Here is a 283,200-nt window from a genome sequence, read left to right as displayed (position 1 = left end):
TTACCAAACTGCTGCCCCCACCCCGCACGGTGGAGAAGCATGGCAGAAAGGGGTAACCCATCCCTGGGCCGTGACTTAGGTAGGCCAGGGACAGGAAGAAGTGTGGCCAGGTGAGGGAAAGGTCCCACACTGGATCTGGATGTGACCTTAGGGCCTGGGACCCTCCGAAGGTCAGATGGGAGGCATATGACCAGAGGTAGCCCAGGATGTGACCTAGCAGGAGGGGAAGGTGACTGCTTCCAGGTATTCCAGTTACCTAGGTAACACAGATTTTGGGCAGAAACTTAGCCAAGAGGTAGGGAAGTGTCTACAGGACCTGCATAGCCCAGAGTGGATCTTACAATCAGCACACACACACACACACACACACACACACACACATACAGAGAAAATACACATGTAGGCCCGGTACTGGTGGCTCATACCTGTAATCCTAGCTACTCAGGAGGCTGAGATATGAGGATCCTGGTTGAAAGGCAGCATGGGCAGAAAAGTCCATGAGACCCTATCTCCAATTAACTAGTAAAATGCCAGAATTGGAAGCGTGGCTCAAGTGGTAGAGCACCAAATAGCCAACAGAGAGCACAAGGTTGCGTTCAAGTCCCTATAACAGCACAAAACAATAAAATACAACTTTAAAAGTAAATTAGAGCAAAAAAAAACAAGGGGAGGAGATGATGGCTGGCAATTAGCTCAAGCAGTTCAGGAAGTAGAATGCCTTCCTAGCAAGCATGAAGCCATAAATTTAAACACCAGTAATAGGTAATAGGAAGTGTTAATGAGGAAGTGGAAAAGTTAAAATGTGCATTGCTTGGGAGAATCACTTTGAAAAACTGTATGACAGCTCCACAAATGATTAAATATGGATTAGCTACATGATTCAGCAATTCCACTCCCAGTTATATGTCCAAAGGGAAGGAAAGATATGGTCATGCAAAAATGTGAACACATTCATAACAGCATTATTCATATCTACCAGAAACATGGAAACAATCCAAATGTTCATCAGCTGATGAATCAATAAATAAAATCTACTATGTTCATTTGATGAAATATCATTCAGTCATAAAAAGACCGAAATACTGATATAACATAAATGAAAACATTATACCAAATGAAAGAAGAACCATATACTATTATATGACCCAGTTTATATGAAATATCTAGAATAGGTAAATATATAGAGACAAAAGGTTATTAATGGCTACCTAGGGCTAGAAGAAATGGTGAGGGTGGGGGCATTTTTAATTTTAATTTTTGATTATTGTTATAAATGATATACAGAGGGATTACAGTTACATAAGGCAGGTATATTTCTCCTTGGAGAATGTTACCTCTTCCCTGCTTTTACCCCAGCTTTTCCCTCCGCAGTTGGTTTTGAGTCATAGTTTTTCATTTCTATGGTTAATTTTGGTGATGAATGCACATCTATGACTACACTAAAAAGTGGTAAATTATGTCCTTTGAACAGATGGGTTGTATGGAATGTGAATTATAGCTCAGTATAATTGTTAAGCAGCACTGTACTTCTTCCTCTTCCTCCTCCTCCTCCTCTTCTTCTTCTTCTTTTATTTTTGGTCAGTTGTGGGGCTTGAACTCAGGGCCTGGGTATGGTCCCTGAGTTCTTTTGCTCAAGGCTAGTGCTCTACCACTTTTAGTCGTAGCTCCTTTTCTGGTTTTCTGATGGTTAATTGGAGATAAGAGGTTCCTGGGAACTTTTCTGCCCAGACTGGCTTTGAGCCATGATCTCAGCCTCTTCAGTAGCTATGATGACAGCCACCAGCACCTAGCACTTTACTCTCCTTTTTAATTCCTGTACTGCCAGTCCCAAGGCTTGAATCTCTGATGTCCTCTGATGTCGTCAAGACCTTCTCTTGAGCCACATTCTCCGTTCTCATCTGTCCTGGCTATAGAAAGCTCTGTTTCCAGGTCACTAAATAGAGAGGCTGGTGGCTTTTCCCTGGGCATGCTTTGGAACCCTGCAACCAACCACAACACATGGTTTACACATCCATGTACTGAGAAAGAGACAGTGCTGGGAGGCCCCCACACCTGCTGATTGGAGGCACCAGCAAAGCAAGTGTGTGGAGCTGCTGGAGTTTAAACTCTATGGCTGACATTATATGTGTTCCTTTCAATTTCATTGTAGGCTAAGACCACACTTTGTATAGTGTCTATTATTTGAAATGCATTACGCTGATGTGCCTTATTGCCCATAATGTGATCTTTCTTAGTGTCTTAGTCTACTGAAGCTGCTAAAAATGACAAAGGTTGGGTGCTTAAACAATAAAAATTTATGTTCTTATGTTTTTGTAGACTGAATATTTGAGACCAGAGTGCCAGCAAGGTTACTGTCTGACTAGCTCACTGGTGGCTGCCTTCTTGCTTTGTGTAGATACACAATTGGAGAGGGAGAGGTCACTCTAATGTCTTTTCTTATAAAGACACTAATATTCTTGAACTAGGTCCCTATCCTGAGAACCTCATTTAACCATAACTACTTCCTTAGAGGCTTCAACTCCAAATACAGACATATTGCTATTAGAGCTTCCTGTATGAATTTTGGGTGTCTATTTTATTGATCTATATATGCATGTATATATATATATACACACATATGTATCTATCTATATATCTATGTATGTATGTATGTCTATCTCTATCCATCTATCTCTATCTATCTATCTATCTATCACACTTTAGTGAAGTTTCCAGGGGACTTAGATAGAATGCATATTCTTGCTATGAGTGGATAAAGTGCTCTACGGAGGTCATTTCTATCCAAACTGTTTATCATACTGTTACTGATTTTCTGTCTTCTATATCAATCACTGATGGAGAACTATTGGCCTCACCAAAGAAATGAGTGGATGTGTCTGTGGCTCCTTGTAGGCCTATCTGTTTTTACTTCATGTAGTTAACATTCTGTTGCTATATGTACATGTTAAGGATTGTTGTCCTTTCTTGGAGAATTGATCCTTTTTTTCTTTATGTCATTCTTCTCTATCTTTGGTGATTTTCCTTGTTCCATATCCGTTTTGTCTGAAATTACAATCATTACTTTAGTATTTTTTATTTTCTTTTGTTGTTCTTGTTGGTCATGGGGCTTGAACTCTGGGCCTGGGCGCTCTCCCTCAGCTCTTCAGCTCAAAGACTAGTGCCCTACCACTTGAGCCACAGTGCCACTTCCAGCTTTTTCTGTTTATGTGGTGCTGAGGAATCAAACCCAGGGCCTCAAGCATGTGAGGCAAGCACTCTACCACTGAGCCACCTTCTGAGGCTCTACTTTAGCATTTTTTAATAAGTGTCAAAGCACTATATTTCTTTCTCCATCCTTTTTGAACTACATATATTTTTGTGGGTGGATTTTTACTTATTTTGGTTATATTATTTTATATTTGATTTGATGATACTGAATTTGAACCAGGTGTTGTACTTGCTAGGCAAGTGCTCTACCATTCAATATACACCCTGAGTCCTATCAATGTCTTTATATTTAAAGTTGATTGGTAAACAACACCTAACTGGATTTTGCTCTATATGATTCACTCCATTTGTCTCTTTCCATTGGTATATATAGACTAGTCACATTTTGTGATTACTGATACAGTTGGATTTAGTCTATCACATTTGTCACTGGAATTTGCTATACTGGTTCTTTCTTATCCATATTTTCTGCCTTGTCTATTTTTTGAATAGCACACATAATATTGAGTTATTTTTCTGGACAGCTGTCATTCAGACAGAAGGAAATGATGTGATCATAAACGATACCAAAGCAAAGCTGAATCTTGTAACACAAACCAATGCTGTGCAGGCCAACTCTACATTTCTGATCTGCAACTCTTAGGCTCTGCCCAGCATCCTCTGAGTACTGAAAGCTTCGAAACTCTGTCATATACCATGAGATTAGGCCTACTATGGCTGCAAATGTACACATCATTATTCCAGAAACCATGAAAGTTGTTATTCTAACCACTATTTTTATAGTGTTTATATTACATTAGGTAGGACAAGGAGTCTAGTGATGATGTCCATCGGTCGTATGCAAGTATCACACCATTTTATTTGAGGAATGTGAGCATCTGTAGATCTCAGTATCTACAGGGTCCTGGAACCACCTGTACATGGACACCAAAGAATGACAGCATATATCAAGGAAGTATTTGCTGGGTCTCCAGCCGTTTAGTGTGAACATAGCACACAAGGTCCACAGATCATCCAACACTGGTTCAGAGGGAGGCTCTAGAGTGAGAGTTGACTGAGATCATGTCTCCATCTTCTCTCTCCTAGATATGTGGCCTTAGCAGATTATTAACCTCCTGGTGTTTCTCAGCTCCCCTGGAAGACTAAATGAGATCGTCCAGGCAAAGCAGAACACAAATGGTGGCTATTAGTATTCCTTGCTGTCACTGTGAATTGGTGTGTGTGTGTGTGTATGTGTGTGTGTGTGTGTGTGTGTGTGTGTGTGTAATGTCTGAGGGCAAGCCAGAAAGGACTCTGCAGTTATTTGGTCTTTAAGCTAATGTTGCCTTCATTAAAATGCCAGTAACCTAGTTATCCTTAAACTGCTTCAGTCTACAAATCTTGTTATTCTGTTTATAAATAGGGAATGATAAAAACAGTGATCTTCAATTTACTTAGCTAATGAGCTATTAAGTCAAACTGAAGATGTTAAGCTGCCTTAAAAATCATGTAATTAACTAAATTCCCTTGAACACTTTGAACTACATTATGAATTTCATCCATTGCGTTTCCTTTATGGGTTCTTTGGTTGTCAAACAAAACAAATTTAGGAACTTAACAAGCAAAATTGCTTCAATCAGTACATTTTATAAGTCTAAGAAATAAAATTTATTAATATAGTGAAGCATCTTTAAATCCCAATGGTATTCATAAAAATAGAATCAGATTTTCTTTCCCTTTGCAATTTAAAATCTCTCGTCTAAATTCAATTCCATATTTGAAGCCAGAAGCAGCAGGCTGATTGTCCATCTTAGAGCCTCTTGTTAGAGCCTCACGTTAGAGCTTCTTGTCTATTATAGTGTTTATTTCTTTGCCTGTACCATGGCTTAATCTCAGAATCTCTCAGTGTTTTTGCTCATGGCTTGCACTCAACTGCTTGACCCAACCTCCAGACTGGCATTTTGCTAGTTTATTGGCAATAGAATCTCGTGGATTTTTCTGCCTGGGCTGGTTCCAAACCTCATTCCTGCAGATTTCCAGGGGAGATAGAATTAGAGATGTAAATCAGAGGCTCTTGGATTCTATTACAGTATTTTATTTTATTTTTTATTTATTTATTTTTTTGGGTCTGGTCATGGGGCCTGAACTCTGGGCCTGGGCGCTGTCCCTCAGCTCTTCAGCTCAAGGCTAGCGCTCTACCACATGAACCACAGCACCACTTCCAGCTTTTTTCTTTTTGCTTATGTGGTGCTGAGGAATCGAACCCAGGGCCTCATGCATGCAAGGCAAGCGCTCTACCACTGAGCCCCCTATTACAGTATTTTAAAAGAACAAACATACAGATGAATCCAAAACAGAAAGTTTCAATTCCTTATGTTGAATCTTAAGCTTTCCCAGGATAGAAGTTAGCGCTCCGAGACACTGAAGTCACATTTCCCAGCAGGCCCAGGCTGCCGCCATCTGGAAACTAGGGGCAGCATTTCATCATAATCCAATGCTTTGTAGTCAAAGATTCAAGATTGGTCATTACAGATTTCATCACTAAAGAACCCAGCGGGCCACAGTGAGCCACATGAGGCCCTTTGCATAGCTTCAGTCACAACCAAAGATATCAAGTCCAATGCCAGGCTTCCTGGCATTTCTCCTCTACTCAGTCTGTTCTAACCTCTTTCCATTGGCTGGGGAGGTGGCCAGCCATGTGCTTCATGACCACTCTCTCACCCCAAGTGTCTTCACATGGAGTCCAACATAGCACGTATTGGAACTGTGTCTTGACACCAGCCACCACATGAAGGTCACTCCAAGGACTTGCAGTGGCCCATAGGTACATGGTAGAGCCTGACAGAGTTCAGAGGGATAGGAAGTTTTCCAGAGGTAATGACCTTTGCCTTTTGTTCCAGATATATTTTCCTGTACCGGTTCAATTGTCCTCTCCTGCTTTTGAGTTCTAGAACCTTGAGTGGTTGATAGGAATTAGGCTGGAGTTGGGGAAAGAGAGAAAGACTCACTCCACAGCCAGGGGCAGTGGTGCCCCCCCAGGAAGGGGCAGGGCCAGACTCTGTGTGGGAGGGGCAAGGGCAGGTCTGGCCTTAGGACTGCCAGTGTTGATGAGAAGCAGTCCAGCCTTCCAAAGATGCTCACGGTGGTCCACACTGAAGATCTAAATGTATCTTTCTCTTGACTCCATTTTCTGATGCTATGTGAGGCTCCTGGGTTCTTCATGCCCAGGGAAAAATGGCATGGACTCCAACCTACCAAAGAAGGTAAGAAGGAATGTTTTTGCTGCCCCAACAGACGTAAAGCTGGGTTGAATTAACTGATCTGTTTTCTTTTTTAGTGATAATGGGCTTTGAACTCAGGCCCTTGTGCTTGCAGGTCTACTACCACTTGAACCACATCCTCAGCCCTTTTAACGCTGGTATTTGGAAATAGGATTTCACTTTTTGCTGGAGACTGCTTGAACCTTGATCCTCAATTTTTTTAACTGTATGCCGTAGCTGGGATGACAGATATGAACCACTATGTTGACGTGATTGTGTGAGAATTATTTTTTGTCAGGGCCGGCCTAGAAATGAGATCCTCCTGATCTCAGCCTCACTTGTAGCTATGAGAACAGCTATGTACCACGACACCCAGATATTAGTCGAGAAGGAGGATTAGGTACTTTTTGTCTGGGGCTAGCTTCCTAAGTAAGTAAGATTAAAGACTGAGCTACTAGCCGGCGCTAGTGGCTCACACCTGTAATCCTAGCTACTCAGGAGGCTGAGATCTGAGGATCTCGGTTCAAAGCCAGCCCGGGCAGGAGAGACCATGAGACTCCTATCTCCAATAAACCACCAGAAAACAGGAAGTGGCGCTGTAGCTCAAGTGGTAGAGCGCTCGCTTTGAGCTGAAGAGCTGAGGGACAGCGCCCATGCCCAGAGTTCAAGCCCCACGACCGACAAAAAAAAAAAAAAAAAGACTGAGCTACTATGCCTAGCTGCTTTATTTTTTAGGTAAGGTCTCTCATTTTTTTCCCCTGAGCTTTTCTGAATCACAATCCCCCTATTTACACCACTGATGTAGTTAGATAATAATCATACACCACAACACCTCACTTGTTAGCTGAGATGGGGAATCTCACTAATTGCACAGGTAGGTAGTATGACAGCATTAGGACTGTGCATGGAAGAAATTGGATTTTTTGTCAATTTTGGGGCCTGAACTCTGGGCCTGGGTGCTCTCCCTCAGCTCTTCAGCTCAAGGCTAGCACTCTACCACTTGGGCCACAGTGCCACTTCCAGATTTTTCTGCTTATGTGGTGCTGAGGGACCAAACCTAGGGCCTCATGCATGCAAGGTAAGCGCTCTACCACTGAGCCAGCTTCTCAGCCCCAGAAATTAATTTTTAGTGAAGTAAAAAACTGCAGTTTCCAGTATGCTTGAGTCCTGTGGTAGTCTCAGATGATTGTTTCAGGACAGAACTGAAGGGCAGGACTGGTTGGTCATTTGGTAGCTGTGGGACCCAAGAGCATCTTCCTTAACTTCTCTGATCCTAAGTTTTTTGTCTGTATTATGAAGATGAACTTACCACCTATCATGAGCCTTTCTGGGCCCAGGGCTGCTGTGTGTGGGTGGGGGTGGGGGGATGTCTCCAGTGTATGGGGGCTGCACAGCATCCTGTACCATGAGTGACCAGTGCTGAGCCAGAATGGCCAGCAGAGGGCGCCAAGATACCATGCACACTATTCCTGTTCCGAGGCCACCAATTTTCAGGGCTCTGCAAGATGTCGGGTCCAGTTGTGACCGTAATTCGCAAGTATCAGTGACATATTCCAAGTTTATCCACTGTGGGCTACCATTCAGGTCCCTCAGCCCTAGGCCCTTCCAGAAGACCCCCAGAGTGACTCAATTAAGATCTCATATGAGTGTCTCTACCAGGCGCCAGTGCAGCTCTGTTAGGCATTATGAGGATGGCCCCTCCGAGTCTGGACTGCCTTCACCTGGACCCCTTCTTCAAGAGTCAAGGCTACACAGAGATCAGGGTAGAGAACACACTTGCCCTACTCTAGGAGGAACGAGGGCTTCGGCTACAAGTCCTACAGGGAGCAGATGAGGGCACACCAGCCTCCTGTCATTGATCCTCCTTCGTCTTTGCTGCACCCCAGACACTGGACCATCCCATCAAACAGCCCTTCAGCCTACTTAGAGCGGCTGTCACCCCACTGGTGACTCCCACTGAAACAAACCAACACTACACTCTCCCAGTGTGCTGGAGGCTTTCAAACACACTATGGCTCTCAGCCCTAAGGACGTGAGATCTACACAATCTCCCTCAGGGGAAACTGAGGCTCAGAGAAAAGGTATTTTCCCAAGATCCCAAGGAATCACAGCACCACGACTCACACCCAGGCCTCTGGGTCCCACATCACTCCCATGCCACCATTGAATATCTTAGGCACTGGGGAGGGAGGGGGTGGTTCAGGCTGTTTAGGCGTTCTAGCTTCCAGAGGAGGTCTGGGAGATCCACTGTGTGGTCCATGCCTTTGGACTGTGAACAGGCTTAGAGCCCAGGCTGGGTGCCCATCATGGTGGGCTGTTGGTTTGGAAGGGACATGTGTGGCTGGGAGGTGTTTGTCCTTCCCTGTGGCTAAGCACAGGCACCACCATGTCCTGATGACAAACTGGCAGCAGACATGAAGAACACTGGGTAATGTCTGACTCGGGCCGCTCTTCTGTTCTCCTCATTGGGGTCTCCAATTGCCTAGATGTACTACCAGTGAAAATTCATTCTCCTAAATGGCAATTTCTCATTTAGATGAGAAATCAGAACAGATAAGGGTAGGCCGGAATTAACAGGGTGGGAGGTGGAAGGTCCCAGAAGGTGGGCATGGCTGGCAGCTCACAGGAAGAGGAGCCTTCCCTGGAGGGCTGGGGGGCTGATACTTAGGTAGTCAGCAGACAGAGCTTTGGGGGTAACTAGAGGAGCTGAGCCACGGCCATCAATGTGGGGGTGAAGGAGGCTCCCAGGAGACCAGCAGTGGGTGGTGGTTGAGGGCAGGAAGAAGCCGGGACAGTGGGATGAGACACAGGTAAAGGGGGGCTTTGTGCCAGACTGAGGATGCCTTGGGCCACACACAGAGCTGGCCACCAGCAGCTCCTCTTTTACAGAGGTTGAGAAACACCTGGACAGAACAAACCAACCCTGCTCAGGTGCAGTTATCCAGCGGACAGCCAGCTGGGTGGCTTCGGGTGAGTCTCTCCATCCTCAGGGTCCTAGGTTGTCAGTGGATTGGTCATGGGGTACTTCTTAGACCCTCCAAGAGGATTAACGGAGCTGAACTGTAGACAACACTTCACATGCACATCCTGGTTCCTGCTGGTGCTGATGAATACTGTTACCCCATAAACAAGAACTCTGGCTGTCGTTCAGTACCACCAACTAGCTTGCCATTTTCAGCCCCACTTCCCAGATGAGGAAGTAGGGGCTCCTGAGGGCAGTCACTGAGCCCTGAGCCTCAGGGCTGTGGGACCCCAGGAGTGAGTGGGATTGTAGAGACGTGCAGGCAGAGGCTGGGTGAGGACTCTGGGGGTGTGGGGTGTCGGGGCCGGCTTGAGGCAGTTCCTCTCCTCCCTGCCTTCCCCCCGACCCCTGCCCACTCGGAGGACCCCGGTTCCAGGCGGCTGTCTGTCAGAGGCAGAGCGGGGGTCGGGGAGGAGGGAGGGCAGGAGGGGGCAGGAGCCTTTGCACAGAGTGCAAATGTGTCCCTGGCCGCCGCCTGATCTCTGCAAGCCCGGCGGCGCGGGCGCACAGACAGAAGTTGTGTACACAGGATTTTAGTATTTCCTCTCCGGCTCCAGCCCCAATTTGAGGGCCTGTAAAAGCTTGAATGGCGTCCAGTGCGGCGTGGTTTGCCTAAGCCGGGCTCCCGGCGCTGAGTCAAAGCAGCCCACACAGGGATGGGGCGCCTGTAAAGGAGGAGGTGCAGGGGGCAGGGGCCTGGGAGAGGGGGCGATTGCTGGAGCAGGACTGGGGGGGGGGGGCGGTGGAATGAACAGTGGAGGCGCCAGCTTGCAGGAGGGGGGCTGATGCTGAAGAGGGGAGGGGCTGTGGGGGTGAGTCTACCGGGGGTGGTGAGCAGGAGAGTCCAAGGCAACCCCACCCGTGTCCAGGCCCCGTGGCCTGCCGCCTTCCAGCAGTCCCGCCCGCCCATGGCTGCTCCTACCTCGGCTGAGCCAACCTCACCACCGGGGTGCAGTCCACGGGGAGAGGCTAAGGTCACGGATCCCTGACCCTTTCTTCCCCTTGAGCCTGGGAAAAGTCCATTTCCCTGTGGCTGGGAGGTTGGTTAAGTATCCTTGCATCCCCCCCCCCCTCCCCCTCCCATGGCCTCTGTGCATGAAACCATCTGGTGCCTGAGCTGTGTGAGTCTACACTGTCTCTGGACCGTGGTGGTTCCTTCGTGGGTAAAACCCCACAGCTAGTGTGTCTCCATCTCTAGCCTGGCAACTTGGTTTTTCTTTTTCTTTTTGTTGGTGCTGCTCTGGGGGCTTGAACCCAGTACCTAGGCACTGTCCCTGAGCTTTTTCACTCAAAGTCTAGTGCTCTACCACTTGGAGCCACACCTCCACTTGGGGCTTTTTGGAGGTTACATGGAAATAAGAGTCTCAGGACTTTCCTGTCCCAGCTGGCTTCAAACTGTGATCCTCAGATCTCAGCCTCCTGAGGAGCTAGGATTACAGGTGTGAGCCACCAGCACCTGGCTTTGGCTTCTGTTTGTAAGAAGGAATCAGCTAAAGGAGTCAGCTCTTAGAGTCTGAAGCACTTGGAATCGAAAGTGTCTCCATCTCTAGCCTGTTCCAGCATCTTTGAGTCTGAAGTTGTCAGCAGCCAAGGCTGCAAACCAGGTGTGCCTGCTCTGGGGAGAAGAGAAAGGACGGACCTTGAACCCTAGACACAACCAGCCTAGCAAAGGAAGCGTGGGTTCCAGGGCCTAGCAGATCTCTGCTGAGGATGGACACGGAGTGGGATGTGAGGACTGTGGCTGTGGGAGCTCTGAGCACCCCACTCTTGGGGTCTGGTCTCAGGCCTTCCAGGGAGCAATTGCTGGCTGAGCATCCCCAGACTCCCGCCCCCATCCCCACCAGCAGACAGAGCCTGGGCCTTGTACTGCCCACATGTTGCTCTGTGCCTTTGCAATCCAGAAGCTCTGGAAACCAGCTGCACATGCGTGTGTGTGTGTGTGTGTGTGTGTGTGTGTGTGTGTATGATGATTGGAGCTAAATCTATCCTGAACAGAAAACTCATTTGGTGACTTGAAGTGACATAAGACATTTTAGTCTATTCTTATCCTGTTTACGGAGAACATTTGATATTTACATGGATGGATCTGGTGACAAAGGCTATCTCAATCCTGTGGGAAGGGAACAGGCCCACCGTGAACACCATAGCACTCACTGTAAGGCTTTTCTAATCCTCCTCAAGACAAAATATCAAACTTCAAGACCTCTTGGCCTCAAAGATTTCTTTAAAAATAAAAAGCTGACAAATGTGGCAAAATCAGGTGTTTCTGCTGGAGGAGGGGACACAGTGGCCCCATCCGCTCTGTTTCTGGAGAGAACCATATGGGAGGCATCTTAGAGGCTAAGAGTGATTTGGGAGCCTAACTATATGGGTGCTTGCATGTAATCTGGGTCCCTAAAGCACGTTTGTTTATGGGCAGCTGAAGGGATTTTTGTTGTTGTTGTTGTCTTACTTTGAAATAATTATAGATTCACAGAAAGGTGCGAAGAAATGTCTGAGGAAGTCTGGAGTACCCTTCCCCCAGCCACTCCCAAAGTCTGAGTTGCTATTCTGTACTATGGCACAGAATCAACCCTGGGAGGGGGCTGGCAAGGTGGCTCAGTGGTAGAGTGCTTGCCTTGCATGCCTGAGGCCCCGGGTTCAATTCCTCAGCACCACATAAGCAAAAAGAAAACAGCCGGAAGTGGTGCTGTGGCTCAAGTGGTAGAGTGCTAGCCTTGAGCTGAAGAGCTGAGGGACAGCGCCCAGGCCCAGAGTTCAGGCCCCACGACTGGACCCTTCTCCCCTCAAAAAAAAGAATTAACCCTGGGAAAGTGGGATTGGTACAATGCTTATGATGCATCCTGATTTTTTATTAGAAATTACATGTGCACATGTGTGTGTGTATATGTGTCTTTGTGATTCTATTATCTGTGCAGCTTTGTATCATTTTTGAGCCTCTTTAAAAGGATCTTTAGTGGAGCAGTTTTTCTACTTTAATGAGGCCCAACTTATTAGTGTTTCCTTTTGTGGTTCCTGTTTCTGGCATCTAGAATGAGTACTCTGACTGAGGAGTCATAGCTCATATTGGGGTCTGGTCTCAGGCCTTCAGATATGAGTCATAGCTCATATCTGCAATCCCAGCTCCTTGGGAGGTAGACATCAAGAGAGTGAAGGTTCAAGACCATCCCTGACAAAAAGTTAACAAAACCACCATTTCTCAATCAATAAGCCAGGCCTCATGGCTCATGACAGGAGATAAAAGTAGGGGAATTGTCAGCCCTAGGCAGAGACATGAGATTGTACCTGAACTAAAGCATCAAAAGAGGAGAGCAAGGGATATGGCTGATTGAATACCTGCCTAGCAATCTCAAGGCCCTGAGCTCAAACCCTAGTACTGCTAAGAGAAAGAGAGAGTAAGGGAGAGACAGAGAGAGATTAAGAACTCTGTTGCTTAGCTTAGACCCCAAAGGTTTTCTTTTGTACATTTTCAAATTGTATAGTTTTGCACTAGAGACTATGATCCATTTCAAGTAATTAAAAATATACTTATTGCTGGGCACTGGTGGCTCACACCTAGAATCTTAGCTACTCAGGAGGCTGAGACCAAGGAGATACAAAGCTAACCTAGGCAGGAAAGTCAGTAAGACTCTTATCTCCAATTAACCCACCAAAAAGCCAGAAATGGAGCTATGCCTTCAGTAGTAGAGCACTGGCCTTGAGCAGAAAAGCTCAGGAACAGTGCCCATGCTCTGAGTTCAAGCCCCAGGACCAACACCCACAAACACACACACACACACACACACACACACACACACACACACACACACACTTGGAATGCCGAGATTGAATGCAAGTTAATTTTTGCATATGACCAGGTCAAGGTTCCGTTTTGCCTATGGAAAGCACTAAGTGAAAGGATTCCAGAGCCTGTTCCCAGTTGTTGATGAAATAAAGGAGGTCCAGAGAAATTATCTTCTTGTCCAGTTACTGGGTTCATGAGCATGCTCCATCTTCTAGGCTCCTATCTCTCACATTCTAAGCCGCCCTGCTGAATTTGGGAGAGAGTTAGGCTGTGATGCTCTGGCCTAGGAATTGTGAGCAGAAATTATGTGTGTGGTTCCCAGGTGGGAACATTGAAATGACATAGTCCCTCCAGAATGTTGCTTTCCCTCTGTCTGTGGCTTATTCCATCCACCTGGGTCCCAATGTGGGGAGAAATGGAGCAGAGCCTCAGTAAGACTCACAATGAACTTTCAAAATGAATGAGAAATAAACCTGTCAGTATAAGCCATTACATTTTTAGGGCTAACTCAATATAGGAAAATAAAGTATTCTCACAAAACATTCAACACAGAATATTTCTGACATCAGATAAGTTTGTTTGGGGGGAAGAGGGTCCCCACACATCAATCAAGCAATTCCAGCTGGGCACTGGTGGCTCACACCTGTAATCCTAGCTACTCAGAAGGCTGAGATCTGATGATCACAGTTCAAAGCCAGCCCAGGCAGGAAAGTCTGTGAGACTCTTGCCTCCAATTAATCACCAGAGAAATGGAAGTGGCGCTATGGCTCAAGTGGTAGAGCACTCACCTTGAGCTGAAGAACTCAGGGACAGCACCCAGGCCCAGAGTTCAAGCCCCATGACCGACAAACAAAAAAAAAAAGCAATTCTACGGCAGATACTTTCTGAGTGTCCCCAGGTTGTTTTATTTGTGCTTTTTCCTGAGCTAATACAAACCAACACCTCTTCAGCCCCTTCCTCAGTTTGATTAATCTGCTAGAGCAACTCACAGAACTCAGAGAAGCGCTTTACTTACATTTACCACTTACTGCAAAGGATACAGGTGAATGACAGATGGAAGAGGTATCTACACCAAGTCACATGGAAGGGACACATGCTCCCATGCCCAATCCAGAACCCTCTAGAAGCTCTCCAGAGAGACATTACTTTTTTTTTTTTTTGCTAGTCCTAGGACTTGAACTCAGGGCCTAGGCGCTGTCCTTGAGCCTCTTTGTGCTCAAGGCTAGCACTCTACCACTTGAGCCACAGTGCCACTTCAGACTTTTTTCTGAGTTTATTGGAGTCCCAAAGGCTTTCCTGCCTGGGCTGTGTTTGAATCCCCAGATCTCAGCCTCTTGAGTAGCTAGGATTATAGGCGTGAGCCACGAGTACCTGGCTCACAGAAGCATTCTTAAAGAATCCACATCCCCATTGTTTGGTGGGGTAGGGTGGGTATGGGTGGATATGGATTCTTTATTATATAGCTATGATTAATTACATCTTTGGCTACTGGTGATCAGCTCAATCTCTGGCCTCTCTCTGCTCCCCAGAGACTGAAAGATTAAAAAGCCACAAACCCCAGTTCCCTAGTTCTCCCTGAGTCCTTCTGGTGGCCAATCCCCATCCTGAAGCTACTAAGGGTAGCCAGCTACCATGCAACTTATTAGCATACAAAAGACCATCACTCTGAAGAGTCCAAAGGTTCTAGGAGCTGTGTACTAGGAAATGGTAAGATGAATAAATATATGTTTTACAATATCACAGGGTCATTTGTTACACTGCATAACCCAACGTAAGTTGACTGATACAGCCACCAAATTGAATTTTAAAAATGAATCCAGGTCCTGAACTCCAGGGAAGTGCACTGTGCTAGGTGCTTTCTCATGAGCTTCTGGTCTTCCCTCAAGAATCCTCTTGTTTTGCTATCACTAGCCTTGAGAACAGAACAACAAGATGGCTCTACCTGAACTTCATGTGCCACCAGATCACCAGATTGCAAACAACATCTGTTCCCTGCACCATCTCAGCAAGGAGAAGGCCAGCAGGGAAATCCAAGTATAGGGAAGAGAGTTCATGAACTCTCAAATGGCTCTAAGTTCCTGGTACCTTCCTGTAGGATAAGAAGGCTTCCACCGCCATGGCTTTAGCCAGGAGTTTTACTCCCTTCCCTCCCTGGCCTCTTGAGGGCGCCAGACTCAGCAAAGATGGCTAGAAACGAGGTCAGGTGAGCCTGGAGTTGAGGAAACACCTCCCACGTGTTTTCTATACCCCCATCACTCCACTGGTGCCCCTCAGCTAGAAGGAGAAAGAATGATGCAAGAAGGAAGGAACCTGAAACTTTTTCCACCTCCCAGATGCTGTGAAAGGCAACAGAAGTTAAGTCCTGGACTCTGCGAAGTGGGCTTTTACCCAACTTGCCACTGACCATCTGGGGAGACAAACCCAACACCTCTCTAGGTCTTGGTATCTTCCAAGTTAAAGGGTGATTGACACATACCCTCCACCATGGAGTTTGCATTAAACTACATAGAAAGCATAGAGCGACCTTTTACACACACACACACACACACAGCATGGTGTTAGTGAAAGCACACAAAATAGTGTGTAACACAAGGAATTCCTGAGCTATCACCAAAGAGAGAAATGTGCCATGTGTTCCACTGATACCATTGATGAGCTTTTGCTTCTAGCAACCGCTCCCACCCACCTCCCTTCCCCTCCCGGACAGCTCCTCTTCCTATCACAGAAATGGAACACCCTACCTGGACACTACCAGATGTCAGACAGACATGGGGAAAGGATCCAGAGACCAGAGATTCAGGAAAGAAGAAAGAAGTTGATTCCAAGTAATTGCATCTGTGGATGCTTAGAATATATTAGAAACATCAACCCTTCATATAAAAAAAAAATCTATTGACAGCATTAAATGAGCAATGTCTCACTTTGGAAAATACATTTGTTAGGATAAAATCTGATCAGTTGGGACAGACCCAAAGCTTCACAAGTTTTATTCCTACCACAGAACACAGAGAAAATGATAACAATCGTACAGCTCACAGGGATAAAATAATACAGCTGTGTAGTACTTTGGTCTGCTCAAACCAACTGCTGTAACAAATTTCTCACAGTCCTGGACTATAGATTTGGTGTCTGGTGAGAGCTTGTTGCTAGCTAATGATTAGTGCCTTCTTCATTGTCCTCAGATGGTAGAAGGGGAGCTTCTGGTCTTTCTGCCCCTTGCAAGGGCACTAATCCCATTTATCAAGGCCCTACCTCATGACCTGATCACCTCTCTAGGGCCCCACCTCCAAATAGCACATTGAGTTCAACATTTAATTCAAAGCAGACCACTTGTGTACAGAAGCAGCTGGCCCAGGATGGAGGAGCTCCATGCACCTCTAACACATTTACAGCACATGGGTGGGGGGGACTAACAGAGGTTGAGAAGTGCTGGCTTAATTAATAGAGAGGTTTGTTGTTCTCTCATATAGAAGTCTGAGCTGACCCTGCTGTAAGAGTCCATCAAGGACCCAGCCCCCGTCTAGGTTGTTGCTTTCATCCCTAGTATATTGCCTTCACCTGCAAGATCCAAGATGGTGCACTGCGCATCCTCTTTCCATATAAAAAGGTCAAGAGGAAGAGAAGGCCCACCTAATCCATTTTTTCTTCCGTGTTTTTATTAACAACAATTCATTGTAGAAGGCAGTTTCACTTCCATCTGTCCATCTACATATGCTAATTAGACTCTGTCCATCCATCACTGTCCTTCATGTCTCTTCTCCACCCAGATCTTTAAGGGTCTATCTTGGTTGTCTTGTGACATAATAAATTACGCCCAAACAAGCTAGCTGAAAAGCATTTATTACCTCAGTTTCTGTAGGTTAGGAATTCCGAGGGGGTAGGGTATCAGCTGGACTTCAGTCAGTGGGAGGCTCAATTTTTGTTCAAGATTTGTTCCCAAATGGTTCACTCCCATTGGTTGAAAGCCTCTGTTCCTTGTCATATGCCCTCCCCTAGATAGGGTTACCTCATGGACCTCATGATGTGCAAACTAGCTCTCTTTATTCAGAGGGGAAAACCCAAGAAACAGAGCAAGGAGAAAGCCAGCTATCTCCTCTGTCCTAATCTCAAAGTCCATTACTTCTATCATATTCTATCCACCCAAAGCACATCACTAAGCACAGCACACACTCAAGGGAGAGGTATGAAGATGCCATCCTAATGTCAAGGAATTTGTAAACAGATATTAGACCACCACAGGGCATCTCCAGGAAGCTGTACATGTCTCTCTTCTGCTGGCACCTGCCCTGCTAACGAACTCAGTCACATTGCCCCATGAGTCAAGGAATGTTGTCTTTATTGTAGTGGCTGTACACCTAATTCAAACTCTATTCCTATGGGGGCCGGGGGAATGGAAAGCAAATGACATTTCTGCCTCAGAAGGAGCAAAAATGCTGGTATGCTAGGAGGAGAGGGACATAGGCAGGGAGACAGAGACAGAGAGAGACCAAAAACTAGTGGCATCTCCTCTACCTTCCAGAAGAAGAAAGCCTATTTTTGATCACTGACATTATTTAAGATGCCCCTGGCATATGGGTGAGTGAAAAAATGCAGGCTGAGTAACAGCATTTGTGGCAATTTATATACATACTTCCCTATCTCCCTGGGTGTGGAGGCCCAGAGGTGACTGGAAGTTCACCAACACAATACCTTTGGTTATCTATAAGTAGCTGAATTACAGGTGAAATTTTTCTCTCCATACATTTCAATGTCATTTTCCTAGTAGCTGGGGGTATAGCTCAGTGGTAGAGCATTTGTCTAGCATGTGAAAGGCCTAAAAACACTTTTGAAATAAAATAAATAAAGGTCATTTGTTCGGTATCATGCACTATTTTTCCAAAGGCAGAAAAAAGTAATAAAAATGTTTCCTGTTCTCCTTTCTAATTGGTCCACCTCTCCAATGGGTCTAGAGGAGGCTTGAATGGGCATTTCCAGCATTGAACTGTGGTGAATGCAATGCATCAGTTCTGAGATGGGCCAAGTGCAGGGAGGCAGGCAGGGCAGGGCCAGGGCCTGGGGAGCCAGAAAGTACTTGCAGAGGACACAGCAGCAGGGCATGAAATCACAGCCAGGACTATGGAAGTGGGAAAGGCCATGCCAAGAATCACAAGAACAGAGGTCAGGGACAGAAGAGTCAAGCCAAAAAACAGAATGGCCACAATGTGGTGCCCAAAGGGATGTACCAGTGTCTGGGCAAAAGAATAGGTCAAGCATCCAGGCAGCCGACTGTGTTCCTACTGCAACAATCTCCTGAAGTCCAGAGGGGAAAGAGATTACAGAAAACCATGCTCAGTCTCAGTGGTGGAAGCTAATGCAGGTGTTGACTGCATGCCCCCTACTCAAGCAAGAATAAGGAAGGGTTTAATGTTGTCCACCAGCTTGGATCTGTAAGGTAAATCTCTCTGAACAATGAGGCTGAGCCTGAGTTTGAAAAGAACTACTTAGATGATTGATTAGTAATGTCTGCCAAGGCACAGAAGGAGAATGCAGTGGTCTACATGCCATCAGTTCAAAAGTTTATCTTTCTTTTGCTTAGGCATTTGACCTCACCTCCTCTTCCCCCATTTGGCTGCCTCCCATAATAAAAAGTAATAATAATCAAGGTCCCACCCTGTGCATTTTGGCTGATTCACTGCTGGACTTTCTAAGGCTCTAGAGAGCCTTTTTATGTAGTTGTAATCAAAAGGTACATCCTAATTATAAATACTTTTTCCATTTGGCATTACAGCCCAAGGACTTTCCTATGATTGTTTTTAATATCCTTTAAAAAAAATGTAGAGAACCAACAAGAAATGAACTTAAAAACACCTTTAGTCCCATTGGGGAACCCCAGAGCATTGCAGGCAGTAGCAAACCAGGAAGCATCTCATAATCAGTGTGATAGCTCTGGAACTTGTATACGTGTCAGAATTACCTGGAATGTGTTTGTTAAAAACATATATATATATATATATATATATATATATATGTCTGTACATATACATATAGATACTTGTTTATATATATGTGTGTGTGTGTATATATATATATATATACATATATATATATACTTTAACATTCCCTCCTGTAAGCTCCTTAGAAAAAGGTTAGCTTCTTCCTGCCACCCTCCCAAAAATGATCAAAGGCCATTCACATAAGTAAAAATTGATGGCATCGATAAATACAAAAAAATATTCTTCTATATTACTCAGGAAAATTAATAAAACAATAAGATACCTCTCCTGTCCCCTAAGATTGGCAAAAATTCATGTGTGATATTGTCTAGCACAAGCAAGGAAATAGGCAGGAAAGTCTCAACCTCTTAGCATAGTTTGTTTATAGAAATTAAAGCACTCTAGATTCATTTGTATTTACTGAAGCGCTCACTCACTTGTTTAGCATTTGTGAAGCAGCCTCTATGGGCACCACGTGGACACAAGGATCATGGTGGGAACCAAAACAGCCCCAATCCCCATCCGGTGAGGTTTCTTTCTACAAGGCAAGAGCCACACTATTTACAAGACATGGCATGGCAATCGTGACAAGTACTGTGGAGAGGACTAAAGTGAGGTAAAAGACAATGCAAAGAGAAGTGGGGGGAGGGGTGTGGAGCAGATAATTTAGAGTAGTTAGGAAAGGTTTCATGGAAAGATAGCACTGAGAGACCAGATATTCAGGGAAGAGCATCCCAGGTTGCAGTGGGGGTGGGGAGGGGGGATAAGGGTGGGAGTAAACCAATGCCCTGGATCTAATAAAACAACAACAACAACAAAATGGAGACCTGGCTGCTACAACAACAACAAAATGGAGACCTGGCTGCTGGTGACACGTGCCTATAATCCTAGCTACTCAGGAGGCTGAGATCTGAAGATAGTGATTCAAAGCCAGCCCTGGCAGAAAAGTTACCCAAAATAACCAGCAAAAAGCTAGGCTGGAGAAGAGGCTCAAGTGATAGAGCACCAGCTGAATAAGCAAACAAATAAACAAGCATCAGGCCCTGCATTCAAATCTTGATACTGGCAAGCACAACACACACACACACACACACACACACACACAGAGCCTTACTCAGGAGGTGAAGGCAGGAGAATCACAAGATCAAGGACAGTCTGGGCTATGCAGAGTTCAAGCCCCACGACCGACAAAAATAAAGTAAATAAATAAATAACAAAGTAAGCAAACAACAACAAAACTAAAAAAACCCACAGAGGACATCACTAGGCTGAGTTAAGATCTGGAGCCCTCAGAGCCAAGAGGCTTCGGGCCTTGGAGATTGCTGTGAGGACTTGGTTTTTACTCTGAATGGGATTCAGCCATCCCTGGGCTACATACAGTTAGGTATTTGGAAGTCATCAGCCCAGATGAGGAGGGAGCGTCATGGAGGCCCAGAAAAGGCCCACAAGCAGAGGGGCTGAGGGTCCGCAGCCAGAGGGGTCAGAGAGGAACTCCAGGGAGAGGGAGGGGGCTGTGGACCTCCAGAAGGAGAACAGCTAGGAGACACCAGCTCCGAGGAGAGTCTAATCGAGAAGGGTGGGCACTGGGCTGAGACCCTCAAGGGAGGAAATGGAAAGGACCCCCGAGGGCAACCAGGAGCAAGAGGGCAGCAGCTGCCAGCCACGGGGCGCAGTTGCAGACAGGCAGCTGTGTCTCTCCAGAGAACAATGCGGTGCCCTGTGTCCTTGAGCTCCGGATCCCTGGGTTAATTAAGGCTCATCAACAGCAGGCCAGCCCTTACTCACTGAAGCCCTGCCTTGGCGGAAGAATTCAGGCAACATGGGGCCCCGGGGCCCCCGGCGCCAACTCCTTGGATCAGTGCTCAGGCCTGGAAGAGGAAACGAGCCACTGACTAAGGGCCCTGGGCAGAGGAAGGCCACAGCCCAGGGAGGGGCCGGGCCAGCTGAGGCCAGCGCTGAGTGAGAAAAGCAGATGGAACCAAATGCCTCCTCCTTCCCATGTGGGGATGCCTGGCGGGGCAGGCTAAATGGCAAATTTAAAGTCGATAGTATATAACTCAGCCTAGCGGTTGGTGAGTGGCAGATAGCATTGAACAAGATAGAATGATAGAACTGGAAGAGGCTCTGGTAGCCTGTATTCCAACCACCTAGTTTACAGAAGGAGAAACTGAAGCTCAGAGATGAACCACTTTGCCTTGGATCACCCAGCTGGTGAATAGTAGGGCTGAAAATTAGCACCAGGGTCCCAGGCACCGATGACAAGGCACATGCCACAGAGTACCCCGGGGGCCACCAGCATCCATACACTGAGACTGAGCTGGGAAGGCAACGCAGCAGTGAGGAGAGGTTAAATGGCATGGCACGGAAGAGCGGAGAGACTTGGCTCTGAGCAGGGTGGGCTCATGACCTATGTAGGTGAGGGAGGGGTGGAGCTCTGAGAGAAAGCAGCCCTCAGGTGAGAGGATCTGGGAGGGACAGCCTGGCCCAGTGAGCGAGACCTATCACTCCATCCCTCTGAACAGCTTCGCGCTGGAGAAGCCCCATGCTACTTGGAGCGCCACAATCCAACTCCCTGTTTATTCCATGCCCATAACACAACTGCTGTTCTCTGGCCCCTTGCCTGGATATCTCCCACTCTGGGCACAGCGGGACAGGCAGAGAAGTAGTGGGGGAAGGACGCTGTAGGCTCACTGGACAGCCCCTCACCAGGGAGAAGATGGGAGGGAGCTCCTGTAGTCCAGGCTCCCATGAAGTGCACCGATGCCCCGGTCCTGCCTTGGGGAGACAAGCCAGGCCTACTCTTGTCTCCCAGAGATGTACTGCTCAGCTAGGAAGACAGGTAGGGTTGTAGGTAACCCTGCAATGAGGGAAAAGGAAAGGGACATGGGAGGCCCAGGTATATGTAGGTTCAGGTTGTAGAGAGGCCAAAGAGATCACTAATTGTGCAGACTTGAAAAGTGAACACCATTTATTTGTAATATCTCTAGAAATGCTGTGTGTGTGTGTGTGTGTGTGTGTGTGTGTGCTGATACTAGGGCTTGAACTCAGGACCTAAGTGGTCTCTCTTAGCTTTTTTGCTCAATGCTGGCACATGAGCCTCTGCTCTACTTCTGGATTACTATTTATTTACTTCTGTATGCTTAATTGGAGATAAGAGTCTCACAGACTTTCCTTCCCAGGCTGGCTTTGAACCACGAGCCTCAGATCTCAGCCTTGTGAGTTGGTAGGATTAGAGGTGTGAGCCACTAGCACCCAGGACTGTATATTTTGCTTTCTTTAACAACTCTGGATGGTCTTGGCTTCCTTCAAATAGTTCTCTGGCTCCAAAGCTAATCTCCCCGTAGGAGAAACAGATCCCTTGTAGCGGGAACAAGGAGGCCCTCAGACTCCCAATGGCAGTGCAGTCTGTGTGGGGAGTTTTCATCTGAGCTCAGAACATAAACAGTTGCAGGACAAAGACATTTGGGGACCTGGGTGAGACATTGCCTAGCTCGAGGGACCTCAGAGGTCATGGGGCCACTGCCTGCTTGCACTCAAGAGTGGTCACCATGGGTTGAAGTTTTGGCTGGGAACTTAGGCTCCCGGAGGATCCCTTGTTTGTCCCATGTCGCTGGAGTCTCAGTTCTGGTGTCTCATAGTTTGCCAGAGGCTGAGCTGTCTATGGATGGGGCACACCCTTTAGCCCATCAGTCCCCACTGGGGCTGTCCCACTCAGAGCTGCAGGAGGTGCCGTCAGGGAGGGGCAGTTGGTCAGAACAGCACGTCCAGCTCTGTGTGGGACCGGGGCCTATGAGCCTGCCAAAAGGGGGCCAGAACCTCCTGACCAACAGCTCCATAAGCCTGGCTCCTGTCCAGTCCTGTTCCCCATGCCAGGGAAGGCAGCCCTGGCAGATGGCACCCAAACTGAGCTGTCAGTCTCCTCAGCAGCCCCCAGGGCCCAACAGGACTGAATGTCCTATGGGATTTGAGGACAAAGCAGAGCTGATCCCTGACTGCCTTTAGGATATATATCTGAAGCTACTGACTGGGGTTTTAACTCAGGATCTCAAGCTTTGTTTGGCTTGTTTTCTTACCACTTGAGTAACACCCCCAACCCCAGATTTTTTTTTGGCTAATTGGAGATGGAGTCTCTTGAACATTTTTTTTCCCAAGCTGGCTTTGAACCACTGTCCTTCAGATCTTAGCCTCTTGAGTTGCTAGGATTACATGCATGAGCTGTTGGCTCTAAATCTGGAATATTTCTTAGGCAGCCCTCAACATGAGGCTTCAGCTCTACCTTGAGTTTAGAGACATGATTACACACTCTGTCAGTAATTCCTAGAGCTATTGGGGAAGGGGTGATCCTGACCCACCCGTAAATCCTAATATTCCAGTAGTACCACAACCCTTCCCTGTATTCCATGCTAGGTCAGTGCATGAAATAAAGTATAAATGCTGTCACCAACAAATGTTGTCTACCCATACAATAGGACATTGTTCAGTTACTAAAAACGTAGAATTTTGGCTGGGCAACCATGGCTCATGCCTGTAATCCTAACTACTCAGGAGGTTGAGATCTGAAGATTGTGGTTCAAAGACAACCCAGGCAGAAAAGTCCAAGAGACTCTTATCTCTAATTAATGGCAGAAAAATCCAGAAGTGGATCTGTTACCCAAGTGGTAGAACACGAGACTTGAGCAAAAAGACCCTAAGGAGCATGCCCAGGGGCTGGGAAGGTGGCTCAGTGGTAGAGCACTTGCCTTGCATGCCTGAGGCCCTGGGTTCGATTCCTCAGCACCACATAAGCAAAAAGAAAGAAGTGAGGAGCATGCCCAGGACCAGAGTGCGAGCCCCAGGACCAGCTAAACATAGAATTCTGACATATGCTACTTACCATGTAGATGAATCTTGAAAACTTCATACCTAGTAAATAAGCCCAGCAGAGTAGGACAAAAGTATTGTATATTCCATTTATATGAAGTATTAAATAGATGAATTCATAGAGACAGAGGAGAACAATGGTTGCAAGAAGAGTGGTAGGGAGTTACTATTTAATGGGTATGGAGGTTTTGGTTTGGGTAATGAGAAAGTTTGGAGTATAGGCAGTGGGGATGGTTATCAAGATTCTAAATATACGAACTGCTACAGAATTATACACAGACAAATGGTTAAAATGAAAATATTATTTTGTATACATTTTACCATGATAGAATTCTTTTCAAAGGAGAATGCATGTTCAAATAAATTTAGAAGCACTGAGTTCACAAAGTTAAATGAGTTTTTCTCCTGTAGGCCTTTTCCGAGCCTTAATGAAAGGGATCCATTATGCTGTGGTCCTCAATGGAGAGAGCCATGAAGCCTTGTGTACTTAAAAGGCCCAGTCCTATTCATCTTACTGCTAGTTCTCAAATTACAATATTTGGCTTCCTGGGCACTTTCTCATGCTTAGAAGAGACACTAAAATGTCAAATCCCTTACCTTGATTTTCAATTTGAAAGTAAAGATCAGCACAGTTATCCTGATGTATAGAAAGGAAGAAAGGAAAGACAGACAGGAAGGAAGGAAGGAAGAAAGAAAGAAAGAAAGAAAGAAAGGGGGGAGGGAGGGAGAGAGGGAGGGAGGTAAAATAATATACCAAGCCTGGTGGCTCACTCCTATAATACTAGCTACTCAAGAGGCTGAGATCTGAGGATCACAGTTCAAAGTCAGCTTGGGCAAAAAAGTTTGTAAGGTTCAAGTGGTTGAGCACTAGCTTTGAACAACAAAGCTCAGGGATAGAACCCTGAGTTCAAGCCCCAGGACCAGAATACACACACACACACACACACACACACACACACACACACACACACACACACACACACACACACACACACACACACACACGCCAAAAATCCAACTTCCTTTTTATGTTCTATTTTCTTCTCCCCAAATGGAGATTTTCTCCATTTTGAAACTTGGCAACATTTTTAGTTTTTAATTAAAGATTTTAAAAAGAAAGTGTGTGTGTGTGTGTGTGTGTGTGTGTGTGTGTGTGTGTGTGTGTGTGTGTGTGCGTGGCATGCTTGAATTTGTGTATACGTGAGAAAGGAATCTCTCAAAACTTCTGGTTGTGGGGTTGGAAATGAAATCAGAGGATGAAAGTATGTTTGTGAGCCAGATGGCCTTGAAGGCTAGGGGCATCGTGGTGCTCTGCCTGCTTGTTGGGGAAGAGCAGGCTCTGCTCTGTTCCCTCCTTCTACATCAGCCAATCGTTGTTGCCCGCCTGTCTGTCTCTTGAACCAAGGTCCACCCACAGGCCACCATACTTCATAGTCTGTTGTTTTTCAGGCCTGGGTTTGATGGTGACCCGGGGGGTGGGGTGAGGGTGGGAGATGGGTGACAGTCAGGGAAGGAAAAATACGGGATTTAAGTGCAGCCATAGAACAATGTTAGGTGAATCACTGCCCAGAAACGTAGTGTCAGAGAACAAAATCAGAGTGGGAAAAGCTTTACAACTGCCAGAAGCACAATGAATCAAACATAAAGGAAATGGACTACATGAGGAAGTCAAAGGCAAGGACTTGCTTGTTTGTTTGTTCTGAGTGTAAACATTTTTTAGAAAATGATCGAGATAGGTAAAGCATTTCCTCCACTCACTGCCTCGTATGAGTCATCTTGGGGAGATTGAGGAAGATGGGCCATGTTCCCTTGAGCAGACACAGGGCAGAGAGTGGGAGAAGCAGCTGAGGGACAGAAGAGAAATCCAGCAGACCCAGGAGACTAAAGCCAGAGATCTCTAGATGTCAGAACCCTTGGGGCTCTGGGCTGCTGCTGGGCTTGCTTCCCACAGGACATAGGGATGGAAATGTTTTTATTTTTATCTGAAAAGGAAAGACATGCCCTAGGGTAGAAGGGCATGGGCCTAGGGCCTCTGTCACCTCATGCTTGCAACTATGAGAACTGGAGTTCCCAAATGAACCAGGGACCTGGCAGGGTAGATGCAAAGGAAAGTTAGATAACAACAAAGTTTTAGCCAGCTGCAAGTGGCTTACATCTGTAATCCTAGCTACTTGGGAGGCTGAGAATGGGAGGATCATAGTTCAAGGCTAGCCTAGGCAGAAAAGTTCACAAGACCCATCCTCAACCCATAGGTGGGTGCCGTTGTATATACTTATTATCCTAAAATATCCTAAACTGAGATTGAGAGGATCAAAATTCCAGGACAGCCTGGGCAGAAAAATCCACAAGACTTCAGCTCCATATAGAAGGTGGACATGGTGGTATATGTGATATATGTCTGTTATTCCAGCAAATACAGGAAGCCTACACAAACTAGGTGGATGCTGGACTTGAAGCTGGACTTTATCTTAGAAATAACCAACATAAGCTGGGTGTCAGTGGCTCATGCCTGTAATTTTAGCTATTCAGGAGCCTGAGACATAAGGCTAGAGGTTCAAAGCCAGCCCAGGCAAGAAAGTCTGGGAAACTCTTATCTCTAAATCAAAAAGTAAAGCTGTGGGGGCTGGGAAGGTGGCTCAGTGGTAGAGTGCTTGCCTTGCATGCATGAGTCCCTGGGTTCGATTCCTCAGTACCACATAAGCAAAAAGAAAAAAGCCAGAAGTGGCGCTGTGGCTCAAGTGGTAGAGCGCTAGTCTTGAGCTGAAGAGCTGAGGGACAGTGCCCAGGCCCAGAGTTCAGGCCCCACGACCGGACCAAATAAATAAATAAATAAATAAATAAAGCTGTGGCTCAAGTGGTAGAGTACTGTCCTTGAACACAAAAGCTCAGACACTAACTTCAAGCCCCAGAACCAACACACACACATACACACACAGAGCAAAAAACAGGGCTGGTGACATGGACCAGTGGTAAAGGACCTGCCTAGGAAACACATGGCCCTGAGTTCAAACCCTAGAGTTGAAAAGAAAGACCTATTTCTACTATTGCAAAACATGAAAGTCCAAAAAGAACTTTGTTCTATGGGCAGCTAGATAAAAAGGAAACCGGATGAGGAAAGGGGGCTGGTAATGACTTCTTAGAACAGGATTCAGCTGTAGCCAGAAAAGGCCAAGCTGGGGCACGATCAGGTGTGGTGGACACTGGGAGACCTCGGAGGCCCTGGAGGAGTGGATGGACCACTAATGACAGGCAGGTGAGAAGTCTGGACTTCAGCCTGGAGGCGATGGGCAAAGGGAGGGAGTTTGGAAATAATCCTGTGTCAGCCATGCAAACAGAAGATTAGAAGACCGGAGATGGAGTTGAGTCAGAACGCAGCCACGTGGCCCCCACAAGTGATAACAAAGTCCAGCTCCCCACGTATCCTCAGCCAAATCATCCTGCAAGTGCCCTGAGGAGGCTGGCTGGCTCTGGGGAGGCCATGGGACCAGGATGGCAAAGATAGTTCAACAGATGCTGTATCATAGCTGCCTGGAGCTTTGTCATGTGCGTTCAGGCTGATCAGGACCCTTGGAGAGAAAGCCACCACTGGTTACTGATGTAACCAGCTGCAGAAGGTGTGGCCAGGGGAATCTATTCATCCTCACACAGCCAGTGTTTACTCACAGCACCCACAGGTGCTGTGATGTTGTTCTCAGTTCTCCAAGGCCTGTATACAGACAGAGCAAAAAGCCCTACAGCTGGGCTTCTCTCTTCTGGACCTTTTCTCCTTTGATCTTGTTTGTGAACGGCCATCTGACCTGGATCCCATTCTCTCAAAGTCTTGAACAAATTAGATGCTTGCTAGTTATTTGTGAAAGGAAGGAAATAACAACAACAATATTTCCATTCTTCATTCAACAAAGAGTCATTCACATGGTGCAAGGCCCTTTTGAGGATTTGGAGATGAATTAGACACAATCCCTTTGCCCCCTTGGAGTTCACAGTGCCATTTGGACATGATATTTGTGCCCACAGCTCTGTATCACAAGAGATACTTGCCAATGTAGGTACCTGGTTTCAAGGAGGTAGACCTAGACTCTTGGGAGGGTCTTTGCAATTGGAAAAATGGTAATGGCAATCCCTTCCTACAAGGCTGTGCCCCTTTAGTGTCTTACCTTCCTCCTGGGACTGGAAGCAGAAAGTAGTTGTGCAGGTGGGCAGCAGCTACAGAGCAAAGCAAGCTGGCAGTACAAACCCACTGAGAATGGCTTTGAAAATAACCATGCTGTTTGTCACCTCGCTGCTACCAGTGACCACTCTGCAGGCAGGAAACATCTAGGACAAAGTTAAACAGAATCCCTACTCTAGCTCTGGCAGGATTACTAGAGCTTGATCAACAGGTGCTCCTAAATAGATGTCCCTGCCTAGGATCACAGGTAATCCATTGGGTGAAAAGAGATTTTCTTGCACCTGAAGTTCCCAACACAGCCTCTGCCACAGAATCCAATCCTTGGGACCTTTCCACTCATGTCCCCATGAGCTTGGGAGAAAGGGGAGACCAGGAAAAGCAGAGTAATGGGGAGAAACTGAACAGCACGAGGATTTGTTGCTGTTGTTGTTGTTGGTCGTGGGGCTTGAACTCTGGTTTTTTTGTTTGTTTTGTGTGGGTCTTGAACTCTGGGCCTAGGCGCTGTCCCTGCACTCTTCAGCCCAAAGCTAGTGCTCCACCACTTGAGTCACAGAGCCACTTCCAGTTTTCTGGTGGTTAATTGGAGATAAGAGTCTCACAGAAGCCGGGCGCTGGTGGCTCACGCCTGTAATCCTAGCTACTCAGGAGGCTAAGATCTGAGGATCGCGGTTCAAAGCCAGCCCAGGCAGGAGAGACCGTGAGACTCCTATCTCCAATAAACCACCAGAAAATCAGAAGTGGCGCTGTAGCTCAAGTGGTAGAGCACTCGCCTTGAGCTGAAGAGCTGAGGGACAGCGCCCAGGCCCAGAGTTCAAGCCCCACGACCGACCAAAAAAAAAAAAAAAAAAGAGGCCTACAGACTTTCCTGCCTGGGCTGGCTTTGAACCCCGATCCTCAGATCTCAGTTTCCTGAGTAGCTAGGATTACAGGCATGAGCCACCGACACCCTGCCAGCACAAGGTTTTAAAGGATGTTGCAAAGAGCAGAAGTGCCAGGACAGAGGGCCAGGCCCAAGGACAAGATGGAGTATAGGGATGAAGGGTATGTGGAAATAAGACATCCAGTTGGGAAACTCAAGGTCTTGTACTCTTGCTTGTTGTTTTTGTTTTTTTGCTCAAACTGGTGCTCTCCCACTTGAACCACACCTATATTTCCCAGTTTTTGCTGGTTAACTGGACATAAGAGTCTCATGAACTTTTCTGTCTTCGCTGGCTTCAAACTATGATCCTCAGATTGCTCCTAAGTAGCTAGGATTGCAGGCATAATCCACTGGTACCCTGCTCTTTACCCCCATTTACTTCAATTTAAGTTTTATCACATTTTTATCTGAATATATCACCCTTCATTATCCCATTTTGATTTTTTTGATAGCATTTGAAAACCTTCTCTTCATGTGTCAAATGAATGATAGCATCAAAGAATCTATCAATGTCACACTGGCTGACTCTTATGGCAGTAAGGGACATCAGTAATAATTGGAGTATCCAAGTACTAAAATACCAAAATCCCTCCAGGTAAGCCAAAGCTTCCCCACACATCACCTGCAAACCAAGGTCTGTTCACCACCATCAAGATGAAAATAATTAAAAGCATGACCACCTTTTCTCCTTCCCGTAGTCTAAAATGTGGGTTTCTTATATATGGCTTCACCTTCTCTTCTGGGACCACCTGAAGAGGAGCAGCCTGTAGCCTGTGCATAGAGTTTGGGAGGATCTTGAAAAGTGTGGCCTGAGACCTGAGGATTTTGTGACTCTGGGGTCATTCTTTGTGACTGTGATGGGGAGCAGGAAGCTGGCATGCACACATAGGCCTGTGGTACACAGGTGTCTTGTCCCTCTTCAGCCTTCTGATGATCCACAGCAAACATGAGCATGCCACAAACATGCCTGCAGGTGGCTCTGTCAACTCAACCCTCACTGGACTGAAAAATGCCTTCACAAGGCCACATGTGGGTGGCTCTTCATAATGTCTATTGTGAGAAGTCTTCTTGCACAGAACTGTTTAGAGGATAGTCGATCAGGTTTGTAACTGAGAGGGATGCCCTTTAGTGAAAACAGACACATGTACATCTGAGTGCAAGTGTGCATGTGAGGCAGTGTGTATGTGTGTACCTGTGTGTACATAGGAACACACATTGCTATACTGGAGAGGAAGCTGGAAAGGAAAGACAAGACAAGCACAGATTTTCACACACATACCTCCAGATGTGTGCACATCACTGCCCACACAGACACACACTCATACACTTTGTTTTGATGCCAGTACTAGGGCTTGAACTCTGGGCCTTGCACTCTTGCTTAGCTTTTTTTTTTTTTTAACTCAAGACTGAGCCACAACTCACTTCACTTCCAGCTTTTTGGTGATTAATTGGAGATAAGTTTCTTGGATTTGTCTGTCTGGGCTGGCTTCAAAACAGGATCCTCAGATCTCAACCTTCTGAGTAGCTAAGATTACAGATGTGAACCAACACACACACATACACACACACACACACACATTTTGACACAGACTATGTTTCTATACATGGTTCTAAATCACTATTTTGTCAGATTCTCCAGCCCACTTTGACTAGTGGCTCTCATAGAATCCTGTGGGGGAGCTTTGCTTGGTTACTTAGTTGGTAGTTTTTTTGTGAGGGTGGGTACTAGGATTTGAACTCAGGGTGTTATGTTTGCTAGGCAGGTAGGTACTCTACCACTTGAACCATGCCTCCAGCCTATTTGGGTAGCTTTTGAAAATGCCAGTGCCCAAGCCACACACCAGACAAATATACTAGAAATTCTGGAGATGGGGCTTTGGTATTCATCCATTATAACCTCCTTAGGTGGTTCCAACAGCCAGTGAGGGCCAGGTACTTGTTACACTGAAGACCCTTCTGCTACTCCTCTTGCCCTCATATTGGCTCTTCCCAGCAAAGCTCTTCCTTCCTAGCATCCCCACGGAGAGTTTAGTTCTTTCTTGCCTGAGGCTTGCAACCACACCTGAGCCATCTAATGGTAGCATAATTACTTGCTTGTTGTCTAAATAGAAGCATGAGCTCAGAGAAGACAGTCTCTACACGGGCTCTATCTGTTTCCTTCGCAGAGCATCCACAGATGCTTCAGAAGGAAAGGGACAAAGATGATGGAGGTTATGATAGCAGAGGGGTGGGAGGTGGAGGCTTTGTAAGTTTCTGGGTGTTGAAGCAGTATGTTGAAGATGCCTTCACCCTTTATAGAGAGATTCCTCTTACATCTACAATGTGGCCCTGGTTGGTCTCTATCTCCTGCTCCTCTAGAAGTGCCATCAGGGTCTCAGGCTCAGAGAGACTGCTGAACAGCCCCATGACCTGTGCCTGAGTCCCAGGGTGGCTGACCTTTCCCATCACAAGCCCTGTCTGACCTGCTTCCAGGACACCTCTGCTCTGAGGAGTACCCAGAGCAGAACCCCCTGCTTCTGTGCTCACCCAGGGATCCAGGGCCAGGCACTACCTTGGTCACTGATGGAGATCCATAGCTGAGAACGATCAGAGAACAACAAGCAGCTCCCTGAAGCTGGCTCCACTTAACAGAAACCCCAGGTCCAGACAACACAGGCATCCGGGGGCAGGACCAGAGGGCAAACTGTGTTTCTGGTATAGTTGTAGCTTCTGGTCTCTATCATTGACCGCTGCCTTCCTTGGGCAGCCTGTCCCTAAAGCCCCAACACTCCCTTCCCCCTTCCATCCCTCTCTCTCTGCTGTTTTTGTGCCAGTACTAGGGCTGGAACTCAAGGCCTCAAGCTCTTCACTGATCTTTTTGCCCACGGCTGGAGCTCTACCACTTGAGTCATGCCTCCACTTCACCTTTCCTATTTTTTTTATTACAATCGCTGCCTACATCCCTGTGGGCTTTTACTGTCTCTATTCTAGACAGGCCCGCTGAGGTAAAGGTGTGATAAGTCCACATAAGGATTTTGGTTGGAAATGCAAACAGACCTAGAAAGGGTTTGAGAGCTCAGGACATGGAGTGAGGTCATCCTATTTCAAGAACTCCTGGCCAGCTCAGGAGTTCATACATGTAATCTGAGCTGGAGGGGAAGCTGACATCAGGAAGATTGGAGTTTGAGGCCAGTCATGTAAAAAGTTGGAGAAAACTCCCACCTTAAAACAATGAAAAGCTGGGTATGTGGTATACACGTGTCATCCAGCTGTGTAAGAAGCATCAATAGGACCAAAATCTGGGCTGGTCGAAGGCAAAAAGCAAGATCCTATTTGCAAAACTAAACCAAAAAAGGCTGGAGGCACAGCTCAAGCGGGTAGAGAACTTCCCTAGCAAGTATAAGGCCCATTATTGCTTCCTCCTACCCGCCCCCCCCACCTCCTCCCTGCCCAAAAAAACAAAAACAAAACCTGGCTCTGTCACTCTCCAGCCTCATCTCTTTGGGGCCTCATTGTCTGGATGGTAAGATTAACAATAATAGGACCCTCAACCTCTAGATAAACACCAGCCTCCTTCTTTAAAACTCCCCAGCCAATGATCAGTCGAAGTCCTGGTCACACATCAAGTCTATTCAACACAAGCATTTTCTTTACATGTTGGGACTTTTACTTCAATTTGAAGCAGATGGTTGAGCACAGATGTGAACAGCTTTGGCCTCTGGAGTACAAGGAAGGAGCAGACCTTGGTTTTGAACATGCCCCTCCCCCACATACTGGCCCATTTCCCTGGTCCCTTCCTCGCTCTGCCCTTCTACCCATCCAGCCATAGACCACTGGCCTCCAGCAGGGTGCCATCTTGTCTGCCCAGTTCCAACAGCTGAGGGGGAACACTGGGGAGAGGCAGCTGATAAGGGCTGAGCTTTGGAGCAAAGGTCTTTGGGTAGGTTGCCTTGGGGCAAGTCCCTCAGTGAGGTGTGGGGGGAATATTGCTTCTTTCCCCTCTTACTCCCTTCTCTGATACTCAAGGCCCAAGTAAGAGCCTGAGCCCCAGGAACATAAAGAATCAGAGTTAGACACTTCGGCAGCCAGGTACCCTCCACCCAACCTCCTTCTCATGGTCCCAAGAAGGCTTGTCATGTATCCATACAGCTCAGGGTCCAGTCGTGGACACAACGCTGGGTTAGAGGACCAAGTGCTTCTGATGGCACCAAATGTCCATTCCTTGTATGAGTTCCGGGTGAAGGTACTGGCTCATCTTTGGCTTGAGATGGGACGTGGACAACAGGAGAAAAAGAATTCATGGAGCAATGATGTGGCTTTTCACTGTTGGGTTTTATCCCCCCATTTTGTTTAGTGTCTCTGTAGAATCTTTGGCAATAAACTTCTGCAGCTGAGCACTGCCTCCCCACCAGGCAGAGCCCGAAGTACAAAATAACCACAGAGTGACTGGGTAAGGACAGGAGGGGAAGAGGGAGGCAGGCTGCTGCTGTCCTTGAAGACCCTGAGAGGCAGTAGGTGGACTGAGCATCTGGCAGCATCTTGGAGAAGACAACGAACCAGGCTGGTTTGGCAGGCTCACCGTCTCCTCAAGCCTGGCTAGGAAGTGACCCACAGCAGTGTCCTTGGTCTTGTCCATCACGTGTCATTCCTGAAAGAAATGAGCAACCATCAGAAAGAAGCGCCTTCTAGTCATCCTGATGCCAAGTGGGCACCCCCAGAATGTCCTCTCACATGATCCCCACAGCTCCTGCCCCAGAAGGGCCATCACACTTGTGGACCTGGGGCAGGAGAGTGTACCTTGTGGGGCACAGTAAACAAATAGAGCCAGATTTGAATCCAGGACTGGCTACCCCCCAAAGCCCACACTGTCCCTTTCCTCCACACCTCTGCACTTAGAGCCCCTGCTGTCTGGTTGACTTGTGGGGAGGGACCCAGGGTACTGACACCATGATCCACAGGATCCCCTCTCTGAAGGATCCCAGTCAGGCTCAGCCCCATCTGGGGGGAGGGGGGAACTCCTCTTCAGGCTAGTTGGCCCCCACTGGAGTGGCTGTCCATGGTACCTCTTCCCCCACACAGTTTGGAAAGGAACATTATACCAGGAGGCCCAAGGTGCACTCTATATGCAGCCCCTCAGCTGCCAGCAAGGTGACCTGATACAAGTCACTTAACTTCTCTGAGCCTCATTTTCCCCATCTGCCTAAGCAGATCAGTCATTTCCAAACTTCCTTCTAAGCAGTAGAAATCAAGTGTGACCTGTGGAATGCTGACCCAACAAACAGATTAACCCTTCTGTCCTTTTGGGTGATCAGAGGGTGAGAGGGACAGGGACAGAGAAGGACTGAGTTCTATTGTGCTTTCTCCACTGGTGACATGGGGACATCCTGAGAACCCGAGAGTTAAGGGAACAGTCTGGAAATTGCTGGGTAAGACCACCTTAAAGTCTGTAGAAACCCTGACCTGCTGCATCTGTATTGGCAGTTGAACTTGACGCTCATCTGGAGAAAACTGATCAGAGGATGTACCTTGCTTCCAAGAATGGGCAGGAGGAAGGGAAGAAAGTTCATGGGTCCTGTTTGGGCAATGACCCTCTGGGGAAGGTCAAAGCTAGTAGGATGGGGTGGTGGTGACCAAGTCCACCTGGAACGTGGACAAGAATACACAGGCTCCCTCCCTTTGACCAACACACTCCCAAATAAAGCGACTGCACATCCTTCTCTCTGTCCTGCAACAACCCTGAACATAGCTTAGTACTTCTTGCTAAAGCAAAACATCTGTCAGGAAGATCAGACATGCCAGAGTGCTTCCTCACGTCTCATCTCAAGGTAATCGGTTGTGAGCACAGAGAGTAGGTGCTAAAAGCTGGCAGCAGCAGGATTTGAATCCAGAACGGCAGTGTTTCTTCTACCACACAGTGGCTGCCCCGGGTGAAGTGAGGCTTGGGGAACAGGAAGCAGCCAAACCATGAGGCTAGAGGGCTGCTAACCACAGGCCTTGGTGTGTCTTAGAGGCCAAAGGCGCCAGTAGAAGCTCAGCCAAGATGTGGTCCAAGATCCAATAGGCTGGGCCAGGCTGGAAGCAGGGTCCAAGCCCGATGAAGGCTCAGGGCCAGGGGTAGGGAAGCTGTCCAGCTAATGGTGGCTTAGTGGGGAGAAAAGGAAAAGTGAGAGGCGGGCAGGGTCTTGATGTGGTAAATCCTCGGCTCACATTCTCCCAGTCCACTGTGCTTGGCTGGCCCCAGCAGGAATCTGCTTTTTGTTACTGAGTCTGCAGAGAAGGATTAAGAAGCGGAAAGGAAACCCGTGGGGATGGCACTGGGTCTGTGGTTCACAGGGTGATTTACAGACCCCCGTCATCCCGGCGCTGGCCGCCTGGGCGGGCCCTGCCATGGGCCGGGCCTTGAGCTTTTTTCTTCTCCAGCCTGCCTGTGGTTTGGGGAACTTGTGGAAGGCTGGAGCCATCCTCCTGGCCACACTGTGAAGGTGGCTGGGGCAGCCTAGGCCAGCAGCAAGGCCTGTTAGATCTCAGACCCTGCTCAGCCACAACTGCCACCCACTTGTCAGGAGACTGGGCTTCAATTCTTGATCCCACCTTTTCTCCTGGGTCTACATTCCACTTGCATGTCCATCACCCACCTCCTCCCAGGAATTCCAGCACATGCACGTCCAGCCAGGGAAGCTCATGTCCAGGAAGGCTCAATGAGAAAAGCACGGGAAGGCCTCGGCCAGCAGGACATTTTCTACAGTTACATGGCTGTGTGGCTTTGGGTAATCCTCTCCCTCTCTGTGCATTAATTCCTTCTCACTTATAGTATAAATGGATTTGCATTCCCCAAAGCATTCTGCAGGACTAACCAGTTAGAGTATAGCAGGAGTTTGGGCAACACCATAGATTGTTTTGGAATGTATATGAACAAATAAAGGCTCCAAAAAGTTCTGCAGTAGCCAAGTACTGGTGACAAATGCCTATAATCCTAGCTACACAGGAGAGTAAGATCTGAGGGTCATGGTTTGAAGCCAGCCCAGGCAGGCTGGGTATTTCCAATTACCCATCAAAAAGCCAGAAGTAGAGATAGATATGTATGGTTCAAGTGATTAGGCGCTAGCTTTGAGCAAAACAAGCTGAGACAGCACTCGAGCCTTGAGTTCAAGTCTCAGAACACACACACACACACACACACACACACACACACAGACACACACACACACACAGGTCCTACAGTAAAAAAAAAAAAATCACGTGACTTTGTTTATCCAGTCATCTCACAGCAGATTTGACCATATTGTTTTGACAGTTTCATGAGTAGAAACACTCTTGACCTCTGATAATGCTGTAAAAAGGCATTATTACCAAGAGCTCAGAGGAAGGTTTCAAGACAGATAAAGCTGTGACACTCAAGAAGAACTTTTCGAAGGTACCACAGCCTTACTGGCTGCTTGCACATGGTTGCTGCTTTTCCACTGAGGAGCCATGGACAGCTATGAGCATCCAAACTCCAAGGCCCAGGAGAGGAAGCTGATTAGTCCAACCATGGCCAATTCCTTCCTTTAGACCAATCTGCTGTGGCTAAGGGTTAGGAAACAAACCAATGCCACGGCCTCTTATTTGCATAATTGCAAATATAGGGTGAGTAAGCACTCCCCGTGTGACAGCCACCCATGCCTCTGTCCACAGCACCACTTCCCTGTAGATTCATATGCATCGTACTCACAAAAGTTGAACTCTTCTGTGTAACTGTTTAAAGATAACAACGACAACAACAGAATGCCAGTCCTGAGGTTAGGCCTGCTCTGTTCACTATTACAGCCTCTGTACTCTAGCAGAGTGCCTGGTTCACAGCAGCATCTCAATAAATACTTGTTGAGCTTTGCGGTAGCAGACATCTAATTGACTATGGCTTACACCTATCATGGGCAATGCTTCCCGTTTCCAATGGAACACTGAGCACTTTTGTAAACATGTCTGGACTTTCTGGGAATTCCTGCTGATGGGAGTGAACTCTAGAACAAACTCCATTGTTTTGCTTTTGTTCCCTTCCAGCTTATTTCTGATGAACTCTGCCTTGATTGTGCTGGGTCTTGTGAGGTAATTTTACCACCTTGGGAGCACTTAAGAAACAATTTTAATCTGTGTCATGTTGCCTTTTAAATTAACTGTTGGTCTATAATTTCTACTTAATCACTTTTCACTATTGCCAAGTTATACCTTTTTCTATATTTAAGTAATTTTATATAGCTTTCTATGTGAAGGGGAAAAAAATAACAAGTTTCAGATCCTGACAGATTTATTTAATTGGTCTATCCTAAAAACAGCAGTCAGATTTCCAAAGCTGTTTTAAAACTAAAATATGGGGGCTGGGAAGGTGGCTCAGGCCTTGCATACATGAAGCCCTGGGCTCAATTCCTCAGCACCACATAAGCAGAAAAAGCTGTAAGTGCACTGTGGCTCAAGTGGTAGAGCACTAGCCTTGAGCTGAAGAGCTGAGGGACAGCACCCAGAGTTCAGGCCTCACAATCAACAACAATAAAAAAAAAAGCAAAAACAAAAACTGCCACACGCCGGTGGCTCACTCCTGTAATACTAGCTATTGAGGAGGCTGAGATCTGAGGATCATGGTTCAAAGCCAGCCTGGACAGGAAAGTCCATGAGACTCTTATCTCCAATAAACTACTAGAAAAATGGAAGTAGCACTGTGGCTCAAGTGGTAGAATACTCGCCTTGAGCTGAAGAGCTGAGGGACAGCGCCTAAGCCTAGAGTTTAAGCCCTGTGACCAGCAAAACAAACAAAACTAAAATATGATATTATAGTATAAAATATGACATTATAGTAGAAAGAACGGGGGAGAGATACTATACAAGAGCAACACTATTTTGGGGGGAGGGGAGGGTCAGGGGTTGGTTGTGGGGCTTGTACTCAGGGCCTGAGCTCTTTTTGCTCAAGGCTAGCCCTCTACCACTTTGAACCACAGGACCATTTCTGGTTTTTGAGTAGTTAATTGGACATAAGAGTCTCACAGGGACTTTTCTGCCTTGGCTGGCTTTGAACGGCAATCCTCAGATCTCAGCTTCCTGAGTAGCTAGGATTACAAGCATGAACCACTGGCACCCAACTAAGAACCATGCTATTGAGGGTTATTTTTCCTTCTATACCATATTTGTGCTAGAATGGCAGGTTGTGTTGGCTCTGAATGCTGCTTCTTTCCCCAACCAAACCTTCGTTTCCTCATCTTTACAATGGGCCAACAATAGTACCTATGTTCTAGGTCAGTTGAGTTAGTCAAGCCGAAACCTTCTAGTGTGTGTCCCCATAGTCACGTCAGGCCCTCAATTTAACTAACTGGTTTTGCTAACTGGTTTGGTGGTTGTTTTGCCAATCCTGGGGCTTAAACTCAGTCTGGGCACTGTCCTGGAGCTTTTCTGCTCAAGTCTAGTTGTTCTACCACTTGGGCCACACCTCTACTTCTGGCTTTTTGCTGGTTAAATGTAAATAAGAGTCTCACAGACTTTCTTTCCCTGGCTGGCTTTGAACTGTGATCCTCATATATCAGCCTCTTGAGTAGCTAGGGTACTAGGTACCTGGCTGGCTAACTGGTGTTTGAAAACCTCAAGTGGCCTCACAGGCTGAAAATACCTCAAAAAGTTACTGGAAAGAGTCACTTTGAAACAAATGTTACATATTGATCAATTTGCGTTCCACCAATTCTTAAAAACAAAACAAAAACAGAGTTTGAAAACTTACCTATATAGCGTCCTATTTTGTTTAGCTTCCTGAGTGCTGGGATTTCGGGTGTGTGCTATCCCATCCAGTTTGCAAATGCAGTTTTCAGATAAGAAAACACCTCCAGTACTCACTCCCTTTATCCTTAGGCCCCGCCACTAGCTAGATCTAAAGTCAATTGTGGGATCCCGGTGGGCTGGGGACATCTCTCACCAGGGCTCACTGTCACCTTATCTATCAGTGACACCACAAAAGCAGCTGCCAGCACACTAGCGCATTGTCAAGGCTGAGATAAGGGAAATGATTTTTTTTTTTACCCCCGACACAATCCATGCCCACACACACACAGGTGCACCTCTGTGCAATAGAGCTCAGTGGTTAAAAATGTACCAGTCACAGCATCAGACTGAGTCCATGTAAATTCTGACCTCCCCATTTACTGGCTATGTGACATTGAACAAGTTATTTAACATCTCTGTGACTCTGTTTCTTTATCTATTAAATGGTAATAACAGTAGCTACAGCAAGAAGTTGTTTGGACCTGTTTGGAAGCTATATGTCAGTGTGTGTGTGTGTGTGTGTGTGTGTGTGTGTGTGTGTGTGTGTGGTGGAAGCTATATGTCAGTGTGTGTGTGTGTGTGTGTCCTGCCTCTTTATTTTCTCATCAGCAACTTGATAGGAACTGTATCTCCAGATCACCGTGGCTGTCCTCAGTAGGGGACAGAAGAGCTATCTGTTTTTTTTTATTAATATTTTTATTGTTATTAAAAAGGTGATATACAGAAGGGTTACTGTCATAAGTCAGGTAAAGAATACATTTCTTTCTGGACAATATCACTCTCTCCCAGTTTTTCCCTCCCATCCCCACTCACAAGTTGTACAGTTCATTTTCAACATAGTGTCCAGTGAGTACCACTGCTGCATTTGTTCACCCTTGAACTGTCCACTTGATATCTGAAAACCCTCACTTCCTCATGCTTCTATTCTTTCAGTCCTTGGGCAAATGTTTACTCTGTGGTTAGATCTGGGATCCCCCAACAGACATGAAGGTTGCTTCTTCCAGTTCTGACATCCCTGGACGAGCCTCTTCACAGAAACAAACTTTTCTAGGGAAAGGCAGCCCCATGGGTTCTCTGCTGATGCAGCTCAGATGGGCCTTTCCCAGTAGTTCTCAGCCACACATGGCTGGTTGAACTTCAGATTCCTCTTGGCTACTCAAGGTCAAGCTGTGACTATCACAGTTTTCATGGGGCTCCAAGGTCCTTGAGGCTTCAGGGCTTGTGTTTCTTAGCTCTTTATTGTATTTCTGCATCCTTACCTGGAACAAGGCTACTGACTATGCTCTGACCTGCTGCCTGCGCTAGCCTCATGTGGACAGGTTGCAGACAACTGGAGGAGAGCGAGTCTGCTCCAATCCCAGACACCTATATGTACATTGATGGGGTCAGCTCCTCTGGTCTGGATTTTCTGTTCATTGTGTTTGTCACTTAGCTCTGAGACCCAAAGACTACAGTGGAACGTTTGTCTGCTTTGTTTTCCAAAGTGACCCTGCACCTAGAGCAGTGCCTTTTTTTTTTTTTTTTGGTGGTTAGCTGGAGTTAAGAGTCTCACAGACTTTCCTACCCAGGCTGGTTTGTAACCTCACACTCTTAAGATATCTTAGCCTCCTGAGTAGCCAGGATTACAGATGTAAGCCCCTGGCACCCAGAGATTGAGTCTCATATAAAAGTGCAGAGTCCTTTGGGTCTTTTCCTACTCATGGACATAATAAGATTGTACAAGAGGGCAATCACTGTGGACAGGGAGGGAGAAAAAGCAGGTCACACTTCGTGAATCACCGCACTGGCTGCCTGTCCACTTGTGCTTGTCCCGGGTGAAGAGGACAAGTAGCAGCAGAACAAGGTGGAAAGTGCTGCTGTTGTGGAGGGAGGGTGACTTGCAGCAATGCCAGGCCACTGCTTCTGGAAAGTTCCAAGTAGCTTCCTCCCTAGAACTGCTCCCCATATACCTCACTGCCTAGCCCTGCCCTGTCACACTAACAGACCATTCTAAAGGCCCTTGAGACCTGGGGGAGCAAAATTAGAAAGTCTTGAATACTACCTACTGCCTTCTGGTATGACCCCCTTCCCGTGTGCACTAGAAAATGCCTGCTATATCAAAAGCCTTTCAGATCCTGACAGATGGTGCCTATGACACCCAGCATACCTATGCATGGTATGCGTGTGTGTGCACACGCACATGTGCACGTGTATGTGCTCGCGCTTACGTGCGTACCACACACACACACACACACACACACACACACACACACAGTGCAAACACAGGCAGCAGAGAGAGACCCTGGATGCTGTGTCTGGCCACAGAATCAAGCCCCTGGTGGGCAGCCTAGCCTTATATCCATTTTCTTGGCCACAATGTGGGAGGGGACTCTTGGGTCCTTCTGTCCACCTTCCTGATGGACTAATATGACCTCTGGGAAACCCTCTTACCATCTAGAGCTTCCAGTCGACAAAACCCTTTATAGCCATGTCGTTGAGCCTCTCCATCCCAGGCAGTGTGTCTGCATCTTGGGAGAAAGGCACATGCCTGTCTGGGCTGAGATTCAGAGTCCTGTCCCCTGATCTCATGCTACTGGGCAGCCCCTCAGCTCACAGTCTCAGCTTTGACAAAGAGGGGACAGAGGACAGCGGTAGCCTGGAGGTGGAGCTTACCCAGGCCCCACCCAGCTCCGTCCAGCTCTAGATGACTTCACATCATTTCACGTGCATGGTAAAAATGAGAATCCATGGTGCTGGAAAGGTGGCTCAGTGGTAGAGTGCTTGCCTTGCATGCATGAGGCCCTGGGTTTGATTCCTCAGCATCACACAAGCAGAAAAAGCCAGAAGTGGCACTGTGGCTCAAGTGGTAGAGCGCTAGCCTTGAGCTGAAGAGCTGAGGGACAGCGCCCAGGCCCAGAGTTCTGGCCCCATGACTGGCAAAAAAAAAAGGAGAATCCAGGTTTCTGTAGGATTGAAGAGAATAACAGGCATCACAGGCTCTGTAACTGTAAAGTGCTGTATGCAGGGATGCAGCCTAGTTGCCTTGGCTCTATGGAATCCCAAGGCCACGGGCTGAAACAAGGCTAGTGGCACTAGCTGTGCAGACTGTGGCAAGAGTTACATGAACACATGACACTGGTTGGCTCCCCAGGGAGGAAGCCTCCAGGGTGAGCTATGTGGCTGTTACTTAGCAGCCCTTCTGGAAAGCTGACAGACCCTGACATTCTTTTTCAGGTTCAAGGAGAATATCCCTCCTTTAGGGAGGGTAGGAGCTATCTGGGGAGGTCTGACTTTCTTGGAGAGAAGAAATTTATTTCCTAGTGTGGCCTCCACCCTGAATAGGTACAGCTTGGGGATGAAGTGGTTGGTGCTATGGCAGCCACTATACAGTCATGAGGCAGAGAGGAAAAGAGGTCTGGAGACTTGAAACAGCTACTTCCCTTCATAATTCCTTTCTTGGTAGTACTGGGGTTTGAACTTGGTTCTTATAATTGGTAGGCAGGCACTCTACCACTTGACCTACTGAACCATGCCTTCAGCCTTTTCCATTTGTCTTCTTTTTCAAGTAGAGTCTCACTTTTTCCATGGTCCAACCTAGATTGAGATATTCCTATTTCCATTTCCCTCGTAGTGAGAATGACAGGTAAACACCATCCCATCCAGATTTTATTGGTTGAGATAGAGTCTCATGAACTTTTTTTAAGGACTTCAATCCTTCTGATCTCTGCCTCCTAGGAGTTAGGACTACAGCCATGAGCAAAACTTCTCAACTAGGAGCAATATGGGGCCCTGTTCATTTCAGCTGCTTCTGAAGAATATTTGAAATGTAAAGCTGTCCTTTCTAAATCAGGGCAACAAGAGTACAAGCCAGGAGAGCCCGGGACCTTTTGTGTAGCTCTTGATGAACCTCAGGACAGAAAGTCATCCCTTGCTGAGTGGGTGGCCTTGGAGGGAATGAGGAGATGGAACAGAAGCAGGCAGGGACCCAGCGTCTCCATAGAGAGGCTGACACCATGCAAAAGCGTACAGCCTGGTGTAATGGGATATGCTGTGCCATACAACAGGTCATCTGAAATCCTCACTGTCATGTGAGACGTGAACTCCCACAGATTGTACAACAGGGCATCCCGGTGGCATCATAGCATAGCATAAACCACTGCCCTGGACCACAAACACCCCTGTGCTGAGAACACGTGGTGGTTCTGCTACAGCTGGGGTAAGGTTCAGGGAGGGTTTCCAGAATGCGCAGGACTGAGCCAGGCAGATGGACAAAGAGACTGGAGAAGGACAGCCCAGCCCTGGCTCCTCCTGGACCCAAAGAGGTGTGAGGAAGTCAGCAAAGCCTGCCCTTCTCTCCTTTCATTCCAGGGCTCCAGAACCCCACAGCCTGGGAGAGGCCACTTGGTGACTGATCCCAGGAGGTGCCCAGATTCCAGGCAGACATGTCCCAGAAGCCTTTGGTGGCAGTGGCAGCAGCCAGTTCTTTAAAAAGACTGCATGTCATGCTGCAATCAGCTGTGGGCCCAGGCACCGGAGTGTTTATGGTTGTGACTTTGGAAGAGCAAAGCCCCCCCCCCCAGAGTTACCTTCCGATGAGCTGATAGGGGTCTCTCATCCTACAGCTCCCCTACCACCCTATGCATGCATAATGTTCAGACTTGCAATCTGGGGTCCCCTGGGGTAATGGGTGGGACAGCGTTCCATACTAGTGATACTTGGTTAGTATTGATGGGTCAGGACCTAGACACAGGGACGTCCCTAGCCACCTTCTTGCTTGCCTGTCCCCTCCAGTCCAGGTCTAAGGAAAATGGTCACTTTTAACCATCCCCAGCATGCATAACTTTGGAACGAAGGCAAGGAAAAGAAGAGGAAGGGAAGGAAGGAAGGAAGGAAGGAAGGAAGAAAGAAAGAAAGAAAGAAAGAAAGAAAGAAAGAAAGAAAAAAGAAAGAAAGTTCACCTGTATCCCCAGAACTAAGTAGGTGGCCTTCAGGTACCCTTGAGGAAGACAGAGTTACACCTGGTGTCAGAAGAGGAAGAAACAACTTTAAAAGCAAACAACGAGGGGGAAAAGGGGGGGGGGGGGAGAATAAAAAACAGAGATTAAAAAAAAAATTCAAGAGCAAACAGCGGCGCCTGAGAAACAAGAATTCCAGCCGCCAACTTTTACAGCAACCAGCCCTGTTATTCATAAGCGAGTTTCCTCTCACAAAGAACCTTTTGCACGGTTTTCCCAGCTGCCTCCAAACCAGCTGCTCGCGCTGTTGTATCCTGAGTGATGATGAGGCTCTGAAAGGGCTTTTGGGGAACAGATGGCCAGGGGAGAGCTGGGGAATGTGCCAGCAGAGGGCCGGGCGGGCTGCCAAGGCCTGCGGTGACTGAGTGCTTGGGCTTCCAGCTCGCGTGCTTTCCCTGCCCTCTGCCCTCCGTGGCGCCAGCAGGCCTTCCCAGCGAGCGCTCGGAACATCTGGAGTCTGGGGCTGCCAGGAGGGGGGGGGCGGGCAGCAGGGGGGGGAGTGGGGGGGGACCCGCTGTTCCAGCAGAGCTCCCATGGACTCTGCCGGCAGGCCCGCCGTGCAGAGCAGCTAATCAAAACCACAGCACCGAATGGGAACCAGGCGGCGCGATCTCAGCTGTAGCCCAGGGGCCGCCAGGCGACTTAACCCGGTGTCAGGCCCCACTGGCGGCACAGCCCTGGGGGGTGCTCAGAGCTGATGACACCCCCCCCCCCCACTGGCCCACCCTACTCCTCACCACCACCAGCGCCACCACCAGCGGGCTGGTGGCTCCCTGCGGCTAAATGGAGCCTCCACGTGCTGTATAGCTGGCTGCTTACATAAGAGCTGTTGCTCCAGGCTGTTGCTCTAGGCATTGGGGGGGGGGGGGGGGGGGGAGACTCAGGGAGGAGGGGAATCTCAAGAACATGGGCCACCATGCTGGACATCAGACAAGCTCCTGAGGGACTTGGGAGGGCAGGACGTGGGAGTTGAGAAGCTTGGAATTTGAAACCAAACATGGAAAACGGGTTTAAAACTGAGTTCTACCACTCACTAAACATAGAACCCTGGCCTCAGTTTCCCTTTTGCTGGGTATGTGACAGTACTAAGACTTGAACCCAGGGCCTCAAGCATTCACTTGGCTGGTGCTCCACCACTTGAGCCACAGCTCCGCGTCCGGCTTTTTGCTGGTTAACTGAAGATAAGAGTCTCATGGACTTTTCTTTCCAAGCTGGCTTCAAACTACAATCCTCAAATCTCAGCCTCCTAAATAGCTAGGATTACAGGTATGAGCCACCAGTACCTGGCTGTTTCCCTTCTGTGCAGTAGGCAAAGCGTTCCTGACTGGTGATTGGCCAAATGTAATAAGTAGAAGTAACATGGGTAAGAGGCACACTGTGGGCCACACCATCTGGCCAAGTAGCTGTTGGTGGCAATCTGTTTATTAGCATTTTCATATACCAAATGTTATGAGAGTTTCTTGGTTTGAATCCATGTCCTTTGAAATCCTGGATTTGAAGGCAGTATAGCTCAAGTGGTAGAGTGCCTGACTAGCAAGTGTGAAGCCCTGAGTTCAATCCCCAGTTTCACAAAAAGGAGAAGGAGGAAGAGAAGGAAGAGGAGGAGGAGGAGGAGGAGGAGGAAAAAATAATCCAGGGCATCTTGATTCACAGATTGCTAGCCCCTTCTTTAAGGGTACATGATCAAGGGTTGGGTTGAAGGGCTCAAGATAAAAGAATCCTCCACTCAGAACTTTTGGTCCTCATCTGACACCCCACCAGGAACCTGTCCTTATGAAGTTGTGACTTTGTTGCTATAAATTTGTATCATTGACTTTCTGACCCTCACAGAAAATGCCAACCCTTTCTAATATAGAATCTTGTTTGAGCCTTTCAGCAAGGTGGCAAGAAAGGTACCTGTGCTCTCATTTTACAACAGAGAAAACTAGAGATCAGAGAGGTTCTGTCACATGGCCAGGTTCCCACAGGAAGATGTACCAGTGCCACGATTCAATCCCAGGTCTCTGACTCCAAAGTTCTACATCCTGGCTACTTCACAGTTTTGCAGAGGATCTCCCTGCTAGGTTTTCAAGCCTCTTAAATGACAGCGCTCACAAGAAGTGAAAAAAACCATAGATCTCTGTGAAGTGAATCCCAACACTACACATACACCCTTCCCGAGCCACTGAGTCTTCCAGAGAGGAATCCTGACTCAGAGATGCTTAAGAAAGACCCAGCATGAGGCAACCCTACCTCAGGCCACCCAGAGAACATCAGAGGGCATTCTTGCTTGGGAGGCTCCCCAGCTAATGACCCCGCCAGCCATGGTCCTGCCAGACTTGTGGCCTAACGGTGTCAAGTGTGAGAGGAGAAACGGCAGCTGAGAGAGCACTCTGCCTTAGAACAAACAGCTGGCGACAAACGTCTATGTAATTGGAATGCCAGAAAAAATAAATTGCATCCATTTTTATGACTGGAGGGGAATTTGATGGTGGTTTCCCACCCACCCCCCTTGTTTTTCGCCCAGCATAGACGCAAGGAGGGCTTTGAGAGCAAATGGTATTTAACTCAATAACTTGGCCCAGAGGATTTGGAAATGAACACCACCTCCCACCCGCCCCACTTCCATGTGGGAGGCAGGCAGCATCGTGGCAGGATCTGGATACACCTCTCTTACTGACAGGAGACCTCAGCCTCTCAGTTTTGGTTTCTTTATCCGTGCAATGGGACAACACTAGTCCCCACCCAGGACAGCTGGGGAAGTATAAATGAGGTGAACCATAGAGGTGATAAACACGTGACAGGCCTGGCATAGGATCAAGGCTCTGGGTATCCTTGGTATTAAGGCAGTGGTTTCAAATCCGTGTGAAATATCTGTGGTAGGCAGCAGGAAAGTAACTCGTGAACCAGGCAGTAAGGGAGAAAAGCAGGGATGGGGATGTAGCAAGATGGTAGCTTGGTGCAGTCTACTCCAAGGGTCTTGGGAATCAACCTAAGATGCCCAAGGAGGGTGACTACAGATATGACAGACAGCTGGGGACAAGGCCAGGGTAGTACCTTTGGTGGACAGTTGAGGGACAAAGCAGGGCAGGGGAAGGCTGCATCCAGCCAGAGCAGAGCTCTCAGGACCCTAGACTACACACGTGGGCCCGAGGGACAATCATCAACTGGGCTGCTGTTCCCAGGGCTGGTTCAGAAAGTCCAGGGGCCCCTCAGACACCCTCCATTTTCACCAACCCTCCACCATCCAAGACCAGAGTGCTACCTCAGTCTGGCTGCCGCACGGATGAGCAGAGTAGCTTACATCCAAAGAGGGGTCTCACCAAAGAGGGGTCTTCCAAAGAGGGGCGTCTTGCCACCTTCAATCTGTTATCACCACGAGCCTCCCTTAATCCTACCCCATACTCTGCCCCAGAGAGCAGCAGAGAACAGAGGAAAGACACTGAGCTTACTGAGTGGTACCTGTCCAATGCCATGCCAGGCTCTAGGAGGAGGCCTACAGTGTGGGCATACCTTTACTTCTCCCATCACAAACTTCTGTTTATTTGATGCCATTGACTTTGTGACCCTCAAAGAAAATGCCAACCCTTTCTGATACAGAATCTTGTTCAAGACTTTCAGCAAGGTACCAGAGGCCTTGGGTATAGGCTGGTGGGGCCCCAAGCTGGCAGCAGTAGCTTTGTAAGAGGCAGAGAAACCCTGGCTAACACTATCTAGCCATATAGCACCCTTTTATACTTACTTCAGTAGGTTTCTATTCATTCTGTTCCCCTACCTCACCCCATGGCCTGCAACACACTGGAGGACAGGGACTTGTGTCTTTAAAGCACTGGTATCACCCATCAGTTTTAGTAGTAGCTGCTGCTGCTGCTACTCAATGGCTTCAAGTCACTATAAAAAGGGAGGGGGACCTAGATTGTAGAGTATTGGTTGTCTCCTATTTCCCAGGTCTAGCAAGACCCCCTTTACCCAGATGTGGAAGAATAGTCCTGCACCTCCCCCTGCCCTTCCTCTCTTCAGAAGCTTCCAGGAGTTGCTGCTTTAAAAACAGGAGCTACTGAAATGTGGCCCAGGGCCAGATGCTTAACTGCTTTATCTCTGGCTGCAATAGAGTCCAGACTGCTTTCTTCAGAACCTTCTTGCCTCTTGCCCTGTTTCTTTGCTGGGTGGCCTCTGACAACGAACTATCTGAACAGCATCAGTATCCTGGCTTTCTGAAGCCCAGAAAGGGGGAACTCACTGGTCACAGCTGGGGCTGAGATGGGCAGGCAATGTGTCTGGAAAGTCAGGGAGTTCATTGTCAGTCCCGTTCTTAGCACAGCCCAGAGGTACAGGGGAGCTCCAGGGATCGGCCAGCGATTGCAGGTGATCCTGGGCGCAACATCTCAGAGGCTTTCCTGAAAAAGGATCACTCAGCTTCTCCGGAGCAATTCCAGAATGAGAGAACTCAAACTGCCATCAGCCATGTTGCCAGGACCAGCAAAGAGGCAGGAGCAGACATCTGCCCACAGACCCAGCTGCCTAACCTCTGTTCCAGCCTCCTATCCTCAGAGTTATGCTTTCAACATGAGGCCTTGCACCCCAGTCAAAATGCAGCTGAGCTGTCAGGAGGGAGCTGTGGTTTGAATGTGACTCCAGTGCGTATGTTGGAAATGTATTCTCCAAAGGTATAGGTAAATGGATTTGGAGATGAAGCCTTCGGGAGATAATCAGGATGAGATGAGGTCCTCAGGGTGGGGTCCTCAGCAGTGGCTTTGTAATACGTAGAGAGGCCCTGCCTAATGCTTTTAGCCAGGCTGTGTGACACCCTTCCACTAGGCCTTGAAGTAGCAAAAAGGCACTCATCAGATACCAGTGGTGCACTCTTGGGACTTCCCAACCCAGAGCCACAAGCTAAATAAACTTCTGTTCTTTATAAATTACCCAGCCGTGATGTTTAGTGAAGCAAAAATACCAAATAGACTAAGACAGAGTGTAATAGTGAAGCTACTGCCTGCCATTCACCTCAGGAGTTTGGCAACCCCAGCAGACCTGTGGAAGGCCTACCAACACCACAAGGGCTCAGACTAGGTAGAAAGGGCTTGGGGAGTGAGCAGGCCTGAGGTGGTCAGCTTGTTTGCTAGGGAAGAACAGGAAACAACAACAACAACAAAAACAGCTCTAAGCTTCTAGGAGGACAGTGACCTAAAATCAAGTGGAAAGTCCCACAGAGAAACTCCTTGATTCAAAATGTGACTCAGACCTCCAGTGGAACCCAAGCACCCTGTCCTAGGCTCTTCCCAAAGGTACTGCCAACAGCAAGCTCAGGGTAATGACATAGAGACTCTGTGCTACTCCAGAAACAGAAAGGGTAGAGCAGACCCCTGGATGGAAGGTTCTAAGTGTTACCTCTCCCACCTCCTCATGCCCCAGAGCAAGGTTCTAGATAATCAGTCCAGCCCTCCTGCCCTGCTAGGCCCCACAAATCCATGAATTCCTAAGGGTACCTAATGGTGAGGGCTTGTGAGAAAAGCAAGGACTTTTCCTCCTTGTGTGGGTATTCAGTTGTCACTGAGGGGCAGGGTCTATTCAGTGAACTACTTTGGACTTATACTACTTACACCAGGCCTTGCATGAAGAGGGTGCTTGTCAGCTGTCACAGAGGGCTGGAGAGAGGTAGAGATGCTGAGGAGAGCTTTAAGGCATCCCCCTCCCCATCTCTTGTTTGGAGACTCATGTAGTGGTCACGTAAGGGGTGGACATCTGGTAAGGAAGTGGAGGTGAGGATTCTGGGGCCCCGCAGCTGCCATAAGCTCCCAGGCCTTCTCTAGACCTTGCCTGAGCCACAGCCTGTGACCATGACAAGGCTGAGTCCTACAGTCAGAGTCGGACTTCAATCACCTCTTCCCGTCAATACAAAACCAGAGTGGCCCACTGCTACACCTTCACAGTCCTGACCAGAGAAGTCAACAAATACTGGCTGCTTAAACAGAATTTTAGTAGACAAAAGTGTGGCCTTGGAGGCCCAGGCTAAGAGGCTAGGAAGGCTGCTGTTCCTGTGCCAGGAAACATCTAAAGATGTGCTTCCTGCTCAGGTCATCAGAAGCCCCCCAGTCAAAAAAGTTATGAACAGAGGCTGGGAAGGTGGCTCAGTGGTAGAGCGCCTGCCTTGCATGCATGAGGCCCTGGGTTTGATTCCTCAGCACCACGTAAGCAGAAAAAGCCGGAAGTGGCTCTGTGATACAGCGCTAGCCTTGAGCTGAAGAGCTGAGGGACAGTGCCCAGGCGCATAGTTATGAACATCTTTCTTGGGACTCCAGCCCCCTTCCCACCCCAGCCTCAAGGGTCAATCAAGACATCACCCATAGCAAAAAGTCCACCCAGAGACTCCAGCCGTCCCTACTGGGCTTCACTATGGTGCCACACGGCCCAACCAAGAGCGAAAGGAAAGAAGGAAGTGAGGGCCAGACATTCAAGGGAATAGAGGATGATTATCAGAAACTAAAAGCTAAGGTGCCCAGATTTTTGTGGGGGAGGGGTCCCCAAGAATAAAAAAGAATGCCAGGGAACCCAAGGGCTCCAAAGGACACCAGGATCCTGTGATGAAAAGAAATCTGAAACCAATGGTCCAAAGTTTGGAAGGCCAAAGGATCAAATCTTGATTATCCAGCTGAAACTCCTGAAACGGTGTGGAGGCTGAGAAGGACTGAATTACAAAGACAGGTCCCCAAGGGGAGAATCGAGGTCAGCAGAGGTCTCTGGAGATTTCAGAGAAAATGTGTCACTCTGAAGGTCATTATGAAATTCATTATAGCAAAAACAAATGGCCCTTACTTCCTACAACTGGAAGGCTGAGGGAAGCACATCGGAAAGACCTAGGGCTTGGTCCAGCCCCTGGCCCTAATTCAGGCCTGGTTAGGTAGAGAGAGAGGTGAAGAAGGGGAAAAAGAGAGAGGATGAGAGGAAAAGAGACATATTTCCCCCTTGAACTTCCACCTAGACTCCCAACACCCCACTCCAAGGCAGCTTCCTCAGTTAAGTAGACCCTGTAGGGTGAGCTTTATATTCAGGATAGAAACGAGGGACTCATGATCTTGAGCACAGAACAGCAGTGGGAAGCAGCTCCCTTCCTGTGATACATGTGTCCCACGTCTCATGAGGACTTGTTCCTGCCATGTCTCTTTACCAATCAGGATGGAATCACTGGACATTAGGAAATGGATTAATCCAGTAGGTGACAGTCAGGATTCAAACCCAGAGGTGTTTGCTAATTTTAATCACAATCTCAGTCTCCCATCTGTCCCTAAGGTTGCTTAGATTTGAGGTAATTTGGGGGGGGGGAGGCAAAACTTCAGCTTTACTTGGCAGCTTTAACCTGCTCATCTTCCCTTTCCTCTCAGGCCTACCTCCTCCTAGCCAGGACACTGTCTACTCCAATCAAGGGAACAGCAGAAGACAGTGCTGCCTTTCGGGGGTGAAAAGGAGGGGCAGGGTGGGAGGAGGGGAAAGGCAGGGCCAGGGGTCAGGCTGGAGAACACTGCGCCTGCCCATGCTGCCATCCGCACCACCTCCAGGGGAGTACGATGCTGAATGCCAGGGGAGTTCACTGAGAGTTTACAAACCTCCTTTGTCACAGAGCCCGGCATGGAGCCATCAATCACGCCTTCATTTACCCATGTCACTCTTAAGAGGAAAGCAGGGGCCCCAAAGCAGCCAGTGGCGCTTCCTCTCTTACCCACTTGATGAGGATTTCTCCTAATTGGTCCATGTTAAATCACTCCCAGAAATGCAACAGGCTAGTGGTGAGGAGGAGCCAGGAAGTCCACAGAAACCCTCCAGGCTAGGGGCCTAGAAGCCTTTGGGAAAACCTGGGGAATCCACAGAGGGCCCTGGCTGAAAGGGGCCTGGGGGCAGGGGCAAGCCAGGAAGGAAAGAGATGGCCAAAAGACTACATGATGCCAGAGCCACCCCACTATCTGGATGCCCTCCTGTTCACAGAGCCCCTGGGCATCTCCTCACAGATATAGACTGGGTTCTACTGCTTTTCTCCCTCCAGTTGACATGGGAACAGAGATCCAGACAACTACAATAATCTTTGCTCAGCACTGACCCCTGACTGGAAATGTTCAAAGCAATGGCCATCTGGAAAACCGTGGATGTGCTTCACCCCTTTCTCCCTGCACAGATTTCCCAATACAACTTTGTATAGGTATTCCCCTCTGCCTCTGAAGCTTTTCTGTTTTGTCTGCCTAGTGGCCTCCTAGTTATCCTATGGGATCTGGTCTTCCCCTAATTTGAGGACAAGCCATAGCACCTTCTAACCATCCTGTTAGCTGTAGGGGGACCATGACAAGATATACGTCCTCATTATACCCCTGTCCAGCTTGCTCAATAAATCTCGCTAGAATAAATAACTGAATATCATTTATTGTAATATCCACCCTTGGATACAGGCCAGGTCACATTCCCAAAACCTGCAGAAGGCTTCTACAAGGTGGTCACCTGCTCTGACGAATCATGTCCCACGTGAGTCCAATACCAGAGCACATAAGGCCAGCAAGGGCTTGGGATAAACTTTCCTCATTTCAGTGATGCACCAATTCACACTCAGCAGCCTTAGATGAATGTGCAAGGCCACCAGAAGTGCCATTACCAGAGACAATGGGTATCACCGTGATCACTGGGATGCATGGAGTCCTGAAACGGAGGTGACTCCAAGATTATTCTAAGAGGCTATCTCTGGCACTTCAGGAGTCTTGGGCACATGTGGGGTGCTTCCAGACAGGCTGTCTCCCCTGTCCTCCCTGGAGACTGCTGCCCCAGTACTGGTACATACCTTGCGTTTCTTGGCACGTCCCTCAGCCTGCAGGGTACGGGTGCAGCGCTGCACACACTCCGAGAAGCTGAGGTTGCTGTGGTCAGCACTGTAGTCGAGGTCAGCCAGTCGTGCCAGAGATAGGATGTAGTTACAGGCAATCCGCAGGATGGCCAGTTTGGACAGCTTCTGCCCATATGAGTAGCATGGCACCTGGGGAAGGCAAGAAGGAGGCATCAACAGGGAATGCCCATAACCTCTGTGCTGAGTATGTGCCCCACACCCACCTAGGCTGGGCAGGGGTCATGGAGATGGCCTAAGGCATATCTGGGCCCTCTACCTGATTGGACAACCTGCTGCTTGCACCCACATCTCAAGTCATCCACTCATACTCAGGAATCTATCTATATTCCCATTCTGCAGGGAAAGACACGAGTGTGTGTGTGTGTGTGTGTGTGTGTGTGTGTGTGTGTGTGTGTGTGTGTGTACAGATGCACCAGTATTATGGCTTTAACTCTGGGCCTGGGCACTGGTCCTTAACTCAAGGATACCTTGCTCAAGGCTAGCACTCTACCATTTGAGTCAAAGTTCCACTGCTGGCTTTGTGGTTATTAATTGGAGATAAGAATCTCATAGACTTTCCTACCTGGGCTCGTTTTGAACCTCAATCCTCAGATCTCAGCATTCTGAGTAGCTAGGACAACAGGCATCAGCCACCAATGCCCAGCTCAAAGCTTCTAATTTCTCAACCATGGCACACCATGGCAGCATGTACTGCATGAATGAAAAGCTAGAGAGCCACTGCACACTTGAATGGAGTGAGATGTTACAACATGGAAGTAACTCTTCAAAATCTAGCTGGCCAGTGCTAAGCAATAGACATGAGGGTCCTAGGATGCACTCTTCAGCCAAATAGCAAAAATGCTCCTACCAACAACCAACGCTCCAGTGCCCCCCCACCCACCCATGGCTCTTAGGATCTACGCATAGCATCCATTATCACTGACTCCTCTGTACCCATTCTACAGTGGGGCCCACACAGTGCACACACATAAGAATTTGTGGAGCATTCCATATGCCAGACACTCTTTGAGGCTAGTGGTGTCCAATCAGAGATAATCTTGTCCCTGAAGAGACGCAGGCAATGTCTGGAACATTCTTATCACCACAGGGGAACCACAGGACCTGGATGTCTGGGGATGTAGCTAAGTATCCTGTATCATACAGGATCAAACAGTGCCCCACAACAAAGAATTCCTTGGACCAAACTCTCAATAGTGTCCAGGAATTTTTTTTGTCTCTATTCCAAGCCATGGAGTTAAGCATGAACAAAATAGTCACTCAGAAGCCAGGCACTGGTGGCTCACATCTGTAATCCTAGCTACTCAGGAGGCTGAGATCTAAGGATCACATTTCAAAGCCAGCCTGGGCAGGAAAGGCTGTGAGACTCATCGCCAATAAACCACTAGAAAACTGGAAATGGTGCTGTAGCTCCAAGTGGTAGATTGTTAGCCTTGAGCCAAAGAGCTCAGGGACAGCGCCCAAGCCCAGAGTTCAAGCCCCATGACAGACTAAATAAATAAATAATAAAAATAAAAAAATAGTCACCTCAGGCTGGGACCCTACATCTTATTCACTTTAACCTATGATTTGCTAGAAACTTCCCCGACCTTTCCACAGCCACCCCACACCTAGGAGGTGGTCTACCCTTAATGGTTCTCTAATGACACCCATCTGTCTTTAAGTCCCCATCAGCAGTCAATGACCCCACGTGCCAGGGAGACGATCCGTGCACAAACCTGGCCAGGTCCTGCCCACAGTAGGCCCTGGAAGGGCTGACTGAGAGAGGCACTGAGTGGGCAAGTGAATGATCTCCCCCTACATTCAGCAGGGCTATCTACAATGTGAAGAATGGGGCTTAAAAATCTTTTATCTCTCTGAGGTGCCAAAGTCAATCTTTCTGTTATCCGGTTCAATTCCTAGCTCTAGCTCCACTTCGCTGTAAGGCATCCACTTCGCCAGCGGCATACACTTCTGAACCTTGGTTTCTCCATCACATTGCCAACAGGACTGTCTTCAAGAGGTAGCAAGGATTCAGTGAGATGACATTGGCCTTACAAAAAGATTATGGTGGGTATCACAGATGGACAGGGTGAGAAACAGGAAGTGTGGAGCCTGCCTATCCCCTGACCCCCAAGGCCCCCCTCGAGACTAGGAAACCCAGGGAGGGGGAGGAAGGCAGTAGAGAGAAATCAAACTCCGCTGCAGCCCCCATCTCCAACCCCACCCTGCCCACAGCTCCAAAGCCATCCAAGAAAAGCTGGCAGAACAATGCGCTTTGCTTGTTCCCAGCCAGAGTCCAGAAAATCCTGCTTTATCATCAGCTTGAACAAATAAACAAGATCTGGCAGTCCTGGGGCAGAGAAGGGGGCTCCGGGGCCAGCTCAGCACCTCTGCCTGCTCTTCAGCACGGGGCATGCTGCCTGACTGCAGGGAAAGGGAGTTCTAGGGACTGGGCACATGCAGCTCTGTGACACAACCCTGTTGTCACCCAGAAGCCACTGGGAGTTTCCCTTAGTCAGCTCGGTGCACCTGGGCCCCAGAACAGCTGGGCTTCCAGGAAGAAAGGGAAGGGGGAGGTGCAGAGGAGGGGTGTGTGTGTGTGTGTGCCATGACTCAAGGTCATTGCCAAACTACAGAGCAACAGGTGAGACCAAGGCTGACCCAGGCCCCAGGCAGGTTTCTGGGCCAGTTTTGTAGCAGATGTATTGCTTTTTGTCCCACTGCTTCTGTTACGCTTCAGCTCGAACCAAAATATGTCTGCATGGTGGCAGCTACCTACAGGTAGCATTGTCTCACTTGAAACCTGTCCCCAAATAATGAATGCCCCCATCTGCACATGAGGGAACAAACAGATGAGCCCTGACCACTCAGCTGAGCCCTGAAGAGTCATCTGACTGGCACCCAAGGAAGGCACATGCCACAGGGCACAGCATTTCCTAGAACCAAAGGTTCAAAATAGGCTCTTTGGGGGTGGCCCCTCCCTTCTCCCAGACCCAGAGTTGAGCTCTAAACTCACTTGGCCCCTTCCAAATCCTCCTTGTGGCTATGCCACAGGATGCAGGGTCACCATTCCCCTAACTCTTTGCCACTTCTAAGAGCCCAGCTTGGAAGCACCTGCCTTGGCTGTCATTGCAAAGTAAGACTCCAGGACAGGTTCTGGTCCTGGAAAGGGTTGGTCCAAATTCCAGGCACTGATCAGCCATGTTGGTTTGGGGTAAATGCCTTCACCTCTCGGAGCCTGCTTGCTCCTCTGCATGTCCTATAGCCCTCACCAGGCTGCAGAGACTTCATCAAGCGGCCATGTTTGAGCCTGTGCAGCACAGATAGTCCATGACTGTGGGGTCCAGGCCATCTTTCATGTAAGCTGGGTGAGAGTGGTATTTCAAAGACACCATCCATACTTGTCTTTTTAGCAGCCCAGTGGGGTGGAATGATCTCTTCTACTTGACCCCCAGGAGAATGGGTTCTCAACTCATTGCTTAGCGGGCGCTTTCCAAGTGGCCAGAAGGAACTGCTGGGACATTTTCACATGCTGAAGGTGAAGCCGTGGGCAGCTGGGGATGGAGAGTTCTGAGAGTTCAGATTTGTGTCTTACGTTTTTAAGCACCCACTGAAAGGCCCACAGCCCATCCACCTACCTGGTGCCTAAGAGGAGCCCACCGCTGTCACTAGCTAGCTCTGTTAAGGCACAAACACCAAAGGAGGCAGGCCCACGGGGCCTGCTCCTGGTCCTCAGATTGCCTGCCTTGTAGGAAAGTAAAATACCTGCCTTCATGTTCAGCCCTTGAGGATTTTTAAAATTCAGAGGAGCAGATCTGGGCATTTTCACAAAGTCCTATGTGCCTCCAAAACATTTCGGATCCTCCCTGAGCTCCAGCAAGCAGGAAGAACATTGGCCTGGCAGCCTCCAGGGCCTGGCTGTCTGCCTAGCTACACTTGTGACCTTAGGCAGAATCACTACCTCACAGGACCTCTATTTCCTCATCTATAAAATGAATTACAAGGTAGCTGCTGTCCAAAATGGGACTTCAGCGGGCAAATGTGGGAAAGCACCATCCAGAAACAAAGTCATGTAGGAAAAGCCTTGAACCCTCGGCCCTCAGGATTCTGTCACTCCCATGCCAGCCCTTCAGAGTTAGCCCACGATGTCTTTCCTCCTGGAAGCTTACCAAGATTCCTCAACTCACCGAGCCCTGTGTCTGCTGCACACCACTGAGCACTGGCTATTCTCTGAGAATCCTGTGAGTGTCCATGAGTACAGGGTTCCTGGGATGAAATCACCCTACCCAGAACTGCTCAAGGCCCTGGTCAAGGTCTATGTAAGTAGTTCCTCTAAAATTCCAACCTCAGGGCTGGGAATGTTGCTTAGTGGTAGAGTGCTTGCCTAGCATGCATGAAGCCTTGGGTTCGATTCCTTAGTACCACATAAACTGAAAAATCCAGAAGTTTTGTTGTGGCTCAAGTGGTAGAGTGTGAGCCTTAAGCAAAAGAAGCTCAGAGACAGTGCCCAGACCCTAAGTTCGAGCCTCAGGACTGGCAAAAAAAAAAAAAAAAATCCAACCTCCTACATGGCTGTGAAATCATAGACAGAGAAAACAACCTGGATCTTTAAGAGCTAGGACCCCAGGACCATTCCTGGTCATGCAGTGACCTTGAGTCAGTCAGTCAGACAGTCCTTGACTGTTAAATGGGCAGTCTGCTCTACAGAATGGCAACAGGCCCAGCAAAGGTACCCATACAATGGAGTCCAACAAGCAGCCTCCCTGGAGACCGTGAATATATGGACAAAGAGAGCCCTCTGTCAACCTTACCTCCCGTGAGTGGACCACAATGCAAGAAGTCTGCCTCCTATTACCTGAGGGGGTGCACAACACTATGTGGGTACCCCAGGTTATTTCACCCCATGGGATTTGAGAATAAAGGTAACGAGTACTGGGCTGGGGCCTCCATTCCCATGCTCCCCTCAGGATCACCCTGAGTTCAACCAGAAAGGACTCCTTGGGAGACTCTAGGAGCAGCCTAGACCCCATTTGTTTGGTGTCTCTTTGTGGGAGAGGCAGCTGCTGAGGGTCCCCCCACATTGCTCCCCATCCCCATCAACACTGAGGGGTATGGAAGGAGAAAGGAAATCCACCCTCAGACCAGATGCCCCAAGGTCCTGTGAGGAGGCTGCAGCCCAGGACTCAGGCCCTCCCCTCCTCCACCTAGCCAGGCCAGCCTTTCCCTTGGACCCCTCCCACCTGGCAGGGAGCAGCCTGTACATGGCCAGGCCCAGCTGTGCACACATGGCCTTCACATGAGGCTCGGAGACTTGGGTGCAGCTGGGCTGATGGCATGTGCTGAGGCCTGACCAGCTGCCCTGCACCCCCCACCCCAGACCAGAGGGCCCTCTCCCACACCTGTACCTCAGCCACACGGTGGTCCTCCCTGAATCTTCCAGGCTGGGAAGATAGCGTTCCACAGCCCAGAGCACTGGTTTCCCTGGCTTGTGTGGACAGCTCCAGGGCCAAGAGAGGCTGAGCACTAGAGGGGCTCACTAGCTCTGATTTGGTCCAGGCTTCACAGTGACCGTGGCACACAGATCTGCCTGAGACTGGCCAGTGCCACAGAGGCACAGCTACACGAGAATCTGGAAAATGACATGCCAAAGCCTTGCGAGGCATGAACCGGTGAAACTATCTGCAGGGAGAACAAGACTACACAAGCTTGGTCAACGCGTAGGGTTTTCTGGACCCTGGTGTCAATATGTGTGAAATGGGGAGGGAGCAATAGCAGCCCCAGTTTCACTGAGTGAACTAGTTAGTACTCAAAATGTGCTAAGCATAGTGCCTGATAAACAGCATTTTCCCATGATGGTTATAAAATGATTAAGGAATGTTTACTGTTATACCTGTCAAGAGCTCCGACCATATAAATACTTGAAAGGGGCGATAACAGATCCAGATGCATTTTACTCATGAACTGACATGTTGAATTAAAGCTCCTTTGCATAACTACTTAAATTTATATTCACACTCAAGGAAAATTTTTTTAAAACAATGTTTATTCCCTACTGTTATCCTGATTTCATTTGCTCTTTGCCGAAAAGGTGTGCCTGTGATACTGTTAGTCCCATTCTAACTCATTCAGCAACTGAGGCCCAGAGAGGAAAGTGACCTCTCTGTAGCCACACAGAAACCATGCCATGAACTGGATGTATTTGGTGGTTCTTGCCACTAGTCCTAGCTACGCAGGAGGTGAAGGTAGGAGGATCTGTATGAAGCTAGCTCCCACGAAGTTAGAGTAGCAAGAGATACTCAAATCCCAGCCTTTGGATTCCCAGGCTGGTGCTCTTCTCACCACACTAGGAAGCTGTTCAGAAAAACAAATCACCAGATCTGACAAGATTAGAGCTACAATCCCAAGCCAACTTAGGGACCACATCTACTAAGGCCCCATCTCGGGCAGCGCCTCCCACCTCTCTCCTTTCTAGGGGGTCTGAGCCAGGGCCTCTGCCCATATGGATTGGGGCAGGGTGGTGGGTGCATTTCCTAAGTGAGAGAATGAGGCCCAGAGCTCATCTGGACACAGGCCTTTGTCCACTAGATGGGGGTAGGGACTGTGGGTCTGTAACATACTATGTGGCCTGGAGCTCCGTGACAAGAAGTACCCTGGCGATGTTGCTGTGCTTCTCAGACAAAAGGTAGGTCTCCACTGCAAACTAGTAGCTTTTTTGGGGGGGGGGGGGGGAGCGGGGAGGAAAGGGACAGAATTGTTGGAGCAAGGCAGAAAGGAGCAGGGGCAGGCACATCATCACATGTAATGACCATATGCACACAGATGTACGTGCGAGATGAACCCTCTTCTGAGAGAGAGAGCTTGGGGTTGCTTGCTCCCTAGACACACCAAACTTGAGTCTTTTATATAGAACTTCCCCATGGAAGGGTGGAAATGAAAGACCAGGATTAACAATCCCATCTCAGAGAGTGGCCCAGGGCACCACCCAGCCCCTGATTGTTAACAAGCGCAAGGGTTGGGGAGGAAGGATGCTGATACAGATGGCATGTGGGAAGCACGTGGCCAGGCAGGCATTCCAAAAATCATTGCCACCTTCTCCTAACCCACTTGGGCATGTCTTCCTTCTCCAGGCCCCAATTTTCCATTCCATAACATGGGTAAATCCAATCCTGACCGCGACGTCGTTGAAATCAAACAGGGTGGAATCTCTTATGGAAAGATATAAAAGCTATGGAGCAAATGAGATGCGGCACCAATAGTCACTCACACAGAGAACTGACAGAGGCAGCTGAAGGCTCAGAAAGGATGCTGAGCTATAGTTTGAGACCCTATTTCTCGCCAGCGGTTTTACTCTAGGCACGTGGCCTCTCTGAGCCAGTGGGAGGCTTTCCTAATTGCAAGGTGAGCAGTGGCCAGGCATCTTCTTGCCTTCTGTCATCTTTCTGTCCTGGGGAATGAACTGTGGGATGCTCTATGAACATCTGCCCCTACCCAGACAGACAGCACAGAGTTTCTAGCCCACGGTGGAATGGACACTGCTAAGCCCACCACTCAAGGTCCCTGACTGCTGGCAGTGGCCCAGCCTGGTCTGTGACAGCTACTTGACCCCTACCTCAATGACCAGACATCTCTCCCAAACTCAAGCTAGGCACTTGGGCTCAAAAGCCACAGGGCTCAATTTCGTGCCCACAGATGGATGAAGGCAGTATCACCCCTCCCCCCCCACACACACACATCCTACCCACATGGGGAGGAAGAAACTATACAATCCAAAAGACCATGTTTTCTGAAACGTGTTGTAGTTGGCTAAAGCCCAGAGAGGTTGAGTAACTTTCCTGGAGACAAACAGCTAATCAGATGCAGAGTAAGCAAAAGAAAATTCATCCATCAAAACTAGTTCTATCCACCACCCATTCTTCCCACGATCTGGAGGGAGGGCCCTCAGCAGCCCCCTTCTAGATCTTCTAAGAAAAAGAGAGAGGTCTGCTCTTAGGACCACTCCAACCTTGTCTAAAGTGGAAGTGGTAAGGGTCCTCCATCCTGGGCAATTCCACTGTGAAGTTTCTTTCCCCTTTGCAGAAGAGGCACTGTCTGGTGAGGTCAGCCTGCCCCCAACTAACCCTGTACTGAAGCTCAGAGGTGGGCTCTGAAGACCTGCAGAAGAGCCCTTCCCAGGGACACACAAGACCCACCTCTGGAGCAGAGGTGCCTGCTTGCCAGGAGAGGAAGGGCAGCGGCGGGCGAGGTCTCCGGGGGAGGTTCCCACGGGCCAGTTCCTGAAGCCGCCCCTAGGGAGGAGCGCGGGCTTGTAGCCCGGTCCTTTAGAACGCCGGGAGAGAGGCGGCGGCGCAAAGTCTAGCAGTGAGCTGGACGTACAGGGGCTCCCTACTAGAATCTGGGGGTCGAAGAGGAGCTAACAACCACCCCCCCCCAGCCGCCACTCCACAGGGTTCTGGGCCTCAAGACCACTCCCTTAGGCGCCGAGCCCCCTATCCATGCCGATGCCCAGAGCTCCCCTCCCTGCTCTCTAAGCGCGCGCGCCCGAGCGACCCATGCGGGCTCAAGTCAGACGCGAAGACAAATCTGGCCAGGCCAGCGATCTCCAGTAATCGCCCCACTTTTCAAACTTCAAGATCCACGCCAACGCCCATCGCCCAAGCCCGCGAGGGTCTCGGGACGGTGCGGGGGGGGGGGGGGAGCCCGCTGGCCTGTGCGCACGGACCCCTCGCCCGCCGCGCTCCGGCGCCCCTCCCCGCGCCCCGCGCGAGCGCGCGGCGGAGCGTGGGTACCTGCTTCCTGAGCGCCTCGAAGGCGGCACTGATGGTGTGCACCCGCGTCCGCTCCCTGGCGTTCGCCAGGAGCCTCCGGGTCTGCTGCAGGGCTTTGATCTCCGAGGAGGCGGCGGTCGCTTCGCCCGGCCGTTTCCTAGGCGACGCAGAAGAATCCGGGTGGTTATTGTAAATGACGTGTGAAATTGGGGAGTAGGAACTTTCCCCCGGGCGCGTGGGGGGCGCGGGGCGCACGGAGGATTCCAGGGATGCCGGGGGTGCGGGAGGCGCGGACTGCACGGGGCGCGCGGGTGGTGCGCAGAGCAAGATGCGGGGACGCGGGCCGGGATCGCGGAAAGGCTGAGCCTCGGGACCTCCGGGTGCCGAGCCCTGCGGCGCTGGAGGCGGCGGCGGCGTGGGGAGTCCGGGTCCCACGGTGCCCAGGGCAAAACCGTGCTTCCGTGCGTCCGAGACCTCGGGCACTCGGGCGCCCCGGCGCTCCCCGGGCGTATCCGCGCCCCGACCGGGAAGAGCGGCTGGCGCCACAGGGGCTGGGAGCGAGGCGAGGATCGGGACCGGCTGCAGCCGTGGAGTCCGATCCCGCAGCCCGTCGGTGGCGGTGGCGCCGGGCTCGGGGGTTTCCAAGTCCAATCGGAAAGTTTTATAGCCGTTCGCGCGCCGCGCCGGCTCCTTGCCTTTTCGCTTGAGTTTTTTGAGGCCGTTCAGCTCTTTCACGCACACGGTCTTCCACGGCCCGTCCTCGAGCACGGGGATGTGCTTCATGGCGCGGGCCGCGCGCGCGACGCCGGGGCGTGAGGCTGCTGCCCGGGACGCGCGCCCGCGGCGCTCGCTCTGCACGCCGCGCGCCGGCTCTGCCCGGGCGGCCACCGCGCGCCGCGCCGCCGCGCCGCCGCCCCCCCCCCGCCTCCCCCCTCCCTCCTCCCTCCCCCCCCCCCCCCCCCCGCCCTCGCCCCGAGCAGCTGCGCCGCCGGCTCCACGAAGCCGCCGGCTTGTCCGTTCCCGGAGCGCTCAGAGTGTCATCTGAAGTCGCTGCAGACTTGCCAACATTTCTGCAGAACGCCCGCTGCGCTCCATCTGTGTTTGTTTAGCCTCAGTTTACACAGAAGCCCAGTTCGCCAGATCAGTCAGCGCCGCCGCCCCGAAGCCCCGGCAGCTCCCGCCGCCGCCGCCGCCGCCGCCTCGCCAGCCCCGGCTGCCCGGGCCACGAGCGCCTTTAAAGAAACAGGAAGCATTTTTTAAAACAGCTGGGCTGCGGGGCCGCCTCCTTTGTCCGCGTGCTCTCGGCCTCCCCCCCCCACCTACCCCTCCCCGCACTCCTGCCTCCGCCCGCCCGCCCTCCCCGCCCCCTGCCCACGTCGGGGGCGCGCCTCCTTTCCTCGCGGCCCAATTGTCCCGAGCACGTGGCTGATGCGGTCCCCACCTTCACCACCCCGTCACGCTGGCCTCTCCCCACCCAGCTTCTTGGCGCCTACCTCCCACCCAAACGTGCAAACGAGGGAGAAGTTGGGGAGGGCGGGGGGAGGCAGGAGGGTCCGTCCGTTAAGAGATACAGAGTTGCCATCCATCCTCACCCTCGCGCCAAGGTCACGCTCCCCAGGTGCCACTGGCAAGCACAGGAGAGGGCATGAAGCGTTGGGAAACTGAGGCCTCAAAGCCTGTTTGATTTCCTGAAGTGACTCCGGGATCAGAGGCAGAGGAGGATGGGAGCTTCGGAATCGGCAGCCCCAGCATCTGTGAGACGCTGAAATCATCTCACCCCAGGCGCCCTGCTAAACCCAGATTTACTCATCTGTGAAATGAGAAAGTCAGAGAACATCCACGCCTTTCACCGCGCTGCTGTGAGGGCTTAAGGCACCAGGTGCCAGTTCCACGCAGTTGTGCTGATTGTTGTTAATAGTTGAGACAGAATAGCTCCTCCGGGCAGCGTTCCCTAAATTCAAACCCCAGCTCTACCCCTTATGGGGTGAACCTCCCTCTCCTTGTTGCTAAGTCAAGAGTCATGACTGTATTTTCTCCTTGAAGTCGTCTCAAAGACCGGTTGAGCCTATATGCCAGCATGGGCTGCAGGTGGAACTCAAGTAATAGAACGAACCTAGCAACACTCGGAGAAGAGCCTGGCACCCAAGTACAAGTTTGGCAAGTGCCCTCTGTTACCAGAAGGGACACAGAACGACACCCAGACTCCCTGTCCCCTGCCTCAGGAAACTGAAGATTCTGGAAAGCAGGTCAAACCAGGAGAGCCTTATCCATCTTCTCTATTCTATCCTCTAAGGGCCAATACAGTCCTCTTCTCACAGATCCTCTCTGCATGGCACACCTCCTAGAAGTGGGTGTACATTAAAACCCCAAAAGATAGGTTTGGGGAAAGATGGATCCTCAACCTTGGCCTGAAGCTCTGAAGAAAATGCCAAGTATTGGAAGACCTAAGGACCCTCTCTCTTCCACCAGAGAATGCCCTGGGGGTGGGCTGGGAGGAGGTGACACTTCATCTCAGCGGGGCTGGCTTCTGTATTTGAGGAGAATGTTCCTATTCCGCTAACTTTTCAGGGTAGCTGGACATGAATGTGCAGACTTTGACATAGGTTTACTTTTCTTTTGTCAGTTGTGGGGCTTGAACTCTGGGCCTGTTCCTCAGCTCTTCAGTTCAAGACTAGCCCTCTACCACTTGAGCCACAGCACCACTTCTGGTTTTCTGGTCGCATATTGGAGATAAGAGTCTCATAGACTTTCCTGCCTCAGCTGGCTTTGAACTGCAAGCCTCAGATTTCAGCCTCCTCAGTAGCTAGGATTTCAGCTGTGAGTCACCGGTGCCCGGCTGACAATAGGTTTTTAGTAGACATATGCACACTGAAGCATGCAGGTTTTGAGCCATCGTGACTGCAGAAGCCAGCATCATAAAGCATCCTCTTCCTGGGTCACCCACATCTTCTTGCACTTTGTCTCCATCCAGAAGGCCAACAGTGTGCCCAGGGAGGGATACGTCTTCATTCTCCTGCTGTCTCCTTACCCAGCCTGCAGCCCCCAGAGCACTAGCCTTTGCCCCAAGGCCTCCCACACCTCCCCTCTGCACAGCGTGTGTGTGTGTGTGTGTGTGTGTGTGTGTGTGTGTGTGGTGTGTGTGTGTGTGTGGTGTTAGTGGCACTGGAGCTTGGACTCAGGGCGTGGGCCCTGTCCCTTAGCTTTGCTGCTCAAGGATGGTACTCTACCACTGAAGTCATAGCTCCACTTCTGGCTTTTTGGTGGTTAATTGGAAATAGTCTCAGGGACTTTTCTACCCTGGCTGGCTTCAAACTGAGCTCCTCAGATCTTAGACTCTTGAGTAGCTAGGATTACAGGCCTAACCCACTGGCATCTAGCCTTTTTCTTATGTTTTAATGCTCCGTTGCTCCTGTCCTAAGCCTTTGCTTGTTCTTGCTGGCTTCTGCACATGCTTGCTCACCAGTACTGATACACCTTGCCCTCCAAGACAGACCTGATGGCCTTAGCTCTGACTCATCCTCTTTTCTCCAGCAGATAATTCCCTTGGAGTAAGAGGAGATAGGTAGCAGGGAGAACTTTTGTTAGCTCATGAAATGAAAGCTCTTTCCTTCCCCCCTGTTAATGCCTATGAAATCTTGGCTGAAGGACAGCCAGTGATTTTATCCCTTACATTCTTCTATCTAGGGACCAAAATCCCAAGCATAGTACAAGACCTCAGCTTGCCCACTTGTTTTGTCTAACTAGTCAGTCACCGCTTTCCAGAGCTGCTGAGTTCTTTCTGAACCTCAGTTTTCCCCTTGTAAGATGGAGGTGATGATAGCATGCTCTATAGGGCTAGTGTGAGGATTAACAGAGGCTCAGCATACAGTACTTAGAACAGTGTTCAAAGTCTAGTGAATGGTGGCCTGGGATGACCTGAGTAAGGGAAGACTTTCAGGCCCCCATCCATTCCAGTCCTTGTCCCCAGATTAGGGGTATGGTTGTAGACCAGGGTGCTCATGGCTGGTGGGATGTGTGAGAATCGTTCACAGGACTCAATATGGTTCCCTAAAAGATTAGGATGTGTTCAGGAAAAACAGCTTGGTTCACTATGGAGGGCTCCACTGAGGCAGATCCTAAGCCCTTTCCTAACTCTTCCCCAAGAGAGGATAAATAAGATCCTTGTCATCCAAGGGGAACAGAATGGTTCTGAATGGTTGGTCATCCCTTCTGGGTGGCAGTAGAATGCTAGATAGACCCCTATCCAACACCTTGCAGGCAGGGCTCTAGAGTGGACCATAGGAGAGGTCTTAGGAGGTTTTTGTTGTTGTTGTTGTATGGTTGGTTTTGGTTTTTTGTTGGTTGTGGGGCTTGAACTCTGAGCCTGGGCACTATCCCTGAGCTCTTAGCTCAAAGTTAGCACTCTACCACTTGAGCCACAGCACCACTTCCAGTTTTCTAGTGGTTTACTGGAGATCAGAGTTTCATAGACTTTTCTGCCCGGGCTGGCTTTGAACTGTGATCCTCAGATCTCAGCCTCCTGAGTAGCTAGGATTACAGACATGAGCTACCAGCACCCAGCTTAAGAGAGATTTTTATTTTCTACTTATTCGCGATGTGACCTTCACCTAAGTTTTTTGTTTTTATTTTTGTTTTTTGTCAGTCATGGGGCTTGAACTCTGGACCTGGGCACTGTCCCTCAGCTCTTCAGCTCAAGGCTAGCGCTCTACCACTTGAGCCACAGCGTCACTTCCAGTTTTCTAGTAGTTAATTGGAGATAAGAGTCTCAGAGGGGCTGGGAAGGTGGCTCAGTGGTAGAGCACTTGCCTTGCATGCATGAGGCCCTGGGTTCAATTCCTCAGCACCACATAAGCAAAAAGAAAAAGCCGGAAGTGGCACTGTGGCTCAAGTGGTAGAGCACTAGCCTTGAGCTGAAGAGCTGAGGGACAGCGCCCAGGCCCAGAGTTCAGGCCCCACAACCGGACCCCAAAAGAAAAAAAAAAAAAAGAGTCTCAGAGACTTTCCTGCCTGGGCTGGCTTTGAATGTGATCCTCAGATCTCAGCCTCCTGAGTAGCTAGGATTACAGGCGTGAGCGACCAGTGCCCCGCTCTGTCTAAGCATTTTGACATTATTGATGACGGGCATGGTAGGTGAGGGAAAAGACAAATGTAAATAGCCCAACTTAGGGGAAAGGACCCAGTACTGCCACCTCACCCTTCCAGGTCACATACCTTCAGGTCCAAGCTAGTTAGCTATCCACATTTCTGAAGTCACATCTGCCTCCTGCTAGGGCTGGGAATTACTCCTCTTAGCTACCTTGAGGATAGAGACCAGCTGGGAGCGACCCCTGGTGGTAAATCATTGTGGGGAACTGCACACCACACTGCCTTCTGGCTCCCCTTGCTGGTTTGAGACTCACCCTGTAATGACAGCAGTATGTATTTCATGAATTCATAGAGTTGCGAGGAGAAAGTTTCCAGGTGGACTCACCTGTTTATTTGGATGAGACTGCACAAACCCAAGGAAACCTGCTCCTTTCATTGACACCATCCTCTCACTGAATTAACTTTTTGTACTCAGGAAAAACATAATGTGGCTTAGTGGTAGAGTGCTTGCTTAGGATGCATGAAGCCCTGGGTTCGATTCCTCAGTACCACATACATAGAAAAAGCCAGAAGTGGTGTTGTGGCTCAAGTGGTAGAGTGCTAGCCTTGAGCCAAAGAAGCTCAGGGACAGTGCCCAGGCCCTGAATTCAAGCCCCAGGATTGGCAAAAGAAGGAGGAAGAAAAAGAGAAGGAGAGGAGGAGGAGGAGGAGAAGGAGGAGGAGGAGGAAGAGGAGGAGGAGGAGGAGGAGGAAGAGGAGGAGGAGGAGGAGGAAGAGGAGGAGGAAGAGAGTAATTTTGCCATTGGAATGTTCCATTATCTCCTGTATAGCTGGTTCAGGGAACTGGAGGGAAGCTAGAAAAGAAAGGAAAAAGCTGGGTGCCGGTAGCTCACACCTGTAATCCTAACTACTCAGGAGCCTAAGATCTGAGGATCACAGTTCAAAGCCAACCAGGCCAGGAAAGTCCGTGAGACTCCTATCTCCAATCAACCACCAGAAAACTGGAAGTGACACTGTGGCTCAAGTGGTAGAGTGTGCGCCTTAAGGTGAAGAGCTCAGGGACAGTGCCCAGGCCGAGTTCAAGCTCCATGACTAACCTAAAAAAAAAAAAAAGGAAAGGAAAAGCAAGATCTTAGAGCTTATACCACTGGACACCATGCTAGAAAGTCAGGTAATTTATTACCAGGGATAGGATGTGGCTTGGGTAGCACACTTGATTAGCATGCCCAAGGCCCTGGCTTTGATCCTTAGCTTCATCAAAAACAAAACCCCTAAAACTAAGACATAAGACTAATCTAGGGTCTTTATAAGTCTAGTACTACTTCAGCTGGGCATGGGCTATATGCCTGCAATCTCAGTACTTGGGTGGCTAAGGCAGGAAGATCACAAGTTTCAGCCTGAAATACATTGCAAGCCCATATGAGATTTGGCTCCATTGTGATGCCCCATCTCAACAAAACAAAATGAAGTACTGCCACACAGGGAGCTCTAAACACAAGCTCAATTTCACTTACTCTTTGGGGGTGACGGGGAAGGGGAGGGGGAGGGGGAAGCAAACACATTTTACAGACAAGAGCACTAAGGCTCTTAGAGAAAGAAACTTGCCATCATACAGAAAATAACAGAAATGGGATTTGAACCCAGACTAAGACTTGATTTAAACCCAAGACTCTTGAGAGCCTGGAGACTGGCATCCAGAGGTGTGTGGGCCATCTGTGGGGCTAACCTCTGTGGCAGCCAGCAATCCCTGCGTGTGCTGCCAGCCTGAGTCTCTGGCCTCCCTTAGGCTAGCCCCATGTCCTTCTGGCTCCTTCTAGGTTAGAGGCAGATGGGAGGTTCACTAACTCAGACAGTGGAGGTTTGGGGCTGCAAACTAGATCTTAGCTTCAGCACTAGTAGGGTCTGTCTGGCAGTTCCTTGGTCCTCTCAGATCACCCACATGGACAGGACAGTTCTGCAGGATGGCATCTCATGATTACCAGCCAAGACAGAGCCCTGGATTTTTGCTACCCAAAGTTCTACAGTCTTGACTCTGGAATCTCCATTTCTTGGTGTTCAGGTTATATATGTGCACCCGCTAGTAAAAAGGATGAAGTGTGACACTTAGATGGCCAAGAGGAAATCCTGCAGGTGGAATCCACTCAGGAGAGTTGTGCTCACTGAGGCCCTACAATGGACCAACCAAGGCAGAGGAAAGAAAGGGATGTGGTCAACTTAGTGAGCCTAAAGCTCTTCCCTGCCTCTCAGCACAGAGTCAACCCTGCCCACCATGAAGCAGAGGACACTGGCTCCAGCATGGAGACATCTGGGCTGGAAGCTCACCCAAGTGGCCATGTCTTTGGGGCTGAAACAGAAGTTGAATAAGGAGTCTCTGCAGGAGGGAGTGAAAGAGACCTTCAGTGCTCCTCTGAGCCCTGTCTTTGCCCTTAATGGAACAGATTCCAGGACAGGGAGCAGCATCCATGGGGCTGGACTGGGTCATGGGGCAAGAAGGGCAAAAATTGGGAGAGTGGTACAGAAGTAACAGGAAGACCTTGTCCTGATGGATTTCACACAATTGGCCAGATGTCATTTCATTTCTTGGCTCAAAATTTCCCTGTGGCTTCCTCTTTTTTTTTGTTCAGATGTTTAGAACTTCCATAAATTCCTTCCCTCCTCACACGTGTGAAGAGGTGAGGCAATGCATCCCAGCTTGCCTGTGTCCCCTTTAGTTACGGAAGTGGCACTCTGCTTTATGTGACTGGCTGCTTCAGCTTCTTGCCAGTTGGATTCCCTCAGTGGTCATGTGAAATCCTGGGAATTCTGCTGGAGAGTAAGGCCACGTGGAGAGTGCCATGGGGTTAGCCGTGCTTCCAGGAACTTCTCCTGATAAACTAACAGGAGACACGGGGGTCAAACCAAGTCATTCAAACATTGGGCAGATTTTGAGTCAGGTGCTATGATCGGGCATCAGGAGCTCGTGTACTAAGGATGGACAGATCCCTAGCTGAACATTTCAATACTCCTTCCAGAATGCCTGCTGAGGCTGGAAGTATAGCAATGAGTAGGACAAATTTCCCATCCTCATGAATCAGGAATTGTAATGGGAAGAAACACATGTCTACCTCAAGAAGGGGCAAGTGTGACCCACTGCAAAGTGATAGATGCAAGAGTTTGGCTAAACATGGGCTGGGAAGGTGGCTCAGTGGTAGAGCGCTTGCCTTGCATGCCTGAGGCCCTGGGTTCCATTCCTCAGCACCACATAAGCAAAAAGAAAAAAGCCAGAAGTGGTGCTGTGGCTCAAGTGGTAGAGCGCTAGCCTTGAGCTGAAGAGCTGAGGGACAGCGCCCAGGCCCAGAGTTCACGCCCCACGACCAGACCAAAAAAAAAAAAAAGAGTTTGGCTAAACAGCTCTAAGCTGCTTCTTAGAAGAAGGCATATTTGAACCAGGCTAGAAGAAGGTGGGATTTTCCCAATCAGACACAACCCCATGGCTTGCTCCCTCCCCTTCTTCAAACTTTTGCTACATGTCACCTCATCACCCCTTTGCAACTGGGACTATCAGCCCTCAACAGCTGTAACCTCCTATGATCCATGCTTTACCTGCAGAACCACCTGCATGGTTTCACTTCAAAGGGCTGAGCTCTGAGGACTGTGGTTTGAAGCCAGCCTGGGTAGAAAGATCCATGGGACTCATATCCAATTAGCCACCAAAAAAGCAAGAAGTAGAGCTGTGGCTTAAGTGGATGAGCACCAGCCTTGAGCAAAAAACCTAAGAGACAGATCCCAGGCCATTAGTTCAAGTGCCAGTAGTAGTGTGTGCGCACGTGCGCACGAGCGCGTGCACCTTCCCCCCTCCCCCACCTGCTAAGGAGTGAGGGGATGACTTCAGCCAGCAAGGAGATGAAGGCAGATGCACCGTCCGCCAGGCTGTGTCAGGAAGGTTCACCCCCAAGAAAATGATATGCAGAAGGCCTAAACGGCTAAGCCACTATCTGGTGTGACCCAGCCCTCTCCTGGTTCTCTTCCTTCCTCTGACATTATGACACCCTCCTGATAGACACAGGTAGACAAGGAAGGCCTAGGGACTCCTGAAAGCTCTCTGAGCCTCCTGTATGCTCCATGGAATTCTGTTCTGACAAAACAGAATTACTGTCAGTAGCTCACGCCTGCAATCCTAGCTACTCAGGAGGCTGAGATCTGAGAATTGCAGTTCAAAGCCAGTTCAGGCAAGAAAGATCATAAGACCATATGACACTTTTTTTTTTTTTTTGGTTAGCCATGGGACTTGAACTCTGGGTCTAGGTACTGTCCCTCAGCAATTCAGCTCTCAAGTCTACCATTCTACTACTTGAGCCACAGTGCCACTTCCAGTTTTCTAGTAGTTAATTGAAGATAAGAATCTTACGAACTTTCCTGTCTGGGCTGGCTTTGAACCACAATCCTCAGATCTCATCTTCCTGAGTAGCTAAGATTACAGGCACGAGCCACCGGCTTATGAGACTCTTATTTCCAATTAACCACCAAAAACCAGAAATGGAGATGTGGCTCAAGTGATATAGCACAACCCTTGAGCAAAAAAGCTATGTAACAATGCCTAGGCCCTGAGTTCAAGCTCCAGTCCCAACACACACACACACACACACACACACTCGCACACATGCACGCACGCATGCATGCACACTAGAATTATTTGTTATGGCAACTTAATGTTGTTCATGGGAACATTGGCCACCTTTGTTTGTGATGATTAGTTGTTTCAGGGCTATGGAAAGAAAACCATACAAGAAAGAAAATCCTAAAGCATAATTCATATCTTAAGGTACTAGGATAGGTGTTTTCTCCTGGGACAAAGACAGGCATTACCCAAGTCCAAGATGCTCTGGCCTGAAAACTATCTGAGTTTTCTGCAGCTTTGATTCAGGGGTCTGGGAACACAGAGTTACATTCTCGTCCCCAGCCCCCATGCTGCCCTCCTCCCATACCACTCCCACCTAGCCCCCACCCTCTCCAAGCCTCAGCTCTTCAGCTGTAAATAGCAATGAGATAGGAGGAGGGAGAACCCCTAGATCACAAGTCCTTCCCATCCCAAACATAGTGAGATTTGTCCTAAGCCTCCACAATCCACAGGCAACAGCTATGGGAAATGTGAAATACCCACTAGGGAAAGAAAAGCCCTCCTGCCCACCCAGCCTCCCCACAGGCGGGGAAACTCCCTGAATGGATGGATGGATGGATGGATGGATGGATGGATGGATGGATGGATGGACGGACCAATGGATGGATGGCACTTTTGGCACTCCAAGGCCAAGGGGACAGGCAGTAAGTGCTCAAGCAAACCATTCATTAGAGTAGTGCTCATTGTGACCTAGTTGTCAACAGCCTAAGGAGACTAGACTTAAGCCACTGTCCCTGGGGGCGGTCAATCCCCACGGATGTGCTCTGTGGCTAGATTCAAAACCAGAGTACGATAACTTCTCCTTTTTCATCATCTTTTTTTTTTTTTTAAAAGGAAAACAACTCTCAACTCCCCAAGGAGTACATTCTTTTATTATGAAGTCTTCTCCACTCATCTCCCCATGTCCCGCAGAAAAGAAAGGAAACAAAAAAGCTTTGGCTAGCTTCTTCACTGCAGACTTCCCCACCACCACCACCACCAAAAAAAAAAAAAAAAAAATTCCTATTTTTACAGCTCTCTGAAAAAGTCCCAGCTGATGGCGGCAGCCAGAGAGCATGAGGGGGCAGAATGGAGCTGACTCAATGCACATTTATTAGCAGTGAGGAAAATTAATAAGGCAGCCGCATAAGGGAAGCTCCACAGACCCAGGAAGCCCCAGGGACAGCTGTAGAGCTGGTGGTCTCCAGGCGGAGTCTTCTAGGCGCCTCATCGGGTTGCAACTCTAGATCAGACCAGCTGGAAGAAAGCTCAGCCGTGGGCTAGATTTTCTAGTGTTCAAGGACAAGATGCTTTTGATGATACATGCCAAATCAAATTGATTGGGAGGGGCCACCTGAAGCCCTATGCTGAAAAGAATTCTGAGGCAGGATCTGGGTCCCTTGGAGACCAGTGCTGTAATTGATTAGCAATGTCTGCCATGGAATAAAAACTGAGGACTGACAGTGCTGTTCCCACCATGTGTTTCCCACTCCTGCTCTGGGTCCAACCCTCCCATGCTATTGATGGGGATGACTGAATCTCAAAACCTGTTGTCTGTAGGGTTGTTGTTGTTGTTTTCCTAGCCTTTTCTGGATTCTGGCTACCATTGGTAAGTGGCAATGGTTTAGTCTCAGGACAGCTCTGAAAACTGTTTCCAAGAAGCTCAGACAACTACTGGTCTTGGTTAACTTGGTTACTTTCCTCCTTCCTGGAAATAATGGTCAGATCCACCAATACAGGTGATGTGACAAGCCCAAGAAATCACCAGGTCAGCCTCTCTAACATATGACCAAGCAGTAGCTTGATCAAAAAGGATATGTGGGTGAGGCTAATTAAATATGTTGGGAGCAGGACAATAAAGTACATCAGTGACTCTCACCTGTAGTCCTAGCTACTCAGGAGGCTGAGATCTGAAGATCATGGTTCACAGCCAGCCTAGTCAGACAAATCAAACTCACTCATCTCTGATTAATTAGCAAAAAGTGGGAAGTGGAAAAGGCTAAGCAAAGATGCAAGGCTGGAGTTCAAATCACAGTGCTGGTACACACTAAAAAACCTACTTACAGGCTGGGAAGGGGGCTCAGTGGTAGAGAGTTTGCCTATGCATGAGGCCTTGGGTTTAGATTCCTCAGCATCGCATAAGCAAAAAAAGCTGGAAGTGGTGCTATGGCTCAAGTGGTAGACTGCTAGCCTTGAGCTGAAGAGCTGAGGGACAGCGCCCAGGCCCAGAGTTCAGACCCCATGACCTACAAAAACAAAACAAAACAACAACAACAACAAAAAAAAACCCACCCTGCTTGCCAGGTCAATAAAACACCTAAGGGGTCAAAGGAATTCTTTTTTGGATTTTGTTTACTTGTTTGTTTGGGGTAGTACTCAGATTTGAAATCAGAGCTTTGCGCTTGGTAGGCAGGGGCTTTACCACTTGAGCCACACCTCTAGCCCAGTGGGATTGTTCTAATAAAGGAACCACTGCCCATCTGATGCTTCCTAATAAACTTGGTCAAGCTAGGCTAACCACTCTGACTGCGACCTCACTCTCCTAGCCTAGCTTATTTCTGTCTCTTTTCTGGAGCCAGAACTTGATTCCTGCCAGAGATTCTTTCTGGGGTGTGCTAGCTACCTTAGGCAAGCCTTTCTGACCTCACCACCACCTGCAGATCCATTCTGACACCCAAAGTCTTCTGCTTCTATCTACCACAGCTCAAGAACCACTCAGGCCATTCTACTTGTTTCTTTCTTTCTTTCTTTGTTTTTGTTTTTGGTCATGGGGCTTGAACTCTGGGCCTGGGCGCTGTCCCTCAGCTCTTCAGCTCAAAGCAATCCATTACCATTTGAGCCCCAGTACCACTTCTGGTTTTCTGGAGGTTAATTGGAGAGAAGAGTCTCATGGAGGAAGTGGCGCTGTGACTCAAGTGGTAGAATGCTTGCCTTGAGCTGAAGAGCTGAGGGAGAGTGCCCAGGCCCAGAGTTCAAGCCCCACTACCAGCAAATAAAAATTAAAAAAAAAAAAGTCTCACGGACTGGCTTTGAACTGCAGTCCTCAGATCTCAGCCTCCTGAGTAGCTAGGATTGCAGGTGTAAGCCACCAGCCCCCAGCCCCCAGCCTCATTCTACTCTCTGGCCAGTCCTGGGGCTTGAACTCTGGGCTTGAGTACTGTCCTTGAGAGCCTAGTGCTCAAGGCTAGTCCTCTACCACTTGAGCCAGAGTACCACTTGTGGCTGTGATTAGATGGAGAAAAGAGTCTCATGGACTTTCCTGCCTGGACTAACTTTGAACTGCAATCCTCAGATCTCAGCTTTCTGAGTAGCTGGGTGCCCAGCCCATTCTTCATTTTTATACTTGGGACATTGAGGCCTGAGAAATAAAAAAGGCTCACTTGACATCCACAAAAGATAATGAAGGCTCTTGGTGTCCTCACTCCAACCCCAGGGTTGTGCTGTTGCCTTGGATAAATCTATGCTGGTTTCCTTTGTTTCTCAGAGTTAACACAGGTAACTCCCCAGAACTAGGCATTCCTGAAGCCGAGCTCTGGGTGGCAAAGACCTTGGCATGTGAGGTAGCTCTGGGAGTAAAAGGCCGGACAGGGATGTTGATGAGGTGGCCAGGCTTCAGAGAGGACAAACATGGTATGAACATGACAGGATATCCCAGGAACTCAGCCACCATATCCTGGGAGTGGTAAAATTAGGAAGGTTCTCTCTGAAGTTTCTAAACACTGGCCACACTGACCCACTGGGAAGTCTACCTTAGCATTCTAGGTCCCCAATAGTGGCCATTTTTATTTGTTTTTTTGGGGGGAGAGGGGGTCCAGTCGTGGGGCTTGAACTCTGGGCCTGGGCACTGTCCCTCAGCTCTTCAGCTCAAGGCTAGCACTCTACCATTAGAGCCACAGTCCCACTTCCGGCTTTTTTCATTTTGCTTATGTGGTGCTGAGGAATCGAACCCAGGGCCTTATGCATGCAAGGCAAGCACTCTACCACTGAGCTACCTTCCCAGCCCCGATTTTTATTTGTTTTGTTTGTTTGTTTTGCAGGGTGGGGGCACTACTAGGATTTGAACTCAGGGCCTCAAACATGCTTGCTTGCTCAGTTGAGACTCCTATCATCTAAGCCAGTGCTTCCAGCTTGGCTTTTAGTTGGTTATTTGGAGACTGAGTATCATGGACTTTCCTATATAGGCTGGCCTTAAACTGAGATCCAGAGGATCTCAGCCTTACTGAAAAGACAATATTACAGGTGTGAACCACAGGCTCCCAGACTCACCTTGAATTTAACAGATCTATTTCTGAGTAACAAAGTAGGAGAGAGCTTCAGGTCTGAAGAGGAAAAGCTGTTTTGGACCCTGGATCACAAGGGTGAGGACTAGAAGCTAGCCCAGGTTTCCCAATCTCTCTGGGCCTGTCCCTTTATTTGCCAAGTCAGGATTAAGAGATGGCCAACCCTCACAGGGGTGTAGAGATGGTGGACGGAAGGGGCTTAGCACAAAACTTGGTACATAGTTGCCACCAACCTGATCTTGAACATCTCTCTTTTCCTTTCAGTACACATGTACCAGGGCTCCAGCCCTACCATACCTCCTTCGAGAAGACTTCCCTGAACAACCCAGCCTATTTATTTATTTATTTATTTTGGGTCCGGTTGTGGGGCCTGAACTCTGGGCCTGGGCGCTGTCCCTCAGCTCTTCAGCTCAAGGCTAGCGCTCTACCATTAGAGCCACAGCGCCACTTCCGGCTTTTTTTCTTTTTGCTTATGTGATGCTGAGGAATCGAACCCAGGGCCTCTTGCATGCAAGGCAAGCGCTCTACCACTGAGCCACCTTTCCAGCCCCAACCCAACCTATTTATGCATCTTGTTCTGGAGGGAGGACTTCTAGGCTGACCTGCCTGTGTCTTGTTCTGAGAGCATTATTTCTCTAAAAAGCCCAGGCAGGAGTCACTGGGGGCTGGATGGTATATAGCCCTCCCCCTCTCAGAGGTAAGGACTTAGTGGGTACTGAATTAAGTGGCTACACAAGCCTCTTGGAACCCCTCACCCACCCACCTTAGCCCCTGGTTCCTCTGATTTTCCAGTCCCTCATCTAGTTTGTTCTTAATGCTTCTGTCTCCACGACTCCAGAACTCTGTTTGCATGAGGGGGGGGGGGGAAGTCTGCTCACACACACAGCCCAGAAAGCATCCAGTTGCTCCTGGGCAGGCTGCCAGCGATTGAGTGACCTGCAGCTTCCTCCCAAAATCACATTCCACTGGCACGGATCTTGCCCCGCCTGACGCCAGCCTCCGAACTCGCCCCCAGAGCAAACATTTCCAGTTGGCAGCTCAGCCTTGTTTTGCTGAGGCCCTAATTCAGTCTCCCTTGTAGAAAACAGAAAACAAAATGCATGGGACAAAAAAAAAAAAAGAAACAAACAAAATAAATTTTAAAAGGAGGGGAAGGGAGGGGGGAAGCCTTTGCTCTAAGGTCCGTGGAAAATAGAAGCTCTGGGGTGCTGCATAGAATCTTTGAGAAAGCAAACACACAAGGCGCTCATCACCCCTCCTCTCCTGCTGGCTTTGAGGCTGAGACCAATTCATTCAGGCTGCTGCTAAAAGCCTGACTCTGTTCTCATTCATGGCTGCAGGGAGAAGAGAGGAGACCAGGTTGGGGGAGGCTGTGGATCTGTAAGGAGAGGGTGATGGGGAATTATAGGACCCGTGTTTGTTCCAATGGAAGAAAAAATAAACATAGCCAGGAGGGTTTGAAGCCCAGTGCATGTGGCGTCAGGGTGCTGGATGGGGTGTGTGCGTGTGCAAGCGTGTGCACATGCCTGTGGGCACCCCGCTGGGTTTGCCTTCTCAAAATAAAAGCTGCTCAGTAAAAGATGTCATAACCCAGGGGACAGGCCAGCCAGGGAAGGCCAAGGCTGGCGCCCAGGCCTGCCCATGGGGTCAGGCAAAGGCCAGGTGTCAGAGCAGGGGACTGTAGCCAAAGGCCTGGTTAATCAAGGTCTAGGGCATGTGGGGACAGGACATCAAAGGTCAGTCCCAACCCGCACTGGATCCCTGGGGAAAAGATGGCGTCACAGGCTTCATACCTCGCTCATCTCGGCACTTGGAGGACGGCGGTGGACCCCCAGGAGGCGGCGTTTGGGGGGATGGCAGGGAGGGGAAGACATTAAATTGCAGAATGAGGATAGTCACAAATACAGCTGAACCACTGAGTCAAGAACCTCCTACTGGGGAACCAGGGTGCTGGGAGGTGGGTCCTAGATTCTGATGGGTGAGAGGTGGAGTTTTCCATGGCTGTAAGTCCTAAGTAGTGACCATCAAGAGCTGCTACAGTGAAAAGTCACACTGGCCAGTAGGGAAGACTCAGCGCCACCCTGCCCCACTTGCCCTACTCAGGGATTCTGTGACAGGACCTGGGTTCAAATCACTTGGGTGCATGTAATCAAATACACCTTCCAACCACTCCTTCTACCTGTGAGATAAGACTCTATTTGACACGCTGAGGAATTTAACTTCAAATAGCCAGCCCAGGGGCTTCTCTGCACATTCAAGTGGAAGAATTCCTGTCAAGATCTTTGATCATCCCTGTCTCCCTGTCCCTCTCCTCCAGCTATATGCTGCCCCTTTGCCCAGACTCTAGAACTTGCTACTCTTCCTCGCTCATAATCTTCAAGGCAAATAGTTAAGAAACCTTTCCCAAGGAGATTTTTGGCTTTTATTCAGGACATTCCTTAACCCAAAGAAATGAGTCTCTAATGGTGGAAATTCAGGCCTGGAAAAAGCCACAGGGAGAGGTTTTAGGAGTAGCCGAAAGGCTTTGCAATTAATCCTCAAATCCACTCTATCATTGGGTGGCCTCAAGGATTGTTGTTTTGGGTTTTTTTTTAAGTCCCTTTATTCCTTTTATTTATCAGTTCTTAGAATAGTGAGCTGGCTTTCTAACCACCCTCCAAATGTTTTTAACTGTTAGCACTTTAAACTTAAAGGGTTTGATTCCTTGTAGGGTTTTTGCTTATTTGTTGCTGTTGTTGTTGTTGTTTTGCCTTTGATATGCAAAGGATCCCATTCTGTCCAGCAGGAACACCTTCAAGTTGGCACCAGAGTCCTCTTGACATAACCCTAGTGGTGTCTGACAGTGTTCTGTGCTTTCTGGTACGAGACGTCCTGGGTTGGAAATACACAATTCTCCAAGAAGCCTTTGTTCTCTTCAGCAGGAAAAGACACTTACAGACTACAATTAGGACGTTTTACGTGCTCAAAGACAGTTGATTGCCTCTGTCTCCATCTCCTCTCCACCATGTCCAAGAGGGACTTGAGTCCAGGCCCAAGGGTACCCAAAGGATACAATAGCTTGACTGTTCATTATGTTTCTCCCTAATCCTAGGTGCTCTCAATCCAGGGAGGCCAGCCCTGTCCAGCTGAGGCAACCTCCTCTCTTCTCCTTCCGGAGACTTCCTCCACCTCCCAGGGCTGGACCAACCATAACCTTCAGTCCTCTACACCATACTTCCTCTATCTGCAAAGTTAAGTTAAAAATACTTTCTGTTCACCAGGCACTAGTGGCTCACACCTACTTAGGAGGCTTAGATCTGAGGATCCCAGTCAGAAGCCAGCCTGGACAGGAAAGTCTATGAGACTTTTACATCCATTTGACCACTAAAAAACCAGAAGTGGAGATGTGGCTCAAGTGGTAAAGCACCAGCCTTGAGCAAAAAAAGCTCAGGGACAGTGCTTAGACTCTGAGTTGAAGTCCAGGACTGGCACCAAAAAAAAACCCAAAAACAAAAACAAAATCTCTTGTTCTTTTCTTTTTGTTTGTGTTAGTACTAGAGCTTGAAACTCAGAGCCTCGTGTGCTCATTTGGCTTTTTTGCTCTTTGCTGGTATTCTACCACTTCCCATCTGGCTTTCTTTGCTGGTTAAATGGGTACAGCATCTCCAGACTTTTCTACCCAGGCTAGCTTTGACATGGGGATCCTCCAGGTCTCAGCTTCCTGAATATGCTAACATTACAGGTTGAGCCACTGGCACTGGCTGGTTGAAAGTATTTTCAATGAAGTAAAAAAGGCAAAGTTCTCAGCACAGTGTTCCACAACCAGTAAGCACTAGAAAAATCTTAGAAATGTGGAAGTGGCGCTGTAGCTCAAGTGGTAGAGCGCTCGCCTTGAGCTGAAGAGCTGAGGGACAGTGCCCAGGCCCAGAGTTCAAGCCCCATGACCAACCAAAAAAAAAAAAATCTTAGAAATGTGTGCTATTACCTACCTGGGTAGCCTATGTCCTCTTCATGTGTGCCCATGACATTCCTGTCAGCCCTTGAATGTTCTCCAGGAAAGAAGGCCTGCCTGCACCCATCATGCTATAGAACAGTCCTTGGGGGATGGCTCAGTGGTAGACTCTGAGGGTGCTTGTGCTGGTGTGAGACTTAATGAGGGAGGGTTTCTCCAGAGCCTTCGGAGGAAATCAGGGATGGCTCCAGTCAGAAGAAACACACAAACCTATGCGTGGATGGTGGTGAGCATGCAAGGAACCTATGAGACAGTAAAGAGGAAAAGTACCTCCTATGAGAATGAGCCAGAGTTACAGTAAGGTAGAGCTGGGTCTAATCATGGCCTGTGAGGTCTGAGCCAGCCTCTGGGAACCAGTTCTGCTACCTGTGAGAACTACAACCAGTCTCAGCCCTCCTCTCTCCATGCACAGGGTAGCATCATGTGACTCTTCTATCTTTAACATTAGGAGGCTGAGACCTGAGGATCACAGTTTGAAGCCAGCCCAGGACCCCCCCCCAAAAAAAATTATCTCTAACTATAAACACTAAAAAGCCAGAAGTCAAGGTATGGCTCAAGTGGTAGAGCACCAGCCGTGAGTGAAAAATCCAAACAAGAATGAGAAGACCCGAGTTCAAACCCAAGGAGAGAGGCCAAAAATTAATAATCTATTAATTTTAAGTTATGTATTATTACTAATTTATTTTGAATTATTAATTCATTAATGAAATAAAGTAAATAATTAAACAATAAACTTCAGTGTGGCCATGAGATTCACTTAATGAGTGATGTGTTACTCCTACATAGAAGTCTGAGACGTGTGATTAGCTGAATTTCCTTTGTGGACACATGTGTCGAGCTGCCAAGCTGGAGTTCCCAGGAGCCCGTGTTCTCACATACTACTGGACCCAAGCCTTCCCTGTTGACTTATGATGGGCAGGCTGCGTGTGGTGAAGAAGAGACCCGCCTTGAGGGTTTGGGGTGGTTTCCATGGCACAGACTATCCTCGTAATCATCTTGTCCCTCTCTCAGGAAAGGTTGCTGTGGTTTATGTTTTTGTTCTTGTTTTTGTTTTGTTTTGTTTGGTTTGGTGGTGGGGCTTGAACTCAGGGCCTAGATGCTGTGTCTGAACTTTTTTACTCAAAGTTGGCACTCTACCACTTTGAGCCACAGCTCCACTTCTGGTTTTTTAAGTAGTTAACTGGAGATAAGTCTCACTTTTCTGCCTGGGCTGGCTTTGAACCACAATCCTCAGATCTCAGCCTCCTGAGTAGCTAGGTTTACAGGTGTGAGCCCCCAGTGCCTGGCAAGGCTGCTTCTTTCTGGGACTCAATTCCATTTTCTTCTCAGTACCTTGGACTCCAGGATGGTTTTTTTCTTGGAGTCTTCACCTGCTCCTCAACTCATCTCTCAGCACTTTTGCTTGCTTAACATTCTCCATGGCTCAGGCCCTGATTTGTGGCTTTGCCTAGCCCTGCTTCATCCTTCAGAACACTGTTGTTCAGAGAGGCAAAGCAAATGGATTGCTCTAGCTCATCTCTTCATGCCAAACTACACATGGGTTGCTGGCCAGCTTCTGGGCTAGATACCAATCCCTGGCCCACGTGAAGAAGGCAACAAGTGAGGGGAGGGGGGAGTGTGGAATTAAATGATACCAAACCTGGCACCTGCTCCCAGGATGTAGACAGGGCATAGCCACCTGGAAGGGGCCAGGAGTCGGCAAGCACCGGACCTGGGGTGGGGTGGGCTGGGGTCAGCCAGGCTAGAGTGAAGGATGTTTGTGTTTAAGCATTAAATCATGTTAACTCCCATCACCAAGATGCTAAACATCTGGTTGAAACACGAGCCCTTGAACAGAACATCTGGATACTCACTCTGCACAGTGTGGAACAGCTGGATCCTTGGCAGCATCTGGGAGAGTAAGTGATGTGGGGTCTCCTCTGTATGTTTAACATCACATTTGAGCTTTCCTTCGCCTGTAACAGAACACCAGAGTCAAACTGGTTTAAATTTGAAAAGGGAAATGCTTAGCTCACTGAGCTGAAAAGCTCAGAAAGGAGGCTGGCTCCAGGTAAGCAATTCATGTATCACCAAGGGACCCACTTTCTTTGTTTCCTGCTGTTAGCTTGGCCCCCAAACTGACTTCTTTGGGAGGTTCCCAAAAACATTCCAGAAGCCCCTGCTTATCTTGCTTACATGTAAAACCTGAGATCATCCAGATTCATTGTATGCATGTATGGAAATGCCACACCAAAACTCCCCTTGTACAACTAATGTGTATTATTTTAAAACATTGTAAAAAAAACAAACAAACAATGAGATCATATTTATCTCAGCATTCCTAACAAAAGGCTGAACATCTACTCTGATTAATAAGACTCAGTCACGTGCTACAAGAGATCTAATCATTGATCTAATCATTGAAATGCGATATACTGATTGGCTTAATCACATGCTCTACTCTGGGAACTAGTGATGGAGCACCTTCTTCAGAACTTCATGAACCAAGCTAGAAAGTGTCAGGAGAGAAAAAAAGCAATGTGGAGGTGCTTCTTCTACTACTCCTAGAGGTGGGCCTAGGATATGATGAGAAAGGAGCTGTGGCCAGACCTTTAATCAGGAGCTTCCTAAGGTGGGCATCAGTGTGGCTCATACCTGTCATCCTAGCCACTCAAGCAGGCTGAAAAATGAGGATCACAACTAGATGCCAGCCCAGGAAGATAAATCCATGACTTTTCTCTCCAATTAACTACCAAAAAGATGGAAATGTAGGTGTGGCTCAAGTATTAGAGTGCCAGCCTTGAGTAAAAAAATTAAGAGACAATGCCAAGGTCCTGAGTTCAAATCACAGTAAGGCACACACACACACACACATGTGCACATGCATACATACATACTTGCGCGCACACACACACACACACACACACACACACACACACACACACATACAGAATCCCACTCAGGGTCATATGCTGACCCTGTACTTCCATAATCCTGAGAGTGAGCACTACTTTCCATTTTCTACCCTAGATATGTCATTGTTCTCGTCCAGGTGACAGCTCTGGCTGAAAACAAATTATCCCAAAACCCAGTGGCCTCAAACAATAAACATTTATTTGAGAGTGGTTTATCTGGGGATACTGGGTGGGGGTCTTTCATGAGTTTGTAGTGCAGGTGTCACTGAGGACTGTAGGTATTTGAAGGCTTATCTGAAAAATCCACTTCCAAAATGGATGTTGGCAAAAGGTCTCAATCTCACAACCCAATATGGTCTTCCCACATGGCTGCTGATTCCACCTCATGACACGCTGGCTGGCCTCTCCAGAATGAGCGGCTCAAAGCACAGAGAACACTGCAAAGCCTTCTGTGACCTAATCGTAAAAGTCATACGCCATCACTCCTTTACTTTCTGTTCATTACAAATGAGACACTAAAGGCAGGCACTGGTGGCTCATGCCTATAATCTTAGCTACACAGAAGGCTGAGATCTGAGGGTGAATGTTCGAAGCTAGCCCAGGCAGGAAAGTCCATGAGATTTTTATCTGTAATTTATGACCAAAAAAAAAGTGGATATGAAGGGATGGCTCAAGTGGTTAGAGCACTAAACATTGAATGAAAAATCGAGGGACAGCCCCTGGGCCTTGAGTTCAAGTTCCAATACTGGCACACACACACACAAAAACAACAACGATGACAATACATAAATGGCTTCCTAATTTCATCCCACATTCAAGAGAAAAGACATTAACTTCTACCTTTTGTTGTTTTTTGTAGCACTTCAGTTTGAACTCAAGGCTTAGATTGCTTGCTTGGCTAGCAGAATATCACTGAAGCACAACTCTAGCCATATTTTGGCGATGGAGTCTTGAGGACTTTTCTGCCAATGCTGGCTTTGAATCAGAATCCTTTAGCTCTCCGAGTCTGAGTAAATAGAATTACAGGCAGGGGCTGCTGGCACCTGGCATACTATACCTTTTAAAACACATGTCAAAGAGCTTGTACTCATCTCTAAGAGCAACACTTGAGGCCATGACAAAATGAGTGAATCATAAAGATGTCTAAATCATGACTTGTCTGCTTCCCATTGTCTCATGCCAAAGTGACACATACATATGCCTTATCTCTAATTATGCCAACTATGTTTGATTGGTATTGACTGAGCATGAGCTGTGATTATTAATGTCTGCCCGAGGCAAAAGCAAAAGTCATTGCTCCCTATTCCTTGGATAACAGAATTTGTCTTTGTTTGCGACTCAATCTTAATGTGTTCAGATAAGGGTGGCCTAAACCAGCATCCCATGGCAAGGAATAATCCTATTTGTTTGTGCCAATGATTGTCTTAGGGAGAGAGATGCACCCAGTCTGGCAATATTGGTGAAGAAGTTCTGAGAAAAGTTTGTCTCCGAAGGGTTGTGAAGGGTAAACCAAAGGAGGAGGCTGCAATGCTTGGTAAGAAATGTACGCATTATCCTGCCCAAGTAATTGTAACCCCTCTGTACAGTATGTTCACAAATAAATAAAATTAAATTAAAAAAAAAAAAGAAAAGTTTGTCTCCAAGATTAAATGACACTGGTGAGAAGAATACTACCATTAAAAGCAATTTGGACAGGACATAATTCTTGAAAGTCTGGCAGTTACCTTACAACCAAAAGGAAAAGCTGTGAGGATTTCTGGAAGATGTAAGTAGAGCTCAAATGTCAAAGAGCTGTTGACTTAGCCAATCCTGGAATTGCCGTCTCTGTAAGTTCTTGCTTCGAGATAATAAATGTTCTTCTTGAGCATTCAGCTGGGTTTTTGGTGCTGTGTAGTTAGCTATACGTGTTTTATGTACCTTCACCTACCTTGAAGAAAGCCAAACCAATTCCTTCCTCATGTCTGACTCAGTATAGCTTATCACATCCTTCTTCATGAGTATCAGGTACACTCTGGTGCCTTTTCTTAGCTTAATAAACAGTAAAATTCTGTACTTTATCTTCTGTTCTTATCTTAACTGCATCCCTTTCCCAGAGAGCTTCACATGGCATTCACTGCCAGAGTGACTCTTGGTTTGGTCTGGAACTCAGGGGCAGGTTCATTGATCTCTGGGCAAGGAGAAGGACTCCATTCCCAAGGATCTCATCTATTCTTTCTATTTTTTAGGTCCAAGAACTTGGTACCTTCTGCTTTCACTCTGAGCTTTACCAACTGAGCCAAGCCCCCTCCAACCCCAAGGATCTCATCTATGACAAATCCCTAGACCCGTTCACCCTGGGAAGAGCCAGGAGTGTCAGAAGGTAGATCTGTTAAGATTGTTTCACACAGTCCTATCTCCCTTCCTGTCTTCCTCCTCCTCCTTCTAAGAGCTTCCCTCCCTCTTTACTGATCTCTGCTCCATTAGCTAGTTTTCCTTTCTCTTGAGACATTTATTCTAAGACATACATGCTCAGAATAAAGACTACATTTACCAGGCTCTCTTGCAGCTAGATCTAGTTCTGGTGAGACTATTCTTGCCAGTGAGGTGGCAGAGTAAGTAGTATCAGCTCCCACTAGGGTCCCTAAAGCCAGAAATGTGTCCTTCCACCACTCCTTCCTCCATCCTGCTGATTGAAATAGGTTATTGTATTTGGAGGGGAAGGCATCTTGAATCACAGAGATAAGGGGAACTTCCTAGAAATAGTAAAAAGAGAAGGAGCCTGGATGCTCATGTTAGCTCTGAAGTGTTAGCTTTCCTCTTGTTGGAGCCACTGTTATTTTTTTAATCTCTCCTTCCTTTCTTTCTCCTTCCCTTCTCTTTCATGTTGTTCTTTCTCCTCTCTCCTCCTTCCTCTTCCCCCTTCCTCATCTCTCTTCTCTGCAAGCCACTGCCTCTGTCCAGGGGCAGGTCATGAGAATGGTCTAAGGATGCAGACAACCGTCTTGTTCCCTAGCCTCTGTGACTGTGTCTCAGTCTTAAGGCTCCTGCCCTTCCAGGGATGTGTCCTCACCTAGAAGATTCCCCTTTTATGTCCAACTCTGTGCCCAGCTCTGTGGCCTGCTCCTGGGAAAGGAGCAGAAAGCCAGTCAGGGTGCCAACCCCAAGCAGCCTGTCCTGTGGCTGGAGGCCCAGTGTTCAACTCCTGTCTCATGACTCTGTAGTGACCACAGAGATGCCTGGAACTGGCCACTTGCCTGGGCTGGAGACCATCTGGCTATGTTGTCTGGCTTCCCCAGGAGAGAGTTCTCTTAGATGTCAGGTGGCTGAAGCCGGCCTGAACCCCGCCTACCCTCCAGCCTCAGATCTAAAAGTGGGTAAAGTGGCAAGTGAAGAGGGAGCAAAGATGATTCTCTCTCCAAAGGGTCTCATGAAAACCACTAGGCAGGCCCCATGACTTCCCCTCCAGCCCTGCCTTCTGAGCCCCAGTGCCAGCCTCCCGCCCCTCATCAGCCCTCTCGGTGACAGATGGCGCCTTGAAGGCAAGGTCTGGGCGAGCGCCCAGTGTGCGGGTGTCAGCTGTGACAAGGCTCTCCTTTCATCCCAGCCTGCGGCTGGGGCAGCCCCAGCTCTTCACCTGACTCAATAGGACTTAGCAAGCCTGGGAGGCTGGGGCTCAGAAGGCCACAGGCAGGACACCAGAAGCCCTTTGAGAGTCCTGGCTGTGAGGAGCGAGATGGTGAGCCTCAGGGTGGGTAGCAGAGCCCAGAGCTGCCACACTTGCCACTGTCTCCCAGCCAGTGACTTGAGTCAGAACCTCTGTTGGGCTTGAGTGACTGAGCACAGAGGAAAGACACCTGTTTGCTGCCAGGTTGATGCAGGGCAGGTGTAGACATCCAGCAGGCCTCTCTCTTGGATCTAGCCATGGTTCCCTCAGCAAGACGAACCCCTCCCATCTGAGCTGGTCCTGGAAGAAGCAGACGAGGCCGGGGGAGGAGAGGGGAGATGGCATCCAGATCACTCATCGCCTGGGCAGTGTCACGGTGTGTGATGTCACATCAGAATTCTCGAAACGTTTTCCATCTGGAGTCAATGCCACCCTTGCTCGCAGCTGCTCCCAGAGCCACGCCCCTTTGCCAGCAAGGGGATGGATCGAGTGTCTGCTCTCCTGGAGGCCAAGCTTAGGGCAGGCTTGGGAAGAACAAATTCAAAGGCAGCATTTTTGACAAAGGGCAAACTCAAAGCAGGGAGCTGCTATGGGAATGGGAGGCACTTGTGGGGTGAAACACAGGAGTCCAGAGACATGGGAGAGCAATAGGAGGGGGGGACCAAGAGGCCTGAGGTGCCCAGGCTGGACCCAGAGTGCTAAGGAAGGGTGGTAGGGAGGAGCAGAGAAAAGGCAAAAATAGATGGATGCAGGCAGGAGAAACCGCTCTCTCTCTCTCTCTCTCTCTCTCTCTCTCTCTCTCTCTCTCTCTCTCTCTCACACACACCATCACTCCTCCATTGTTGTGATTTGAAGCCTGTGAGTTTTGCTCTACCAGTGATGCACCTCCACCCACCGTGTAAATTCAACCTTCAAGGGGAGCTTGAATGTCACCTCCTCAGTGTGTTCCCCCCCAGATCCCCACCCCCAAGCTTCCTGTCTCCACACTAGCAGGGGGTTCATTGCACTCCATGCCCAGTGCTATGTGAGTCCACAGCACCACAGCCATCTGCCATTCAACCCCACCAGCCAGCAGGACCTCAAGGGCAGCCCAGACGACCCTATGTGGACACGTGGTCAGCAGGGTCCATCTTTGCAGAGGTTTGCAGACAAGCATGAGGACACCAAACCTATTCATTTCCCCACAGCATTTATTTGTCAATGCTGAGCACATAGTTGGGGCTTAAACAGACCATTTTTAAAGGCAAGCATTGCAAGGCTCTGTGGGTCACACGCACAATCCTAGCCAATCAAGACACAGAGGAGCACAGTTCAAAGCTAGCCCAGACAGAAAAGTCGGTGAAACTATTATCTCCAACTAAGCACCAAAACACCAAAGTGCCAGCCTTGAGCAAAAACACTAAGGTACAGAGTCCAGGCCCTGAGTTCAAGTCTCAGTACTGGCAAAAAAAAATAACAATAATAAAAGGAGGGGGGATGCATTTAAATAGGTTTTCCTCCTACTTAACTGTAATTAAGGAAATTCCCTCCTGTACTCCATGCTGCCTAATAACCCATGTGTCAAACAAGGTAAGTAAGCTTGTTGGTGACTCATGCCTATAATTCTAGCTATGCAGGAGGTTGAGATCTGGAGGACTGAGGTTCAAAGCCAGCCCAGGCAGGAAATTTGTGAGACTCCATCTCCAAAATAACCAGCAAAAAGCCAAGCTGGGCTGGGCACTGGTGGCTCATGCCTATAATCCTAGCTACTCAGGAGGCTGAGACCTGAGGATCATGATTCAAAGCTGGCCCTGGGCAGGAAAGTCCATGAGACTCTTATCTCCAATTAACCACCAGAAAACCGGAAGTGGTACTATGGCTCAAAGTGGTAGAATGCTGGCCTTGAACAAAAGAGCTCAGGGATAGCACCTAGGCCCTGACTTCAAGCCCCAGGACCACTACCAACAACAATAAAAAAGGCCAAGCTGAAGGTATGTATGAAATGTATAGAGGGCCAAGCTGGGCAAACATGTAGAGTGAGCATGTGGCTGTGAGTTCAAATCCTGATACAGAAAGAAAAAGGTATATAAACACTTCCTGATTTTTTTTCTTTTTCATGAGGGGGTTAGTCTAGTACTAGGGTTTGAACTCAAGGCCTTGTACTCTCACTTGGCTTTTTTAAGCTCAAGGCTACCACTCTACTACTTGAGCCACAGCTCAACTTCTAAAACTATAATTATTGATGAATTAGGTTTTATCCTAGACTCTTTCCTACTTCAACTGCAAGGACCTCTCCGTCCTCTCTCTTCAAGGTCTTGGAGTTAGTTGGGTGTTGAAAATCAGCCTGACTTTATTGGCAAAAACAAACAAACAAAACCAGTTACTAGCTGGTTCTACACGCAAGAAGCCACAGAAGGAGGCCCGGTGCCGCGGCCTGGTACTAAGACCAGGAGCCACCTCAGCCATGTAGTGCCAGGAAATCCCTCAATAGGTCAGAGACAAAAGTTCTTCCTTGGTCCCCTAAGAAGAAGGATGGCAATCATAGTTCCAGTGTTGGAGTAAATGAGGTGACAGGTGACAAAGTAGCTGGCAAGAAAACTGAACACACCCATGGCATCGCGTCTTGTTCAGCTCCATCTCTCCTGTCTCTCATGTCCAGTTCTGGAAACACCGGAGTCACTGACAGGGCCGGGGGACCACCATGACTGCCCAGCAGTGACGAGAGAAGCTATTCGTGTTCTAGAGACAGCGCCAAGGCAGAGAGACAGGTCCACGCCAGGGAGCCACTCAACCCCAGGGAGCCACTCAACCCCAGGGAGCCACTCAACCCCAGGGAGCCACTCAACCCCAGGGAGCCACTCAACCTTGGGATGAGAGTCTATTTGAGGAAGATGCACACTTCCAAATTTTCCAATTTTCCATTGTATTGAGAAGCCCCCACCCCCACCTTTCAGCTGGTACTGAGATTTGAACTCAGGGACTTGCTTTGGTAGGCAGGAACTCCACCAATGTAGCCACACTACAGGTCCCTTGGCTTTCCTTATTTTCTGAATATGAGTTAGTTATTTTTCACCAAGGATCTTGAGGGTTTTTTTTCCTAGAAGCCACCTTGGGCCTCAATCCTCCTATTTATGTTTCTCACAGAGCTCTGGGACAGACACACATCACCATGCCCTACTTATTGGATGGGATGAGGTCTCACTAACGTTTTTGCCCTGCTGGCCTTAAATCTCCATTCTCCCAATTTCCATCTCCTGGTAGCTGGGATTACAGGCATGAATCACTGTTCCTTGGTCCTCTTAATTAACCAGAGTATTTCCATTAACTAGAATTCAAGTCCCTAAACTTTTTTTTTTTTTTTTTTGGCCAGTCCTGGGTCTTGAATTCAGGGCCTGGGCACTGTCCCTGAGCTTCTTTTGCTCAAGGCTAGCACTCTACCACTTGAGCCACAGTGCCACTTCCAGCTTTTTCTGTTTATGTGGTACTGAGGAATCCATTGGAGGGCTTCATGCATGCTAGGCAATTACTCTACTACTAAGCCACTGAACATTTTTGAGTGACCAGAAAGAATTCTTTCTGGAAAAATACAGAGCCAGCTCATAACAAGCATGACTTCACCCTGTACCCTTCACTGCTGCATAAGGTGGACACAAAGCCAAGGACAAACATCACATGTCTTCTGAGATACCCAATTTTAATCCCAAGTTTTGTTAAAGGATGAAAATTACCAACAAGAATTTTCCTTGCTCTAAGATGTGCAATTTTTTTCATATTTTTAGCATTTCTAAAACCTACATGCCTCTAGATTTAGCCAAAAATTTTAGTCAAAAATCAATGTTTAATGTGGCCATGTTTCTTGCTCCTATAACTAAAATTAATAAATGTCATTCAATCAGGGATTCTTCTTGTAATTGATAGCATCTTAAAATTGCCAAAACAAACCTGTCACTTTGTATAGAACTGGAAGGCATTAAGTAATTGTTTTTAGGTTAAAATTTGCCAGGACTCTAAAATAGAGAAAGCCAATACACACAGATTTTTGGAAGGTTTTTTAAACTGTTTTATTGTTATTATAAAGGTGACGTACAGAGGAGTTATAGTTACATAAGTCAGGTAAATAGTATCCTTCTTTTTGGACAATGTCACTCTCCTTTGCTCTCTACCAGTTTTTCCTTCCTGTTGTATAGTTGTATCATTCATTTTAAACTCAGTGTGCAGTGAGCATCACTGCTGCATTTGTTCACTCTTTGTCCCTCCATTTCTGTGCCTCACCCCCTACTCCCGAAGGTTTTTTGTTGTTGTTGTTGTTGTTTTAACACTGGGATTTGAACTCAGGGCATTAGTCTTTTTTTTTTTTGGGGGGGGGGTCCGGTCGTGGGGCCTGAACTCTGGGCCTGGGCACTGTCCCTCAGCTCTTCAGCTCAAGGCTAGCGCTCTACCACCTGAGCCACAGCGCCACTTCCGGCTTTTTTCTTTTTGCTTATGTGGTGCTGAGGAATCGAACCCAGCGCCTCAGGCATGCAAGACAAGCGCTCTACCACTGAGCCACCTTCCCAGCCCCCAGGGCATTAGTCTTGCTCAACAGGTGTTCCATCACTTTCGCAGGTTGGACTGAGATTTTTCTATTGATACCTGCATAGCTGGGATGGCAGGTACGAACCACTGTACCCAGAATTTATAGGGTCTGAAAACTTTTTGCCTTGAGTAGCCTGGAACTCTGATCCTCCTGATCTTTACCTCCTGAGTAGTTAGGGTAACAGGTGAGAGCCACCATGCCTGAAAAGCATGTGGACTTTTAAGAAAAAAGGAGAGGTCAAGGGCAAGTAAGCCCAAAGCTGCTACCCTCCTTGCTTCCATGCCCTGGGCCAGGCTGCTAGAATAAAGCTTGTGGACAGAGTCAAACCATTCTCTGGGATTAGCTTGCCTAGAGGGAAGCAGCTTCGGAACAAAATTAAAGATAGGGAATGTTGAGGTATCCACATGACACAGGCAGCCTCCTAGCTGTCCAGTGGGGTGAGGGGACCCACCTGTGTCCATCATGCCCTACTGAGGAATGGGCACACTCAAAAGCCACTAGACTACAGCTTCCGCAGCAGCTCAGTACCCCCAACTGCCCTCAAACCTCACTCCCTTGGGAGCCAGGCTTGGAGGAAGACAGAGCTTCTAAGATCACATGGGTTTTCAGCTAAGAAATGAATTTAGATCATCAGCACCTACCTCCTCCAGCCAGGTGCATGTCAAATGCTGGAGCAAGCCCGTGCAGGTGCAGGTGGCTCACACCTATAATCCTAGCTACTCAGGAGGCTGAGATCTAAGGATCGCGGTTCAAAGCCAACCCAGGCAGGAACATCCATGAGACTCTTATCTCCAATTAACCACCAGAAAACCGGAAGGGCACTGTGGCTGAAGTGGCAGAGAGCTCGCCTTGAGCTGAAGAGCTGAGGGACAGCGCCCAGGCCCAGAGTTCAAGCCCCACAACTGACCACTCAACACCCCCCCCCAAAAGATACTCCAAGTTTCACCTGTTCCCATCCTGTGATGTTTTCCAACCTGAGCCCTCTACCTGACCCTCTTCCAGGCCTGAATTCTCAGCCTCTACCTCTACACACAGGCAGATGCACATCCAAACTTAGGCCACTCTGAGCCAGGGGCTACTTTACAATCCAGGGTTGTACCTTACGCCTTGTGATGTATTTAGGGGCAGTCCCTTCCTGAGGGGCAAGGCTTGGTTTTCTGACCAGAGTGAGTGGGGTTTTGGTTTTTGTTTTTAATATCTGTGACCCCAGTGCCCAGCCCAGCCTTTAACTCCCTATGAGCAGGAAGCACGTGGGTCTGAGCTCTGTAGGACCCGAAGCAGACCTGTTGGGAGGAAGCTGGAAAAAGTGCTCTATGAGCAGCCTTAGGAATCGACAGGGATGACGTGAGGGACTTTCGAAACCCTAGGATGGCGCGAACCCACGTGAGGGACAGCCCCTTGCTATTCCTGGCTACTGGAGGTTCAGGTTTTGATTCAGGACAACCGCCCGGAATCCGCAGTCAGCTGGGGTCAGGCAGCCCCGCCACGGCGTGCCTCGGCTGCCCCCTGGTGGCCATGACTGAGCAGCGCCTCCTTGGATCCCGCTCCAGCGGAATCGAACTGCAGGCTTGCAGGTAGGTTTCCATCCGCATGCCTAGGGAAGCCTCTTTGCAACGCGGCCCCAGGAAACGCAGAGCCTGCAGCATTACTAGTGAGGTGACCCTCACCTTTCCAACTCTCTTGTCTGTGAAACGAGGGTGATAACACCTATCATCCTTCCTATGGATTAAAGGACATAATGAATGAAAATCATTCTGCAAATAGCAAAGGCCGAGTTCAGAGAAAAGACCCAAAACCATAGCCACAGCTACTATGATTCCAGAGAAGCTAGGTGGCCCTCTCCTTCCCCACTCCTCCTCTCTGCCACTGGGAAGCCCCTTTCTGAGCATGGTTCCTGGGAAGGCTGAGATGGATCTCTCTTTCTCTCTCTCTCTCTCTCTCTGCCTCTCTCTCTCTCTGTGTCTCTCTCTGTGTGTCTCTGTCTCTGTCTCTCTCTCTGTCTCTCTGTCTCTCTGTGTGTCTCTGTCTCTGTCTCTGTCTCTCTCTCCTTGAGCCACACCCACAACTTTTTTGTTGTTGCTTTAGTTAAATTTCAGGTAATCTCCTGTTTTGAGGTCTCAGATCTCAATCTTTACACCTCCCCCGTAACTGGGATTGCAGATGCATACCTCCATGCCCAGCTTGCTTGTTAAAATGTGGTCTCACTGGGGCTGGGAAGGTGGCTCAGTGGTAGAGCGCTTGCCTTGCATGCTTGAGGCCCTGGGTTCGATTCCTCAGCACCACATAAGCAAAAAGAAAAAAGCCGGAAGTGGCGCTGTGGCTCAAGTGGTAGAGCGCTAGCCTTGAGCTGAAGAGCTGAGGGACAGCGCCCAGGCCCAGAGTTCAGGCCCCACAACCGGACGCAAAAAAAATAAAATAAAATAAAATAAAAAATGTGGTCTCACTAACTTTTTGCCCAGTCTAATTTCAAACTGCGGTCCTCCCCATCTATACTTCCTGAGTAGCTGAGATTACAGACATGTACCAACACTCCTAGCCTGAGATGGGAGAGGAGGGTTCTCTACTCTTCATTCTAGCAGCTGCTCATTATCCTTTCTGAATGAGTGGACTGTATACTTCACAGTGCACTGTCCCGACCCGCAGGACTTCAACCAGGGCAATGAACCTAAGCGAGAAGGAATGAAGGGACAAGAGACACGAAGAAGGACAGCAAGACAAGGATTCTGATCAAGCTGCCAATTTTTATTTTTCACACAAGGGTATTTATATGCTTGGACTTAGGGCATGGTGCAAAGGTGGTCATTAGTAGATTTAGGGCGGGGTGAAAAGGTGGTCTTTAGTAGCTGCAGGGTGTTTACTTTAAGGCGTGGTGAAAAGGTGGGATTCTGTAAACTCAGGCTCAGGTTGTTCCAGTGAGATAGTTAAGCCTATCAAGTTTGAAAGACTTAACTTTTGGCTCCCAACAGTGCACCCTTTCCTATGTCAATGAATGACAAAAGTCCACTCTTTCCCTAATGTCTCTCTCCTCATCTCAACCCCACTTTTCTACAATCTCCTGGTGCAGGTAATTATCAGCCACACTGGGGCCTAGACACCTGTAAGAGCCAAGTCTAATGACAAGTGGGGTGCCGGCTCCCAGCCTAGGGAGGAGAACAGAACTGCTACCATCCCCCACCCCACACACACTCTAGAACATCAGAGTCTTGTCTCAAAAAAAACTACCCAAAAAAGCCAGAAGTAGAATGCTAGCCAGTGGCAGAATGCTAGCCTTGAGTAAAAGAAGCTCAGGATAGCGCCAAAGCCCTGAGTTCAAACCCCAGGACGGTACCATATCTATCTATCTATCTATCTATATCTATATCTATCTATCTATATTTTTTCTAGCTTGGCCTCCATCATGGTGTCTCCAGACTTTACTCAATTCCACAGTAGCCTGTTGGGAGCCAAAAGTTAAGTCTCTCAAACTTGATAGGCTTAACTATCTCACTGGAACAACCTGAGCCTGAGTTTACAGAATCCCACCTTTTCACCACGCCTTAAAGTAAACACCCTGCAGCTACTAACGACCACCATTTCACCCTGCCCTAAATCTACTTAACGACCACCTTTTCACCACGCCCTAAGTCCAAGCATATAAATACCCTTGTGTGAAAAATAAAAATTGGCAGCTTGGTCAGAATCCTTGTCTTGCTGTCCTTCTTCGTGTCTCTTGTCCCTTCATTCCTTCTCGCTTAGGTTCACTGCCCTGGTTGAAGTCCTGCGGGTCGGGACAACTGGCGCCCAACGTGGGGCACGAGCCTCTGACTGAGGAAGGAACGCCGTCCTCCGGGAAAACTTGGCCAAGTACAGTCCGAGATCGCGAGATCGCCTCGACAGACCCTACCGAGAGACAGATCCAGGAGGAGAGTGGGGACGGCGCATGGTGAGTGACCCACTATGGGACAAGCAATATCGTCACATGATCTATTTCTGTCAGACCTCAGGGAGGCCTTCAAGACACGAGGAACGCGGGTTAAGAAAAAGGATTTAGAATTATTTTTCTCATTCATAGAGGACTTGTAGGAATCATAGATGCAAAAAGATGGCAAAGAGTAGGAGATTGCTTAAAAGATTATTATGAAATCTTTGGTTCAGAAAAGGTTCCTGCTATGGCCTTTTCCTATTGGAATTTGATTAATGAAGTTTTAAAATGTTCTCTATTTGATAGTGGAATTTTAAAACTTGTAAAAACAGGAGAGGAGGTTCTCCAAAATGCCTCTCACCCCCCCCCCCCCCGCCACCCCCCCCCCTCCCCCCCCCCCCCCCCCGCGGCTTGCCCATCAGTTGTATTAGATATAACTGCTGGTCAATTTACTGAAAATCCCTTCCTTTTGTGGCCGGCCCTTCAAGGGCCCACTGCCCCTCCTGATCCAGATGTTTTTTCTCCCCCCCCCTTTACCTAACCTGGCACCTTTACGCGAGACTCTTCAACATAGGCGAGAACACCTTCAACTTTTAAAAGAACTGCGGTCCCTTGATTATGAACTCCGCATACTGGCCTTGGCCGATACGCCAAAAACGCCTGATAAAATTAAGGTTAGATCAGGCCATCAATCAGTTCTTGCCTTTCCAGTAACTCGGAGCCAGACAGATAGGACCTCAGAGGGTGAGGAGGACGAATCAGAAGAGGAGGAAAAGGAGGATGAAGAGCAGGATACTGGGGATGAAGAGGAACAACCCACCCAGGGAAAAGGCCAACAAGAGTATAAGAGGCTTAGCCTCTGGTTTGTTGAAAAGCTTAAAAATGCATGTGCCCAATATGGCTCGACTGCCCCTTATACATTAGCCTTGTTAGAAAACCAAAGTGCGCGCTGGCTCACCCCTAATGATTGGAAGTTCCTGGCCCGTGCCACCCTTAGTGGGGGTGATTTTGTTTTATGGAATGCGGACTTTAAGGAACAATGTAGAGAGACCGCGCAAAAAAATTTGGCTAAAACATCTTCAAAAACCTGGACCTATACTAAACTTTTGGGTAATGCGCCCTTTGATACCAATGCTAAACAGGCGCACTTTCCTACCTCCTACCGGACTTTTGGCACAAATTCAAAACGCTAGCCTTTATGCTTGGAAGCGTCTCCCTCAAAAGGGATCGGCTACTACTTCCCTGGCAAAGATTAGACAGGGGCCAGAGGAACCCTACAGTGACTTTGTCTCGTGGCTTAACTTGACTGCGGAAAGGCTTCTTGGGCACTCCCTGCCACTTTTTTGTCCCAAATGTGGTAAGGGCCGTCATTGGGCCAACGAATGTAGATCCAAAACAAATGCCCTTGGACAGCCCATTTTTTCTCGTTTTTCGGGAAACTTCCCTTGGGGCCAACCCCTGGCCCTGACCATCCCCAAGACAAGCCCAGGGGTGATAGGGTTTGTCCCCTCCCAAACTCCCAGTCCTACACAAGCCCCCCACCTCTCTCCACAATTGCCTCCCTCCAGCGGGCAACCCCAGGCAGTGCAGGACTGGACCTCTGTGCCGCCACCGACACAGTACTAGACTCTATACAAGGACCTCAAATAATATCCACTGGGACCCTGGGACCCCCTCCGTCTCATATGTGTGCCCTTATTCTTGGAAGAGCCTCTGCTACCTTACAAGGTGTCCAAGTTTTTCCTGGTATTATTGATAATGATTATACAGGAGAAATAAAAATTTTGGCCACGGCCATTAATGGGATTGCAGCTATTCCAGCTGGAACTAGGCTTGCACAATTGGTACTGCTCCCATTAAATTCAGGGGGTTCTTTCACTGCTCAGACTACACCGCGAGGAACTGCTTCTTTGGGGTCTTCTGATGCGTATTGGGTTCAGCCTATCACTCAAAAAAGACCCACCCTCACCCTGCGAATTGAAGGAAAGGAGTTTCAGGGAATTTTGGATACTGGTGCAGATGCCACAATTATTTCCCAAAAATATTGGCCACCAAGTTGGTCCCTTACCCCGTCCCTAACTGACCTTAAAGGCATAGGGCAGTCAAAAAACCCTTTGGTAAGCTCCAGGGTTCTTAATTGGACTGACAAAGAGGGCAATAAGGGAACTGTTACTCCTTTTGTTGTTCCTGACCTCCCTGTTAACCTATGGGGTCGGGATATCTGGACCCAGATGAAAGTTATCCTTGCTAGTCCCAATTCTGTGGTTACACATCAAATGCTCCGTATGGATTTTGTCCCTGGTACGGGTCTTGGGAAATCAGGAGAAGGAATCATTGAGCCCATCCAAGCTACCCAAAAAACAGATAAACATGGGCTTGGGTATTCGGATTTTTAGTATCGGCCCCTGACCCTCCTGTGCCCCATGCAGATAAAATCATTTGGGAATCCCAAACGCCTGTGTGGGTGGATCAGTGGCCCCTTACCCAAGAAAAATTGGAGGCTGCCTCCATGTTAGTACAGGAACAGCTGGTGGCAGGCCATATAGAGCCCTCTACTTCACCATGGAATACTCCTATTTTTGTTATAAAGAAAAAATCAGGCAAATGGCGCCTTTTACAAGATCTATGCGCCGTTAATAAAGCTATGCGCCCAATGGGAGCTCTACAGCCAGGCATTCCCACACCGGTGGCTATTCCCAGGGACTATTACATAATGGTTATTGATTTAAAAGATTGTTTTTTTACCATTCCCCTACATCCTGAGGACAGACCCTATTTTGCCTTTAGCCTTCCTCGCATTAACTTTCAAGGCCCCATGCAAAGATTTCAATGGAAGGTACTCCCCCAAGGTATGGCTAATAGCCCTAGCCTTTGTCAAAAATATGTTGCCCAGGCAGTGGACCCTGTGAGAAAACGATGGCAGCACGTCTATATATTACATTATATGGATGATTTGTTGCTTGCTGCACCTGACACCCACGAACTTAGAAACTGCTATTTAGACCTTTATAAAGCCCTTACTGCCCTGGGACTACAGGTTGCCCCCGATAGAGTTCAAACACAGGATCCCTATACTTATTTGGGTCTAGAACTCCAAAATAATCAAATTCGGGTTCCTCAAATTCAACTTCGTTTAGACCGTCTTCACAGCCTTAATGATTTTCAAAAGCTGCTTGGAGATATTCAATCAGCGTGCTTTTGCCTCTTAATGAGATTTTAAAAGGGGATTCTGACCCCTCCTCTCCTCGCAAGCTTACTCCCAATGCATGAAATGCTTTAACCCAAGTTACTGAGGCCATTGCCCAGCAGTTTGTTACACAGATTTCCTATAATCTTCCTCTGGTCTTAATTATTTTACATACCCCTCATACACCCACAGGATTGTTTGGCAACAGATTCCCCACTCCAATAATAAGGGCAGTCCCCTGCTTTGGGTCCATTTACCCACCACATCCCCCAAGGTTATTGCTGTTTACCCTGCCCAGGTAGCCTCTATCATTATCAAAGGTCGCTTGCTCTCTCGACAATATTTCGGCAAGGACCCTGATACCATTTTAATTCCATACACCAAAGACCAGACTCAATTTTTACTTCAGACTGGGGATGAATGGGGCATCGCCCTGTCAGGATTTTTAGGACTAATTGACAATCATCTCCCCAATGATCCCCTTTTACACTTCGCCCAGCTACATCCATTTGTTTTTCCCAAGGTTACTCAAAAGGCTCCCATTCCTCAAGCCCTCACTGTCTTTACAGATGGCTCAAGCAATGGCCGTGCAGCCTTTGTTGTTAACAACCATACGACCACCTTTGATGCCCCTTACCAATCAGCCCAGCTTGTGGAGTTATTTGCTATAAACTGCCAAAGATGTTCTCTCTCACCTTGTTTTAGCCTTTTCTGTAATGGGAAAACCAGCCCACATAAAGACAGACAATGGCCCAGCCTATACCAGTGCCAAGTTTAAACAGTTTTGTGCTATTTTTCAGATTTGTCATACTACTGGGATTCCCTATAACCCCCAAGGTCAGGGCATTGTAGAACGAGCCCACCACACCCTAAAAACCTGGCTTACTCTCCTCAAAGCCTCTGCCTTTTCATTTTCCACTCCTAGGGATCGCCTTAGTCACACATTGTTCGCCCTTAATTTTCTAACACTGGACAATGAAGGCCACTCGGCAGCTGACAGGCATTGGCACCCATCTTCCAGTTCTGCCCGCCCGCCTGTCATGTGGCGAGACCCCCTTACAGGCAAATGGAAGGGCCCAGATCCTGTTCTTATCTGGGGGCGAGGTTCAGCCTGTATTTTAGATCAAGAACAAGCGGCCCCAAGGTGGCTGCCTGAACGCTTGATAAAACAGGTGAATGGCTTACCACAACCCAGGGGAAGCCTTCCCCCCGAGGATGATGCCTTTTCTCTTGCAGATGCAGCTAGAACTCCAGACATGGACCGTCCTGTTTGAATTTATTAAATAACAGATTAATCTTTGGTTTCTAAGCCCATACAGGTTCATCACCATCGCCTTGATATGGCAGACTGCAGCATTGAGATCTAGGATTGACCCCAGGCTTTTAATTAATGTTTTGCCATGAGCTTGTTCCAGTGGGAAACAGCCCTCCTTTTTTTCTTATTTAGAAAACCCTCCTTATTCATAACTCCTGACCATTCAACGGGCAAGACCTATTGCCATAAGGGATAGGTTCACCCCTCCTCCTATAGGCCCCTCCGCTTGGGGGAGGATGCACCTATGGGAGGAAGAAAAAATGCTCTAATCAAGGGTGCAGGTAAGACTGCAGGGGGATGGATCCGCGAGATCCCCAAACCCAAGACCCCTGAGTGGTAAGCTCTGGTGCATGACGGTTGGCATGCATACCCACAAGCCGTCTCCTCAAAAAACATGCCAAGGCCTGTAAAATTCCCCTCCCCGAGTGAGGACTCTTGCTCAGAGCGGAGAAAAACCCTGGGCCCTTAGAGGAACAGAGCCTCTGTCACCCCCTTAAAAAGAGCAGCCAACAATTGATGGTCAATTTTCTAAATAAGAAAGGGGGAGATGTTGGGAGCCAAAAGTTAAGTCTCTCAAACTTGATAGGCTTAACTATCTCACTGGAACAACCTGAGCCTGAGTTTACAGAATCCCACCTTTTCACCACGCCTTAAAGTAAACACCCTGCAGCTACTAACGACCACCTTTTCACCCTGCCCTAAATCTACTTAACGACCACCTTTTCACCACGCCCTAAGTCCAAGCATATAAATACCCTTGTGTGAAAAATAAAAATTGGCAGCTTGGTCAGAATCCTTGTCTTGCTGTCCTTCTTCGTGTCTCTTGTCCCTTCATTCCTTCTCGCTTAGGTTCATTGCCCTGGTTGAAGTCCTGCGGGTCGGGACAGTAGCCCACTGCTGTCCCAGACCACTGCTGTGCCATCTCTACTGTTGCTGGAGCTGGATAACTTAACCTCCAACTCTTTGATTTTTTTTGCCTCAGCCTCCTGAGCGCTGGGATTAGAGGTGTGCACCACCAAGCCCAGCTATTATTATTTTCACTTTAAAAGCTTTTTCTTTTTCAAGTGTGTGTATTGTGTACGTTATATATATATATATGTATATATATATATATATATATAGTATACATAATATATATACAATAAAATGTATATATATTACTGCAGTAAATTTAAGAATATAGAAGAGAGTGGTTCAAAATATGTGAACCACACCTGTACTATATGCAGTCATTTCACAGGTACAGAAAGTAGCCCTCAGTTCCAGGGACTAGAATGGAGAGCAGAGAGCACCCCTCACTGTGGCCCTCCTAGAAAGTTCTCCTAGAAATCGTGCTAACCGGGAACTTCCCAGTCACAGAAACTGCCCTATACAGCAGTTTGGTGTACTTTCTTGATTTACATGCATGTGTGGAAATAGAACCATGAAACCAGTTTTAATGAAATTGTTTTAAGAAGGGGAAGGAGGGAGATTCGGGAGAATGGTAGAGAGGCGTGAGGTTGATGAGGAACATCGTATGCATATTTGGAAATGTCACAGTGAACTTCCTTCTAAAATATATGTTTTGACAATACACACGCTTGAAAAAGAAAAGGCTTTTAAAGTGAAAATAATAATAGCTGGGCTTGGTGGTGCACACCTATAATCCCAGCGCTCAGGAGGCTGAGGCAGAAGAATCAAAGCGTTGGAGGTCAAGTTATCCAGCTCCAGCAACAGGGGAGATGGCACCGCAGTGGTCTGGGACAGCAGTGGGCTACTACGGAATTGATTAAGTCTGGAAACACCATGATGGAGGCCAAGCTAAAAAAGATTTCTTGGGAAAGCCAAGGCAGAGAGCAATGCTGGCTTCCTGGGGGCCACATCCAGGGACTTGGGACACATCTGCCCAGTGTACAGTTCCACATTCCCCAAGCAGCTCACTGCTGAGCTCCTGCATGCCAGAGTAAAGGATCTCAGAGTAAAGGGGGTTGCTCTACGTCACTCTGTAAGTTGCTATCTGAAGGGATGAACAGCTACCATAGCTGGAGTGGTATGGTGTCCCTGCCATCCTCAAATCTCTGCTCTCCAAGAAGATGTCAGAAAACTGCTTTGAGACTTGTTTTAGCTTCTTCCCCTCTGTCATTGTAACTGAGACAGAAGACAACAAAAGCAGAATTTTTTAAAAACAGTTCAATGGAAAATTGTAAACCTGATGTGTTTGAGGTGAGGGCAATGACTCACCCCTGTAATCTAGCTACTCCAGAGGCTGAGATCTGAGGATTATGATTTTGGAAGCAGTCCCGGCAGGAAAGTTCATGAGACTCTTAAATCCAATCATCAAAAAGCTGGAAGTGGATCTGTGGCTCAATTGTTAGACTACCAAATTGAGCAAAAAGGCTAAGGCACAGTATCTAGTCCCTGAGTTAAAATGCCAGTACTAGCAAGAGTGAGAGAGAGACACAGAGAGAGAGAGAGACAGAACTAGCAAGAATGAAAGAAAGAGGGGGGAGAGGGAGAGGGAGAGGGATTTGGGCCGGAAGTGTAGCTCAAATAAGTGACTGAGCATCAGCATAGGAAATAAGTGGAACTGAGTTCAAACCCCAGTGCCACCAAAGAAAGGAGAAAAGAAAAAAGAAACATGTGTACTATGTTTAGACTCCCAAGTTTGATGAGCTACCTTTTCATGTACTGTCTCAAGAAAAAAAAAAAAAAAACCACTAATAATAAAAATGGCAGCAATGAAAAGTTCAGTTGGAAATATGGAGAATAAAATTTATTTCCCTGAAAAGAGAAAAAAGCAAAGGACGGAGGGAGGGAGAGCAGGAAGCCCTACATTCAAATTCTCCTCCTGCATTCCAGAGAGATGAAGTGAGGAAGGCAGGCAAGAGACCAATAAAGAAATAAGACTGTGCCAGGCGCCAGTGGCTCATGCCTGTAATCCTAGCTACTCAGGAGGCTGAGATCTGAGGATCATGGTTCAAGGCCAGGCTGGGCAGAAAAGTCCATGAGACTCTTATCTTCAATTATCTACCAGAAAATAAGAAGTGGCACTATGGCTCAAAATAGTCAGGCACTAGCCTTGAGCAAAAGAGCTCAGGGATAATGCCTTTCAAGCCCCACAGTGGGGAGGGGGTGGGGGGAAGGAAGAGAGGAAGAAAGAAAAAAGAAGAAAGGAGGAGGAGGAGGAGGAGGAGGAGTCATGACACATGCCTGTAATCCCAGCTACTTGGAAGACAGATTAAGAGGATCGTGATTTGAGGCCAGCCCAAATAAAAGCTATCAGGACCCTCTATCAACTAACAAATCAAGAGTAGTATCGTGTTCCTGTCATCCCTGCTAAGTGGGAGACATAGATAGGAGAACTCAAAGGCTATGGCAAAAATGCAAGATTCTATCCAGAAAGATAATCAAAGCAAAAAGTCATGGAGGGATGGGCCCAAGTCGTATAGTACCTGCTTAACAAAGACAAAACTCTGAATTTAAACTCCAGTACCATAAAAAAAGACCTGATACTGAAGGCTGTACATTCATTTCCAAATTGGAAAAGCTTGCATTTTCTTTGCCCAATAAATATGGGTAAATGGATTCACCACAAAGCACATCATCATGAGATTTCAGCACTGGAAAGCAGGGAGAGATGATAAACTTCAGAGCAGGGAAGAACATATGAACAAGACTCACATTCGGGTGGCCTCGAAGAATGTTAGCCTTGAGCAAGAGGAGCTTAGAGACAGTGCCCAGGCCCAGAGTTCAAGGCCCAGGACCAGAGAAAGAAAGAAGAAAGAAAGAAAGAAAGAAAGAAAGAAAGAAAGAAAGAAAGAAAGAAAGAAAGAAAGAAAGAAAGAAAGAAAGAAAGAAAGAAAGAAAGAAAGAAGGGAGGGAGGGAGGGAGGGAGGGAGGGAGGGAGGGAGGGAGGGAGGGAGGGAGGGAGGGAGGGAGGGAGGGAAGGGAAGGGAAGGAAGGAAGGAAGGAAGGAAGGAAGGAAGGAAGGGAAAGGAAGGAAAGAAAGAAAAATAGAGAGGGGGGAGATGAGGGGGTCTGGGAATGTGACTTAGTGGTAGAGTGCTTGCCTAGCATGCATGAAGCCCTGGGTTTCATTCCACAGTACCACATACATAGAAAAAACTAGAAGTGGTGCTGTGGTAGAGCACTAGCCTTGAGAAAAAGCTCAGGGACAGTGCTCAGGCCCTGAGTTCAAGGCACAAGACTGGCAAAAGAAAGAAAGACGGGGGGGGGGGGGGGGGGGAGGAGGGGGGAGGGAGGCAGGGAAGGAGGGAAGGAAAAGAAAAGAAAAGAAAAGCCAAGTCAGGTGCTGGTGGTGGCTCACACCTGTAATCCTGGCTATTCAAGAGGCTGAGATCTGAGGATCATGGTTCAAAGCCAGCCTAAGCAAGAAAGGCCATGAGACTCTTATCTCCAGTTAACCACCAGAAAACCAGAAGTGGCACAATGGCTCAAAGTGGTAGAGTACTAGCCTTGAGCAAAAAGAGCTCAGAGAGAGCACTCAGCTCAGAGTTCAAGCCACAACCAACAACAACAACAAAAAGATCTGAGACAGCTCCATTCCCAGATGTCCTTCTTGCTTCCCTTCTGAGATCGCCCTCTATTCCATCCTTCCTCACAAAGAGCCTCTACCTCTGCCTCCCTCCTCTCAGCACGTGTGTAGGGTAAAGGAGAAAGGAAGAAGAACTCTGAGGCCAGGAGGGCTAAGGGTCTCTTCCAAGTTAGCTGGAAGATAAATGGGGTTCCAAGGTGAGTGGACTGAGGGCCTGAGATTCATATTTAGAGCCTGAGGCAGGTTTGGTGTCTTCTCCCATCAGAGACATGAGGACCGTGGTGGAGAATCATATAACCTCTCCCCAGCACCTGATCTAATCGCTGCTACTCCCGGCAAGGGAGGGGTGGGGGAGTATGGGGAGGAGGTTCCTGGCTTTATAGTTTCTCACCTATAAAGGTTCTCTCTTCCCTGGATTTTGTTGTTGGTGGTGGTGGTGGTGGTGGTGGTCATGGGGCTTGAATTCTGGGCCTGAGCACTGTCTCTCAGCTCTTCAGCTCAAGGCGAGTGCTCTACCACTTGAGCCACCGCGCCACTTCCAGTTTTCTGGTAGTTTATTGGCGATAAGAGTTTCACAGCTTTTCCTGCCCGGGCTGGCTTTGAACCGCCATCCTCAGATCTCAGCCTCCTGAGTAGCTAGGATTACAGCCACCAGTGCCCGGCTCTTCCCTGGATTTAAGGGGACAGTTTAGCTTTGTAGGCTGCCTCCCTCAAGCTGCCATGGCACCCATTTCCCCCCCAGACTGGTCATTCAGCCAGTCTGACTGTCTGCCTGTCCTCCACACCCAGCAGACCTCACAGCTGGCCCAATCATCTGCACCCACCCCAAAGAGCACCTTCTTTCCTTCCAAGGAAGGCTGAAGACCCAGAAACCCGGCCTCAAGCTTCACAGGATGTATATTCTGAGCAGACTCTGTTTCCCTCCTCCCGTCTGACACACTTGAGAAGGGCAGGGAGCTGGATCTCTGGCAACATTTAGTAGGGTCCCTATTAATTTGATTACAGCGGGCACAGGGGCATAAAGGTTAGTAGAGAATGAAAGTCAGAGTGTTTGTTTGTTTGTTTATGTGTTGGTTCTGGGGCTTGAACTCAGGGCCTGGATGTTGTCCCTCAGCTTTTGTGCTCAAGGCTAATGCTCTACTTCTGACTTTGGAGTGGTTAATTGGAGATAAGAGTCTCACAGATTTTCCTGTAAAGGCTGGCTTTGGACTGCAATCTTAAGATTTCAGCCTCCTAGGTAGCTAACATTACAAGCATGAGCCTTGGGTACCCGGCTTGAAAGATAGAATTTTTACTACAAAATAGTGTTTAAGGGACAGTCAATAGTTGCAATTAAAAGCTGGTAGGAAGCCCTCAGTTGGACTTCCACTACCCAAACAGCCTGTATGTTAGGACCAGACCAAGATCTTACACACACAGATGTCCTGTGGGTGTTATCTGTCACTTGTGGCTTATTCACATTGTTATGCAGTGAATTTGAACATTTATCATTCCTCTCTGCCAAATGTACTCAGGTGGCTCTGTGGGAGAGGCATATTTTCTGGTTCTGATAAGGCTTCAATAATCCTTCTAGGACTGAACACTAGCAGCTCACACCTTCAACCCTAGCTACTTAATAGGCTGAGATCTGAGGATCATGGTTCAAAGCCAGCCTGGGCAAGAAAGTCCATGAGACTCTTATCTCTAATGAATCACCAAACATTCAGAAGTGAAGGTATGCTTTCGTGGTAGAGTGCCAGTCTTGAGTGGAAAAGCTACAGGATAGGTCATGAATTCAAGCTCCAGTATCGGCACAAAAGAAAAAAGAATATTGCATGTGACTAATGGCTGATTATATATACATATATATGTGTGTGTTTTATATGCAGAATCATGTCTAATCAAATATTGGTTTTATACACACACACACACACACACACACACACATATATATATATATATATATACATATATATTTGGCTAACACAGTCAAATGGAGAAGTATTTAACTTTCAGTTAATCATTTTTGAGGTCTGATTTCTCAAGGTGTTACCCAAGAGAAATTTTTTTATGGACAGGTCGCAACTTTTTATAGAACTCTTTCTCTTGCTCTGGAATTCTCATGATGGTATTGTTTCTGTGGGAAAAAAATGATCCCATTTTTATCTGTTTTTACTGTACACCACCTTTTCCTAGAATATAACCTGCTATAAGTTTGAACAATACCTGCTTTTTTCCCTCTTATGAATGTGCTAGTGTGGGTGTGAGAAAAACCAGCTTGTTCCAGGATAGGGCAGAGCCCAGTGCCAAGACAGACTTAGGAATTGGAACCTGAAAAAAAGACTCCACCAAGAGGCCATAGGCTGGAGCTGAGGTGATGCTAACATTGGTCAGCTGGGCTTTTCTGAGCTTCAACTTGTTACCTTTCCTGACTTGTGCACCAATCGAGTAAGCACTGTGCAACACAACCAGTACTTCAGCGTACTTCAGGGTTTCTCGATGCAGAACAGTCAGTGCTCAAACGGAGAAAGTTCCAGAAAACCAAGACAGTTGCAGTTCTGTGAGCACTGCCACTATCGTTTTCTTCTGGAAATGTAGTAGATAATCAAGAGTTGCCCTACTGGGAGGCTGAGAAGTGGGAGTAGCTGCAGAAGTAGGAGTAACTGTGTGTGTGCTAGTCCTGGGGCTTGAACTCAGGGCCTTGGTACTGTCTCTGAGCTTTTGAGCTCAAAGCTAACACTACCATTTGAGCTACAGCTCTACTTTTGGCTTTTTGGTGTTTAATTGGAGAATTTCACAGACTTTCCTGCCCAGGCTGGCTTCAAACCATGATCCTCAAATCTCAGGCTCCTGAATAACTAGGATTACAGGTGTGAGCTACAGGGCTCATAAGATGCTTTAACAGCAGTTCTCAAAGCCCAAGGCCAAAAACACAGAGTAGACTCTGCCCTGTTGACTTCTACTGGCAATTTCCAAATACTGAGCGTCTGTCATGGGCCTGTTGTCTTTCTCTAGGCCAGTGCCTTAAAACCCTGAATGCATATAGGAACCATCTGGAAAGATAATGCCTTATTCTAACAGATTGTGATGTCTGTGATCTAGGAATGGGTCCAGGTTTCCCCAAAAACATATTCTAGACCTTTCCTTTATGGTTTCTTTCAAGGCAAGAGATTTCTCTCCTGGCTGTGAAAAATGTGTTGGTCTTAAATGCCCCTAATTCTCTTCTGAGATTATCTTGATCAAAAATAACCTCCCAGGGGCTGGGAAGGTGCTCAGTGGTAGAGTGCTTGCCTTGCATGCATGAGGCTCTGGGTTTGATTCCTCAGCACCACATAAGCAGAAAAAGCCAGAAGTGGTGCTGTGGCTCAAGTGGTAAAGTGCTAACCTTGAGCTGAAGAGCTGAGGTACAGTGCCCAGGCCCAGAGTTCAAGCCCCACGACAGACAAAAAATAAAATAAAATAACCTTCCAGAGAAATCAGACATTTTAGCTATCTTGGTTGATGGTAATCAGATTATAAATGATCTTCAAGAGCAATTCTAATACATAAGAGTCCAAACCACTCTTCATGTGAATAAATTGTATAGCTTCTGGATATGAATATCTTTTGTCCCGATTAGATCCTCCTTTCCTTTCTGGACTCTTCTCTCAAAGCTCAATTTCAGGAAGTGCCCTTCCCCTACAGTACAGTCTCTGCACCCGTAGCTCCTTTGTCTCTGCAGTTTACCTCTCTGGAATACACCCACCGCAGCTGAAGAAGTAAAGGATTCTCATTCTTCCTATAGCCTGTTTTACCTAGCTCAGCCCGTAAGATTAGGAGATGAAGTCCTGGTCCATGCCAACTACACACTCTCCTTACAATATAAGGCTGAGACCCAGAATCTTGGGAAAGTTGGAGGACATGTTCTGTCTTTAGAAGATCAAAAGTTGCAGAACCTGAGGTAGCCACTACATGAAGAAAGACACTTTAAGGTCATGAACAGCAATGTCCAAACTGAGAGACTGGGTCTACAGGTATCCATAGAGATAACCAACCAGCTAGATTAGAGAGGCAGGCTGAGGTCAGGAGAAAGAACATGACTCTTTTTTGGTCCGCCGTCCCCCCCCAGGGTGTGATTTCACTCTTGTTCTTCCAGAGCTGGACACAAAATCCTGCTCTCAGCCAGGCACCAGTGCCTCACCCTATAATCCTAGCTACTCAGGAGCTGAGAGCTGAGGCTAGTGGTTTGAAGCCAGCTGAGGCAGCAAAGTCCAAGAGACTCTGATCTCCAATTAACCACCAAAATGCTGGAAGTGGGGCTGTGGCCCCAACGTGGTAGAGCGCCAGCCTTCAAAAAGCTTAGGGACAGTACCCAGGCCCTGAGTTCAAGCCCCAAGACCAGCACCAAAAAACAAAATTTTTAAATCTTGTCCTTGGGTTCTGTGGTTCCGTCCCCAAGTCCTTCTCTGGCTCATTTTCAGCTGCAGACTGACATGTACCCCCACGAATAAAAAGAGAAATGGCCTCTTCTCCAGCCTCCTCTCCAAGAACTGGGAGTCCTTACCACCATCTCTGGCTGACATCTACATGCCTCCCGGATCCATCTCAGCCTACAAACGTTTAGGACACACTTGAGTGGAACACTTGGGAAAACCGTAAACAGTAGTTTCCTTACATTCTTGGCAACCTTTGTTGTCAAGACTGAAGTGCCTAAACTGGAGAAGTTCCCTTCCCTGTGTTCTGGCTTTTGTCTTGACCTTGGGCAGGTGGGGACCTGGCAAGCATTGCTGGCCCTTGTAGGGCTATTTCAGACTGCCGGCTAGACATTCAGAGCTCCTGTCCATGTCTCCACTCAACCCTACTCTGGCCCTGGAGTGAGAATAGATCAGGTGACAAGCCAGAGCACTGGGTTAAGTAAAAACAGAGCCAGCCTGCCTGCCTGACAGACGCCAAACTGTGCCCTTTAACCATTGGACCACAGCCCCAGATCGCCTCTGAGACCGCTCCCCAGCTCCATCTCCACTGTCCCAAACCTCAGGCCCTGGCTCCTCCTCTAGGATGTGATCTGGCCTCCGGGGAGGGCTAGAACAATGCCAAGCCCCTTATCAACAGCTAATCCGGCCCTGGCTGGCTCCTGGACTTCCCTTCTCAGAAATGCCAACTCTTATTTTAACACATGGCGTGTTGCTTCTGAGTCAGCCCTAATTATATGCAGACAGAGCTGCCATAATCCCTCCCTTCCACCAAGCCAAGCTCTTCCACAGGAATAAAGATAGCCAGGCACTAGTGGCTCATGCCTGTAATCCTAGCTACTCAAGAGGCCAAGATCTGAGGATCATGGTTTGAAGCCAGCCCAGGCAGGAAAGTGTTGGAGTCTCTTATCTCCAATTAACCATCAGAAGACCAGAAGTGGCACTGTGGCTCAAATTGGTAGAATGCTAGCCTTGAGCAAAAAGCCCAGGGACAGTGTGCAGGCCCAGAGTTCAAGCTCTAGGACCCCCCTTTCCCCCAAAAAAAGAGCAAGCTCCTTTAAGTCCTCCAAGAATGGACCTGGCTTCCTTCCACCCTGGTGATGTGCTCTTGGTGCCATAAAATGAAGGTGCTAGAAGCAGAGAACCTAGAAATAAATCATCTGCACCCACATCTCACTGACAGCTGAATTCTGGAAAGCTCAGAGACAGCAAGCAGGCCCTTGTTGAAAGTCATACAGCAAAAACTAGGGGACAGAGGCTCACACTTATAATCCTAGCTCCTCTGGTGGCTGAGATCTGAGGATCATGATTTGAAGCCTGCCAGAGGATCATGATTTGAAGCCTGCCAGGGGAAGCAGCAGAACTTTTGAAACTCTTACCTCCAATTAACAACCAAAATGCCAGAAGTAGAACTGTGGCTCAAGTGGCAGAATGCTTGGTGGTAGAGGATCATGTTTTGAAGCCAGCCCAGGCAGAAAAGTGTTTGAGTCTCTTATCTCCAATTAACCATTAGAAGACCAGAAGTGGTGCTGTGGCTCAAATTGGTAGAGCACTAGCCTTGAGCAAGAAAGCTCAGAGACAGAACCCAGGCCCTGAGTTCAAGCCCCAGTACTGCACACACACAAAAAAAATGTCACAGAGCTCGGCACCGATGGCTCACATCTATAATCCTAGCTACTAAGGAGGCTGAGATCTAAGGATCACGGTTCAAAGCCAGCCCGGGCAGGAAAGTCTGTGAGACTCTTATCTCCAATAAACCACCAGAAAACCAGAAGTGGCACTGTGGCTCAAGTAATAGAGAGCTTGTCTTGATCTGAAGAGCTGAGAGAGAGCATCCAGGCCTACGACCAACAACAACAAAAAAGTCACACAGCAAGGAAATATCAATCCAATCTATTACTTCTGTGAAAAACAATTCTGAGAGAGTGAAGGAAAGGAGGGAGAGAGGAAAATCCTGGGACTTTGTTTTTGGGTTTGTTTCTAGTGAAGTTTCCATCTTATACTTGTCCATATGGAGTGCTTGAGTCTTTTTGGAGATCAACAGTGAGGCCCAGTATAGTAACAGGAGAGAGTGTGAGGTACCTTAGATATCAGGGTGCCCCGAAGGGGGTGGGAGTCGGGGGGGGGGAATCTCCATGAATCAGAACCTCCCAATGTTCCAGATCATGGCACTGATGAGAGACATGTCTAAATGGTTAGCTAAAGATCTGGCGATAAGAGTGGGCATGGGAGAGCGAGGTGGCAGCTCCTTCCCGTCACCTCTACAGCCCTGAGAACAGACCTGACGTCAAACCCGCCTCCAGAGCCGCTGTCTGGGCTTTAGCTTCAAGGATCTCTTTCTGTTCCCAGACTCAACGGGAAGAACTGCAATCAGATTTAAAAGGACTGATGTCTCCCCAGCTGAGCCCCACAGCTCAGTCCTGCACCCCTGTTCTTATTCTTATTCATCAGAACATGAGCTTTGGAAGCTGCTGGCTGAAATCCAGAGGCTGGCGCCACCACTTAACTAGCTGGGTGTGTAAGAAAGAGTCTCAAACAGTCATCCAGTTTTAAATGTGTAGCATCAGAGACGCCTTAGGATTGGTTTAAGCATTAAAACGTGGAACACTGCCTGGTGGGTGGTAGCTCAGAAACCCTGGTCATCCTCCTGGTCTCAAGCAGAGATGAGCTGTTTCCCCTACTCCCTTGAAGTGCATCTCTCAAGGGCCAACATTGTGAAAGCAGGAAATGTTAAGTCGCGTGATTCTTAGGACCATGCTGGGGAAACCCGTGAAATGTAGGAACATAAGCCAGAGTGAGATGAGAATATTCCACAACAAGAACAGAGGGCTTGGTTCATCCAGTGTGTGTGTTGTTGCAATTCAGCTCAAACAGCTCAGGAACATTGACGGTGTGTTGCTCAATGTTTGCCTAAATTACTTCCTTCATTCTTTGTGATAAAGGGAGAAATAAGACAGAAGTTCTCATTGGCTAGATGAAAAAATTGAAACCAGATAACTTTAAGCTCTGGCTGAGGGAATCCAAATCTTTGGTAATCAAAAATATGATACATTTTGTAATACGTTTTTTTTGGGGGAAGGAGGTGGTGTAGGGTAGGCTGGTACTAGGGCTTGAATTCAGGGCCTCTCATACGCGCTCAGCTTTCTTCCCACAGCTGGGACTCTACCAGTTGAGTCATATCTCCAGCCTTGCTTTTTGTTTGCTATTTTGGAATCTATTGCATTTTTCTGCCCAAGATGGCTTTAAACCATGATCCTCTAGATCTTAGTCTCCTGAGAAGCTAGGATTATAAGTGTAAACCATTGGCAAAGGCTTTTTTTTTTTTTTTTTCCGGAGCCCCGGTTCTGTCCTTGAGCTTTTTCTGCTCAAAGCTAATGCTCTACTACTTTGATGCACAACGCCACTTCCAATTTTCTGGTGATTAATTGGAGATTAGAGTCTCCTGGACTTTCCTGTCTGGGCTGGCTTCAAACTGCAATCCTCAGATCCCAGCCTCCTGAATAGCTAGGATTACAGGCACGAGCCACCAGTTTGGTTTTTTGTTTGTTTGTTTGGCCAGTAGTAGGGCTTGAACTCAGGACCAGGGCATTGTCCCTGAGTTTTTGTGGTCAAAGATCTCATGCTCTACCACTTTGAACCACAGCTCCACTTCTGCACCAGATTAAAAAGCTAAAAAGCTAAAGCATATGGATTTGATTTTTTTTTCTTTTCTATGCTGGTACTGAGGCTTGAATTCAGGGCCTGGGCACTGTCCCTTACCTTTTTCCTTGAAAAGTGACATTCTACCACTTGAGCCGTAGGTCCACTTCTGGCTTTTTGGTAGTTAATTGGAGATAAATACCTCAGAGTCTTTCATGCCGCACTAGCTTCAAAACATGATCCTCAGATCTCAGATTACAGGCATGAGACACCCGTGCCCAGCTAATATTTCATTTTAAACTAAAAACATTGCAGATGTGTGGGCTAGGCTTGCCCAGCATATACACTACAGTGTTCTAACAGGTTAACATTTTATGTCATCACTGCATGATTAGTAAAAACCAGACTGCTTATTCAAACGTCAATTTCCCCCTAATGTACTTTTTCTGTAACAGCACCCGCCTAGGAACACACGCTGCATTGAGTTGTCCTGTGTTCTTAGTTTCCTCTGCTCTGGGACAGTTTCCTCACTCTTGTGTCATGATGGTGACACTTACATAGAATGTTCTTCACTTTGAGTGTATCTGGTGTTTTGCATGATTAGATTACAGTAATGCGTTTTAACCACCACCCTGCAAAAGGGACATTGTGTCCTTTTCAGTCATCGTAGTAGGAGGCCCAGGACACAGCTACACTTGTGTCTGGTGACATTAACTTGATCTTTCTGGGAAGGCGCAGCCCACCAGATTAGGCCCCTGGGAAGTTAATGTTTTCCCTTTGTAATGAATAAGTGTCTTATGAGGAGAAATGTTCTGTTTCCTATCACACACTACCTTCAGGGTCTAGATGATTCTTTCTTCTTTTCTTTTCTTTGTCAGTCCTGAGCTTGAACTCTAGGCCTGCAGGAATCACTGTCCCTGAACCCAGGAATCACTGTCCCTGAACCTTTTTGCTCAAGGCTAGCACTCTACCACCTGAACCACAGCGCCACTTCCTGTTTTCAGGCAGTTAATTGGAGATAAGTATCTCACAGGACTTTCTTACCCAAGCTGGTTTTGAACCTGGATCCTCAGATCTCAGCCTCCTGAGTAGCTAGGATCGCAGGTATGAGCCACCAGCACCTAGCTCTGGATGATTCTTTTTTTTTTTTTCTTCCAGTTGTGTGGCTTGAATCTGGGCCTGGGCACTGTCCCTTAGCTCTTCAGCTCAAGGCTAGCACTCTACCACTTGAGCCATAGCGCCACTTCTGGCTTTTTCTGCTTATGTGGTACTGAGGAATTGAACCAGGGCCTCATGCGTACAAGGCAAGCACTCCACCACTGAGCCACCCTCCCAGCCCCCCCCCTTTTTTTTTGTCCTGGGGCTTGAACTCTGGCCTGGGCTCTGTCCCTGCCCTCTTCAGCTCAAGGTGAGCACTCTACTGCTTGAGCCACAGCATCACTTATAGTTTTTCTAGTGATTTATTGGAGATAAGAGTCTCACAGACTTTCCTACCTGGGATGGCTTTGAACCAAGATCCTCTGTTCTCAGCCTCCAGAGTAGCTAGGATTACAGACGTGAGCCACCGGCGCCCGCTGGATGAGTCTTGGCTGCAACAATTATTGTTGTCATCTTTTATTCTGTTTCTGTCATCCCTTCTATACTTGTTTATTGAAATTCTAAGGAAAGAAGAGTTTTCTCTTTCCTTATCTACTTAGTTTATTCAATAAGGTATTTGTGTCAGTTGGAATAATGACTATTTGTATTTTTCTATGAGGTATAACCTCGGTGGGTGATCTACCACTGGGCTGCATCTGCAGTCCCCATGCCTTATGAATGACTTAGAATCTATTACAATTGTTATGTGTCATTCACATTGTCTCAGGCTTGACCACCAGACACCCTCTTCAATGTGGCTCTGATGTTCTTAGACAATGTCCTCATCATTTCTGAGTAATTTTCTAGCAGTGCCAAGTTCATTTTTATTGTCTCTGCATTGGCCTTAATATTTGTCTTTATTAGAAAATGGTACTTGGTGATCAATCTCGGGATTGATCAAGATCTTGAGCATGGTGGCTCAAGCCTCTAATTCTAACTACTTGGGAGGCTGGGACCAGGGGATTGAGGTTAGAGGTCAGCCTAGAAATAAAGTTCTTGAGTCTCCATCTCAACCCATGGCAAGTGCCTGTTGTTATCCCCAGAAACTTGGAGATGACAAATATGATCACAGCCCAGTCCAGCTGCTGAAGATAACCATTACCAAAAAAAGGCTGGAGATATGGTTCAAGTGATAAATGCTTGCCTAGCAAGGGTGAGGCCTTGAGTTCAAGCTCAGTAAAACACACAATTCAGGGGATGGGGGGGGGGGGGAGGTGTGAGTAGGTTAATATGCGTATGGTACTGGAAGGTCATCATTTCTAGTAGCTCTCAAAGGAAACCGCTAGGACCAGAAGAGAATATTCTTAGAAGAACACAGAGGTGTAATGCCCCTGTGTCTCTGATCATATAAAATAATATTTATCTAAATGAACTCTAGGAAATGGGGGGGGGGATTTTTTTCTTCATTATTGTTTTTGTTTTCTTTTCTTTTTATCTTGTTTGCTTGTTTATCTGTCTTTGGGAGAGTAAGCAGGAGCACAGAAATGGAGGGAAAGGGTGAACAAATGTAGCAGTGGTACTCACTAGGCACTATGTTGAAAATGAACTATATAACTTGTCGGTTGGAACTAGAGGGAAAAACTAGGAGAGAGCAAAAGAAGGAGTGGCATTGTCCAAAAAGAAATGTATTCTTGCCAGGTGCCGGTGGCTCATGCCTATAATCCTAGCTACTTAGGAGGCTGAGATCTTAGGATCGTGGTTCAAAGCCAGCCTGGTCAGGAAAGTTCGTGAGACTCTCATCTCTAATAAACCACTCAGAAAATCAGAAGTGTAGCTGTGGCTCAAGTGTTAGAGTGCTAGCCTTGAGCTGAAGAGCTCAGGAACAGCACCCAGGCCCAGAGTTCAAGCCCCATGACCAAAAAAAAGAAAAGAAAAGAGAGAGAGAAAAGAAAAAAGAAATGTATTTTTTAACCTGACTTATGTAACTGTAACCCCTCTATATATCATCTTTATAATAACAGTATTTTTTTTTCTTGACAGTCCTCTGAGCCACATCCCAGCCCTCCTCTAGGTCTAAGTGAACACCAAAAGATGTGTTCCAACCTTTGCCCTTCCATATTGGTTACACCATTTGCGCAGTACAATAATTATTTGTCTAATTATGAGATGCATATGAAATAATTTCAGTATTTCTGGTGCAGTATTTCACAAACATTTTAAAATATTTGTGAAATTTTAGCCAAATAATGAAATGTTAATGATGTACACAGATGAACATCTTAAGTGGAATTCTTTAAAAACAAATGTGTGTGTGTGTGTGTGTGTGTGTGTGTGTGTGTGTGTGTGGTGTGTGTGTGTGTGTGTGTGTGTGTGTGTGTGTGTGTGTGTGGTGCTGTAACTGAAGCTTGATAGAACTCAAGGTCTGGGCACTCAACCACTTACACCACTACACTACTTTCGGGTTTCGGGTTTTTAGTGGTTAATTGCCTGGGCTGGCTTGAACCTTGATCCTCAGATCTCAGCCTCCTGAGGAGCAAAAACTACAGGCATACACTACCAGTACCAGCATTCAATTCTTTTTATCTGTACAAGGGGGGTTCCTTTGATATATTCCTATATACATCTAATGTACCTTTTCTTTTTTGTGTGTATTCCAGTATTGGGACTTGAACACAGAGACTGGACACTGTCCTTTAGCTTTTTTCACTCAAGTCTGACTCTCTTGCACTTAAGCCATCACTCTATTTTTGGCTTTTTGGTGGTTAATTAGAGATAAAAGTCTTACAGACTTTTTTGGACATCTGGGCTGGCTTTGAACCAAGGTCCTCAGATCTCAGACTCCTGGGATTCCAGGCATCAGGCACAGTGCTCAGTAATCTAATGTGCCTTGGTCAGACTCGCCCCTTGTTCTAAGAATTCCTAAAGTGGGAAGTTCCTTAATCGTTCTGATTCTCAAAGTCAGAACAATAACACCTGTTGTAATGAATAGTTGATCTATAATGATACCAGTTGATAGGAAGGGAATCGAGAAAGAGTGTGAAAGCTTGGAGACCTACAATTTTTGTCATGTTATAATGCTTTTCCTCCAGTAGGTGGCAGCATATGTATCACTGCCTTACAATCGAATACTTCTTTTGTGTCTTTTTTGTTTTCTTTACTGGAGTTTGAACTTAGGATATTAAGTTCGTTTGCTCCATTGATACTTTACCACTTGAACCATGCTTTCAGCTCTGCTTTCTGCTGGTTATTGTGGAGATGGAAACTCATGAACTCTTCTGCCTTGCTTAGCTTCAAATGGCAGTCTCCTGGATCTCAGCTTCTTGAATGGCTAGAGATTTAAGTAAATGTGAGCCCCAGGCATTTTTTCTTTCTTTTTTTTTGGTGGTGGTAATGGTTTGGTAATTGGTAATGGTGGTACTAAAGTCTGAACCTAGGCTCTAATGCTTGTAACACAGGAACTCTACCTGTTAAGCTATACCCCAGCCTTTCTTTGCTTTGGCCTACTTTCAGATTTTGATCCTCCTACAGAAAGCCTCCTGCATAGCTGATATTACCAAATGTGCTATATACTGGGTTTATTTTTGAAGTGGGATCTTTAATTTTTTGACCAGACCGATAATTCTGATCATTCTAATTTCTACCTCTTGTGTGATTGAGGTTACCTGAACCATTGTGCACAATGTGGCTTTTTTGTTTGTTTGTTTTGTATTTAAGATGGTGACTCACTATACAGTCCAAGTTGGCCTCAAACTCATGATCTTTCTGCCTCTGCTTCTGGAGTGCTGGGATTACAAGCATGCAACACTATGTATGCCTGGCTGAATCAGATTTTTTTTCATTAAGTTTGGGTAATAATATCATCATAGCAGGAGATGGATCAAGTGTTCTAGAGATAGGATGCTACTACAGAATTAAAGTCCTCATACAAAAAATGTAAGAAATAATCCACAGCTTTGAGCAAAAAGAAATAAAGAGATGTATACTTGGCAAGTACCTGCAAATGAGCTCAAGCAATTCTGCCCAAACATTAGCCAGGCCACAGGGAACCTACTCCTTGGTAGGTGAAGCTCAGTCTTTGGACCTTGGAAAGACATCTCTGGGGTGGGCCAGGGACCTGCTGGAAAGGGCTTAGTGGATGTCTCAGAGCCAGACAAGTTGCTAATCAGGTTCTCAGACCTCTGCCCTTCAGTACCCCAGGCCCAGGGTTCAAGCAGGTCTTAGAAAGACACATGAGGGGCTGGGAAGGTGGCTCAGTGGTAGAGGGCTTGCCTTGCATGCCTGAGGCCCTGGGTTCGATTCCTCAGCACCACATAAGCAAAAAGAAAAAAGCCGGAAGTGGTGCTGTGGCTCAAGTGGTAGAGCACTAGCCTTGAGCTGAAGAGCTGAGGGACAGTACCCAGGCCCAGAGTTCAGGCCCCACGACCGGACCAAAAAAAAAAAAAGAAAGACACATGAGCCCACATGAACATTCTTCCCTGACCTGAGAGTCTCCATGTGAAGCAAATCTCAGTCTGACCCACTCAATCTGGCTATAAAGGGTAGGGGTAGAGACCCCATGACAGAATCTGTGTCACTCTAACTTCAAAATAAGATATTCAGACTCAAGAGATCAAGGTGTCTACAGATTCAAGGCTCTTTTCTCTATCCAGGTGCTATCAATCCTGCTCCATGAGCCAAAGGACAGAGCAAGAGACAGCCTGAATGTGAACCACACATGGCATTCTGGAAGCCTTTTCATGAAGCTCCAAGGTCTCAGCCTGACTAGATGGAAAGCAATTTCTCATGCAGGCCAAGTCTTCTTATAGGCAAATCCCCAGGCCTCCAGTCCTGTGAGAGAAACTTCTTCCTATTCAAAAGTGCCACAGTGACAGAACTCTCTGCCATTACAAGATGAGTGTTTGGACACACGCTTATTTTTCTTTCTTTTTTAAAATTATTAATTAATTGTTATTATAGAGGTGATGTACAGATTACAATTACATGAACAGATGATAAGTGTATTTCCTTTTGTGCGGTGTCTTCTGTTCCCTTATACTCTCCCAGTCCTTCCCTCCCGTCTCCACCCACGAGTTGTATAGTTCACTTTCATCAATGTCCAGTGAGCTCCACTGCTGCACTTTCGCACTCTTTTTTCCCTCGAGTTCTGTACCCTCTTCCCCCTATTTCTCTTTCTTCACATCATCTGAACTTCCTTTGGGGAATTAAGAACCTACTGTGTACAAACTCAGGGATCCATCTTCCCATGGCAGCCCTGGCCATCCACTTTCCTTTTCATAATTTTGCTATCAATGAACTTGGCTGGCAAGCGGCTCATCCTGAAGAAATAGAATTCCTCCATCTTTCCCCTGAAGAAGTCCAGTGTGAGACCAGTAGATCAAATGCAACCCTCGAAAATGAAGTTCCTAAGATTCTTAGCCAAAAAGAACACAGAAGTTTACATCATTAGCTAGCCTTATTCAACAGCCAGTTGGAACATGGAAAATGTGAGTTCTCTTGGCTCAACGGGGCCACCTGTTATAAAAAGAAAGGGAGGTGTGGAATTTTAAGTGCTTGGTCAACTCCCACAGAAAGCCTGCCGGTCCCCCCCGTGCGCTTGCCTCACTCCCAAGCTTCTGGGCACTGGGATCCCAGTGGCTGGGCAAAGTCCATCGCACCCTAGGATGGTAGAAATGGTCAACGTGTCAGTTTCTTTGTTTTCAACCTGTAACCATTCCCAGTTGTGTACAGAGAATTCTAGTCCTGCTGTTCCTCAAGGATCTATGTCCAGGTTATTTTTCTCGAGTGACAAAGGAACCAGAACCTTCATTCTTTGGAGAGGAGACAGGATTGTGTGGTGGCATAGAGATGGAACTGTGTGGATTCAAGTTTCCAAGAGTCATAAGGCCTTCCCCATGTCATCTCCTTTCTGTACCTCAGTCTCCACATTCCTAAAGCTGATAATAGTCAATACATGTGAAGTATTTAGACATGGAATCATGGTTACCTACACTGTCTTTCTAATGTCATGGCATCAGGGGACAGATGTGAAAAATACATAGCATCTGGTTGAAGTTACCTGCCCCGCCTTCTTTGCACTGGTAATTACACTCATCAGAAATCAACATGGAAGGGGTGCTGCTTCTGGCAATGCCAGTTTGAAGAATGCCATGGGATCCAAGAAACTGCTGGAAGTTGTTTGGTAATGGTAGTGGTGTGTATGTTTCTTTCTTTCTTCCTTCCTTCCTTCCTCCCTCCTTCCTTCTTTCCTTCCTTCCTTCCCTCCTTCCTTCCTTCCTTCCTTCCTTCCTCCTTTCCTTCCATCTCTCTGTCCTGGCTTGAACTCAGGGCTTGGCTGCCATCCCTGAGCTTTTTTGCTCTGTAGCACTTGAGTCACAGGGCCACTTCTGGCTCTGTGTGTGTGTGTGTGTGTGTGTGTGAGAGAGAGAGAGAGAGAGAGAGAGATTAGTTGGAGATAAAAGTGTCAGACCTTCCTGCCCTGTCCGGCTTTGAACCATGATCCTCTGATCTCAGGCTCCTGAGTAGCTAGGATTATAAGCATGAAACACTGAGTCGAAAACAGCTATTACAATTCTCTGGAAATTGACCTGAATGCAGAGAGCAAATGAAGAAAAAATTATTTTTATAAAGGTACTAAAGCTCAGTAAGAACTACAAGAACAGAATGGAAGAAAGACAACCTCTTCAGTAAATGGTGCTGGCAAAATTGGTTAACTACATGTAGAAAACTTAAGCTAGATCCTTATATATCACCCTGCACCAGAATCAACTCCAAATGGATCAAAGACCTTGAACTCAAAGCAGACACTCTGAAAACATTACAGGATGGAATAGGAGAAACCCTAGTTCTCCTTGGTTCAGGCCAAAATTTTCTGAATAGAGACCCGGAAACACAACAAATCAAAAAAGGTTGGACAAATGGGATTGCATAAAGTTGCAGAGCTTCTGCAGGGCAAATGACATAGCTAGCAAGATCAATAGAAAGCCCACGGATTGGGAGAAGATCTTCACTAGCCATACAACAGACAAGGGTCCTCATATCTAAAATATACTTGGAACTCAAAAAATTAAACCCCCCAACAACAAATCCTCAAAGAAACAACTGCCCAATAAGTAAGTGGGCGAAAGACTTAAGAGAAGCTTCTCTGAAGAAGAAAGAAGGATGGCCAATAGACACATGAAGAAATGTTCAACATCCCTAGCCATAAAAGAAATGCAAATCAAAACAACATTGAGATATCACCTCACTCCAGTTAGAACGGCAAAAATCAAGAACTCTAACAACAACAGATGCTGGAGGGGATGTGGACAGAAAGGAACCTTACTTCATTGTTGGTGGGATGTAAACTTGTTCAACCACTTTGGAAAGCAGTATGGAGGTTCCTCAAAAGACTTCACATAGAGCTCCCCTATGACCCAGCAATCCCACTTTTGGGCATTTACCCTAATGTTTACAAACAAGACCACACTAAAGCTACCAGCACAACTATGTTTATTGCAGCATTATTTACCATAGCATAGCTAAGATATGGAACCAACCCAGATGCCCCTCAGTAGATGAATGGATCAAGAAAATGTGGTATATATACACAATGGAATTCTATGCCTCCATCAAAAAGAATGACATTGCCCCATTTGTTAGGAAATGGAAAAACTTGGAAAAAATTATATTAAGTGAAGTAAGCCAGGCCCAAAGAAACGTAGGTCCCATGGTTTCCCTTATTTGTAATATCTAGTATATGTATGAGTCAAGCGGAAAAGGTCAGATAATGTGATGTCAGGAAAATGAACCCTTAGATGTGTATTTTAATGTTTTTTTTCTTTCATGCATGTGTTTCTAACCCATTTATAAGATTATCTCTTTGTTGCTTTGTATGTCCCTCCCCCACAGTATAACCCCTGCTTTCACTATATTTGATGTCAGTATAACTTGTGGAGGAGATGGGGAAAAACCAGTTGTTTAAGGATACAGGTGGACCTGTTGCAACAATGAGAAGTACAAGTTGTCATGTCCAAAACGAGCTTTACAACGTTGGTGCGGGGGAGGGGGGGGCAGGAGAAGGATTGGGATTAGGGGGGGAGGGGGGAGGCTGGGAAGGGATGTGAAGGGTAAACAAAGGAGGAGGCTGCAATGCTTGGTAAGAAATGTATGCATTATCCTGCCCATGTAACTGTAACTCCTCTGTACAGTATGTTCACAAATAAAATTAAATTAAATTTAAAAAAAAAAAAAAAAGAACTACAAGAACCACATTTGCCTTTTCCCTCTGTTTTCCAGTACAGTGGGGGTGAAACTCCACTCCAGACTGAAACAGTCAAGATCTCAGGGCTCCCTGTCCACCCACACCCTCACCCCCCAGCAACTCCCAGCCACAGGGCTATTGACCTGAGGGCAAGTACTTCTCACCTTGTCCCAGCTGCCTGTGGCTGAGGCTAGGTTCCAAGCAAGTGCTGCCATGAAATAGGGGCCGCCTTTTTCCTATGTACCCACTGATGATACTGTTGCAGATTTTAGGGCCCAGGCTCAAACTCCTAGGTTTCATAGGTCATGTCTGCTATTATTCCCAGTACACCCAGCCTAGCTTTTCTCCTGCTTTTAATTTATAGGCCCAAGTAGGGAATCTGTGCTTTTTCACAAAAGCACTGCTACAGTGTCATAGGACTCAGAGACAGTATTTGCTAAAAGCACTGACAGATGCCTGAAAAAAGCAGAATGAAAGGATTTTGTGGATGTGTGCTTTTGTGTTAGTACTGGGGCTTGAACTCAGGGCCTGGGTACTGTCTTAAGCTTTTTCAATTGAGGCTGGTGCTCTACCACTTGGGCCTTCTGGCTTTTAGAGATTATTTTTAGTTGTTGTTGTTGGTTGTGGGGCTTGAACTCTGGGCCTGGGCGCTGTCCCTGAGCTTTTCAGCTCATTCGAGTACCCTACCATTTGAGCCACAGTGCCACTTCCACTTTTCTTGTGGTTGGTTGGAGATAAGAATCTCATAGATTTTCCTATCCGGACTGGCTTTGAACTGTGATCCTCAGATCTTAGCTTCCTGAGTAGCTAGGATTATAGGCTTGAGCCACCAGTGTCTGGCCCCCTATATAATCTTGGTGCTCATGTAAATACCCTGAAATCCAGGGCTAGAATACTTCATTCCTTGTCTTTTTGATATTGTTCTCTAATTAAATTCCTTTTCTACCTTCCACCATTACTTTCTGTTTGATCTCTGGGTGGCTGTTTAGAAGTAATTTGCTAGGACTCCCAAGAGTCAGGCCCTCTACAGCCACAGACTCTGATAACAGTTAGACTGAGAATCTACATTGTGTAGTGTTGCTGAGAATCCTGAAGCGACAAATGCCCCCTCGATCCAGCACTCTCGATGAAGAATTCCCTCCGAGAAGGGCAAGAAATGGGATCAAGGCTGCTGTCTTCCACACACGGAATTCCAAGTTCTCCTCAATGATTGGACTTCAATTACAACTGAGTGTAGAGAAAATTCTAGATTAAGGATACTCTGAAAAACATGGGAAGACGTGATCAAAGACATCTGGAAAGAGACTGATCTGCGGAAATAACTAGGCAATGATAATGAACACAACATTGAAAGACGGTTTCAGATTGGACATGAAGGCAATCAGGGAGAAGAACTTACTCATCATTCCTGCTACTCAGAAAATGTGGACCTTGATCCGCTTACTGCATGCAGATAGGATAGGTAACTCCATCTGCCCAGAGACTTAAGATGGATATCTTAGGTGATTAGACTCTAGTTTTATGGGCACTTTTTTACAAGTACATGAATTCTTTTCTTAATCTTCTGTCAGTCATGTGGGCCCCTGCACCTGTTGTCAACTCCACCACAAGTTGCCCCACAAAAGAATTTTTATTGCCTTGTAAAACAAATTAAAAAAAAAAAAAACACGAACACTATTTGCTCAGTATAAACTTCTGCCCTCCCTGTCTTCTTCAGAGTGCTGATTTAGAACTATCCTAATCTGTGTCTTCCAAATTATAGTTTCTAAGACTTTGAATTTGGCCTTTACAGTTTCTGAATTAGATTTGATGGACGGATTCATAGGCAATAAGGGCTAAACTATAGGCTGGTTAGTTTGCTAGAAAAAAAAAAATGGGAAAGGGGTTGGGAAGGTGGCTCAGTGGTAGAGTGCTTGCCTTGCATGCCTGAGGCCCTGGGTTCGATTCCTCAGCATCACATAAGCAAAAAGAAAAAAGCCGGAAGTGGCGCTGTGGCTCAAGTGGTAGAGTGCTAGCCTTGAGCTGAAGAGCTGAGGGACAGTGCCCAGGCCCAGAGTTCAGGCCCTACGACCGCCCTACGCTCCCCCCCCCCCCCAAAAAAAGAAAAGAAATGGGAGGAAAAGACATCTGTGAAGAGGGCTGCTTTGAACAAATCTCAGACTAGGGCTAGGTTAACTGGATTCTTCCATAAACCAATTTATTTATGTCCTCAGGCACTATTGAAAACAATAGAACCATCAGCCAGAAATTAGTATAGTTTAACAGCTTGGTGTTTTCAGAGACTGGGAAAGTGTTGCCAGGCTGGGGCACTATTTTAAGCCTCCAGGGTTCAGGAGCACCACAGTCTTCAAACTCAGTTCCTAAAGTAATCCAGCCAATTACTAGACAAACAAACAAGCCAGTAACAATAACAAGCCTGCGGTGAAGTAGAAAAGGTGACCAGATAGCCAGATTTGCTCCAACACAAAGTTTAAATGCCCAGTGTATAGGAGGAGGGGGAGACGGAAAGGGCTGTGGGAAAAAATGAAGGTAAGTATCATCAAAGAATGTTTGCCAGGCACTGGTGACTCACACCTGTAATTGGTTACCGGTGATCAGGACTGCCAAAGGAGTCCTCTTTCCCTCCGAGTTCCATGCTGCAAAGATGAGAGGGCTGCACCTCACAATTATTTCTGCTGCCAAGAAGGAAGCCAGCCTCAGGCCAGTATCAATATAGAGAAGTGGAAAGAACTGGAAACTTGTGAAAAAATAGAACAAGAACTCTGCTGCTGATGCCATGTGTTTCTGGATCATTCTGTACCAGAAGCTGTCTGTGGACAGGTTAATTCTTTTTGTTTGTTTGTTTTGATTTTTGTGATGGTATTGGGGTTTGAACTCAGGATCTCACACTCTCTTGGCTTTCTCATTCAAGGCACTCTACCACTTGAGCGATAGCTCCACTTCTGTTTGGTGGCTAATTGGAGATATGTCTCAAATTTTTCTGCCTGGGCTGGCTTTGAATCAAGATCCTCAGATCTCAGCCTCCCAAAAAGCTAGTGTTACAGGTATGAGTCCCCAATGGCAGGCTTTGGTTAATTAATTGAACAAGAAATTATCTTTTTGTTTTTATCATCCAGAATGAGCTAAGACTTCTAATGCTTGTAATCAAGAGGCCTCTAAATAATACAGTGGCCTATATCAGTGAAGGAAAGCCACTTCCCCAGAGGAACAAATCTAATTTAATTTATTTATTTGGTGCCAATACTATAGCTTGAACTCATTGTCTTGAACTCTCACTTTGTGTGTATGTGTGTGTGTGCGCGCGCACGCGTGCGTGCATGCACACACACAGTCCTAGGGACACCGAGCTTTTCTTGCTCAAGGCTAGTGCTCTATCATTTGAACCACAACTCTACTTCTGGCTTTTTGATGTTTAATTGAAGGTAAGAGTCTGACAGCCTTTCCTGCCCAGGCTGGCTTCTGGACTAGGATCCTCAGATCTCAGCCTCCTGAGTAGCTAGGATTACAGGTGTGAGTCTGCAAGAATGAATGCTTCCCCATTCCCCATTTTACCAGGCCAACTCCTGTGCTTCCCCTAGTCTCCACTTAGTGGTCTTACCCTTGAAAGAGTCTCTCCTCCCCAGGCCTAGTATTCAGGCCCCATACTGATTACTGCTCAGCATTCTACCCACATACACCCACTATCCTCCCATACCCAGCTCATTAACTAGGTTTTAGTCAAAGATCATTGCAAACAATGATCTTTACTTCCTCTCCTATCCTCTAGAAAAAAATTTTTGAAAGTAAAAGAAAGAGACTATACTCCAGAAGACTATTATGAGACACTTCCCAGGGGGTGATGTTACCATTTGATATTCCATAGTCCCTACCCCTAAAACAGATACTACATTTTCATAAGCAAGAGGATCTAGGGGTGTAGCCCAAGCAGTAGAGTGCCTGTGCCTAGCAAGCACAAGGCCCTGAGTTCAAATCCCCAGTACTAGGAAGAAGAAGAAGAGGAAGAAGAGGAAGAGGAAGAAGAGGAAGAGGAAGAAGAAGAAGAAGAAGAAGAAGAAGAAGAAGAAGAAGAAGAAGAAGAAGAAGAAGAAGAAGAGGAGGAGGAGGAGGAGGAGGAGGAGGAGGAGGAGGAGGAGGAGGAGGGGGAGGAGGAGGGGGAGGAGGAGGGGGAGGAGGAGGAGGGGGAGGAGGAGGAGGAGGAGGAGGAAGAAGAAGAAGAAGCACCACCACAATTACTCAAGGGTAGGGATGGGTAAGAGGAGGAAAGACATAGGCCAGAACACCAACAGAGAACGACAACCTGAAATGCCACAAAAGGAACAAAAAGAAATTCCACTGTTCAATCACAACAGACAGAAGGGATTTGAATATAAAACGTGACACTTTATGGATCCTGTTTTGTCTCAGCTTCCAGATCGTAGGTCCCATGGCTGGGATTTTCATACTGTCCATAGTCACAAAGAAAAACAAGGTTCCCTTCCATCCCTCACACCAGGAAGGGAGCTGTCCCTTGTCAATCAGGCTAGTCATGCTCTCCCACAGCTGCAACAGCTGTCAGAATGGGCTCTTTTCTATTCCTTATCTCTTCTGTTCTTGGTTCTGTTGCTGCTGTTGGTTGGTTGGTTGGTTGGTTAGTGCCAGTCCTAGGGCTTGAACTCAGGTTCTGGGTGCTGAACCTGAGCTTTTTTGCTCAAAGGCTAGTGCTCTATCACTTGAGCCACAGCTCCACTTCTGGTTTTTGGTTTTTTGTAAATAAGTTTCATAGACTTTCCTGCCCTGGCTGACTTTGAATCATGATCCTCTGATCTCAGCCTCTTGAGTAGCTAGCATTACAGGTATGAGTACCAGCACCCAGCTGTTTTGTTTTAGAAACACTCTTGCTATGTAGCCCCAAGCTGGACTCAGTCTCATAATCTTCCTGCTTCATCCTCCTGTGCTGGGATTAGAGCTATATGCCTTCATGACCAATGCCTCTTCTTTGGTAAGTTTATTCATTTACAGTGACAACGGCATAGACAGTCCCATCAGGCTTCCTTGCGGCTAGGCCCCAAAGGAACCCCAATTCTGAATAGAGACTGTGAAAGAGAGAATAAACCAGAGAATGCCGAGCCAGGGGCTGTCTACTAAAGGAATTATAAAAGGCTTGCTTTTTATGTTTCCTGTATTTGTACTCTCGACCGGCAGCTCTCAACGGTATGGAGAGCTCCTATTAAGATTTGATGGAAGTCTGGACCCCTCATCTAGAAAACTCTACAGGTTTGCCTTTGATATGAAGGTTTTGAGACCCTTCCTATCCACCGATCCCATTACCCTTTCCTGATTGTCATATGAGACATGGCATTTCGCCCTCCCCTGGGATTAAGTGGGAGTCATGTTAACTGAGGTGGGCAGCAATAAGACCACCACTCTCAGCCCTGGTCCCTAAAACTTCCTTCACTACCTCCTGCTCTTTCTCTCCATCCCTTGCAGGGACCCAGGGAGGACTGAGCAAGCACAGGGAGGGGCCCAGGCCCCTGAATGGCCATGTAGAACAGAACCTCCCCACCTGAAGTTAACCTGCTCTGCCCAGTGACACAAATGAGAAGGAATCATGTATGCAAGGAGAGCTTGAAGGGATTTTGGTACTGTCGTTCCCTGGCCAATATAATCCTGGAGGGACCATCCATAAATCCCTTTGCCCTAATTGTATCCAAATAGGACACAGCTCAGCTCGTTTGTTTATTTCATCTAGCTTTTTGCATGTTGGGTGCTGGAGATGGAATGTCGGGCCTCGTATATGCTAAATCCACACTTTCCCCCTGAACTAACCTCTCAGCCCTTTGGCTCATATACATTTAACACATACTAAATTACTAGCACATTCCAGCTCCACCACCCTAGCTATTTATGCAAGTTGCTGGGTTCCCAATCTTTGGTTCACACATTCTCACACACTGTTGGTTAACTCCCACAATGGCAACTCTGTTTGTCATAGTAACAAGGGCTTGAGGCCAACAGAAACCACACGAAGCCTTGAGTGATCTTGAATGTGTCATTTTTTTACCATCTTGTGTCCAACTATGTTCATCAGGTGCCAAGCTCCTACTCTCCCTCCCCATGAGCCCTGGAGTGCTCCTGGCATCCAGAGGCCTGGGATCTTCCACCAGGTACAGAGCTCCAGCAATGAGTGTTACTCTCCAACAGTGCCTGCCCCACAGCATCCTGGGAGTTTTAACTCCAATGTGCCCAGTGGGGACCCAGATGAGTACTTCACAGCCTCAAAAGACCATCTCTGAGCCATTAGCTGTGCTCTGGAGGAGTCCCTAGAAGCCATGGGCAGCAGCCCCTGAATAGGCTGAGAGCCATTTTGGCCCACAGAAATCTCAATCCCCCACATCCCAGTCTCGGGCACTCATGGCATTCTTTCATTTCATGTAAACACTCTCTGCCCGTTGCCAATCATGTGTCTAGGGGGAAGGGGAAGGATGGAGTGGGAGGTAGGTGGCACCAGGAGGGTCCAGAGTTTGCCCTTCCGGAGCTTACTCTAGATCAAGAGCCAGGCAGGAAGCTCTTCAAAGCATTGCTCAAGAGCAGAGAAATGGAGTGCATCTGGGGGAGAAGGAGTGGGGGTGGGGAGAGGCCTCACATTATCCCTCAATGTGGCCCTGCCTCATCTTCCCTTCCAAAGCCCAGATTACTGGGACCAAGTATGGAGGCCCCTTGTTTGGAGAGAACCAGGACTCCTAGAACATGGGGGCTGGTGTGGAGGCAAAGAGAGGAGGGTCAGGCCGTGGGCCAAGACAGGGCAAAGGCAGGCAGGAGAGTTCCTGATGGGAAGAGGCGGGATCAAAGCACCTGGAGAGCTCTCCAGGACCCAGGCAAACACTGAGGTCAATGCTTCTCCCTTGAGGTCCTTTCCCCAGGCCTTCTCCACCCCCACCTCCCACCCCCAGCTATAAGGGTCCCTGCCCCAAGCAGGATGCCCAGGTTGCAGGTGCCATGGCCAAGTCATACCTGCTGCCATGGTTGCTGCTGCTGCTCATGCTCTGTGGTCCAGGCTTTGGTGAGTCTCCCCAGCCTCTGTTATGGAGGCATCTCTACCACTTACTGAGCACTAGCTCTGCCCAGTTATCCCGAGTCTGTACATAATCCTGATCTTTTTTTTTAAGTACTAAGGCCTTGTGCTTACTAAGCACTTGTTTACAGCCCTGTTTTGTACATGTGCTGGTACTGGGGCTTGAACTCAGGGCCTCATACACTCGCTCAGCTTCTTCAGTCAACTGGTACTACCCCACTTAAGTCATCTCCAATTTCAGCTTCTTTTATATGGCCAGTCCTGGGGCTTGAACTCAGGGCCGGGGCACTGTTCCTGAGCTTCTTTTGCTCAAAACTAGTACCCACCACTTGAGCCATAGCACCATTTCCAGCTTTTTCTGTGTATGTCGTGCTGAGGAATTGAACCCAGGCTTCATGCATGCTAGGCAAGCACTCTACCACTGAGCCACATTCCCAGCCCACTTTCAGCTTTTTGCTGGAGATTAGGATCTTTCTGATTTGTCTTCCCAGGACTGGCTTTGAACTTCATTTATCATATCGTAGCCTCCTAAGTAGCTAGGGTGCCAGACTCCATCCCTTTTGGCTTTAGTTTATTTAGTTATTCCTCCCTCCCTCTCTCCCTTCCTTCCTTCCTTCCTTCCTTCCTTCCTTCCTTCCTTCCTTCCTTCCTTCCTTTCTTCCTTCCTTCCTTCCTCCCTCCCTCCCTCCCTTCCTTCCTGCTTGCTTTCATCAGTCAAGAGGTTTGAACTCAGGGCCTAGGTGCTGTACCTGAGCTATTTTGCTCAAGGCTAGTGCTCTACCACTTTGAGCCATAACACCACTTCTGGTTTTCTGGTGGTTAATTAGATATAAGAGTCTAATAGACTTTCTGCCAAGGCTGGCTTTGAACCATGATTCTCAAATCTCAGCCTCCTGAGTAGCTAGGATTATAGGCAGGAGCCACCGGCACCTGGCCCCAGCTCTTTTCTGTTAAAATTGGGGCATATATACTGTTCACCCAACCTGGTCCTAACTAGAGATTCTCTTTATCTCAGCTTTCCAAGTAGCTAGGATTACAAGCATGAGTCACTAATGCCCAACTCATGACAACTAAGGCCTAGAAAAACTCCCAGGTGGGGCTGGGAAGGTGGCTCAGCAGTAGAGTGCCTTGCATGCATGAGGCCCTGAGTTCTATTCCTCAGCACCACAAAAGCAGAAAAAGCGGGAAGTGGAACTATGGCTCAAGTGGTAGAGCACTAGCCTTGGGCTAAAGAGCTGAAGTGCAGTGCCCAGACCCAGAGTTCAGGCCCCATCACTGACAAAAAAAAGAAAAAAAGAAATAGTACATCCTGGAAGGAGACTTAGCACAGTTTGACATGTGTGATGGCCATACAATTGCAGCAAAATTGAATTTGAGGCTAGGTAAAATCAGGGTGGCATGTGTATGGTGGTTCCTGATAAAAGTTGCTCTGGTTCCAAACTGTAGCTGTCTGGACCACTTCATCCCCGGCCTGTGCCCAGGGTCCCGAGTTCTGGTGCCAAAACCTGGAGCAAGCTGTGCAGTGTAAAGCCCTGGGGCATTGCCTGCAGGAAGTCTGGGGGCATGTGGAAGCTGTGAGTATCATCCAAGGGCTACAGTGGGGGTCTGAGAAGGAGATGCTGGGTGGGCTCTGAATGGGCCTAAGAGGCTTGAAGTCCTCCTAGGAATGTGATGGCATAGAGTGGGGCTAGAGTAAGATGGATGGAGTGGGATGGTGGGCAGTTGCCGGTATTTTGGAGTTACTTGTCAGCAATTGCCCAAGAGAGCCTCCCTCTGTACTCTACTCATGTATCCCCTTTGGCCCCCCGCCCCAGGATGACCTATGCCAGGAGTGTGAAGACATCATCCGCATCCTTACAAAAGTGGCTAAGGAGGCCATTTTCCAGGTAAAGATGTCCAGATCCTAAATAGAGTTTAGGGAAAAAGAGATGAAGACCAAACCGAGGGCATTTTCAGGTCAAAGGTGAAGCCTGCAACTCCACACTCCTGACCAAAGCAGGCCCTGGGACTGAGCTCAGCCACAGCCAGATGGCCCTGCCAGACGAGGAGGGTCCTATAGTGCTCCAGCGGAGTGGGCCAATTTTCTCTGGTGGCAGCTTTGCAGCAAGACACTCAGATGGAAGCAGGCCTTGGAAAGGCCAAGCTGATCATTCCTCTCTGTCCTCCCAGGACACAATTCGCAAGTTCCTGGAGCATGAGTGTGACGTCCTCCCCTTGAAGCTGCTAGTGCCCCAGTGCCGCCACGTGCTTGAAGTCTACTTCCCCCTGGTCATCGACTACTTCCAGAGCCAGATTGTGAGGCCCCGACCTGCCCTCCCACCACTTGGACAAAGCCCCAGGGATACACATGTGTGCATGTGCATCCACACCCCCCCCACACACACACATACACACAACTTCCACAGCACTCAGATAGACACACACACACACACACACACACACACACACACACACACCCCATTCCACAACAGGCCCAGGAAACATGCTCTTCAGTCAGGAACCTAGGTCAGAGCTTTAACTGCTCAGCAGCGCACAGCAGCCTGCACACTTTATAGAGACTCACACATCCTCCCTCTCTCACACCCAAACTCACAACCATTCACACACATTCCTAGGCACCTTCCCCAAGTCTCTCCTCCCTCTCCCTCCCCCCACCCCCTGCCCATCTTTGCCTTCCATCCCCTTTTCCATGGAGCCCTGGGACACATCATTCCCACCTCCCTGATTCCCTGTCTCTGAGCATTTGGACCAGCCTGAGCATGAGCCTAACAGCCCCCCATCCTTACTGTGCCCTAGACCCCAAAGACTGTCTGCCGGCATGTGGGCCTGTGCCAGTCTGGGCAGCCAGAGACAGAGCAGGAGCCAGGGGTGGCAAACTCTCTACCTGACCCTCTACCAGACAAGCTTTCCCTCCCTATGCTGCAAGGGACCGTCTTTAAGCAGTTTGGGCCTCATACTCAGGTAAGGAAATCAGGTGAGGAACAACAGGGTTAGAGTGGCAGCTGAGGCCTCTTGAGCACTTGGGAGAAGAGCCAGAAGGCACTAGAAGTTTGGGACAGAGCCTGTCAGGAAGGAGAGAAGGGGAGGAGGAGGCGGGGCAGGCAAGGCCCTCAGGATGCCTTCTCCCAGCTCCCAGCCCTCCACTCTGTTTTCTCCCACAGGACCTCTCTGAGCAGAGGCTCCCCATCCCCCTGCCCTACTGTTGGCTCTGCAAGACTCTCCTCAAGCGAGTCCAAGTCGTGATCCCCAAGGTGAGGCGACCAGCAGGCATGGAGCTTGGGTGAACCTCTCCCAGCTCCCCCTTTGCCCATTCACAGCTCTGTACAGTCCAGCTCTGCCAGAGTTAGGAGAGGAGCCATTTGTACACTGTCCCCACCCAAGGAATCCCAAGGCTCAGATATATGAGAATAGGTAAGGCTCAGCCTTGTCTGCCCCAGCTCAGTATCTAATGGCGAAGAATCTCCAGTTGTCTCTGTAGAAAAGATGCTTTAATTCTCAAAGGGAGAATGTCCACAGATAAGCTTCCCAACATGGCCAGCGTCTGAATTGAGTTACCCAAATCTGTAGTGGCTTTTGCCCAATAACCCCTCAGCCCAGAGATGCCCTCTCTCATAACCCAGCCCAAACAAGGTCCTGTCTGCCCTCTGGCCACTAAGGATTCATAGCAGAGGGTAAGGACGAACAGTGATATCAGGCTGATAAGACAGAGAGAGGCTTTGAGGAGGTGACAGTTAGGTTGAGAGGACAAGGCCCCAATAGACCAAGGGCCTAGAGCAAGAATGAGCTTGGCAGCCAATGGGGCTGAAGCAGGAGGACCAGCAAAAGAGAGATGGCCCAATCACGCCATCCAGACCTTGTTAAGACAAGTTAAAAAAAAAAAAAAAAAGACAAAGGCTATCATTCTGAATGTCATTTACAGCTAGTGCAGAATTTCACCAAGGAGAAAGATCACTCTTGCTGCTAGAATAGATGGGAAGGTAAGCACCCATGCTCATGTCTATAATCCTAACTACTCAGGAGGCTGAGAACTGAGGATTATGGTTTGATGGCAGCCCAAGAAGGCATACTTGAGAGAATCTTATTTTCAATTAACCACATAAGAAAAAAAAAAAATCCAGAAGTGGAGCTGTGTCTCAAGTGGTAGTGCCAGCCTTGAACAAAAAAGCTAAGGGACAGCCCCTGAGTTCAAGCTCCAGCATGCACACATGCACAAATACACACACACACACACACACACACACACACACACACACAGAGACTCCATTGGGCAGGTAAGCAAAATAAAATCAGGCAAGAAACTTAACAGATTACTGAAGAATAGTCACAATGGGGTGGTGGGCAGGATGGAGCTAAGAGGGTAGATAGGGGTGTGTTGCGGGGGCTTGACTGGCCTTAGCAATGGATGGTCTGCAGGAGTGAGGGCATGAGAGCAATCCTTATGACCCATACACCCTTTGGGTCTCTGATAACACCACTGGCTGAATAGGAGAACTTGAGAGGAAACAGTGTTCTTTCTTGTTAAATTGGATGTGCCATATGCAGAAAGAGAGAGGTTAAGCAAGTGGCTGGACATCAAGCTCTGGGGAAAAGGTCAAGCAGCAAGATCAAGCTGAGAGTGAACCAGATGAAAAATCAAAGGAGGAGGAAGGCCAGCAAGGAACAGAATATGCAGAGGTGGAACTGAAGAACCAGATAAAAGAGAGATAGCAACAGAAAAGCTGAGGGAGAAGAGCTGGGGACAGGGACGGAGGGTGGGGAGACCGTGGTGTGGCACAAAGCCAGGAGAAGGCATTTCAGAAGGGAATACCTGCGCTTTAGCATTATCAGTGGTGGTTCACACCTGAAATCCTAGACACTCAGGAGGCTGAGATCTGAGGATCCAGGTTTGAAGCCAGCCTGGGCTTGAAGTGGAACTGAGGCTCAGGGTTAGAACACTAGCCTTGAGCACACGTTTAGAGATCATACCTAAGCCCTGAATTTCAAGTCCCGGGCTGGCATAGGGGTGTCCCGCAGATATGGCAAGGCAGGTTGTGAGTGACCCTGGCCAGTGTTCTGAAGGAGTGGTGGGGACAGAGCCCAAATGGAATAGGTTCCAGAGACAATGGAAGGGGAAGAATAGCAAATCCTTCCATCACTGCCACAAGTGTCAGTGGAGTCATGTTAACAAACTCACCAGTTCACCTTGGAGAGTTCTTGAGGCCGAGAGAGGATACTCCCAGATGAGACAAGGTAAGGACTCAGTGGACTGAGCAGCCTGGCCTTTGACAGCAAAAACCAGGAGTCATGTCAGAGCAGGAGCAAAGGCTGAATGTGCATGGATGCTTTTGGTGAAATACCCCATTTGAAAGGCATCACACTAGTGGGGTCCACATCCCTGCTGGTGGCCTTAGCCACGCCTTTCTCTGGCTAGCCACATCCCATTCGGCAAGCCAGGAACTGCTGGATGATCACTCACTCAAGTGTCCCCTGAATCTCCTAGTTCTTTATCCTCTGTGCCCTTACTTGGAAAGAGAATAAGATATAGATAGATAGATAGATAGATAGATAGATAGATAGATAGATAGATAGATAGATAGATAGATAGATAGATAGATAGATAGATAGAGATAGATAGATAGAGATAGGTAGATAGATATGTGTGTGTGTGTGTGGGGGTGTGTTTGGTTGGCCCTGGACAGGGTAGAATCTTGCCATGGGAAGGTCCCACGCTGCCCTCTCTCCACCTCCATCCCAGGGTGTGCTGGCTGTGGCTGTGGCCCAGGTGTGCCACGTGGTACCCCTGGTGGTGGGTGGCATCTGTCAGTGCCTGGCTGAGCGCTACACAGTCCTTTTGCTGGATGTACTGCTGGGTCGCATGCTGCCCCAGCTGGTCTGCGGCCTTGTCCTGCGATGCACCACTGAGAATGGTATTGTCCCAGGTGAGCCTCATGCTACCCCACCCACTGTCCCCAGTGACCCCATTGGCCACTGTCCTTTTGCAGTCCTGGTTATGCAACCCCCCCTTCTTTTCTCCTCTCCACCCCTCCCCTTTCATTTCTACCTCCCTCTTGCCCTCTTCCTCTCCCTCCTCTCCTCCCGGCTTCTCTACCTCTCCTCCTTCTCCTTTCCCCAGCCCAGCCTGGAATTTCTGCAGGGTAGATTTGGCTGTTTTCTCTCTAGCCCCCCCAGCTCTAGGATCTCTGGCAGAGGAGGGGCTGCTGCAAGACTCCGAGTGCCAGCTCTGCATGTCAGTGACCACTCAGGCATGGAACAGCAGCGAGCAGGCCATGCCGCAGGCAATGCACCAGGCTTGCCTCAACTACAGTTCAGATAAGCAGAAGGTGAGAGATGGACACGCAAGGGACTTAGGTCTAAGCCTGTCTGCGGGGAGGGCTGAACCAAAACAAGCTTTGCAGCCAGAAACATATAGGGCAGGGTAGACTGTAATCCAGACAGGCAGAAAGGACTTAGGTCAGACAATAGTGGGACTGTAGCGACTGTAAGTCATCTCTGGACACAAAAGTCAAGATTGGAAGTCATCCTAGACACAAGGCTGTGGGTTCAGAGGAGCCAGCAGGCCTCTGTCAGGGGTTAATGCAAGGTGAGTCCTGCTAGTTCCAATGGAGTCTTGCCAAGGGAAGGTTCCCACTGTCCCCTCCACCTGCTCCAAAGTGTATCAGCTGTGCTATGACCCAGGTGGGTCATGTGGTAGCCCAGGTAATAGGTGACACAGCCAGTACCTGGTATAGCCATGGCAGATAGAAGTGGACAAGAGCCTGGACTTCTCTCCTGGGTCCCTCCCTGTGCCCTACCTTCTCTATGTGACTAATGGTGGCACAGTGGACCTGCTGTCTTCAAAGTCCTAACGGCTTGTCAGTATGTGGCTGATGACAGTACACTTCCTTTTTTTTTTTTTTTTGTGAGTCCTGGGGCTTGAACTTAAGGTTTGGGCACTGGCTGTCCTTGAGCTTCTTTTTGCTCAAGGCTAGCACTCTACCACTTGAGCCACAGTGTCACTTCTGGCTTTTTCTGTTTATGTGGTACTGAGAATCCAACTGAAGGCTTCATGCCTGCCAGGCAAGCACTCTACCACTGAAGCCACATTCCCAGCCTCTACATTTCCTTCTTAAAGCAGGGTGGTGTTCTGAAACAAGCCAGTACATCCTTTTTCCAGGAGGCAGCCCTGACCCCCATGCTTTTCCTACAGAAAGCTTCAGACTTTGGTTTTACTTGCAGTCAGAGCTGCTCAGTGGGGCTGATGGTTAGGTGCCCGGCATGACCCAACAAGGTACAGTGGCCAAGAATGTCTTGTCATGGGTTTGGCGTACCCACTCCATGTTTGTCTTTCCTCAGTGCAAGCAATTTGTGGAGCAGCACACCCTCCAGCTGCTGGCCCTGTGGCCCAAGGCCTCGGATGCCAGTACCATCTGCCAGGTACATCCATCTCTCCAACTAGACTTCCCTTTCAGAGCCTCTACCCTGGGCTGGGAAGGTGGCTCAGTGGTAGAGTGCTTGCCTTGCATGCCTGAGGCCCTGGGTTCGATTCCCCAGCACCACATAAGCAAAAAAAAAAGAAAAAAAATCCGGAAGTGGCGCTATGACTCAAGTGGTAGAGCGCTAGCCTTGAGCTGAAGAGCTGAGGGACAGCGCCCAGGCCCAGAGTTCAGGCCCCACGACCGGACCCAAACAGAGCCTCTACCCTCCTGGTTATCAGAGATCTCATGCTTCTAGGTGCAGGACTAGGTGATTTCATGTTTGCAAATAGAGAAGGTGTGATCTCAGAGGCAGAGAAAACATCACAACAGAATGAAGACCTATGGGGTGGGAGGGACAGCTACAGGCTGTGGTATTATGTGCACTTGGGGATGGGGCTGTGTTCACTGAGTAGGTGGGAGGATGGAGTGAGGACTCATCTCTAACTCCTCTGGCTCAGAGTGTCACGAAGGACTGAAAAGATCATGCCAAGAGCATTAGGCCCACGTGGAGAGAGAATTAACCTTCTGGGGGGCTCCATGCCCCCCGCTCATACTGCCTTGCCCTGTACCAGCCCTCTTCAACTCCCGCCTGAGGCCTTCCCTTCACCCTCCTTGCTTTCTAGACTTTAGGATCGGGGATTGGGGAGCTGAGGCTCTAATGTTCTTCCTGTGACAGGATCTAGGAGTGTGTGCAGCCACCTTCAGCCCTCTCCAGTGTTTCCGAAGCCCCTATCTCTGATGGGAACTCAGCCTTCAGGTAAGTCTGTCTTAGCTGGGGATGGGGTAGGCTTGACTTCCAGGGTGTCTGGCAAGCAGGAAGAAGGTGGTGGTTCCTGAAGGCTGCTCCATCCTACCTTCCTAGGCACAGCTCCAGACTCCTAAGGACCTCTTTTGGTACCACCAGGAAAAGGCTCTTTTGGACATCTTTATTCCCTACCACTTTGCCTGTCGAAGATCTCTTTAGCTCCTGCCGAGGCCGGAATTCCTTCACCTTCCTTGTTCACCGGACTGGCTGACCCTGGAGATCTGACCTGCTCTGCCAAGGCCAATGTTTCCTAGACCTCAGAAGAAGTCAGACTCTACTGTCCAAAGCTGTCTCCCCTTCAGATGCCAAAGCCACTATTGTCAGCTCACCCCACCTCCTGGAGCTCCAATTCTCTCCTCCTGCCCACCATTTTCTTAGAGAGGGGCAGCACCTTAGGGTGGAGCAGAGTTAGATGACCTTTAGAAGGACCTAGAAAGCGACCCTGAAGCAACCTTGAAGCAAACTTAGGCCACTTTAGAAATCTGCTCAGAGCCAGCCCCAACTGAATGGACACTGATCTATTTGTTCACCTGTGCTTTTTGTTTCACATTGATCTGGTGAGCACCTGTGGTCAGGACACATTCTGGCTGCCGCTGAGTAAGAGTGACACCTTGTCATCCCAGCATGGAGTCAGATCCATCTCTTCCATCTGAGGGAAGAGCCCAGCCCTGCCTGGAAACCTTGTCCAACACAACACCTGCAAAGGGCAGTAGGGGCTCTCTGCTCCAACCCAGACCCGTGGCACAGGACCGGTTTAATGTGTCGCTCCCCTTATCCTTGACAGCTGGGGCTCTGGTGTGAGGAAACCGCCCAAGGGCAGATGCCTCTCCCAAGCTCCCAGCCTTGCCACCGAAACAGGGAGCAATGGGTTAGCAAAGGAAGCCAGGCTGTGGCCCCAACTGGGCTCTCAACTGGCACTGAGCCCCTAGACAAGAAACATAGCCCCTCTCTAGGATATCACTGTCCTCAGCTCAATGAGAGGTCCTCCTCACCATCTCAGCAAGGCTCCCCCTCCAGCCTTGGGCCCCTGTCCTCAGTGTAAAGGAAGTTTACCACCCACAAGCGTCCTTCCCACCTACTTTCCTCTCAGTACCTTGTACTAGAAGACCACAAACCCCAGCATGTGCCTTGTCTGTCCCAGCTCTAACTACAACCCCACACCAGAACCACACTTCTCTGGGTGTCAGGTTCAGCAGGGAAAGCATCCTTTTAAGGTCTGCAGAGGGAGAATCTGGCATTCATGCCTACCACAGCTCCCACAGCCTTCAGGGGTTGAAGAGAAACCACCCAAGCTCCAAGAGGCAAAAAGAAAGAAGCTGGGCCCTACTTTACACACACACACACACTCACTCCACAAGCTTAGGAGACTAGCTTCTATAGTTCTTTGTTAATGCTTCTATGAAATTCCAAATCCAAATTCAGAATAGAAAATGGGAACAAACAGCATTGTACTGTTTCAAATTGTGCCTTTTCAAAACCATAGGCAAGCCATGATGTAAGCAAAGCTGCATGCTCAGGCATGATGAAAAGGTGACTAGGCAAAGTCCTGTGCTTCAAGTGTTCTGCTATTAGAGAGCTGTTGCTTTATGGGGATTTCTAAGTCTAGGGATGTAGCTCAGTTAGTGATTACTTGCTTAGTATACACGAGGCACTATTTGATCCTCAACATTCCTCAAAGGGGACAGATTTCTTTTTATCTTTTTGCAAAGCAAACTTACAAACTTTTGTTTGAAATTCCAAAGGTAATTTTATGCTATGATTTATCTGCTCAAAGCTCAGTTGAGACTGTGCATACCAATGGTCAGTTCTTATGTAATGTAATTTCTGTGACACTGCTAATAAAGTCCTATTCACATGTGCTAAAGAAGACACTGGGACTGGGAATGTAGCTTAGTGGAAGAGTGCTTGCCTGGCATACAAGAAGCCCTGGGTTTGATTCCTCAGTACCATATAAACAAAAACCGCCAGAAGTGGCACTGTGGCTCCAGTGATAGAGTGCTAGCCTTGAGCAAAAAGCAGCTCAGGGACAGCACCCAGGGCCCTGAGTTCAAGCCCCAAGACTGGGGGGAAAAAAAAAAAAGACACTGTCCTTTGCTGTGCTGTGAGAGCCAAAGGCTCACCCTGAAGCCAGTAAGGTTGGGACCTACTTCACCCTGCCTTAATAAGAATAGATAACCCCATCTCTTCTTTACCACTCCAGTCTAGCCTACCAACTCCTGCCTTCCTTCTTCCCAAGATTCTCTATGGTAAGAAGGTACCACAACATGGGGTTGGGAAGGTGGCTCAGTGGTAGAGTGCTTGCCTTGCATGCATGAGGCCCTGGGTTCGATTCCTCAGCACCACATAAGCAGAAAAAAAAAGCCAGAAGTGGTGCTGTGGCTCAAGTGGTAGAGCACTAGCCTTGAGCTGAAGAGCTGAGGGACAGTGCCCAGAGTTCAGGCCCCATGACCGGACCCCCCCCCCAAAAAAAAGAGGGTACCACAACAAAATGAATAAACAAATACATCTTTAGCATTAAAGACCTAAATACCAGATGTGTCCTTCTATTTATATAAGAACTTTTGTCTTATTCTAAATTTGTTTAAAATTTTAGAAATTACAGCCCCCCAAGAGAGAGAAAGACCCACAATTCTACCATTTCCAGAGAGAACTATAGCAAGACGTATATTTTCACATTTAACTCAGACCTTTCTCAACCCCTTCTCCCCCGCTGGCTTACCTCCAACATACAATTGCATACAAGTACCAGAGTAAGCTTTCTATTCTATTGCTATGGGGGAGGGTTGAGACACAAAAGTCTTTGATACAAATGCTCTGGGTCTTTCTGATCCTCTGTGACTTCTAGTTTGGGGTTATGGTACGAGAGCATGAATTTACTTCCTCATCTGTGGTTCACATTCTGGCCAGAAACTGAGGCCTTCAAAAGAGAACATTCTGTGGTTATAGCTGTAAGGGCACACAAGCCAGGCTCCTGCTCACAGCCCTATGTCTCTCACAGGACATGTCAGCAGCCTGACAGATGGTCCCCAAACTCCATTGCCACAGACTATAGACAAGATTATTTATATAAGAGGATGACACAAAAGTTGGGCATAGAGGTTCACCCTTGGAGAATGACTATGGATTATCATCAACTTAATTGGATGGTGACTCTAACTGAAGCTACCTTCCAGATGAGGCATCTTCACTGATATAGCAGAACCTCTGGCACATGGTATGCAGCTACCAAGCTGGTATCAAATGGGGTTTGTCGACACCAATATGTAAGAATCACAAAAGGTAATTTGCTTTTGACTGGCAGAGTCAAAAGAAAGCCTTCACAGTGGTGCCCAGAATTGTCAATTCTCCTGGTGTATATAATACATGTAATTCAGCCTGCAAAATTTCATTTAAGACTCGCTGCCCAGACTGGTCTTAAATTCCTGGGCTCAACTGTTACTCCCACATTAGCCTCTCCAATAGCTGAGACTACATGGTGTGCTGCTGTGTCTGACCAGAGATCTTAATAATCTGAACTTCCCACACAACCCACCAGTCCACTACATACACTGATGATACTATGCTGGTTAGATCTGATGAGCAGGAAGTACACTAAATGCTTTGGTGAGAAGCTGAATCCCCCCAAAACAATTTAAGTGACTGTCATTTCAGTGAAGTTTCAAGTTTGGGAGATGGCAATGGCTGAGATTCAAAATATTTCCTCCAAAATAAACGACAAGCTACTGTCCATTCCAACAACCATATTCAAACAAAACGGTGCATAAACCATAGGGATTATACTGGTCTGACCCATGTACACTCAGAGCATAAGGTGAAAAGTTTAAAAGGGAGAACAAGTACTCAAAATTTTGGAACAAGCACAGGCTACAAAATGGCCTACTCTATCCTTTGGTCTTATGATCCTGAAGATCCACTGCTATTTTGAAGTATCCATGGCAAACAGGAATACTGTACAGTCTTTGACAAACACCAGTAGGAGACTCACTCACAGTGCAGAACTCTGGACTTTGGAAGAAGTATATGCTTTCTGCCAATAGTTAATCTTTTGAGAAAAAAGAAAAAATAGCTGCTGGCTAGCTTTGGGTTATGGTAAAGGGGTTATCAATTTACTCGCTGCTTTTTCAGCTCCAAACTTGACCTTTTGGCCTCTTCTGTGAAAACGTACCTAGGCCTTTGGATTTTTCCCTTGCAGTCAGCATTAAGGCTATGTCAGAAAAGGGCATGGAAGAGACACTGCAGAAGAAGGGCTTTGCTTCCTGGTTCTGGAATGCTCATCTGAAAGCAGTAGGTGCCACTTTTCTCCAGCATCAGGCTCTCGCAGAGCTCTTAGTCCTCTTCAGGGCCTGGCTGCTATGTATTCATTCATTCATAGCGCTCGGTGTCCCCTACACACACTGCAACAGGGTTGCTGCAGAGTACCTCCACTGAGGTACTATCTATGAACAGCTTTCCTCAACACATCAAAAAGCAGGCTTTAGTTTTATTTCTGATGCTGGGGATTAAGACCAGGATCTCATAACAGTGAAGTAAATATTCTATCACTAAGCTATGGCCTACAGATTTTCAACCAAGCATAGAAGCTGGCTGTGGACACTACGTCAGCCTTAGAGGTATCAACTATTCCTACACATCTGTTACTTTTCATCATCATGCTACACCTCTGTTGTAATTAATAATTACTAAAGTTAATCTTTCCTTGATCACAGTTTTATAATATAGGTTCTCTCTCCTGATGGGACCCAGATTTGACTTCAGCTGTACTAAGCCAATATAACTTAGACAGATGGTAGTAGAGAGTGACAAGTACGGAGATTGTCCAAGAGATACTTAATATCCAAGTGGAATGGTGCATGCCTCCAAGCAGTCAGGAGGATTAGAAGTTTGAGGTCAGACTGAGCTACAAAGCAATATTCAGGTAAGCCTACGGAGTGAGATCTTATCTCAAAACACAAAACAAAAAAGGATACTTACAAAGGGAAATGGACAGGAGTAGGTCACAGAACAGAGAAGGGAAGTAGAAAACTGACTGCCTCTAGCTGCTGTGCCATCAGCTTTCTACATCCTTAGGTTGTCACATTACTTGTGCTAAGGCATAATTTCTTTCAGGTTATTCAGAATCCATGACTCCAGGGCTCCCCAGTGACTTAGCTGAGAACTCCTTAGAGTTCTTACACTCCTGAATGGGAAACTCTTCCTAGTTTTTTTGTGGAGGTTTCTTTTTAGTGTCCAAGGCTTGAACTCAGGGCCTGGGCGCTGTCCCTTAGCTTTGTTGCTCAAGGCTAATGTTCTACCACTTGAGCCACAACTCCACTTGTGGCTTTTTGGTAGTTAAGAGTCTCACAGACTTTTCTCCCTGGGATGGCTTGAACTGTGATCCTCAGATCTCAGCCTTCTGAGTAGCTAGGATTGAGAAACTGGTGTCTGACTTCATAGTTGTTGTTTGTTTCTTGTTTTTCCTTTCTGTTCCCTTCCAGAGCTGCAGTACTATCTGAAGTCACCCACCTTCAGCCTTTTAGGTAAACACAGGAATTTATGACTTTTAGACAGACTCTTTTACTTAAAAGACAAATGTATGCCAATGGACACACCACTCCCAAGTGGACAGGAAGAAGTAAGGATGAGGTCCACCAGATCACAACTACAGGTAGACAGTTTAGGAAGAGTGAAAAGGAAGATAAATCTTCCCTTCAGCTAGCTGCCTAGGAGGAGAACATAAAAACAAGAGGCCGGTTTAAAAAGAGGAAAAATATTTAATCCATTCAAAAAAAATCCATACACATCAAGAAATACAGGAAATAATCTACTATAATAGACATGAGCATGTTATGTACTCTTATTCCTGGAATCCCAGAGCTCAGTGTATACAACAAATTACCTGATCTCTGATACAGCTATTCAGAAATAAATTATAGCCATCTGTAAGAGTTCTGTCTGCTGAGGCTGAAGCAGAGCTCCACTGAAAGGAAAAAAGAGCATCAGTTTGCAAAGCTGAGAAAGAACAGCTGGGGTCGCCCAGGAACAAACCAGTCCGGCTCCTGTGATGTTCTCCTGAAAACCGGGTTGGCCCAGGGGACCTACCAGTCAGTCCATGTTCAGCTATAGCTTCAGCATCTTATTTACCATTCTCAGCCAAAACCCCTGGGAACAAAGCCCTGAACACCACCTTCAAGCCCCCTGCTGGTTGGTTTCATCATTATCCCGCCTCTTCCAAATCTGTAAGAAAGGAAAACAGACATCAATGAGCTGGTAAGCTATTCTGTCAACAGATGACTAAGGAATACCTATCCTGTGCCAGGCGAATTACAACCTGCAACCATATTGACATGCCTGCTATATATCCTGAAAATAATAATTCACACCCTCCCCGAACATTCCTTTCCATCTCATTTTCATTTTTCCACTCATTCTCTCCACATTCCAAACTCCACTTCTAAAATTAGGTTATGTAGTGAGCCCACGCTTATCATACATGAGATCCTAAGTTCACTCCCCAGCACTCAAAACAAAACAAAACAAAACAAAATGTAGCCAAGTCTACAAGCTTAGAGGAAGTCACTAAGAAGAGTTAGCTCTAGAACAAACATACCTCTCTTGCAAAGCTATGCCTTTTGTTAGTCCCAACCCTCCTTCCTCTATCACAATCTATAACAGTCACACAATGAAACTCAGTCCCAGCACGGCACTGATGGCTCATGCCTATAATCCTAGCTACTCAGGAGGCTGAGATCTGAGGATCTCGGTTCAAAGTCAGCCTAGGCAGAAATGTCCGTGAGACTTTTATCTCCAATTAACCACCAGAAAACTGGAAGTAGTGCTGTGGCTAAAGAGGCAGAGCACTAACCTTGAGCTGAAGAGTGCAAGGACAGCATCCAGGCCCAAAGTTCAAGACCCATGACTGACCAAACAAACAAAAAATCAGTCCCCAGGCCCTCAATCCAATGTAGAAGGTGACAGTCAATATGACATGGTTAGCAGTGCAAATAGGCATGGAGAAAGTACAAGGGTCACAAAGAAGAATGCTGACTAACTCTGCCTTGGAGAGCGCTTCAGCTGCTGAAGAGCAGCTCTGATTCATCCTCCTTGACACCAAACCACACATTTCTGCAAAACTCATCTGGGCAAAACAGAGCCATCTTTGCTCTTCCCAGATTGTTATGCTTTCCTACATTTCTCTTTTGAAACTGTGTGTGTGTGTGTGTGTGTGTGTGTGTGTGTGTGTGTGTGTGTGTGTGTGTGTGTGTGTGTGTGTGTGTGTGTGTGTGTGTGTGTGTGTGTGTGTGTGTGTGTGTGTGTGTGTGTGTGTGTGTGTGTGTGTGTGTGTGTGTGTGTGTGAAACTCATCTGGGCAAAACAGAGCCATCTTTGCTCTTCCCAGATTTTGTGTGTGTGTGTAAATAATCTGACACCCCCGTCCTGCCACAGTCTTCAGGATATCCTAACAGGCGCCTAAGCTTCAACAAAGGCTCTATCTCACACCCACCTGAATGTATGCCTCCGACAGTGTGATCATCTGAGGCAGGATGTCAGTCACCTGGAGGTCTTGTAACTCGTACCATTTGCCAGTCCCCTACAGAAAATATGGAAGGCTGAGTTAGTCTCTTCCCTAAAACCAAAACAACGTACAGAAGGAAGGGATCAGTTAGAAAAAAATGAGAACAAGCAACTACGTATCAATCAACCAGAGCCGTAACAAATGATATGCCCATTAGCCCATTAGATGAGTCAGTTAAGAGAACTTGGTATGTCAGCCATAGAAACCTCAATCCCTATTAAGGAATCTTTGAAGTACAATGGAGTCTCAAATACTTCTGCATTTTATCTTTGAAGGAAAATTTAGGTAGACAACAAGAGGAGAAATTTTTTTTTTCTTTTTGCCATCCTGGGGCTTGAACTCAGCACTGTCCCTGAGCTTCCTTTGCTCAAGGCTAGCATTCTACCACTTGAGCCACAGCACTACTTCCAGCCTTTTCTATTTATGTGGTGCTAAGGAATCAAACCTGGGGCTTCATGCATGCTAGGCAGGCAAACTACCACTGAGCTACCTTCTCAGCTTGAAAAGAAATTTGCAAATTTTCCTCAGATGCTTCCTTCCTGTCCAGAAATGGCTGGCTTCAAAGTATATACTCTCCTTCTCCATACCTCCCATCTCAGATAACAGCAACAATACAGTCAAATAAAAGTTGTTAGGTGCCAGTGGCTCGTGCCTGTGAGTCCAACTACTCAAGAGGCTGATTGAGATTCAAGGTCTGAAGTCAACAACCCAGGCAGGAAAATACATGTGACTCTTACTCCAATTACCCACCAAAAAGCTGGAAACGGAGCTCAAGTAGTAAAAGTGCCAGCCTTGAGCAAAAGAGCCAAGGAACAGTGCCTAAGCCCTGAGTTCAAGCCCCAGTACTGGCACAAAAACCAAGAACCATAACAAAGAACCAAAATGTCTTATTCTATCTCAAATAATCTAATGCAGTCTCTAACCTTGATGCTGATTAACATTTAAAGCCAAGTAATTCTTTGCTGTGGAGGTTGTCTTATGCACTGCAGGATCTGTAGCGGCAACCCTGGCTTCTATTCCAGTTGAAAGTCAGTAATGTAATCAATGTAACTGGCTGGATGATTTCCAGGCATCAGGATTTTAGAAAGATCCCCAGTGTAAGCTACACAGGACATGGACACCAGAGGTAAGAACCTTCAGTGCATCTCAGAATCATGCCTGCTGGTAATAAAATATGGATGTGGAGTGAAGAGGCAATAAACTGACAACTGGAACACTAGGAATCCAGGAATACCACATCACCTCATGTGCAGTTGTGGAAAAGCTGCCTGTCACTTCTAAACAAGTTTGCTTCACCATCCCCTGTTGATTTGTTGGTTCTTCCATTACCTATGTGTTATAATCTCCTACAATAAATGCAGTTTCAAAAATAAAATTAAATAAAATAAATAAGACCCCCACTGTGTCCAATATGCAGTTAAAACTGAGAGCCACTGTCTTAAACTAATCATTGACAGCTCATTTACTTGCAGAGTCCCAAAGGTAGGGTGAGAAAGGGCAAACTGAAAGAAATGCCCTTTGAAACACCAAAGGTACAACAATCTTTTTTTTTTTTTTTGGTTGGTCATGGGACCTGAACTCTGGGCCTGAGCACTGTCCCTCAGCTCTTCAGCTCAAGGCTAACGCTCTACCACTTGACCCACAGTGCCACTTCCGGCTTTTTCTGTTTATATGGTGCTGAGGAATCGAACCCAGGGCCTCATGCATGCAAGGCAAGCACTCTACCACTGAGCCATCTTCCCAGCCTGAACAACACTCATTTTTGCCACTTACATGGTGGAGCACATGGATCCGGTAGGAGCCCTCAGAGGGCTTGCCGTCATGCACGATGTTGGCAATGAGGTCATAGGTGGTATTCTTGTGAACAGCTTGTACTTCTTCAGACAGGTATTCTCTCAGATCCACGTTTCTGGTGAAGATGAAAATAAAGCCAGAGCAATGCTGTGAAGTTGAGGAAACTGTCCTATACAAATGGATCATGAAGTTCTGATCCCTGTTTTAAGACACAAATGGATCATGAAGTTCTGATCCCTGTTTTAAGACCCTAGCCTGTCTGGAGGCACAGCTTAAGTGGCGGAGTACCAGCAGTGAGCAAGTAAGCCAAGCAGGAACATGAAGTCCTGAGTTCAAACTCTGGTACCAGTAAACAAGAACAACAAAACCATAAAACAAGGTAGAATTATATTTGTCCTACCCCACTGCATCAATGCTTCTGCCCCACACCAAAGAACACATTTCCTACTCAGGGAACGAAAGAGAAGGTAACAAAGAATATTGTTCCTAAGCAAACATCCATTTATTGGAAAGCATCCTTCCAATAAAAATCCCAACTAAATAATTCCCAATTTCATCAGTCCAAAATGAACAAAGGAACAAATATATATGAAAAGAGATCTGCAAGGGTAACATTGTCCAAAAGGAAATGTACTCGTTACCTGACTTGCGAAACAATAACCCTTCTGTACAATACCTTAATAACACTAAAACTATATTTTTAAAAAGAAAAGCAAGTCGGGCATCAGTGGCTCACATCTGTAACTCTAGCTACTCAGGAGGCTGAGATCTGAGGATTGCAGTTCAAAGCCAGCCCAGGCAGGAAAGTCCATGAGACTCTTATCTCCAATAAATCACTCAGAAGACAGAAAGTGGCGCTGTGGCTCAAGTGGTAGAGCGCTAGCCTTAAGCTGAAGAGCTGAGGGACAGCGCCCAGGCCAAGTACACGACAGACCAAAAAAAAAGAAAGAAAGAAAAGAAAAGCAGAGCTGGGAATGTGGCTTCTTGGTAGAGTGTTTGCCTAGCATGCATAAAGCCCTGGGTTCAATTCCTCAGTACCACATAAACAGAAAACGCCAGAAGTGGTGTTGTAGCTCAAGTGGTAGAGTGCTAGCCTTGAGCAACAGAAGCTCAGGGACTGAGCCTAGGACCTGAGTTCAACCCTCAGGACTGGGACAAAAAAAGAAAAAAAGAAGTAAAGTATATTGAAACTCACGTGATAGGGAAGTTGACAATAGTTGGATTCTTCTCCACAAAGAAGTTGTTCTTAGTGAATCTCTTAATACAAAAGATTAGATATGGAGGCAGTTTGGTGAGTTGGAAGCGCTTCAAAAAATTCTCTTTGTAAGTCTTATATTCCTAGAGAGAGAAAAGAAGATTACCAAATTAGTGCTAGAGATCAGTAGGCACAAGATCAGGTATAAGCTGTTTGCTTTTCAAACATCATTTTGCCTATACCTACACTTCTGGTCCCAGAAACCACAAGAGGTTAACATTACAAGTTGGCTGAGGTTGATTAAAGTATCTCAATATAGGCTGTGTTTCAGCCATCATATGATCAGACTTTTAGCCATAGTTATGCTTCTACATAAACGTGGCAAATGCAAAATGGGATTTGTTAAAAGCTGAATTAAAGCCTTGCAGGAATTTCTTTATGTTTTTCAATAGTGAGAGAGAGAGATCTTTCATCAAGTGAAGTAAGGTCAGGTCTGGCCAGCACCATATTGGCCACATGGTGGATTGTAGGATCAGGCATCGTCTTCATGCAGAGTGCAGGAAGCTCCCCACTCCATCACCTGCCTCCCAGGTAATGTGCTTGTCCAGACCCCTGGAGGCAGGGGCAGGCAATTGGCTGACAGATTACCAAATCTATCAGTCCAGTGCCTGGGACTGGTAATTTCCTGAGGATCTGCTCCCTGCGCCAACTTATTTAGGCCCGGACCAGCCTAACCGCCAGAAGATGCCACGTGTGTCTCTGTGATCATGTCCTGTGTCCTGGCTCATCTCCAGTCATCATGGCATCCCAATTCAGCTCTCCATTGGAGCTGAATTGGCTTGTTGGTTTTTGCTATTTCTTTCCTCTTTAGCATGTTTTACTGTGTTATGTGTATTTGCGCGCTGCAGGCCTTTGTAACAACTGGCGGCCTGCAGCCTGTTAACTGTGTAATAAAGACTCCAGTATTCTATATTTTAAAATGTGGCTTCTGGGATGATTCACCTTACAATACAAGTATATTTCAGCACAGGTGGCTATCAACTTTCTACCAGTCCCAACACTTGTGCTACATGTGGGGCGTAGATCAGAAGTAAAGTGCTGCTAGCCTCCATGAGGCCAGCCGTTCTTTTTTTAAATTTTTTTCTGTTGGTTGTGGGGCCTGAACTCTGGGCCTGGGTGATGTCCTTCAGATCTTCAGCTCAAGGCTAGTGCTCTACTAGTTGAGCCACAGCGCCACTTCCAGCCTTTTCTGCATATGTGGTGCTGAGGAATTGAACCCAGGGCCTCAGGCGTGCAAGGCAAGCACTCTCCCACTGAGCCACCTTCCCAGCCTGAGGCCAGCAGTTCTATCCCTAGCACCACACAGACAAGAAGTTCTCAAGGCCTGTGGTTCAAGTATAATCTGACAGGAACATTTCCTGAGGCCTCACTGATCCCCAAGAAGGAAGGTGAAAAGCCAGGGAATTTGGCTCTTTTAGACCACAAGGTCTAAAAGCTGATGAACACAAATTGGTTTTCTAACACAAACTCCTATTCTTACTAAAAAGTAAAAGTGTGAAAAACTGGGCCAGGTACTTGTGGCTCATACCTATAATCCTAGCTACTTGGAAGGCTAAGATCTGAGGATCATGGTTCAAAGCAGCCCAGGCAGGAAAGTACATGAAACTGTTATCTCCAACTAACCATCAAAAAGCCAGAACTAAGCCCGGTGCTGGTGGCTCAAGCCTGTAATCCTAGCTACTCAGGAGGCTGAGATCTGAGGATCTCCGTTCAAAGCCAGCCCGGGCAGGAAAGTCAGTGAGACTTATCTCCAATAAACCACCAGAAAATGGGAAGTGGCTCTGAAGCTCAAGTGATAGAGCACTCGCCTTGAGCTGAAGAGCTGAAGGACAGCGCTCAGGCCCAGAGTTCAAGCCTCACGACCAACAACAACAACAAAAAGCCAGAAGTTGCCTTGTGGTAGAGGACTAGCCTTGAGCAAAAGAGCTCAAGGTCAGCACCCGGGCCCAGAGTTCAATCCCCGCGACCAACCAAGTAAAAACAAGACTAAACATAATCAAGAAAGAAAATACCCATTATCCTGACCATGTAATTGTAACCCCTCTGTACAGTATGTTCTCAAATAAAATAAAATTTAAAAAAAAAAAAAAAAAAAAAAAGAAAGAAAATACCATTGAAAGCCCCTCTCTCTTGAGTGTCTATAGACCTTTCCAGGAATGTCCAAGTTTCCCAGGAAAATACTTTTATTCAAAATTAGAATACAGGGCTGGGAAGGTGGCTCAGTGGTAAAGTGCTTGCCTTGCATGCCAGAGGCCCTGGGTTCAATTCCTCAGCACCACATAAGCAAAAAGAAAAAAGCCGGAAGTGGCGCTGTGGCTCAAGTGGTAGAGCGCTAGCCTTGAGCTGAAGAGCTGAGGGACAGCGCCCAGGCCCAGAATTCAGGCCCAACAACTGGACCCCCCCCCAAAAAAAAATTAGAATACAAGCCAGGCGCCGGTGGCTCATGCCTATAATCCTAGCTACTCAGGAGGCTGAGACCTGAGGATTGTGGTTCAAAGCCATCCCGGGCAGGAAAGATTATGAGACTTTTATCTCCAATAAACCCCCAGAAAACTGAAAGTGGTGCTATGGCTCAAGTGGTAGAGCGCTAGCCTTGAGCTGAAGAGCTGAGGGACAGTGCCCAGGCCCAGAGTTCAAGCCCCACTACTGGAAAAAAAAAAATTAGAATACAAATTTTGTCATAGGGAAAAATACCTGCAATCCAAGCATTTGGAGGCTGAGGCAAAGGATCATGTGCTGGACACCAGCTTGAGCTACATAATGAGTATAAGGCCATCATGGTTACATAGAAAGATGCTTTCTTTTTTTTTTTTGTCAGTCATGGGGCTTGAACTCTGGGCCTGGGCACTATCCCTCATCTCTTCAGCTCAAGGTGAGTGCTCTACGACTTGAGCCACAGCAACATTTCCGGTTTTGTGGTGGTTTATTGGAGATTACACTCCCACAGACTTTCCTGCCTGGGCTGGCTTTGCACCATGATCCTCTGATCTCAGCCTCCTGAGTAGCTAGGATTACAGGCGTAAGCCACCGGAGCCTGGTTTAGAAAAATGCTTACTACCACCCCCCCATACATACACATCCCACAAAAAAAACTCAAAATGTCAAAATTGAGAAAAGTAAAGTTAGAATATGCATACTTAAAACCAATTTATAGGATGACCTTATAAAATATCAAGTAGAAAGGTCCACCTTCCAGGGCTGGGAAGGTGGCTCAGTGGTAGAGTGCTTGCCTTGCATGCATGAGACCCTGGGTTTGATTCCTCAGCACCACATAAACAGAAAAAGCCGGAAGTGGCACTGTGGCTCAACTGGTAAAGCACTAGCCTTGAGCTGAAGAGCTGAGGGACAGTCCCTAGGCCCAGAGGTCAGGCCCCATGACCAACAACAACAACAAAAAAAAGGTCCACTCCCAGCATTAAAACTAGTGAAAACTATTAAAAAGCTTTAAAGCAAATGAAGAAACATTACAAAAATGTTTTAATGATTCTTCTAAAATGCTACTAAATCTAGTAAGTTGGTAAGAAAAACAAAAGTCTAAGGTATTTGAATGAGGACTGTCCCTTCTAGATCCTACTACTCTTTTTTTTTTTAATTGGTTGTAGAGCTTGAACTCAAGGCCTGGGTGCTATCCCTGAGCTCTTTTGCTCAAGGTGGCACTCTACCACTTTGAGCCACAGCATGCACCCCTAATAGGACTTAAACTCAAGGTCTTACGTTCATGCTTGGCGCGGCTGGCACTCATCACTTGAGCCACAGCTCTACGTGTGTGTGTGTGTGCACGTGCGTGCATGTGTGTGTGTGTGTGTGTGTGTTTAATCAGTTGTAAGGCTTGAACTTGGTCTGGGCATCTGAACCACAGCTCCACTTCTGGTTTTCTGGTGGTTAATTGGAGGTATGAGTCTCACAGACTTTTCTTCCTGGGATGGCTCTGAACCACAATCCTCAGATCTCAGCCTCCTGAGTAGCTAGGATTTACAGGAGTGAGCCACTGGTGCTTTTTAGAGGGACAGCCAAGAACAAGGGGCTCTGCATTCAATAGTCCCCATAATATTCTCCCATGAGGGATAGGATGTCAGCATATCTAATATTGTTCCCAGCTACTTGTTGCTAAGGCTAAATTACAGGTGAGTACTCAAAATACATGAGCAAAAATGAGAGAAACAGAAATGAAAATTAAACAGTTGGAGGATTCTCTACTCTATGAACACACACACAATAATGTAATAAAGACTGGAAGAATAACATATAACAACTGTATATATATATATATATATATATATATATATATATATATATATGGGCTGGTGATGTAACTCAATGGCAGTACACGTGCTTATCATGTATAAATCCCTGGGTTCAATTCCCAGAACCACCAAAAAAAAAAATCTAAAAACCAGACATGTGGTTTTATATGTTTATATGATTTTATATGTAACAGACATACAGAAAACCATCAAAAACAGTAGAAAAATGGATATAGGTTGTAGCTCAGGAGTAGAATACTAGCATACACAGACCCAAGGTTCTATCTACATTTAAAAAAAAAAAGAAAAAGAAAAGAAAAGACAAAAAGAAAAAGCAGTAAAAAAAAAAAGGATATTCTTTCTAGATTCAAGGGCATAATTTGTAGGACAGACTATAAATTAACCTCAATAAATCTGAAGGGACAGAAATTACAATCAAATTTTGGTAACTTATAAATACGTGGATATGAAAACATACACCTAAACATTTTCTACTCAACTATGACAAGTTCAATATCCAGCATCACAAAAAAAGCATAAAGAAAATTTTAAAAAGAAACAAGTCAAGGGAACAAAGTTAAGTGCTAGGAGGGAAGATGTGTATGGACTACCTTCTCAGTGATGCCGTTGAACTTGGCCAGGATGTTGAAGAGTGGCACCTGGGGGATAATGAGCTGCTCCTTTTCATCCTTGTAGAGTGGGGCAGTAGGAAGGTCCAGCGTCAGGTACATGAAGGTGGACTCCACCATTGTCTCCTGGTACTCATCATTATGGAGCAGCTGCTCTTTTTCTTCTGCTGGCTAGAAATAAGTGAGAAGAAAAGAAGTAAGGAATGTGAGCAGCAAAGGAAGAACACATAAAGAGAAATGTTTTGTTAATGGACAGTTTCCCTTCACTTGATGGGGATGAACAGAGACACCCAGGGCCAGATAATCTCATGTGCAGCAGTATCGTATCAGTTTGAGGACTGATGGCTTTCCAACTTCTGAGGGGCTTTGCTTATATACCAGACTATCTACAAAGTTCTCAGACTAGAGAAACAAAAACACCAGCACCACTCAGTGGCCAGACCACTTCAATCAGCAGACAATACCAACCACTAACTCCCAAGATTAGAGGGCGCTGCCATATCACAGCCCTGATGGACTGCCACTTGACAAGGTGCTCAGCGGAATCTCTTCAGGGACACACAGCTTGTCAGTTTTCTTTTTTTTTTTTTTTGTCGGTCGTGGGGCTTGAACTCTGGGCCTGGGCACTGTCCCTCAGCTCTTCAGCTCAAGGCGAGCGCTCTACCACTTGAGCTACAGCACCACTTCCGGTTTTCTGGTGGTTTATTGGAGACCGGAGTCTCACAGTCTCTCCTGCCCGGGCTGGCTTTGAAACGCGATCCTCAGATCTCAGCCTCCTGAGTAGCTAGGATTACAGGCGTGAGCCACCAGCGGCCCGGCTTAGCTTGTCAGTTTTCTAAGTATCTTCTCTCCTCCCCACTGAACTTCCACAGGCAACATAATCAGCTCAAGATCTGTTTTAATCCACTTACCAAATCAGGGTGGGGGAGCTTTTTAGTGAAGATCCGCATGGACCCCTGGAAAACATCAGTCACAATAGCTGCCAAACAGAAAGCAAGATACCAGAAAGCATGTCAAAACACACTCCCAACTTCAAAAGTTAAAAAATAAACCAGTATTTCTAGTTTAAACCCAAAGCTCTTCTTAAACATGCAACTTTTCTCTATGTAACATATCCCACCACGGTTCCTTTATGATTATCTACATAAATGTAAGTCTTTCCCACAAAACCTCCTTTGGACCTTCAACATTGGGCCTGTCCCATAAAAGAAAAAGTATATCTGAAATGAATCAGTGATTTATGGAGCCTGGAGATACAAGAATTCACAAGCAAAACAAGGCACATCCAAGGAACTTCCCATACCCATTATTGCCTACAAAGGGACCCAAAAAGGAAGATGACTAAGAGACCACAATAGAACAAAAGCAGTGAGAGAAAGCATAACCAGGTGCTAGCAACCTGTAAAAGTGTGCACAACCTCAAGGGTGAGCACAGGCTAAAGACACCAGTAGATTGCATGGTCATCAGGTAATAGTAGAGTCCTTCCAATGCACTAACACTTGCACTGTAAGGACTCTAGAGGTCTACAACTTGTGCCCAGACCCTCAGTTTGAAACTGGGTCAGGCTGGATATGGTGGTACACACCTATAATCAGGAAGCAGAGAACTATGGAGGATTATGACTTGAGATCAGCCCAGGTAAAAATTAGCTAGAGAATGTGTCTCAGTGGTAGAGTGCTTGCCTTGTATGCATGAAGCCCTGCCACATATATAGAACAAGCCTGAAGTTGTGCTGTGGCTCAAGTGGTAGAGCGCTAGCCCTACCCAGGGACAGTGCCCAGGCCTGAGTTCAAGCTCCAGGACTGGCCAAAAAAAAAAAAAAAAAAAAAAATTAGCTAGATTCCATCTCAATTAACAACCCAGGTGTGATGTCTCATGCCTGTAATTCATTACTCATGAGGCTTAGGTAGGAGGATCATGGTCCAAGGCTGGTGCCAAGCAATAAATACAAGATTTTATCTAAAATAATTAAAAGTGAATCAGAGTTGGGGAATGGTTCAAGAGCACTTGCTTTGCAAGCATGAGACCCTCAGTTCGAAGCCCAGTGTGGCAAAAAAAAAAAAAACTGGGTCAGGATTTCTAGGACACAAACTACTTACTATTTTTTAAATTTACTTTAATTTTTTTTTTTTATTCTGGTCATGGGGCCTGAACTCTGGGCCTGGATGCTGTCCCTCAGCTCTTCAGCTCAAGGCTAGCGCTCTACCACTTAAGCCACAGCCCCACTTCGGCTTTTTTCTTTTTGCTTATGTGGTGCTGAGGAATCGAACCCAGGGTCTCTTGCATGCAAGGCAAGCGCTCTACCACTGAGCCACCTTCCCAGCCCGTATTTTAATTATTTACACCTACTTAATTCACTCTACTGCTGAGCCATGCTTTCAGCCCTTTTTTGCACTGGTTGTTTTTGAGATAGAAATTTACTTCCTGTCCAGGTGCATTCCTGGATGGTGATGACTAGTTTTGCTTCCCACCATAGCAAGGATAACAGGTGTGAGCCACCACACCTGACTTCTTTCCTTTCAGTTCAAAGAAAACTCTGGAACTTCTCTGCTCCAGCTGGCCTGGACACATAATCCTCCCCATTTTCAGCCTCCCATGTAGCTAAGATTATGGGCATATACCACAACAACCAGCTACAGGTTAAGAAGGAGTCTCATGTAACCCTAGACTGTCCTCAAACTTCAATTCTCTGGTCTCAGCCTCCCAAGTAGGTAACATTACAGGCATAAGCTACCAGCTCCTGACTCTTATTCTTATATTTTTAATTACAGTACTAGTTGTGCATATTTAGAGTATACAATTTGATTATTTCAATTCATATATACAATATATAATGATCAGATCAGAGTAACTGGCATACCCATCACTTGTATTGGGAAGAATCAAAATTCTCTCTATTTTAAAATACAAATATTGCTTCCAACCATATTTATCCTACTTGCTACAGAACAGTAGGGTTACTCCTCAGGTCCAACTGTACATGTTAACCATCCTGTCTACTCCCTATTTCCCCCACCCCCATCTCTAGTAACCACTATTCTACTCGATGAGATAAACCTCTTTGGCATCCATATGAGCAACAGTATATATAATATTTGTCTTTCTGTGCCTGACATTTCAATTAATGTAACATCTCAAAAGTATTTCTGGTTATTGAAAGAGAATCAGTCATGGTAGCATACATTTATAATCCTAGCACTTGGGAGGCAGAAACAAAGAGGATCACGAGTTTATGAGTTCTTAGCCTTAGTACAGTAAGTTCTAGGATAGCCTGGATATCTAAATGACATCCTGTACAGTAAAATTACACACACCACACACCATGCTCTTAACAAAATATAAGGAGAAGGGCCTATTTAGGAAGACATTTTACTGCATATATGTAATAGATACTAACTAACCTCCATACCCAAATATAAACAGCTAAAAACAAAAGGATGGGAAGTTGCAACATTTTTCAAAAGGAAGCAAAGAAAAAGAGCTCCTTTTTCTAAGCATGACTTACTCTTCTTTTTCTTCTTTGTGCCCCCCAGAGCTGAGTGCAGAGCATTCAGAAACCAAGACAGGAAGTCAACTCCATCCCCTGGGAGAAAAAAATGAAGCCTGATGAAGTTGGGAGGCACGAGAAAAACCCAAACCAAGTACTGCTGGCCCCACTCCAGTCACGGCTCTTCCTCTTCCTCTCGTTTCTACCTGATTATGGTCAAGTTCTTTTCTCCCTAAACACTCTGATCCATGGAAGGGCTTTCAATGATCATTTATAGCTCATACCTGTATCTCCATACCCAGTAATGAAAAATAAATGGCCAGGCACTGGTGGTTCACACCCGTAATCCCAGCTACTCAGGAGGCTGAGCTTTGAGGACTGAGGTTCAAAGCCAGTCTGGGCAGGAATGTCCATGAGACTCATCTCCAATTAACTGTCAGAAAACTGGAAGTGGGGCTGGGAAGGTGGCTCAGTGGTAGAGTGCTTGCCTTGCATGCATGAGGCCCTGGGTTCGATTCCTCAGCACCACATAAGCAGAAAAGAAAAAGCCGGAAGTGGCGCTGTGGCTCAAGTGGTAGAGTGCTAGCCATGAGCTGAAGAGCTGAGGGACAGCGCCCAGGCCCAGAGTTCAGGCCCCACAACCGGACCCAAAAAAAAAAAAAAAAAACTGGAAGTGGTGCTGTGGCTGAAAGTGGTAGAGCACTAGTTTTGAGCAAGAGAGCTCAGGGACAGAGCCCAGGCCCTGAGTTCAAGCTCCATGACCAACAAAAAGGAAAAAGAAAAAGAAATTAATTAAGATCTTATAATAACTACTTCTCTAGAGTAAGCGCCAACTTCCTTCTCTTTTCCAGCAAGGGAACTTTCCTAGTGCTAATATTGAAAAAGCATACGACAGGTATCTACAACTTGGAGTTCTGGAACAACACTATGGATAATAATTCTGACCCATGAAAATACTGACTAATGATCCTATCAACTCAGGCATTTCTGGGATCACAATTACTTCCTTACCAAATATTTCTTTCTTTGTTTTGGTCAGTTGTGGGGCTAGAACTCTAGGCCTGGGCGCTGTCCCTCAGCAATCCAGCTCAAGGCTAGTGCTCTACCACTTTAGCCACAGTGCCACTTCCACCCTTTTCTATTTATGTGATGCTGAGGAATCAAACCCAGGGCTTCAATAATGGGAGGCAAGCACTCTACCACTGAGCCACCTTCCCAGCCTCCCAAATATTTCTTTATTAAGTGACTACATGTTTCACAATACTGTGACAGTTATACTTAGTTAAGGTCACAAACACATTTTAATCTTCACAATGGTAATCATCATCATCTACAAAGTTTATGAATTCTAAGAACTTTAACACTATTTCTTCGAAATCAGGTGTTATGTACTTTTGTTTTGCTTAGTATCAGCTGTTCCCTCTTTCTCTCTCATTTCCTCCCTCCCTCCCATCACCACCCTTGAGTTTCTTAGTTCATTTTCATCAATGTCCAGTGCAGTTGCGGGGCCCCTCTGTTGTATTTTTTCACCCGCTTTCCACTGATTCTGTGCTGTACTCCCAACTTCCCTAAGATGTGCTTTTAATTACTTCCTTTTTGCTCATTTAAAAGCTCAAACTCAAAGATATGCACGTGGTTGTCTTCTTCCTCTTTTTTTTTTTTTTTTCCCCAGTGCTGGAGTTTGAACTCAGGGTCTGGGTTCTGTTCCTGAGCCTCTCTGTGCTCAAGGCTAGGGCTCTACCACTTGAACAACAGCACCACTTCCAGCTATGTGGTACTAAGGAATTGAACCCAGGGCTTCATATACTCTACCACATTCTCTTCTTAACTTAATTTCCCTAATCCTAAAGGCCTCTGACCACCCATAAAATGATCTTCTTTCTCCTCACATAGAATGCTTTTATGTGACAAAAAATGATCTTAGCCAAAGAGATCCTGGAAAAGAAAAATCATGTCTCCTGCTATAGCAGCTCCAAAACCTAGCACAAATGCATGTTAAAGAATCTGATATGGGGGCTGGGAAGGTGGCTCAGTGGTAGAGCGCTTGCCTTGCATGCATGAGGCCCTGGGTTCGATTCCTCAGCACCACATAAGCAAAAAGAAAAAAAAAGCCAGAAGTGGTGCTGTGGCTCAAGTGGTAGAGCGCTAGCCTTTAGCTGAAGAGCTGAGGAACAGCGCCCAAGCCCAGAGTTAAGGCCCCATGACCGGACCCAAAAAAAAAAAGAATCTGATATGGATCTTGCCCATGTAATTGTAACCCCTCTGTACAGTATTTTCACAAAAAAAAAAAAAAAAAAGGATCTGATATGGGTGTTAATAGATACCATATAAAATCTAATACCAAGAGATAATGTCCACTTCACTCATAAAGCAATGCCAAATGAGGCTCAAAGAAATGAGAATAATCAAAATGGTTCATCTGAATATCTTTAGTGTAAGGTTTAAGATATGACAGAGGCCTAATAAGGGATGAGCCTTTCCCAATCTCTCAGTTTTCTCCTAAGGGGTGAAGTTCATTTTGCCCAACAAGACAGCTGGAATTTCTTGGGACTCTGAGCAGGGCTCACTGATTACAGACAAGGAATCAAACCACATGCAGTCAACACTCACTTCTTGCTATGAACAAAATCCACTATAGTGGAAATAAATGTGTTCATCAAACTAGTTTTGTTGTCTTCAAGCCAGAAAAACAGATTTGTTCCTTACCTTGCTTGGTAATCTGAAAAGTCTTCTTGCTACAAAGGACAACAGCTTGAAGCATCTCATGGGGAGAGACATGTGCCTTGAAATTTCGTGGGTTCCAGAGCTTTCTCATCAGTTCTCCAAAACGCTGAACCAATAAGAACATGATATCCCCCGGAGGACGCTTGATGTTCTTATAATTGTCTTCTTCCAGGAAGTAGTTGCGGAGAGGAGGAACATTTGACAGAGCCTAGAAATCAAACACTCTGGTTAATCCAAGCCATTCTGCCGGGCCACTTGGAGACAGGCTGTTCTAGCTAACATCCTTCTGGTAGAATCTTCTGATGAACCTGGGAAAGCCTTGAAGAGCAGAAGTAAGCAGGCCCTTAGCAAATCCTTCCCAGAAGTGGCACTGTGATCTCGTCTTGAGCAAAAGAAGCTCAGGGACAGCGCCCAGGCCCAGAGATCAAGCCCCAGGACCAGCCCCCCCCCCCAAAAAAAAAATTTTTTTAAAGAAAGAAAAACAGGTGTTCAAACACCTAGCCACTCATAAACTTATTAGTACTTTCCTTTTTTACTCTATGCCTGTGACATTAAAATTCAATAAAGACCAGAAATACAAACATTCTCTTTATTGTCTCTTTTGATTGGAGTAGAAAAATCTACCTAGGGAACAAAAGTTCCAAATCTTTAAACTACACTAAAATAATGTAAAAATTACCTTAATACAATTTGATGGTTGTGGGGCTGGGAAGGTGGCTCAGTGGTAAAGTGCTTGCCTTGCATGCATGAGGCCCTGGGTTCGATTCCTCAGCATCACATAAGCAAAAAGAAAAAAGCCAAAGTGGCACTGTGGCTCAAGTGGTAGAGCGCTGGCCTTGAGCTGAAGAGCTGAGGGACAGCGCCCAAGCCCAGAGTTCAGGCCCCACGATCAGACCCAAAAAAAAAAAAATTTGATGGTTGTATATAAAAGTAAACACACATACTCTGATATGATAGAAAAGGTCAAGGTTTATAAGAACAAAAATAAAACTGACCTCATTAAGCAAAAAGATAAAGCTTCAGGAGAAAAGAAAAAAAAAAAGCATATATTCATTAATCTCAGGTAATAGAACAGGATGGAAAGACCACAGAATTAAAATATGTAAGTAGGGCCCGGTGCTGGTAGCTCACACCTTTAACCCTAGCTACTCAGGAGGCTGAGATTGAGGATCGTGGTTCAAAGCCAGCCTGGGCAGGCAAGTCCAGGAGACTCTTATCTCCAATTAATCACCAGAAAACCAGAAGTGGTACTGTGGGTCAATCGATAGAGCACTTGCCTTGAGCTGAAGAGTTCAGGGACAGTGCCAAGGCCCAGAGTTTAAGCCCCATAACTGACAAAAAAAAAAAAAATGTGAGAAGGAAAGAAAGGAAGGAAGAAAGAAAGGAGGGAAGGAGGGAGGAAGGGAAAGAGGAAGGAAGGAAGGAAGGAAGGAAGGAAGGAAGGAAGGAAGGAAGGAAGGAAGGAAGGAAGGAAGGAAGGAAGGAAGGACAGACAATAAAGGGTTTCTGCTACTTAGAGTTAATCCAGGATATCTCTGGGGAAGACAACTCAGGTCACCATAATTAAAAAGGGGAACAAACTTATCAAAATCAGCTAAAGGAACAAGAACCTCCTGCTGGGGGGAGGGAAGAGTTGGGGAGGTGGGGAGGGAAGGGATGGCAGGGGGAAAACAAAGGAGGAGGTAACAATGCCTGATAGGAAATGTTCTCATTACCTTACTCATGTAACTGTAACCCCTCTGTAACCCCTCTGTAGCTTTACAATAAAAAATATATACAAAAAAAAAGAACCTCCTGCTTACAGAATAATTACTAAACAGGAGAGTAACTTTCAAGAAGAGAAAGAGCATGGCTGATTCTCAGTTATCTTCCTTGTCGAGAGAGGCTGCTCTTTGGCATTGACAACAAATATAGTTAACCATCAATAGAAAGACATTAGCAGACCTCCAGAGAACTGCCAAGTCCCTTCAATTCTATTTTAGTAGAAATATCATCAGAAGGTTTGTTCATGTAGCTATTCTTACACATAAAGAGACTCTTATGGGAACTAGAATTCACCAAGACTAACTGCACTATCCATGTCCAAATCTTACCTATATAAGAATAGTTTGCAAAGTCAAGAAAGGCTATAGCCTTTCTCTATAGAAAAAAAACATGAAACGTCTCCACCTTAGAATTTAAGTTCTCCAGGAACAAGGGATCATACTAAAAGAGTACAACGAATCGTTTTTTTTTTTTTTTTTGGGTCCGGTTGTGGGGCCTGAACTCTGGGCCTGGGCGCTGTCCCTCAGCTCTTCAGCTCAAGGCTAGCGCTCTACCACTTGAGCCACAGCGCCACTTCCAGCTTTTATTCTTTTTGCTTATGTGGTGCTGAGGAATCGAACCCAGGGCCTCATGCATGCAAGGCAAGCGCTCTACCACTGAGCCAACTTCCCAGCCCTACACCGAATCTTTTTACCCAAGGTTTTATAGCAAAAATACAATGCAAAACAAGTTTAAGTATCAGATCACAAAAGGTACAAACTGGCACAATTGGTTTTCTGTCTAGAGCCACAATTTACCCTGAAATGAGGTACTTTCTGTATTTAAGTTCCAAGACTGAGGTAGTGTCATTAGAGTGATAGCAAATGGTAAAGGTCAACATTAGTTAAATTTTAGTTAATTTATCTATGAATCAGGAAATGGCTAAATGAGGCTCCCACACGACAAATTACATATATACATACACACACTTAGAAAAAAGTTGCCGGACGCTGGTGGCTCACGCCTGTAATCCTAGCTACTCAGGAGGCTGAGATCTGAGGATCGCGGTTCAAAGCCAGCCCGGGCAGGAGAGACCGTGAGACTCCTATCTCCAATAAACCACCAGAAAACCGGAAGTGGCGCTGTAGCTCAAGTGGTAGAGCGCTCGCCTTGAGCTGAAGAGCTGAGGGACAGCGCCCAGGCCCAGAGTTTAAGCCCCACGACCGACAAAAAAAAAAAAAAAGAAAAAAGAAAAAAGTTGTACTACTATACAGTGTTAACTACCTAGAATAGTGCATTAGGGAATTAAAGGAATAAGTAATTATATTACAAAGTTTTCACTTTTTTTTTTTTTTTTTGGCCAGTCCTGGGGGCTTGAACTCAGGGCCTGGGCACTGTCCCTCAGCTTCTTTTTGTTCAAGGCTAGCACTCTACTACTTGAGACAAAGTGCCACTTCCAGCTGCTTTATGTTATACTAAGGAATCAAACCCAGGGCCTCATGTTAGGCATGCACTCTACCACTAACCCACATTCCCAGCCCTAAAGTTTTCACTTAATGTGTGCACTTTTCTCTCAATAAGCCTGTGTCCATGTTTGCAATTTTTTTTTTTGGGGGGGGGGGGGGGGAGCAGGCAGTGTCTTATTTATGTAGCCCAGGCTGGCCTTCAACCCTAGATCCTCCAGCTCCCACTTCTTGAACCAAGATAGGTTCTTATTTTTTTTGGGGGGGGGGGGGAGGGGCTCAGTGATGGGGCTTGAACTCTGGGCCTGGACCTGGTCCCTGAGCTCTTCAACTCAAGGTGAGCACTCTACCACTTGAGCCACAGCACCACTTCCGGCTTTTTTCTTTTTGCTTATGTGGTGCTAAGGAATCGAACCCAGGGCCTCAGGCATGCAAGGCAAGCACTCTACCACTGAGCCATCTTCCCAGCCCTTGTTTTTGTTTTTTAATCTTGGAAAAACATCTTGTATTTGAAAATAGAACTTTGTCTTTCTGCCTTTCCCATTTCAGGTTCCAAGCACAGAAGAGGACAGCTTGCACAAAAAACATCTACATTAAGAAAAACAGAAAAGAAAGGTTGATATGTTTCTTATTTGGCAGTGCCCTGCAACAGATTCTACCTCCAGTTTCTTTTTTCTTTTTTGGGGGGGAGGGGTCCGGTCATGGGGCCTGAACTCTGGGCCTGGGTGCTGTCCCTCAGCTCTTCAGCTCAAGGCTAGCACTCTACCACTTGAGCCACAGCGCCACTTCCAGCTTTTTTCTTTTTGCTTATGTGGTGCTGAGGAATCGAACCCAGGGCCTCATGCATGCAAGGCAAGCGCTCTACCACTGAGCTACCTTCCCAGCCCCTACCTCCAGTTTCTTGAAAACTACAAAATCCATAAGCCTAGAGACTGGAAAAAGTCACAGCATTTCTCCTTGACCAGAAAGATCCGTTCTGCTTGTCAAAGAACAATACTCAAGTAGAGATCACACCAGATCCAGTGTCTAGGATGGTCTGCTTGTACTCTACAAGAAGGCAGTTATTTCTGAGCCAATCTTCCTATTGCTTCTCAGTTACCGTGTTCTTATTTGATCTCACCTGAAGAACAGCATTGGCATAATCGTTAGCCTTTATGTTATTCAGTCCCACAATACCCGGCAGGTAGGTAGTACCATCATACGCCCTAGACAATTTGGCTTGCTTGTCCAAGTTTGCAATTTGTTGTTTTGTGAAAGTTGGTTTCAACACATACTACAAAGCAAAAGAAAATTCAAAATTATTTTACAGCTGTAAACAGAATTTAAAAGTTATGTCTAAGCTGGGTGCTAGTAGCTCACATCTATAATCCTAGCTACTCAGGAGGCTGAGATCTGAGGATTGCAGTTCAAAATTAGCCCAGGCAGGAAAGTCCGTGACACTCTTATCTCCAATTAACCACGAGAAAATTGGAAGCAGAGCTGTGGCTCAAAGTGGAGAGTGCTAGTTTTGAGCAAAAAAGCTCAGGGACAGTGCCCAGGCTCTGAGTTTAAGTGCCATGACTGACAAAACGAAACAAACAAAAAAAAAAATAATTAGAGATAAAGACCAAAATAACATGAGGTAGGTCTCCCACATTGCTAATCTTTGAGGAGTTCTCTACGTCTAAACACAATCACTGAATCTCAGGTCTTTCCTCAGACTTCCAGTCTGGTCAACTCCATAATCAATATCTATCAGATACCATGAGATTCTTAGTTCTCTAAGGGTAAGAGAAGCCTGAGTCTTGGGCAGAGTCACACCCTTAACAGCACCCTCAATAGTAGCTGGCTTAGGAAAGGAACAATTCTTCACCTCTGCACAAGACTGGGGTGGGGGGGCTCCAAGGAACAAGACCACAAGCTTCACAGTCACAGATTTATAAGGCCATATGTCTTGGGCTGGACAGAGGTCATCATGAACTTGTTTTGTAACCCTGAATTTATTTTAATTTCTCTCTTTGTCCAGTTTCTTCCCTGATATTAGGCAGGGCAGTTTCCTGGATATGTCAAAAACAATGTGTTGGGGCTGGGAAGGTGGCTCAGTGGTAGAGCGCTTGCCTTGCATGCATGAGGCCCTGGGTTCGATTCCTCAGCACCACATAAGCAAAAAGAAAAAAGCCAGAAGTGGTGCTGTGGCTCAAGTGGTAGAGCGCTAGCCTTGAGCTGAAGAGCTGAGGGACAGCACCCAGGCCCAGAGTTCAGGCCCTATGACCAGCCCCCCCCCAAAAAAAAAAGAATGTATTGCGGGGCGCTAGTGGCTCACACCTGTAATCCTAGCTACTTAGGAGGCTGAGATCTGAGAATCGTAGTTCGAAGCCAGTACAGACAGTGAAGTCCATGAAACTCTTATCTCCAATAAACTACTAAGAAAAGATTGGAAGGGTGCTGTGGCTTAAGTGGTAGAGTGCTAACCTTGAGCCAAAGAAGCTCTGAGATAGCACCCAGACTCCGAGTCCAAGCCCTAGGACTGGTACACATACACACAAAAAGAATGTGTCCCCAAAAAAGAAGGTGTCCCAAACTACCCCCTCTCAGATACATACCGTGATATCCTCCAGGGAGGAATCAATGATCTCATAGTTATCTGGAAGGCAATAAAACTTGAGGGTATGGAGATTGAGGAAGACATGGTGGCTGAATTGGACGCTGTGTATGTAGGCATGAGACTTCAAACCTCGGCCTGTATGGAAGGGCAAAAGGCTGTAAGAGAAGGTCTTAGAAAAAGCATAGATCAGATTTGTTTTTTCCTATGTACTAGAATGTGTTAAAAGCAGCAAAAGGGGGGAGGCTGGGAAGGGATGTGAAGGGTAAACAAAGGAGGAGGCTGCAATGGTTGGCTAAGAAATGTACGCATTATCCTGCCCATGTAACTGTAACTCCTCTGTACAGTATGTTCACAAATAAAATTAAATTAAATTTAAAAAAAAAAAAAAGCAGCAAAAATAAGCCATGTGTATAGCTCACGCCTATAATACTAGCTATTCAGGAGGATGAGATCTGAGGATTATGGTTTGAATTCTGCCAGTTCTGGAAGGAAAGTCCATGAGACTTACCAACTAACCACCAAAAGCCAGAAATGGAGCTGTGGTTCAAGTCGTATGGACTGGCCTTGAGCACAAAAGCTCAAGAACAGTGCCCATGCCTTGAGTTTAAGTCCCAAGAATAGCACACTCACACACAAAAAAGACATGCAGATAGTGCCCCAACAAGTTCATATTTTTAAAATATCCATCTTTACCTTGAAAGTATTTCCCACATACCAGACAGGCATAAGCATTGATATGAGAGAGGGAAATAGAACACAGCTTCTCAAAGTCAAAGTCCAGCACACTTCTGAAAGAACCAAAATAGCACAACAATAAAAATACAATTAATAGGGTAGGATATCTAAGAGGGTACCCAACTGAAGCAATGCTGGCTACATGTTTCACAAAATCACATAGCATCCTTCATAGAACAGTTCAAAAACCACATATAACCACAGCAAGTTTCTATCATTCCCCACCTCAACTTACCACACTTTACAGCAATGTCATGTCTACACTGAACACACAATGCCCATAACTCTCTGCCTCATTAGATGCAGCTCTTACTTACCATGAATTCTTCAAGAGTGGATTCAACTAACCCTGGATCAACATACTTGGGAAAATAAGTAACTGCATCCACACTAGGCTCATTTACTTTATTGTGTCATTAGTTCCTAACAGATACAGTATGACAAGTATTTATTTATTTATTTATTTATTGTGGTCCGGTCCTGGAGCCTGAACTCTGGGCCTGGGTGCTGTCCCTCAGCTCTTCAGCTCAAGGCTAGCGCTCTACCACTGGAGCCACAGCACCACTTCCGGCTTTTTTTTTTCTTTGTGCTTATGTGGTGCTGAGGAATCGAACCCAGGGCCTCATGCATGCAAGGCAAGCGCTCTACCACTGAGCCACCTTCCCAACCCTGACAAGTATTTATTTATATAGCATTAACACTGAATCCTAATTCAGTGAAAACCTAGAAATGACTTACAGTATATAGGAGGATGTATATGAGCTATATACAGATATTATCCTAGCTTAGAGAACTTGAGCATCCAAATTGGTCTTGGTACCAATCTCCCAAGTATACAAAGGGATAACCATATTTATAACCAGTCAAGGACTTTCTGTTATGGTCACTTTCTTAGGAGGCAAAGCTACAAGTAGAATTAAAGTAAAAAGACCCCACAATATCCTGGGGGTGAAAGGACATAAAAAGAGTGAATATAGCTGGATACCAGTAGCTCATACCTATAATTGTATCTACTCAGACAGTTGAGACCTGAGGATCATTGTTAAAAGCCAGTCCAAGCAGGAAATCCCATGAGACTTTTACTTCCAATTAATCACCAAAAAGCCAGAAGTGGATGTGTGGTTTAAATGGTGGACTCTTACTTCCAATTAACCACCAAAAAGCCAGAAGCAGATGTGGTTCAAATAGTAGAGTGCTAGACTTGAGTAAAAGAGCTCAAGGAAAGCTGGGCACTGGTGGCTCATACCTATAATCTTCAGGAGGCTGAGATCTGAGGATCACTGTTCAAAGCTAGCCAGGGCAGGAAAGTCTGTGAGACTCTTATCTCCAATAAACCACTAGAAAACCAGAAGTGGCGCTGTGGGCTCAAGTGGTAGAGTACTCGCCTTGAGCTGAAGAGCTTAGGGATAGCGCCCAAGCCCAGAGTTCAAGCCCCATGACTGACAAAAAAAAAGAAAAAAGAAAAAAGCTCAAGGACAGTACTCAGACCCATGACCAGGAGGGGAGAGGATAGGGAAAGCGAATACAACTTTTGATAAAAATAAGTATTTTTTTGTTCATAAAAATAAACTGGAGGGATGCTGGGCATGGGTGGCTCACACCTATAATCCTAGCTACAAAGGAAGCTGAGATCTGTGGATTGAGGTTCAAAGCCAGCCCGGGCAGGAAAGTCCATGAGACTCATATCTCCAATAAACTACTTAGAAAAAGCCAGAAGTGGTGCTGTGGCTCAAGTAGAGCACTAGCCTTGAGCACAAAGAAGCTCCTGGACAACACACAGCCCAAGAGTTCAAGCCTCAGGACCCACAAGAAATAAATAAATAAAAATAAACTGGAGCCAGGCACCAGTGGCTCATGCCTGTTATCCTAGCTGCTCAGGAGGCTGAGATCTGAAGATCACAGTTCAAAGCCAGTCTGGGCAAGAAAATCCATGAGACTCTTTTTTTTTTGGGGGGGGGGGGGTCCGGTCGTGGGGCCTGAACTCTGGGCCTGGGCGCTGTCCCTCAGCTCTTCAGCTCAAGGCTAGTGCTCTACCACTTGAGCCACAGCGCCACTTCCGGCTTTTTTCTTTTTGCTAATGTGGTGCTGAGGAATTGAACCCAGGGCCTCAGGCATGCAAGGCAAGCGCTCTACCACTGAGCCACCTTCCCAGTCCATCCATGAGACTCTTATCTCCAATAAACTACCAGAAAACCAGAAGTGGCTCTGTGGCTTAAGTGGTAGAGTGCTTGCCTTGAGCTGAAGAGCTGAGGGACAGCACCCAGGCCTAGAGTTCAAGCTCCATCACCAACAAAATAAACAAACAAAACTGGAAAAGAGTGGGATGGGTGATAATGTTGAAAGGGGTGACACTGATCAAGAGGCACTGCATTCATAAACTGCTGTTGAATGGCATTCCTTTGTACAACTACCTAAAGGAAAAAATATATACTTTAAAAATAAAAATAAATACAGGTGCCAGTGACTCACAGGCCAGCCCCAGAACCAGCACGCACACAAAAGAAAGTAAACATAACAAGAGAGCTGAGCATGATTGTACATACTTATAATCCTGTAATCACAGCATTCAAGAATCTATGGCAGGAGGATTTTGAGTTCAAGGCCTGTATGAGCTACATAGCAAGATCCTGTCTCAAAAAACATAAACATGGCAAGAAACATTTTCTCTGCAGTAAGCTTTAAAAGGAATCAAATTAGTGGATGTGTTGTTTAATGTACAATCCAAAAAACTTCCAACATAGATTACATTTTTCTTTTAGTACCCTCCAGCATCTCTATCACACTCACCTGTTAATGGTATCCAAGTATGGGCAGTGGCGGCTCCTCCGGTCTTCAGAATCAACACGGCCATTCTTTGCTAAAAGGAACACCATCATACATCAATTATCAACACACACACACACACACACAGAGAGAGAGAGAGAGAGAGAGAGAAAACCCCGATTAAAATAAGCTCAATCCTAAATTGAGCTCCTATTTTTCAGATGGCAAAAACAGCCCCTAAAAAAGCCCAGTAATGGGGACAGAAGGTGTAACTCACAAGGCCCTCGGTTAACACACTTTTTTGGGGGGTGCCAGTCCTGGGGCTGGGCACTGTCTTTGAGCTTTTGTACTCAAGGCCAGTGCTCTACCACTTAAGCCATAGCTCCACTTCTAGCTTTTGGGTGGTTAACTGGAGACAACAGTCTCATGAACTTTCCTGCCTGGGCTGGCTTGTAACTGAGATCCTCACCATCCTTAGTAGCTAGGATTACAGGTATGAGCCACTGGCACCAGGATACATAGTACAGATTTTTAATAGTGATAAATAAAAATTTCTATCTGTGGCTGGATGTGATGGTACACACCTATTATTGTAGTTTCTCAAGAGGCTAAGACTGGGAGGACCATGGTTGAAGGCCATCCTGGGCAAAAACCTTACAAGACCCCATCTCAATTAATAAAAAGCTGGACATGGAGGTACATGCCTGTCATCCCATGGATTTATAAAGAGTAGGATCGAGGTCTAGGACACCCAGAATAAAAAGTGAGAATCTATTAAAAATAAATAAATAAAAAGGGATGGTGGATGTGGTTCATCCACCTAGCAAGCACAAGGCCCTAATACTGACCCCAAAGAAGATCCTATTTTGGGGGCTGGGAAGGTGGCTCAGTGGTAGAGTGCTTGCCTTGTATGCATGAGGCCCTGGGTTCGATTCCTCAGCACCACATAAGCAGAAAAAGCCGGAAGTGGCGCTGTGGCTCAAGTGGTAGAACGCTAGCCTTGAGCTGAAGAGCTGAGGGACAGTGCCCAGGTCCAGAGTTCAGGCCCCCACGACCGACCAAAAAATAAAAAAGAATAAAATAAAATAAAGTGGCCTCTCAACACCTTAAAAAAAAAAAAAAAAAAAAAAAAAGAAGATCCTATTTTGGGGAGGAGAGAGGGGAGGAAGAGTTCAGTGATAGAACAGTCCACAAACTAGGAGACTAACATACATGTTTACAACACATCAATCAATAAGCTTCATTATCACATAAAGGAATCCAAAGAAACATTAAAAATACCATGAAACACATCACAAGCAGTAGGATAAACTGTATATCCTCAAATCTACCACTGCTAAAGAACTGAGTAGGATCTGATATTTTACCAAACTATTTGCAAACTAAGAAGTTGGGTGGAGGCTAGTAGAACGCATGCTGCTATTTGGTCTAAAACAAAAGGTAAGATTATTGCAGGGATAGCAGTTGCCAGACTATATAGCACTGGGTCCGTTACCAAACGGGATTATGAAAACAATACATTCCACATGATGGGTCTCATTACTCAAGGACACCCTAAGGGAATCGGAATCTTTTACAAAAGCTAGGGCACCTGCCTCTTTCCTTCCCTAGATAGAAGACACCACCTCAGTCTAACAAGGCTGTTCACCACACCCACCACCTTGACCAGACAGTGCCAGAGCCAAAGGCAATCAGCCTCTGGCCACACCCTAGGGCAAAACTCTGGAGAGACCACTGAATTGCGGGGGGGGGGGGGGGGGGGGGAGAAGGTGGAGATGCTAATGTGGATTATAACGACGGTAGTTACTTTCAACACCGGGGCTGAGGTCACCACGAAGTCCACCCGCTCACCCCCGCCCCGCTCTTCCCGCCTCCGGGCAAGGAAATGAAAGCTCTCTTTTTGAAGGCTGTGAAGGTGGAAGTTGCGCCCGGCCCCGGCCCCGCGCACCTCGCACCTCCCGCTCGGGCTCCGAGTCCTCGTCGGCCTCGCGCTCGCGCTTCACCCGCACGGGCGGGACGGCCGCGGGCGGCAGCTGCGGCGCCTCGCGCGCGCTCGCCGGCTTGACCTCGCGCTTCACGCGCACCGGGCTGCCCCGGGAGCCTGCCGCCTCGGGCTCCCGCTCCCGGTCTCGCTCCCGCTTGACCCGACTCGAGCTGCCCCGCGACTCGGACTCGCGCTTCCCGCGGGCGGAACCACGAGACTCCCGCTTGGATCGGCCGGACATCGCCACTATTACCGGAGGACTGAGCGCAGGCGCCGGGCACGCTGGAGCGCGCGGCCCGCGGCCAATCCGGAGAAGAGCAGGTCAACGCAAAGCTCGCTACGAGTCGCCGAGAAGGACAAACCTAGCTGCTGAAACCCTGTGTGGAGTAGGTGCGTTGCTTTGGGCCGTTCCTGGGCCTACCGCCTCAATACCCGTAGTTTCTTCCCCGATTAAAGAGATCAATGCCTTTGACTAGTTAGTTTTCTGGATAAAGGAAACTGTCATGCCACTCCAGATTTTTAAAGACACTCAGTGTTGTCTCCTCCACACCTGAAGACTGATGACCTTGCACAGGAAAAGGAGGCAATATCCTCAAATTATCTCCTTCATGCTTTTAATCCCAGTTTAGAGGGTTATTGGTATCAGGAAAATGCAAAGGCCCTACCGGGGCGCACTTTACACATGAAGCTAGTAAAACTGCAGATTCAAGACTTGCCTTGAACTTGACTTTTTTGGAAATGTTTTGGGTGAGATGGGTATGGAAAGGGGTAAGGATATTGTTTTGTGGTGCTGGGGATCAAACCCAGAGCCTCACTCTGGGCTAAGCACAGCCTTACCACTGAGCCACATTCCTAACACCTACTTAGGAGTTTTCTTTTTTTAATTTTTTATTATAAAGGTGATATACAGAGCTGTTAGTTATGTAAGTCAGGTAATGAGTACATTTCTTTTTGGACAATGTTTACCTCTTCCCTCTCTTCCTCCAGTTTTTCCCTGCCATCCTGCCCACAAGTTGTACAGTTCATTTCAACATAGTGTTTAGTGAGTACCTCTGCTGCATTTGTTTACCCTTTGTCCCTCCATTTCGGTGCCCTCCCCTTTATTCTCCAAAAGTGACTTTGGTTTTTTTAACCATTCCATTGAAATACAATTGACATATTGGATATTGAGCATTTAACATGTACTATTTGCTAAATTCTTGTGAAGCTATCACTACAATCAAGGAAGGGAACCTGTCTCACCCTAGAAGGGTCCTGTACCTCTAAAGTATCTCCACCTGGACCACTAACTTGCTGTCACTATAGTAATTGTATATTCTGTAGTTTTATACCCAGGTATCATAGAGTGCGGCCTAGCTTGTTTCACTTTCCGTCTTTTCCATGATCCCATCATGGTGAAGGGTTTGGACAGCTCATTCCTTTGTCTTGTATTGTGGTATTCCATTTTGTGGATGCACATAATTTTCCCTGTTCCAATCACGAATTCCTGATTTTGACTTTTTTTTTTTGGTGGGTCATGGGCCTGAACTCTGAGTCTGGGCGCTGTCCCTCAGCTCAAGGCAAGCACTCTATCACTTGAGCCACAGTGCCACTTCCGGCTTTTTCTGCTTATGTGGTACTGAGAAATCGAACCCAGGGCCTCATGCATGCAAGGCAAGCACTCTACCACTGAGCCACCTGGTTTTGACTTTTTAAAGGAAGGCATTGAAGGCCCTGGCTCCTTCTGCAGGCAGGGACAGTTAAGTCACCTGTGCAGTAGGCACTCAAGTGGCTTGTGAAAGGGCAACATAGTGGAGCTTGGGGGGGGGGGGGGGGGGGGGGCGAAGCCTGAAAGCTGCCTCAGAGCCAAGCACAAAGCACCTTGCAGCCTCATCACCTATTTGCGATAGTTGTCCATGTCCCCATTTACAGATGAGAAAACTGGGGCATAGGAAGGCTACCCGAAAGTCACAAAATCGGTGTTAAAAGAGTTATACAGTCTCTCCACTCATCTGGTCGAATCACTACTAAATAGCCTCATGCTGATGATCACATATATGGTCTATATATGCACACCCGAGGGAAACCAGGAAGACAACACAGAACTAGAGGGAATAACATACAACAGCGGGACCCATCAGCTGCACTGGACAACGACCAAAATGAACTAAGCAACTCAATGGCAGCGATGGGAGGGAGGGAACGAGTGGGAAAGAGGGAACAGCTGATGCTATGCAAAACAAAAGAAATGTACATATCACCCAATGTGGAAAAAATAACTGTATTGCATAGAACTCATAGAGTTCTCATAGAACTCATAAATGTTATAGACCACGATAGACAATTTGCTCCATGAAAGTTAGAATGTGTTTGTGACTTTAACTAGCATCACTATCCCACAATACTGTGAAATTTGGGAAATTATGTAATCACTTAATCACAATAAAAAAATGAAAAAGAAAAGAGTTCTACAGTAAAAAAAATGAAAAAGAAAAGAGTTCTACAGTCTCTATCCTCAGGGAAAAGAAAGTGATGTTAATGGGTGTTTTTGTTTGGTTTACATTTTTCTGAACGTCCTGATTTACCTTTTGAAAACTGGAGTTCCCGTTTCCCATTGATACAACTACAAAGACAACAAAAGCCCGCCCTAGCGGCGGAAATCCCGCCCCTTCCGCGCCGCCAACTCTGCGCGCTGGGATGCTCGGCCCCGCCAGGCCTCCTGGGAGCGGAAGTGAGGATTCGGGACCGGAAGTCAGGGTTCGGGGCCCGAAGCGTTGCGAGCCGCAGTCCCGGGTGTCGGGGGAAAGGTGTCGTTTGGGCAGTTGAAGCCGCTGTGGTTCTGCGCCCAGCCTTCTCCATGGAGGCGGTGCCGGATCCCGGGCCGGGGCTCTGTTGCAAGCCTGGCGGGCGGCTGGACATGAACCACGGCTTCGTGCACCACATCCGACGGAACCAGCTCGCTCGGTACCGTCCCGCCCTGCTCTCGTCACCCCTGGTCCGGGCTGGCCCTGTGCGGCAGTCCCTGACTCCCGCTCGGCTCCCCGCAGGGACGACTACGACAAGAAGGTGAAACAGGCGGCCAAGGAGAAGGCCAGGAGGCGGCACATGCCTGGGCCGACGCGGCCTCGCAAGCCCGACCTGCAAGTGTACCTGCCGCGACACCGAGGTGAGATGCCGTTCCGCCTGCCGCCCTCCCTGCGGCGCCTCCCCCTTCTCCATAGGGAGAACCCCCCTTCCCAGCCCAGCACTCAGAACCCCCCCCCCCCCCAGCCTCCACCGCAGCGATCCCAGGAGATTCACCTGGCCTCCCCCAGTGAAGCATCTCTAGCTCAGAGAGTACTGGGAATCGGCAAGGAAGCATTTGTCCGCCTGTTAGTTCCACCGTACTGCATTCCCACTAGCTCACAGAGCCTCACTCACAAACCAGCAACCAGAACATAAAGAATCAACCAACAAATAATAGTCTCTTCACCCCCCACACCACCACCTAGAAATCACAGTAACAAATTTGTGAAACTTGTTTATCTACTGTAGCTTGCAGTTTTAGATACTGCATATATTACCTCTATAATACCCCATATGTGGAGAACTGGTCATTCTGTTTTCACCGTCAGGCAGCAGGCACAGAGAGGTTAGCTAATATGCCCAAGATCTCAGCTCTAGTAAATGGCTGTGCTTAGATCTCAAGCCAGACAGAGTTCATTCATCCTTCCAGTAGCCTCCAGTCCTGTTTGCTGGAGTCCGCCTGTCAGGTACCTACTTTGTGACAGGAATGTGCTGGTTCCAGAGCAGGAATACAAAGGGAAGTGAAATTCCTGATTAGCAGTACAACACACTACACAGGAAGCCCTATCTGAAGATGGGGGCTTCTTTGTAGTAAGTTTTCCTGAATCATCTCAGTGGACAAAGGTGACAGGAGTTTCAGCAGCATCCCCCTCTTCCCTCTTACTCTGGTTCATCTTTCCAGATGTCTCTAACCATCCAGTCAACCCAGACTGTGAAGAGTCCGGTGATAGCAGCAGTAGTGGCAGCTCCGAGCTGGAGCCTCCTGGCCGTCAGCTCTTCTGCTTAGAATATGAGGCGGACAGTGGAGAGGTCACATCAGTTATCGTGTATCAGGTATGCCTCATAAATACAGCTGCAACCTGAAGGTGTTGGGTCATACAGAAATCACTGCCAGGCCCCGAACCATTGTTTACCTCAGAGCCAATGGGAAGTTTCTAGTCCAGGGGGAAACTGAGGACTTCTGGGTGATGCTTTCCAGACAGCTCTCTCCAGTCATTGTCACAGTAATTGTCAGTAGGGGGAACGGGGAGGATTTATGGTCCCCAGTTGAGAATCATGATCACAGTGGACTTCTGAGAAATGGTAGGTGTCAGCAGGAAGCCTCAAGCCAAATGGAGTTCTGTGCAAGTTGTATAGATACAGGGTAGGTCACCCTTCCTGAAGAGACCAGGCCCTGAGCTTCCTGACTCTTCTTTCACATAGGATGATGATCCAGGAAGGGTGAGTGAGGAGGTATCAGCACACACACCTCTGGATGCACCCATGCAAGAGGCCCTCAAGTTGCGTATCCAGGAGGAGATTGCAAAGCGCCAAAGTCAACACTAACCAGGTTGAAGGCATTCTCTCCAGACTGGATTCACTGCACTTGGAAGAAATCTGCCCAGGGAACTCACCCCTAGTTTGGGGGTGCCAGAACCAGTCTATCTGATCTTGAGACCCTGTAGAGCTGCTACATCCACTAGGGTGTTGCAGGGCAACATATGGTCTACCTCTCTGGCTGCTATTCTTTCTTAGATATTGGCCATGTGCCCAGCCTATTTTTCTGGAATTTTTTTTTGAAAATTTTGCTTTGCTAATTTGCTTCAGAGAGAACCAGGGTTTGTGAAACCTTTTGCCAATGTGGTGCTGATCACTGAGGTCATCTGGCCACTCCATGAGCCACGTTCCACTCAGCCTCTAAAGCCATGTGTGTTATTTTAAAAGTCTTTTTTTTTTCTTTCCTTTTCAGTTTCTTTGTTCTTTCCCCCTCTTTTTTGTCTCAGGTAAAATCCATCAGTTTTTTCCCCCCACTTCTGTTCAGTACTTTGGGTGTGGGGAGGCTCCACTTTTCTAACGTGTTCTCCAAGTAATTCTGATATTAATAAAGTGGGAGAACTTTTTTTTGAGGCATACTTGGAAGCATGTCTCCTTCCCCTTCCATGCCTTTTCCAAGTTGCTCATGTTCCACTGCTCTGTAGTTTAGGAAACTACAGATAGAAGACCTCAAAAGAAAAGGCTAGAACTAAACAGTGGCACCAAAACTTGCTTTAGCTAAGGCTACAGAATTATAGTTTTTTACCTCAGCCCTAGCTGTGAACAGATTATCAGCTCAGACTAAAGGGGAACTATGAAAACAACTTTGACAGTGACTCTCCCATGGTTACTTCATAGTTGAGCATGCATGCCAAGGGAAACTCAACACTAGCGATAATCAGTCTTTTAAAGCTCTGGTTTCTTTCTCTCTCCCTCCTTCACCTCCCCCTTTTCTTTCTCTTCCCCCTCCCAATGAATACCTTCTCCTGTATCCCTTTCTCCTCTCCCTACCTCCCAAGAGTAAATAACTGATCCTTAAGGTATAAAAATTCCCAGGAAATCTCAGACATGAGGACGCACATCTGTATGTAATTCCAGCACTCAGGAGGTAGAAATAGGAAGATCATGAGTTCAAAGCCAGCCTGGAGTACGTCTTGTCTCAAAAAGAAAAAGAAAAGAAAAAAAGATGATCCCTAGCAATAGTCCTCTCATCTAGAGAATGGTTTTTCCTTATTCAAGGTTAGGCTAGGATCTGAAGTCCTCAAGACACCCTGTGCACCAGAGATAGTCTTGACTTTAATGACTGGAAATGTGGGCTCTTAAGCCTCTGAACACTAAGACTTACTAAACCCCTAAGGTCTCTGCTTCAAGGGCTTCTCTGCATTAGGGTCTCAAGATCAGTCTGGCTGCTTTATCTCAGCAAGTTTTCTCATAAAAAGCACCTTAGAGTTTTATTGGTTCATGTCTTGCATCCCTGACACACACAGACACAAAATGGGTCAAGGCAGCTACTTCAACTAGGCTATTAAAACATTAAACACTGTTGGATTTTGCTGGAAGAATGCTAGGGTGGCCAGTGAGGTGGTAAGTTTTTAAAAGGACCTGGTAATGAAGCCAGGAACCAGAAGTGCACCAGAACCACAGCACTGGCCCAGGGTTAAGTGCCTTATACTTGTTAGTCGTGGACTCCATTCTGCTGTCAAGGAGAAAGTCTTTGCCCTCTACTTATGTAACTATGCAAGAAGTGCCTTTGGACTTACAGTGTAAACTATCCTCTTGAGTCAAGGAGGCCCTGCCAACTCCACCCCCCTCTTCCTGCAGGTCAGAGGACCAGTCACTTTAATTCTCTAGCTCTTCAGCTGATTTTATAACTTAAAATGTAGGATTTCCCTCTTAGGCTTCTCAGGCTGGAAATACTTTTTGAGGTCTCTCTTCTTAAAGCTATATCACAAATTTCCTAGTATTGGGAAAAAAAAAAACCCAAAGCATTGGAGGACACCTAAAATTTTAGCCTTCATTCCTGTTTCTCAGGAAAAGAAGAGGTTAAAGGCAGCAATTAGTATGAACCTGTTGTGTCCTTTTATGTGTTTGCTCACACAATTAAGACCTCAGGTAGGAAACTAATGGAAAAATCTTTATTATTAAAACAATTTTTTTCTTGAGGCACTTTATTGTGTCTATAAAATATTTTCTGCCCAAGAAAGCACTTCTTTGGTTCTTAGCTAATTTATGTAATATCTGTAAATAAAGCAGTTGTCCTTATGCTAAAGGTAGGCGTGTTGGAGCTGATGCTCTGTCTCCAGATGTGCCTGAAATGCCTCTCGCCTTTCAGCTCAGCCTCATTGCTTACGCCACTCCTCATCTGAGGTCCAAGATGGTACTTTGCAGCTTGCCAGACCGGCCACCAGACATCTGTCACCTATTTAAAAAAGCAGTGCTTTTCCATCAAGGAACATGTCCAGAGCAGTTTTTACAGTTCCCCAGATGACCCCAAGAAGACTGCCCTGTGCTGGGTGGTGAGGTAGGAGCCATGTTGGACCAGGTGGAACTTCTAAGCAGGTGGCTTCAGAAACAACACTTATTTGACCAGCTATGTTTCTGGCTATTTTAAAACACACACACATACAACGAAAAGAAAGGCAAATTGCAAGTCCATAATGATGAAGTATTTGATGACTGAAGTCTGAGCCTAGATTTTAAGGCTTTGTATTTCCTGGGCCACAATGGCTTATATTACTGATAAAAGGAAGCTAGTTTTCAGAGGCCTATGCAAGAGTAAACCCTAAACCTTGAGTTGTAGACAGCTGGGATGCCTGGAGGTCTTTGAAGGAGAGACTATAAAATCGTAAGTACTGAGAGTGGGAGTCTCTGCAGTCCAGCCCAGTGGAAGGGTCAGCCTATCTCCCTGGTTGTCTGAGGAGCACACCAATTAGACATTAGCCCAGGCAGGTAGCAGGAAGCTCTATGGGGTGGTGAATATCCTGTTGTACATTTGGCAGGATCCATGTGTGGCAGTGATAGGTGTTCCCAGGTGGTAACAAATGTAAATGAGGGCTGTGCGTGTAGAAAGAAGAATAAGGCCACATGACTACCACTGAGACTGCTAGGAAAATCACCTTAAATTCAGTTTGAAACCTTTAACTCCTCTGAATGCTTGCCCTGTCCTTGAATCACATGGTGAAGAAGCCATATTTCCCTAGGATTTGGAGTGAAGGTGCTAGTAAATGCCTTCCCCAGAACCAACAGAACAAGAGGCTGGGTGCACTGGCTGTGCCATGGTGCTAAATGTATAAGAGCCATATGTTCTTTATTCTCATTTCCAATGTTTGTATGTGTGGACGAATAAAATGAAGTGTGCAAAGTATTTGAAAATCATAGGAGGAAGTTACTTTTTGAGTACAATATTTTTTAAATCAATAAACGCTTTTTACAGCCCTGTTTTTGTCAAGAGTTGTGAAATCATTTGTGTACACGGAGAAGTAGAGATTAAATGTTTGACCTAAAGTCTTTCCACAACAGAATCAGCACTGGAAATCTCATCTCTTGCTGTGCTCAACTATTTTAAGAGCTGTCCTGGTTGGAACATAACAGCTAGAGTCACTTAGAATTAGAATTAGAATGGAATTTGGTGTTTGTGCTGGTTCTGAGGCTTGAACTAGGTGCTTGGGTGCTGTCCCTGAGCTCTTTGGCTCGGGTTAGTGCTCTACCATTTGAGCCACAGCTCCACTTTAAGGAGGTAAGAATCTCACGGACTTTTCTGCGTGGGCTGGCTTCAAACTGCAATCCTCATATCTCATTCTCCTGAGTAGCTAGGATTATAGGCCTGTGCCACAGGTACCCAGCCTGGAAGGGAATTTTTAAAGATACATGTACCTACTTATCTGTGGCTCCTCCCATTAAGTACCCATAAAGAGTTCTGTCATAGGAATCTCTGTTTTGGAGTAATTCTATTTTAGTAGCTATTTGGATTGTTGTTTTAAAACTAAAAGTGCAGGGCTGGGAAGGTGGCTCAGCGGTAGAGCGCTTGCCTTGCATGCCAGAGGCCCTGGGTTCAATTCCTCAGCACCACACAAGCAAAAAGAAAAAAGCCGGAAGTGGTGCTGTGGCTCAAGTGGTAGAGCGCTAGCCTTGAGCCAAAGAGCTGAGGGACAGCGCCCAGGCCCAGAGTTCAGGCCCCACGACCGGACCCAAAAAAAAAAAAAAACTAAAAGTGCTTCCAGTGTCAGTTCTTGGATACAAATGGCTTAGCTTCAATCCCACACCATATTAGAATAGCCACTTGAACCTACATGAGAAATCCTTTTGTAATTCCCCTGATAATCAGACATGATACAAATCCAGCAGAATATAGTTGATTTAAAATCATAAAGCTAGCCAGGCACTCCGGAGGTGGAGGCAGGAACATTAAGTTCAAGATTGGTCTGGGCTAGTCTGCTTTTAAAAAAAAAAAAGATTTTAAAAAATCTGCAGGGTTCACAGTCCAGTGGGCAGATAAGAAAAAAGTACCTGCTTAGGTGGGAATGCAGCTTGACAGAAAGTTGAAAAACTCTGTGTGACTTAGCACCATGGGTCTGGGAATGTGGCTTAGTGGTACAGTGCTTACCTAGCACGCCTAATTATGTGCCACATAATAAAAAAAAGCTGGAAATGGTGCTGTGGCTTAAGTGGTAGAGAGCTATCCTTGAGCAAAGAAGCTCAGTTAGTGCCCAGGCCCTGAGTTCAAGCCCCAGAACAAAAAAAAAAAAGGAAAAGAGCACCTTTGTCCCTAGGGTGAGCAGATAGTCTGGATTTTATGCCCTGGTCCATTTAGTCCAGTATTCTTGTACAGTGATCACTGTATTGCCATATTTCTTGGCCCTACATAACTACTAATTAGTGGGAAAGAGCTCTCCAACAGGTTTCCTGTTCTATTTTACTGTCTGCCCCTTGGAAGAGGTTTCTCCATTACACAGCTGCTTTTGCTCTATTTGTCTACAGTCCAGGGCCATTTCTGCACATAGTGTTTGCCCCACCATTGTGGCCATCTCACGGTCCTAATTCCCTGGAACTATCCTAGGGAAAAATCATCTGCCAGGGGATAATAGCCAATACATATTGGGCTGAGCCAGATACATATTTAGTATGTGAAAGGAAGTTTTCCTGCCCTTTCAACGGTGAGAAGAATGTTTAGGTGTATAACTCTTCGACTATGAATCTTGATGAAACTAATAAATACTTATTCCCCCCAAACAATCCTGCCTGCTTTTTCCCAGATTCCTCTGGGTCTCTGGCCTTCCCTTCTGCTTACCACACCTGCGCCAGCAAGTGTTTTAGAATGACGCTGTGGCCTCTGCAGCCGTATGTCAAGTGTTGATCCGTCACTTCTTGGACACGGTGACTTCTGGCCAGTACTCTGTGTTCTTGTATATAAAAATAAAAGTATGGTGAAAGCAGCCCTCGGGTTTGCTGAGCCCCGGGGGGCGGGAGCGTAAGCCGAATCCGGCGTGCTTGGATTTACTTTATTTTGTTTTTAGAATCAGCCAGGACATTGTATGCTTGCTTCTCCGCAGACTTGCCTCTCGCTCGGACAGAGGCGGGCGCAGCGCTCCACACTTGGGGGCTTCCCGGAAGGCTCGGGCGGCTGGTCCTGGCGGCGATGGGCGCCGAGGCAGATGAGGCTCTCGTCCTCCGGCTCAGTGGAGCGGGAACAGTCCTCGGGACAGCTTCTCTGGGTCTCGGTGTCAGAGGTCCCCAGGCCGCAGTCCTCAGCGCCCGGGTCCCCGAAGCTGGAGCACCGCCCACCTCGCCTCGGTGACGCGGGCGCGGGGGCTCGGGAGTTGTAGTCTCGGGCGGGGCTTGGACACGGGGGCTGGGGCTCCGCGGACTCCACGTCCCGGCGGGCGGCGCGGCGCGGCCAGGGGCGCCGGAGGCGGGGCCGCTCGGCCCTTTAAACCTTTCAGGGCTGCTCCGAGGGCCGCAGCCGGAGACCGCGCCACGAGGGGTCCGAGCAGGGCGCGGCGGCGGCGGCTGGGCGCTCTGGGGAGGTGCGTACGGGCTGCTTCCTTTTCCCGGGTTCCCGGGATCACCTGGGGAGGCCTGGGGCCTCGGTCCCGGGGGAGGAGGGTGGTGTCACCAGCTGCGGGCTCCTGCCCAGGCCAGGGTCCCCGAGCCCACGCAAGCGAGGGCCAGGTCGGGTTTCCCACCAGAACCCGCCCCTTGGCCGGGGCTCGTGGTCAGGTGGTTGCCCGCACACTAGCGCCTGGCTGCCAGTCATCCTCCCAGGCTTTCCTTGGCGTGGACACCTTAATTGTCCTGGTCCAACCTTCCTTGGGCAAAGGGAGGGTGGCTCCCTTTCCAGATGTTATAGCCCTGCTTGAGTCTCCCAGCACCGGTGGCCTTTGGTGACCGCGGAGGCCCCAGATGGATGCCAGAGGGTGTCCACGTTCTAGCGTGGGCTCACTCCAAAGTTTGGACATTCACAAACATAAGGGGAGGTCTGGATGAGGAGCTAATCATCGTCCCCTCCCCCTGCCTTGGTCAGTTACCAGACCCTGGACCTTGATCTCTCCCTACCAGGCCAGAGCAGCTGATGGTGGTGGCAAAAAAACTCTCAAGGTAGCTGGGCCGGCCCCCTCTTTTCCACCTACCTGTTGTCCTCCCCCTACACCACCACCCTGGCTCCCCTCCCTCATGACCGCCTGGATCCTCCTGCCTGTCAGCCTGTCAGCATTCTCCATCACTGGCATATGGACCGTGTGAGTAAAATGGGTGAAGGTGGGAGGGCCAACAGGCGCTTGATGGCACACACAAAGCCCCTTGTCCTGTTGTAGGCTCCAGGGTGGTACCCATGGTCACTCTGGCTGTCTCCAAAGCCTGGCCTGATGCCTGGGCACACAGCCCCTTAGGACAAGCTGGCACCACTGCTGTTCAGTAGGACTGTCCTGACAGACATATTTCTAACCAGGGCTTCTTACAAGAGAGCCTCTAGGTTGGGGCTGCTGCATTCTGTGGCATCACAACTGACCCTCCCCTGCCCCAAACTTGAGTCCCCAACAAGAATAATGAGACTGAATGAGGCCAGAAATTCAGGTAGAGTCAGTAGGGAGTGCTGGCCCAGGAGGGACATGGAGGCAGGGTGACAGTTGTGCTCCTGCAGGTATGCCATGGCCGTGATGAACCGCCACGTGTGCCCTGTGGAGAACTGGTATGGAGCACTCTGCACATAGCCTGTCTAAAGCTCCCTTCATCTCTATCCCCTCTGGGGCCCTCAGCTGCCACAAGCCAGATGAAGCTCTGGGCCTCACTGCTGTTCTCTGACACTGGTTCCCAGGCATGGCTTCCTGCCCATCTACCCTCTTCCTATCATGCTGTCACCCGTTTGTCTTCTGTTTCAGGCAGGCCCTGGGGAGTGGGCTCTTATGCCTTGCTGGGGAGGTCTGGGAGAGGGTCCTCTTTAAGGCCTGGGAGCATCCGTTGCCCCTAGTCTACTCTGTGTCCTGCCTGCCAGGTCCTACAATGAATCCTGCTCTCCTGACCCTGCTGAGCAAGGGGGTCCTAAAACCTGTTGCACCCTGGATGATGTCCCCCTAATCAGGTAGGTCTTAGAAACTGGGTAGGTTGGGGAGATTCCCCCCCCCCCAACACCTTCTCTTAACCCCTCCCCAGCCCAGTCTTCCTAGAGTTCTGAGAAAAAAAGGATAGTTCCTTAGGTCTTGAGAATAATTATTATACACTTACTGACAATACTATTTACCAGTTACTAGGAACTGAGCACTGTGCTGAGAGCTTTATGTAGTGTGTGTGTGTATGTGTGTGTGTGTGTGTGTGCACGCTTGAACTCAGGGCCTGGGAGCTGTCCCTGAGCTTTTGTGCTCAGAGCTAGTGCTCTACCACTTGAGCCACAGTCCAACTTCCAGCTTTTTGGTGGTTTGAGGAATCTCATGGACTTTCCTATGCCTGCTGGCTTCTGTGATCCTCAGATCTCAGCCTCCTGAGCAACCATTGCCAGGCTTGTGTAGTGTCTTTTACTTCTCCCAGCAGGGAAGCTGCTTTTGTTACCACCATTTTATGCATGAAGAAACTGAGGCTCAGAGTTAGTCATCCACAGCTAGTAAGTGAAAACACCTGGATCAATCTCAATCAAGCTCAGGCTCTCTGATTGTCCAACCCAGGTTCTAGTTCAAAGAAATCAGACCAGCTGCAAACTTGAGTAAAGACTCTCAGGTCTCGGAAGCTTTCCAGGACAGCTTCTTTTATTTTTTTTGGTCCGGTCGTGGGGCCTGAACTGTGGGTCTGGGCGCTGTCCCTCAGCTCTTCAGCTCAAGGCTAGCGCTCTACCACTTGAGCCACAGTGCCACTTCTGGCTTCTTTTTGCTTATGTGGTGCTGAGGAATTGAACCCAGGGCCTCATGCATGCAAGACAAGCGCTCTACCACTGAGCTACCTTCCCAACCCAACAGCTGCTTTCTTATCTGTTCCACACGAGCTCTGTTGAGGTTCTGGGTGGCTCAGTCTGGAGCCAGTTGTTCACAAAGGACCCTGTCCCGTCTCATAAATTAGTGGCTTGCCTGCTGAGGAAAAGCACAGATTGAGCAGGAGTCAGAATGGGGCCCACTGATCCTCCTGCCTCTCACTCTGTCCTCACCCCTCCCCTCAGCAAGTGCGGCACGTATCCCCCTGAGAGCTGCCTCTTTAGCCTCATTGGAAACCTGGGTGCTTTCATGGGTGAGTTATACTTTCATCCCTTCTCACAGGCCAGCCCATCCCCTGGTTCTACCACCTCCCCATAAAAAGCCCAGAAGCTCTTGTTCCCCCAAACCCTTCTGCACTGGAGACTTAACACATGAAGGGCAACTTCTCAACCCCTTCCTTGAAGGCCAGATGCTAACTCCCACAGAGCCAGCATTAAGCCTTGAGGAAACCCAAGTTAACACCTATTTGTCCCTTCCTCTTCTGGTCCTCAGAGGAGTTAGGAGAGCCTGCAGGAAGCTGGGAGGCTGAACTGGGGTGAGTTGGGCAGAAGAGTTTGGAGGAAGGTCCAGGACTGACCCCAGTGTGCTCTCCTTCCTCAGTGGCCCTGATCTGCCTCCTTCGGTATGGGCAGCTCCTGGAGCAGAGCCGGCACTCCTGGGTTAACACTACAGCGCTCATCACAGGCTGTACCAATGCTGCAGGCCTTGTGGTGGTCGGCAACTTTCAGGTGCCCCTCGCCTTCCCAACCACCCCCTTGAACTTCCTTTAGTAGGGCCTAGCTGCCTGAAGGGGAACCACCTAGAGGTTGGGGGTCTAGGAAGGAGGAACTGGGAGGCAAAGGAGGAGACAGAGAGAAAGAAGATGGGAGGGATGGATGAATGGAACCACTTCACAGACTAGCCCCTCTGTCTGGGCCAGGTGGACTACGCCAAGTCTCTGCACTACATTGGAGCTGGAGTGGCTTTCCCGGCAGGGCTGCTCTTTGTCTGCCTGCACTGTGCTCTCTCCTACCATGGGGCCACTACCCCCCTGGACCTGGCAATGGCCTACCTTCGAATTGTGCTGGCTGTCATCGCCTTCATCACTCTGGTCCTTAGTATCCTTCTGGGACAGGGAAACCAGGAACTCATTCTTTAGCTCAGCCCTTCTCCCACCCCAAATGGGAGGGTGGAAGCCAGATTGCAGTAAACACTGACCATGTGGTCTTCTTCCTATGGGGAGGTCTGATCCTTCGCCCCAGCCTGGTTAAATGTCTGGGACTACAGAGTGGTTTTTACCAGGTTCTCACACATCAAAATGTTTCCTTAGCCCCACTCCAGGCGGTGTCTTCTTTGTCCATGAAAGTTCTCAGCTACAGCACGGGGCAGCCCTGTGCGAATGGGTGTTCGTCATTGATATCCTCATTTTCTATGGCACCTTCAGCTATGAGTTTGGGGCCGTCTCCTCAGACACACTGGTGGCTGCATTGCAGCCAGCCTCTGGCCGAGCCTGCAAGTCCTCCGGAAGCAGCAGCACCTCCACACACCTCAACTGTGCCCCAGAGAGCATCGCCATGATCTGAGGTCTGGGGGGTGGCTGGCCCGGCCTCCGCAGCAGCCAACCCTTTATCTTCTTTGCATTTATTTTGTACCAAAAACAACTTTTCAGAAAGTATTATGTTGGGATTTGGGCTTCCTCACTCTTGGAGAAGTGGCCATCCCACCACCTGTGCCATAAGAGGAGCAGACCCTGCCCGCTGCCTGGGCTGCACATCCTGCTCCCTGACACTACAGTATTGTGCTTAAAGGTCACCTGCCCTTACTTGCCCAGCCAGCCCCTCAGGTGCCTTCTACTCCCAGTGCCAGAGCCAGACCACTGGGGTTTCGTGCTGCAGGAGTTGGGGGCTGGGAACCCCAGGGGGAAATACAAGTCTGGGTAGTGGGGGAAGCATGCCTTAGCCTAGGAAAAGGCCCAATTGAGCTGCACTGGGATTCTTCACTCTGCCCCTCACTTCCTTTAGGGCAAATAACACAACAGAACACGTGGGTATTTTAGTACTTTTTTATATCTATTAAAAGAATTCTAATTTGCATGTTTGTAGTCTGTTCTAGATACTCAGGAAGGGCTTGCCCAAAAACAACTTTTTCTAAGCAAGGAATGAGAGGAAGCCTCTGCTTTCAGGGAGAGCCCTGAGTGTCACCTGCTTTTTAAGAGCAGCGCTTCCAGGAACAAAGGATGCCAGGTGCCATCCAAATATTCCACACGGGCTTAAACGCTAAGCAGTCTAAAGACCTGTCCTGACCTGATAATCTCACTTCCTTCCTCTACTCAAAGTCTGGATTGAACTTTGATTCCTTAGTAGCAGGGGTTAGGTACAGAGAACAACTTTGAAATGTTAGAAGCAATTCTCTGTGAAGCCAATGAAAACTCTCAGAATCCCAAGGTTAACTAAAGGTTCCAAGGTTAACTAGAAATTGCTTGTGGGGGTGGGGAGAGCAGAAGGGTTGCAAATAAATAGCTATAGGATGTTAGGCTCTGACACAGTTTGCCTTCCAATCATGAACACAGGCTCAAGCCCTGACTGGTCTAGTAGACTAGTTATTTACTTGAGCCCCACCGCCCAGAGTCCAAACAGATTATTACAGAGGGAAATGCAGCCTACTGTCTCTCTCTGTGTCTCTGTCTCTGTCTCTGTGTGAGTGTGTGTATCTCTCTCTCCCTCTCTCCTCCTCTCTCTCCCTCTCTCTCTCCCCCTCTTTCTCTCCCTCTCTCTCTCTCTGTCCAAGATTGGGACTAACTGGGTACCTGATGCTTTTTGTTCATTGGCTAGTACTCTACCAACAGAGCTACACCTCCAACCCTGAGCCTAGTATCCTTATAGGGTTTTGTGGGGTTTTTATGGGTGTTTGGGGGGTTTTTTGGTTTGGATTGGTTTTGCCTGTCCTGGGGCTTGAACTCATGACCTGGTCACTGACCCTGAGCTTCTTTTGCTGAAAGCTAGCACTCTACCACTTGAGGCACAGTGCCACTTCTGGCTTTTTCTGATTATCTGGTACTGAGGAATGGAACCCAAGGCTTTATACATGCTAGGCAAACACTCTACCACTAAGCCACATCCCCAGCCCTCTCTTACAGTTTTATACCAACCTCCCCATTAGCAGGAGGGACCTGGTGGTAGATTTAGAGCCCCTCTGCAGGCCTGTGAGCAATGCAACTGCTGGGTGGATAAAGAAACCTTTAATGAGAATTCAAAGTGCAGGAGGAAGTTGTTTAGAGGGCAAGTGCTCAGTCCTAGCTGTCTCATGTATACATGGCCCCATGGAGGTTCTCTAGTCGGTGCTGCTGCTGCTGCTTTCGAGCCTAGAAGAAAGAGAACACTGAGCAAGGCCAAGCCTAAAGTCCCAAGGGTAAGGACATAGGGCAGCTGTCATGAGGTTGATTGTCACAGGTTTTAGGGCCTAGTATCTGCTGATATCCACCCCCACCTAAATCACTAGAAAAGTGACCAAAGCCAGGGAGTCTGGAGCCTACCCAAGTCTGCTAAGGGAAGGGAATGCATACAGTGGGGATAGGGTGTGAGGGGGCCCATATGACCCCCTCCCCTCAAACACCAGCCCCTACCTTATCTCGTCTGTGCTCCTCATAAGAGTCATCATCAGTAGGTAGCTCATGGCGGCACAGTGGACAGGAATTTGTCTGGAAAAAGTAATGCTGTGTACCAGCCCAGGTCTTCCTAAACCAATAACCCTCCCTGCTCTTCCTTCATTCCCCAACAGTTCATAACCAGAAAGAAGGTTGAGAACCCAGTCTAGGGCAGGGTGAGAGCCAGAAGAAGGAAATGGTACCTTGCTTAGCCAGGGAAGAATGCAGCTGGAATGGAAGAGGTGATGGCAAGGCATCTCAACAACAGTCTCCTCCTCCTCAAATTCCAAAAGACACACCGGGCACTTGAGCTCTTCTTGAGGAGAAGTGTGATCAGGAGAGTTGCAGAAGGCCCCACCCCCAGCTCCCACTCCTAACCACAGTAGGTGTGGTTTAAGGGAGGAGGCAAGTCCAGCACACCTGCCCCCACAGAGAGTGAATTAAAAAGTGTCCTCACCAGCCTGGGAGCTGTTGATGATTGTCCTAGGGAGGTTCTCCACCACAGCCTTGGCAGCTGGTGGAGGTAAGTGATGGTCCCAATCTACCACCAATCCCAAATCTCCAAAGTCCATCCTATTGAAAAGTGACCTGAGAAAGGAGGATGATAAATCAGAACCAAGGAAATCAGTTTCTTTCTCTTGGCCCTGTGATCTACCCCGCATTAACCAGTAAGTACCCACAGTAATACTAAAGATTAACGCTTATAGATGGAAAGCTGGGTGGAAAGTGGTTTCCAGCTGCTACCAGACAGCCCTAATATGTAACCTGTTGATTCCCAATTTACAAATAAGCCAATAGACTTTGGGAAAGCCACGCGGAAGTGACTTAGTAAAGATTGGAAGTCGACCGTGGGCTTCTGTGTGCTGTTCGTAGCAAACTGACGCAAAGGGACACAGCCCCTACCTGCCACCCCCTTCCCACCTACCTTCTGGGATGCTCCCATGGCCTGCTGCCCTCATCCCCACTCTTAACACTCCCCTACTCAGTCTTTCTCACAGCCCCCTTTGTCTAGCCCTGCCTACACAGGGCCCCAATTATCCGTACCCACGGATCCCCACGAACTCGTTGCTGGGACTAACAAACCCTTCCTAGACACTGCAGCCCTAGTCCATCCGCCATTTCCCGCCAGCCTCAACCTAGGAACCTGACGTGTGGAACGCAGCCCCGAGCCCTGCGCGCCCACCTTGCCAGCTCCAACAACATGTTGGTTCGAGTCTCCGGCCGAGGGTCGACCGGCTCGCAATCATGTTCATCAAAATAGGACGCCATGGCTACGAAGCAGTCTGACACAGCCCTCGGAACCGGCTGAATTGCAACCCTGCGGAACTGACCAATAAGATAGCGGATTGAGAGGGGACGACCAATCAAAGTGCCGGAGGGGCGGGCTAGCGGCTCGCTCACAGATTCGCAAAGCGGAAGTGTTGATCGGCCACCTCTCCCTGGCTGGGTAGGTCAGGTGATCGAGGGCTAAGGCCAATGGGGTCTGAGGAAGAATGAGTTCCCGGGGAATTTCTGTCGCGGTCGCGTCGTCGATGCCCAGAAAATTCTAGCGTGGGGGCAGTAAGAGCCCTCCGTGTACCCTGAGGCGTGGAGCGCCTCGGCGACGCAAGTGCTGGACTGGGAGACTCTGGCCCAGGGAATCAGCCTTTTACTGTGGCCAGCTATCTGGTGCTTCCCGCGGCTCAGCCGTGATCTCCACTCTGCTGCCCACTAGTTGGTTCTGGATTGAAGGCCTGGCCCAGTTGGTAGAGTGCTAGCCAATGAGAAGAAAGAAAAAGAAAAGAAACAACCGACATCTGGCTCTGGAGTTTACTCCTTGATTCCTGGGGAAGGTGTGGAGATTGGGAGGAAAGGGGTCCTGAACGTTTCTTATGTATTAGGCAAAATAACGAAGGTGGCAAACCTTTTCAAGAGAGGTAGGTCTCTGTAACCCAACTGAGGCCTCACCTGTGCATAGGACTATGTACATGAACTTCAGTCCATTGCTCCACCGTATCCCCAGCTTCTGTAAAACTAGTGGCTAGAGCTAAATAAGTGGTTTGCATCCCGGGTACACTGCATTCCCTGAGGAGACAAGTGGGTAGCTGTAGAAAATAACATCCATGAAGAATAGATCTTTTAACTACTCGGGCCGATAAACTGTGGCCTAGAGGTCCAATATAATTCAGTAAACCTCCCCCACCCTTGGCAGCCTTGGGTTAGTGTTGGAAAAGGACTTAAAGCTCTAAGCCTAACATTTTGATACAAATTTGTACCTGAGTGAAAATCATAGGCATTCTCTCCCTAGAGATGATAGGCTTTCATTGTATTGAAAGTGTACTCCTTTCCTAATTTTCCTATCATAGAAAGAAGGGAAGAGAGTGGGGAGGGAAGGTAGAGGGGAGGAAGACCTTCATAGCAGATATGGTATATGCCTGTAATCTCAGGATTTGACAGGTGAGGCAAGAGTATGGAAAGAGCAAAGCCAGTTGGACTACATAGTGAGACCTTGCCAAAAGAAAGAAACACGTGTATGATGGCTCACATCTGTAATCTTAGCTACATGGGAGGCTGAGATTGGGAGGTCTTGGTTCCAAGGCAGCCAAGGAAACTCCATCTCATCGGAGGGAATCCTTGTCAATGTAGTCTATGAAAGCAAAAACAGCAAAAGGCCAGAAACCAATGGCTCACACCTGTTTCCTAGCTATTTAGAAGGCTGAAACCTGAAGGATCAAGGTTTGAAACCAACTCAGAAAAAGTCTGAGAAATTCCACCTCCAATGAATTGCACACCAGCTATATACAAGAAAGCAAGCAAGAACACAAGACTGAATTCAAGCCCCAATACTGTCTCACACACACACTCACTAGCAAAAAAAAGGAAGGAAAAGAAAAACACTCATGCTTGTTACTTAGCTGATGTACTGGGAGGTGTGGCAATGGCATGTGCTCTGCATTGATTCCCACGTGAAATAGGGTAGAAAACATGTACACTCAATGATATTGATGGATATTTTACATGCAGTGTCAATAATCTTCAAGGTAACCAAGCATCATTACACTGGGGTGCGTGTGTATGTGTGTGTTTATGAGGTTTGGACCCAAGGCCTTAGACTCATGGTAAGTACTTGCTCCACTATTGAGCTATACCTCCACCCTTTCTTTTGCCCACCTCCTTTTTTTTTTTGTGCCACTCCTGAACTCAGAGCTTGGGCACTGTCCCTGGGCTTTTTTTGCTCAGGACTAGTACTTATTACTTGGGCCACAGCTCCACTTCCAGTTTTTTTTTTTTGTTTGTTTGTTTTCTTTTCTTTTTTTTTTTTTGGTGGTTAATCAGAGATAAGTTTCGTGGATTTTCCTGCCCAGGTTGGTTTAGAACTTCGGTCCTCAGATCTCTACCTTCTGTAGCTCGGATTACAGGTATGAGCTACTAGTGCCCAGCTTCTGCCTTTTTATTTATTTATTTTTGGGTCCAGTCGTGGGGCCTGAACTCTGGGGCCTGGGAGCTGTCCCTCAGCTCTTCAGCTCAAGGCTAGCGCTCTACCACTTGAGCCACAGCGCCACTTCCGGCTTTTTTCTTTTTGCTTATGTGGTGCTGAGGAATCGAACCCAGGGCCTCAGGTATGCAAGGCAAGCACTGTACCACTGAGCCACCTTCCCAGCCCTGCCTTTTAAAAATTAACTTATTTTATTTTTTTTGTCGGTTGTGGGGTTTGAACTCGGCCTGGGCATTGTCCCCCAGCTCTTTAGCTCAAGGCCAGTTCTCTACCACTTGAGCCACAGCACCACTTCCGGTTTTCTGAGTGGTTTGAGATCAGAGTCTCACGGACTTTCCTGCCTGGGCTGGCTTTGAACCATGATCCTCCTCCTGAGTAGCTAGGATTACAGGCGTGAGCCACCGGCACCTGGCTACTTTATTGTTATTATAGAGGGACTACAATTACATGAGTCAGGTAATGAGTACACTGCCTTTCATACAGTGTCTCCTGTTCCCTCACTCTCTCCCAGTCCCTTCCTCCCATCTCCACCCATGAGTTGCATAGTTCAGTCTTATCAGTGTCCAATGAGCTCCACTGCTGCCCTTTTTCACCCGTTTTTTCCCTTGAGTTCTCTGCCTTCCCTCCCATACACAGGAAAACACCATACATAAGGTAAAGACAGAATCATAAAAAACTGAAAACAAAAAACCTTTGTTTCCATATCTTGGCAGTTCTGTAAAAACTATTTTATATAAATATGAAGAGGCACTTAGACATTGTGTCTTTGTGTTTTTCTCCTAAGAGTATCCTCTTTCGGTCTTACCATGTGTGTGTGTCTAGACTCCTGTATAATTTGTCATATTCCAGTGCATTTTGGATATAACTTCTGAATATCAGAGAGAATATGCACAGTTTGTCTATCTGAGCTTGGCTCACCTCACTTAACATGATTTGTTCTGGGGGGTGGGAGGGGGAAGCTGGGAAGGGATGGGAAGGGGAAACAAAGGAGGAGGCTACAATGCTTGATAAGAAATGTACTCATTATCTTGCCCATGTAATTGTAACCCCTCTGTACAGTATTTTCACAATAAAAAAATATTTTTAAAAAACCATGATTTGTTCTAGTTCCATCCATTTCCCTGCAAATGACATTATTTTATTCCCTACCTCCTTTTTTTGAGACAGGGTGTTGCTATGTAGACCAATCTGGCCTTGAATTCCTTTCTCATCCTCCTAAGAGTGATGGGAACACAGGCATTTTCCTTAAACCACAATCCTGGGCTGGGAAGGTGGCTCAGTGGTAGAGCGCTTGCCTTGCATACATGAGGTCCTGGGTTCGATTCCTCAACACCACATAAGCAGGAAAAAAAAAGCCGGAAGTGGCATTGTGGCTCAAGTGGTAGAGTGCTAGCCTTGAGCTGAAGAGCTGAGGGACGGCTCCCAGGCCCAGACTTCAGGCCCCATGACCGGACCCCCCCCCCCCCCCCCCCCCCCCGCCACCACGAAAAAAAAAAACCCACAATCCTCACTTCTGAGCCTCCTGAGTAGCTAGAATTACAGGTGTGAGCCACAGCCACACAGCTACCTTGTCCTTTTTTTTTTTTTTTTGTCAGTTGTGCGGCTTGAACTCTGGGCCTGGGCGCTGTCCCTCAGCTCTTCAGCTCTTCAGCTCAAGGCAAGTGCTCTACCACTTGAGTTAGGTGGTTAATTTGAAGATAAGAGTCTCACGGACTTTCCTGCCAGGACTGGCTTTGAACCATGATCCTCAGATCTCAGCTTTCTTAGTAGCTAGGATTAAGGTGTGAGCCACCATAGCCAACCGCCTTACCTTGTCCTTTTTCCATGTGTAAAACCCAAGTTTAAGAAGTAGCTTGTGGGCTGGGAAAGTGGCTTAATGGTAGAGCGCTTGCCTTGCATGCATGAGGCCCTGGGTTCGATTCTTCAGCACCACATAAGCAGAGAAAGCCAGAAGTGGTGCTATGACTCGAGTGGTAGAGCACTAGCCTTGAGCTGAAGAAGGTGAGGGACAGTGCCCAGGCCCAGAGTTCAGGCCCCATGACTGGCCAAAAAAACAAAACAAAAACAAGAAGTGGCTTGTGCATAGTTGGTGCTGTTGAAACAGCAAGGCTAATTTTTTTTAAATATTTGCAAAAAAATAAATAAAAATAAAAAATAAAATAAAATCTTTGCAAAAGGAGGACAGTAGTAAGCCTAGTGAATATAATAAGCTCTTGTGGGAGGCATGATGGCTTATTCCTATAATCCTAACTAGCTAGGATGAGGAGATCAGGGGATTGGGCTTCAAGGCCAGCATATGCAGAAAAAAAAAAATTGAGACTCCATCCTAACCACTGGCTGTATGCACACCATGCCACACCTTCCATCACAAGGGATCAAGGGACAAAGCACAATGGCTAGATTCAGTGGTGTACGCCTGTCATTCCAGAGACAAATAGAAGCACAAATAGGAAGATCATAATTTAGGCCATGTGGGACATACTTTATCTTGAAATTAACCAGAGCAAAGAGGAACTACCTGCCAGTGGCTCACACCTGAAATCCTAGCTACTCAGGAAACTGACATCTGAAGATCACAATTCCCAGACCAGGCAGGAAAGTCTGTAAGATTCTTATCAACAATTAATCACCAAAAGTCAGAAGTGGAGCTGTGGCTCAAGTGGTAGAGTGTCACCCTTGAGGAAAAAAAACAAACTCGGGCTGGAAAGGTGGCTTAGTGGTAGAGCGCTTGCCTTGCATGCCTGAGGCCCTGGGTTTGATTCCTCAGCACCACAGAAGCAGAAAAAAAAAGCCAGGAGTGGCGCTGTGGCTTAAGTGGTAGAGTGCTAGCCTTGAGCTGAAGAGCTGAGGGACAGTACCCAGGCCCAGAGTTCAGGCCCCAGGACTGGACAAAAACAAAACAACAACAATAACAACAAAAGCTCAAGGATAATACCCAGGCCTTGAGATCAAGCCAGGATCAACACACACACACACACACACACACACACACACACACAGACTAGTGGAGTGGTTCAAGTGGTAGAATGTCTGCTTAGCAATTGGAAAGCCTTGCATTCAAATCCCAGTACCTCCCAAAAAAAGGTAAAGAAGGAACAAAATCTGTAATAAAGCTCCATATACTTCTCAGGGTTTGGTCTTGTTTCTGTGAGTAGCCCTCATTCTATTGAACAATGAGTTTCTTATTTTATATACTTCTGAATTTCCGCCGGGCGCTGGTGGCTCACGCCTGTAATCCTAGCTACTCAGGAGGCTGAGATCTGAGGATCATGGTTCAAAGCCAGCCTGGGCAGGAGAGACCATGAGACTCCTATCTCCAATAAACCACCAGAAAACCGGAAGTGGCGCTGTAGCTCAAGTGGTAGAGCGCTCGCCTTGAGCTGAAGAGCTGAGGGACAGCGCCCAGGCCCAGAGTTCAAGCCCCACGGCCAACAAAAAAAAAAAACTTCTGAATTTCCCTTGCCATTCATAGTTGAGTTTGAACTATAGTTAAACCAGGCAGAGGCTGCTCTGCTTCCTTAGTCTTGGTGGGGCCTTCTTTCCTTCTGCTGTTCCTGCCCAATAATCCTTACTGTGTCCCTAAAGATACTGGAGCACTGGAAAACCCTGAATTCTTTCCTACAAGACAAACTCCTTTGTGACTCCACAGTATAACAGCATAAAAGGCTCTGGGTTTTCACTTCATTTGCTACATCTGAAACTGGATTTAGAGTCTTAGGAATAACACTGGTATAGGCTGAGAAATTGTGAAGTAGGGAGTGATCAAGGGGCAAAGGTCTATCTGACATGAGAGCCTCATGAAAGTATCTCTGAAGTGCTTTTCTCTTTTTCCATCTAGAATCCCACTGGTCCTCTGAGCATCCGCAAGATGTCAAAAATGAAGCTGGACACTGGTATCTCACTTTAGTAATCATATCTACTCAGGAGGCTAAGATCCCAGCTCGAAGCCAGCCTTGAGACACTTATCTCTAATTAACCGGCAAAAAGCCAGAAGTGGAGGTATGGCTCAAGTTGAAGCACTAACCTTGATCAAAAAAGCTAAGAGCAAGTCGGGTGATAGTGGCTCACACCTATAATCCTTACTGCTCAAAAGGCTGAGATCTAAGGATTGCAGTTCAAAGCCAGCCTGGACAGGAAAGTCCATGAGGTTTTTATCTCCAATTAATCACTAGAAAACCAGAAGTGGAGCTGTGACTCAAAATGGTGGAGCACTAGCCTTGAGAGAAAGAGCTCAGAGACAGTGCCCAAGCTCTGAGTTCAAGCCCCACAACTATCCAAATCCCCCCCCCCCCCAAAAAAAAGCTAAGGGCTAAGGTGTAGCTCAGTGGCAAAGTGCTTGCCCAGCAGGTATAATGCTCTGGGTTCTATACTCGGTAGCATAAGAAACAAAAAAGCTAAGGGCAGCTAGGCATCTGTGGCTTACACTTGTAATCCTAGCTACCCAGGAGGCTGAGATCTGAGGATCTGAGGATGGTGGTTCAAAGCCAGCCTGGGCAGGAAAGTCTGTAAGACTCTTTTTTTTTTTTTTTTTGTCGGCCGTGGGGCTTGAACTCTGGGCCTGGGCGCTGTCCCTCAGCTCTTCAGCTCAAGGCGAGCGCTCTACCACTTGAGCTACAGCGCCACTTCCGGTTTTTTTCTGATGGTTTTTTATTGGAGATAGGAGTCTCACAGTCTCTCCTGCCCGGGCTGGCTTTGAACCGCGATCCTCAAATCTCAGCCTCCTGAGCAGCTAGGATTACAGGCGTGAGCCACCAGCGCCCGGCTCTTTTTTTTTTTTTTTTTTTTGGTCAGTCGTGAGGCCTGAACTCTGGGCCTGGGTGCTGTCCCTCAGCTCTTCAGCTCAAAGCTAGCGCTCTACCACTTGAGCCACAGCATCACTGCCGGCCTTTTCTGCTTATGTGGTGCTGAGAAATCAAACCCAGGGCCTCATGCATGCGAGGCAAGCACTCTACCACTGAGCCACCTTCCCAGGCCTGTAAGACTCTTATCTCCAATTAATCATAAAAAAACTAGATGTGTGGTTATAACACAAGTGATAGAGCACTAGACTTGAGCATAAAAGCTCAGGGACAGTGCCCAGGCCCTGAGTTCAAGCCCCAGGACCAGCACACACAAAAAAAGAAAAGCTAAGGGAGAGGATCATAAGGCCTGGAGTACTAGCATTAGCTAGTACTCCACACACACACACACACACACACACACACACACACACACACACACACACACACACACACACACACACACACACACACACACACACACGCTTTTAACCAAACAGCAGCTTTTACTGAGCTCCAAGTGGGGCTGGCCTGGCCTGGCCAGTGCAGCAGGCTGCCCTGAGGGCCAGTCTCTGGCATGATGGAAGACACAGAGGTGCATGTATCAGGGCTGCCCTTTGTCTCTCACATGGTGGCTCAGACAGGAGCAAATGGCAGAGCTCTTGGGATACCAGAACATTTGGTTTCTCATCAGGCCCAGCTGAGTCAATCCCCAGTTCCTGAGACTGTGCCTGCGTCTTGGGCCTGTGGGGGAGTACTGTCCCCACTGCTCTGTGGTAGAAAGATGGCCAGCAGCACAATCAGGAGGATGAGCAGGCCACCAGCCACCACCAGCCCCAAGTAGATCCGGCAGCGGATGTTCTCCCAGCGCTTCTTCTGGGCCAAGGACTTGGTTGTCTTGCTGAAGGCTGAACTCTGTGGAAGTCCCCAGACACAGGATAGGAGTTAGAGGTTCCCCAGTGCCTCAGAGCCAGCTCCTTTCACCACATCCCAGGGAGGCCTGGTCTTCTCCTGCATCTTCCCCACCCTATCTCTTTTCCCTCTACTCAACCTTCCCTGGGATCCTCCCAGCCTGACTCCCCATCTCAGAGACTGACAGAGCTCTTGACTGTCAGACCTATCAGCTTACTCCCAGTTAACAAGGCCAAATCCTTGATCTTTGGGAAGGTTCACAACTTAAAAAAAAAAAAAGCACTTCTTACTTTGTGAAGCCTGCTCATTGCATATCTAGGCTAGAAGGCTGAAAATAGCCTCAGTCCCTATCAAGGATTTAGAAACCCTGAGTGCAGCTTGAGTGTCAAGCTTCCCTCCCCTCTCCTCCCTCCTTTCCCCTCCCTTTCCTGCTTCCTGGGGCCTCACACCATGTCCAGGAGTTGGTCTGAACGCTGCTCCAGTTCTGCCAGCTTTCCATCACGCTCCAGGACCTTGTCAAAGTTGTTGAGCATGATTTCCGTCACCTCATCCGCCTGCCGTTGGCATCGCTCCAACTCTTTCCCTGCCTGGGCACCAAGCCTAAGGTCAGGACTGCATGAGAACCCACCCAACCCTTCATTTGTCCCTAAGACCCAAAGTTCTCTTCCTGCACTACCAATGGGTATGACACATGAGGAATTGCATCCTTCATGGAAGTGCATGGTGTGTGCACAAACAGGTTGACCTTTTGTTTTTGTTTTTTTTTTATTTAGTTTTAGGTCTGGTCATGGGGCCTGAACTCTGGGCCTGGGCGCTGTCCCTCAGCTCTTCAGCTCAAGGCTAGCGCTCTACCACTTGAGCCATAGCGCCACTTCTGGCTTTTTTCTTTTTTGCTTATGTGGTGCTGAGGAATCGAACCCAGAGCCTCATGCATGCAAGGCAAGCACTCTACCACTGAGCCACCTTCCCAGCCCCCAGGTTGGCCTTTTGAATAGGTGGGGGCTCACCTACTCAGGTCTCACAGGCTCTGCCCATCACCCATCAAGACCAGAATCTGTCAGCATGACTGTCAGCATTTCAGCTTCCTTTAAGACCCCATTCAATGGGGGCTTCCCAGGACCCCCTCCTCCCACAACCCACAAAGCAGACACTGACTATGCTCATGTGTTCTAGATTTGCATTCCTTCCCTATAGCTTCACTCTGGCCCAAGCGGGCAACCAGAACAGGGATCAGTGCTACTTAACTGGAAGCCATACAGGGAAGACATTTCACTCTATCAGGTTAAGAAAGCAATTTTGAGCTGGGTGCTGATGGTTCAGGCCTATAAACCTAGCTATTTAGGAGGCTGAGATCTTGCCAGCCTGAGCAAGAAAGGCTGTGAGACTCTTATCTTCAATTAAGCACCAAAAAGAGCTAGAATTGGAGCTGTGGCTCAAGTGGGATAGAGAGAGAGGTGGGGAGGAGAGAGAGAGACAGAGACAGAGACAGACAGACAGAGGGAGAGGGAGAGAGAGAGAGAGAGAGCTGTTTTGGACCAGGTCACATCATAATCACTTCCAAACTGAGAAGCTTAGGCTCATCCTTGAGGCTCATCCTTCGGCCCCTGCCTGGTCAAGCCAGTACTGCCTCCTGGTCAACCCATTTGCACATCATTCCACTTGGTCTCTGGCCTCTGGTCTCCAGCCTTCTAATCAGTCATGATCTTCAATGAGGTCCAGTTCATTAGCCTTAACTTTCCCAACCTAGGCATCAACTAATCAAAAATCCAGCTCATTTTAGAGAACTAGGAAGGGAGGCACAGGGGTTCCAAGCTGGAGGAGATTGAGAGAATAGAAAGGAAAGTCTGGATCATGAATGGGAAATACCCTGCGCTCTGGTTACATGTGACTGAGAGTCCTCGGGCAGCAGGCACTGTTATGAGCTGCAGGCCCAGGAGCAGGTCCAGGGACATTTCAGGCAGATGAATGCCGGGGGATTAGCAAACCACAGCAACTCCCTCCCCCCAGTCTAGTCCTCCACAACCCATGCCTGTTCTATCTCCTCCTCACACAGAGTATCAGCCAACCCCCCTTTCCTGCCAGCCCATATCGCCCATTGTTTGCAGCAGACATTTTGGCACTTGACTGAATTCCACTTAAAACCAGAAAACTTCAGTGTTGGAAGGGATCTTGCAGTTCACAAAGGACCACCTCCTCCTCACGCAAGAATTCTCCTTTAGGATCCTTGCAGCTGCCTTGAACTCAGCATGGAAGCATCCCCAATGCTGGAATCTTTTCTCCCCAACTAGACCACAAGCTCCCACAAGCTCCCAGGGGAGGGCAGAGGCCCAGGATACAGTGCTGGACATAATGAGGGGGTCATTTGCTTTATAGTCTATCCAAAAGCAACTCTTAGTCTCAAGAGATGTCCTCCTGTGGTTATCCAGCTCAGCAAGAGTTTTGAGGGGAAGGCATCTGAAACCCAAACAGGTCAATATTTACTCATGAGCTAGAAAAACAACCTACTTCAAGAGCTAGCAGGCAAACGGGGTGGGGGTTGTTCACAGGCTGGGGAACCAGGGCAATAACGTAGAGAGCAGGAGAGCCATGAGTCAACCATCACCACTAAATGGGGGGGGGGGGAGGGAGTGTGTCATGGGGCTTGAACTCAGGGCCTGGCACTATCCCTTAGCTTTTTTGCTCAAGACCAGTATTCTGCCACTTGAGCCACAGCTCCACTTCCTGCTTTTTGGTGGTTAATTGGAAATGAGTCTCCCTGGGGATTTGTCTGCCCCAGCTGACTTTGAACTGAGATACTCCTGAGTAGCTAAGATGAGGGCATGAGTCACTGGTGCCTGGATTTTTATTCTTACTACTATTTTTTATTCAACGACACTCGGTTATCGCTAGATAAGCGAGCTTCCCTCACACTCTGATAGTCGCAGGCAAAAATTTAGGAATCAATAAAGATAGGAAAATGAGACATTGCTAAGCTGGTAGGATACTAGTTGTGATTTTTTTTTCTGTTCTGAATGCTACAGCTGTTGTTATTCTTATTCCCACATGGGTGACACTGGGTCACATTCTCCAGAGGGTTGGCTGGTTCTCCACCTATAATCTGAAGCAGTCTCCTTCACTGTGGGGCCAAGATAGGCCCAGGCTTAAAAGAACACATGTGCTCCAGGGATCATAGAGCCATTCAAGTGAGTCTCAGTCCTCTGCAGTCCTATTCTGCAGCATTAAAAGGAAATTCTGGTGCATGGACCTCTATTGGTATCCAAAGAGATAATGCACTAGGGATTAAAGAAGGAGATGGGCAATTAGAGGGCAAGGGCCATGCAGCCCTGTGCCACTTGTAACTCAGCATAGTGCCTGGCTAGCAGTGGGTGAGTGATAAATATTTTCTGAATGAACTATGCCTCTTTTCAGGGAGATTCCTCTTCAGCTGGGGAAGAGACACATACGATACAATCAGAGTAGGATAAAGAGTTACACTGTGAGATACAAAGGGTAAGTGTTGTAGCAGCCCACAGACAGGGCATGATTGCAAGAGGGAGAATTGTGATTCGAATGGTGTGGTGAGCACTTGAAGGATGGGGTGAAGCTGGGGCATTTTGGCAGAGAGACATGGGTGGGGGGGCACACTGCAACAGTGAAGGGTTAAGCCAAAGGTAAATGGGGAAGGGCAGAGTGGCACTGAGGAAAGCAGTACAATCAAGGAGTCTAGCAAAGTCTAGCATGGAGGGAGTGATGAGCCAGAGGAGCTTCAGGATATGGAAGAGAGGAGAAAAGTCTGGGCAGAGAGGCCAGCCCGAGGGTGGTGGAGGCCATCAGCAGAGGATGAGATGTCTGCCTTGGGAAGAGGGAAGGGTTGCATGGGGAGCAGACTGCAGAGAGGAGGTGGGGGGGGGTGAAAGTATTACAGAGGCAGGACTTGGGGTTTTGAGCCTAGAAAAAGGAAGAAGTGCAGTTGTTGCTAAACAGAGGGTTGTAGTTATACAGGAAATGTTCTTGACTGACTGTTCCTATCTATACAGAATATCCCCCTAAAACACTAAACCACACACACACACACACACACACACACACAGAGCTGGGATGGAACTCGGGGCTACACACATGCTAGGTAAGTGTTCTACCACTGAGCTATATCCTTAATCCTCTAGACAATCTTCCAGGTTTTTCCAAACTCAATACTCTTGCAAACACAACTCATAAAATCCTCCCTGTTAATCCTGGTGCTGATGGCTCATGCCTATAATCTTAGCTACTCAGGAGACTGAGATCTGAGGATTATGGTTTGAAGACAGCTCGGGCTGTAAAGTCCAGAGACCCTTACCTCCAATTAATCATCAAAAAGCTGAAAGTGGAGCTGTGGCTCAAGTAGTAGAGTGCTAGCCTTGAGCTAAAAAAGAAAAACAGAAATAAAGAATGAAAGGAAGGGAAAAAGAAGGCAGGCAGGCAGGAAGGAAGGAAGGAAGGAAGGGAGAGAGGGAGGGAGAGAAGGAGGGAGGGAGGGAGGGAGGGAGGGAGGGAGGCAGGCAGGCAGGCAGGCAGGCAGGCAGGCTGGCAGGCAAGCTCAGGGACAGCATCCAGGCCATGAGTTCAAGTCCCAGGACCAACAAAAAAACAAAAACCAAAAAATCCAAAAAACAACAACAGCAAAGAAAAAAACCTCCCTATTGGGAGCTCAATGGTAGAACACTTTCCTAGCATGTATGGTCATAAGTTAAATCTGAAAAACAAAGCTGGGCGCCCCTGGCTCACACCTGTAATTGTAGCATCTCAGGAGGCTGAGATCTGAGGATCACAGTTCAAAGCCAGCCTGGGCAGGAAAGTCTGTGAGACTCTTATCTCCAATTAACCACCAGAAAACTGGAAGTAGGGCTGTGGCTCAAGTGGTAGAGGGCTTGCTCAGGGACAGTGCCCAGGCCCAGAGTTCAAGCCCCACAACTGACACACAAAAAAAAAATCTGAAAAACAAATTTCTTGAGGAATTTGAGGTAGCAGGATAACTTGAAACCTAGAGGTTTGTTTTGTTTTGTTTTTGTGCTGGCTCTGGGGCTTGAATTCTGGGCATGGGTGCTATCTTTGAGCCTCAAGGCTGATGCTCTACAACTTGAGCCACAGCTCTATTTCCAGCTCTTTAAATAGTTTATTGGAGACAAGAGTCTCATGGGCTTTGCTGCCTGGTCTGGCTGTGAAACACAATTCTCAGATCTCAGCCTCCTGAGTAGCTAGGATTACAGGCGTGAGCTACCAGTACCTGTCTGAACCACAGAATTTAAGACCAACCTTTGTAACATAATAAAAAATCCTATATCTTAACTAGAAACAATAAACAACTAAATACATCACAGTTCCTATCCTAACTCTTCTTGTTATCCAAGAAGCCCTGTTCCAGCTGGTGGGGATGGACAGGTACAGGTGGTACTGAGTCCTCTCCTCCCTGGGTTGGCACTCAGCTCTGAGATGTACATCCCATCCCTATCTTCAAATCCCGCCTCTGCCACTCACCAGCTGAGTGAATGGGATTGAGGATGTGACCTTTCTGTCCTCCACTTCCTGGTCTACAAAATGGTGATAATAAAAATACCTACCATATAAACCTCATAATACTAGTTTGGAATTATGTGACATGTTGTAAACAAAAACCTTAGCATAGCCGAGTGCCAATGGCTCATGCCTATAATTATAGCTACTCAGGAGGCTGAGATCTGAGGATCGCTGTTCAAAGCCAGCTGGGGCAGGAATGTCCATGAGACTCTAATCTCCAATAAACCACTCCAAAAACTGGAAGTGGCACTGTGGCTCAAGTGGTAGAGCATTAGCTTTGAGCTGAAGAGCTCAGGGATAGCACCCAGGTCCAGAGTTCAAGCCCCACAGCTGACAAAAAAACAAAAACAAAAACCTTAGCACAATGCTTTACCCATATGAAATGTTCAATAAATAAGAGCTAATATTGATACAGACCAAGTTTACCTTCTCTTAAAAAAAAATCTTCCAGGAAGTGGCGCTGTAGCTCAAGTGGTAGAGCGCTCGCCTTGAGTTGAAGAGCTGAGGGACCACGCCCAGTCCCAGAGTTCAAGCCCCACGACCGACAAAAAAAAAAAACAAAAAAAACTATATAGAGCACTCAGAACCTCGGCGATTAAAAAAAAAAAATCTTCCAGCCGGGCGCTGGTGGCTCAAGCCTGTAATCCTAGCTACTCAGGAGGCTGAGATCTGAGGATCGCGGTTCAAAGCCAGCCCGGGCAGGAGAGACCGTTAGACTCCTATCTCTAATAAACCACCAGAAAACCGGAAGTGGCACTGTAGCTCAAGTGGTAGAGCGCTTGCCTTGAGCTGAAGAAATGAGGGACAGCGCCCAGGCCCAGAGTTCAAGCCCCATGACCGACCAAAAAAAAAAAAAATCTTCCCTTAGAGGTCAGACCTCAATACTTACTGTGAGAGCAAAATACTTATGGTTGTTCAGACCACTTAAGTTTTACAAAATGTTCAATCAAGCAAGTTCTTCCCTATTGTACCCTTGTGCCTTTAATTCTTTCTAACCCAAATGAAGACTTTTCATTGGCCTTTGAAAACTGCATCTGGTTTAGTCTCATCAGGCACTCTGAGCTGTTGAAAAGATTAGATATCTTGAGCAATAACACCTTTTGTGTGTGTATGTATGTATGTGTGTATGGTTTAGGGTTTGAACTCAGGTTTTACTAAGCAAATGTTCTACCACTTGAGCCATGCCATTTTCCGCGGGCCATAAAGGTAGCCTTAACATCTTATAACAGCTTAAGGCTTATAACTTACCTGAACATGGTGCTATTAGCTGTTTGTTCATCTTTTCTCATTAAATTCTCACAATAATCCAATGAACACAGTACTAGTATCCCATTTTAGAGGAAACTTTGGTCCAGAGGTGTAAAATCACTTAATAGCACAGAGCTGGGAAGTTTAAGATCAGAGTGTGATGCCAACATAGACTCCAGCGATCACATTCCAAACCCTGTGCTAAACCAGATGCAGGTAACGGGAGAGCCAATGCTGCAGTGGCTGGCTAAAGATTCATCTAACCCTCCCACTCCCATTCTCCTCAGTGAGATCTGAATTTAGAGCCTCCTGCTGAGCTTGCTTGCTAATGGCTGGCACTTCACTACTTACTTCAACCATGCCTCCAGCCTGGCTTTTGGATAGCTAATTGGAGATTAAGTCTCTCTGATTTTTCTGCGTGGGCTAACTTTGAACCATGATCCTTCTCTTCTCAGTTTCCTGAGTAGCTAGCATTACAAGGCATGAGCCACCAGTGCCATCTTCAGCCCTTTTGATGTTGCCAGCTCAACTTGGGTGCATCTGAGGGAGGCATGTGACTCCACACACAAACTCTTTAGAGAGGGGCCCATTTACAATGTGAATGACTTCAACAGACTGATTCATTCAGTTTCTGTCTTTCCCGTTACTGCTTTGTTTCTACTCTAATCTCTACAGTCATCATGAGCAGCACAAAGGAACATGCTACAAAATTCTTGTTGATTGAATGTGTCATAAAGAAGAAGGAAAAGGAGAAAGGAAAAGGGTAGAAAAAGGGTATGGGAAGAAGGAAGGAAAAGGAAAGTGATGGAAAGGAAAGAAAGGGCAAGGACTTCATATTTATATAAAGTAATATACATACTGAAACAAACTCCAAGATATGGAATCAAAAGACTTCTTTTTTCTTTACCTTATGTATGGTGTAGTCACATCTGTATCTTCAGGAGGGTTGGTGGGGGTGGTTGGGGGGGAAGCACAGAACTCAAGGGAAAAAGGATGAAAAAGTGCAGCAGTGGAGCTCACTGGACATTGATGAAAGTGGACTATACAAGTTGTGGGTAGAGACGGGAGGGAGGGACTGGGAGAGAATTGGGAACAGAAGACACTGTCTGAAAGGATATGTAGTCATTCATTACCTGACTCATGCAATTGAAATCCCTCTGTACATCACCTCTGTAACAATAAGGTAAATGGAAGTTACAGAATGTGACAGAAAAAAAAAGAAAAGAAAGGACATGATTAAAGAGACAGGATTTGACAGGTGCTGGTGGCTCACTTGAAATCTTAGCTACTCAGGAGGCTGAAATCTGATGATCTCAGGTCAAAGCCAGGGTCTCGCAGAAAAGTCTGAGAGACACTTCCAGTTAATCAGTAAAAAGCCAGAAATGGAGTTGTGGCTCAAGGGGTAGAGCCCTAAATGAAAACACCAAGCCAGAATGAGAGTCCAGAGAAGAATGAGAGACAGAGCGTAAGAGGGTGAAGCTGGGAGCCCAATCAATACGCCCTCTCCAGGCTCTGATCCACTATTAAGTTCTATCCTCACGCCAGTCCCACTATGATCTTTGCCATCACCTTCATTTCAGTTTCCTCTTCTCTCCAGCTCACAGTCTACCTCCAGGGCTAGCAGCCCATACCCAGCCTTGCCTGATCTCTTGCCCCCCACATGCTTGGAAGTGGGCTCAAGGCTCTGCCCATTCCCAGAGCCTCCCTCAATTTCCTGGTGTGGCCTCAGACCTCACTACTACCTTCCTGCTCCACTTCCCTTTCCTGCCTTCAGTTCCCCAGAGAAGAGGCCATCTAGGCATCAAGACCCCTAGAAAGGCAGACCACATCCATCACACCCCACCAGCTTCTCCAAGACAGAACCTTTAAAGCACCAAACCCACCACTTCCTGCCGGGCCCATCTTCCCAGGAGCCCCAGGGGAGGGGGCTCCTGCCACCAACTGACTCTTGATACTTTTGCCTTAGAAAAGGCAAGTGAGGACAGAGCCCAGTGTCTGAATCAGGGTGAGGGTGACTCAGTCCGGGCTGTGTCACTAGGTAGATTTTAGGAGGGGATCAAACCTGTGCCACACTTTGATAACCACAGGGAAGTTTTACAAAGGAGTAAACAACTTTTTTTTTTGTTCCTCTTTCCCAGGGAAAAAGTTCACACTCTAGTACCCAGTGTGTCAGGCTGGAAGGGCCTCTACCAGGTGTGGGATCGGATTTCCAACCCCCAGCCAGGCTTGGCTTCTCTGAGCTTGGGGAAGGGCTGAAGAGGTCATCACATTACCCCCAACTTCTTAGCAGTGGGCTCTGCGTGCCTGGCCGTCAGCCTCTGCCATAGGAGCTCCAGGTCACCTCCCTTTAAACCAGTAAGGGTTATTGCTGGCCCCACTTCACCGTGCGGAAAAGGAGGCTCAGAGAGGTTAAGTGACTTGCCCTGGGTCACACAGACAAGATCTCAAACCCAGTCTGTCTGCAAAGCCAAAGTCACAGAGGCCACTGGGCTGCACAGGCGTGGGAAGCAAGAGCCAGGCTGGCTCCTTCTGCCTGGGGCAGCCGCGACGGGGCGTACACCTCGCTCTCCCGCAGGCTGAGTGCGGAGCTGGGTCTGCCCGCTCCCGTGCGGATTCCCTTGCGGGTCCACCCTTCTCAGCCTCCCATTCCCCAAGGGCTTTTCACCCCCGCCTCCCGCCCCCTACCCTGCACTCTAGCCCTCTGCCCCACCGGGCCAGGTGACCCTGCCCCGCGCCCTCACCATCGCTGCCGCAGCCGCCGCGTCTGGTCCCGGCTTCTGTGCCCACTGAGCTGCCAGCGTCCCGGAGGAAGCGGTGGGGCGGGGCGGGGCCGGGCGCTGGCGGGGGCGGGGGGGGGGGGGAGAGGAGGGACGGGGCGGGGGGGGGGGAGAGGAGGGACGGGGCGGGGGGGGGGGAGAGGAGGGACGGGGCGGGGGGGGGGGGGAGTGGAGGGGGAGCTGCGCCTTCCGTGAGCGATGACCCGGACCAGGTCAAACCGAAAGCTGGCCCGCGGCAGGGTCCATGGGGCGCCTCCTGCCGGGCCACCAGCGCCCAACTTCAGATGACACCCCAGCCTGGTGCCAGTTCTGCATGCTGGGCACCCCTGAAAGGAGTGCGTGTGTGCGCGCCTAATCCATGAACCCCACGCAGTTGTGCACCCTGGAGCTGGGGCTGCCAGGGATCTGGTAGATGACATTAGTAAGAGAAGTGCCATTCACTCTAACCACCTATGGAGCCCCTGCTAGGCTCTGTGAAGGCACTGGGATGTCATGAACAAGCCAGGCAGGGTGTCTGCCACCTTAGTGTCTGCATCTTACCCATGCTAAAAATAGATGCCCCAAACGTTCTCAAATGGAAGACAGGTGGTTGCACAACAGTCTGAGCACCCCACAGGTCATTGAGTTGTACACCTTAAAATTATAACTTGTAGCCAGGTACTGGTGGCTCATGCCTTTTCCTAGCTACTCAGGAGGCTGAAATGATTCATGGTTCAAAGCTAACCTGGACAGGAACGTCTGTGAGACTCTTATCTCCAATAAACTACTCAGAAAAAGCCATAAGTGGAGCTGTATCTGAAGTGATAGAGTGCTAGCCTTGAACAAAAAGAAGCTCAGGGACAGTGCCCAGGCCTTGAGTTCAAGCTCCAGGCCCAGCGTGTGCGTGCACACGCACACACACACACACACACACACACACAAGACATTTATATCTTATGTGGATTTCACCCCCACTTACAAAGAAAGTGGTCATGGGATGGGAAGTAGGTTAGTGGCAAAGCACTAGCCTAGCAAGGGCAACATCCTAGGTTCGACCCCCAGTATGAAAAAAGAAAAGACAAGAAAAGGAAGGAAGGAAAGAAAGGATGGAGGGTGGGAGGAAAAGAGGGAAGAAGGGAGGAAGCAGTCTCTGCTGTAGTAGTACTCACTAAACACTGTATTGAAAATGAACTATACAACTTGTGGGTGGAGACAGGAGGGAAAAACTGGGAGAGAAGGAAGGGAAGGGGTGACACAGTCCAAAAAGAAATGTCCTCGTCACCTGACTTATGAACTGTAGCCCCTCTGTATATCATCTTTATAATAACTTTTTTTTTTTTTGTCGGTCGTGGGGCCTGAACTCTGGGCCTGGGCGCTGTCCCTCAGCTCTTCAGCTCAAGGCGAGCGCTCTACCACTTGAGCCACCTTCCCAGCTATAATAACTATTTAAAAGAAAGAAAAGAGGGAGAAAGAAAGGAAGAAAGAAAAGAAAGAGAAATAGGAAGGAAGGAAGGAAGGAAACCTCTGTCCCCATGGGGAAAGGAATTATTCTAGATCCTTCAGGAGGGAACTTCAGATCTACTTGGACAGAAGCTTGTTTTTCAGCTGGGTAAGCTGACATGTCTGCTATTGCTAGAGAGTTCTCCTAAGCTGAATGTACCGTCTTCTTGCTGCTACCTAATAATCACTAGGTACCTCCACCCTACTCAGGCCACTGCCAACATCCAAATAGAGTTTCCCTCTCTGGGTCTGATCCTTCTCTGTAAGGAAGACTCTCACAGAACCCGGATGGCCTGAGCTTGCATCCAGGCATGGGTTGAGAGAAAGGATAGATGGAGTCTGCTTAGAAGGACTTTTCTGGGCTTTCCCCCACCCTCCTCAGAATTTGGAGCATGATTCTAGAACCTGATCTCCAAGCGAGTCCTTAAGCCTTATCTTCCCCAACAGCAGGTTTGTTTGCAATTCTGAAAGCCTATGGAGGAAACAAATTGAAATGGCAAAAACCCTCCTCACACAAGCCAAGGCAGACTGGCCACTGCAAAGAATAGCAATGGTGGTGGAACATGGTAGAGAGAAGGGAAGCCAGAAGACAGAAAGCTCATTGTCTAGGAAACAGAACAGAAGGAGGGCTGCAGGCTCTGTCCTGTGACACTGACTATGCCCAGCCATGGTATGCGGGGGAGACATACTCACCCACTCCAGACAGCTGAGACCCAAGGCCCTATTAAATCCCAGAAGAGCAGGAGCAGACAAAAGACAAACAGAACACAGAAACACCAAAAAAGGAAAAGTAGTATAATTCCTCCAACTTTTGCCTCTGGATTGATTACAACAGGACCATAGAAGAGAGATGATGGCAGACAAGGCAGGAGGTCCTAAACCATTAGGCATGCTCTTGTTAAGGGTTTCATATCTCAGTCAACACTTATAGGAGAAGAGTAGAAAAAGGATCCAAGAGGCCATTTACCCTTGCATGCCACTCTAAAAAGCTCATGTGGTTTTGAATTCTCCTACGCCAATATCTCCAGAAATTTTTTTGTACTTGAGACTTGTGATGATCATAAAGGCTAGAGTAAAGAAAGGCAGAAGCTAGGGTAGAATAAAGAAAGGCACTGGTAGTTCATGCCTATAATCCTAACTGAAGCAAGTCTGGGCCGGCAAGTCCAAGAGACTTTTTGTTTTTGTTGGTCATGGGGCTTGAACTCAGGGCCTGTGCACTGTCCCTTAGCTCTTTAGCTCAAGGCAAAGGCTCTACCACTTCAGCCACAATGCAACTTCCGGTTTTCTGGTGGTTTTTTTAATTGGAGATAAGAGTGTCACGGACTTTCCTGCCCGGGCTGGCTTTGAACCGCGATCCTCAGATCTCAGCTTCCTGATTACAGGTGTGAGCCACCGGCGCCCAGCTTGAGAACCAGTCTTAAGCAAAGGAATGGGAAGACAGTACCCAGGCCCTGAGTTCAAGCCTCAGTAGTGGCAGATATACACATAACATATACTCATATACGCATGTGCACACACACGCACACACAAAACAGGGAGCCCTCCATCTTTCTTTTCCAAACATGACATCTCCTCCTCTCCAACAACTTGGGCCTCATTGGGGAGAACTTCAGCCAGAGAACATTCTGGTTGAAAATAAATGGAAGTGTCAAAGAGAAGAGTGGAAAGGAAGAGGGTGCCTCACACATACGGATACTGAAAAGCCTTTATTGCCCACTGGCCACCAACAGTTTCCCAGATACACACAGCATCCTCTGAGTCCTCTCCAACCCATTCTAGGGACCTGTGAAATGCACCACAGTCCAGCTCTCCTTCCAGGGGTGCTTCTGGGGCATACTATGTGGCGGAGGGGCCTGAGGGACTGAGCAGCATTCCCATGGAGGACAGGAGAGAGGGCTTCTCTTGGCACCCATTTTGGAGGGTCACCCCTGCAGAAGAGGTTGGGATTGGGAGGGACTTCCTAAGTGGGGATGGTTCCAGTGGCAAAGAGCACAATAAAAAGGATGATGACTATGACAACCACACAGATGATGACAATCATCTTCACATTCTTCCACCAGAATTTCCGGGCCACCTTCTGCGATGTCGTCTTGAAGTGCTCCGACTGTTGGGGACAAGGGAAAATGAGTGACCTGGTGAACAAGAGACAAACGGAGTCCCACATGCCACACATCTAAGTGTTTACATTACTAAAGTAACCAATTTTGAAATAAAAGATGTTCTATCCTCCTATCTTGACAATTACATCTTCCTAACAATCTAGTTCAAAGGTAGAATCCTTGGTCTCCTAGGAGTTCACCTGAATCATGACAACAGCCCTGGAGTCCTCTCCCTCCTCTTACCCCTACATTGTCATGCACCCCAAGGGGCCTTTCATACATGTTCCCACCTAAATGTGCAACACTGGTAGTACATTTCACCCTTAGGAGGGCAAACTCTGGGACTAAGTGGTATAGGCTCCAGGTGGGCATACCTCCCAGCTCTATGACTCTTTATCCTTTAGGAAAGATGGAAAGCACAGGACAGCATAGGAGGTTGGTAGTGAGGGAAACTCCTCTTTTCCTCACTCAAGTTGCAGACACAGTCTCCCTGAGACATGTACTCAGACTAAACTACAGAAAGAGGAACTAAGTCCCAGGCAGACCAAATAGGTATCCAAGATTTCATACAGTGGGCTGAGTTTGATGAGGTATATCTATAATCCTAGCTAAGTGGGAGGTAGAGATGGGAGGATCTTGGTTCAAGGCCAGTCAGGTTAAAAAAAAACAACAACTTAGGGGCTGGGAAGGTGGCTCAGTGGTACAGCACTTGCCTTGCATGCATGAGGCCCTGGGTTCGATTCCTCAGCACCACATAAGCAAAAAGAAAAAAGCCGGAAGTGGCGCTGTGGCTCAAGTGGTAGAGCACTAGCCTTGAGCTGAAGAGCTGAGGGACAGCGCCCAGGCCCAGAGTTCAGGCCCCACGACCGGACCCCCCCCCCAAAAAAAAAAAAAAAAAAAACTTAGCAAGGTACTATCTCAAAAAGTAAGTTGGATGCCCAGCTCCAATGGCTCATGCCTGTAATCCTAGCTATGCACAAGGCTGAGACCATGAGGGCCATGGTTCAAAGCTAATCCAGGCAGAAAAGTCAGTGATTCCATCTCTAATTACAACAAAATGTGGGCTGGAGATATGGTTCAAGTGGTTAGTTAGCAAGCTGAGTGCTGAGTAAGAGTGAAAGTTCCCAAGTTTAAGCTCTAGTACCAGCACAGACAGACAGAAGACAGACAGAAAGACAGACAAACACACACACACACCTGCAGCTGAGTGCCAATGGCTAATGCATGTAATCTGAACTACTCAGGCTGAGATATGAGAATTGCAGTTCAAAGCCAGCCCAAGCAATAAAGTCTTTTATAAGACTCATCTCTACAATTAACCACCAAAAGGCCAGAAGCAGAGTTGTGGCTCAAGTGGCACCCAGGGCCTGAATTCAAGCCTCAGACTGCCTCACCCTGAATTCAAGCCACACACACACACACACACACACACACACACACACACACACACACACACACATCACCACCACCTCCACTACCACTACTGCCTCCGCTGCCACCACCACCAACAAAAAACAACACTGGGCTTGATTGCCTAATGGCCACAGGCAAAAGTACTAGACCATACCTAAGCAAAAGGGGCTGAGGAACATGGCTCAGTATGAGAAAGCACATGGGACTGGGAAGGTGGCTCAGTGGTAGAGCATTTGCCTTGCATGCTCGAGGCACTGGGTTCGATTCCTCAGCACCACATAAGCAAAAAGAAAAAAGCCGGAAGTGGCGCTGTGGCTCAAGTGGTAGAGCACTAGCCTTGAGCTGAAGAGCTGAGGGACAGCGCCCAGGCCCAGAGTTCAGGCCCCACGACCGGACCCAAAAAAAAAAAAAAAAAAAAAGAATGAGAAAGCACGTGACTAAGAAGCCTTGAATTCAACCTTCAATAACACACACACACACACACACACACACACATACACACACACACACACACAAGATTCCACAAAGGACTAAGAAAACCAGTCCTAACCTCCCAGTCTCTTCACTGTACATTGAACTTAAAGCTTCAGCTTTGGCTTAAGAATCTCCAGCTCTTTCCAAGCAACTGGCCTGGAGAAAGAGGCAAGATGTGTGGGATATGTTATTCTAGCCTTTGGCTGACAGAGGACTCTGGGATCCAAGCATTTCATTGCTCTTTCCAGCTTCTTAACGCCAACTCAGCAAGACTCGATAGTTTTCTACTCCTTGTCTAATAACCCCTAGAGAAGGCCAAAACTCTTGGAGAATATTTCCAGAGCTAATATTTTGCCCTGGAAGAGTCAAGAGTAGGCAGAATCAGTTTTACATGAAAGAAGCCTAAGAATGTACGGACTGACAGGGATGTCTGTCACTCTCAGGAAATGCCTCTGTGGGTGGACCCCCTCCCAATCAGTGGAGCAGAGCTGGACCAGAAGTGGGGTCTTGACTCAGAACAATTCCCGAAACAAGCAAAAAAGCAACAGAAACGGAAGACTTCCATCCTCTCTGTTCATTTTGCCTTCCCCACAAAAACTTCTCTTCCTGCCAATAATTCTCCTTCCCTCTTCCTGCAGTTCCAGTTTGTTCCCCATCTCACCGTGGCTTCCAGATCCTCTGTCTTGTTGCGGAGATGGTCCAAGTTCTCCCCACGGGCCAGGATCCGCTCTACATTCTGGGTCATAATATTCTTGACTCCCTCCACCTCGCTCTGCAAGTTCCGAACCCGATCATTTCCTCCACCTCCACTTGCCTCCTCCTGGATGGCAACAGGGGTTAATTAGGCCAAGTGGTGGAGGATCCAAAAGATCAGAGGAAGGTAGGGCTAAAGTGGATTTTAGCTTTTTATAATGCTTGAATTGTTAACAAAGGAACTATTTTTTTTTTGTTTTTTACGTATTACTCCTGTAATCCAACCTAAGTATATGTTTAGGACCCAGAGGTGAGATCTGATACTAGACTCATTAGATAAATCTTTTTATTGGGGGTGTGGTGGGGGGGAGAGGTGTCTCAGAGAGGGTCATGGAGATGCCAGAAGTGACATCTCACAACTTGCACACTCAAGCACTATTTACCAATCCCCGGAGCCACCTCCTTTCCTTGAACCCACTGGGATCTCACTAAAAGTGTGAGTGCTAGCTAACAGATCACCCTTACCTAATCCCTCCCCCCCCAACTCATTTTTCTCTCCCAGACAGCTGCTGGAGAGCTGATCTGGCCTGGGGGAAGTGAGGGGCCTCGTGCAGTATAATCAGCAGATCCACTACTGGGACCTAAAACAACTGACAACCAAGATTCCCAGAGGTTTCCTAGCACCTTTGAACCTCACTCACACGTCTGTTTTTCTCCACCACTCAGCACCCTGGGCAGGCCCCACACCACTGCCTGCTTATGCAGATATTTAAAAACAAAAACACCCAACAAAACTCGCAGTCACCAGGGCCTTGGGGAAATGGAGGACAAGTCCTCCCTACCTGGAGACCTCTTGATAAGGTTTTTGAACCAGGAGGGAAAAACAATTCCTAAGGTCCTCCCTCCGTGACCCAGTGGGCCTCTAGAAACTGGTCAGGGTGTAGGCTCAAACTAGATGATCACAGAGCACCAACGTCTCGTTCCTTTTCATAAACCCTTAACTTTCACATTAATGGAGAAGGGGCTGAAGCCTCCTTGGACTTGGTGGACAGCCAGACCCTTTGGGGGGGGGGTGTGTGTACAGGGGGATACAGGGAATGGCCAAGGTGGGGGGTTGGGGGGGGAAGGGGGACTCCGTGGGGCTGGACTGGAATCTGAGACAGGAACAGCAGAAGCGCTCCCAGCCCGGCTTAGTGTCACAACACCCGGGCTCAGGCCCAGCTGGAGGAGGTGGAGGAGGAAGAGGAGGAGGAGGACGGTGAGGGGGAGGGCGAGCTGTCAACTCTGCCTGGAATTCCCCCCCCCCCCCCCCAGTCCTGCTCCCAGGCAGTGACCCGGGGGAGAAAAGCGCAGGAACCTCCGCCCAGGCAGCTCAGAACTCTTGGCGGCCAAGCTGTCAAAGAAGAAGGGGCCACGGGCAGGGCCGGCCCAGCTGGCGCGCTCTCTCTCTCGAACTTCGCCACCAACTCCCCGTTCCCGCCCCTGGCGACACCCCCACTTCCCGAGCCCCCCTCTGCCCCCCCTTCTCAGGCGGCCCGGTGCTGGGTCCCCGGGACGCTCACCATGTCTCCGAGCGCTCAGGCCTGGCCGCCGCAGAACTCGCCCAGTCGGTTTCCTCCCCGCGCAGCCCAGGCTTCACTTCCTGCTTGCTCCAACTTTCAGCCCGCCCCGACCCTCCTCGCATCCCCGGCGCTCCGGCCACACCTCACGCAGGTTCCCCAGGTAGGCGGGCGCCCTCCACCGCCCTCCCAGTCACCTCCCAGAGGCTCACGCTTAAAGCCACAGATAGATAGCCCTGGCACCAAGGTCTTCTGGCTTGTCAGGACTGGGGGGAATTCAGATCCAACAGCCCACCGACGTGCTCTGGAGCCAATTCGTGTCGTTTTTCTGTCTTGACTACCTAATTCCCAGTTTCTAAGGCTCCAAATCACCCATCCAGTATCCTGGCAGGCCTGGTCTGCGGGGAAACAGAAGGCAGGGGTGAATTGGTTTGTTGCTACACAATCCTTGTCCCCAGGAGCAGAAAATCCCCTCAATTGGGAATGCTGTAAGTCTGGGTTCTGGTGTGTCAGAATAGCTCTGGTGAACCCAGGTCAGCCTCTCCCCTCTGATTTGGCAGGTGCTTGGTGTGCTGTCTGTGGTAGAAAGGAGTAAAAAGAGCCCAGGCCATGTGCCTACTAACAGTTGTGTGGATAATGAGGAAGTGATGGCTCACTACTCCCCTTTCTTTCCAGGGTTCAGCAGTTCTGCATTTTACTTCAAGGGTCACCGTGAGAGTTGGTGACCGGGTGAGTGATCAGAGCACTGTTGGATGAACCAGGGGAGGGGGGCGGGCAGGGCCAAGGATTTTTCCACCCATGTGGCTCAGAGCCAGAGAAAATCTACTCTTCCCTGATGGTGTTTATCAAGGCAGAGGAACAATAACAGGGGCAAGGAGAAGGAAACAAACATTCTTGTCTCATTCCAGAAGACATATCAGTTCCAAGGAGGAAATGTCAACTTCTCTAACAAATGCTTTTGACAAGGCTTTAATAAATGTTGGACCCCTGTGGCATTTTGGAGAAACTTTCCTTTCTTATTTTGTGTGTACTTTGTGAGTATGTCTGATATTAGGGATTGACCCGGGTGGGGGTGTCACAAATCAACTATCCTCCCCCTCCCCCACCATATATCTTTAGTCATTCTGTAACAAAGCAATTTGTAATGTTTTAACACTGAGCAACAGCTGGGTGCTGGTAGCTCATGCCTGTTATCCTAACTAATCTGGAGGCTGAGATCGGAGGATCACTGTTCAAAGCTAGCCTGGGCAGGAAAGTCCGTGAGACTCTTATCTCCAATAAACCACTAGAAAACCGGAAGTGGCTCAAGTGGTAGAGTGCTCGCCTTGAGCTGAAAAGCTGAGGGACAGCGCCAGGCCCAGAGTTCAAGCCCCATGACTGGAAAACAAAACAAAACAAAACTGAGCAACACCTTTCCTTTCCAATGAAATAAGTGACAATTTAAAAATAAACAGGAACAAGATTACAATAGAGAATGTCAACTCTAAACAATGTCCTCCAGGTTCCGTTGATTCTCCCATCAAGTGTCAGAGCTCAAGTTGCCGTGAAGAGAGAATTTTATTTTTAAAGTGTTATCTTTAACTGCAAGGATGTTCACAAAACAACAATTAAACACTCCACAGGAAAAATCCATGTTGTCAAAATGCCCACAGAACCCAACCAAACATTGCTACTATTTTAGGGGAGAGGAAGATTGAATTCAGGGCCCTGAGCTTGCTCAGCTTGCTTGGCTTACTCATTTGGCTGGTCCTCTACCTCCTTCCTGACTTTTTGCTTGCTATTTTGGATACGGTGTGCCATGGACTTTTCAGCAGGGGCTGGTGTCCAACTTTGATCCTCCAGGTTAGCCTCTAGGGATGAGCCATAACGCCCAACTCTAAAACTTTTTGTTGTTGATGTTGGTTGTGAAGCTTGGATTCAGGGTCTGGTTGCTGTCCCTCAATTCCTTTGCTCAAGCCTAGTACTCTACCACTTTGAGCCACAGCTCCACTTCCAGTTTTCTGATAGTTGGAGATAAGAGTCTCAGGCACTTTCCTGCCAGTTCTGGCTTTGAATTGCAATCCTCAGATCTAAGCCTCGAGCATAGCTAGGGTTATAGGTGGGAGCTACCAGCGCCCAGCTTTTAAAGCCTTTTTAAATAAAGTTTAACTTGTATAATCTTATCTTGCTTTCACAGAGAGCTACCTCTTGTTGCCTTGCCATTCTTGTTTTTGTTTTGTTTTGTTTTTTCTTCTGTAGGTTGTGGAGTTTGAACTAAAAGTCTGGGCACTGTCCTTGAGACTTTTTGCGCTCAAGGCTAGCACTCTATCACTTGAACCACAGAGCCACTTCCATTTTTTGAGTGGTTAATTGGAGGTAAGAGTCTCCTGGGGACTTTTCTGCCCTGACTGGCTTCAAACTGCGATCCTCAGTACTGGGCTCACCATTCTTTTTATTTTTTTTGGTTGTTGTTGGGTGGCCTCTTTGTGCGCAAGGCTAGCACTCTACCATTTGAGCCACCAGTGCTACTCATGGCTTTTTCTGTTTATGTGGTACAGAGGAATTGACCCCAGGGCTTCATGCATGCTATGCAAGCACTACTACTGCTAAGCCATGTTCCTGGCTCTCACCGTTTTTTTTTGTTTTTTTTTTGTTTTGTTTTGGGGGGGGGGGGGTCAGTCCCAGACGCTGTTCCTCAGCTCTTTAGTTCAAGGCCATTCCTGGCTTTCTGGTGGTTTATTGGAGATAAGAGTCTCACTTTCCTGCCCGGGCTGGATTTGAACTGTGATCCTCAGATCTCAGCCTCATTAGTAACTACGATTACAGGCCTGAGCCACCTCCGCTCAGCCCTCACCATTTTTTTTTTTTTTTCCTTCTCATCGGTCATAGGGCCTGACCTCTGGGCCTGGGCACTGTCCCTCAGCTCTTCAGCTCAAGGCTAGTTCCCTACCACTTGAGCCACAGTGCCACTTCTGGCTTTTTTTCTGCTTATATGGTGCTGAGGAATCGAACCCAGGGCCTCATGCATGCTAGGCAAGCACTCTACCACTGAACTGCCTTCCCAGCACCCCTCACCATTCTTAAAAAGCCAGTAACACCTCTTCTTCAGTGCGGCCTATGGAGGTCACTGCCATCTCCTCCTGCTAGGCATCATGGCTGCCCTCAGATCTCTAGTGAAGCCCAAGATCGTCAAAAAAAGGACCAAAAAATTCATCTGCCACCAGTCAGACCCGTATGTCAAGATTAAGTGTAACCTGGGGCTGGGAAGGTGGCTCAGAGGTAAGAGTGCTTGCCTTGCATGCATGAGGACCTGGGTTCGATTCCTCAGCACCACATAAGCAGAAAAAGCTGGAAGTGGCACTGTAGCTCAAGTGGTAGAGCGCTAGCCTTGAGCTGAAGAGCTGAGGGACGGCACCCAAGAGTTCAAGCCCCACAACAAACAAAAAAAAGATGAAGCGTAACTGGCAGAAACCCAGCATTGACAGCAGAGTGCAGAGTAGATTCTAGGGTTAGATCTTGATGCCCTACATTAGTTATAGGAACAAGAAGCAAACAAAGCATAGCTGCCCAGTGGATTCCGGAAGTTCCTGGTCTACAACATCCACAAGGAGCTGGCTGCTCATGTGCAACAAGTCTTACTGCTCTGAGATGGCCCACAATGTTTCCTCCAAGAATCAAAAGCCATCCTGGAAAGAGCAACCCAGCTAGCCATCAGTCATCATTCCCAATGCCAGGCTGTGCAGTGAAGAAAATGAATAGGTTCCTCACATACACCTTGTATTTTATTTGTGCTTAAATAAGCCACTAAAACTGCAAAAGAAAAAAAAGCCAGTAATGTGTCCAGGTGGAGATGGGTTAGAAACTTACTGGATATTGTGACTTACATTTGTAATCCCAGCTATTCTAGAAGCTGAAACAAGAGGATCACAAATTTACTGCTAGACTGAACAACTTAGATCTTGTTTCTTTCTTTCTTTTTTTCCTTTTTGTCAGTTGTGGGGCTTGAACTCAGGGCCTGGGCACTGTCCCTGAGCCTCTTTGTGCTCAAGGCTTGTATTCTACCACTTGAGTCACCGCACTTTTCTGAGTAGTTTATGGGAGATAAATCTCACAGACTTTCCCAGGCTGGCTTCAAACTGTGATCCTCAGATCTCAGCCTTCTAAGTAACTAGATTACAAGCATGAGCCATCAGCACCTGGCTGATCTTATTTCTTTCTCAGAAAAAAAGGGGGGTGACAGAGGTATATAGTTCAGTGATAACAGTGATTGCCTAGTATGCCTGAAACCTACAATCCTCAGTGTCTCAAGGAAAAAATAAGCTAGGCTGGTGGCTCAGGCCTGTAGTCCTAGCTACTACTCAGAAGGCTAAGAGCTGAGGACTGTAGTTCAAAGCCAGCACTGGTAGAAAAGTGCAGGAGACGCTTATCTCCAATTAATCACCAAAAAGCTGGAAGTAGAGCTATGGCTCAAATAGTAGAGTGCTAGCCTTGAGCAAAAAAAGCTCAGGGCCCTGAGTTTAAGCCCCAGGACTGGTGTATTACCACCACCCCCCATTCTTGATTTCTACTTGTACTGCCCAATTTGGTGACCACAAACATTGTCAATATGGTTAATCTGAATTGAGATATGTAAACTACACACCAAATTTAATATAAAACAACCAGAGTGGGCACCAATAGCTAATGCATACAATCCTAATTTTCAGGAGGCTAAGATCTGATGATCCAGATTTGAGGCCAGCTCAAGCAAAAAAAGTCTGTGATACTCTTACCTCCAATTAGCCACCAAAAACCAGAACTGGAGGTATAGCTCAACAGGTAGAATACCCACTATGAGCTGAAAAACTGAGCAAGAAAGTGAGGCCATAAATTCAAGCCCTGATATTGGCACAAAAAGAACATAGTCAGGCACCAATAGCTGTCTGTAATCCTAGCTATTCAGGAGGCTGAGATCTGAGAATCTCGGTTCAACGCCAGCCCAGGCAGGAAAGCCCAGAAAACTCTTATCTCCAAAAAAACACTAGAAAACCGGAAGTGGCATGGAGGCTTAAGTCGTAGAGCACTCACCTTGAGCGGAAGAGCTCAAGGACAGTGCCCAAGCTCAGAGTTCAAGCCTGACAACTGACAAATAAATAAATAAATAAAGATATAGATATATCTTCTCTACAGAATTCTAGTCACCTTCAACCTGACCTTTTGTGTCTTGCCCTTTCACCTAGAGATGATTTGCCTTCTCTCCAAATGAGTGAGCAGGCTCCAGCTGTCCTTCAGGTTAAAGCCAAACTCATCAGCTTTTCCAAGCTTCTGTCAGAGGACACCCACCTCCTGCTGGCCATAGCAGATCACTTGTTCTTCCAAACACTCTACACTGTCCCCAGTTACAGTTTTGTTTAAAGGTTTTACTCCTCCAGGTTGAGGAAATTCTTCTCATACTTAAGACACAGTCTACAAAAAGCACTCTAGAGTTCCCCAGAGAAGTAAATTGATTTTTTCTGCATCTAATCTCCATCACAATTCCTCTTTTATAGAAACTATATATGCTTTGTCATTAACTGCATACACGTTTGACTTCTTTAAAACTCTGAAGTTAGGCCGGGTGCTGGTGGCTCATGCCCATAGCTACTCAGGAGGCTGAGATTTGAGGATCGCAGTTCAAAGCCAGCCCGAGCAGGAAAGACCACGAGACTCTTATCTCCAATAAACCACTCAGAAAACCGGAAGTGGTACTGTGGCTTTAGTGGTAGAGTGCTAGCCTTCAGCTGAAGAGCTCAGAGATAGCGTCCAGGCCCAGAGATCAGTCCCCACCATCAACAAAAACAAAAACAAAAAACAAAACTCTGAAGTTAGCTGGGTGCCAGTAGCTCATGACTATAATCCTAGCTACTCTGGAGGCTGAGATCTGAGGATCGAGGATTGAAGTCAGCTTGGGCAGAAAAGTCCCTGTGAGGCTCTTATCTCCAATAAACTATTCAAAAGAACCAGAAGTAGCACTGTGGCTCAAGTGGTAGAGTGCTAGCCTTGAGCACAAAGAGGCTCAGGGACAGTGCCCAGGGCCTGAGTTCAAGCCCAGGACCAGGGCGTGTGCCCAAAATACTCTAAAGTTAACACTGGGAGAAGCAGGAGGAGGAATTGAAGGAATAAGGAGAAGGAGCCAGAGGAGGAGGAAGGAAGAGAGAGACAGTAATAGAAGTTTAAGGAAGCCCAGTGCTGGTGGCTCATGCCTGTAAACCTAGCTACTCAGGAGGCTGAGATCTGAGGATCCCAGTGTAAAGCCAGCCTGGGCAGGAAAGTCTGTGAGACTCTTACCTCCAATCAACCACAAGAAAATCAGAAGTGGTGCTGTGGCTCAAGTGATAGAGTGCTTGCCTTGAGCTGAAAAGGTCAGGGACAGTAGCCAGGCCCAGAGTTCAACTGACAAAAAAAAGAAAGAAAGAAGAAAGAAAGAAAAAAGAAAGAAGTTAAAGGAAATAGAGTTTATCTGGGAAACAAAGAATTGCAATTCCCATCAACTAAACTAGAACACCCTTGAATAGAATACTATAAAGCAATGTGGGAGGCAAGTTTTTAAAAGTTTTTTTAAAGTCTTTTTGTGTTGTTGTTGTTAGTCATGGGGCCTGAACTCTGGGCCTGGGCACTGTCCCTCAGCTCTTCAGCTCAAGGCTAGCCTTCTACTACTTGAGCCACAGCACCGCTTCCGGCTTTTTCTGCTTATGTGGTGCTGAGGAATCAAGCCCAGGGCCTCAAGCATGAAGGCAAGCACTCTACCACTGGCCACCTTCCCAGTCCCTTGTTTTGTTTTTAAATTGGGATTTCCTCAGTAGTTTTTTTTTTTTTTTGTCGGTCGTGGGGCTTGAACTCTGGGCCTGGGCGCTGTCCCTCAGCTCTTCAGCTCAAGGCAATCGCTCTGGTGGTTTATTGGAGATAGGAGTCTCACGGTCTTTCTTGCCCGGGCTGGCTTTGAACCGCGATCCTCAGATCTCAGCCTCCTGAGTAGCTAGGATTACAGGCGTGAGCCACCAGTGCCCGGCTTTCCTCAGTAGTTTTTGAAGGCAAGTCATTGGCTGGACAGAAATAAAAAAATTTCAACCCCCTCTTGAATGGTTAGTAATTAGGGTACTCCTAGCTAAGGAATGTTGAAGGTTAGCTGATAATGACTTCAACTGTTTATCCAAGTCCTTTGGAACATTCTATGGTTTAACCTTTAAGGGCACAATGCTCCACATTTCCTGATATCACTTTAGTTAAGCTAGGCAGAGTGGTCAGTAGTTGTAGGTTAGGCCAAATAGTGGTTCATGCTTGCAATTGGGAGGCTGAGACAGAAGGATCCTCACTTTGAGGTCAACCTGGGCTAGATAATGTGATGCTGTCTCCAGAAAAAAACAACCAAGAAAGGTGTGTTTTTTGTTTGTTTTTGCCTGTACTGGCTCTTGAAGCCTAGGGCCTAGAGCATTTACTTAGCTTCTCCTAGCATCAAAGCTGGTGCTTTACACTTGAGCCTTATTTCCACTTATTTTTTTTTGCTAGTTAATTGGAGCTAAAAGTCTCTTGGATTTAGTGTTTGGAAGTGTGGCTCAGTTGGTAGAGCTAGTACTAGCCAATGAGCAAGGGCCACTAGGCATTGAGTTCAAGTCGTGGTCTTGGACCACAGGGGGAAAAAAAAAAGAAAAAGAGAAGTCTCTCAGGCTTGTTTGTTTGGACTAACTTTGAACTGCCCAATTCTCAAACTTTAGCCTCCTGAATAGCTTGGTTTTTGGTTTGTTTGCTTGCTTTTTTCATGTTTGTTTGATTTGCTAGTCCTGGAGCTTGGGCTCTGCCCCTGAGCTTCTTTTCCTCAAAGCTAGTGCACTACCACTTGAGCCACAGGTTCACGTCTGGCTTTTTCTGAGTAGTTTCCTGCCTGGGCTGGCTTTGAACTGTGATCCTCAGATCTCAGCTTCCTGAATAGTTAGAATTACAGGTATGAGCCACCAGCATCCAGCTGAATAGCTGGTTTTATAGGTATGAGCATCTGGCTAGGTATTAGTTTTACTTTTGATGACTTCATTTTTCTTTCACAGGTGGAGGCTGAGTATAGAGTAACAGACTTCCTGCACACAATAGTTTGTGTTTTGGCAGTACAGGGGTTAAACTCAGGGTCTTGAATTTGCTAGACTGGCACTCTACCACCTTCACTTTTTCTGACTTGGTTGCCCTCCCAGGTTTTCCTCTGAAAACTTATTGGACTGTTGAATTCTTCTTTTCTGCTTTTTCTTTTTTTTGTTGGTCGTGGGGCCTGAACTCTGGGCCTAGGCACTGTCCCTCAGCTCTTCAGCTCAAGATTATCGATCTACCACTAGAGCCACAGCGCCACTTCCGGCTTTTTCTGTTTATGTAGTGCTAAAGAACTGAACCCAGAGCCTCATGCATGCGAGGCAAGCACTTGACCATTGCCACCTTCCCAGCCCCTGCTTTTTCTTTTCTTACAATAACTCCTTTTGAAAAATCGTGTGTGTGTGTGTGTGTGTGTGTGTGTGTGTGTGTGTGTGTGTGTATTAATACTGGAGCTTAAACCTGGGACATTATTTTATCACTTACCTTTTTTGCTGCAGGCTGGCTAGAGAGCTCAACGTCCAGCTTTTTAGTGGTTAATTAGAAATAAGAATCTTTTCTGCTTGGGCTGGCTTTGAACCACAATCCTCAGATTTCAGCCTTCTAAGTAGCTAGTATTACAGGTGAGCCACCAGCACCCTGCTTTAGTTAATATTTTACCGCAGGTTGAATGAAGCAGATATAATAATGTGGCTGTTTTCAACTAAGCCAAAAATGAAAGATTTAAATTTAAAAATTATGATTTTATGTGAAGTATATTTTCTTTCCCTAAACAAAACAAAATCTTTATGTGTTTTATGATGCTGAAGTTCCAGCCTAGGTGTTCTCACCCATGCTAGGCCAGCACTACTACTGGATTACATTCCCCAAACACAAAAATGTTACTTATGTAAACACATAATAATCATATTGTATTTTAATAAACCAAAACATAAAAAAATTCTCAATAAAAAGTTTTGAAGTTGGAAAAAGGTTGCCTAGCATGTTCCAGACTCTGAATCTGATATCCATTGATATCCAGCACTATCAAAATTTTAGAGAGGTTTTCCTTATCATAAATTTTGAAACATAAAGGTCAAATCAAAGCATTGTTTCTAACAGCGCAAGAGGAACGGAGATCAAAAGGCTTCAGAGCTTCTGCCCTAGAATGCTCTCTTCTTATGCTGCTAGCGAACCCCAGTGGACAGTCTCAGGTATTAACAACTGCGCTCAAGACAACCTTCCCTAAGCTGGCTCTTTATGCCCTCTTCAATTACACTATCCTATTCTATTTCCCCTGCACAGGGTGCCTGAGTGTGTGTGTGTGTGCGCGCGCGCGCTGCGGCTTGAACTCAGGGCCTAGGATCTGTCCCTGAGCTCTTTCACTCAAGGCTAGGGCTCTACCTTCCGAACCACAGCTCCACTAGCAGCTTTTTGGTAACTGGAGATAGGCGTGTCAGGGACTTAACCTCCTGGCCTGGTTTGAACGGCCGATCTTCAGATCTCCGCCTCCTGAGTGGCTAGGATTACAGGCGTGAGCCCTGGAGCCCGGCTCCCCTGAAGTTTTAAACTTAGGTACGGGACAGACAGAATGAAACGATCCGCGCTCTAGATGTAAGCGAGGGATCTTCCCCCTGCAACCTCAAGTCCGCGGCCAGTCTTTCCGGGGGAAAGTCTGCCCTTTGCACCGATTCCCTTACGCGATAGAGACTTAATAGGGTCGGAGAAGGACCCAGGACGTTTCGAAGCTTGATTGACCTGAGAGGGGCCTGAGTGAGGATGCGGCTGGCAGCTCGCGCACAGAACCCTTACTCGAAGCACGCCGGCCTCTTCACCGTTCTAGAGGAAGCCTGCCCACGTCCCTTTGCGCCTGCGCGGCCACACCCTAAGCTCCTTCGCGCTCCGCCTCCTGATCAAGCTGAGGCTCCTTGGGACTTGGGCAGCACTTCACGACAGTGTCGTCGCTTTCCGGCTGGCCGCGCAGGTGCTGATGTGTCGAGGGGGCGGAGCCTAGGCTGGTGGACTTCGGTGGTGCTGCTGGCTGCGGCCGCACGGTGGTATGGCTGTGTCCCGGTCCGCGCGGGCCCCCCTCGACTCAGGTAGGATGGGGGCGGCCAGGCGGGCGCAGAGAGAGGGACGCTGGTTTCAGAGGGGCGGAGCCGGAGACACCTAGTGGGACCTAGAGAGTGGGAGTTCTGTCATGTGTGAGGTTGGGGACCGTGGAGATCCTGAGAGGGGGAAGTTTCTGGTAGTCAGATCAGAGAACCAGGTGACATTACCCCTGGGCTGTTAAGGCTGGAAGTTCTGAGATTTGGAGTGGAGGCAGACTTCAACCCTGCTCACACATGGTCTCTTCTCATTGGTTGTAGATAAAGGACAGAAAGACAAGCCTGGACAGACTTCAGGGCCCAGGCCAGGCAGCCAAATGGGAAAACTTCTGGGCTTTGAATGGAAAGATTTATCTAGCTGGCAGAGGCTAGTGACCTTGCTTAATCGACCAACGGATCCAGCAAACCTGGCTGTCTTTCGTTTTCTCTTCGGTGAGTCCCCTTTTGGGGTGGTAGCACTTGGGCTTGGGTTTGGGAAAATGACAGTCGTCTGTTTTGGGGGTACTGAGTAGACTTAGCTTCCTTGTCCATATTGCTGAAGGTATTATGGAAGATGTCTTTGTAAAGTTTAGGATCATACCTGGCTTGGTCACCTCTAGTTAGGGTTTGGTGGCCAGGAAATGCTTGGATCTGAAGCTATATGAAATCAGAAGCAGAGGAACAAGGACCCAGTTTACTTGTCATATGAAGTTACCAGGCAATTATGCCCAGGACTTCAGAGAAACACAACAAGGGTAAGGGACAATTTGGCTGTGATTCCCTAATCTAGAGCTTCCTAACACAAAGGTTACAGGCATGTGCCCTTGTACTGGCTTATAGATATATCGTGTATCATCCTCTTAGCCCATTAGTTGTTAACTGAGGGAGTTTTGCTCCCTGGACACATTAGACAATATATACAGACATTTTTAGTTGTTATAACTTGAGGGGAGGAGGAATAGTTGACTGCTAACATCTGTGCAGGCACCTGGGATGCTGCTCCTTGGTGTCTTGTGATGCACTGGCAACCATCCCAGCAAATAATTAACCAGATTGGTTAATATTACTAAACCAGAGATTGAGAAACCCTGCCTTAAGCAAGCTCCTTATTCAAATCTCACTTTTTTGTTGGGAATGCCAAGAAGGAAAAACAATGTTGGGAAGGATCCCTTGCAGCAGTTCCTATAGCTCAGTGAGATGTGTTTGTCATAAATGTTAGAACCCTGGGCTGGGAAGGTGGCTCAGTGGTAGAATGCTTGCCTTGCATGCATGAGGCCCTGGGTTCGATTCCTTAGCACCACATATGCAGAAAAAGCCGGAAATGGCTAGGACTCTACCACTTGAGCTAAGAGCTAAGGGACAGCACCCAGGTCTAGAGTTCAGCCCCCACGACCGACTAAATAAATAAATAAAAAATAATAAAATGTTAGAACCCTAACAGCTTTGTTTTTTGTTTCTGTGCTGATACCGGGGCTTGAACTCAAGAGCCTGGGCACTATACCTTAGCCTTATCACTCAACCACATCTCCACAGGGGTGTGTGTGTGTGTGTGTGTGTGTGTGTGTGTGTGTGTGTGTGTGTGTGTGTGTGTGTGTGTGTGTGCGTGTGCACTATACCTTAGCCTTATCACTCAACCACATCTCCACAGGGGTGTGTGTGTGTGTGTGTGTGTGTGTGTGTGTGTGTGTGTGTGTGTGTGTGTGTGTGTGTGTGTGTGTGTGTGTGTGTGTGTGTAGTATTTGACTTCCGGGCCTGACCGCTAAGCAAGTGATTTACCACTTGAACCATATTTCCAGTTATAGAACTCTATTTTCTTAGCATTTTGTACATTTCTCTCATTTAACTGTTTCTAAAACCCTATGAAGTGTTATAACTCACTTTTTTTTTTTTTTTTTTGATCATGGGGCTCGAACTCTGGGCTTGGGCACTGTCCTTCAGCTCTTCAGCACAAGGTGAACACTACCACTTGAGCCACAGAGTCCCCTCCAGTTTTCTGGTGGAGATAAGAGTCTCAGACTTTCCTGCCCAGACTGGCTTTGAAGTGTGGTCCTCAGATCTCAGCCTCCTGAGTAGCTAGGATTACAGGCGTGAGCCAACTGGCATTAACCCACTTTTCACAAAGCGGAATTGACTCACTGAGTTGTGAGGACTATTTGATGCGTGATTAACATACTGCCTTGGGACAATAAGCTCAGTAGATTTTGTTGAATAACTGGCAGTGCCAAAATTAGACAAGAAGTCTGGTAGTCTTGGAGCTAGTCATGCTCAATTGTGTTCTAGTGTATTCTATAACTTCTTCAGTTGAAGCATAATGTTCCCTCCCCTATTGCCTTTACAGCATTCTTGATGGTACTGGACATTCCCCAGGAGCGGGGACTCAGCTCCTTAGACCGAAAATACCTAGATGGACTGGATGTGTGCCGCTTCCCCTTGCTGGATGCTCTGCGTCCCCTGCCACTTGACTGGATGTATCTTGTCTACACTCTCATGTTTCTGGGTGAGGACAACTGTGGGAAAGATGGGAGTATTGACTGGCCTTTCAGAAACACAGAAATAAGAAGCGTGCTGGTGAATGACAAGTCTTGGGCGCCTATTTCACTTCTCCTGTGATTCAGTTTCATACTGCTCTGTGTGTCATGTGAGCTGTGATCCCATAACTTTTCTTAAAATATTAAGATAACATTCAATTTTCACTTGGTTTTACCTGTTGTAAACTCTCAATGACTTTTTAAAATCCCAGTCACAGCCTATCCCAGGAAAGTTGGGCCTGTGGTGACTCTTCTTAATCCTCTCCCCACAAATCTCAGGGGCACTGGGCATGATGCTGGGCCTGTGTTACCGGATAAGCTGTGTGTTATTCCTGCTGCCATACTGGTATGTGTTTCTCCTGGACAAGACATCATGGAACAACCATTCCTATCTGTATGGTTTGTTGGCCTTTCAGCTGACATTCATGGATGCAAACCACTACTGGTATGAATCTGGGGGTTTATGGGGAAGGGCTGGCTGGGTAAAGATGCTTATCAGAGATAGGAACCCAGTGGAGTCCTAGAAATTGTCCTTGTGGGAATATTTTAAACTATATTTTGTAAAATACAGTTACATGGTCACACTTAAGTGGATTTGGGAGGGGGAAGGGCCAGACAGCTAGGGTGATTGCAAAATGGTTCTACCCATTTACTCTTTCCATATCTCTCTAGGTGCCTTGATTTATCTACTTCCTGTAACCTCTTAGTAAGAAGACGGAAAGACTAAAGCCAGATATAGCTGTTTTCAGATACTCCAAGGGTGCTTATATGTGAGAGAGAAAGCAGATTTCTTTCTTTTTTTTTTTTTTTGTCTGTGTGAGCCCAGAGGGGCAGAGTTAGAGCCAAGAGTAGCTATTACTGTGAAATGGAGATGACATCAAGAGGAGATGGACAGACCAAGGCTGCTCAGCAGGATAGGGAGGAAATAACCCTCCCCCATCTCTGGCTTAGGTGACCACCTCTTAAGGAATGTGGGCAAAGGATTTGGAGTAGGGTGGCAGAACACATGACCTTAAGGACTTCTCATTGGTTATGAGCAAAGCAAATATGAAATGTCAGTAATATGGGTATAGGAACAACATCTCAAATACTGAATTCATTAGCAGTCATCAGTATGCATCATCGATGAATATATACAATTTCCCTTTCTGTAAAACTTTTTTTTTTTTTGTCACTTGTGGGGCTTGAACTCTGGGCCTGGGTGCTGTCCCTCAGCTCTTCAGCTCAAGGCTAGTGCTCTACCACTTGAGCCACAGCAGCACTTCCTGTTTTCTGAGTGGTTTGTTGGAGATAAGAGTCTCACATACTTTCCTGCCGGGGCTGGCTTTGAACTGAGATCCTCAGATCTCAGCCTTCTGAGTAGTTAGGATTACAGGTGTGAGCCACCTGGGACTGGCTCTGAAACTTTTTGATTCTGTTTTTTGTATGGAGGATTAAATCCAGGGCTTTTTGCATGTTAAGTGTTTAATGATAATGAGCTATATCACTATTCAGCAGACCCCACTTGTGTAAAACTTTCAACTTTTTTTTTTGTCTGCCTGGGTTTTTTTTTTTAATACATATTTTTTTATTGTAAAGATACTGTATACCTGCTTTTAAAAAAAGATAACTGTACAGAGAGGTTACACGAGTAAGGTACTGAGTACATTTCCTACCAAGCATTGTTACCTCTCCTTTGTTTTTCCCCTACCATCCCTTCCCTCCCCATTCCTTTTCGCTCTCCCCCCCTCCCCAAGTCCTGGGTCTTAAACTCAGGATTTAGGTATTGTCCCTTATCCTCTTTGTGTTCAAGTCTAGTGTTCTACCAATTGAACCACAGCACCACTTTTGGCTTTTTCTGAGTAGTTTATTGGCTGCAAGAGTCTCATGGACTTTCCTGCCTGGGCTGGCTTTGAACCACCATCCTCAGATATCAGCCATCTGAGTAGCTAGGATTATAAGCATGAGATGCTGGCACTTGGCTAACTTTCATCTCCTTTAGGATGTCCAGCTATGAGGTTTATGATGTCCAGTTGAGGTTTATGTTATTTGGAAGTACTAGAGTTTGAACTTAAGTCCTTATGCTTGCTAGGCAAGTGATATACCACTTGGGTTATGGCCTCCAACTGCTTGTTTGTTTGTTTGTCTAGAAATGGAGTGTTACTATATAGCTCAGGCTGGCCTGGACCTCTCTCTGTAGTCCGGCCGACTTTGAATTTATGATCCTCCTGTCTCAACTTCCCAAGTGTTAGGTTCATACGCATGTACCACCACACCTTACTAGCAGGCAGTTTTGACAAAATATCTCTCAGAAGTTCCATTTTAAAGACTTGAATTTAAACAAAAAATTACCTATCTCTGGGCATTGGTAGCTCATACCTGTAACCCTAGCTACTCAAGAGACTGAGATTTGAAGATCCATAGTTCAAAGCCAGCCCAGTTAGGAAAGTCCATGAGACTCTTATCTCCAATCAGCTACCAAAAAAACCTGGAAATTGGAGCTATGGTTCAAATGGTAGCCTAGCCTTGAGCCAAAAAGCTCAAAGACAGTACCCAGGCCTGAGGCCAAGCCCTTAGACAGGCAGACAGTCACACACACACACAATTAGAGCCAGGCTCTGGTGGATCACACCTATAATTCTAGCTACTCAGGAGGCTAACCCTGGAGGATCAAGGTTTGAAGCCAATCTAGGCAGGAAAGTTTGATAAACACTTATCTCCAATTAATTAGCAAAAATACTTGATAAGATATGTGGCTTAAGCGGTTGAGCAACAACAGTGAGCCAGAAAGCTGAACAAGAATGGAAAGCCTTGAGTTCAAGCCCTGGTACTGACATATATGTACACATTAAAAAAAAACAAAGCCAACAAGGAAGTTCATTGTACTATTCTCATTTTATAGATGACGAATGTCAGTCTTAGGGAAGTGAAGTATGTGCCTAAGGTCACAACAGGCAAAAAATAAGTGAGAGTGCAATGTCCTTAAAGAGTCCAGAATGTGAGGCTGGGAAGGTGGCTCAGTGGTAGAGCGCTTGCCTTGCATGCATGAGGCCCTGGGTTCGAGTCCTAGCACCACATAAGCAAAAAGAAAAAAGCCGGAAGTGGTGCTGTGGCTCAAGTGGTAGAGCACTAGCCTTGAGCTGAAGAGCTGAGGGACAGCGCCCAGGCCCAGAGTTCAGGCCCCACGACCGGACCCCCCCCCCCAAAAAAAAAAAAAAGTCCAGTGTGTGTGTGTGTGTGTGTGTGTGTGTGTGTGTGTGTGTGTGTGCGCGTGTGTGTGCGTGTGTGTGCGTGTGCGCGCGCGCGCTTGCCAGTCCAGGGGCTTGAACTCTGGGCCTGAGCACTGTCCCTGAGCTTTTGTGCTCTACCACTTAAGCCACAGCTGCACTTCTATCTTTTTGTAGCTAATTGGAGATGAGTCTCATTGACTTCCAGTGAATCTAGTGTTCTTGACTTAAAGTCTATGTTCCCCTTTCCCAATTTCTTGAAAACATGTTTTGCTTCCCTCCCTCCCCCCACAATACATCACATCAGGTGTTAGTAACTTGGCAGATAACACTTGAACTAGACACTAGCATCAGATCTATAAGTATTAGCTAATGTTGTACATTCTGCTGTGGAATTATTTGAATTTTTCTAATTTCTTAATTTTTTTTTTTTTTTTTTGTGAAGTTGAGGATCAAATTGAGGTCTTTAGCTGGGCACCAGTGGCTCACACCAGTAATCCTAGATACTCAGGAGGCTGAGATCTGAGTATCACAGTTCAAAGCTATCCTGGGCAGAAAAGTCTGTGAGACTCATCTCCAATAAACTACTCAGAAAAAGCCAGAAGTGGTGCTGTGGCTCAAGTGGTAGAGCACTAGCCTTGAGCACAAAGAGGCTTATGGACAGCATCCAGGCCCAGAATTCAAGCCCCGACCAGCAAAGAAAAAAACATGAGGGCTTTGCAAATGGCTAGGGCAAGTACTATATAACTAAGTCTAAGTTCCACCCTAGGATTTTTAACATAATTCACTGAGCTGGTTGCTGGCAGCTGGTAGCTTATGCCTGTAATCCTTGTTACCAGGAGGTTGAAGTCTAAGGATCTCAGTTAAAAGCCAGCTAGAGCAGACAAATCCTAAGATTTTTTTCTCCCAATTAACTAACAGAGAAGCTGAAAGTGGAAGTGTGGTTCAAGTGGTAGAGTGCCAGCCTTGAGTGAAACAATGTAAGCAAGAGTGTTAGGTCCTAAGTTCAAGCCTTATTACCAGCAAAAAAAAAAAATGTCAATACATTGTATAGCTAGGAATGGTGGCTCAGTGCCTGTAATCTTACCCTAGAGGTAGAAACAGGAGGATTGAGAATTTGAAGCCAGCCTGGGCTACCTAGCAAAAGCCTATCTCAAAAAACAAAACAAAAGAATAAATGATAATACACTAAACATGTATATGAACATGTATGTATATTTACTTAAATCTTTAGCTTTTCAGAAATTCCCCAAATTTATTCTCTAGGCATATTCTAGACTTTGATCCTTTGGTTCCTGAGTTGACTTCACTAGGACAAACTCAATTGTGAGCTAATAATACACATTGAACCTTTTGTTATAATTTAATAGTCTCTGATATGGTTAAACATAATTTCATGATGGTGTAAGAGCATACCTGTACAGCTGTTACGTTATTCACTTGATATAATCAATAAATTACATGATAAAATAAGCTTTGTGTTACATCATCTTACCCATCAGTAGACTAATGCAAGTGCTCTGAGTACATTTAATGTGGCCTGCCAAACTAGGATATTTAGCAGGTTATGTATATTAGAGACATTTTCAACTTACGATTGGTTTACTAAGGTATAACCTTGCCAGGCACTGGTGGCTCAACCTGTAATCCTAGCTATTCAGGAAGCTGAGATCTGAGGAGTGCTGTTCAAAGCTAGCTCAGGCAGGAAAGACCATGAGACTTATCTTCAACTAACCCACAGTAAACCAAAAGTGGAGCTGTGACTCAAAGTGGTAAAGCACTTGTCTTGAGCAAAAGAGCTCAGGGGCAGTGCCTAGGCCCTGAGTTCAAGTCCTATGGCTGACAAAAACAAAAAACCTCATGAAACATAAAAGTCCATTTTAGGTTAGGAACATTTATATTAGGAATATTTCTTTTTATGACTTGATTACTATTAGAATTTGTTCTTATATTTCCAAAAGTTTCATAGTAGCCCAGAGGATCAGAGAGGACACAAGAGATTACTGAGGTAGATTTGCCATAATTAAAAGGAAAAGTAGATATGTAACTAGACTAAGAAACCCTCCTCTGTGTTTTACCCCTTTTGGTATAGGTCTGTGGATGGCCTGCTGAATTCCCGTAAGAGGAATGCCCATGTGCCCCTTTGGAACTATGCGGTACTGCGTGGCCAGGTATGGGATTTGAAGACAGCCATCCCATTGCCAAAAATTCACTTCTGTGCTTCATGACTTCTTCCTTGGTGCTTAGTGTTGTGCCTGGCATAGGTAGAATGTAAATAAGTGTTGGATGACTGAATATTTGAGATGAATAGAGGCATGTATCTCTTCTGCCTTGGGCCCTAGACTAGATCAGAACCTACTTAATTCTTGACTGTTTGTAGAAAACATAGTTCCTTCCTTTTTGTTTGAACATTTGTGTTGCATATTGTGTCTGCAGATCTTCATTGTGTATTTCATTGCGGGTGTGAAAAAGCTGGATGCAGACTGGGTTGAAGGTTATTCCATGGAACACTTGTCCCGGCACTGGCTCTTCAGTCCCTTCAAGTGAGTAGAAGGCAGGGTTGAAGCCTTGTTAGGCATGGATAGAGTAAGAGACTCGTGTTCTTCAGGACCGCAGTAATGGCTGCTCCCTGAGTTTGCCTCACACCTTCCCCTGTCCACTCATCTCCCTTTAGAGCCAAAGACAGTCAGTGACATTAAAGAATTGAAGCCTAAAGCCAGGCGCTGGTGGCTCACGCCTGTAATCCTAGCTACTCAGGAGGCTGAGATCTGAGGATCGCGGTTCAAAGCCAGCCCGGGCAGGAGAGACCGTGAGACTCCTATCTCCAATAAACCACCAGAAAACCAGAAGTGGGGCTGTAGCTCAAGTGGTAGAGCGCTCGCCTTGAGCTGAAGAGCTGAGGGACAGCGCCCAGGCCCAGAGTTCAAGCCCCACGACCGACAAAAAAAAAAAAAGAATTGAAGCCTAGCTGAAGACTTAAGGCATACAGCAGGGATGGGCAAGAAGGGCAAGATAAATAAAGAAGGGGCCAGAACTAGTACCCCCAGCACTTGCATTGGGGATTGCTTTTGTCCTTAAGAGCTAAGAGCTCCTTAGCAAGTGTATTGAGGATGGACAGCTATAGTTCTTGCTCTGTCAAAACCATCACCAACTCTAAAGCAAAGGTTTACCTCTGATTTTCTTTCTTCCTCTCATTTTATTTTGGTTGCTTTTTCTTTCTGTATTATGTTCTACTCCCTACATTAGACAGGCATCCACTGTTTAAAAGTTTCTTGTCATTCATACCTTCTGAGGAACGTGGTTCCCACAATACACACACTTCCCAATTTATTTGATCCTAGGAGATCTGTTCTTGCTCAGTACATACAGTATTTTGGGGCAGGGAGACACCTGAAAATGTAAAGGGCTTGAGAAATTCACTGTAGAGTATTTTTGTGGGTGGTTAGATATGTAGGCACTATCTACCTCAATGGTAGGGTGATCCTTTTCAAGGACAGGATACCAGATGCAGATGTACATTGTTCTGTTATGTGCTGGGATTGCTGGATTCCCCAGTGAGCTGGAGGTGGACATTTGTCTGTCTCTGCAGATTGGTGTTGTCCGAGGAACTGACTAGCCTGCTGGTGGTACATTGGTGTGGATTGCTTCTTGATCTCTCAGCTGGTTTCCTGCTCTTCTTTGATGTCTCAAGATCTATTGGCTTCTTCTTCGTATCCTACTTCCACTGCATGAATTCTCAACTCTTCAGCATTGGTCAGTACCTGTAGCTTGGCAGGAAACCTACACACAGGTTTGTCAAGGGGACTGGTGAGAGGCAGTGTCTGCAAGTGGAGATAGTGAATACAGAAACTTAATTAGGAGGATTAAGAGGATTGGGCTTTCTGGGCTCAGTATGTTACATAATGAGAAAGAATAAATGTCCTATACTTAAGACCTTCTTTTCCCTCCAATCCTGGAGCTTGAACTGGGTCTGAGCTCCTTTTGCTTAAGGTTAGCACTCTACCACTGGACCTACAGAGCTACTTCCAGCTTGTTCTGTGATTAATTGGTGGTAAGAGTCACAGATTTTCCTGCCCAGGTTGGCTTTCAACTACAGTCCTCAAATCTCAGCCTCTTGAGTAGCTAGGATTACAGGCATGAGCCACAGGTGCCCAGCTCATACAAAACATTTTTACATTGGCTCTTAAAAGTGTCTTTATGATGACAAGATACAATGTTCTTATAGAATTTAGCATGGGGATAAGATGACTATTGTAGGCCTAAATTCGGTAAAGATATGACTCCATTGTCCAATCCCCCAAAGACACTGACAGTTTCTTGAAGTAAACATTTTGATTACTTCATTTCATTTGAGTCAAGCTTTTCTTTCTTTCTTTTTTTTTTTGGGGGGGTCCAGTCGTGAGCCTGAACTCTGGGCCTGGGCACTGTCCCTCAGCTCTTCAGCTCAAGGCTAGTGCTCTACCACTTGAGCCACAGCGCCACTTCTGGCTTTTTTCTTTTTGCTTATGTGGTGCTGAAGAATCGAACCCAGGGCCTCAGGCATGCAAGGCAAGCGCTCTACCACTGAGCCACCTTCCCAGCCCCACAAGTTTTTCTTAATATCATCTCTATGCTAGGCAGCAAAAGGTACATGGAAACTGCTGCCTCATCAATCCATTTGAACTTGGAGCTTGAATTTAGGACCTGGGAGCTGTTCCTGAGCTTCTGCTTAAGGCTAGCACTCTACCACTTTAGTCACAGTGCCACTTCTGGTCTTTTCTGAGTAGTTTATTGGAGGTGAGAGTCTCATGAACTTTCCTGCCCAGACTGATCTTGAACTGTGATTCTTAGATCTTAGCCTCCTGAGTAGCTAGGATTACAGGTATGAGCCACCAGCTAAGAACTATTTTTAAGTGGACTATCTGGGAGATGCTTCTTAAGGGAAGGTGGTTCAGGGAGTCCAAACAGAGTCCTAAAGTATTTCCTTCTTGCTTTCTTAGGTATGTTCCCCTATGTCATGCTGGTCAGCAGTCCTCTCTTCTGCTCCCCTGAGTGGCCTCGGAAGCTGATATCCCACTGCCCGAAAAGCCTACAGGAACTGTTGCCCCTCAAGGCTGCCCCTCAACCCAGTGCTTCTTGTGTATATAAGAGGAGCCGGACCAAAAGTGGCCAGAAGCCAGGACTGCGCCATCAGCTGGGGACAGCCTTTACCCTGCTCTACCTTCTTGAGCAGCTGTTCCTGCCCTATTCCCATTTCCTTACCCAGGTTTGTAAGACCTCCAGGTATATAGCAGAGGGTGCGCTTGGAAAGCAGTGGAGGTGACAGTAGTTGAGAAGGAAAGGGGCTGGACCTCAGCTGAGCTGACTTCCCCTCTGCTTTGCCTTCCCAGGGTTATAACAACTGGACAAACGGGCTGTATGGCTATTCCTGGGACATGATGGTACATTCCCGCTCCCACCAGCATGTGAAGATCACCTACCGTGATGGCCTTACTGGCGAGCAGGGCTACCTTAACCCTGGGGTGAGATGTCTGATGCTGACAGCTGACTGTTCTTTGCAGCCCCTTTGAGTTTTGGGGCCGATTTGATCCTATATACGTAAGCAAATATGGGTCCCTGCTTTTTCTCAAAAGTCAGAATGAACTTTTTTTTTCTGGGGGGGTCTAGTCATGGGGCCTGAACTCTGGGCCTGGGCGCTGTCCCTCAGCTCTTCAGCTTAAGGCTAGCGCTCTACCACTTTAGCCACAGCTCCACTTCCGGCTTTTTTCTTTTTGCTTATGTGGTGCTGAGGAATCGAACTCAGGGCCTCAGACATGCAAGGCAAGTGCTCTACCACTGAGCCACCTTCCCAGCCCCCAGAATGAACTTTTTTTGTGTGTGCCAGTCCTGGGACTTGAACTCAAGGCCTGGGCACTGTCTCTGAGCTTCTTTTGCTCAAAGCTAGCACTGTACCGCTTGAGCCACACCGCCACTTCTGGCTTTTTTTCTGTTTATGTGGCACTGAGGAATCAAACCCAGAGCTTTGTGCATGCTAGGCAAACACTCTACCACTAAACCACATTCCTACCCCCCCTTTTTTTTTAAATGTGGGGAGAGATTGGACAATGATTGCCACTTGTTTAGACAACTTTGATATAGGAAAGGTAGGTATCAGTAACCTAGTAATGAAAAATTCATTCCCAAAGATAAGTTCCTTTTTTTTTTGGGGGGGGGCCAAAATAAACAGCAGATGGAGATCTGTTTGTGCCATTGGCAGTGCATGCTCTGTCTGGGAGGTTGATAATGTTGAAGTGGGACTAATGGAGGGGTTTGGGACAGGTATTTACACAGAGCCGGCGATGGAAGGATCACGCAGACATGCTGAAGCAATATGCCACTTGCCTGAGCCTCCTGCTTCCCAAGTACAATGTCACTGAGCCCCAGATCTACTTTGATATTTGGGTCTCCATCAATGACCGCTTCCAGCAGAGGTGGGCAAGGGTAGCAGAGAAGGGGAAAAAAAATGAAGCACAGCCTCTCTTTACCCAGATGAATGGCTCTGTTCCCTGTGTTGTCTTGCATGTTGGGGTTGTTATGGTCATAGGCATTGCTGGTCACTTCCAGCAGGGGGCACTATCATCCTGGAGAAAAGCAAACTGACTTGTGCTTTTCAACAGTTAACACAATGCCTTCTCTCCAGGTGGCCACTAACCCCCATTCTTTCTAGTGCTCCAGGATCTCTTTCCCCTTCTCTCTGCCATGGACTTGCAATAACCAGCTGACACCAGATCGTTTCTTCTGTTTGGAAATCCTGTTTCCCCTTCATGGGTACAATGATAAAAGGAACAAAACCAGTTCTGGTGGGTTGGGTGGCCATGGCCACCTTGGAACATGATTTTCTTCCCTAAGGCTTTTTGACCCTCGTGTGGACATTGTGCAGGCCTTCTGGTCCCCCTTTCAGCGCACGCCTTGGGTGCAACCACTCTTGATGGACCTGTCTCCCTGGAGAACCAAGTTACAGGAAATTAAGAGCAGCCTGGACAACCACACCGAAGTAGTCTTCATTGCAGATTTCCCTGGTATGGAGCAAAATGAGGAGAGACTGTGCTCTTTCCTTGGCTTCGTTGGCTAGCAACATTGCATAAGATGGAGTGGTTCCAGAGGTGGGTGGGTTTCAGAGGTGATGGTGTTGAAGGTATGATGTATCTCTTCTGGCTGGGAGTGAGTTTACTCAACAGTGGGATGGGATGTTCATTTCTATGGTCCCCGGCAGGGCTGCACTTGGAGAATTTTGTGAGTGAAGATCTTGGCAACACTAGCATCCAGCTGCTGCAGGGGGAGGTAACTGTGGAATTGGTGGCAGAACAGAAGAATCAGACTCTTCATGAGGGAGAAAAAATGCAGGTATTTCACTGTTATTTCTCAGGAGGCTGAGATAGGAGGATCATGCTTTGAAGCCAGTTTGAGCAAAACAGTCCATGAAACTTTTTTTTTGCTCGGTTGTGGGGCTTGAACTCTGGGCTTGGGCGCTGTCCCTGCTTAAAGTTCAGCTCAAAGTGAGCGCTCTACCTCTTGAGCCACAGTGCCACTTCCGGTTTTCTAGTGGTTTATTGGAGATGAAGAGTCTCACGGACTTTCCTGCCTGGGCTGGCTTTGAACTGTGATTCTCAGATCTCAGCCTCCTCAGTAGCTAGGATTACGGGTGTGAGCCACCGGTGCCTAGCCATGAAACTCTTTAATTAGCCACCAGAAAACTGGAAGTGGCTCTGTGGCTCAAAGTGTTCATAGAACACTATAGTCTTGAATGCCAAAGCTCAAGGACAAGCACCCATGCCCTGAGTTCTAGCCTTATTATATAATCACCAACAAAAAAAAGCTGCAGTAGAGATGTGACTAAGGTGGTAGAGTATCAGCCTTGAGTGAAAAAAGCCAAGAGCATGAGACCCTGAGTGCAAGCCCTAGTAACAATCAGAAGAAAAAAAGCCAGGTGCCGGTGGCTCACACCTGTAATCCTAGCTACTGAGGAGGCTGAGATCTGAGGATCACGATTCAAAGCCAGCCTGGACAGGAAAGTCCATGAGACTCTTATTTCCAATAAACCACCAGAAAACTGGAAGTGGCGCTCAAGTGGTAGAGTTTTCGCCTTGAGCTGAAGAGCTGAGGGACAATGCCCAGGCCCAGAATTCTCAAGCCCTATTACTGACAAAAACAAAAAACAAAACAAACAAACCCAAAGAACTCCACCAGTGGTAAAAAGTTTATATGAGTAGGGATCATATTATAGACCAATACCGTGGAATTTCAAAAAGTAATTTCTGCTGGGTGGAGTGGTATACCACAAAAACAGACAAGGAAAAGGGCTTCAGTTAGGGATGTAGCTCAGAGGTTGAATACACAAACACACACCCCTTGCTTTGGGGATTTTACATAAAATTTCAAAGGTCAGTTTCTTCAGACTCCAAAACACAATGAGGAAAAAACATGGAAGGAAAACGAGTAGGGAGGCTGGCCAGGGAAAAGCTAGAGTGAAATATATCCATTTCCTCCCCTTTCTCAGTTGCCTGCTGGAGAATACCATAAGGTGTATACAATATCACCTAGTCCTTCCTGCTACATGTATGTCTATGTCAATACTACAGAGGTCGCACTGGAGCAGGACCTGGCCTATCTGCAAGAATTAAAGGAGAAAGTAGAAAATGGAACTGGTGAGTATACGAAAGTTGAGATAGCCCTTGGTCTATCAAATGAAGATATTGCCAATGAAGAATGGACTTGATAGAAGGGCCTTCTAAGGGAGTGATTATCTCAGTGATTCTTTTGCTGTCTTCTGGGCAGAAACAGGACCTCTACCTCCAGAGCTGCAGCCTCTGTTGGAAGGGGAAATAAAAGGAGGCCCTGAGCCAACACCTCTGGTTCAGACCTTTCTTAGACACCAACAAAGGCTCCAGGAGATTGAACGTCGGCGAAATACCCCTTTCTATGAGAGACTCTTGCGTTTCTTGCTGCGAAAGCTGTATGTGTTTCGACGCAGGTCAGTTTCACCCACAGCACTTATCATTTCTGCCAGATTGGTAACTTTTTGCTAGTGAAGTTAACACTAGATACTCTACCCCAGGAAAGGACAGTCTAGCTCTAGATCTTTCCCCTTGAACTTCTCTCCCTGATTCAGTGTAAGTGGCTGGTGACTGACGACCCACTATTCTACTTCACCTTCCCTTTAATTTATTCCTGCCCTACCCTCGTATCTACCAGACTGCACAAACATATCCCAGCTGGGATATGGAAAGGTCACTGAGGGTGACATTTCATACTGGGGAGGGGGGCGATCTAGGGACCATGTGCCTCCAAGGTTTTTTTTTTTTTGTTTTTTTTTTTGTCGTGCTACTTGAACTCTGGGGCCTGGGCACTGTCACTCAGCTCTTCAGCTCAAGCCAAGTGCTCTATCACTTGAGCCACAGCGCCATTTCCGGTATTCTGATGGTTTATTGGAGATAAAGTTTCATGGCTTTTCCTGCCTGGGCTGGTTTTGAACTGTGATCCTCAGATCTCAGCCTCCTGAGTAGCTAGAATTACAGGCATGAGCCACCAGTGCCTGGCCTCTTAAGGATTTTACTAGAACTAAGTTGAAAGTTTAGACTGGCCAAACTTTTTTAAATGACTTTTTCTTGTTTTTCAGCTTCCTGATGACTCGAATTTCACTTCGAAATCTGCTCCTAGGCCGTCCTTCCCTAGAGCAGCTGGCCCGAGAGGTGACATATGCAAACTTGCGACCCTTTGAGCCAGTCACAGAATCAAGTCCTTCAAGTGGAGATTATTCAAATCTTGATATTCCTGAGCCAGATCCTGAACATAACCACCCAGATTTATAAAGGGGCCCAGATATTTAGTGCAGATGTAGAAACAGCCAGCCACAGGCCTATTATTTGTGCAATGGACATGTATTTTGAGAGTTATTTTTAATGCTTTTTTTCCTTCAAAGCTCTTTGATAGCTTGTAAGAGCTAAGGAAATAAAGCAATTTTTTTTTTTTTTTTTGGTGGGGAGGAGGGGTTGTACTAGGTTTTAAATTCCGGGCCTTAAGCTTGCTAGGCAGTCAGGCACTCTACCATTTGAGCCTCAACCCCAACCATTTTTGCTTTATTTTTCTGATAGGTTCTCATGTTTGTTTATATCCAAGCCAGCTTGAATATAAAGTTGCTAGGTTACAGGCACGTGCCACCATTGCCCAGCTTTTATTGAGATGAAGTGTAATTTTTTTGCCTGGGCTGGGGTGTACCAGTTCACTTGATCTCTGGTTCCTCCTGAGTAGTTGGGATTACAGAGAGCCTGGCTAAAGATTTTAAAATCCAGGACTAAGGGGCCATGAAGTTAAAAGCAATGTGGAATGTCCTCTTAGAATTAAAAGAAAGGAGTGGGTGCTGGTGGCTCATGCCTGTAATCTTAGCTACTCAGGAGGTTGAGGTAGGAGGATTGTGATTCAAAGCCAGCCCAGGCCAGAAAGTCCCTGAGACTCATCTCCAATTAACCACCAGAAAACCGTAAGTGGTGCTATTGCTGGTGGTAGAGCGGTGGCCTTGAGCTGAAGAGCTCAGGGACAACACTCAGGCTGAGTTCAAGCCCTATAACTGACCAAAAATAAATAAATAAAAAGGCTAAGAAATAAATCCTCAGTAACATTAGCCCCATTGCACTGCTGAGGAACAGACTAAATGGGTAAAATAATGTACCCAGACAATCCAGCTGGGCTTAATGGCTTGAACCTTTAAGTCTGTTTAGCTTACCCTACTGCTTGTAATTTTCAGATAACTGAAACCAAAGATTATATATATATATATATATATATATATATATATATATATATATATATATATATATATATGTTTTGTTTTGTTTTTTTGCTAGTCAGGTCTTGAACTCGACCTAGGCACTGTCACTGAGCTTCTTTTGCTCAAAGCTAGCACTCTACCACTAAAGCCACAGTGCCACTTTTGGTTTTCTGTTTATGTGGTACTGAAGAATCAAACCCAAGGCTTCATTAAGCACTCTACCACTAAGCCACATTCCCAGCTCTAAGGTAATGTTATCTTAATACAGAGAAATCTAGGTGATTGGATAGATCAGTATATTGGGTTGTTTTTGCTTGGTTGTGGGGCTTGAACTCTAGGCCTGGGCATCGTCCCTGAGCTCTTCAGCTCAAGGCTAGCACTCTTGAGCCACAGTGCTACTTCCGGCCTTTTATGTAGTGCTGAGGAATCGAACCCAGGGCCTCATGCATGCAAAGCAAGCACTCTACTGCTGAGCCACCTTCCTAGCCCCTAGATCTGTATTTTGACCAAGCCATGTCTGTGACAGCAACCTTGACTTTTTATCTTGCATTTTCTTTTTATATACTGGTACTGAGGCCTTGGCTTTTGTGATCAGCATTTTGTAACCAGCATTTTGTGCTGGTTAAATGGAGATTAGAGGACTTTTCTGCCTGGGCTCAGAACCACAATCCTCAGACCTTAGTCTCTTTAGTAGCATGGATTGTAGGTGTAACCCACCAGTTCCTAGCTCCATTTACCTAACACTGAATCAACCTTCCATATATACTTTTTCCATCTTTACCACTTGGATCCTTTTAGTTTTCATTCATACTGGGATCTAGTCAGAGGTACACCGTAACAGGACCATGTTTATTAGTACAGGCTGGGACTATGAAAACTTAATCCAAAGCATTGTGTGGACTATTGATGGCCATGCCACATAGGGTACCCTGAATTACATGGGTTTTGAAGCCTTTCTGCTTTATGGTAAAAGCGTACACCTTAGTCTTCCAAGCTAACAGAAGCACATCTTCCATTTGGGAACTCATGCTGGATACTAAGGTTTGACTCAGGGCCTTGCACCCTCACATTTTTTTTCACTCATGGCCACATACATCCCTACTTAAGGCTGTTTGCTTATTTGGAGGTTGGGTCTTTAGGTTTGTCTGCCCAGGTTGGCTTCATCCCAAGTAAGATTACGGGCCTGAGCCACCTGGTGCCCCACGGCACCTTTCTTTATACTAGGGTTTGGAATGCAGCACTGAGTGCGTGACTTTTCCTTTGTTAGTATACTAACCACCTTCCACCTACACACCAACTTTTCCCAAGAAAAGGGGGTCTAGACTAGCAAACAGTAGGCCTAACCTCATCTTAAATTTAAGATGCATTCACCCAATCCTTATTACCATTGCTTGGCCAACATGGTTATTCTGTGGAGCCCAGATTGACATTCTCCTGCATCAACAAGCATATGCTACCCATTAATTTGTAGATCCCTTCAAACTTTTCATTACAAAATTTTCAAAACCTTTTGTAACCCTCCATAGAACTAACATTAGGCAGGTTAACAAAGGCACCGATAACATGCCTGCAATCCTGGCTATTCAGGAGACTACAGTCTGAGGACAAAGATTTGAAACTAGCCTTGGCAAGTTTGTAAGGCTATTATCTTCAGTTAACCATCAAAAAGCTGGAAGTGGAGTAGCAGCTTAGTGATGAGTGCTAACCTTGAGCAAAAAAAAAAGAAAAAAGAAAAAAAATCACAAGGTCCTGAGTTCAATCTTCAAGACAGTCACAAAAAGTTGAGCTACCTGATACCACTTGGCATCATACTGCCAGAAACATGCCAAATGACTTCAGTTCTTTCTTTAGTTCCTAGGTCAAGGCCAATGTAGTTTATTTCTATATAAATTGTCATAAAGTGTCATTTTCATGTTTTAATTCCTTTTGAAATTGTCTTTATGTAATAAAAACAACTTTTCAGATTATATGTAACATAGAAATGGTACCACACACCTTCAGTTTCATTTGCTGTATTACTATAGTGCACTTACATTTTTAGTCCAACTCAATCAGCTTTAATTCCAAAAAATCCATGGTGTTTTGGAGTATAGGATATTATGTCTAAATTTTTTTTTTTGGGGGGGAGGGCAGGTCATGGGGCCTAAACTTTGGGCCTGGGCGTTGTCCCTCAGTTCTTAAGCTCAAGGCTAGTGCTCTACCACTTGAGCCACAGCACCATTTCTGGCCTTTTCTGCTTATGTGGTACTAAAGAATCCAACCCAGGGTCTCATGCATGCAAGGCAAGCACTCTACCACTGAGCCACCTCCCCAGCCCCTCTAAATTTGCTTTTTTTAAAAAGAAAGCCTATCTATTCTAGCTAGATGCCAGTGGCTTACGTCTATAATCCTAGCTACTCAGGAGGCTGAGATCTAAGGATCACTGTTCAAAGCCAGCCCTGGCAGTTAAGACCATGACAATCTTATTTCCAATAAAGCCACCAGAAAACTGGAAGTGGCGCTGTAGCTCAAGTGCTAGAGTGCTTGCATTGAGCTGAAGAGCTGAGGGACAGTGCCCAGGCCCGGGAGTTCAAATCCTATGACCAACAAAAAAAGACTATTCTTCATGTAGGGGTAGCCTTAAGTCTATAATGCAAACCCATAAGGAGATAAGAGGATTGAGAAAATTTTTCTGAAATTGCTGGCTATAATATTCAAAGTCATACAACCACAGCACTTAAAAAAAATAATGAACACAGTTAGGGTAGAACCTAGCATTTTTATTTAGATCTTCATTAAACTGTTGGAATTGAGAACCAGACATACGTAATAAACCTCCAAAAATAGATCCTGAAAGGCACTTTCTGCTTAGGGCAAGCAGTCATGGAATAAGCATGTAAACAAGCTGGCTTCTCTGTACCACACCAGCCAAGTCAGCTTTCTCCATGGCCAGCTGCACCAGCTCTGCCCTCCCTTCTGTTAACACCACCAGCCAGACCCCCTGTAGGTCTAACCCAAGGTTTTTCTGTAGGACACCTTGGCCTACCTGGGAATGCTGGACACATGTTGTTAAAGGAATCATGGTGTTGAGGAAAAAAAAATTTTTTTTAAAAAGCTGCCATCTGAGGTGATGGCTTCTCTGTACTTACGCCATACCACAGAATACAATAAATAAGCATTAGAAAATGTTCAAGTATGAAGGGATTTCCTCCTCCCCGCCAAAAGCACTGCTCTCTGAAGGAAGCTGGTTTCTCTGTAGCTACACCAGCTGTTCAGAAAGCTCATTGGACCTGGTTTTGAAAATAAAACAAAGTTAAAAACCCTGGGAGGAGTTATTGTGCAGTGTGGAGTACTCAGTCTTTCTTATAAAGAAAAAAAAAGTTATCTGGTACCAAAGTGTGCAACCTACAGACCCTCAGGTACTGCCCTGTGACTTCTCTGTATGACATCACAAGGGTGCCAAGTGCCTGTTTTTCTAGACTAGGAGTTGGTAAGGTTTGGCTAGTGCTGAAACCATGCATAGGGTTGGTTTACTAAATAAAAACCTTATTACGTACGTCCTCCAAAAGACAGCTAAACGTGGAGAGATTTTGATTTGGTGCTGTTAAAGAGGTGGCAATTAAGAGCATAAGCACCAGGGAGATGGTAACTGCCTTTTTTTTTTGGTCAGGCTAGAGCTCCAACTGGAACTTGCGTTACATGCAAGATTGACTGGATAGGGAACACTCCCTGACAAAGAGCTACATAATTAGAAATGGATCAGATTACAGGGAGGATAAGGGGAAGGGCTTCACATTCATAAGAGCTCAAGACATTACAAATTCATGCTGACAGGGCTATGGCATTGCCAGACAGGCTATAATGGAACTAACAAGTACTTTACGTGCACATCACAAGGACATTTTCAGTGTTTGGTGGGAAAGTAAATGCAATAGACTTTGGAGGGTTGGGCAACTGGGTGATAGGGCACAAATTTCGAAGCATTATTTACTACAAGTGGTGTTTGTTTCTAGGCAGTTACATGGTTCACCTATGCTCACTAAATTCATTATAATGGTGAACAAAACACCTAGGGACAGAATAAGCAAGCTCAACTTACAGTCCCCCACAAAAGCTAAAATTCATGTCATTAACTAGAGTGACTGCAACTGATCAGGAGCTGAAAGAGGACAGGAAAATTTAGGAATAAAGGCCCTTTCCCTCAGAGCTTGAAGGCTTCTCTGTAACCTACGCCAACAAGTCTGGGGAAAAAAGGCTAACACTTTCAATATTTAAGTTTTTTGGGCACTTCCCATGGGAAGCTGTCCCTACCAAAGTGGCCATAGGCTGCAGTCCTCTGATAAATTGGCTTCTTCAGATCCAGATCCCTGGAATATATAAGTCCGTAACTTAATATGAAGCATTTAATTAAAATGAAGCAAAACAAACAGCAAGACTCAATTTTCAAGAACTCTGGCAAATGAGTTCAGTTCTCTCTGAGGTATGCTAGGAAAAAAGTTCATGGCAAAAGTATGTTACTTCCCTGGTGTCCAGACTCCTTGCACAGTCCTTATAAGTAACTATAGTTCTTGTTTTCCGGCCCTGGCTTAACAAATATGAAAACTTGTCATTACTTTGAGTTCATGGAATACTTACCAAGGTCACATTGCCGACTATGGTTATTTTCTTTGTAACAACCTTGAACATTCGAATCACTTATCTGTTAATTTCTTAATGTGAAAACCTAAAAGTGTTGTTCACAAAGCCCAATATTGAATATAGTAAACTTTCTAGGGTAGTTTAAGGTACAGAGCAATACAATTTTGTATTTCTCATCTAACTCTCCTCTGAAAACAATTTAAAACAGCATCTTCTAGGAAGTACTTCCCCATTTGAGGAGTCTACCTTTACCTCCTTGGATTTTAGTATATATACACACACCCTCTACTTCTCACTAGCAATAGGCTTTACCATCTTTACCTGACAATGACCCCAGGGCGAAGATCAAAATTCTTCTTCACAATCTCTAATAGTTCTCTCTCACTCTTCTGAGAGGTACCATAATGGAAAATGGAGATAGACAATGGATGAGATACTCCAATAGCATAAGAGACCTAAAAGGACCCAAATATTTTAAGAGTCAGTAACTGAAAAACATTCTTAGGTAACACATTGATACAAATGTAGCTATGTACATTATTGAAAATACCCTCCTCCCACTCACATGACTATTTCAGTTACAATGAAGAGTATATATACCTGAACAAGAACCCTTCTGCACAGACCTCCTTTAACAAGAGATTTTGCCACCCAACGAGCAGCATAAGCAGCTGAACGGTCCACCTTGGTATAATCCTTTCCTGAAAAGGCACCTCCTCCATGAGCTCCCCAACCGCCGTAAGTGTCCACAATAATTTTCCGGCCAGTCAAACCAGCATCACCCTGAAATTACAGGATTTAAATCACTCCAGGCTTAATCCTTTCCACAATAAACAGCTCTAAGTTAGTTTGCCTATTCTGTGTCATGGAAGATTCACATGCTGACATTAGAAAGCCTAGTTAAAAAAAAAAAAGGTGACAGTCAAAATTTTCCAAGTAACCAATGACCCAAAACAAAGAACACTGAAATTTGATATTACCTGAGGTCCACCAATAACAAATCTTCCACTTGGCTGCAGATGATAGATTGTATCCTCATCAAGATATTTTGCAGGTACAACAGCTTTGATCACTTTCTCCTTTAGGGCATCCCTCATTTCATCAAGACAAACTTCCTCATCATGTTGAACAGATATAACAATTGTGTGGACTCTGATGGGAAGCACAGCACCTCGATCTTGCATATACTGCACAGTCACCTTGAAAGCAACATAAATCATCAGAATGTAATCCACCAAACAGTAGTTTAGTTTTCTATCCTAAGTCAAAATATCAACCACAATTAAAACAACTTTATGGATTTTCTGTGCCAGTGTAATGTGAGACACTATACCTTCACCAATCTTTACTTACTTGAGTTTTAGAATCTGGGCGTAACCACGGCAAAGTGCCATTGCGGCGTAGTTCAGCCAGTTTGGCATTTAGCTTGTGTGCTAAGACAATAGTTAAAGGCATACACTCCTCTGTTTCATCAGTGGCATAACCAAACATCAGTCCCTAAAGAAGGGAAAATCATTCATGTGATCGATCCCAAATTTCAGAATTTGGTATTAGAGGAGATTCAAACAGCTTCTTACAATACCTGGTCTCCTGCACCAATGTCTTCCTCATTTCGGTCAAGATGAACACCTTGAGCAATATCTGGTGATTGTTGTTCCAAGGCAACCAGCACATTACAAGTCTTGTAGTCAAACCCTATAAACAAAACACAGTAAGTCTCAGGAAAAACAAAAAAGACCCAAAAAATTCACAATATAACAGTAGCCAAACCCATTCATGATTCTACTTTCCATCTTTTCACTTACTGATTTGAAAACTTTAGGGGTGTGTGTGTGTCAAAGGTTTAAATTGCCAACTGTTCTAGTAGTATGAAATCTTGCCCCACCCAGGACACGAGACCCTTTGTCCAATATACCCATACTGTATATGCTACCCACCGAAGCAACTAAATAGTTTTTCACTGTCAAACAGTGCTTGTACTCAAATATTTATTTTACTGGGGTTGGGAAGGTGGTAGAGCGCTTGCCCTGAGCTGAAGAGCTGAGGGACAGCGCTTAGGCCCAGAGTCCAGGCCCCACAACTGGACCAAAAAAAAAAAATTTTTCTTTTTATTTTACTAATATGAATGCTAGAGGTAGGCATCAATGGCTCACACCTGTAATCAGTCCTAGCTACCCAGGAGGCTGAGCTCTGAGGATCAAGAGATGGAAACTAGGCGTATAAGAAACATCTCTACTTAACGACAAAAAGCCAGAAGTGGAGCTGTGGCTCAAGTGGTAGAGTACTAGACACAAGTTCATGGACCCGTTCCCCCCCCAAAAAGGAATGTTAGAAATTTGAATATATTGAAGAAAAATGTTAAAGTGCTTCCTTTTAGTTAAAAAAATCATTTTGATATCAGGAAAGAATGTCAGACTTTTTAGAAAATGGCTAAGCACAGTAAACCTACAGAAGTGGAGTTAGGGATCAGTAGATCAGTTTTCAGCTGTATCGGTATGTGCAAAAATAAAGAGCCTGGGAAGAGGATTTAAAACACACCTTTAGAAGAATCATCATATCCAATGTGTTTAATGGCTTCACGAACAACTTTCTGGTAGTCAATGGCAGCTCTGGATGTAATTTCCCCAGCAAGAAGAATCATTCCAGTTTTAGCAACAGTTTCTAATAAAAGAGAGGTTCAGATTCAAATGCTATTTTCATAGCAACAAAACAAAACAAAACCCTTTCAATATATAACCTTTCTACCAGTTAAGCAATGTCCTGAACCTACCACAAGCCACTTTGGCATCAGGATCCTGCTGAAGGTGGGCATCCAGGACAGCATCACTGATCTGGTCACAAATCTTATCTGGGGGGGAAAAAAATCGACTTAATTTCATTAACTCATTATTTACCTGAACCTTGTTATGTTCTTTTCCTTATATTAACTCTTACTTCAAGTTTTAACCTTATTGTGATTATAACAAACTTTACCAACTTGAAGTTAAACAACTCAGTAGCATAAAACATGGAGATTTAAACTGCTAATTAAAGCACTGCTTTAAACAGAAGCTGTTTGCCAGAATATTGGATATAGCAGTATACATTACTTAGAATTCAGTTCTGGACTGGTAGTGTGGTTTAGTGTTGAGTGCTTGCCTAGCATGCATGAAGCCCTGGGTTCGATTCCTCAGTACCACATAAACAGAAAAGATCGGAAAAAGTGCTGTGGCTCAAGCCGTAGAATATGCTAGCCTTGAGCACAAGGGCCAGGACTGGCAAAAAAAAAAAAAAAAAAAGAATTCAGTTCTACCTCTAGTAGTCCAGCCACATAAAATCAGAATGGTGACTCACGCCTGATATCCTAGCTACTTAGAAGTCTGAGATCTGAGGATCAAGGTTCAAAGCCAGCCAGGGCAGGAAAGTCTGTGAGACTCTTATCTCCAATTAACCATGAGAAAACCGTAAGTGGCCCTGTGGCTCAAGTGGTAGAATACTCACCTTGAGCTGAAGAGCTCAGGCACAATGCCCAGGCCCAGAGTTCTAAGCCCCAAAACTGACCAAGAAAAAAATACAACAAAAAACCCACAACTTACATTAACATTTTAACCAGGACCAGCACCAGAAAAACCCCACCTAACCAACTACAAGAGCAAACTGTCTTCCCAAGGTCTTTCTTTATCCATCATTTCAAAATATATTTTTTGAAGTTTCAACAAGGATTTTATTAGTGGGCTATTGTAGAAAAAGAAAAAAAAGGGACTGAGCAAGTGGCTCGGTGGTAGAGTGCTTGCCTTACATGCATGAGGCCCTGGGTTCAATTCCTCAGCACCACATAAACAGGAAAAAAAAAAGGAAAGAAAATGGGAGGGCTAGGAATGTGGCTTAGTGGTAGAGTGCTTGCCTCGCATGCATGAAGCTCTGGGTTCGATTCCTCAGTACCACATAAACAGAAAAGGCCAGAAGTGGTGCTGTGGCTAGCTTTGAGCAAAAGAAGGTCAAGGACAGTGTCTCAGCCCTGAGCTCAAGCCCAATGTCTGGCAAAAAAGAAAAAAGAAAAAAAGGGAGAAACATTTTTGCTAATTTTGTAATCAATAATATATGTCCCCTACATGAGACAGTAACTCCACCCCACAAATGTACTGAGCAAACCCCAATGCACCTTGGATTTGGAAGAACTGGGACCATATGTAAATCAGTGTCCTTAATCTTGTGAAATGCCACATAGGGCAAAACAAGAGAAGTCAATTAAAGATAAAAACTTGGAAAGAATTAGGACTTTTATGAACAAAAAAAATAGTAATCACTTGGTTTTATTGCTTGTTCAGGAATAGGAGCTTGCTTAAACAGCCTGGAAAATTCACCGATGTGTTCTTGAAGCTCTTAATTTCAATAGATGTCACCCAATACTAGGAAAGAACAAATACCCTCCCCAAAATTTTACAACCATCCAAAAGCGAATCCAACAAAATTTGCGTTGCAGTTAAGCCAGAAGATCAGACTTAAATCTGAGAACTGCCACAAAAGCCTGTGAGCTTAAATGATCACATTAATGAAGGGCAGATCAAACATCTGGTGAGAGGTAAGCCTTACAACCACACACATTTAAAAAAAAAAGCCCACAAAAACACCTGACCTTCAAGTAGGTTGCTTGTGAGGTTTCCTTATAGGCAAGTCCCATTAACTAGAGAGAAAGAAGCAGACCCTGAAATCATGAAGATTAGTTAATTGTGGGAACCTAAGGGCAGTACCTAAATATTGAGTGGTGGGATCAAGCCGGGATTGAAAGTTTCTGGAAATGGCTTCAGTGCATGTAAATTGAACTCCATAATGGCGGTTCAGTGGACAAAGCCCTGGGAAGTAAAACCTCCTGTGAGGGTGGTTAAGATCGAGACTTTAAATGGAAACCTCGTGCAATGGGAGCTTACTCTTTAATTCGGGTTCCCATCCTTTTCACATAACTCCATATAAGGCCTGCCTTCCCCAACACACAGTACTATATTTAGTGAGGAGCTGTCACCTTGAAGGCAAGGCCATATTCGCTCAAAGCAAGGCTATGTCCGTGTGAGGGTGCCCGGAGCCACTGACAATAAAGAGCTAAGGACACTGCGGGGCACGAGTCCCCAAAGTCGCTCAAACCCGGAGCTCGGGCAGCGGAGGCCCACGGCTCCCCCTCGCCCAGATGCCAGCCACATGCGGCGAACACGTGGCCGAGCTGCAATGCGGGGCGCGCGCTCCCGAAGGCGGACACGAGCACGCGGGGCGGGTCGCCCACTGGAACGGCTCGGGACTACGAGACTCAGAAAAGGAAATAAGTCTCCTCCCTGGGCAGGGCAGGAGCTCTCGCGGCTCCCGCCCTTCTCGTTTTCTGGAATCTTCCTCATTCCGGGAGCGCGCGGCCGGATGGGAGGCCGAGGGGAAGGGGGAGGGGAGCGGCGGCCACGCGCTCGGCACCGGCTGGCTCCACGGGAAAGGCGCGCGGCCGCTGCCCTTTCCCACTGCCCGGAGAGGCGCGGGCTGGGCCACCAGCGCGCCCCAGCCGGCCGAGTCCCCGCCGCCGCCCCGGCCCCTCACCGCGCTCCAGACCCTCCATCGCCTCACCTGGGTGGCCTTCCCCCACAGACTCGGAGGTGAAGAGGAACGTGCCCTCCTCGATGAACGCCTCGTGGAAGCCGTTGAGCTGCCCGTTCATGTTGGCTGGCGGTGAAAGATCAAGCGGTGGTCAAGCGGTGTCGGGGAGGAAAAAGCAGCGGCCAGGCAACGACTGCGAAATGCGCAAGGCAAAGGCGAGGTTCCACTCCCAGCGGGCAGACGGCGCCGAGCGAACGAAGCGGCGGGCGGTGCGGCCCAGTATTTATAGAGCAGCGCCTGCGCGCGCCCGGCTCGGGCCCCGCCCCTCGGCGCCGCGCGCCAATGCGCCACCGGCGCGGGCTCGGAGGCTCGCGAAGGAGGGGGAGGGCGGGGGGAGGAGAGGGAGGGAGAGAGTAGTGCGCCGAGCTGAGCCAGGGCTGAACCAATCTGCAGCCCGGAAGAGGGAGCGGAGACACCTGTCCTTCCGGCCAGGAGTTAGCCTCTTAAGTAATTTTCATACAAGGGGAACGGATATGGTCGTATATTGGATTTCTGTGTCCTCCGCCGGTGGATGTGGAAGGAAAGGGAGGACTCGGCTTTCGGGGTCCGGCTCCCCTGCTTCGTGACATGGTACCTCCCTTCCCGACCGTTGGCCGGGATCTCTGTGGGCGAGGTCGCCCCCCCCTCACCCCCAGTGGTAGCGGCGGGGCTGGCGGGGGTTTTGTGCCCCGGATCCGCCGAGGGGGGGGGTGTCTTTCCGCCACGACCCCCCCCCCCCCCCCGCCCCAGCTTTCAAGAGTCCTTGAGTACGGGGAGGCGGTGGCTCTCCGCCATGTGAGAGTGGCCATGTTGGCTGGCTGGCCCTGGCGGGCTGCTTCGCCCAGCCTGATCCAGTGCCGCCCCGTTCACTGCGGCCCGGCTGGCGAAAATGGCTGGGGAGCGAACCAATCAGACGGGCTGCTCGTCCTCGCCTCGGCCCCGCAGTGTCTTCCAGAAGGACCCCGAGGCGCGGGCCCACGCTGTGGCCGGCCTCCTCCGTCCCGAAGAAGGCCGCGCCCCAGCCTGTGCGGCCCGAGTCCCCGTTCGGGATGCTGCTTCATGGGGGAGATCCTCGCCCTGTGCCTCGCTTCTGTGTCTTCGGGACGTGTCCTGATGACACTTTCCTCTGTGAAATTCCCATGAGCGGAATTGTAGGGGGGAGAATCAAACGTGAGCTGCCTAGAATTAGGGAGTCACCAGGAGGCAGGTGTCCCTGGGGAGCTGGTGACTCGATGACCCCAAGAGCGCCAGCCCATGACAGGAACACCGGGTTTTAGATGTGATTACTAAGGAACGGCCCGCACCTTCTTACCATGGATGCCCCTTTATGCCGAAGAGGCAGCCTGCCTGGTGACAAGCCCTCCCAGTGTGTCAGTCGGTGTATTGGGGAAATTCTTGAAGGACCGGGTGCGAGGTTGAGGAAGGCTTACAGGGAAACAAAAGGGAGCCCTCGGGCAGTGGTAGGGGTTCCCACAGACAAGGTAGGAAAAGGGTCCTTCCCAGATTTAAACCACCACAACCAGGGGCACTCAAACAGGCCATCAGAAAAGGTTAAAAGAGACATAATTGTTAATTTCTCAGTTTTTGCTTTTCAAACGAACCCTTCAAATACATGACTTAATTTTTAAAATCTATGACCTCTTATTAAAAGTAGAGAGTGCTAATTTACTAGCTCGAATGGGTAATAAAACTGTCACCTGGAGCAAAATGCATGTGTGGGCTGGTCAGTGCATTATCTCCCAGAAGAAAAATCTATAGAGGAAGCCAGAGTATAATTAGAAGGTTGTTTTATTAATGAGAAGTCAAAAGGAAGGGATTAGTTAAATTCAATGATTAGGTCATTAAATCCTGATATACCCCTTTGCTACCAGCTCTACGCTGGGTTCTTCCTGCCAAGCAGATTAGAATTAGCTGTACATACTTGCTTACCTACTTCTCTTTCTTACGTAATCCAGTGGTTAAAGTAGGGAATTTGAAATCATGCCTCTTGACAGTCAACCACCTCTATACCTCAGTGTCCTCAGCTTGTAAAACTGGGAAAATAATAGTATCCTCACAGGACTGTTTCAAGAGTTAAATAAAATCATACAAGTAATTTTTTTTTTGCCAGTTCTGGTGCTTGAACTTAGGGCCTGAGCTCTGTCCCTGAACCTCTTTGTGCTTAAGGCTAGCATTCTACCTCTTGAACCACAGTACCATTTGAGGCTCTGAGTAGTATTGGACTCGAGTCTCATGGACTTTGCTGCCTGGGCTGGCTTTGATCTGGAATCCTCAGCCTCCTGAGTAGCTAGGATTGCAGGTATGAGCCACTGGCGCCTGGCTATAAGTAAATTCTTTAAACACAATATGTAGCACACATATACACACACACATATTTTTAATCACCCAAGTCCTTGTGTCTCATGACTAATCCTAGAGAGACTTGAGATCTGGAAGATTGAGGTTCAAAGCCAGCTTGAGTAGAAAAGTCTATGAGACTCATCTCCAGAATAACCAGCAAAAACCTGGGCTAGAGGCATATAGTTCAAATTCTAGTGCTGGAAATAAAAAACTAAAAATTTAGATATTTTTGTTATCACCTGTCATTGGCTTCCACTGATATTAGTGTAAAAACTAAAATAGCTATATACTCTTAAAGACCTAAGTGTAATTTTGCTGCTGCTGCTGCTTCAACCTTACCCTGTACAATACACCTTTTGTCTGCATTTTAAATTTCTCCTAGTATTAGTTACAATTCAATTTGAGCAATTGATTTGCATCAAAACAGCAGGAGCCAGTGATGTCTAAAGCTTGTTTTTCCAGTGTTTTCAAAGCTGAAACAGGAATTCAAGGCCAGCCTGGGCTGCACAGTGAGACCCTGTCTAAAAGAAAAAAAAAAAAGCACACCAATAAAAACAAACTGACACAAAGCTCAACACTGGTAGCTTATTCCTATAGCTCTCAGTACTCAGGAGGCTGAGATCTGAGGATCAGGGTTTGAATCCAGCCCAGACAGGAAAGTTCTTGAGACTCCGATTAAGGACCAGAAAAGCCTGAAGTGGAGCAGTGGCTCAAGTGGTAAAATGTTAGCTTTGAGCAAAAAAGCTCAGGGATGGCACCCAGGTCCCTGAGTTCAGCCCTAGGATGGGAACACACACACACAAACACACAGAATGCATACAAGTACACAAAAGAATGCTTGAGAGGGAAAGAGAAGAAAGGGAAGAAGAAAAGGAGACAAAAAGGCATGTGAGCCAGGCGTTAGTGTTCACAACTGTATTCCTAACTACTTAGGAAGCCAAGATCTGAGGATCAATGTTCAAAGCCAGACGAGACTTCTTTTTTTGTTTTTGGTCTATAGTGAGGTTTGAATTCAGAGCATGGGCTCTGTCCCTGAATTTTTTCTGCTCAAGGCTAGTGCTTTACCACTTTGAGCCACAGTGCCACTTTTGGTTTTCCGGTGGTGAATTGGAGATACGAGTCTCGTGGGCTGGGCACTGTGGCTCTGGCCTGTAATCCTAGCTACTCAGGTGGTTGAGATCTGAGGGTCGCAGTTCGAAGGCAGCCCCAGATAGAAAAGTCCCCATGAGACTATTGTCTCCAACAAATGACTCAAAAAAAACCCCAAAGTTGTGCTGTGGCTCAAAGTGGTTCCAGCTTTGAACACAAAAAGGCTCATGGGCAGCTCCCAGGCCCTGAGTTCACAACCAACAAGAAAAAAAAAAGTCTCACGGATTTTCCTGCCCCAGCCTGCTTCAAACTATGATCCTCAGATCTCAATTTCCTGAGTAGCTAGGATTATAGGCCTGAACTACCAGTTCTAGGCTGTGACTCTTATCTCCAATTAACCAGAAAAAAGCAGGAAGCGAAAAGTACATTCCAATTGGTAGAGCACCAGCCTTGAGCAGAGAAAGCCAAGCAAGAGCTCAAGGTCCTGACTTCAATAAATGACATAAAAAAGGCAAGTGAATATAAGAGATAGCAGAAGGAAGTAGGGAAATTACAGACCTTGATGATTATTTGTGGTCAATGAAAAGAGATCCTTTTGTTTAAGTCACAAGCATAATTAACTCTTCACTAATGGAAGCACAGGGCCCTCCTGAGTGGCATTATATTGCTGATTTCATAGATTACTGCCCTGAAGATAAAACAAACCACAAATTATTAGTTTATTTCATAGTTAGCATTAGTAGGATTTGTTAAATGTACAATGTTCTAATGCACATAGGCATAATCTAATCACTGTCTAAATGCTCCAGATTTCTCAACCCAGGTAGCATTAATGTAGCAGTGGTGCCATTAAAGTGGTAAAATTAGTTGGGTGCTGCTGGCTTATGCTCTTAATCCTAGCTACTCAGAAGACTGAGATCTGAGGATTGCAGTTCAAAGCCAACCCAGGCAGGAAAGTCTATGAGACTCTCATCTCCAATAAACAGCTCAGGCCAGGCACTGGTGGTTCATGCCTGTAATCCTAGCTATTCAGAAAGCTGAGTTCTGAGGATCACGGTTCAAAGCCAGCTCAGGCAGGAAAGTCAGTGAGACTCTTATCTCCAATAAACCACTAGAAAACCAGAAGTGGCGCTGTAGCTCAAGCGATAGAACACTCGCCTTTAGCTGAAGAGCACAGGGACAGCACCCAAGCCCAGACTTCAAGCCCCACGACCGACCCCCCCCAAAAAAAAAAAAAACCCACAAAAAAAACAACTCAGAAATATCCAGAAGTGGGCTGGGAAGGTGGCTCAGTGGTAGAGCGCTTGCCTTGCATGCCTGAGGCCCTGGGTTGGATTCCTCAGCACCACATAAGCAAAAAAGAAAAAAGCCGAAAGTGGCACTGTGGCTCAAGTGATAGAGCACTCGCCTTGAGCTGAAGAGCTGAGGGACAGCGCCCAGGCCCAGAGTTCAGGCTCACGACTGGACCAAAAAAAAAAAATATATCCAGAAGTGGTACTATGTGTGGCTCAAGTGGTAGAGTGCTAGCCTTGAACACAAACAGGCTCAGGGACAGTGTGCAGGCCTTGAGTTCAAGCACCAGGACCAGAAAAAAAAAGGTGAAGTTGAGATTGAATAAACAGGTAGTTATGACTCAAGATAGCAAAACTCCACAAGTCTTCACCAGTCAGAGAAAGCCATCAAGAAGACAGACAGACAGACAGAAAGAAAGAAAGAAAGAAAGAAAGAAAGAAAGAAAGAAAGAAAGAAAGAAAGAAAGAAAGAAAGAAAGAAAGAAAGGAAGGAAGGAAGGAAGGAAGGAAGGAAGGAAGGAAGGAAAGAAAGGGCATTTAACAATGCAAAAAATGCAAGAAACTGTTGATTTGACTGGAGAAAAGAGGAAGAGGGGTATCAAAGAGCAATAGAGAGGAAGGTGTGGAAAGGCTGACAAGGAAGCTCCTGCTATGAACCTTAAGAGAACCTTTTCTGTGCAGATAAATCAGGAAGAAACAAATCTAGACCAGATCTCTTCTTTAGAGTCAAAGTTTAGATTCAAATGACTTAAGATGAAAGCTAATTCTACTAGGATCAGAAATAAGGATTATATAAATCTTCTCATTTTTAGGCTTCAAACCATGATTTTCAGATCTCAACTTCTTGAGTAGCTAGGATTATAGGCTTGAGCCACCAGAGCCTGTCTAGGATCAGCACTTTCTATGGCATAGCTCCATAGGGAAACTCTCCAGTACCAAATGACCTGCTTCTGAAGAGTCAGCACCACTACAGAAACTTCTATGGGACAGACAGTTCCATGCTTCTCCTTATTAATTCTTCTGAAATCTTCTTGTTTTCACTGGGATTTAATTTTATTTTTGCAGTGTCTAAGACTGAACCTATGGCCTTGTGCATCATAGACAAGTGTTCATCATAGACAAGGCACATTTCCCACTCCCCAAGTTTTGCTTTTTAGATATACAAACTACAACTACTTATTATACACACAAATAGCCACACTCTGAGTACTGCCATATCCTCAGTTTAAGCAGTACTGTTCTGAGATACTTTATTCCAAAGGCAACACTGCTCTAATGCATTGCTTTAGTATGAAAATCCTACTTGGAGATCACACTTTGTTCATAGTGCCTACACTCTGAGCCTTGAGAACTATGTTTTCCAAGCCACTTGATAAATAGCTTGCACACATGGTCTGAATGTGCAGACTCTGCCCTCTCTATGGACTTCTAACCCTGAAAGGTCTACTGCTGCCACCAATGATACTGCCAGGCTCTCCCCTTGGCCTCCAGCCATGCTTCCACCCTGAGATTCCTCTTAAGGCACACTTGGCAGCACAGGATGTGGGAAAGGCTGAAGACATTTGTATAATATCCAGAGGGATTTATCTTGTTTTGTGATCCTTGGGATTGAACACAGAACCTTGAACATGCTAGGTAAGTACTCTACCACTGAGCTATACCCCCAGCCCTCCAGTTTTTATAAGAAACCAAGTTACCTATCACAACTTTAATAATAAATATGTTCTTATGCAATTTCTTATTTTGGGAACTAAATGATGAATACAGATATTCCTTCCTTATAGTATTTTTTTGTTGTTGTTTTTTATGGGATCCCCCCACACTTGAACTCGGTGCCTGGGTGCTTGTTGTCCCTGAGCTTTTGTTCAAGGTGATCACTCTACAACTTGAGACACAATGCTACGTCCTACTTTTCTGAGTAGTTTACTGGAGATAAGAATCTCATGAACTTTCCTGCCCCAGCTGGCTTTGAACTGGAATCCTCAGATCTCAGACTCCTGATTAGCTAGGATTGCAGACATGAGTCATTGATGCTGGGTTTAGTTATTTCTTTTTAAAAAAATAAAACAATTAGGCTGGAAATATAGCTTAGTGGTAGAGTGCTTGCCTAGTATGCATGAAACCTTGGGTTTGTATCCTTACTACCACATAAACAGAAAAAGTAGGAAGTGGCATTGTGGCTTAAGTGGTAGAGTGCTATCCTTGAGCAAAAGAAGCTCAGAGACAATGCCCAAGCCCTGAGTTCAAGCCCCAGGGCTGGCAAAAATAAAAATAACAATAAAAATTATATATTTATTTATTTTGTTGGTTGTGAGGCTTGAACTCTGGGCCTGGGCACTGTCCTTGAGCTCTTCAGCTCAAGGCAAACAATCTACCACTTGAGCCACAGCGCCACTTCTAGTTTTCTGGTAGATGGTTGGAGATAAGAGTCTCATGGGGAATTTGTTGCTCAGGCTGGCTTTAAACACAAATCCTCGGATCTCAGTCTCCTGTGTAGCTAGGATTACAGGTGTGAGCCACCAACGCCCAGCAAATTATATATTTATTTGGAATTTATATGTGTTTTATATTCTTGTTCAAGGAAACTAGAAATATAGACTTGGATATTTTTAACTTCCTTGTATCCATTGTCTTTTTATCTGTTGTGGGGTCTGGGCACTGTCCCTGAGCGTCTCTGTGCCCAAGCTAGTGCTCTACCACTTGAGCTATAGTGCCACTTTCAGTTTTTTCTGTTTATGTGGTACTGAGGATTCAAATCCAGGGCTTCATGAATGCTGGGCAAGCACTCTATCACCAAGCCACATTCCTATCCCATGTTTTGTGGTGGTTTTGGTTTTTGGTTTTGTTTTTTGTCAGTCAGGGGGCCTGAACTCTGGGCTGGGCAGTGTCCTTCAGCTCTTCAGCCCAAGGCTAGCACTCTACCACTTGAGCCACAGTACCACTTCCAGCTTTTTCTGCTTATGTAGTGCTGAGGAATCGACCCCAGGGCCTCATGCATGCAAGGCAAGCACTCTACCACTGAGTCACCTTCCCAGCCCTTGTGTTTCGAGTTTTTAAACACTATTATTACATTTGCTTTTTGGCTGACACATTAAAAAATAAAAATTATACATACGATGATATACTGTGAGGGTTTTTTGACAGTATTAGATCTCACACTTACTTGACTTCCTTGCTCAGCTAGCGCTCCACCACTTGAGTGTTGCCTCCAACCCTGCTTTTTGCTGGTTGTGTTGGAAATGGAGTCTCATGGATTCTTGTAAATTCACCATCCTGTATTATTTGTCTAGCTGTTCCACTATTATTTGTTGAAGGAATTTTCTCTCACTGAATAGTTGTAGCACCTTGTTGAAAATTCAGTTGACTGTCATGTATGGGTTTGTTTCTGGATCACTAGTTCTATTCCTCCAAACATTCTTTGATGTGCTTTATCACTTTTATATGGGCTGGTGTTATCTTTCATATGTACAATCTATATGTAGCCTATGTAAGGCTGTGAGTTTGAGTCCCAGCAATGCAAGAAGAGAAAAGTAAAAGTAAAGATAAAAGGAGAGGAGCTGGGAAGGTGGCTCAGTGGTAGAGCACTTGCCTTGCATGCCTGAGGCCCTGGGTTCGATTCCTCAGCACCACATAAACAAAAAGAGAAAAGCCGGAAGTGGCGCTGTGGCTCAAGTGGTAGAGCACTAGCCTTGAGCTGAAGAGCTGAGGGACAGCGCCCAGGCCCAGAGTTCAAGCTTCACATCCGGACCCCCCAAAAAAAAAATAAATAAAAGGAGAAAAGAGGAAAGGAGAGGGGAGAAGAGCAGAAAAGAATAAAAAAGAAAAAGAGGAAAGAAAAGACTGTTCAATTGGGCATGTATACTCATATTCCCAGCTATGAAGCAGGCTGAGACAGAGGAATTCTGTGAGCCAGGAGTTCATGCCAGCCTCGACAAAATAGTGACATCCAGTCTCTTAAACAAAAGCAAATCTATGTTCACCTATAAAAATAAATATTTGAAGAGATATATATGTTTACTGTGTTAAACATTATACTTGTTATATATTTATAGATATATTCCATGGCCAGGCACCAGTGGCTCACACCCATAATCCTAGCTACTCAGGAGGCTGAGATCAGCTGAGATCAGCCTCCTGAGACCTGTTTTGAGACCAGCCTGAGGCAGAAAAGTTTGTAAGACTCCATCTCCCAAATAACCAAAAAGGAACAGATGGCATTTTCAAGAGACAGAGTATCAGTAATGAAAGAAAAAGCTAAGTGAAAGTATGAGGCTCTGAGTTCAATCCCTAGCACCACCATCCGCCCCCCCCCCCCAAACACACACAATGTGGAGCAGGGTGTCAGTGGCTCACACCTGTAATCCCAGCTACTTAGGAGGCTGAGATTTGAGAACTGCTGTTTGAAACCAGCCCAGGTAGGAAAGTCCATAAGACTCTTATCTCCAATAAACTATGTCCCCCAAAACCAGAAATGGAGCTCTGGCTTAAATTGTAGTGTGCTAGTCTTGAGCAAAAGAGATCAGGGACAGCTAGCTCCTGAGTTCAAGCCCCAGGACCAACACCCAAAAAAAAAAAAGTGGAAGCTACCATCTACCAAAGGATAAATAAATAAATAAAACAATAAAACATAGCAAAGCAATGCCCTGAACTATTGCTTAATCATAAAAAAGTACTTATATATACTCCAGCAAATTAATAATATATTAGTTTTATAACTCTGTGTGTGTGTGTGCGCATGTGTGTGTGCTAATCCTATGGCTTGAGCTCCTGCTTAGCTTTTTTGCTCAAGTATGGCACTCTACAACTTGAATCATATCTCCACTTCTGGCTTTTTGCTGGTTAATTGTAGATTAAGTCTTATGGATTTGTCAGGAATCTAACCAGACTGCTTTCTAATCTCAATCTTCTGAATACCTAGAATTAGAAGCATGAGCCACCAGTACCAGGTCCTATAGTGTGGGGGGGGGGAGGGGGGGTGGGGGAGTGTGGGTATAGGTGTGGGTGTGTGTTATTGGGAATTGAGCCGGTGGCTTCATGTATGTTAATCAACTGCTCTACCACTGAACTATATCCCCAGCCCTAGTTTCATCAGATTTGAATCATTTTTTCACCAGCTTTTGTATTTATAACTATACAGTTATTTGTCTTATTATTTTATAATAGGACAAAAGAGGATTTACTGATCCCACTATTTAAACACTGTAAATGAACTTTTGTGCAAACAACCTTTTCATATATTTGGAGTTCTTCCTTTAGAAATGATTCCCAAAGTACAATAATTGGTCAAAATAGAAGTACTAGGTTAAAGTTTATTGATTTGTGCTGTGGTCCTTTCTCAAAGAGTTAAGTGGCCTTGTGTCTGGCTAATTTTCCTGATGCTTGAGGATGTTATACACAGATGGTAGAAAGGAGAAGGTGGTGGTGCTTCAAGGGAGCTGGCCGGCCAAACACCAGCAGAACAAAAGCATAGGTAACTGGCCCTTTCCTAGAACTGTCTGGGATGCTCAAACCCCCGATTGGCTAAGGCAAACCTTACCTGGGCATAGGTGAAATCTATCAACTTCCCTGAGAAATCAGATAATGGTTCCAACACGCAGACTCAATATGGTAATTTCCATATAAGCAGAAAGAACAGTTTACAAGAAATAACAAATAGCCCATAAACAGGTGAAAAAATACTCAGTCTCCACTTATAGTCAAATGTAAAGCAAAAATGAAATTTCATTTTTTTTCTGATCTGTCAATTTGGAAACAAATCAAAGTTTGGTAATACCTAGTGCTTAAAAGTTTGTGAAAAAAATAGGTATTTTCATACATTGCTGCTGTGAGTGTAAACAGGTTCACCTCTTCCAGAGGGCAATTTAACAATGTCTGTCAACATTTGGAATACTTGAGTCAGCATTTCCCTAACTAGTAATTTGCCCTAGGGAAATATTGGCAAAATATGCTCAAATCATGAGTAAATATGTTCACTACAATATTGTAATAACAATTTTGGAAAACACTCAGACATTCCTCAGCATAAGACCTATTAAATACATTTGTATATTGGACAGTATGCAATCATTAAAACATTTTTTAAAACCCACAATATGCATGACAATATGATCTCATTTGTGTTAAATTTTAAGAAGTGAGAGACAGGTATACATAGATTGTGGTGTGTGTGTGTGTGTGTGTGTGTGTGTGTGTGTGTGTGTGTGTGTGTGTGTATCCTGGGACTTGAATTCAGGGCTTAGGTACCATCCCTTTTTCACTCAAGGCTAGCACTCTACCACTTGAGCCACAACTCCACTTCCAGCTTTTTGCAGATTACTTGGAGATAAGAATCTCACTGACTTTTCTGCGTAGGCTAACTTCAAACTGCAGTCTTCATATCTCAGCCTCCAGAGTAGCTACGGTTACAGGTGTGAGCCAGTGGTACCTAGCAAACTCATTATCTTACATCTATAATCTAAGCTACTGGAGAGGCAGAGATTGGGAAGATCTGATTGAGAGCCAGCCCAGACAAAAAGTTCTCAATACCAGGACCTCCATGTCAACCAATAGCTGGTTGTGGTTGTGTGTATCTATCATCTAAGCTACAGCAGGGAAGATTGTGGTCTAGTTATCCTGGACAAAAAGTGAGACTTTATCTCAAAAATAACCAGAATAAAAAGGGGCTAAAGGTGAGGCTCAAATGGTAGAATGCCTGCTTAATAAGTATGAAGTCTTAAAAAAAAGTATGGGGCTTGGGAAGGTGGCTCAGTGGTAGAGCACTTGCCTTGCATGCATGAGGCCTTGGGTTCGATTCCTCAGCACCACATAAGCAAAACAGAAAAAAGCCAGAAGTGGCACTGTGGCTCAAGTGGTAGAGCACTAGCCTTGAGCTGAAGAGCTGAGGGACAGAGCCCAGGTCCAGAGTTCAGGCCCCATGACCGGACCCCCAAAAAAAAAAAATATTGTCTTTAGTTCACACTCAAGGACTGCCAAAAATTCGTACATGCATGCATAAATACATAAACAAATAAAAAGTCTTTGGAAAATAGACAACAAACATGGAGAGGGGCTGGGAATGTGGCTTAATGGTAGAGTGCTTGCCTTGAATGCCCTGGGTTTGATTCCTCAGTACCACATAAACAGAAAGGGCCAGAAGTGGCACCGTGGCGCAAGTGATAGAGTGCTAGCCTTGAGCAAAAATAAGCTCAGGAGCAGTGCCCAGGCCTTGAGTTCAAGCCCCAGGAATGGCAAACAAGCAAACAAACATGGAGAGATAAAAGAGAAGGAGATGAAGGATCTCTTATATTTGGGAGATAATGCTTGTCCTGACACAGGACAACCTTGTTTTAGCTACATTAATAAAACCATTGGGCCAGGTGCTGGTGGCTCATACCTGTAATCTTAGCAACTCAGGAGGCTGAGATCTGAGGATTTCAGTTTGAAGCCAAACTGGGCAGGTGTCTGTGAGAATCTTATCTCCAATTCTCAGCTAGAAAATGGGAAGTGAAGCATGGCTCAAGTGGTAGAGCACTAGCCCTGAACAAAAAAGCTCAGAGAATGCCCAGGCCCCGAGTTCAGGCCCTAAAATCAGCAAAACCAAACAAACAAAAAAATACCATTGGGGGGGCTGGGAAGGTGGCTCAGTGGTAGAGCGCTTGCCTTGCATGCCTGAGACCCTGGGTTCAATTCCTCAGCACTACATAAGCAGAAAAAAAAAAGCCGGAAGTGGTGCTTTGGCTCAAGTGGTAGCGTGCTAGACTTGAGCTGAAATGCTGAGGGACAGCACCTAGGCCCAGAGTTCAGGCCCCACTACGGGACCAAAAAAAAAACCATTGGGATATTTGGGGTTTTGAAGACCTCAGAGTAGTTTAGTTTCTTCTTCCCAACAGAGTCCTTAGTGGTGAATAGTGTTAATGACACAATCTTCACTCTATCAATATGTCTAGTGTTAGTGTCCCTCCAAGAGTCCTCTTTGGCCCAATTCTAACCCTAAGCCTGGGGTATTCATGCTATCACTAAGGCTTGAACTCAGAGGTCCTCTTGCTCACTGAGCTGCTTTTGCCCAAGGCCTAGGGCTCTACCACTTGAGCCACAGTACCACTTCCAATTTTTTCTTAGTTTATTGGAGATAAGAGTCCCACGGATTTTCCAGAGTGGCTTTGAACCCTGGTCCTCAGATCTCAGCCTCCTGAATAACTAAGATTACAGGTGTGAGCTACCAATGTGTGGTTAAATTAAGTCACATTCACTAGATTCATCCATACTGTTGAGTGCTCTATGTTGTTTATTTCCATTTCTGTAAAATATTCCATTATGTGGATAGCCCACAATTTACTTAACCATTCAAATTTGATGGTGGATAATTTGGGTGCTTTCTTTATTTTTCTTACCAGTCCTGGAGCTTGCACTCAGGGCCTGGGCACTATCCACATTCCCAGCCTTGCGTGTTTTCCTGTTTGGAACTATGTGTTTTTTGTTTTGTTTTGTTTTTGTTTTTGGTTGGTTATAGGGCTTCAACTCTGGGCCTGAGTGCTATCTCTCAGCTCTTCAGCTCAAGGCTAGCACTCTACCACTTGAGCCACAGCACCACTTCTGGTTTTTTAAGTAGTTTATTGGAGATAAGTGTCACATGAACTTTCCTGCCTGGGCTGACTTTGAACCGTGATCATCAGATCTCAGCTAAGAGTAGCTAGGATTACAGTCATGAGCCACCAGTGCCTGGCCTGTTTGGAACTCTTGTAATGTCAGCTATGTAGAAACCACTGAAAGTATCTAGTGCAGAGATAAGAACAAAGATCACCTTGGACCAGGTTGTTTTTGTTTGACTCATCTCTGTATCTCCAGCATTTTACACATGCCTAGGACAATGCCTTGCAAAGCAAGGAGAACACTTTTCCCTATATTCTAGGATGAGAAGATAATACCTGGAATATTGTGTGTATGCTTAGGCACCATATTTAAAATGTCTATAGAGGGTGGTCATAGTGTTATATCTAGAATCTGTGTGATATCATGTCGGGTGGAAGGCACTGAATACATTTGTCATGGAAACAAGAACAAAAAGGATCCGATATGAGCAAGGTTGTTGTGTGTATGTATATGCACATATGCGTACATGCTTGCTTGCTTGTATGTGCACACCAGTACTAAGGCTTGAACTCAGGGCCTAAGTACTGTCCTTTAACTTTTTCACTCAAGGCTGGTGCTCAACCACTTGAACTACAGGTCCACTTTTGGGTTTTTGGTGATTAATTAGAGATAAGAGTCACAGATTTTTCTGCCTAGGCTGGTTTTAAACTGTGATTCTCAGATCTCAGCCTCCTGAATAGTTAGGATTACAGGTAAGAGCCACCAGGGCCCAACTACAGGGTTGGTTTTGAAGACAATATTGGCTAAATCTCTGAAGAAGAACATTTAAAAATATAATTTTATTGTTACTATTAAGGTGTTGTACAGAGTGGTGACTATTTCATAAATTAGGTAATGAGTAAATTTCTTGGACAATGTCACCCCTTCTTGTGCTTTTCCCCAAGAATGACTTTTAAATAATGAAAGTTGAACATGAGCTGCCTGGTGAAATTGTGATCAGTGCATGGCTACAGACAATCTCTTACCCCCAATATACACTTCCTCCTTTTCTAATGGATCTGCCTTCTTTCCAGAATATTCTATAGCACCTCTGTGGGCCACTTCATAGTAGAAAAGTTCCAAAGTGTTTCTATAAGAAGCTTCCTTCAGATGCTCTCCCCTTTCTCCAGGGCTTCTCTATTGCCATCTCATCCCCCACTCCAGGATCTGAGAGCATGGCTTTCTCCCTCCTTTCAACTACCGAAAACAATTACTTGGTGAGATGTCTTTGATAGGAAGGTTGTGGGAGGAAGGGATATGGCTACAGCAGATCTGATCTTTCAGGTAGCTAAGGGTCCTTTTTACAGTACTTTAAAACTTGCTTTTTGGTTTTGTTTTAGACAAAAAGTATGAGGCAGGAGCAATGACATTTGCAAAGGGCCCTGTGAGGGAGAGAAATACAGAAGAAATCCTTCTCCAGCTGTATCTGTCCATATTTGTAACTTTAAGCCCTAGACAGGGGCAGGGGGGTGGGGGGGGGAGCCCAGACAAGTAAGTCTGCGTTGCAAGGAAGGTGTTTGTTAGAAGCAGCAAAATGATGTCCTCCTCCCAGAGAACACAGTGCTGCTGGCTTGGGGACAAGATGTTTTATCTATCCATTGGCGCCTGAAGCCTAAGCCTGATGCCTGTGGAATCACAAAAGGAGGCAGTAGTCTGAGCCAGACAAGCAGGCCCTAGAGGGTTGGGCAGGCTGCCTCACACCCTGTCTGCCCTCCCCCTCCCTCTCTGTTCTAGAACTTGCTCCATTTCTCTCTTTACTCCTTCTGAGTTCTCTAATTTTATTTTCTTTTTCAGAAGCTGGGTGACATATGGGCAGATTCCAGAAGCCTTTCTCTCCTTCGCTCCTGCAGCCATAGCTTTTATCTTTGATTTCTTCTCTGTAGGACAGAGCCAGACACACACTAACCGTGTTCACATGATAAATATCAGCAGTCCTGACTTTTCCCTCCGGGGTCCTCAAATTGCCTTGCAACACCTCCCTCCCCGACTTTATCTTCCCTCCCCATCCCCCCCTCCCAGCTCAGCCTTGTTTGTGCTTAAAGTGGATTAGCACTTACTGTAGACCAGCAGGGGCCTGCTCTTGGACTTGATGAGAATCAAAACAGAGATTACCTTATTTGACTTAGAAATTTTTCCACTTGAAAGATAGAATTCCCCCCCCACCCCATCCCCCAGAGAAATCCATTGGGGCTTACACATATACCACTTTAGGCTAGATTTTAAAAATAGTTTGCCAGCTGTTTGCTCAGTCGTGTTTTGGGGTTTTGCCTTTGATTCATTTAGGGTCCATTTGGGAACCCAGGCCAAGAGGAGACACAGGGGCTGCCAAGCTTGTAGGGCCCTGGATGCCTGGGGACTTTCCCAGGAGCCCTGGCAGTGGTTGCCATGGGCCTTTAGAAACAAACCCACTGATTCCTGGCACCAGGGCCTGCATCTCACCCAGAGAAAATGACCATAGAGCATAACCTCCCTGCCTTCCAGGACTGCTCCCCCAGACCTCATCTCATTTGGAGCTGTCAGTTCTCAGACTAAGTCTGAAAGAAAAGCCATGAAGGAAGACTGTTCTCAACTAGAAGGTTCTTTCACATTCTTCATGGCTAAATATTGACATTCATTCTGAGTAACCTTTCGGTGATGCATACAGTCATCTGCTGCCCAGAACTCTCATCCTATTGCCCCTTCTCCTCCCAGACAGCCTTTTATCTCTCAGGTCTTAGCCAGAATGTTACTTTCCCAGAAAATGAATGAGGAGCAGCAGAGTGTAGTTCTTAAGAACAGCAGGACGGCAGAGTATGAGTATTGGCTGGGCACTCAGGAGCAATGTGTCCTTTCCTGGTCATTCAACCTTTCTTTGCTTGTCAGCTTTACCTTCTGTAATATGGAGATAATGATAATACTTATGCCATTTAAATTGTTACAAAGTGAAGGTTTAGTGTGTTAATACATGCAATAAGGAATATTGTAAAATGTTCAGAACAAATAATAAGTCCACCGTCCAACAATACATCGATCTTCATTGCTGTGAAGTTCATCTTCAAAGGCTGGCTTGCCTCTGGTGCCCCTCCCTGCGGAGCCATGGTCTCCAGAACTGTTTTCTTGGTTTAAAAACAATATTTTTTAAAAATTTTTTGCCTTTTTAAGTCTAGCAGCAACTAGTTGTACAAAGAGGTTTCATTTTGACATGTCCATGAACCTTAAGTAGACTCACACCCTCCATCTCTCTCCCTCATCTCCCTTTCCCATCTTGTACCTTTACACAACACCTGTCTTTGTTTGTCTTTATTAGTTGAGTTATTATCTTCTTTGGGAGGCAGGAACTGGCCTGTATTGTGCTTCATGATCCAGTCCTCACAGGCTAAGCTATTCCTGGTTTATGGGATCCTCTAGAAATGTTTATACTAAATATACAAAAGAAGAAATGCTGAAAGGCAAATGTGATTCAGAAGACAGAAACTCGGGGCTCTTAGGTCATTTTTTTCTGTTTGTATTTGCTTAGTCTGTAACCTTGGCCTTTTCATTTTCATTTTGTTGGTCTACTAAACGAAGAGATAGTTGATGTGTTTGGAGTTCCAGGATTATGAGGATAAGGTTTTGTAATCACATTATTTGCAGGGCCCCTCTGCTATTTTTTCAAAATTTAATGGTAAATGTATGCTAAAGAAAAGGTCATGGGCTGGGAAGGTGGCTCAGTGGTAGAGCGCTTGCCTTGCACGCATGAGGCCCTGGGTTCGATTCCTCGGCACCACATAAACAAAAAGAAAAAAGCCTGAAGTGGCGCTGTGGCTCACATGGTAGGGCGCTAGCCTTGAGCTGAAGAGCTGAGAGACAGCGCCCAGGCCCAGAGTTCAGGCCCCACGACCAGACCCCCCCCCCCAAAAAAAAAAAAAAAAAAAAGAAAAGAAAAGGTCATATAAAGCCAGGTGCTGGTGACTCAAGCCTGTAATCCCAGCTACTAAAGAGACTGAGATCTGAGGACCAGAGTTTAAAGCCAGCCTGGGCAAGAAAGTGTGTGAAACTCACTCTTATTTCCAATTAACCACAAAAAAAAAAGCCAAAAATGAGACTGTTGTTCAAGTGGTAGAGCTCCAGCCTTGAGCCAAAAAACTAAAGACCACCACCCCTCTTGTATGCGCCTCCTCATCCTACCCCCTTCCATACTGTGTTGATCCTTCTCTGGCTTTTCTTACTTTCTCCTACATTAATAGGCATTACATAATAATATACTGCACTGTATAACTTTGAACATTACGTAGAATAAATCACACTGCATGTATTCTTTTTTTTATTATTATGAAAATACCATACAGAGGAGTTACAATTACATGGGTAAGGGACTGGGAAGGTGGCTCAGTGGTAGAGCGCTTGCCTTTCATGCCTAAGGCCCTGGGTTCGATTCCTCAGCACCACATAAGCAAAAAGAAAAAAGCCAGAAGTGGCGTTGTGGCTCAAGTGGTAGAGCACTAGCCTTGAGCTGAAGAGCTGAGGGACAGCGCCCAGGCCCAGAGTTCAGGCCCCACGAACGGACCAAAAAAAAAAAAAAAAATTACATGGGTAAGATAATGAGTACATTTCTTATCAAGCATTGTTGCCTCCTCCTTTGTTTCCCCTTCCTATCCCTTCCCATCTCCCCCCCCCCACATAGATTCTTGTGTTTGTTATCCTCACCTCAACACGATGCTGTGACATTAGTCTCTACTAGCTGTATAAAATCCCACCAGATGAACACTGCTATTTTCTTCTCTGTTCTTCTACCAAAGGAACACCTAGCAGTTTTTTTGTTTTTGTTTTATGTTTTTTGTTTTGTTTTTTGCTATTCCTGACTGCTATGAATGCTTTTGAGAGGGATGGTGAAGTCTACAGTCAAGAGAATTTTTCCCTCTAGGGATACTTCTGGGTCATAAGATTGACACATTTTCAAGTGATTTAGATGATGTTAAATTGATTTTCTGAAGGAGGTCCCCAGATTCACCTCTCATTCCAAGCCGCAGTTTTACTGTTGTCACTTTTGGGCTCCATTAGACCTGTTTTAAGTCAGAGTTGGGGCAAAGCCCACCAGTTTGTACTGCAGAGGCCTCCCCTAAAGTTAACAGGTGACAATTTGGCTGTGACAATTCAGATCTTCCCTTGACCCAAGGCCAAACTGCCCATAAAAGCCTGGCACAGGTGGTTCGTCATAATCCTAGTATCTATCAGGAGACTGAGAGTTGGGAGGGTTAGTGTCAGTACCATCCATGAGCAAGCCTAGGCAAACAAATCTATAAGACTCTCATCTCCAACTAACCAGCCAAAAGTTAGACATGGAGGCCTTGAGTAGAAAAAGCTAAGCAAGAGCAAAAGACCCTGAGTTCAAGCCCTAGTACACACACACAACCATGAAAATAAAGATACTGGGAATAAATTCATCAGAAGGATTTTAGAAAGAATAACCAAGGGATCAAGTGACAAAGCACCTGCCTAGCAAGTATAAGGTCTAAGTTCAAACCCCAGAACTGTCAATAACTAAAACCAAACTCCAAAACAAAAAAAAAACATTTATAGTTGGGCACTGGTGGTTCACGCCTGTAATCCTAGCTACTTAGGAGGTTGAGATCTGAAGATAGTGCTTTGAAGGCAGCCCTGGCAGGAAAGTCCTTCTTTTATTTCTGGTCCTGGGGCTTTAACTCAGGGCCTGAGCTCTGTCCCTGAGCCTCTCTGTGCTCAAGGCTCTCTGTGCTCTACCACTAGAGCCACATTATCACTTCTGGCTTTTTCTATTTAAGTAGTGATAAGGAATTGAATCTAGGGCTTCATGCATGCTAGGAAAGCACTCTACCACTAAGCCACGTTCCCAGCTCCATGAAACTCTTTATTGCCAATAAACTACTCAGAAAAAGCTGGAAGTGACACTGTGGCTCAAGTGGTAGAGTGCTGGCCTTGAGCTTAAGAGCTCAGGACAGCACCTAGGCCGAGTTCAAGCCCCACAACCGACAAAAAAAAAAAAAAAAAAAGCTGGGTGTCAGTGGCTCACACCTGTAATCCTAGCTACTCAGGACTGAGATCTGAGGATCACCGTTCAAAGCCAGCCCGGGCAGGAAAGTCTGTGAAACCCTTACCACCCGAAAACTGGAAGTGGCACTGTGGCTCAAGTGGTAGAGCTCAAGCTCCAGGACTGGCAAAAAACAAAACACAAAAAACCTCCATTTACAAAACCTTTCTTCTATTCTACCCCCAATCTATTGGATTCCATATAATAAAACCTAGAAATAAACACAGAATAAACCCAGCCAAGACATACAAAGCTCTCCTCCCATGGCTTTGACCCTTTGGCCACTTCAAGGTAAGTGTACAAAAATGTCCCCCAAGAAACAGTTTCATGGGTCAGGCCTCTCCAAGCCAGCAATGGACTCTGGTTTGGACTCTGCTCTGTGATCAGGCTTTACTTTCATTGTTATCCACTTTCTTCACCCCTCCCACCACTCCTCCTCTCTCCTCCAGCAAGCTCCTAACACCAAGTTCTTCAGCCCTCTCCAGCCTGTGCAGCCTCTGCTTTACTTCTGGTTTCTCTCCACTCAGAATCTTCCCTTCTGTTTTCTATTCTCATCCTTTAAGGTCCTACCTCCTTGAAGCCTTCCTGACCATCTTACAATTTAACCATTTTCCTCTCTGTGCAACTTCTTTTTCTTTTTTTGGGTCCGGTTGTGGGGCCTGAACTCTGGGCCTGGGTGCTGTCCCTCAGCTCTTCAGCTCAAGGCTAGTGCTCTACCACTTGAGCCACAGCGCCACTTCCGGCTTTTTTCTTTTTTCTTATGTGGTGCTGAGGAATCGAACCCAGGGCCTTGAGCATGCAAGGCAAGCGCTCTACCACTGAGCCACCTTCCCAGCCCTCTGTGCAACTTCTATCCTAACCCAATATATGTAGTTTATTCCACACAGACAGCCCAAGTGAACTGTATTACACCTAGAAGGCAGAAATCATTACATTCATGAAGGGCAGGGCCTTCCACACCTGGTGTGGGCCCACACTAATGGGCTAATATTGTGTATGTACAAATGTTTATTTATATTTGTAGTACTGGGGCTTATTTCCAGTCTGTGTTTATTTTCATACAAAAAAAATCACATCTTAGGACATGATAGCAGCATGATTATATAGAGGAAAAAACACAAAGAAATAATAGTCTCCTTTTCTATTTTAGATCAGGCCTTCCTTTTTGACACCCTCTTCCCTTTAGGAAAAACTGTAACTAATCAGTCAAAAACACTCAGCTTAACTTCTTTATCCTGTCAAGGGAGGAAGCAAAACTCTAGAGAATAGAGAAGTTGAAAGAGCAAACTAATATATTTCTTTTAATGACTCCAATAGCCAGGAAAGGTAAATAAGCAATTTGGACCTGAGATAAAAGGTCACCCGCTGAGGCAGGCCTTCCAGATGCTTCTGGGCCAGGGTTTGGGCTGGAGGGCTAAAGAAGCTGCCACTGCCAAGTGAATCTGTGTCTGCAGGTAGGTTGTGACAGGAAAGCTGCTGACCAGCAAAAGGAGTCACAGTGAATCCTGGTGACCAGCTCTGAAACACCAATAGGCGAATATTGATATATTTAAATGTTTATATTTGTGGTACTGAGGTTTGAACCCAGGAATTCATCCATGTTAGGAAAGCACTCTACCACTAGAGTTGCACTCTTAACTTGGTTGGTTGTTTTGTTTGTTTGTTTCATTTTTCTCAGTACTGGGTTTGATCTCAGAACCTCATGCTTGCTAGGCTGGCACCATATTGCTAAGCCACTCTTGAAGCCTGTTTTTCACTGGTTATTTCTGAGATAGGGTTCTACTTCTTGCTCAGGAGTGCACTTAGGCTCCAATCTATTTTGTTTAGGTTTCTCATCATTGCTGAGATCACAGGCACATAATACCCTACCTAGTTTCTTCTGTTGAGATGGGGCTCTCATGGACTTTTCTGCCTAGGCTGACCTGGAACCAAGATCCTCCTCCAGCTTAGCCTACTATGATAGGTATAAACCATGGTGCTGGGCTCCCTTTTTTGTGTGCTGGTCCTGGGACTTGGACTCAGGGCCTCGGTGCTGTCCCTGAGCTTTTATGCTCAAGGCTAGTGCTCTACTACCTGAGCTATAGCTCCATTTCCCGTTTTCTGGTGGTTAATTAGAGATAAGTGCCTCACAGACTTTTCTGCCTAAGTTGGCTTTGAACTGTGATCCTCAGATCTCAGCCTCTTGAGTAGCTAGTATTTTAGGTGTAAGACACCAGTGTCCTGCTCAAACTTTCTGTATATGGTACTATGCTCTTTCTTGCAGTGCTGGGGATCAAACTGAGAAACTTACTTCTACTTGGTTCTATGTCTTTTGTATAATACAGTGGCTTAGGCACAGTCTTAGCAGAAAATTCCAGAGAAGAATCCTTCCTTAGCATTAAACTTCCCTCAGCAATAAATTTTGAGCTAAAGTCTGGCACTGGTCCATGCCTGCAATCCTAGCTACTCAGAAGGCTGAGATCAGCCCGGGCAGACACATCTGTGAGACTCTTAACTTCAATTAACCAAAAAAAGGTCAGAAGTTCTGGTGTGTCTCAAGTGGTAGAGTTCCAGCCTGGATCCAGAAAGCCGAGCAAGAGGAGGAGGTCCCAAGTTCAAGCTCCACTGTTCACACACACACACACACACACACACACACACACACACACACAGAGCTTCCAAGTAGGGTTCCCCAAACTAGCATCCACTAAACTGCAGATAGGACCCTCCACAAAATGACAAGCTGTTGGGGTTGCAGATCAAACAGTCGGGCAACTTGTCTGTGGGCCAGGCCAAGATAGTAGGACTGGCAGGTTAAGCAAGCTCACTCTGAAATCATCACTTGTTTTTGGCTGTCACATCTTGGCAGAGATGCTCTACAGCCTACCTACAGTGGGCATTAGCCACAAAGCTGGCAAAGTTTCAAGAAGGAAAGAACCCATTTGGCTTTTTTTATTTTTATTTTTGCCAGTCTTAGGGCTTGAACTCAGGGCCTGGACACCGTCCCTGAGCTTTTTTGTTCAAGGCTAGCACTCTACCACTTGAGCCACACCAGCACTTCCAGCTTTTTCTGTTACTGAGGAATCAAACCCAGGGCTTCATACATGCTAGGCAAGCACTCTACCACTAAGCCACATTCCCAGCCCCTATTTTACTATCTTTTTATTCTAGCAAATTAAAGAATCTTAAAGGAAAGACTCTGTCTCATAGCATTGTTTATAACTGTATAATTTACACTTGGCTACCCTGACTTTATTTGTCTGCAATACTCCCGGCAGAAAACTACAGGTTTTATGAAAAAGGAAACATCTTGGGGTATTTGAGCATTCTACTTTGGATGTTTTTTTTGTTGTTTTTTGCCAGACCTTGGGCTTGAACTCAGGCCTGGACACTGTACCTGAGCTTCTTTTGCTCAGGGATAGCACTTTACCACTTGAGCCACAGTGTCACTTCTGTCTTTTTCTCTTTATGTGGTACTGAGGAATCGAACTCAGGGCTTCATGCATGCTAGGCAAGCATTCTACCATTAAGCCTCATTTACAGCCTTGGGTGTATTTCTTTTATCCACCTTTATTCCTGATACTCTGGGGGCGAAAGTCATAAAAGAGGTTAACAACAGTGATCTCTTCCAAACCCAGGAGCTATGAGGGCAGTATAATGAGAAATGTAAAACTCAATGTTCTCATAGAACATAATCCCAACCAGAGGTCATGAAGAAAGAATTCTCAGTTCCTGTCCTAGCAGAATCATTTCCAGAGAAATGAAGCTGTGATCACATGAAGTTCTAATGGGATGAGTACTCATGTTCTTGAAAGAAGATTAGCGATTAGAGTCGATAGTGACATCACTATAAAGCTAAGCAAGCCAAATTGAATTACTCTTCACTCAAATAATGCTCCATGCACTGGCTATTACCTGCTCTGGCTGGGGATGGTTTGTCTCAATTCTACTCCTAATCAGTTTCCATCATGCTGCTAGAATTAACCAAAGAAGGACAAAATTAAAACAATGGATTCTCATGAAAATGGCTCTGACATTTTATTCCACAAAACTCAGAAATTATCTCCTCAGTCTGTCAGGGTCTGCACACTCAGATCAATGCTATGTCTTGGCTTTGCTCTTAGCTTTAACAAGCTCCTTGCCTCATGGTTCTCCTGAAACAGTTGGTGGGGAAAAATGTTTATTTTTGTGGTACTAATATGTGGGGGAATATTAATTTGCTGTTCCTTTTATTGTTTCTGTGGTATATTATCCTCCTGTAATCTTAGCTACTGAGGAGGCTGAGATCTGAGAAATACGGTTCAAAGTTAGCACAGATAGGAAGGTTTGTGAGACTTTTTATCTCCAATTAACTACCAGTAGCCAGAAATGGAGCTGTGGCTCAAATGATAGAGTGCTAGCCTTGAGCAAAATGATCAGGGATAATGCAAAGACCCTGAATTCAAGCCCCAAGACCAGTAAAAACAAAAAGATAGGACATGACTTCAAGTCCCTGGTTAGGTAGGTTAATGTCCCCTACTCAGATTGAAGGAAATACAGAAGACTGGGGCTGGGAATGTGGCTTAGTGGTAGAGTGCCTTCCTAGCATACATGAAGCTCTGGGTTCAATTCCTCAGTACCACATAAACAGAAAAGGGCAGAAGTAGTGTTGTGGCTCAAATGTAGAGTGCTAGCCTTCATCAAAAGAAGCTCAGGGGCAGTGCCCAGGCCCTAGGTTCAAGCCTCAGGACTGGCAAAAGAGGAGGAAGAAGAAGCAGAAGCAGAAGCAGCAGGAGGAGGTTGAGGAGGAGGAGGAGGAGGAGGAGGAGGAGGAGGAGGAGGAAAGAAATACAGAAGACTGGTCTTCACCCATCTGCTTTGTTTGTTTGTTTAAGATTAAGGGATCATATACCTAGTGTATACTATGTGTAAAATGACCTGTGTAACTTGTGGGCAGGAATGAGAGGTGGGAAACTGGGGGAAAGCAAAGGAAGGGATGACATTGTCCACAAAAAGGGATGTACTCATTATCAGACTTACAAAATAGTAACCCCTCTATATAATACCCTAACAACAACCATAAAATTATCTTTCAAAAAAGAATTTTACCAACATGGGAAATCATCACTAAAAAAATTTGTGGGGCTGGGAAGGTGGCTCAGTGGTAGAGCACTTGCCTTGCATGCATGAGGCCCTGGGTTCAATTTCTCAGCACCACATAAGCAGGAAAAAAAAAGCCGGAAGTGGCACTGTGGCTCACGTGGTAGAGCGCTAGCCTTGAGCTGAAGAGCTGAGGGACAGCACCCAGGCCCAGACTTTAGGCCCACGACCGGACCCAAAAATTTGTGATGGGGCTGGGAATGTAGCTTAGTGGTAGAGTGCTTGCCTAGCATGCATGAAGCCCTGGGTTTGATTCCTCAGTATTACATAGAAAAAGCTGCAAGTGGCACTGTGGCTCAAGTAGAATGCTAGAGTTGAGTAAAAGAAGCTCAGAGATAGTGCCCAGGCACTGAGTTCAAGCCCCAGGACTGGCAAAAAAATTGTGGATATATGTTTAGACTAACTCAGTAGTTAGGAAATACTTGGGGGTAGGCATTTTCAGCCTATGCCAATATTGTGTTTCTTCCCAAAAATTTGGCCAGTGATTTATTCATCAGTAGAGTCATCTGTAGCAATTTTCACTGTACATTCCTTATGATTATTCTTATTTCCCTCCACACTTCTGCATTTTTATTAGATTTGTCCTGTAAGAAAAGCATATTTGCTGGGTGCCAGTGGCTTACACTTGTATCCTAGCTATTCAAAAGGCTGAGATTTGAGGATCACCGTTTGAAGCCAGCCTGGGCAGGAAAGTCCATGAGACTCATCTCTGAACCACCGCCAGAAAACCAGAAGTGGCATTGTGGCTCGTAGTAGTACAGCACTAGCCTTGAATGAAAAAGCTCAAGGGCTGCACCCAGGCACTGAGTTCAAGCTCCATGCTCAACAGAAAAAAAAAGTATATTCCTTCTTTACCATTTTTGTATGTATTCAGTCATTCAGTCATGTGTGGGCTCATTTCTATTAGTTGTATTTTGGGGGGTATAATGTAATATTGTTATCATTTATTGTTATTAAATTTGTTGCAGCTTCAGAAAAAAAAAAAAAACGATTAAAGGACCAAAGTCAATTTAGCAGAAAATGAGGCAGGATAAATTAAGGAAAATGAGGCATGGTAAACAGTAGCCAGGACTTCAGGAATAAACACTGTTATTTGGAAACATAGGAGCACCTTCTTCTTTGCTTTAACTGCTATACTTGATAAGCTTCAATTTTAGAACAAGGGGGAAAAAAGAATAAGAGCACCTTTCTCTATCTGACCTTGCTTGCTAGCCCCAAATAATTAGTATGCTCTAAAAACTGAGCAAGGATATCATTAGAGAAGAAGAAGAAAAAAAAGAAGAAGAAGGAGAAGAAGGAGAAGAAGGAGGAGGAGGAGGAGGAGGAGGAGGAGGAGGAGAAGAAGAAAGAGAAAGAGGAGGAGAAAGAGGAAGAAGAAGAAGAAAGAGGAGGAGGAGGAAGAGGAGGGGGGAGGAGGAAGAGGAGGAGGGCGAGAAAGGGGAGGAGGAAGAGGAGAGGAGGGGGAGGAGGAAGAGGAGGAAGAGGAAGAGGGAAGAGGAAGAAAGAAGATACATAGTCTAGGAAAGCAAATACTTGGAAAATGACTTCTCCTGGCAGAAAGCACTTATCTTGTAATGACCTCTCCGCAGGCTTCTCTGTTCTGCACTGGCCTCTCTCTGCAGGCCTCTTGGATCTACATAAACCTCTCAGCTCTGTGCAGGCCTCTCCACTAGCCCTGGCTCTCCTCAGGCCTGAGGAGAGCCCAGGAACTGCTCCACTCCAGGAGGTGCTTCCCTTGTAGCATATCTCTATTTCTCCCCTCTCTCTAGAACATCCAACCTATATATAGTGGGGGCCCTGTCCCCCAGCCACCCCTTGACTGCTCCCCAGCAGCCTGGCATGCATGGCATGCATGGTGGTGACATCAGTGTGGGGTGGGAAGTCCCACCTGGTTCTCACATTACCCACTGGTTTTCATGTCTAATCAAATCATTGGTTTTTAGGTCCTTCTTTTGGGCCAAATCTTAAACTTTCCCTGGGGGAGGAGGCAGGTCCAGCAGATTACAACAGACCATCCTTCAACCTTTTCCAATTGGAATGTCCAGGTTGGAAGAGATGGGCTGGATCTGGGATGGGTTGTGGTAGTGTCTGTCTCTTCGCGGCTTCAGTGGATTTTCACACCTCCTGCTGGGTTTCCTGAAAATTTCTACATAGACTGGTTAAGAATATATTACATAGGCTTGGCAGGCTGAGGCCCCACTGGTTTTCAAGATAGTTTTAGGCAGAGGCCTGGGACAATTTACCAGGATGGCAAATAACAAGATATAGAAAGACACAGAAGGCTTGAGCCTGTAACCATTTTTCACACATGCAGTCTTCCACACTTGCACACTTGTTTTCACTGTTTTCCATGCCTCTTCCTTTAATCTTGTCCTGCCCCATTTTCCAAAAACTGACTCTGGTCCCTTGATCTTAAAAGAGGTTGATGGGTAACTTCTTCAGGTTGACTCAGGGGTGCTGACCCTACTTGCCAGGAACCTATAACCTTAGCCTGTTAGATTAGATGTCATTAAAAACAATGTTATTTCAAACTGGAAATTATGTACCAAATGTAACTACTGCACAGACTTTTTTAAAACCTTTAGTTGGAGGAAAGCTGGGTAGGGGTCACCTGAAACTAAACTGGCCTGACTCTTTTATCTAATTTTAGACAAGAGCACTTTATAACTTTTTACATTGCCAGGACCAATGTCTGAACCAAGCCCACAATTGTCAGAAGACCAAACCAGGCCTGCAACCACCTCTGCCCCTCTTGACTGCCACCACACACACAGGGAGGGGGACACAGTAGGCCTGTGATCAGGCCCAGCTGGAAGCTGGAACTTTTATTCCCCCAGATATATCCAAATGAGCAACAAAAACACAGATCCACATTTAACACTGGAACCAATTCCAAAAGCAAGAAAAGACAAAAACCAAGGGCTCAGTTGGGGCCTTAGCTCATCCCTACCAGGACTCAGAGTGTGTCCACTACCCATTATCTTCACTGTTCCAGATGGATCGATCCCCAGAATTCAGAAAACATGCAGACAGAAGACAAGACAGAGACTTACTTCTGGAAGATTTCTGACTCTGAAAAGATTTTTTTTTATGGCATGTCTGGCATCCATGAGCCACTTGACAGAGTGGCAGAAAGACCATGGTACCTTGAAATGTTTTGGTGGATGCCTCTCCTGGGGGGATCTTCATCCCCCCAGGAGCCAGCCTGCCAAGGCCATCCACCAGTATCTCCAAGGAATCCAAATGTCAACACCAAAAGACAGATAAGACAGCTAATTGGCCACAGACACTTAACCCATATGTCTCACATGTCCTAGATGACTTTTTGAGGAAGTCCCCAATGGCTTCTCAAAGAAGCTCCAGATGACTTTCCAAAGCATTCCCAGATGATCTCTTGAGGTGGTCCCAGAAAACCACTCAAGGAGGGCCCAGATGACTTCTCAAAGAAGTCCTAGATGGCTTCTCAAGGAAGCCATGCCCAGGAGGCATGGGTGACATCTCATCTTGGCCTTAGACTTGGGAAGTAGTGCTGCATCCAGCCTTTTTTTTTTTTTTTTGGGTGGGTCCGGTCGTGGGGCCTGAACTCTGGGCCTGGGCGCTGTTCCTCAGCTCTTCAGCTCAAGGCTAGCACTCTACCACTTAGCCACAGGGCCACTTCCGGCTTTTTTCTTTTTGCTTATGTGGGGCTGAGGAATCGAGCCCAGGGCCTCAGGCATGCAAGGCAAGCACTCTACCACTGAGTCACCTTCCCAGCCCCTGCATCCAGCCTTTTACTGAGTCTTCCCAGATGCAGGCCTACCCAGAAGCTTCCTCAGGCCTCTCTTTGGGCCTCTCCTCCCCTGGCCTGGGCTCACCTCAGGCCTGAGGAGAGCCTGGGCACTGCTCTGCTCTGGGAGGCACATCTCTTGTGGCCTGTTTCTTTATCTTTCCCCTCTCTCCAGAATTCCCAGCCTCTATCTATCTATCTATTTATCTATCTGTCTGTCTGTCTGTCTGTGTCTGTCTGTCTGACTGCCTGCCTGCCTGTCTGCCTGCCTGCCTGCCTGCCTGCCTGCCTGCCTGTTTGTCTATCTATGGTAACCACCTCCCCCAGCCACCCTCTGACATCCCACTCCCAGCAGCCTGGCATGGTGGTGTGCATAGCATGCGTGGTGGTGACATCAGCATGAGGCCCAAACATCAACGATCAAAGCTTAGTGAGCAGGCCAGTCTTAGACACCCTGAGCCCAAGTGATAACACCAAGAGTAATTAAATGTGCCAGGTGTGAGAACAAAGAAAAATCACTTATTCTAGAATAACCTTAAGGCAAACCATGCTTTTTATCATATATACCCCTGATGCCAAAGTGCTCAGTGTGTCTCCCTTTGAGTACCTACCTTCTGTTAGGGTGTAACTCTACCTTTCTGTTTGCCTGCTTGCATGCTTAATAAAGCTCTGCCAAGTTTCCTTCCCATTGTGACTTGTCTGGAAATCCTTATTATGTCATCAAAGTCAAAGACCTGGTACTAAAATCTTTTTTTTGGGGGGGGGGGTCTGGTCATGGGGCCTGAACTCTGGGCCTGGGCGCTGTCCCTCAGCTCTTCAGCTCAAGGCTGAAGCACTCTACCACTTGAGCCACAGCACCACTTCCGGCTTTTTTTTTTCTTTTTGCTTATGTGGTGCTGAGGAATCAAACCCAGGCCTCAGGCATGCAAGGCAAGCGCTCTACCACTGAGCCACCTTCCCAGTCCCCTGGTACTAAAATCTTAAGTGAAGCATCCCTACTTCTAGAGAGAAACCTCACAAATCCTTATCTGGAATCAGGCCTTTTGCACTGATCCCTCTGTTCTTTTTCTTTTTTCCTTATCATACATGATAAGGAAAATTTAAAATTTAAAAATAAACACACAGAACATTAAAACATCTATCCTAATAATCACCCAACTAAAATTAACCTTTTCCTCAGCCAGAAATTCAAATCATTTTTAAAAATGGTATTTTGAAATTTCTTAGAGGAAGATAAACCCATGATGCAATTCAAGTGTTAAGTATATATGATACTATTTTAAACTACTGTATACCAAAGGGTTGGGATTTTGTTGTTTGCTTGCTTGTTTGTTTGTTTGTTTTTTGGGCTAGTTCTGGGGCTTTCACTCTGGGCCAGAGTTCTGTCCCTGAGCTTATATGCTCAAAGCTAGTGCTCTACCACTCGAACCACAGCTCTATTTCTGGCTCTGTGTGTGTGTGTGTGTGTGTGTGTGTGTGTGTGTGTTTAGAGATAAGTGTCTCATAGACTTTCCTGCCTGGGCTAACTTAGAGCCACAGACTTCAGATCTCAGCCTTCTGAGTAGCTGGGATTACAAGAGTGAGCCACCAGTGTTCAGCTGATATCAAAAGTTTTCTTTTATTAACTCAAATTATCCCCCTGCTCCTTTTTTTTTTCCAGCCAGTCCTGGGGCTTGAACTCTGAGCCAGGGTGTTAGTTGGTGAGCAACTTTTGCTCAAGATTAGGACTCTACCACTTTGAGCCACAGAGCCACTTCCAGCTTTCTGGTGGTTAATTGGAGATAAAAGCCTCACAGGAACCAGGTGCTGGTGGCTCATGCCTATAATCCTAGCTACTCAGGAGGCTGAGATCTGAGGATCACGGTTCAAAGTCAGCCTGGGCAGAAAAACCCATAAGACTCCTACCTCCAATAAACCACCAAAAAAACAGAAGTGGCACTGTAGCTCAAGTGATAGAGCACTTGCCTTGAGCTGAAGAGCTGAGGGACAGCGCACAGGCCCAGAGTTCAAGCCTCTTGACTAGAAGAAAAAAAAAAGTCTCACAGGGACTTTTCTGCCCAGGCTGGCTTTGAACTGTGATCCTCAGATCTCAGCCTCCTGAGTAGCTAGGATTATAGGTATGAGCTACCAGTGCCAGCTTTTACACTATCTTTTTTATTCTCTTTATCTTTTTTCTTTTCTTTCTTTCTTTTCTTTTTTTCTTTCTGTTCTTGAACTCTGGGCCTGGGCGCTGTCCCTCAGTTCTTCAGCTCAAGGCGAGCGCTCTACCATTTGAACCACAGCACCACTTCTGGCTTTTTCTGCTTATGTGGTACTGAGGAATTGAACTCAGGGCCTCCTGCATGCATGGCAAGCACTCTACCATTGAACCACCTTCCCAGCCCCTCCTTGAACTTTTTGCTCAAACCTGGCACTCTACCACTTGAGTCATAGCTCCATTTTCAGCTTTTTGATGGTTAACTGGAGATAAGATCCTTATGAACTTTACTGCCAGGACTGGCTTCAAACTATGATATTCAGATCTCAAGCTCCTGAGTAGCTAGGATTACAGGTACGAACCAGGATCATGTCCTTTTTCTCCTTGAGGAACGTGTTATAAGACTCCTCTCTCTCTCTTGGGGCTGGGAAGTTGGCTCAGTGGTAGAGTGCTTACCTTGCATGCCTGAGGCCCTGGGTTCGATTCCTCAGCACCACATAAGCAAAAAGAAAAAAGCCGGAAGTGGTGCTGTGGCTCAAGTGGTAGAGCGCTAGCCTTGAGCTGAAGAGCTGAGGGACAGTGCCCAGGCCCAGAGTTCAGGCCCCATGACCAGACCCCAAAAAAAAAAAAAAAAAAGAGTTCAGGGATAGTGCCCAGGCCCTAAATTCAAGCCCCTGCTCACACACAAAAATTACCGTCACTACTATAAAATAGTAGTTTAAAACTATGCCATCGCTCCCACTTTCTTTGTAAGATATCCCTAGCGTTTGAGTCACCTCCCAGCAACCTCTGCTCTGTCTGGACTACAGTTACCCCTCCCAACCCTCACCCCATTATAATTAGGCCTGAGAGAAGGCCACCCAGCTGCCATGCTCCAAAGAATGCTTCAGAGGACAGGAGCCCACTTCTCCAGGTGGAAGCTGCCAGGTCTTTCCTGTAGATCAAGGGGAAGAGGTCGTTGCCCAAGCCTCCCAGCTCTAACAGTTGCTGGATATTGAACTGCTGTGGCACAATCTGCTCTATTGTAGCGTCCTTGAGGCAACAAGGCACCTCAGCCTCTGCTTGGGCAGGTTCCATGTTGTCTTCAAGCTTCACCGCTTCAAAAGCTTGCTGCCCCTCCAAACTTCCATGTCTGTATGAGCTGCAAGGTCTGGGGTGGCCTCAGTAGCAGGAGTATGGGCTGCTGCCAGCATCTTTGTCCTGGTATTCTGTGCCCTTACCTGTAAGGCACAACAGCAGCTCCTGCCGCTCCTGCTTCTTCTCCCTCTTCTGGGCCAGCAGGCTGACACATTCCTCCTTTTCCTGATACAGCTCATCCAAGACTAACATCTGTTCTTTATAGAATACAATAGATTCTCCAGTGGTGGTCATGTGTCCTAACAGCTGGCTGCATTGATATTGGATTTCATCTGATTGCTTTTGGTAGTCCACCTTCACACAGATCATGGGTGATGCAGATTTGCAGCTTCTTCTTGGGCACCTGTGTATCCTGCTGCCTCTCCCCAGACACAACCTGGTGCCAGCTCTTCGGGAAGAAGGCCTGGTGTTCCAGCTTTATCTGGCACTGGGCTGCCAGGTTGGCCAGCAGGCCTGTTGCTCTTCTGCAGCTGATGGCTGAGAATTTCCTTTTTTGACTCAGCAACAAATAGTGCTTCAAGGTAAAAGAATCCCACTTGGTTTGTGGGATGTCTATAAACTATGGGACAGTCACATTGGGGAGAGTTGCTTTCTCATCCTTTTCTTCTTCTTTGCTCATGCCTTCACCTTCCCTAGGGAAAGCCAGGAAGCTCAGCTGGGCCCACAGCTGTTCGTTCTCATGTTTGGTGGCTTCCAGACACTTCAGTATGTCCTGAAACTTTTGAGTTACTATCTGGTTCCCCAATTTGCTTTGCAACTGCTTCTGCTTCAGCTGTTCCAGCAGCTGGGAGTGCTTCATCAGGTGCTGCTGCCAGGCTTCCTTCTCTGAAGTGAGCAGGTGATTAGAGGCCATGTGCTGGACACAGTGGCTCTGAGCTCCTGCAGCTGGACCAGGTATTGGTCACACAGCCCCTGCAGATTCTGAGCTGTTTGACTCAGCTCTTTTACCTCAATCTCTTTCTATTCTTCTAACTTCTCCTCTATCTGGCCCAATTTCTCCTGCAGATTTCCCACCCCTCACCCCCCTGATTTCCTGAGTGCAGGATGTTGGCAAGCTCCTCCTTCGCACCGCTCAGCCTGTAGAAGGCATCCTGCCACTTTGCCACCTGATCTTTAAGCTTTCAGTTGTGCAAGATTGTGCATCTCATCTTATGTTCACTTTCAGTTGTCTCAAGGAGCCTGTGCCAGTCCTGGGCTTGTTGTCTCTGTATCTCCACCTGCTGCTCCAGGTTCTGGAGACTAAGGTTCTGGTTTGCCTGCATTTGGATGTGAAGTTGCTCCTCCATGATCTGTAGCTCTTTCTGCAACGGACAGGACTTGGCCTGCAGCTGTAGCTCAGCTTGAGATGCCCTTGTGCCAGGCGGCTGCAGGGTTGGCAGCTCTAGGTTGGTCTCTAGTTCAAAAACCTGTCTCACCCCTGGCTCTTTCCCCTCTCGGTTGACTTCATCTGCTCCAAGAGCTGTTGGAACCTCTCCTTCCACAAGGAGCTCTCCACCTTCAAGTCCTCTGCAATGTTGTCACTCTCCAACCTTCATTTTTTCATTCTTTCATGTTCTCTAGATCTCTCTCTAGCTCTGTCTACTCCTCCATTACCTTTTGTTGGTTATTATTTCAAGGTGGATATTCACTAGAAAATTGAAGGAGGACTTTGGACATGTTACTGATTCCAGTGTCAGTGGAAAGTGCTGGCAGGGAAGGACATGGAGATTCAGGAACAGTGTGGTCTTTGGTCACATCTCTGATTGAGTTACAGTCTCCAGTGGTGTTTGTCTTGGGGTTACCTCCTTTTTAATTTTCTTGTTTTTGTTGGCTTCAGTGGGCCACTAGAACAATTCCTCTGCAGGAATTCTTGCAGCAGTTTCTTTCCTGCAACTAATTTTTTTCTTCTTGTTTGCTCCAACATCCCAAGAGCTGGGCCAGGGAAGTAGGGGGAGGGGCATTCCCAGGCTCTCTGAAACCACCTCTATTCTTGCAATCACTATGTCTACTTCCTATAGGATCTCCAAAATCACCTTGATTCTCTCAATCACCCTGTGGCACCTCTACCTCTCTCTTAACTGCTGGTAGTTGTATGAGCCAATAGAGAGAATACCAGAGGGACTAGGGAGCATGGAATGTGGGTGTGGCCTTTATATCCCATTGGTCAGAGAGAAACATAAAATAAAAAGGGTGGGGCCAGATCCTGGAGTCACAATGAGACCTTCTCCTGCAGCCCCTTATCTAATCCACCCTGCCCACTAGGGGGGCAGAGCAGAACCAGCTCTATTTGTGTTGCCTGCACAGCTGTACTGGAGGTGGTTCAAAACTATGACGTCCATCACACAATTGTAATCACTGTGTGATCCCGGGAGGCCACTCTCAGGTCATTTCCTTAGACCCTCTCATGCTGTACTCTCATGACTAGTGTGTGTGTGTGTATGGCGGGGGGGGGGGGGGGGGGGGGGGGGGGGGGGGGGGGGGGATCAGACCCCAGAGCTCAAGTGGTGAGTGAGTGACAGGCAACAGAG

At 46.9% G+C, this 283,200-nt stretch overlaps 10 protein-coding genes, 1 non-coding gene and 1 pseudogene across 17 annotated transcripts; 5 read left to right on the top strand and 7 right to left on the bottom strand.

Annotated features, from left to right (window-relative positions):
• Positions 1-32,759: 32,759 nt before the first annotated feature.
• On the bottom strand, positions 32,760-62,348 carry Atoh8 (atonal bHLH transcription factor 8). The gene is made up of 3 exons (XM_042690437.1): positions 61,544-62,348; positions 52,716-52,907; positions 32,760-33,798 (listed from the first exon to the last, which is right to left on the bottom strand). The coding sequence occupies exons 1-3, from the start codon at positions 62,303-62,305 to the stop codon at positions 33,793-33,795; spliced, it is 960 nt and encodes a 319-aa protein (XP_042546371.1). The 5' UTR covers positions 62,306-62,348; the 3' UTR covers positions 32,760-33,792.
• Positions 62,349-75,994: 13,646 nt separating this feature from the next.
• Trnaa-ugc lies at positions 75,995-76,064 on the bottom strand. Its single transcript has one exon. It is a non-coding gene; the product is annotated as a tRNA-Ala (tRNA).
• Positions 76,065-91,974: 15,910 nt separating this feature from the next.
• On the top strand, positions 91,975-136,286 carry Sftpb (surfactant protein B). Its single transcript, XM_042690405.1, has 11 exons — positions 91,975-92,180; positions 127,828-127,967; positions 129,426-129,553; positions 129,794-129,865; positions 130,149-130,274; positions 130,776-130,940; positions 131,141-131,230; positions 133,714-133,897; positions 134,139-134,299; positions 135,312-135,392; positions 136,110-136,286. Exons 1-11 carry the CDS (start codon positions 91,975-91,977, stop codon positions 136,170-136,172), a joined length of 1,416 nt encoding a protein of 471 aa, XP_042546339.1. The 3' UTR covers positions 136,173-136,286.
• A 5,682-nt stretch (positions 136,287-141,968) lies between these two features.
• Usp39 (ubiquitin specific peptidase 39) lies at positions 141,969-169,476 on the bottom strand. The gene is made up of 13 exons (XM_042690475.1): positions 169,160-169,476; positions 167,236-167,305; positions 164,407-164,501; positions 163,712-163,848; positions 162,250-162,402; positions 157,906-158,131; positions 155,218-155,295; positions 152,623-152,690; positions 151,694-151,882; positions 146,779-146,921; positions 145,563-145,698; positions 143,718-143,804; positions 141,969-142,451 (listed from the first exon to the last, which is right to left on the bottom strand). Exons 1-13 carry the CDS (start codon positions 169,434-169,436, stop codon positions 142,404-142,406), a joined length of 1,707 nt encoding a protein of 568 aa, XP_042546409.1. The 5' UTR covers positions 169,437-169,476; the 3' UTR covers positions 141,969-142,403.
• Positions 169,477-171,935: 2,459 nt separating this feature from the next.
• CUNH2orf68 (chromosome unknown C2orf68 homolog) lies at positions 171,936-176,365 on the top strand. The gene is made up of 4 exons (XM_042690442.1): positions 171,936-172,138; positions 172,222-172,340; positions 173,142-173,293; positions 173,663-176,365. Exons 1-4 carry the CDS (start codon positions 172,032-172,034, stop codon positions 173,783-173,785), a joined length of 501 nt encoding a protein of 166 aa, XP_042546376.1. The 5' UTR covers positions 171,936-172,031; the 3' UTR covers positions 173,786-176,365.
• Positions 176,366-179,672: 3,307 nt separating this feature from the next.
• On the top strand, positions 179,673-184,100 carry Tmem150a (transmembrane protein 150A). 4 transcript variants are annotated; one of them, XM_042690440.1, is made up of 8 exons: positions 179,673-179,775; positions 180,308-180,486; positions 180,888-180,935; positions 181,239-181,325; positions 182,388-182,455; positions 182,803-182,930; positions 183,122-183,299; positions 183,523-184,100. In XM_042690440.1, exons 2-8 carry the CDS (start codon positions 180,422-180,424, stop codon positions 183,762-183,764), a joined length of 816 nt encoding a protein of 271 aa, XP_042546374.1. In that variant the 5' UTR covers positions 179,673-179,775; positions 180,308-180,421; the 3' UTR covers positions 183,765-184,100. The 4 variants fall into 4 exon arrangements, with proteins under 4 accessions (XP_042546374.1, XP_042546375.1, XP_042546372.1 ...); XM_042690441.1 differs by having other exon boundaries at positions 179,758-179,775; positions 180,280-180,486; XM_042690438.1 differs by lacking the exon at positions 179,673-179,775 and adding an exon at positions 180,023-180,181.
• Positions 184,101-185,403: 1,303 nt separating this feature from the next.
• Rnf181 (ring finger protein 181) lies at positions 185,404-187,143 on the bottom strand. Of its 2 annotated transcripts, none has more exons than XM_042690443.1 (5): positions 187,008-187,143; positions 186,282-186,412; positions 186,028-186,140; positions 185,804-185,878; positions 185,404-185,542 (listed from the first exon to the last, which is right to left on the bottom strand). In XM_042690443.1, the coding sequence occupies exons 1-5, from the start codon at positions 187,091-187,093 to the stop codon at positions 185,483-185,485; spliced, it is 465 nt and encodes a 154-aa protein (XP_042546377.1). In that variant the 5' UTR covers positions 187,094-187,143; the 3' UTR covers positions 185,404-185,482. The 2 variants fall into 2 exon arrangements, with proteins under 2 accessions (XP_042546377.1, XP_042546378.1); XM_042690444.1 differs by having other exon boundaries at positions 186,028-186,137; positions 187,008-187,142.
• Positions 187,144-194,540: 7,397 nt separating this feature from the next.
• Vamp5 (vesicle associated membrane protein 5) lies at positions 194,541-204,589 on the bottom strand. 3 transcript variants are annotated; one of them, XM_042690447.1, is made up of 3 exons: positions 204,514-204,589; positions 195,439-195,576; positions 194,541-194,992 (listed from the first exon to the last, which is right to left on the bottom strand). In XM_042690447.1, the coding sequence occupies exons 1-3, from the start codon at positions 204,514-204,516 to the stop codon at positions 194,783-194,785; spliced, it is 351 nt and encodes a 116-aa protein (XP_042546381.1). In that variant the 5' UTR covers positions 204,517-204,589; the 3' UTR covers positions 194,541-194,782. The 3 variants fall into 3 exon arrangements, with proteins under 3 accessions (XP_042546381.1, XP_042546380.1, XP_042546379.1); XM_042690446.1 differs by lacking the exon at positions 204,514-204,589 and adding an exon at positions 203,342-203,365 and having other exon boundaries at positions 194,543-194,992; XM_042690445.1 differs by lacking the exon at positions 204,514-204,589 and adding an exon at positions 202,906-202,942 and having other exon boundaries at positions 194,543-194,992.
• Positions 204,590-207,718: 3,129 nt separating this feature from the next.
• Positions 207,719-212,368, bottom strand: Vamp8 (vesicle associated membrane protein 8). Its single transcript, XM_042690449.1, has 3 exons — positions 212,270-212,368; positions 210,676-210,834; positions 207,719-208,132 (listed from the first exon to the last, which is right to left on the bottom strand). Exons 1-3 carry the CDS (start codon positions 212,270-212,272, stop codon positions 207,989-207,991), a joined length of 306 nt encoding a protein of 101 aa, XP_042546383.1. The 5' UTR covers positions 212,273-212,368; the 3' UTR covers positions 207,719-207,988.
• Positions 212,369-215,356: 2,988 nt separating this feature from the next.
• Positions 215,357-216,004, top strand: LOC122116909 (annotated as a pseudogene).
• Positions 216,005-222,331: 6,327 nt separating this feature from the next.
• On the top strand, positions 222,332-238,914 carry Ggcx (gamma-glutamyl carboxylase). The gene is made up of 15 exons (XM_042690460.1): positions 222,332-222,411; positions 222,682-222,852; positions 224,738-224,896; positions 225,207-225,372; positions 230,226-230,304; positions 230,570-230,676; positions 231,723-231,886; positions 233,113-233,378; positions 233,503-233,634; positions 234,431-234,582; positions 235,001-235,170; positions 235,365-235,495; positions 236,649-236,796; positions 236,927-237,122; positions 237,768-238,914. Exons 1-15 carry the CDS (start codon positions 222,372-222,374, stop codon positions 237,958-237,960), a joined length of 2,274 nt encoding a protein of 757 aa, XP_042546394.1. The 5' UTR covers positions 222,332-222,371; the 3' UTR covers positions 237,961-238,914.
• Positions 238,915-241,654: 2,740 nt separating this feature from the next.
• Mat2a (methionine adenosyltransferase 2A) lies at positions 241,655-249,345 on the bottom strand. Its single transcript, XM_042690461.1, has 9 exons — positions 249,114-249,345; positions 246,304-246,381; positions 246,072-246,194; positions 245,116-245,228; positions 244,887-245,030; positions 244,514-244,732; positions 244,134-244,316; positions 243,855-243,988; positions 241,655-243,262 (listed from the first exon to the last, which is right to left on the bottom strand). The coding sequence occupies exons 1-9, from the start codon at positions 249,202-249,204 to the stop codon at positions 243,160-243,162; spliced, it is 1,188 nt and encodes a 395-aa protein (XP_042546395.1). The 5' UTR covers positions 249,205-249,345; the 3' UTR covers positions 241,655-243,159.
• Between the last annotated feature and the right edge of the window lie 33,855 nt (positions 249,346-283,200).

The sequence above is a fragment of the Dipodomys spectabilis genome, unplaced genomic scaffold, assembly GCF_019054845.1.
Source record: "Dipodomys spectabilis isolate Male_0828 unplaced genomic scaffold, ASM1905484v1 ptg000137l, whole genome shotgun sequence".
NCBI lineage: Eukaryota > Metazoa > Chordata > Mammalia > Rodentia > Heteromyidae > Dipodomys > Dipodomys spectabilis.
The sequence above is the reverse complement of the archived record's forward strand: the minus strand, read 5'-3'. Positions and strand labels throughout refer to the sequence as shown.

Excerpts from the sequence above, each read along its gene's own strand:
- Atoh8 (XM_042690437.1), bottom strand. The coding sequence starts at position 62,305 with ATGAAGCACATCCCCGTGCTCGAGGACGGGCCGTGGAAGACCGTGTGC. Across the intron at positions 52,908-61,543 it reads TCGAGGCGCTCAGGAAGCAG|GTGCCATGCTACTCATATGG; the intron begins GTACCCACGCTC and ends TGCCTTCCCCAG.
- Sftpb (XM_042690405.1), top strand. The coding sequence starts at position 91,975 with ATGGCGCGAACCCACGTGAGGGACAGCCCCTTGCTATTCCTGGCTACT. Across the intron at positions 130,275-130,775 it reads ACTACTTCCAGAGCCAGATT|ACCCCAAAGACTGTCTGCCG; the intron begins GTGAGGCCCCGA and ends ACTGTGCCCTAG. Across the intron at positions 131,231-133,713 it reads TCCAAGTCGTGATCCCCAAG|GGTGTGCTGGCTGTGGCTGT; the intron begins GTGAGGCGACCA and ends CCTCCATCCCAG.
- Usp39 (XM_042690475.1), bottom strand. The coding sequence starts at position 169,436 with ATGTCCGGCCGATCCAAGCGGGAGTCTCGTGGTTCCGCCCGCGGGAAG. Across the intron at positions 167,306-169,159 it reads GCCCGAGCGGGAGGTGCGAG|CAAAGAATGGCCGTGTTGAT; the intron begins GTGCGCGGGGCC and ends TGTTCCTTTTAG. Across the intron at positions 146,922-151,693 it reads TCAACGGCATCACTGAGAAG|GAATATAAGACTTACAAAGA; the intron begins GTAGTCCATACA and ends TTCTCTCTCTAG.
- CUNH2orf68 (XM_042690442.1), top strand. The coding sequence starts at position 172,032 with ATGGAGGCGGTGCCGGATCCCGGGCCGGGGCTCTGTTGCAAGCCTGGC. Across the intron at positions 172,139-172,221 it reads CGACGGAACCAGCTCGCTCG|GGACGACTACGACAAGAAGG; the intron begins GTACCGTCCCGC and ends GGCTCCCCGCAG. Across the intron at positions 172,341-173,141 it reads GTACCTGCCGCGACACCGAG|ATGTCTCTAACCATCCAGTC; the intron begins GTGAGATGCCGT and ends TCATCTTTCCAG.
- Tmem150a (XM_042690438.1), top strand. The coding sequence starts at position 180,152 with ATGGATGCCAGAGGGTGTCCACGTTCTAGC. Across the intron at positions 182,456-182,802 it reads AAACCTGGGTGCTTTCATGG|TGGCCCTGATCTGCCTCCTT; the intron begins GTGAGTTATACT and ends CTCCTTCCTCAG. Across the intron at positions 183,300-183,522 it reads CTTCATCACTCTGGTCCTTA|GCGGTGTCTTCTTTGTCCAT; the intron begins GTATCCTTCTGG and ends GCCCCACTCCAG.
- Rnf181 (XM_042690443.1), bottom strand. The coding sequence starts at position 187,093 with ATGGCGTCCTATTTTGATGAACATGATTGCGAGCCGGTCGACCCTCGG. Across the intron at positions 186,413-187,007 it reads ATGTTGTTGGAGCTGGCAAG|GTCACTTTTCAATAGGATGG; the intron begins GTGGGCGCGCAG and ends CTCCTTTCTCAG. Across the intron at positions 185,543-185,803 it reads AGGAGCACAGACGAGATAAG|GCTCGAAAGCAGCAGCAGCA; the intron begins GTAGGGGCTGGT and ends TCTTTCTTCTAG.
- Vamp5 (XM_042690445.1), bottom strand. Across the intron at positions 194,993-195,438 it reads CAGACCAACTCCTGGACATG|AGTTCAGCCTTCAGCAAGAC; the intron begins GTGTGAGGCCCC and ends GGACTTCCACAG.
- Vamp8 (XM_042690449.1), bottom strand. Across the intron at positions 208,133-210,675 it reads CAGAGGATCTGGAAGCCACG|TCGGAGCACTTCAAGACGAC; the intron begins GTGAGATGGGGA and ends TGTCCCCAACAG.
- Ggcx (XM_042690460.1), top strand. The coding sequence starts at position 222,372 with ATGGCTGTGTCCCGGTCCGCGCGGGCCCCCCTCGACTCAG. Across the intron at positions 230,305-230,569 it reads ATGCGGTACTGCGTGGCCAG|ATCTTCATTGTGTATTTCAT; the intron begins GTATGGGATTTG and ends TTGTGTCTGCAG. Across the intron at positions 234,583-235,000 it reads AATGACCGCTTCCAGCAGAG|GCTTTTTGACCCTCGTGTGG; the intron begins GTGGGCAAGGGT and ends TTCTTCCCTAAG.
- Mat2a (XM_042690461.1), bottom strand. The coding sequence starts at position 249,204 with ATGAACGGGCAGCTCAACGGCTTCCACGAGGCGTTCATCGAGGAGGGC. Across the intron at positions 246,382-249,113 it reads TGTGGGGGAAGGCCACCCAG|ATAAGATTTGTGACCAGATC; the intron begins GTGAGGCGATGG and ends TTTCCCCCCCAG. Across the intron at positions 246,195-246,303 it reads TGATGCCAAAGTGGCTTGTG|AAACTGTTGCTAAAACTGGA; the intron begins GTAGGTTCAGGA and ends CTCTTTTATTAG.